Source organism: Pleurodeles waltl, chromosome 2_2 (genome assembly GCF_031143425.1).
Source record: "Pleurodeles waltl isolate 20211129_DDA chromosome 2_2, aPleWal1.hap1.20221129, whole genome shotgun sequence".
Taxonomy (NCBI): domain Eukaryota; kingdom Metazoa; phylum Chordata; class Amphibia; order Caudata; family Salamandridae; genus Pleurodeles; species Pleurodeles waltl.
The window spans coordinates 1,146,890,411-1,147,112,764 of record NC_090439.1 but is presented as its reverse complement, the minus strand read 5'-3'; the positions used below and the strand labels follow the sequence as shown (position 1 = coordinate 1,147,112,764).

Sequence of the window (222,354 nt, the reverse complement as noted above, 5' to 3'; positions counted from 1 at the left end):
CCATGATCGTTGTTGCAATTGACTCCAATGTTGTACATATAACTTTCATAATGCTAAGAATTGGTTGGTCTAATGAGAAATCATCTTTATTTCCCCAAACTTGTCCATTTTGCTCATTAATTGTTTGGCCTTCTAAGATCTTATCGTTCTTTCTCCTATGGCCTTGTATTAGACTGCCTTCCAGGAAATTTAAATCGTCCGATGTTATACTGTTTAATTGGGGCTCTATATTGCCAATTACGGAGTTGTCAAGCGAGGAAAGCTCCAGACTAAATGAGCTACTTTTGTGTCTACGCAGTATTGAATTAGTTTTCCCTGTTTGGCTTTCGCAATGAATCTGTGACACTGAAAGCTTACGGGTCTGCTTTATTGGTAATTGTTCTGTATCAGGCCCCTTTGTATTTTGGAATACTATACATTCTGCTTGGGCACATTGTAGGGGGGATTTTAGTGAGGAGCTCCCGGGATTTAATAGTCCCGTTTGGGCTTCGGGATAAATTAGCTCATGGCTTGTTCTTTGCTCCCCCCGAAGAATTGCCCCACTCTGGGAAGTTGTTTAACTACACTTCGCCATCCTTGAAGGAGTTATTCATTGGATGAGATGATCGAGCAGATCGCAGCTGGTATAGGGGAATATCCGGCTGCCCGATCTCTGAATGCTCCAGTTCGACCTCCCCCCACGTTGTTGCCCCCTTTTTCCCCCATTGGCAGTGCTGGGGAGTCGCTAGCTTTAGAGCTTTGCATCTGCAGCCGATCAGTGTTTAAATTCACATGGTTATAGTAGTTGGTAATGGTGATTGTTTTTGGTTTGGCTCTCCTTGCCCCACTAGTCCCACCTGGACCCAGGTGCGTCGGTGTGTACTGTTATCTCCTACTCAGAGGACTTGCAAGGCCCCCCGCAGTTTCTCCTACGTTCAGTATTACACACCCCATATCATCGGGGTCAGTACAGGCTAACAGCAGAGATCCTAAAGCCACTTCTGGTGTTCCACCCATCTCCTCTCCTGGTTCACTTTTGTCGCCAGAGCTCCCTGATTCGACACCCTCTACTGTGACCTCTCCTTGATTTACAGATTCCCTTTGAGATAACTGAGTGGTTCCGGGGTCCTGGTCCTGGTCTAACCCAGGATTTTGCGGACTGTTGGGTTCCTGCTTTGGTCTTTGGGATTTCGTTAGGTGGACTAGTGCCTTGTTGGCCTCCCTAGCCTCCCCGGCCCTCTTTGTTTTTCCTCTTGTTCCGACCATCTTGGAAGACTTCACCGTGTCTCCCCCTCAGTTCCTTACTGGGTCTTTGGAGGGTAACTTTTATTACTGTTGTTATTATCTTATTATATCCTTTTTTTTTTTTTTACTTGAACTCTTGCCGTGTAGGACAGTACCAGCAGTTTCAGCAGTTTTCAGTCTCAGTAGATTGTTTTTTTTGGGTTGTTTTTTTTCTCAGAGGTAGAATTGCTTTTGCAGAGGTACACAATACACGGCACACGGAACGCCATACGCGGATGGTGTCTATCCCTCCGGCACCATTAGCATCTGCTCTTCACTTATCTTCTCTTTATCAATCTCCTGTTTCCTTTCCTCCCCCCTCAGCTGCCGCTTGCTCCGCGTCTCAAATGTCTATAACTGTCTTTAACTGGCTTAGCAGGTTAATAGCAAGTTGGTAGAGTTGCTTACTTGCGTTGTTTTGTGCATCCACTCTGGCGTCACCATCCCTCCCTACTTCTTCACTCTTCACTTCTCTTGTCTCGTCGCCTCAGGATGTGCCTCACATAGCCTTGCACCTCCCAAAGCTCGAGGACCGCATGGACCGAGCAACAACCGGACCACTAGCAACAACCAGCAACAACCAAGACTAAAGCTGGAGCTGGGGGCTGGAGGCTGAGTGCTGGGGCATGGGCGAGGCAAGGGCGAAAAACACCAGTTGCTGAAGGCCAACCAGGACCGGAGCTGGAGCTAGAGCGGAGCAGGGAACAGGGAGCAGCCAAGTGCCTCAAAAGCAGCACAGCACAGTGCTACACAGCACGGCAGGATCCGGCGCAGGAACCGGGGACTGCTTCAGGGCACAGCAATGGCCGGCAGCGGGAGTGGCTCACTCCGGCCAGCAGGACTCCTCAGGACTCCTCAGAGCGCCGCAATCAGGAGCCGGGAACTGCCTCAGCCGGGAACAACAGAACCGGCAACAAGAGTAGCCCGACCTGACCAGCAAAACTCCCAAAAAAAGCCACAGCGGCACGCCTCCGTGGCACACCTCTGCACTTCGCGCCCCGGAACCAAGACGCAAGCCACCCGGCACCGGCGTCAGCGTCGGCAAAGCATCAATCAGGAATCCTGTGCTCGGAAGCCGGAACCGGCATTAACTTCCTCAATGGGAAGGGCAACAGGAGGTCTTTTAGTCCTTGTTTCCTCACAACTACCACTATTGGAGGTGTCTTTAATTTGGTCCTCACCTTATTTTATGATTGTTTTATTATCTATTAGGGGAAGTAAAGGTATTTTGATTTTACATTTTTATAATAATGTTCCGCGTGGAAACCTAGAGGATGTAGTAGATTTTATTGACTCATCTACCGAATTGAGGGATGAAGATTTTGTTGTTTTATGGGTTGGTGATTTTAATTCTCCCCTATGTTGTCAGGAACCCTCAGAATTGTGTGCCATCCCAACCGAGGGTAGAGAGTCGTTAACCCATTTTATTCATTAAACTGAAGGAGAAGCTCTGAATTTTTTCCTATGTAAGTTTGATTTGGTTCATGTAATGGAGAAAGCAGCATTAGATACCTTAAATACCCCTACTTTTACAGGGAATTCGAAGGAGAGCACTATTGATTCCATTCTTATTGGTTCCCCAGATTATCATTTAATTTGTGATTTTATGATTACTCCTCACTGTGCTAGTGACCACAATCCCTTATGTATTAAATTAGACTTAAATATTAATCAGGATAAGGGATCGAGAAGAAATACCACTTTCCATACAAATTCTGGCCTACGTCTGAAATGGGACAAAATAAATCCAATGACATTTAATCTGGAAATTATAAGATCTAGGTTAGATTCTATTAATATTTGTGTGTCCCAGCAGCTAGACCATGATCATATAGTCCAAGAATTTCTTGGTGGCGGATAGGCCTCCCCTGGGTTCAGTCGCCCACAGATGGTTTGATCCCCTGTGTTCAACTGCCCATAAAAAATTAAAAGAAGTCCTTAAAATAGTTCCTCCTTCTCGCTTTCTAATTAAATTAGCTAGGGCCGAGTATAAGGCCACTTTAGAAAAAAGGAAATTAGAAATAAGGACTAAGGCATGGGAAGAGCTATTGGCTGCCACTGATTTGAAGGACACTTCATCATTTTGGAAGGTGGTAAATCACTCATATTTCTCGGATAGTAAATGGTTTAATCATTTTAGAAAAGTATTTTACCCAGACAATGATATTTTGATTAAGGAGGATAATATTACTAAACAGATTAATATAGATTCTAATACAAATGCCGTAGATATTTCATTTGATCTCCATGAGGTCCTTGGAGCCATTAATCGATCAAGGCTTGGGAAGGCTCCTGGCCCTGATGGAATTCCTGTTGACATCTTTAAATCTATGCCTAATCTTTGGGGCCCAATAGTCACAAATTGCTAAAAAGCGTTGTTAAAACTAATATACCCTCCTCATGGAAATTGGCAACGATTACTCCTATATTCAAAAAGGGCAATAGACAAGATCCTTCTTTTTATAGACCAATATCTCTTATTGATTCTACGGCCAAGATTCTGGGCAGTGTGATTTTATTTCGCCTGGAGGACTGGGTGACAGAGGCACAGATTTTATCTCCAATTCAATTTGGTTTTAGACCTGGTTTAGGCACAGTTGAGCAAGTATTAAACTTGCATCTTATTCTTAGTAAATACGTAACTGCCAAAAAGGAGTCCATTCATATGGCAGTTATTGATTTAACTAGCACCTTCGATCTGGTAAATAGAGAGAAGTTATGGCAAATTATGGGAACCCTGGGGTGTGATGCGACCCTACCGGAGCTCATAAAGCGCCTACACACGGATTTAAAGGTGTCAGTTCAGTTTGGCCCATCTGGTCAGAGAACCTCCCCCATTCCCTCAACTAGGGGAGTAAGACAGGAATGTATTTTAGCCCCTTTTCTTTTTTTTTATATATATAAATGGGATTTACGATTTTTTGATAAAATACGGGAAGGATGTACCAAAGATGGACCAGAGATTGCTCCCAGTTTTATTATATGCAGACGATACCGTATTATTTGCTCGCACTGCAAATGGCTTACAAGGCCTGTTGGACCTTTTTTAAAATTTTATGCTGGATCTTGATCTGAAAGTTAACTATTCTAAGACATTTGTTATGACATGTGGCCCTCGAAATACTAAGTCTAAACAATGTACAAATGGGGGGCACTATTATTAATAAGGTGAAGAATCTTTGCTATTTAGGTATGCATGTGAGCTCTTCCATGTTATGGAATACTCACCTTAATTTTAAGACCCAGCAAATGGCAAGGAATATCAAAGCGATTTTCAGTTTTACCCGTAAACTGGGCCATAGACCTTCTTTTCAGATTGTAACTCTCTATAACTCCAAATGTGTGTTCAGCAGCCCTATGTGGGGCAGGTGTCTGGGGCTACATCAAAGTACCCACTCTCTAAAGTGTTGAGAATAAATGTATGAGTAGGTTATTGATGGTACCCTAGTGTATAGCAAACATCATTAGCCACGAGGAGGTGGGCCAATGCTTCTCTTAATTTGAATGATTTGAATTTGAAACTTTGCTAATCTGCCAATAAATCTTATGGTTTTCAAATCTACTACTATGGCATCCTTGTCGTACCGAATGTGCTTCACTGACATTGATATATTATTGATGCCAAAACTCAGCCAGGGACGAAAGGTCCATCTGCACAAGTGTAGCTTGCACTTGAGTTTGCACCAAGGATCTGCATGTTGCAAATCCCAGCCAGAAGCAACAAATGTGTGAAACAGCTCTACATTGAATAGCAGAGGGAGTTATTGTTTGAAAATCCATGTTTCTCCTTCTTACTGGAGTTGGAGCTCATGGTGTCACATTTCTCTTAATTCTGCTGCTCTTCTCCATACTAGTGAGAGCCACCTTAGGTTCTCTGATGCTTGTTGCTGCTTAGTAGCATGATACACTCATAAATCAATAATTCATTTTGTTTGCTTTCAGAGTGCAGCCACAATGTCAGGAGTTTGGGATGATGTTTTAGATGACCAGATGCTAGTTGAAGAAATCATTCAAGTTGCAGTTGATGCTGCTTTGCTTCAAGGATTTGTAAGAAGAACTGAAGAACAACCCAACACATCTGAGGTAACATCACTCTAAAGAACAGTAACGCAAGGGACATCTGCTCTTTTTCAACCAAGTTCAATGCAGAGTGCCAAGATCTCAGTTTCCTGAAGCCTCTCAATCTGTGGCCCGATTACTTATGATAGTCCTGGTCGGCTCTGCGGTGAACCTTTATTGGGTACCTCTGTCACTGAGATGAATTGTGTTCCTGATCCCAGAAAATGTAAATCCTAGTGCAGAACCAAGCTTGTGCTTGCACTGGAGGCAGCACATTTGTGGAAATTAGATAATGGGTTGAAACCACCTGTCTGTCTATCAATGCCAGAGGCAAACCAGTTCCAGTTTCAAGAGTGAGCAGGGATCCTCCGGCTGGTAGGTGCAAAGTGTGACTAGACAACCTGAGGGGTAGATGCCTGGAAAGAGAGCTGGGATCCTGACCTCCCCCCTCCAAAAGGGGTGCCGTTGAGGGCACAAAATATGTGCACTTCCTTTAGTTGTGCACAGTTGGTGCACCCTGAGAATGATTCTTTGCCCCTACACCTGCCTCTGTATACAGTGAGGGCACAGGGTGAATGCATTCTCTCATTACATAGGGTCACACCTCCATTCAAATGTGGCAACACCCCCTCAAGTTGAGATTATGCAAGAGAAATAGTGCACCTATGCAGTCAGTACTAACAAAGCACCAATGCCCCCTTGTGTAATACAGAAGTGCCAAAAGGGTCACAAACACTTGTTGCATCCTCAGGGCACTTCTCTAATACTGCGTCAAGTGTTCCAAGCCATGTGCAGTCTGTTAATACCTTTCCCTTGAAATTAACGTAGCAGAAAGTGGGACACTATTCACCTGGGAGTGCCTGTGGATTGCTCCGATCAGGGAAGGTGTTGTAGAGCTTGCAGATTAGAAGCCAGAATATTTTCTATTCACATGTCTCTGAATAACTTCCTCCTGCACTAGAGGAGGGGAGAGATTATGCAATCTCATGTCTTCAGCTGTCCATCTTGGTTCCTCTTTCATACACTGTCCTTCTTTCTCCTCTGCTCCTTCTTATCTTTCCATTGGCTGCTGAGAGGCATCCCATCCTCCTGCTGTATAGGGTGCTCCCAACTATATTATACCATGTCCCCTTTAGGCTCCATCCACTGTAAGAGTTGCTTGGTGCCTCCTATTTTCCCTGATTCACCTCTTCTGTGGTGCCCCTCTGCTCTCTCTTCTTCACTTGGTACCACAGACGTGCTATATTCCATTCCATTCACATCCTGAAAAGCCCTGGTCCTTTCCCTCCAAAACTGCTCACAGCACCAAGCTCAGGCAAAACGCAGGGAGACAATTTTGTCAAGAGCCTGAAGATTGAACTGTTTTGAAAACCTCTGCCAAATAATTTATAATACTTGAAGGAAGCTTACTCCTGTCTCCATTTAAAATTACTCCTTTTCTGACACCAGACGCCTGTAGGGCTTCAGTGGGTGATTGGAAATATGGTGGTATCATGATAATCACACATGAAGTCATGCAGCTACATTTTAAATAAATGTAAAGGCCTAATTGCAAGGCATTTCTATAACCTATGTTAGAAATTGTGGACACTTGGTTGACAGTTTTCCTACATCTGAGTGGGAACAAGCAAGATTTATGTTAAAGGTTTTCAGACAGAAAAAGTTGTTTAAAATGAATTCTCTTGCCCCAGGTTTGAGAGAGGGACAAGTAAAGCAAGGATTGAGGGCTGCAATATTAAAGGTGGGTATAGGGTGCAACCTGGCACTAGACCAGAGACTAGATGGGTCACAGATGCACAAACCTGCTTCGCTGGCACTACGTTTGAATATGTTGCTTCCTAGCCTGGTAGTAAAAGCCTTAAGACAGTTTTGGAAGTCTGTCTGGTTGACAATAGATTGCACATCTAGAATAATGAGAAGTTGGGTGTACCTGATGGAGGTCTAAAAGGAAAAGCTGAATCTATGAAGTGTGCCATTCACTAGAGTCACATAAATTCTGAACTGAGAGAAGAGCTTTGCAGGACCCCAAATGACAGTTTCTTGAAAGTAGAGCAGAAGGTAGGGATAGAAACTACTTGATCTTGGTCTATCAGAAAATATTCTAACCATTTTAAAACATTGCCTTTTACATTCAATGTTAAAAGACAGTCTAGAAGAAAAGGGTCAGGTACTGTGTTAAAGCCTTAAAAGCAGAAAAGAGTTCCAGAACTTTAAATGCTGCTCTGCCACCTTAATCCAAAAACACATAAAGGTCAAACACAGCTACCAACACACATTCAGGCCCTTATTACAACTTTGGTGGTCTTTTGGAAAGACCGCCGTTGTCGCGGGCGCCCAAAGACTGCTAATGTTGGTGGTCTGAAGACCGCCGTATTAGGACTCAACCAATGATTTCTGTCCATTTAATGGCAGAAATACGACACTATCAGCCTGACCGACAGCGGGTGAGAGGCCAGCACTGCCACGCCAAAAGGACTTCGCCTGCCCTATTACGAGACGTAATACGGCACAGCGGCTAATGCACAGTGTTGCGGTGCTGGCAGTGGAAATGCAGACACTCATCCCGTCCCGGACAACTACCTCACCCAGACAGGTAGGTGGACCGTCCCAAAGGGAGAGGGGATGTGTTGTGTCCATGGGTGTGGTGTATGTGTGTATGTGTAGCGGTATGGGTGTGCGTGAGTGCATGTATGTATGTATGTGTGCGTGGAGGGTGTGAATGTCTGAATGGAAGTGGAGGAGAGGGAGTTGGGTCAGGGTGCGAGTGAGTAGGTGTGTGTATTGGGAGGCATGCAAGTAGGGGTGTTTGTATGAGTGTGTGCGAGTGAGAAGGGGTGTTTGTTAGGGAGTGTGTTTATGAGTGGGTGTGCGCGTACCGGTGACAGGAATGGGGATTCCTCTCCCTGGGTACATTACTGCCAGGGTTTTCATGGCGGTCCGACCACCACAAAAAGCCTGGCAGTGTGCCTGCTTGTAATACGGCCGGCAGTCCTATGGCTGCCACCGGGCCGGAGGTGCTCACCTCTTGCCCGGCGGTCCAACCGCTGTGGCAGTATCAGCAGCGTTGTGGCAGTTTGGCTTAGGCCAAGCCAACTCAGTCATAATATGGCAGTCTTCACCGCCGGCCCGACAGCGTTAAGACACCACCGTGAGTGTGGCAGTCTTCAGACCGCCACACTCATAATGAAGGCTTCAGTCTTATACACCAGTGTGAATCCTTCTTAGGTAGATTTCAAGCACAACTACTAAGAGTTGTGATAGTTCACTATTGGCCACAGTTGCACCATCTATCTGAGTCATTTAGCCCTGTAGATCTTTAGTGTTCCCAAACAGCAACAACAGTATCCATGGTGGGGCCCCCATATCAAGCAGATGTTTTCTTCAAGATTAGAGGCATTTGTAGGAGCCACAAAGTCATCAGTGATCGTATTGCCTACAATTTGTCTCTGCTCTTGTCCATCTCCGAATCAAGTTTGGTCTCTCACAATCTCACTGTAAGAAACAGCGTTACTGGTTAAGGTGGGTGAAACCCATCTCAAGCAGAAACCACAATCCTTGTCAGGGTGAAAGTCATAAGCAAACCCGAAATTAACCTGTGCTCAACCCTCTGGTAGCTTGGCACAGAGCAGTCAGGCTTAACTCAGAGGGAATGTGCAATTTATTTGTGCAACACTTCAAACAGATATCAAATAAAAGCACACAAAAAAATGGATCCCTTATCACATTCGAATGATTGAGTAGATTTTAATAAAATAAAACCAAAATGGCAAAAATCAATTCAGTAGAACCGGAGATATGCAGGTCTAAAGATTTCAGTGAAAACAGCACCAAAAAGCACAAAGTGCCAACTCTGTATATCTGGTCGTGCCGCACCTGAACACAGTCACAAGTACAGGCCAACCATGATGATGTGCAGACTGGCTACAGGGACCCAGTTATGCCCTCTGAACAAGAGTACCTTAAATCCTAGTTGCGGAACATTGTGAGGTCCCGCCTCAAGAATGTGTTACGTAGCCAAGGCTATGTGTCGTTCCGAGAAGTTGTGATGCGAGGTCCTGCATTATCATAGAGGATCCCATCAACAAGGGTTTGTGATGCGAAGTCCAGCATTGATGATGTTTGCGCAGCCAAGGTGATGCATCGCTTTTGATGAGCTGTGAGGCTGTATTGTGAGAACCTGCATCATCGTTGAGGCTACCATCGAGGAGAGATTTGCAATTTGAGGCCTGCATCAGGGAGGTGTTCAAGCAGCAGTGGTTCTGATGAGGGCTGCAAAGTTGATGCAGAGTACTTGAGCTGGGAGAATCCTTGCCGCAGAGGCACTGTGTTGGGTCTGCTCTGGGTTGTGCAGTGGAGCAGAGGGGCTGCATTGGTTTTGCTAGATCCACAGGTGGGCTGGCAGAGCACCTTCAGGCCCATTTTCAAGGGACCAGGACTACGGTTGCACCTCTTGGCAGGGTAGTACTCACAGATGCTGGGGTCAAGGTTGTTGGAGCTTTATGTCCCTAAGGCTCTAGTCAGGAGGCCAACCAACTAGTCTTTAGAGTCACTATAGGGTCCAGGGTTCAAGAGATACAGGCCCAGTTGTCCTCACCCAGGAAAGAGGGCAGCAGGCAGCAGGTCAGTACAGCATAGCAGCAGTCATTCAAAGCAGCAGTCCTTTCAGCAGCACCGCAGTTCTTCCTGGCAGAGTCTACACAGGTCCAGAAGTGCACTCAAGTGGTGGTGTCTGAGGTCCAATATTTATACATGGGCCTTCTTTTGAAGTGGGAGAGGCTTCTATAGGTTTCCCTTTGAAGTGCAGAAATGGGCCGATCGCATCTGTTTCAAGCACTTAGCAAAACCCTTTTACAGGAGTAGGTATTCTAAACTTCATTTGACTGGCAAACAAGGACTTAATGAATGTAAGTGGCTAATCTCACTCCGAAAGAGTTTTCTCAAATGTGGTCATTCCTAGTAACTCCATGTCAGTGTTTATCAAATGAAGTGCTGTTACAAGTTCTAGCTTGGATCGAGCAAATACTATTTCGAAAATGAATTGAAATCCCAATTGGAGTGATAGGAAACACTGATAAGAAACACCAAGTCGTCTCTCATTTCCTAGATTGACTTTGAACTGGTTGTCACCTTCCCTGTAAAATTAACAATTCTCACAAGGTAACAAATAAAAGAGCAGAGCATGGAGTCAGGTTGTGGATGCTACCAACATGAGGCAAATTGGGGGGGGGAGGGCGTGTGCGCACGTGAGTGACCGGCAGACAGATGTGTGGGATTTAGGGTCGGCAAGGGGATGCACAGCACATGTGTGGGTAAAATAAATGCATAAGTAATAGATCATGTAATGCGGAACCGCCTTTTATTCTAGCACCAGGATTCAAATAATCAGTTCACCTCAATTATGTCTATTATGTCTTGCAAAGCCCATACTATATAACTACTAGTACTGGGCACCACGTGCTGCTCAGTGGATGCAGTTGCACAATAGTACAGTTGGTTAAGATGTTGCTGCTGAGCGAGCTGTGCACCATGAAGTTCACATGTTGGGATCCCAGCAACATTGATTCAACCTTTAATCCTTCTGCAGATTAAACCATATGCATCATTAAATGAGTTAATACCACACTTGTTCTTTACAGTGCTATGAAACGCCAGAAACTACAGTGTGAAATCTAATGTAAAAGAAGTGCATGTTATTGTTGACCCGAGTACAAGTCCTAAAAAACAGAAGGAGGTTACTAACAAAGCTGGGCAGTATGCATGTGACATCATGGTGTGAGACATCACTGCTCCTCACATTCCATCAGCAGAAGTAACATCAAAAGAAATGGCCTCATATCCCATTACCCCACAGAAAGTAACATCATAAGAAGCGACATCAGATCTTAAAACCTGCCAGGTGTTTCTAGCAGGTGTCCATAATGTTGTATCTCGGGTACGTAGCCCATGCTGCAGGGTGCATGAGATTGATACATTTAGGTATGATGTCTACTCTGTGCAAGACACAACAATGAATAAGCTTAAATCTGGCATTCCTCGAGATCCATGGGGTGCATTCCAATACGAAGATCACCTGTCTGACTTTTTATTGTGCGCAACTGAAAAATAAAGTTAAAATTGATCACATATAATTTGTAAGTTTGCAAAAAAAAACTCAACGGTCTGTTTTAGAAATGAACATGCCTGTCTTTATTTTTTAATTATTTTTATTAGGTTATCCAAGAGTTTATTAGTGCAATACATGAACAATGTACCACCAACTCACACCACATCCCATTCACATGACATCTCTTTTCGATTGCAGTAACTAACATTATGAATCACAATTTGTTTAAAGTTCACCCATCCCAGGTACCCATCAATGGCATGCTACCCATGTCTTCCCTGAAGCCTGCTGTTAATGCCCAGATCAGGGAATTCTGTTGTACTCTTTCCTCAGTCCCCAGATTTGGTTGCACTTTTGTAGGCAACTCCTGGACTGAAATACTGCTTCCTCAGCCATTAAGCAATAATCCATCCCATTTAACCACTTTGAAATTGGGGGGCCTCCTTAAGCCTGCTATGTCTCATGTAGCCAACATACAGCCAATCCCCACAAACAGCTTTTGTCCTCTGTTCCCTTCCCATCCAGAGAAAATTATCATGAGTGCCAGTTTAGGGCCACAGTCTATCAGGAAACCAATTACCCTCTCTAAGTTACAAAATAACGAGTTCAGTACCCCTGTATCATCCAGCACTCCAAGACCACATGCATGAAGGAACGTTTACCTGGATGACGTCTAGCTGGACCACAGCGAAGACACTAGGAGAAATTGCCCTGCCCCATCCTTTCTAGAGCTGTCATTTTGGTGTTGGGTGCTCTAGACTTTTTGCTAGGGATTCTTATTTGAACTGGCCAGTATCGCAGACATGTAGTGCTAAAGGCAAGCCCGTCTGTGCCCGCCCGTGACCAGCGCCAGCCATGCTGCTTATCTTTTATTTCTATGTCATCTGACTTTTTAAAAGCTTGTCTCAAATTGACCTTGTATTGTGACACCATCATCTTGTTATTTGACACTGAGGGCCCTGTCTCTTGTATTAAATGTAAAGACTGCTTTGGGGCACTAGACCCGCCACCACCAGCGGTGGTGCCGGTTCATAAAACAAGTATGATGCAGGCTGGTTCCATTAATTCCAGCTCTCTTAGCAAACATTCCTAGGAAGTGTATAACCTCATTTTAGATCTTCAGGTAGACTTTTGATTTATCACTGAATCCTGGCTAAAACATTGGCGCAATTATGATATTGCCCTTGCCCTTCCCACTTGGATATATCATCTCCAGGCAGGATAAGCCTGGTCTTCGGGGAGGTGGTCTCTCCATTATTTTTAGAGCCTTCCTTCAGTGTAAAACCTTCAACTTTAGCTCCTTAGAAGTGGCTGAAAGTTTAGAGTTCTGTTTTAGGCTTAGTTCCTCTCAGTCCTTTGCTTCTGGTTTAATTTACTGCCCACACCTTTCAGGATCTACTTTTCTGGCCTCTCTGAGTGAAGCCCTAGCTCCTCTGGTGCTTCAGTACACTAACTTCACCATCCTGGGATACTTTAATTTTCATTTATAATGCTCCAATGACCCTGAAATAATTAATTAGTCGGATGCTTTACGCACCTTAGGGTTGCACAAATTGGTTGCAGTACCTACAAATGAGGCAGGTCACACTCTTGATTGTATCTGTTCTGACAATCCTAATTTACTAGTGGATGCTCCTATCTGACAGAGCTGGTCAGACCATATGTTTAATCCCTTTCAAAGTCAATCTGAAGCAAGGATATGTTCCTCTCTCGGCTCCTACTTTGGGCCCCTCACCACTCACATGTGGGGTAAGCTGCTAATTGATCCCAGACTTTTGATAACTTTATCTAATTCTACCACCACTTTACAAAAATGAATTTGCTGATAATGTGGAATCCTTTAATAAGTGGATATCTCAAACAGCCACTGTATTATCAACAGTAATTCCCCAAAGAAAATGCCCAAATCTATACCCCCTGCCCCATGGTTCAATCAGGCCCTAGGAGATAAACATTTGCTTTGTAAGGAATTAGAAAGGAAATGGTGTAAGGTCTATAACCTGGCAGACTTGTTGCAATTTAAAATGCCACTAAATGCTTATCACAAGCAGATTAAAACTGTAAAAAAATGTTTATTTCTCTACTCAAATTGAGGAAGAGCAAATTGTTTAAACGCTCAGTTTCAAGTTTCTCCTCCTTCCTTAAACCTAGGGCATTAGAAAAAGAGATTCTGTGCTCCCAAGCATTATGCGACCAGATTTCTTCTTGTTTCAAGGAAAATGTACGACCTATTCAATGTGATTGTACACCACTGCATTTTCAATGACTGACGCTGCGATTGAGGAGCCCTTACAAGCAGGGACTGGAACTTTTTTAGCCTTCCAAACAATTTTGCTTGCCTAGTCACACCTGGCCAACTTGTCTTGTAAATCAGGATCACCAAATTATCCTTGCCTTTACCAGGTCCTTTATAACATTGTGGACGTAGTCAACCATGTGATTAACAATATTTTGAATAATGCTTTAGTCACAGTAGAAGTACGGGCAGATTGGAGGTTAACAGTGGTCAAACCTTTGAAGAAAAAGCCCCCTGGCAGATCCTACAACATAGCCCAATTTCATTGCTGCCTGCAATGAGTAAAATAATTGAAAAATTGGTTAATACCCAATTAATGGCTTTTTGGAAAACACCAATGTACTTCACCCATGGCAGTCAGGTTTTCGTCCTAAGCATTCCACCAGATCTGCTTTGTTGGAAGTTACGGACACTCTAAACTTGACGTTGGATGCAGAAAAGAATGAGGTGCTTCTCTTATTATACTCATCCGCAACATTCAACACCATTCCCATGATATCTTGCTCCATCACAGTAGAGAATATGGGATTGCCAGTCCAGCTCTCTCCTGGATAAAATCATGTCTTACCGATCACAGACAAATGGTTAGGTTGGACCCTTACTCTTCTGAAGAAACCACAGTTATGTCAGGTGTCCCGCAGGGCTCATCATTAAGCCCGGCTCTATTTAACATCTAATTGGCTCCTACCATTTCTTATGCAGTTGACACCCAGTTGATATTATCGCTGGATAAAGCATCACTCGGATCAGAGCTGAACTTTAAAAATGGTTTAACTGCAATTATTCTGTGGATACAAGAAACCATCTAAAATGTAATACTGAAAAAAACGAGATCATGTTGTTGGGCAAGTCTAACAATTTTACTCCCTCTGAATGGTTGCCCGATTTAGCCCCTCTTCCCCTAGCGACAGTGGAGGTCATCAGCAACCTTGGAGTAAAATTTGACTCCCTATTATTGTTTCGTCCTTAGGCTTTTCCTGTCACAGGGACATGTTTTAATCTAATAAAATCTTTGAGGAAATTTTTTGATTCTCTGTCCCTAACAGTTAGAAAAACGGCAGTGTGTGCGCTTATTAATTCTAGGCTGGACTACTGTAATAGTCTGTATGCCAGTTCTTCTAAACAGTGCAAAAACATCAGGTTGTCTAACATGCAGCTGCCAGAGCACTTCTTAAACTGTCAAGAAGATTCTCTGCTTAAGTAGCTTTGAAAGCTCTGCATTGGTTGCCAGACCACAAGAGGTTCCTTTTTAAAATTCTCCTAATGACCTTCAGAGTCTATAAAGCAGTCCGGCTGAAATTCCTTACATCAAGTTTCACTCATTATGTTATGAGTAAAACCTTGAGGTACTCACAAGCCAATATGCTCAACCCTGCCTCATTCAGATTGAGAACTAGAGGGGGCAAAAACTGTTTTAGGCACCAGGCCCCAAAACTCTCTCTCTAGCCACTTAGGATTTAAAGATTTGGATTCTGTTTTTAGAATGCAGCAAAAGTCTGTTAGACATTCCTACTCCCTCATTCTCTAAGGTATTAGTTCTTTTTTCTAGTCCAAATCTCTGGTATCAAGCAGATGGGTTTCACCTTGCCCCACAATAGCACCAGGATGCTCCCTTGGGAGTGACAATTGCACTTTACAAATGCCCAATTCAGTTCAATTCAATTCCATAACCTGACAGAGGTGTAATACATCCTGTGGAAGTATTTGAACTGAAATAATCGCAGGTGAGCTGGTATTACCAGGTCACGTGTCCAGGACATTGAAAACCAGTGTTTTATATGGACTGGATGTGCCCTTCCTTCCAAATGCAGACATTGCTTTTCAAACATTGATTAGGTACATGGGGCCAGATGTATCAAAGCTTTTTGCATTCGCAAACGGTGCGAATGCCCGTTTGTGAATGCAAAAAGCCCTTTCAGAATGCATCAAAGGCATTCTGAATGCAATTTTAAGGAATCGCTAAAATAGCGATTCCTTAAAATTGCGACCCTGTTTAGAGAGTCGCAAATTGCGACTTTCTAAATAAGAAATCGCAAATAAGGAATCCTTATTTGCGATTTCTAAAGCACATGTATGAAGCAATTCCTTAATGCGAATTGGGCATTAAGGAATCGCTATTACCACCAAGTTGAACTTGGTAGTAACCATGAGCAAATTTTAAAAATGAATTTAAAATGCCAGTGTGGGGTTGCAGGTTCCCTTTGTGAATGTTACAACCTTCAACTCGCCATCTTTTGTTGTCACTGTGCGTCTAGGATGTCAAAAACACCCAACTCTTTCATTCAAAACTCTAAACATCTGCAAGCAATATCTTAGGAGCAAAATGTTTTTGAGAAAGCATCCTTATTTAGAAAGCCATTTACGTACATATTTGAATCCTCCTTGTTGTCTTGTCTGCCCCATCATTTTCCCAGCAAGAGGCTAAAATGGACTATATGATCATTCCCAAGATGATGGGCCAAGTGAATTCCTATAACTGCTTCCCAATCCAAGATGGGTCCCTTACTTCCTTTGATATCATACCACTTCCTCTTTCTGCAGTATTAAAGGTATTAAATGTTGTTTAATGTCAGGAGAAGGTGTACGGCAAAGCAGTCAGTAGTGTTTTCACTGCCATCCCTGCCACTTGCTTTAGATTTTTGTCTCATTGTTTTTCCAGAGGATTTTCCTCAGACTTCAGCAAGTCTCTTGATTCCAGATCCTTCCACTCAATCTTGAGTAGGTAGTTCCTGGCATTCATCTTTGACCTTTTTCTTTATCTACGAATATATTTGCCCTGCGCGGGGTTTTCCTCCCATGAAACATTTCTTGAAGACACCTGCTTACTATGCATTGCTTGCTGTTTAGGTGGTACCGTGTCTACAAGTAGGAGTCTTGCTAACAATAGACAGCACCAGAGTCATATAAGAAGCCTAAATCTAGTCTGAAACCTAACAGTTGTGTTGCAACCTGTCTTTATTGTGTCTTGCTTGACAATATTTGGGTACAAGCTAGAAAGCAGCTAGCCTGGTTGTAACTAGCCTTTCTTCCTGCTACCAGCCACACGATCTTGGGTAGGACAGAAGAGCATGGAAAGTGTGTCTGTCAGACAAGTGTTTAGTCATTTGAATAGAGCTAAACTTTTGCTTAGCTCTGGCTTTCTCCCAATGGCTACTAATGTGGATAAATACTGGTTCCATGAAAGAGGAGTTTGTTTTTTCTGAATTTTGGAAAGAAGAGCCTGGCATCATCATCACAGAAAGAGAGGTGTTTTTCTAGTGTGGGTTCTGTTTGCTGCTGTCTCCCTCAACAACTGGAAAGAGGCCATCAATTCCAGAGTTGCTGTGCTTAGAGAGATGAAAAGAAAAACTGTTGATTGACAGGAGAGGATCATGTGCTGACCAAACAGCAAAGCCCATATGACTGATATTCTTCATGGAACACATTTTAAAGGAGTGAGGAGTTATGAGTACTGTGCAGGCTATGAAGCTAGAATGACCCGAGAATCTACACCATAGGCATTTTTACCATCCCTGTCCCCAAGGTTTCCGTTATGTACCCCTAGAGTACATGGATGTCTCCTCTGGCTTCATCCAGGTGTCCTGACTCTGGAATAATATGAATGCTTTGCTAGTCCTAACTTTACTGGCAATGTTATCCTTAAACCCTGAATATCAGTTTTCAGATCCTGCTTTTTAAGGCCCTGTTTTCAGTCAGTTTGATGGCCTTCCAAATATCATGACCATGATGGGTCGGTTCTAAGAGATGGACCTCTGAAATTTGGGACCCTATGGGGTCATAACTGAGAGTTCCTCTTGATCTATCAGTCTTATAGCCTTGAAGGGACCTAAAACCATTTGCAGAATTAACTGGGCTTTCTCCTCAGCGTTTTTTTCCCATGTACCAAATGTATCAGAACTCAGACTATTGCTCCATTAATAATCAGGTGAATATTATTCTGAGACTGTCAGAACTGGTGCTACTTGATGACATTACTTTTATTTCCAAGATTGATGCTGTCATCTACACCTTTCACCATTTGTTCTGAAATGTTCTCATCCTGCTTGTTTCTTTCTCATACAATTGCCTTAGTACTGGCAGGGTGACCTCATGGATGGTCTACTCCATACTGCGTGCAAGCTTGGCTCACATTCCTGACTTAGAAAAGCTTCAGAACTACCCTGCTCACTTATATTTTTTGGTGTCTGATGCTAAAATCAGATTTTGCTCACTCCCGGGATTCTGGCAATCTGTGATAGTTCACTGTTTCCATGGCTGCACCCCTGGCTACTCCATTAATAATCAGGTGAATATTATTCTGAGACTGTCAGAACTGGTGCTACTTGATGACATTACTTTTATTTCCAAGATTGATGCTGTCATCTACACCTTTCACCATTTGTTCTGAAATGTTCTCATCCTGCTTGTTTCTTTCTCATACAATTGCCTTAGTACTGGCAGGGTGACCTCATGGATGGTCTACTCCATACTCCATACTGCGTGCAAGCTGGGCTCACATTCCTGACTTAGAAAAGCTTCAGAACTACCCTGCTCACTTATATTTTTGGGTGTCTGATGCTAAAATCAGATTTTGCTCACTCCCGGGATTCTGGCAATCTGTGATAGTTCACTGTTTCCATGGCTGCACCCCTGGCTACTCAATAAATATATTCCACCCCGATCTGCCACCTAGGTATAGCAGATCTCCCAGCTCTCCCACGCCAAAGACATTTGGGTGCAGATTTCCCCACATACAGGGTTCTACTTATACAAAACCCAGATACCATGAGAGCAGGACACTCTTCAATACAAACTTGTACAACACACCACACACTTGATTAACTATCTGTCCATTTTGAAAAAATAAATAAAAACAGGATAACAATTGAAATAAGTCAATCTGTCTCCAAGGAGGATTCTTCTTGTGGCCCATGATTCTAACTGTAACCATAACAAACCTGATGCACAGCTTTCAGCGTCCTCTTTTAGGTCTGTGCAGCTCTTAGTAGAGAACTGAGAAACAATGCCATTTTGGCATCTCTAGCCCTCACAAGTCTCCATACCACATAGTGTTCCATTTTCCAACTTAAGGACCCTTGTCTTCAAGGACACAGACACTTGAAACTATGTGAAGATCCCCATTCATTGGTCATGGGTCCCTACTCTGGTGTGTTTCACCTTGACCACCATAAGAGGTTTTCCATACATTTTTATCAGCAAACATAGTGCTGAAAACTTTGATCCAGCCCTCAAATACAAACATCCCCTGCTGAGGGATACCTATCCAAGCAGCACAAGGCCATCAGCGACCAATATCATTGCCACATCTCTGACATTGCTTAAGAAGCAGTTGCTTCTGCATTTATTGCATGTAAACATGGCTTTGGTTTAAGAATGGTGCCATCATATGCAACTTAGCCCATCTGGTAGTGGGTATGATGCATTTCTATATATTTGCATTGGACCTAAAGAAGAAGGAGACAATAATTGGTTTGTCCATCTGATACCTCCTAACCCCTCTTTAGCAATAATCTCTGCAATATGTTTATGATGTATCGATTAGAGAAAATATTAATTATCATTTGATTATTGCAGTGATGTGTTCATTAATTCCTCAAGTATCTGCAAAGAAAACATGTATTTCTGCATTTCTCTCCCTAGGTGGTGACTTACTGTCCATTTGTGTTGCTTCCCTCTCCTGTGCCAAAAGATCTCTTCCATCAAGCCAGGGCTGTTCATCAAGATTTTAACTTGCTTGTGGATCTAGTTAGCCAGGATTATGGTTTTCTAGAAGATGCCCTGTCAAGGTAACAACATAAATACTTTTGTTTCTTGAAGTTATGAGCACTTCCAGTATCTGTGTTTATTTTTATTTAGCTATTTAGTTGCGGGTCTGTGTCTCCCCCCGCCCACCACCCGCCCCTTTGTGACGTCAGCGCACCACGAGGCGCGCTGACGTCACAGTGTTGTTTTCCCGATCAGAGCAGGAAGCGGCCATAGGACCGCTTCCTGCTCCGATGGAGAAAACGGCCCCAAACGGCCTTCTCCATGTTCGGGAAGGCCTCATATGAAAGGGGAGACTATCCCCTTTCATACGAGGCCTTCCTGAATGCGTTTCCTGGCCCCAGGAAACGCCACTAGACACCAGGGATTTCACTTGGGGGGGTCAGCCCACCTAGGAAAACGGGCCTGCCCCCCCCCACGGGACCATATTTTGAAAATACAATTTGGGGCTCCTTGGGGGGGCGCGATCGCGTGTGATCGCGCCACCCCAACGGGCAATTTTTTTTTTTTTAAAGGAAATTGACAGGGGGTCACCCGTAGGCAGGGCGACCCCCTGTGGGGCCATATTTTACTAGACACCAGGGATTTCACTTGGGGTGGTCGGCCCACCTAGGAAATGGGCCTCCCCTTCCCCCACGGGGCCATATTTTGAAAATACTATATTGGGATTCCTTGATCGCGCCACCCCCAGGGGCAATTTTTTTTATTTTAACATTTTAATGTTGGGGCCCCCTGGGGAGGTGCGATCGCGCAACCCCCAAGGGCTAATTTAAAACAACAACAAAAATAAAAAAATTGACAAGTAGTCGCCCATAGGCAGGATGACCCCCAAGTAAACCCTACAACTACCTAAGAACATATATATATATATATATATATATATAGAGAGAGAGAGAGAGAGAGAGAGAGACAGAGATGTATATACAGATATATCAATTCATGTAGATAGATTTATATATATATATATATATATATATATATATATATATATATATATATATCACTTTTGTCAGTGCATGTGTGGTTTCCCTGGGGGCTGCAATCGGACCCCAGGAAAACCAGACCCACATATAAAAGTGATCTATATATATATCATATATTTATATATATATCATATATTTATATATATATATATATATATATATTTAGCACCAGTTGTCTTGCAGTTGCAGCTTGCGTCTTCAAAGCAGTGCACATACTTCAACTGACGCATTTCAACTGTAGCTTTTAAGCAGTAATAAAGAAGTCAAGTAAGTCTTGTGATTATGTTTCTGCTACAAAAGGATCAGACTTTTGTCTAGTGGCAGTTTTAGTGCCATAAAGAAGTGCAAAAGGTTTATATGACTACTGCAAAGAGCAAATCTGTATTTTATGTAAATAGCTGAGTACATTAGTAAAGTCAGCCACTACCTGTGCTATAATACAAATGAAATGTATGTGCGGGGTGGGGGGGTGGCTACGGAGAGATGAAGAGAACGTTTGCTGGGTGGTAATGAGGGAATCCCAGGAGGAAGACGTGGGAGTGGGAGCACCAATAATGATTGTTGGACTGAGCGCAGGAGGGGCTAAAGACTTTGTCGAATGGTATGTGACAAGGTGTTTGAAGCACAGGTAAGGTGGCCTCTATGTATCACACACACACACACCAGCAATTTTGTGACTGTCTATGTTGGCTAGTGTTTTAGAGCAACAGTTTAGCCAATAGCAGAGATGGCATCTTGATGGATGACTTCTGCTGACATAGGATCAGAGACTGAGACAGCAGATACTGAGACAGCGTCTGAGGGATAGGACAATGGCGCAGACTCTGGGAGTGATTTTTCAGTTGGAGGAGTCCCATTATGAGGGAGGTGATGAGGGCAGTCCTGTTGTTGTCGCAAGCACAGTCTGTGCAACAGGGCAATAGTGGGTTAGCCCAACCCAGAGAGCAGGTGAATGCGGGGGCAAGCACAGAGAGGTTGCTCTCTTGGGAGCTCCCCAATTTAGTTCAGCCCCGAATTCCACTGCCCAAATTGTATTGTGGAGACATCAAAATTATCTATCACAAAACAAACTGGTTTTGTAAGGCAGGCACCTGTGTTTTTGGTCCTGGGTTCGGCGGCTATATAGGGAAACATACTAAACCCAAACATTTCTGGAAACTAGACATCCAGGGGAGTCCACAGAGGTGTGACTTGTGTGGATTTCCCAAAGTTTTCTTACCCAGAATACCCTGCAAATCTGAAATGTTGAATAAAAACTATATTTTTCTTGCATTTCTGTCACACAAACTACAGGAATATGCTGCGATCCACAAAATTCCTACCACCCAGTGATTCCTCACCTGTCCTGATAAAAACCCTACCCCACTTGAGTGCCTATACCTAGTGCCTGCGTAAGGAATGGATCACCCCAGGGTCAACAGTTGCCTCATGTAAGTACCAACATTGACCGTTATGTGATCTATTCCTGTCACAGGCACTAGGCCTACCCACACAAGTAAGGTACCATTTTTATCGGGAGACTTGGGGGAATGCTGGGTGGAAGGACATTTGTAGCTCCCCTCAGATTCCAGAACTTTCTATCACTGAAATATGAGGAAAAAGTGTTTTTTTTCTCCAAATAGTGAGGATATCAAAGGATTATGGACAACAGAACCTGATCAGAGCCCCACAAGTCACCGCATCTTGGATTCCCCTAGGTGTCTAGTTTTCAAAACTGTGCAGGTTTGCTAGGTTTCCCTAGGTGCCAGCTGAGCTGGAGGCCAAAATCCACAGCTAGGCACTTTGCAAAAAACAGCTATGTTTTCTTTGTGAAAATGTGATATGTCCACGTTGTGTTTTGGGGCATTTCCTGCCGCGGGCACTAGTCCTACCCCCACAAGTGAGGTATCATTTTTATCAGGAGACTTGGGGGAATGCTGGGTAGAAGGAAATTTGTGGCTCCACACGGAGTCCAGAACTTTCTGTCACCGAAATGTGAGGAAAAAGTGTTTATTTGGCCACATTTTGAGGTTTGCAAAGGATTCTGGTGATCAGAGCCCCACAAGTCAGGCCATCCTGGATTCCCCTAGGTGACTAGTTTTAAAAAATGTGCATGTTTGGCAGGTTTCCCTAGGTGCCAGCTGAGCTAGAGGCCAAAATCCACAGCTAGGCACTTTTAAAAAAACACATCAGATTTCAGTGTAAAAATGTGATGTGTCCATATTGCCTTTCCTGTCGCGAGCATTAGGCCTACCCACGCAAGTGAGGCACCATTTTTATCAGGAGACTTGGGGGAATACAGAATAGCACAACAAGTGTTATTGCCTCTTGTCTTTCTCAACATTTTTTCCTTCCAAATGTAAGACAGTGTGTAAAAAATACATCTATTTGAGAAATGGCCTGTAATGCTAGTATGGGCACCCCGGCATTTAGAGATGGACAAATAGCCACTGCTGCTCAATACCTTATCTTATGCCCATTTTGGAAATACAAAGTTTTTCTTGATATCTATTTTTCACTCTTTATATTTCAGCACATGAATTGCTGTATACCCGGTATAGAATGAAAACCCATTGCAAGTTGCAGCTCATTTATTGGCTCTGGGTACCTAGGGATCTTGATTAACCTACAAGCCCTATATATCCCTGCAACCAGAAGAGTCCAGCACATGTAACGGTATATTGCTTTAAAAAAATCTGACATTGCAGGAAAAAGTTACGGAGTAAAACGCTGAGAAAAATGGCTGTTTTTTTCAGCTCAATATCAATATTTGTTTTTTCAGCTGTTATTTTCTGTAGGAAAACCTTGTAGGATCTACACACCTTGCTGAATTCAGAATGTTGTCTACTTTTCAGAAACACTTAGGGCCATATTTATACTCCGTTTGCGCCGAAATTGCGTCGTTTTTTTTTACGCAATTTCGACGCAAAACTAACGCCAACTAACGCCATATTTATACTATGGCGTTAGAGGCGAATAGCGCCAAAGTTCCCGGAATGTGCGTCATTTTTTAGCGTGAACCCCTTCCTTGCGTTAATGGTATGCAAGGGAGGCGTTCCCGTCTAAAAAATGACTCCCAGGCCTTTACGTGGTATTTATACTCCCGGGCAAAAGAGACGCCCGGGAGTTGGCGTGGCTAAAAACGGCGCATTTGCGCCACTTTTTAACGCCTGCTCAGGGCAGGCGTTAAGGGGCCTGTGGGCTCAAAATGAGCCCACAGGTGCCCTCCCATGCCCCCAGGGACCCCCCCTGCCACCCTTGCCCACCCCAGGAGGACCCCCAAGGATGGAGGGACCCACCCCAGGGACATTCAGGTAAGTTCAGGTAAGTATAATTTTTTATTTTTTATATTTTTTTTTGGTGGCATAGGGGGGCCTTATTTGTGCCCCCCTACATGCCACTATGCCCAATGACCATGCCCAGGGGACAGAAGTCCCCTGGGCATGGCCATTGGGCAAGGGGGCATGACTCCTATCTTTACAATGATAGGAGTCATGTTGATGGGGGATGGGCGTCGTTAAAAAATGGCGCAAGTCGGGTTAAGACGATTTTTTCGACGTAACCTGACTTGCCCCATTTTAAGACGCCCATGCGCCATTTTCCCCCTACGCCGGCGCTGTCTGGTCTACGTGGTTTTTTCCCACGCAAACCAGGCAGCGCCGGTCTGATTGCGCCGTCTAACGCCATTCCATAAATACGGCGCCCGCATGGCGCTTCAGAATGGCGTTAGACGGCGCAAAACTTTTTGACGCTAAACTGCGTTAGCGCAGTTTAGCGTCAAAAAGTATAAATATGGGCCTTAGCTTTCCGGGACCCAGTGTTGGTTTCACACCCATTCCTGTCACTAACTGGAAGGAGGATGAAAGCACCAAAAATAGTAAAAATGAAGTATGTCCCAGTAAAATGCCAAAATTGTGGTTTTCTGATTCAACTCTGCCTGTTCCTGAAAGCTGGGAAGATGGTGATTTTAGCACTGCAAACCCTTTGTTGATGTCATTTTCAGGTAAAAACCACAAGCCTTCTTTGGCAGCCCTTTTTTTCCATTTTAAAAAAAGAAAAAAACTTTTAGGTGTATTTTGGCCTCCTCCTTTTGGTCTCCTCCTGGGGAACCCAGAAACTCTGGGTACCTTTAGAATCCCTAGGATGTTGGTAAAAAAGGATGCAAATTTGGCTTGGATAGCTTATGTGGACAAAAAGTTATGAAGGCCTAAGCGCAAACTACCCCAAATAGCCAAAAAAGGGCTCAGCACTGGTGGGGGAAAGGCTCAGCAGCTAAGAGGATAAATGCTCAAGCTTTTTCATCCCTTTTTTTTGCCCATTTGGGATACTTTGCGCTTAGGCCTCCATTACATTTTTTTTCCTCTTTTTTTCCCTTGAAGACATCCACACCAAATGTGTGTCCTTTTTTTCAAACATCATGGGGATTCTGATAGTAACCAGGGTTTGTGGATTCCCCTGGAGCCAAAATAAAACCAAAATTTGAGTTATTTGGAAAAAATAGGAAAAAAAGTGCTCAGTGAAAAAGAGACATCCGGGAGGGGATGGGTCCTGGCGGTCTTGCATCACCAGCACCACCACGCCAGCAGGACTCCGCCAAGCCGTATTACGCTTGTAATATGGCAGGCGGAGTCCTGCTGCTGTGGTGGTGCCCACATCTGCACCACCGACCGCCAGCACTCATGCTGGCGACTTTCCACCACAAATATGGCAGGTGCGTGCCAGCACTCATAGTATGGCTGTCTGCAGTCCGCCAGCACTGTCGGTCTAGTGGCGGGTTTGGCGGTCAGGGAAATTGACCGCCAAAACCATAATGAGGGCCATAGTGTTGGTAGGTTTTTCAAGGACCTGAAGTACCCACACCCAAAAACTGAGCTTCACCTTACAATGTTTTTTTATTGTGTACCAAGTATAGAGCAATTCAAATGGTATAAAGAATGAAAATGGGTATCAAAGAAATCCATGTCTTTCTGAAATGTACACTACATGCTGAGTTTAGGACCAGTGGATTTTTTCATACTAGCAGGTGAAGCAGAGGGATGTTTTCAAAAGGCCTTCTTTCTTATGGTATCTGGACAAAATATCAGATTTTAAATATCAAGCTACAGAAATAGTGAGTTTGTAATATCGTGACACATAACTATCGTCATTTACAAATATCCTTGACCAAAACATCAACTTTTTCTTTTTTTTGGTAAGTAATATCCCTTTCAAGATTATTGTTTTCAAAAATATAGTTGTAAAACATATTGTTTTTTAAATGTCTTTATGTTTTACTTGATATATTAATTGCATACCTTATATATTGTTTGTATAATTGTTGAGAATATTTTTTTAAATAGTTTGTAATTTGAAGTTATGTATTTTTTTATGCATTTGTTAATGGTAAATTATAGTGGTGTAGCGGGTTGTAAGGTGAGTAGGGGTAAAGGTGAGAAGTTAAGTATAACTAATAAACGATTCATTTTAATTTATTAATTATTTAGTTGTCAATTATGTAAATTGTGAAAATACATTTTTTAATTTATATTTTAGGTGTGGGTTGTTGGGTTTGTTCGGGTTTGAGGTGGGAGGTTAATTAAGTAATTGATTAATAATTATGAATTAAATATTGACAATTAATTATGTAAATTGTATAATTATATTTTTTTAATTATATTTTAGGTGCCGGCTGCTGGATTTGTAGGAGGGGTGGGAAGTTAATTTAGAAATAATTGATTATTATAAACCATTTAATTTATTATTAATCGTGTAAATTTTGTAATTATTATATTTTGTAAGTAATGTTTTATGTGTGGGTTATTGGGTTAGTAGGGGTATAGGGTGGGAAGTTTATTAAGTAATTGATTAATGATTAATTAATAATTTGTTTTTAATTATTTAATTTTCTGTTAAATAACTAAATTCTGTAATTATTATATTTTTTAGCATACATTTTAGGTGTGGGCTGTTGGGCTTCTAGGGGGATAGGGTGGGAAGTTAAAGTAATAATTAATTACCAATGAACTGTTAATATTTAATCAAATATTGAATTGATTTATAATTATATAAACTGTTTAATAGTTATAGTTCTATTTTTTCCATTGTATATTAGGTGTGGGCTGTTGTGTTAGTAGGAGAGGAGAGTAGGACACTATTTATGCAATAATTAATTAACAATTCATTATTCATGTATTAATATTAATTGTATTGATTACTTAACATGTTAATTGTGTTATGCTTTTTAAGTTTAATTATATTTTAAGTGTGGGCTGCTAAGTATGTGGCAGTGTAGTGTGGGACTTTAAATAAATAATACATTAATAACATGTTTCATTTAATATTAATATTTCTTAAAATAATTATGTAAATAGTTATGTTGTAATTGTTTTTCAAATGTATATGTATATTTTTTTATATTAGGGGTTTTAAATTTGTTGCCAGCTAATAGGGTTATTAAAATATATAGGGGGTCATTACAACATTGGCGGGCAGCAACCGCCGCCCGCCAAGTTGTAACCGCCGTGTGGCCGACAATGTGGCCGCACTCCCGCAGTGCCCATTATGACATCCCCACTGGGCCATCGGGGATGTGGGCCGCAACATGGGAGCCGGCTCCAAATGGAGCCGGCGGTGTTGCGGCATTGCGACGGATGCAGTTGCACCCGTCGCGCTTTTCACTGTCTGCAGAGCAGACAGTGAAAAGCCGCATGGGGCCCTCTCATGGGGCCCCTGCACTGCCCATGCCAGGGGCCCCGTGACTCCCCGTAACACCAGCCTTTTCCTGACGGTTCAAACCGCCAGGAAAAAGGCTGGCGGTAGGGGGACTCGTAATCCCCTGGGCTGGCGGATTACTACCACCGGGCCATTGTGGGGGGAAACCGCCGGCCCCGGTGGTGCGACTGCGGCGGCGTAATAACCAGGGAAGCACCGCCAGCCTGTTGGCGGTGCTTCCGTCATTTCAGCCCTGGCGGTCCTGTACTGCCAGGGTTGTAATGACCCCCATTATGTGCTTAAAGTGAAGAACTCTCTCTACTGCTGTACAGAGTGCAATGGTGATAGTAAACATTATTCCTCTGGAGACCAACACTTTCACTACTGATGCATAGACTGGAGTGGGAATAGTAAACTTAACTCTTCCAAAGTCCAACACTTTCCCTACTATTGCACAACCTGTAGTTGGAATAGTAAATATTACCTCTCCGAAGTCCAATGCTTTCCCTACTGTTGTACTCACTCGAGTGGGAATAATAAATGTAACCCCTCTGACATGCTGTGCTTTCTCTACTGTTGCACTGACTGGAGTTGGAATAGTACATTTTACCTCTCCGAAGTCCAATGCTTTCCCTACTGTAAAGTAGACTGGAGTAGGAATAGTAAATGTTATTCCTCCGAAGTCCAAAACTTTCTCTACTGTTGCACAGACTGGAATGAAAATGTCAGTGATGTAATTTAGGTTGTCATCAGTGATGTCATCAGTGATGTCCCTGACCATGTCATGAGTAATGTAATATGTGAGGCCACAGGCAGTGCATTGAGGGGGCGTAAGTTATAGGTAGGGCCAGTAACTACAACTGCTGAATTTCTATGGTTTTGTGTGAGTAAATTCAGTACCTAACTATAACGTTCCTGTAACCTTTGGGTTTTTCAGTGTATTTGTAAGGTATTTTTATTCTATTTCCAAACTACAACATCCCTGTAATCTTTAGTTTTTTAGTGAATTTCTAAGGTTGTTTCACTCTAATTTCTAACTACAATATCCCTGTAATCTTTGTTTTTGTTACTGAATTTGTAAGGTTATTATCTTTTTTAATTCCCTAACTATAATGCCCCGGTAACTTAGTTTTTTTCAGTACATTTATATGGTTTATTAAATGCACCAAGGGGGTTGACTGGAGGGACTGGACCTCTGCATGCATCTAACCCTTGTGCGTGCATCCAATCACATGCCAAGCACAGCCTTAGAGGGAAAAGCAAGGAGAAGGCATGCAAAAAATGGGGATTTTGTGCCTTCTTGGTGCTTCCCTTTCACTAGTCCTCACTGTGTTCTCCTTGCCCTCAGCCCTGTTCTGTTTTGTGAGTGCAAGCTGCTTGCCTGTCCCTTGTTCCAGCTGATTTTTCCTTGTTCTCAGCCCAGTTTTGTGTGTGCGTGCTGCTTGCTTTTCCCTCATTCTTACTGCTTTCTCCTTGCACTCAGCCCTGTTTTGTGCATGCCTGTTGCTTGCCTTTCGTTCCTTCTCACTTCTTTCTCCTTGCACTCAGCCCCGTTTTGTGCATGTCTGCTGCTTGACGTTCTCTCATTCTCACTGCTATCTGCTTGCCCCTCTCCACCCCTGGCTTTTGCGTACCTGCTACTTACCTTTCCCTCCTTCTCACTGCCTTCTCCCAGACCCATTTAGTATGTGCCTACTGCTTACCTTTTTCTCCTTCTCTCTTCTTTCTCCTTGCTCTCACATCTGTTTTGTGTGTGCCTGCTGCTTGCCTCTCCCTTCTTCTCAATGCTTTCTCTTTGCTCTCAGCACCCTTTTGTGCATGCCTGCTCCTTGCCTATTGCATCCTTCTCACTGCTCTCTCCTTGCTCTCAGCCCTGTTTTTTTACATGCCTTGCTGCTTGCCTTTTCCTCCTTCCCACTGCTTTCTCTTATTGTCAGCCCCGTTTTGAGCATGCCTGCTGCTTGCCTTTCTCTCCTTCCCACTGCTTTCTCTTATTGTCAGCCCCGTTTTGAGCGTGCCTGCTGCTTGCCTTTCCCTCATTTTCCCTGCTTTCTGCTTGTTCTCAGCTGTGTTTTGTGCATGCCTGCTTCTTGTCTGTTGCCTCCGTCTCACTGCTTTCTCCTTGCTCTCAGCCCTGTTTTTTACGTGCCTGCTGCTTGCCTTTTCCTTCTTTTCACTGCTTTCTCCTTGCTCCTAGCCCTGTTTTGTGCATGCCTGCTGCTTGCCTTTCTCCCTTCTCACAGCTTTCTTCCTGCTTTCAGCCCTGTTTTGTGTGTGCCTGGTGTTTCTGTTTACATCAGTCTCAATGCTTTCTCCTTTCTCTAAAGGCCCATTTTGTGCATGCCTGCTGAGTGCCTTTCTCTCCTTCTCACAGATTTCTCCTTGCTCTCTGCCCTGTTTTGTGCGTACGTGTTGCTTGCCCTTCCATCTCACTGCTTTATCCTTGATCACGGCCCAATTTTGTACGTGCCTGCTGCTTGCCTTTCCCTCCATTTCACTGCTTTCTCCTTGCTGTCAGCCCCGTTGTGTGCATGCCTGCTGCTTGCCTTTCCCACCTTCTCACTGCTTTCTTTTTGCTTTCAGCCCAGTTTTGTGTGTGCCTGGTGTTTCCGTTTACATCCTTCTCAATGCTTTCTCCTTTCTCTAAAGGCCTGTTTTGTGCATGCCTGCTGCTTGCCTTTTCCTTCAGCTCACTTCTTTACCCTTGATCTCAACCCAATTTTGTGTGCTTGCTTCTTGCCTTTCGTTCATTCTCACTGCTTTCTCCTGACTCTCAGCCCCATTTTATGCATGCCTACTCCTAGTCTTTCTCTGGTTCTGACTGTTTTGTCCTTGCTCTCAGCCCTGTTTTGTGCTGCTTCTCACTTGCCTTTCTCTCATTGAAACTGCTTTCTCCATGCTCGCCTCCCTGTTTTTTTGCATGCCTGCTGCTTGCCTTTCCGTCTTTCTCGTTGCTTTATCCTTGTTGTCAGCCCTGTTTTGTGCATGCCTGCTGCTTGCCTTTTCCTCCTTCTCACTGTTTTCTCCTTGTTGTCGGCCCCATTTTTTGCTGCCTGCTGCTTGATTTTCTCTTGTTCTCACTGTTTTCTCCTTGCTCTCAGGCCAGTTTTGTGCATCTGTGCTGCTTGCCTTTCCTTCCTTCTCACTGCTTTGTCCTTGCTCTCAGCCCCGTTTTCTGCGTACCTGCTCCTTGTCTGTTGCCTCCGTCTCACTGCTTTCTCCTTGCTCTCAGCCCTGTTTTGTGCATGCCTGCTGCTTGCCTTTCCCCCTTCTCACAGCTTTCCTCCTGCTTTCAGCCCTGTTTTGTGCGTGCCTGGTGTTTCTGTTTACATCATTCTCAATGCTTTCTCCTTTCTCTAAAGGCCCATTTTGTGCATGCCTGCTGCTTGTCTTTCTATCCTTGGCACTGATTTCTCCTTGCTCTTTGCCCTGTTTTGTGCGTACGTGTTGCTTGCCTTTCCATCTCACTGCTTTATCCTTGATCATTGCCCAATTTTGTACGTGCCTGCTGCTTGCCTTTCCCTCCATTTCACTGCTTTCTCCTTGCTGCCAGCCCCGTTTTGTGCATGCCTGCTGCTTGCCTTTCCCACCTACTCACTGCTTTCTTTTTGCTTTCAGCCCAGTTTTGTGTGTGCCTGGTGTTTCCGTTTACATCCTTCTCAATGCTTTCTCCTTTCTCTAAAGGCCCGTTTTGTGCATGTCTGCTGCTTGCCTTTCTCTCCTTCTCTCTGATTTCTCCTTGCTCTCAGCCCTGTTTTGTGCATATCTGTTGCTTGCCTTTTCCTTCAGCTCACTTCTTTACCGTTGATCTCAGCCCAATTTTGTGCATGCCTGCTGCTTGCCTTTCCCTCCTTCTCACTGCTTTCTCCTTACTGTCAGCCCCACTTTAAGCGTGCCTGCGGCTTGCCTTTCCCTTCTTTTCACTGACTTCTCCTTGCTCTCAGCCCTGTTTTGTACATGCCTGTTGCTTGCCTTTCAGTCCTTCTCACTGCTTTTTCCTTGCTCTCAGCCCCATTTTGTGCATGCCTACTGCTTGCCCTTCTCCTTCTCTCTGCTTTTTCCTTGCTCTTAGCCCAGTTTTGTGTGTGCTTGCTGCTTACCTTTCCCTTCTCCTCACTGCTTTCTCCTTGCTCTCAGCCCCGTTTTGTGCTGCTTCTTGCTTGCCTTTCTCTCATTGTCACTGCTTTCTACATGCTTGCCTCCCTGTTTATTTGCATGCCTGATGCTTGCCTTTCCCTCTTTCTCATTGCTTTCTCCTTGTCTCAGACCCATTTTGTGCATGCCTGTTGCTTGCCTTTTCCTCCTTCTCACTGTTTTCTCCTTGCCCTCAGCCCCATTTTCTGCTGCCTGCTGCTTGATTTTCTCTCATTCTTGCTGCTTTCTCCTAGATCCCCACACCTGTTTTTTTGTGCCTGCTCCTTTACATCCCCCTCCTTCACACTGCTTTCTCCTTGCTCTCTACCCCAATTTGTGGTTATCTGCTGCTTGAACTTTCCTCCTCTTCACTGCTTTCTCCTTGCTCTCAGTCTCAGTTTGTGCATGCCTGCTGCTTGACTTTCCCGCCTTCTCACTGCTTTCTCCTTGCTCTCAGTCCCATTTTCTGTGTGCTTGCTTCTTGCCTTTCGCTCCTTCTCATTGCTTTCTCCTTACTCTCAGCCCCATTTTGTGCGTGCCTGCTCATTGCCTTTACGTCCTTCTAATTGCTTTCTCCTTGTTCTCAGCCCAGTTTTGTGCATGTCTGCTCACTTGCCCTTTGCTCCTTCTCACTGCTTTCTTCTTACTCTCAGCCCCATTTTGTGTGTGGCTGCTGCTTGTCTTGTGCTTCTGCTCACTGCTTTCTCCTTGATCCCTGTCCCATTTTGTGCGTGCCTGCTGCTTGCCTTTCCTTCCTTCTCCGTGTTTTTTCCTTGCGCTCCGCCCTGTTTTGTGCATGGCTGCTGCTTGCCTTTCCCTTCTTTTACTGACTTCTCCTTGCTCTCAGTCCTGTTTTGTTCATGCCTGCTGCTTGCCTTTCCCGCCTTCTCACTGTTTTCTCCTTGTTCTTAACCCCCTTTGTGCGTGCCTGTGGCTTTCTTTTATGTCCTTCTCACTGCTTTCTCCTTGCTCTCAGCCCCGTTTTGTGCATGCCTGCTCCTTGCCTTTTCCTCCTTCTGACTGCTTTCTCCTTGCTCTCAGCCCTGTTTTGTGCTGCTTCTTTCTTGCCTTTCTCTCATTGTCACTGCTTTCTCCTTGCTCACCTCCCTGTTTTTATCTATGCCTGGTGCTTGCCTTTCCGTCTTTCTTGTTGCTTTCTTCTTGCTCTTAGCCCTGTTTTCTGTGCGCATGCTGTTTGCCTTTCCCTCCTTCCCCCTGCTTTCTCCTTGGTCTAAGCCCCATTTTCTGCATGCCTGCTGCTTGCCTTTCCCTTCTTCTCACTGCTTTCTCCTTGCTCTCAGTCTCATTTTGTGCATGCCTGCTCCTTGACTTTCCCTCCTTCTCACTGCTTTCCCCTTGCTCTCAGCCCCATTTTGTGCATGCCTGCTCCTTGACTTTCAAGCCTTCTCAATGCTGTCTCCAGGCTCTAAGCCCCATTTTGTGTGTGCCTGCTCCTTTCCTTTCCCTCCTTCTCACTGCTTTCTCCTTGCTCTCAGACCCGTTTTGTGCGTGCCAGCTGCTTGCCTTTTGCTCCTTCTCACTGCTTTCTCCTTGCCCTGAGCCCCGATTTTTGCATGACTTCTGCTTGTCTTTCCCTCCTTCTCCCTGCTTTCTCCTTGCGCCTAGTCCTGTTTTGTGTGTGCCTGCTTCTTGCCTTTCCCTTGTTCTCAGTGATTTCCTGTTGCTCCCAGCCTCATTATGTGTATGCCTGCTGCTTGCCTTTTCCCTCCTTCTCACTTCTTTTTCCTTGTTTTCAGCCTCATTTTGTGCATGCCTACTGCTTGCCTTTTTCCTCTCTGCTTTCTCTTTGCTTTCAGCCCAGTTTTGTGCATGTCTGCTGCTTACCTTTCCCTTCTCCTCACTGTTTTCTTCTTGCTCTCAACCCCGTTTTGTGCTTGTAGGAAAGTACCCTCTTTCTTAGCATGGTTAACCCCTTTTCTACCTGATGTCAGGGTGTTTGACTGTGTTCATTGGGATCCTGCAAACCAGGACCCCAGTGATTATGCTCTCTCTCCCAAAAACTCTGTATATCATCCCACAAATTGGCACATTGGTGCCCCATTATAAGTCCCTAGAATATGGTACCTAGGTACCCAGGGCATTGTGTTTCCAGGGGATTTCTATGGGCTGCAGCATATGTTTTACCACCCATAAGGAGCCCAAGCAAAGGGTTCTGCAGGACTGCCTTTGCAGCCAGCATGAAAAGGTGCAAGCACCCTTTCACTGCCATTTTTCACTGCACCAGGTCACTTATAAGTCACCCCTATGGCAGGCCTTCCAGTCCAGAGGACAGAGTGCAAAGTACCTGTATGTGAGGGTACCCTTGCACTAGCAGAGGTGCCCCCACGAACTCCAGGACCATTTTCCCAGACTTCGTCAGTGCGGGAACACCATTTTACCTGTGTATGGACATAGGTCAATACCTATGTCCAGCTACATAATGGTAACTCCGAACATAGGCATGTTTAGGGGGTGATTCTAACCCTGGCGGTCGGTGTTAAAGCGGCGGCCAACCCGCCAACAGGCTGGCGGTAAAAAATATGGGATTCTGACCCTGGCGGGAACCGCCAACACAGACAGCCACTTTAACACTCCGACCGCCACGGCGGTACAAACAAACAGCGCGGCGGTCACCGCCAACAGCCAGGCGGCAGCCAATGTACCGCCCACACTATTCCAACTCACCAATCCGCCACCTTTTCCGGGGCGGGAGCACCGCCGATAAAAACACGGCGGAAACAGACTACGGACGGGAAAACGCTCACCACTACGCACTCCAGGAGGAAGGAGGACAGCATGGAACCCGAATTAAACATCCTACCTGCTCTCGTCTACCTTCTCATCTACCACGAGTACGAAGTCCGGCGCAGACGACAACGGTGAGTACTGCACCTACGACACACGGGAGGGGGAGGACGAAAGGTTACGGGCACACACATATGTGCCCCCCCCCCAACTATGTACACACCAATGCAGAGCAACAAGTCACAGTGACACCACCCAAACACCCCTGAAAAATGCTAGGACATAATCAAATTTGGAATAAATATTTATGTACCAAAAAGCTCCAGAAAATTATCGTACAACCATGAAAGATATTCACAACAAAACTAATGACATACACATCAGTGTATAACTGAAGTACCAAGTCCTGCACATCCTACGAATTCATCATGTCCGTGGGCCAAAGTCTTGAGAAATAAGGGCAAAGCCCACACAGGAGACCTGAGTCCTTTGGAGAGAACACTGCAGGGGCATCAGATGTAAAAACTACAGGCACCTCAGGGGGAAGGGAAGGGGGGGGCACCACAGCCACATGAGTCCACGACGCCAGATCCACGAGGAGCCACCATGCCCACTGTACCATCCTGGGGAGTGCAAAGCCACAGTCTCTCAATGTCTCTACAGTGGGTGGGCTGCCCACTGTACCATCCTGGGGAGTGCAAAGCCACAGTCTCTCAATGTCTCTACAGTGGGTGGGCTGCCCACTGGACCATCCTGGGGAGTGCAAAGCCACAGTCCATCAGGTGGATGACAGTCTCCACTGGTCAAGGAGGAGGCATGGTGGGCACAGTGAACCATAAACAGTGATTGAGACAGCGGTGCCCAGCGGAGCGGTGCTTGAGAAGAAGGGCCCAGCGGAGCGGTGCTTGAGACGGCGGTGCCCAGCGGAGCGGTGCATGACAGGAAGGGCCCAGCGGAGCGGTGCTTGAGATGAAGGGCCCAGCGGAGCGGTGCTTGAGATGAAGGGCCCAGCGGAGCGGTGCTTGAGACGGCGGTGCCCAGCGGAGCGGTGCTTGAGAAGAAGGGCCCAGCGGAGCGGTGCTTGAGACGGCGGTGCCCAGCGGAGGGGTGCATGACAGGAAGGGCCCAGCGGAGCGGTGCTTGAGAAGAAGGGCCCAGCGGAGCGGTGCTTGAGAAGAAGGGCCCAGCGGAGCGGTGCTTGAGACGACGGTGCCCAGCGGAGCGGTGCATGACAGGAAGGGCCCAGCGGAGCGGTGCTTGAGACGGCGGTGCCCAGCGGAGCGGTGCTTGAGACGGCGGTGCCCAGCGGAGCGGTGCTTGAGATGAAGGGCCCAGCGGAGCAGTGCTTGAGAAGAAGGGCCCAGCGGAGCGGTGCTTGAGACGGCGGTGCCCAGCGGAGCGGTGCATGACAGGAAGGGCCCAGCGGAGCGGTGCTTGAGATGAAGGGCCCAGCGGAGCGGTGCTTGAGATGAAGGGCCCAGCGGAGCGGTGCTTGAGACGGCGGTGCCCAGCGGAGCGGTGCTTGAGAAGAAGGGCCCAGCGGAGAGGTGGAGAGACAGCGGTGCCCAGCGGAGCGGTGCTTGAGATGAAGGGCCCAGCGGAGCGGTGCTTGAGAATGGCGGGGCCCTGTTCAGCGGTGCTCTTCTGCCCCGCGGGCCCTGTTCAGCGGTGCTCTTCTGCCCCGCGGGCCCTGTTCAGCGGTGCTCTTCTGCACCGCGGGCCCTGTTCAGCGGTGCCTATCTCCACGGCGGGGCCCTGTTCAGCGGTGCCCTTCTGCACCGCGGGCCCTGTTCAGCGGTGCCTATCTCCACGGCGGGGCCCTGTTCAGCGGTGCTCTTCTGCCCCGCGGGCCCTGTTCAGCGGTGCTCTTCTGCACCGCGGGCCCTGTTCAGCGGTGCCTATCTCCACGGCGGGGCCCTGTTCAGCGGTGCTCTTCTGCCCCGCGGGCCCTGTTCAGCGGTGCTCTTCTGCACAGCGGGCCCTGTTCAGCGGTGCCTATCTCCACGGCGGGGCCCTGTTCAGCGGTGCTCTTCTGCACCGCGGGCCCTGTTCAGCGGTGCCTATCTCCACGGCGGGGCCCTGTTCAGCGGTGCTCTTCTGCACCACGGGCCCTGTTCAGCGGTGCCTATCTCCACGGCGGGGCCCTGTTCAGCGGTGCTCTTCAGCCCCGCGGGCCCTGTTCAGCGGTGCTCTTCTGCCCCGCGGGCCCGGTTCAGCGGTGCTCATCCAGCAGGTCAAGGGAGCCAGACCTGGCCTGGACTCCCGGCTCAGTCGCCCTCGGACCGTGACGTTTCTGGACCCTTCGGGGACGGACTCCTGGCCTCCTTAGTGTCCTCCTTCCCAGCTGGGATGTGGCATATGGGGTCCACCTTCTCCGCGCTCCTGCTGCCCTTCCGCTCCTTTGATGGGGCTCTCGGGCCCTTGCCTCCCCTAGATGGTGTGGGTGGTGAAGTGGCCGCACATTGCTCCTTGGGGGCAGCCCTGTCGGTCCTCGCACGGCGGCCCTTGTTTTTGCGGGCCCTCTTGCCGGGGGGGGGGGGGCTGGACGTGTCCTTGCTGCTGATGGATGTGTCACTGCTGGCAAAGGGTGGGCTCCAGAGCCCATGCACAACAGTGACACCCGAAGCTGGGCTGGTGGTGGCTGCGGTGCTCTTGGGACTCTTTGAAGATGGATGGGGGAGCTCATCGGGGGGAAAGAGGTCAAGGTTAGCCAGGAAAAGTTTTTTAGGGCCAAGGTAAAAGGTAGGAGAAGTGGAGATGGAAGTGGAGGTAGAGGAGGTGGTTGTAGGAGAGTCTGGGGTGCTGTCATTGGGTGAAGGGGCTGGTGCTGTAGGCTGTCGTGAGGTGGATGGCTGTTGGGTGGGTGGCTGCCTGCGTTTGTGTGTCTTGGAAGAGGGGGTGACAGACACAGTGGGAGAGGACACAGGGGACGTGTAAATGGCAGTGGGGGTGGTGACTGCACGAGTGTGGACTGTACTGGAGGGTGAGGTGGTGATGGAAGCACTGGCTGATGTTGGGGTGCATGCAGGTGTGAGTGTAGACGTCACAGGGAGGGAGGAGGGAGACGAGGAGGAGGGGGACACAGGGGTGGCAGTGACTGATGGCATGTCTGCATCTGGGTGTTGCTTGGGTGAGTGTTTGTGGGATCTGTGGTGCTTGTGTTTGGATGAGCTGCTCTTGGGTGTTGAGGTGTGTGCAGGCTGGTCTGATGGTGTGGATGGGATAGGCTGAGGGACAGGAGACAGAGAAAGGCTGGAGGCAGTAAGAAGAGGGAGGCTGGAAACAGGGACAATGGCTGCCGTCAGTGCTGAGGCCAGAGCAGTGAACGCTCGTTGATGGGCAGCCTGACCCGAATGAATGCCCTCCAGGTACGCATTGCTCTGTTGCACCTCCCTTTGCACACCCTGGATGGCATTCAAAAGGGTCGTCTGCCCAACAATGAGCGTCCTTACCAGGTCAATGAGCTCCGCACTGAGGGCAGCAGGGGCAACAGGGGCAGGGGCTGAGGTGCCTGGGGCGAAGGAGACGCGCGCCTTCCTGGGCGAACCGGCACGGAGCGAAGACTGAGGGGCTGCTGGGAGGGCGGGGCTGGTGCGCTGGGTGGCGGCTGTACCTGTAGAGGCGGGGGGCACGGATGTTGCCGCCACCGCTAGGGAGCTCCCGTCCGAGGACGTGTCGCTTTCGCTGCTCTCACCAGCGGTCCCCGTCGTGGTGCTCCCCTCGCCCTCCGGATCACTGGTGCCCTCGGTGTCTGTTCCTGGGCCCACCGGGGCCTTGTGTCCTGCAGCTCCCTCGTGCTCCGATGCCAAATCTCCTCCGCCTGATGATGCTAATGCACACATGCACAAGAAGATGAAGAGAAAGGGTGGGGGGAGAAAAAAGAAGACCAGGTTGAGTGCATGCAATGTCAACACCGTTGGCGGAGAGGACAGACACAGGAGCCTAATGCACTAAGCCGCGCATTCGGGGTACACTACTCAGTACTACTGACTAGGACAACAGGCCAAGAGACATCAAACGCGCACATGGGAGATGCTGGACCTTCAATGGCTGTACTTGTCACCCTACCGAGGTGGGGGCCGGGGGCACAGGGCCATGCCTAAGGGAGAGGACTACACTACAGAAAGCGCCCTGGCCTAATGTCACCCACAGCCCTCCTCCCCCACCCAGACGCCTCCACTGCGCAGAAAGATAGGAGAATGTGCTGATATTACACCCCCTTGTGTCTGCTGTGATGTCTTAAAGCGCCCATCCAATTCTGGGTAAGCCACCGCCAGGATCCGGGACATCAGGGGGGTCATGGTGCGACTGGCACCCCTCCTAGGTTGGGAGGCCATCCCAGCAGTGTTTCTGCGGTCTTCCTTGTTCCGCGGCGGATGTCCTCCCACCTCTTGCGGCAGTGGGTGCCCCGTCTGTTGTGGACCCCCAAGTTCCGGACTTCCTTGGCGATGGCACGCCAAATCTCGATCTTCTGATGGGCGCTGACCTATTTGACATGTACAGGGTGGAAAGGAGGAATTCATCAATGACCTGCATGTTAGATGTGATTGGCCCCCCCCACCAACTTTGCCATATGGCACATGCTCTCATCTGTCGGGCGTTGCACTCCTCATTCGCCCCCCACCCCACCAACTTACATCCACCCCAATCCACACAGGCATAGCCCATCCCATGTGCACCCGGTGTACTCACTTGTTGGTCTGGAGGACCGTAGAGTACCGCATACTGGGGGAGGACCCCATCCACGAGCTTCTCCAACTCTTCAGACGTGAAGGCAGGGGCCCTTTCCCCAGTCGCAGCAGCCATTGTATCTTCCAGACCGAGGTCACAGCAGCACTTGCAGTATAGGTCCTCTCCTGTGGATGATCAGGTCTCGAGTGATTAAGCAGATAGAAAATGGCGGTCACGCCCGCGGCGGTGCGTACCGCGACCGCCGGCGCACTTCGTCATTGGCTCCTGAAACCCATAGGCTTCAATGTTAACCAATGCGGCTTTGCGCCGCGGTCTTCGACCGCCCTCCGCCACGGTGTGCCCCGCCAGCGCATTGACATCACATCCCATTGTCCCACTTCACAGGTGAGGCAGCTGCCATTTCAAGGGCCTACATGGCTTAATTTTGAATGCGACACACAGGCCTAGGCCTTGCATTGCCACACATACACGCCTTTCAACCCATTGCCATTCTTTAACTGTGCAAGCTGTCTGTACGTACCTGTGGTTTGGCTGACTCTGTGCTCCATGTTGTCCTTCCTAGGCACCGTCCGCTGGGACTTGCGATGAGAAGGAGGAATCCTCGCGTGTACCGACCGCTGGTGGACCTGTCGACAATGGAAGAGCGCCACATCATACTACGATACCGACTTGACCGAGCCACTATCCATGAACTGTGTGCCCAGCTGGAGCCAGCCCTGATGTCCCCCATCCGCCAACCCACAGGGATTCCCCCTCTGGTGCAGGTTTTGTCAGTCCTCCATTTTTTGGCAAGTGGATCATTCCAGACCACAGTGGCCATGTCATCTGGAATGTCTCAGCCTATGTTTTCAGAGATTTTGAGTAGAGTGTTGTCTGCCCTGATGAAACTCATGCGGAGCTACATCATTTTCCCAGAGGAGGGTGACTTGCCTACAGTGAAGGGTGATTTCTATGCCCTTGGACATATCCCCAACATCATTGGTGCCATTGATGGGACCCATGTGGCTTTGGTACCCCCAAAAGACGATGAGCAGGTGTACCGAAACAGAAAAAGTTATCATTCGATGAATGTCCAGGTGGTCTGTTTGGCTGACCAGTACATCTCCCATGTAAATGCCAAGTTCCCAGGGTCAGTGCATGACGCGTATGTGATGCGAAATAGCAGCATCCCCTATGTGATGGAACAGCTACAGAGACAACGTGTGTGGCTAATAGGTGACTCTGGTTACCCCAACCTGCCTTGGCTACTGACCCCAGTAAGGAATCCCCGGACCAGGGCAGAGGAACGGTACAATGAGGCCCATGGGCGAACTAGGAGGATCATCGAAAGGACCTTTGGCCTCCTGAAGGCCAGGTTTAGGTGCCTGCATATGACCGGGGGATCCCTGATGTACTCACCAAAGAAGGTGTGCCACATCATCGTGGCCTGCTGTATGCTTCACAATCTGGCATTGCGACGTCAGGTCCCTTTCCTGCAGGAGGATGGTGCAGATGGTGGTGTTGAAGTAGCTGTGGAGCCTGCGGAGAGTGAAGAGGAGGAAGACTCAGAGGACGACACAGACAACAGGGACAGAGTAATAGCACAGTATTTCCAGTAGCACACAGGTAATGATCACCCATGCCATTTTACATTTCCTGAAAGCCTCCTGCATCTCAACTTTGTCGATTTCCCCCCAGACCTATGGACATGATGTTTGAATTTCCCTTCCCTTTTCTGTGCTGTATGAGCCACTGCGTGACCTCGGCTTGGTTGGCCCATGGACTAATGCTAAGTTACCTCGGTATGTGTAATTCACAATGTTCACAATACGTAATTGATATGTAATGTGTCATACATTTGTAAATAAGACAGCCAGAGTCCTGATTGATTTCAGTGCAATGTGTGATTTATTATTAGTGCATAGATATTGGTACATGATGGTGAAACAGTGATGGGTGGGGGTGGAGTAATGTCCATGGCGGAGTCCAGTTCTCAGTCTCACAGGTGCATTGTCCATACGCCTGTGGCAGGATGGAGCAGGGGCAGTTCAAGGTTTGACAGGGTGGTCATGTGGGACAGTGGGAGGACTTCAGGGGGTATGTGATGCTGGCGGGGGACTTGACATCCTACTCTGTCGTTTTTTTTTATCTCAGGCTCCTTTTGCGGGGCGGTTGTTGTTCAGCAGGAGGTGGGGTTCTGGGGGGCTGTCGTTGTGGTGGGGCCTCCTGTCCACTAGCGCCGGCGGAGGTGGTAGGCTGTTCCTGTTCCTGGATAGTGACAGGGGCCCGGTGTGATGCCACATGGTCCCGAAACGTGTCCTCTATGCGGTTCAGGGCCTGGACTATGCTCCCCATAGCGGTTGAGATGTTGGTTAGTTGGTCGCTGAACCCCATGTAGCGTTGCTCCTGCTGTGCCTGGATCTCCTGGAACCTGGCCAGTACTGTCGCCATCGTCTCTTGTGAGTGGTGGTAGGCAGCCATGATGGTGGTGAGGCCTCTTGGAGAGTGGGTTCCCTGGGCCTCTCCTCCCCCCCCTGTCGCACAGCAGCCCTCCGAGTTGCCCTGTTTCCCTGGGCCTCTGTCCCCTGGACGGTGTGCCCACTCCCACTGCCCCCAGGTCCCTGTTGTTGTTGGGTTGGTGGGTTACCCTGGGGGCCCTGTAGTGGTAGACACACCGCTGCTTGACCTGTCCTAGAGACAGAGGCATGGGCCCGCTGGGTGGGAGCTGTGCGGTTGTTCCCAGAGGGGGTTGGGTCTGCAGTGGCCTGTGTCTGGGTGAGGGGAACCGACTGCCCAGAGGTCCCCGATGGTCCGGGCTGGTCGTCAGGTTCCAGGTCAACAGAGCTGCTGTCATCACTAGTGGCCTGTTCCGGGGGTGGGATGGACATTTCTGGTCCCTCCTGACCGGTGTGTTGTCGTTCGGGTCCTGCATGGGGTAAGAGGGTATGGTTATTGTTTCTGTGTGTGCATTAGCTTGCGTTTTATAGGTGCCCTTGTCCCCCAGTGCTGGCATTCCCTTGGGGGAGGTGTTGTGAGGGTGTTTTGTGGGGGGGGGGTGATGGGTATGTGCAGTGGTCATGCTTAGGTGATGGGTGTCCATAGTTTGGGGGTGGCATGCAGGGGTTGGTGTTGGGTGGGTTGTGCTGGGGAGACATTCTCAGGGAGGATGTGTGCTGGGGGGTTGGGGGTGAGGGTGGGTGTTAGCATGCTGGGGGTGGGGTGAAGTGGTTGGCCTTGTACTTACCAGAGTCCATTCCTCCGTGTACTCCAGCGAGGCTATCAGGATGCAGGATGTTGAGTACCTCCTGCTCCCATGTTGTGAATTCGGGTGGAGTGGGTGGGGGTCCCCCGCCAGTCTTCTGCACTGCGATGTTGTGTCGCGAGACCATGGAGCGCACCTTCCCCCGTAGGTCGTTCCATCGTTTGCGGATGTCCTCTCTATTTCTGGGATGCTGTCCCACCGCGTTCACCCTGTCCACGATCCGCTGCCAGAGCTCCGCCTTCCTCGCTATGGCGGATTTTCGGAGGTTTTGCAGTTGTGGGTCAGAATGTCCGTGGCGGCTGACCGCGGCCGCGGCGGTATTGTGGCGGCCTTCTGACCCCCTTAGTATCAAACATGTTGGAATCATACCCCAATGCTTTTGCAAGCATTGGTTGTATGATTCCGTGCACTCTGGGGGCTCCTTAGAGGACTCCAATTAATGCCATTGCAGCCTTCTGAGGGTTTCCAGGCAGCCCAAGCTACTGCCACCTCCTAGGCAGGTTTTTGCCATCCTTTTGCTCGAGAAGCTGAAGCCCAGGAAGGCAGAACAGAGGATTTCCTGTAGGAGAGGGGTGTTACACCCTCTCCCTTTGGAAATAGGTATTACAGGCTTAGGAGGGGTAGCCTCCCTAAGCCACTGGCAATGCTTTGAAGGGCACTATTTGCATAAACCAGTCTACACCGGTTCAGGGCTATTTAGGGTCTCTCTCTTGGGTGGTTCCTCAGATTCGGATTGCAAGAATCCAGCAGGAATCCTCTGCACTCTCCACTTCAACTTCTGACCGAAGAAACTGCATCTGGACTCTCCAGGTCCCGACAAGCTGCAACAAAAAAGCAAGACGCCTTCTGCAACATTATATCCAGGGCTCCTTCCAGCAACTGCATACCTTTTCTACAACTTTCGTGTCCCCATCCTGTGGGTGCTACCTGGGCTTCTGTGGGCTCTCTGTGTTGCTGAGGGCCCCTTCTGACTCACCCTCCTGGCTAGAGTCCACCTGGTACTTCTTGGTCCCCAGCAGCTCCACTTTCCGCTAACCACAAGTTTTGCATATGCCAAGGCTTGTTGGCAGAATCGAAGATGCAAACCTGACTGCAATCCTCCCTCCAGTGAGGGATATCACCTGCATTCTCCAGGAACTCAACTTTATCTTCTTGTGTGCAGTGCTGACTCTCCTTCTTCACCGTCCACTCACCTCTTGCACCTTCAGTCTGGTGGGTAGGGGCTCCTACCCTTCCTGGACTCTGCTGTGCTTCTTGGACTTGGTCTTCTTCTTTCACAGGTCATCTGGTCCAGGAATCCACTGTTGGTGTCTTGCAGTCTCTTCTCGGTTTAGCATTATTCTTCATTTCTTCTAAGTGGGTGTTCTGGGGAATTTGCAGTGATTTACTCCTGCTTTCCTGGTCACTGGGGTGGGTTGTGGTACTTACCTTTGGGCTTTCTTAGTGCTCCCAGCTCCCCTCTACACACTCCACTTACCTAGGTGGGGGACGGACTTTTGCATTCCACTTTTTTAGTATGTGGTTTGTGCTCCCCCCGTGGCTATTTCTCTCTATTGTGATTTTCACTGATTGCACTGTTTTTATGTCTATTTCTGCATACTAGTGTATACAAACTGTCTATTACTTACCTCCTAAGGGAGTATAGCCTCTTTGGTATTTTTGGTATCTGTGACACCAAAATAAAGTACCTTTCTTTTTGTAACACTGAGTGTTTTCTTTCATGTGTGTAAGTACTATGTGACTACAGTGGTATTGCATGAGCTTTGCATGTCTCCTAGATAAGCCTTGGCTGCTCATCCACAGCTACCTCTAGAGAGCCTGGCTTCTAGACACTGACTACACTACATTAATAAGGGATGACTGGAACTGGTATAAGGTGTAAGTACCCTAGATTCCCACCACACACTGTAGGAGGCTGGCCTGGCTTATAGTGGGTACCATCCATTTAAAATAGGCATCTTATCCCTCAACATCAAATTTTCAACTATTTTAGACATATTTTATAGGAAATCAAAAATAATACGAAATCATAGTAATAATTATACATATATTAATACAATTAGGAATAACATCCTGTAGGAGGCTGGCCTGGTTTGTAGTGGGTACATTGGGTACTTACACCTTACACCAGGTCCAGTTATCCCTTATTAGTAGATTAGTAGTGTTCTAGCAGCTTAGGCTGAGAGAGGTAGCTACAGCAGGGCAGCTTAGGCTGAACTAGGGGACATGCAAAGCTCCTACTATACCACTTATATCACTTAGCACTATATCATAAGAAAACAAAATACTCAGAGTTACTAAAAACAAAGGTACTTTATTTTAGTGTCAATATGCCAAAAGTAACTCAGAGGATATACTCCCTTAGGAGGTATGTAAAATACACAAAATATATACACAGACCAAAATCAGGTAAGTAAAACACTTAGAAAAGTAGTGCAAACACTGTAGTACACAATAGAATGCAATAGGAGACAATAGGCTTAGGTGCAACACAAACCATATACTCCAAAAGTGGAATGCGAACGACGAATGATCCCCAGGTCTAGTGTAGTGTGTAGAGGGTCACTGGGAGTGTAAGAAAACACCAAGGGTGTCCAAGATACCCCACCCCAAGACCCTGAAAAGTAGGAGTAAAGTTACCCTACTACCCCAGAAAGACAGTAAAGTAAAGATTGGTGATTCTGCAAGGACTGCAAAGCACTGAAGACGGATTCCTGGACCTGAGGACCTGCAAAGGAAGGGGACCATGTCCAAGAGTCACGCAAGTGTCCGGGGGGGCAGGAGCCCACTAAACCCCGGATGAAAGTGCAAAAGGGCTGCCTCCGGTTGGAAGAAGCTGAAGATTCTGAAACAACGGAAGGTGCCAGGAACTTCTCCTTGGAAAGAAGATGTCCCACGGCGTGCTGGAGGATGCAGAGTTGTTTCCACGCAGAAAGACCGCAAACAAGCCTTGCTAGCAGTAAGGGTCGCGGATGAAGATAAAGGGTGCTGCCCAGGAAGGACTAGAAGGTCGCTCCTTGGACGAGGAGACAGAGGGGGCGCTCACCAACAGAGAGAGCCCACGCAAAAGCAGGCAGCACCCGCAGAAGTACCTGAACAGGCGCACAAGAAAGCTGAACACAACGGTCGTCTCAGCACAACAACAGAGGGTCCCGCGAAGCCGGTGGTCAACTCAGCGAGTTGAGCAATGCAGGACGGAGTGCTGGGGGACCTGGGCTGTGCTGTGCACAAAGGAATCCTTGCAAAAGTGCACAGAAGCCCTACCATCTGAAGTTCACATAGTGCACAGGATTACTGTCTGGTGTGGGGAGGCAAGGACTTACCTCCACCAACTTTGGGCAGAAGGACCACTGGACTGTGGGGGTCAAGTGGATCCAGCTCCTGTGTTCCAGGGACCACGCTCATCGAGATGAGAGGGGACCCAGAGGACCGGTGATGCAGAAGTTTAGTGGCTGCGTTAGCAGGGGGAAGATTCCGTCGACCCACGGGAGATTTCTTCTTGGCTTCCTGTGCAGGGTGAAGGCAGACAGCCCTCAGAGCATGCACCACCAGGAAAAAGTCGAGAAAGCCGGCAGGATTAGGTGCTACAATGTTGCTGGTAGTCTTCTTGCTACTTTGTTGCGGTTGTGCAGGTGTCCTGGAGCAGTCAGTGGTCGATCCTTGGCAGAAGGCACTGGAGGAGCTCTGGGCACCTCCCCTGGGGAGGTGCAGGTCATGGGAGTGGTCACTCCCCTTTCCTTTGTCCAGTTTCGCACCAGAGCAAGGCTGGGGGGATCCCTGAACCAGTGTAGACTAGCTTATGCAAGGAGGGCACCGTCTGTGCCCTTCAAAGCATTTCCAGAGGCTGGGGGAGGCTACACCTATTTCCAAAGTGAGAGGGTGTAACACCCTCTCCCAGAGGAAAATCTTTGTTCTACCTTCCTGGGACTGGGCTGCCCAGGCCCCAGGAGGGCAGAAACATGTCTGGGGGTTGGCAGCAGCGGTAGCTGCAGAGAAAACCCCGGAAAGTTAGTTTGGCAGTACCCGGGCTCTATGCTGGAGCCCCGGGGATGCATGGAATTGTCACCCCAATACCAGGATGGTATTGGGGTGACAATTCCATGATCCTAGACATGTTACATGGCCATGTTCTGAGTTACCATTGTGACACTACATATAGGTATTGACCTATATGTAGTTCACGCGTGTAATGGTGTCCCCGCACTCACAAAGTTCAGGGAAATTGCCCTGAACAATGTGGGGGCACCTTTGTTAGTCACAGGGTGCCCTCACACTTAGTAACTTTGCACCTTACTTTCACCAAGTGAGGGTTAGACATATAGGTTACTTATAAGTTACTTACGTGCAGTGAAGAAGGCTGTGAAATAACGTGGACATTATTTCACGTAGGCTGCAGTGGCAGTCCTGTGCAAGAATTGTCTGAGCTCCCTATGGGTGGCAAAATAAATGCTGCAGCCATTAGGGATCTCCTGGAACCCCAATACCCCGGGTACCTAGGTACCATATACTAGGGAATTATAAGGGTGTTCCAGTGTGGCAATCAGAATTTGTGAAAAATAGTCACTAGCCTGCCTTGACAATTTTAAAAGCAGAGAGAGCATAAACACTGAGGTTCTGGTTAGCAGAGCCTCAGTGACACAGTTAGGCACCACACAGGGAACACATACAGGGCACACTTTATGAGCACTGGGGTCCTGGCTAGCAGGATCTCAGTGACACAGGCAATAACAAACATACACACAAGTAAAAATGGGGGTAACATGCCAGGCAAGATGGTACCTCCCTACACACACCAGGCCAGCTTCCTACAGTGCTTGCCTCCTCCTTGCCTGTCCCTCCTTGTCACTGCTTTCTTATTTCTCCCAGGGTGTTGTGTGCATGCATGCCGCTTGCCTGTCCCTGCTTCTCAATGCTTTCCACTTGCTCTCCGCCCTGTTTTGTGTGTGCCTGCGGCTTGCCTTTTGCTCCTACTCACTGCTTTCTCCTTAATCTCAGTCCCATTTTGTGTGTGCCTGCTGCTTGCCTTTCCCTTCTCCTCACTGCTTTCTGCTTGCTCTCAGACTCATTTTGTGCATGACTGCTCCATGAATTTCCCTCCTCACTGCTTTCACCTTGTTCTCATCCCAGTTTTCTGTGTGCCTGCTAGTTGCCTGTCTCTCCTTCTCAATTCTTTATCCTTTCTCCCTGGCCATTTTGTATGTGACTGATAGTTGCATTTCCCTCCTTCTCAATGCTTTCTCCTTGCCCTGTTTTGTGTGTGGCTGCTACTTGCCTTTTGCTCCCTCTCACTGCATTCTCCATGATCTCTGCCCCGTTTTGTGCATGCCTGCTGCTGCTTGCCTTTCCCTCCTTCTCACTACTTTCTCATTGCTCTCAGCCCCGTTTTATGCATGCCTGCTGCTTGCTTTTCCCGCCTTCTCACTGCTTTCTCCTTGCTCTGAGCCCCTTTTGCGCCTGCCTACTTTTTTACCTTCTAATCTTTCTCACTGCTGCCTTCTTGCTCTCAGTCCCATTTCGTGCTGCCTGCCGTTTAAATTTCTCTCATTCTCACTGCTTTCTCTTTTTTCCATCCACATTTTTTAATGCATTTTGCTTGCTTTTCCCTCCTTTTCATTGCTTTCTCCTTGCTTTCAGCCCTGTTTTGTGCATGCCTGCTGCTTGCCTTTCTCCTTTTCACTGCTTTCTCCTTGCTTTCAGCCCTGTTTTGTGCATGTCTGCTGCTTGCCTTTCCCTCCTTCTCACTGCTCTCTCCTTGCTTTCAGTCCTGTTTTGTGCATGCCTGGTGCTTGCCTTTCCCTCCTTCTCACTGCTTTCTCCTTGCTCTCAACCCCGTTTTCTGCGTGCCTGCTCCTTGCCTGTCCCTCCTTTTCACTGCTTTCTCCTTTCTCTCAAGATGTTTGGTGCACACATGCCAGCCAAAAGCTACCTCTTTGCTGAATTTGGTTTAATTTCATCCAGTGATTTGAGCTGTAGTCATGTTCAAAATTCCTTTCGTAATTAAAATGCGAAAGAAGCTTTTTTTGACTTTCCCCTATTTCTCGGCCCCCACTTGACAGATCACCCCAAAACCTACCATATAAAACACTACACTTAGGCACACTTTTTTGGGAACATTTTGTTAAGATTCATCAAATGGCACCAAACTTATAGCCAAGTCATCAAACTCTTTTTTCAATGGAAACTAGGCCCTAACTATAACAACCTACTGGTGACTGCCAGTAGGTAATATATATATATATATATATATATATGTATAATAATTAATCCTCAACAGATGCAGAATGGAATTGGATGCCGTGGGTTTGCGATATATGGTGGTCTCTAATCGATCATCTTTCACTTCTAGTAAAACATCTAGAAATTCAATTGTCTCTCTACTGAAAGTGGTTTCCAAATGGATATTAAACTCATTATCATTCAGTATATTTATATACTCCAAAAGTGATTGATCAGAGCCATCCCAAATGATAAAAAGGTCATCAATATAACGCACCCACAGTACGACCTTATCCATGTATATATTGTTGCCCTCAGCCCAAGCCACCTCTTTCTCCCACCAACCCATATATAGATTGGCATACGTGGGAGCAAAAGAAGCACCCATAGCCGTCCCTTGTTTTTGCAAAAAACAATCATTATCAAATAGGAACAGGTTATGGATCAAACAGAATTGCAACATGGACAAGAGCATGTCTCTATGTTCAAAAAATGCAAAGGGCTGTGTGCTTAAAAAATATCTACATGCTTGTATCCCATATTGATGCTTGATGGAAGTGTAAAGAGAGGCCACATCCATGGTGACCATTAGATAATCTTTATGCCACGGAATACTGTCTATCTCGGCCAAACAATCGTTAGTGTCACATAAATAGGAGGGTAGTTCAGTGACAAAAGTGCACAGAAACAGGTCTAGATATTGTGAAGTGTTTTCCAACAGAGACTGATTCATACTAACTATTGGTTTACCTGGGGTATGTGATTTATTTTTATGGATTTTAGGCAAAAAATAAATACATGGAATTTTTGGATGTTCAATTTTTAAATATAAATATTCCTCATAGTCGATAAGATTTTTGATCTGCCATTCATTAAGCATTTCATGATAGGTCATTTGATATTGGATTATGGGATTGATCCATAACTTGTCATAATGATCTGTATTAGTCAATTGTCGATATGTTTCTTTTGTGTAGTCTTATATGTCCATAATGACAATATTACCGCCCTTATCTGAGGGCTTAATGATGATGGACGTATTGGATCTCAATGCATTCAGATCTTTCCAATCTTGTTGTGTAAAGTTCGATCTATTCATGGGTTTCAATGGGATTTTCATATGAAATTTATCAATATCTCCAATTACCAACTCATGAAAGATATCAATCAAATTTCCACTGGGTAATGGAGGATTAAGTTTGCTCGACAGTTTTAAATGACTGGTATTGTCAGTAGAAAAACCCATCTCATTCAGCATTCTGATGTTCATATTGGTGTCATCATTGGTCGAACATCTAGGTTCAATGCTCTCTTTGGCTAAATCATTAATAGCAACCAATTCTGTACTATCCGCAATAATGAATCCTGAAGAAGGAGCCCTACTGTTCCCATTTTGGGCAAAAGAGATTTTGTCCTTATTGGAAAAATTTGTAATCAGTCGTAATTTGCGAACAAATTTATAAAGTTCGATATGTGTACTAACATAATCCCATTGAACATGAGGACAGAAACTGAGTCCCAAATCAAGAATGCGTATTTGATTGTCTATTAAAGTGCTCTTAGAGACGTTAACAACAGTACTAGAGTGGTTCAAATTGTTAGGAGAATGAATACTCAATCTTATTCCTTGTGCTGGTGCCTCTTCCTCTTCCCCCGCCTTGTCTTCCGCCTCCTCGGCCACGTCTGCGATTTGGGCCAGAGGGTGGCGTAGCCATCTGCATGAGACGCATTTCCCCCTGAAAATCCAATTTATTACGTGGTGCCTCATCTGCAGAGGAGCCTATCTCTGAGGTATCATCTGCGGAGGTTTGATGTACAGCAACCTCTACTCCACTCTTTGGCACATCCTTTGTTCTTAAGCTATCGTACTTACGAGCAAACGTATATATTCTTCCATGTTCATAATCTAATTTGTCTCTATTGAATTTATGTGCCTTGCGTGATTTGATTTCTTCTTCCTTATTCTTAATTCGTTCTTCCATTTTGGCTAACTGATTAGAAACCTCTTGTTGGTTAACTGTTTTCTCTAGTTCTTTGGTCAATTGTTCAATTTTAATGATTTGTCCATCCATTCGACTTTTCGCTTGGGTAATTAAAGTTCCCATAAGTTTAGTTGAACAATCAGCTGTTTGTGTTCTCCATTCCTCCAGCAAATCCGGATCCATATCGCCTAAGGTGGGCAATATTAAAATGCGAAGGCCCCGTGGCACCCTGCCATTTTCAATATATTTAGTCAATGATGTCATTTCCCACCATTTTTTGAGTTCCGAAATACGTGCTTTTTCCAGCTGGTTAATAATGCTGGAAGTGGTGCGAACCTGAGCGCCCGGAGGTCCACTGCTGTCCCTGGTGTTATCGAATAGTTCAGCTGCTGCTTGTTCCCACAGCATTCTCCGCTCAGCCATGGCTGGAATAGGTACGAGAGCAACAAATATTTTATAATAAATACCGTATACCGTTGTATGTGTAGCTACAAAATAGTTGAAAAACGGGGAAGAGTCAAAAGTCTAATAAGCAGGACGCTGTGTATAATAACGACAATAATGGACTTGATGATATACATACATTGGAAAGGAAAAGAAAAGGCGAGAAAATATTAGGCTGTAATATTAGGAGGTAAAATGTTGAAATAATGGATGAGTAGGAAAAGGCCAGGTGATGGAAAATACACTGGGGTATGATTGTTGTTATGACATATTGGGGATGTGTGAGAAAGTAGCCTCCTTCTAGCATGGTTACCCCCACTCTTGGCCTGTTTGTGAGTGTGTGTCAGTGTGTTTTTACTGTGTCATCGGGATCCTGCTAGCCATGACCCCAGTGCTCATCGATAAAAACCTACATGTCACTGTGTTTTGCCTGTCTCACTGGGATCCTGCTAGCCAGGACCCCAGTGCTCATACTTTGTGGCCTAATGTGTATGCCTGTGTAGTGCTCAACTGTGTCATTGAGGCTCTGCTAATCAGAACCTCAGTGCTTATGCTCGCTCTGCTTTTAAATTTGTCACTGTAGGCCAGTGACTTCACTTACCAATTTCAATTGGCATACTGGACCCCCCCTTGTAAGTCCCTAGTATATGGTACCTAGGTACCCAGGGCACTGGGGTTCCAGGAGATCCATATGGGCTGCAGCATTTCTTTTGTCACCAATAGGGAGCTCAGACAAACCCTTACACAGGTCTGCCATTGTAGCCTGCGTGAAATAGTGCACACACTATTTCACAGCCATTTTTCACTGTACTTAAGTAACTTATAAGTCACATATATGTCTAATCCTCACTTGCATAACGTTAGGTGCAAAGTTACTAAGTGTGAGGGCACCCTTGCACTAGCAAAGGTGCCCCCACATAGTTCAGGGCCATTTCCCTGGATTTTGTGAGTGTGGGGACGCCATTACACGCGTGCACTACATATAGGTCAATACCTATATGTAGTTTCACAATGGGAACTCCGAATATGGCCATGTAACATGTCTAAGATCATGGAATTGTCCCTACATTCCAAATCTGGTATTGGGGAGCCAATTCCATGCATCCTGGGGGCTCCACCTTGGACCCCCAGTACTGCCAAACCAGCTCCCTGAGGTTTGCACTGCAGCTACAGCTGCGGCCACCGCACAGACAGAGTTCTGCCCTCCTGGGGTCTGAGCAGCCTAGTCCCAGGAAGGCAGAACAAAGCATTTCCTCTGAGAGCAGGGTGTAACACCCTCTCCCTTTGAAAATAGGTGTTACAGGCTGGGGAGGGGTAGCCTCCCCCAGCCTCTGGAAATGCTTTGAAGGGCACAGATGGTGCCCTCATTGCATAAACCAGTCTACACCGATTCAGAGACCCCTTCTCCTCTGCTGTGGCGGGATCCCAGTGCTCCTCCAGTGTGTCCCAGACTTCAGCCATCTTGCTTTGAAAGGTGTGGGGGCACTTTGGAGGCCTCTAAGTGGCCAGTGCCAGCAGGTGACGTCAGAGACCCCTCCGGATAGGTCCATACCTGATAAGGTAGCCAATCCCCCTCTCAAGGCTATTTAGGGTCTCTCCTGTGGGTTCTCTTCAGATTCTGCTTGCAAGTTTCCTTCAGGAATCCTCTGCAACAACTTCAGCATCCTCTGACCTTGGATCAACCGCAGCCTGTCCCAAGAAACACTGTAACTGCAACAAAGTGTCTACAAAATACACTTTTCTTCAGCAACCTCAGCTCCAAGTCAGCAACTGCAACAGTTTCCACAGTATGCATGCTCTGGGGACTCCCTGTCTTCATCCTGCACTAGAAGGACCAAAGAAATCTCCTGTGGAGTGACGGAGTCACTCCCCTGCTCCAAGCAGGCACCTTCCAAGGTGACGACCGGTACCCTGGGACACCTCTCACGGCGACAAGCATGCTCCCGAGGACACAGAGGGTGGACATCATCAACATAGACTATCCTGAGGTCCAGCGGACACATTTTGGTGGAGGTAAGACCTTGCCTTCCCTAAGAACGATGGTACCCCTGTATTTTGTGTCTTCTTCGCCTCCTGAGGCCTCTGTGCACTCTTTGCAAAAATTCCTTCGTGCACAGCCTGGCCCAGGTCCCCAGCACTCTACTCTGTGATGCTCAACTCGCTGAGTTGTTCTCCGGCGGCGTGGGACCTTCTTTAGTTGTGCTGCATCAATGCATTTTGCACCTCCTTCGAACCCGGATCCTGCAGCTTCTGGAGGTGCTGGCTGGCATCCTGAGGGCTCTCTAAAGTGCAGCGAGCACCCTCTTCCTCCTCACACAGAGTTGATGCCTCAGGTTCCTCCTGGGTCCATCCAGCACCATTTTGATGAAAAACGCACTTTTGCCGTAGCCAAGGCTTGTTGGCGCCTTCCAACACAAAATCTCATCTGCAACAATCTTCACACCTTGGGACATCTTTTGCATCATGCAGGAACCCGCTGGCATCTTCCTAGGGTGCATTTCTGCAGTCTTCAACAAACCGGGGACTCTTCTTTTGCACCCTCTTCTGGGTTGGCAGGGGCTCCTGTCCTTCCTGGAACTTCTTTTGACTTGTGTGATAATGTGATATTTATCTCAAGTATTAGTAGGTATGCTGGGCAGGAAACTTCCTGGTAACTGCAAGGCACTTTGTTAACATCGGGGCACGAACAGTGAATAACATCGTTAAATGTGGAAAGCCAGCCTTCATATTGAATCATATTGGAGGAAAAATGTGTACAGAAAACATCTTGAACAAGCGTGAATAATAAGAGAAGGAAACGGATATTTTTGGGCAAGCACGTACCTCCATTAGGACATAGAAACATTGTGAGGGGACAGCATAATTAATTACATTAACAGAGACATTCCTGGTAACTGAAAGGCAATTTGTTAACATCGGAGCGCAAATAATGAGCAACACCGTTATACATGATAAGCTATCCTTCATATCAAATTTAATGGGAGGGAATAATGTGTGCAGCAAACATTTTGGAAAAGCGTGAATAATGAGAGAAGGAAATGGACATTTTTGTGCAAACACGTACCTCCATTAGTATACAGAAACATCGTGAAGTAATAGCATTATTCATTATACTAACAGCGACATTTTTTCTTGTTTGAGGAAATATGATTGCTACAGTGTTCCCAGGTGTGTGACATACGTGGACTCAAAATCCCAGAATGCCCAGCACCAATTTAGCAGACGCAAACCACCTGGAAGAAGACTTGTTAGTCGAAACGCGTTGTGGTGTCTGTTTGGAAGCTTTCACATCGTGATTAAAAGAACAGATTTGAGTCTCCGGGAGTGCAGTGTCTTCTTTGATAAGTATTTCAAGGGTTTTTTGTCTGAATCCTAACACAGCACCGGCAGACAGGCACGTCGCTATAAAGAGACCAAGCTTTAGTGTATATATATATATATATATATATATATATATATATATTATGTGTGTGTGTATATATATAAAATTTGTTAATGGAGGTGGCAGGGAATAGTGGCACACTCACTTTTTGTAATGGCAATATTCCAAAGGTCTAAAGAGAATCCGGTGCTCAAGGAGATACGAAGAGCCACCTCGTCTCCCTTAAATAGGAAAGTTTCCACAATATTGTAGAATCTCCGAGCACTCAGAAGTAAGTCCATGCTTTATATTTGTATGTGCTTTATTCTCCTCCAATCACAACTCCATTGTCCATGCCAAAACATGGTTTGTCAATGCAGTATTACAGTTGACTTCTTCAGGGCAAATCCAGTCCGTAACAGATGCCTATTCCTCTTTACAAAAGAGTGACATGCATACCTGGGAGAGTGCTCATGATTTTCACTGCGTTTTGCCCAAACTAGCATGGTACCACAATCAGACAACGTGGACTTACCTTTGAACTCTTAGAAATTCTATCCCAAAAAAAAATAATATATATATATATATATATATATATATATATATATATATATATATATATATATATTTTTTTTTTTTTTCACTTAAAAAAACTAAAGTTACACGGATGTCATAGTTAGGGTCTGTAGTTAGGGTCTATAGTTAGTGGGAACATGAGTCTCTGAGTGCATCAGTGAGTGAGTGCATGAGTTTCTGAGTGAGCCTGAGTGGGTGTGTGAGTGGGGACATGAGAGTCTAAGTGGGCCTGTGAGTGGATGCGTGAGTAACTGAGTGGATCTTTGAGTGGAGGTGTGAGTCTCAGAGTGGCTCAGTGAGCAGGTGCATGACAGCCTCAGTTAGTGTCTGAGTGTGTCTGTGAGGGTGTGAGTGTCTGTGTGGGTGTGTCAGTAGCTGAGTGACTCAGCCACAAAGGAAACTCACCTGCCCTTTTATCCAACAAGAGTCTGCAGCTTTGCATGAAAATCTACCCAAGTGGAGTTCTTTCTGCCTCCTTGGGTAAATGTCCAGTACGTATTCTACACTACAGCTGTGTAATGGAGCACAAGAATGTTTTGGCAACATTACTGTTCCTGTTGCTTCTTTCTCTAAAATTCTGTGGTAACATGAATCATCCTATGGAGAGGCCGAGATTACAAAGATGAAAAGCTCCACCAAACCAGGATCCTTCCTCTTAGTTATTTGACAGAAGTGTGTCTTTGTTTTGTGGAGAAATACCATATTCCTCGGCCTCAATAATGCACCACCAAAATCAGCAGAATATGCACAGGGGGCCCTTTGGTAAGCTGTCCAATATCCTGGCAAAAGGACTGGAAGACATATGCATGCTAATAAGGTGGATAGTGCGGGCCAAGCGGTCACAGCTTCAGGGTGATTTGCACATTTGCATACTTTTAGCAATTTAAACGGAAAACCATTGACTCATGGGGAGGGGTGCTGAGCAACCCCTCTCACCAGTCCGATTTCTGTTCCAGGGACCCCATCTCCCAGGGCCTGGCCTTAATTTAATCGGGGGGAGATCATGACTCCCCTCCGGGTCGATTTTGGCCCTAGGAACACCATCCCCCGGGGCCCAGCCATGTCTCCGGGGTGCCCACCCAGTTTACAATGGGACTGTTGTGGGAGACTCAAGGTCCACGTGGTCCCGGCTGACTCCCTACCTCCTGTGGGAGCTGTCATTGCTCTCACACACAGTAAGCTGCTAATCACATGCAGCTCCCTTTGTGTGAGAGCAATAGTTTTATCTCTTTCCATGCCTGCATCTCTGTGGGCAGGGAAAGAGATGAAAACTCTTCTTCCAGTGAGGGAGAGTACTTTGACAGCTCTTGCCCGCAGGAACCAAACTGCTTGCTCTGAATTAGCAGGAGCTGTCAAAGCTCCTGCCAAGTCGGAGCAAACAGCTATGTCCCAGGGGTGGGCACCTCGGGACATAGCAAGAGCGAGCCCTAGGGGTTTGTGGTCCCCAGGGCCATTATTCCCTCCACAAAGGGGACTGCCTGGCCCCTTGTGACCCCTCAATGTCCTAAGACCAGATCTACCCGGAGACAAAATAAAAGAAAAGGGCCTTAAGTCTCAAAAACATCAGTGGATCCATCTGTGGATCTTTCTGAGATTAAAAAAAAAATGCTTTTTAGCCCTGGTGGGTTCCGTGGGGGTCCCCTAGATCATGGCTAGGTGCTCAAGGTCAACCTACCCTGGTCCCTTTTCTTTTTTTTTATCTTTTTTGTGGGACTCATCTGAAGGTGGGTCCCAAAATGCCAATCAGACATCAGCACAGGGACAGTTGGATCCGTGGAGGATTGGCATACCTAGGTATCTATATTTTTGAAACTCTAACATCTAACAAACTACTTAACAGATTTACACCAAATCACAAAAGCATGCTTTCAGGACCAAGAGTTAGCTTTCTGCCAAACTTGGTTTGATTCCGTTCAGCGGTTCAGGCCATAGTCATGTTCAAAATAACTATTTAAAAATGCATGGGAAAACTTGGTCCCGCTTGATGGATCACACCTAAACGTTCTATGAAAAAACTGAGGTGGATGAACTTTTTTTCAGAAAGTTCTGTGAAGATTTGTCATACTGTATCAACAGTGCTTAACTCATTTACAGACACTTTCTTGTCCCTCTAGCTCATTCCTGCATGTTCTTTATAATCTCTAATTCCTCCCTTGGTCCCTGTTTTTCCATTTTTCTATTTCTCCTTCTTACCCACTCTTGGGTCGTTCTCTTGTTTGTTCTGTGATGAGGACAAATAAGTGTTGGTGCCCATACATAAGTGCCATTGGGCCCCACCTGCATCCACCATCTCAAATTAAGCACTTGGCACCAAAGGTATTAGCAAAACTAAAAATGCTCTTCCAGTGGAAACTCTGCCCTACCTATAACTAGACTGGCAAAATATCACCAAGCCAACTTGGAATGAAAACAATCTTTGACTTGTGTTCCATCTTTGTGAGAGCTGTTCGGAGAGGTATAGCTTTGTCCAGAAACAAGAGAGCACCCAGTATAAGTCAATACGATATCCTGTCCGGCTATGCCAAGCTATAAAGTGACGAAGCCTCCGGCCATTTATATGACAAAGTCTTCAAGTGTAGGTTTAGCACAGTGTCATCCATGTTGAGCTAGTAAGTGACAACGTTTTTTGCCATTTTTACAGCAAAGTCTTTAAACAAAGAAGTAACTAGTGCCAGCCGACTGAGGTTAGCAGGCCCTCCTGGTATAAGAAAAACTGAGATGTAAATGTACCCTCCATTTCCTTACTATTTACTTACTAGAATGCTATTGTACTGCTACTCATCCTCAGATCATCAGGAATAATCCAATTTTGCATGAATTATTCAGTGTGATAGATAGGAAAATGTTTTCGTATGAGGAGAGGCCAAAGGTGCGAATAGCCGAACCCTAGAGAGAGTTCTGTAGGGGATGCCTAGATCATTAAAACAACATGGCAATACACAGGCAACATGTACAATCCAGAAAGTCATTTTAAAATCATCCTCAAGTACTAAGTAACAATCCCACCTTGTGAAGTAATTGGGAAGTCATTTTAAAGTCATCCTCAGATCATCAGGCCTCATTTCTTAAGTTTGCTGATTACTTCAAGAGGCTGATGACATCTGATGACATGAAAATTACTTGTGAGGTAGTTAAGTAGTCATTCAGTGACTGATAGCTTCTCAAGTAATGCTGTTTCAATCAATCAATCAATCAGATATTTGTAAATCACGCTACTCACCCGCTAGGGTCTCAAGGCGCTGAGGGGGGGAGGGAAGGACTGCTACTGCTCGAGTAACCAGGTCTTGAGGCATTTTCTGAAGGTCAGGAGGTCCTGGGTCTGTCGAAAGTGGGTGGGGAGGGTGTTCCAGGTTTTGGTTGCGAGGTGGGAGAAGGATCTGCCGCCGGCTGTAGTTCAATGGATGTGAGGCGACGAGGGCAAGGTTGGCAGAGCGGAGTTAGCGGGCGGGAGTGTGGAAGGTGAGTCGCTCGTTGAGGTAGGCCGGCCTGTGTTGTGAAGGGCTTTGTGACATGGATGAGGAGTTTGAAGGTGATCCTCTTGGTGATAGGGAGCCAGTGCAGGTCTCTGAGGTGGGCTGAGATGTGGTCTCGGCGAGGGATGTTGAGGATGAGGTGTGCAGAGGCGTTCTGTATCCGTTGTAGTTTCTTCCAGAGCTTGGCTGTGGTCCCTGCGTAGAGAGCGTTGCCGTAGTCCAGTCTGCTGCTGACGAGAGCATGGGTGACCATCCTTCTTTTTTTGGTGGGGACCCATCTGAAGATCTTTCTGAGCATGCAGAGGGTGTTAAAGCAGGAAGATGAGACGGCGTTGACTTGCTAGGTCATGGTGAGCAATGAGTCTAGGATGAAGCCTAGATTGCGTACGTGGGTTGTAGGTGTTGGTGCGGTTCCTAGGGTGGCTGGCCACCAGGAGTCATCCCATGCGGAGTGGCTGGAGCAGAGGATGAGGATCTCTGTCTTGTCTGAGTTAAGTTTGAGGCGGCTCTTCTCCATCCAGGCGGCGATGGCGTGCAGTCCCTCTTGGATGTTGGTTTTGGCGGTGGTGGGGTCCTTGGTGAGTGAGAGGATCAGCTGGGTATCGTCGGCGTAGGAGATTGTGGGATCGGACGACGTTGGCGAGCGGTGCCATGTAAATTTAAAAAAGAGTTGGGCTGAGAAAAGATCCTCGGGGAACGCCGCAGATGGTTTTGGTGGCCCCAACTGGAAAGGTGGAAGTCGGACTCTCTGCGTTTGGCTGGAGAGGAAGGACGTGATCCAGTCAAGAGCTTTGTGGCGGATCCCTGCGTCGTATAGGCAAGTGCAGAGGATGTGGTGGCAGATAGTGTCAAAAGCAGCCGAGAGGACCAAGAGGATGAGGGCCGTTGTTTCCCCCTTGTCGAGCTTGGTCCTGATGTCATTAGTTGCGGCAATGAGGGCGATCTCAGTGCTGTGGTGCCTACGGAATCCTGATTGGGAGATGTCCAGCGTGTTGTTGTCTTCCAGGAAGCGGGTCAGTTGGCCGTTGACGATCTTCTCGATGACCTTTGCTGGGAAGGGGAGGAGGGAGATGGGTCGGTAATTCTTGAGGTCTTTGGGGTCCGCTTTGGGTTTCTTCAGAAGGGCGTTGACTTTGGCATGCTTCCAGCTCTCTGGGAAGGTGGTGGTCTCGAAAGAGCTATTGATAATCATACGGAGTTGGGGGGCAATGATGGGGTTCGCTTTTTTGAAGACATGGTGGGGGCAGGGTTCAGAGGGAGAGCCGGAGTGGATGGAGATCATGGTTTTGATGGTGTCCTCTTCGTTGATGTGGGTCCAGGAAAGCAAGAGCTTGGTGTGGCTGGGAGCGGCAGGGTTGGTGGTGGCCGTGCTGGTGATGGGGGGTGAAGAGTTGAAGCGGTTGTGGATTTCTGTGATATTTCAATGGAAAAAGGTGGCAAGGGAGTCACAGAGGTCTTGCGAAGGAGGGGGGTTGATGGAGCATGACCTCGAGTTGGTGAGTTCTTTGACAATGCTGAAGAGCTCTTTGCTGTCGTGGGTGTTGTTGTTGATGCGGTACTTGTGGAAAGATCTTTTGGTGGTCCGGATGAGCTGGTGGTGTTTGCGGGTGGCTGTCTTGAGGACGGCGTGGTTGCTCCCTGTTGGTTCGTGGCGCCACTTCTCGATTTTCCGGCATTCTCGTTTGGAGGACTGAAGGTTGCCAGTGAACCATATGGCCTTGGCTTTGGTGCGGTTGTTTGGGGATTTTCTGATCGGTGCCAGGTTGTTGGCGCAGTCGTCTAGCCATTGTCTGAGGTTGAGGGAGGCTGTGTTGGAGTCAGTGGTGCTGGGTGTCGGGGCTCTGGCGAGGGTGGAGATCAGTTGGTCTTTTGAGATCTTGTTCCAGCTGCGGTGGGGGATCTGTTGTGGGCGGTGGTGAGCGGTGGGTTTCTGGAAGGTGGTTGGTCCAGTGAAGTTCGGTGGTATGGCTGAAGGAGACCTGGCTGCTTGGGCAGAAGATGGGGTATAGCGTGTGGCCAGCAGAGTGGGTGGGCGTCGTGACCAGTTGTTTGAGGCCGAGGTTGGCGATCAGGGCGGTGGAGTTGCTGTAGTTGGAGTTCTCAAGGTGAAAATTCAAGTCGCCGAGGAGAATGTAGTCTGTGGAGGTAAGGGCCTGGGTGCTGATCATGTCGGTGATGGAGCAACTGAACTGTGGGTGGGGGCTTGGGGCCCTGTAAACGAGGGTTCCTCTGAGGGTGGTGTTGGCGTTGATGTGAATCTGGAAATGTAGATGTTCAGCGGTGTCGAGAGTATCATTGGTGCTAGTTGAGATTCTGATGGTGTACTTGTGGACTATGGCGATCCCTCCTCCTGGTTTGTTGGTGTGGTCTCTGCGGGTGATCTTGTAATCTTCGGGGATGGCTATGGCAATGTCTGGGTCCGAGGAGGGGTTCTTCCAGGTTTCAGTGAGGAAGGCAATGTCCGGGGATGATGAGGTGAGAAGGTCCCAGAGTTCGACGGCGTGCTTGTGGATGGAGCGGGTGTTGAGAAGGATGCCGCTGAGGTGGCTGTGTGTGGTTCTGGCATGGTGTTTGGTGGCTTGGGGGCAAGCAAAGTTGCAGGACCGACAGGAGAAGGGTCCGTGGGTGTGCCTCGGGGTGGCTTGGACGCAGGCGATGCAGCGGCCTGGATTAAGAGCATGGAGTTCGTTGCCACTGTAGTGGCGACGGGTGGCGTGGGAAGAGCGCGGGCCAGGGGTCTTGCCCTGGGTGCAATCCAGGCTCAGACGGGCGCAGACGGGCTTGCCTTTGGCACGCCTTTGGCGCACCGGCAGCATGGCTGCGCAGCGGCCACCATTAAGAAGGGGAGGTGGGACGGAGGAGCAGCTGGGAGGGAGGAGCGAATGGGAGCATCTGGGGGGGTTTGAGGGGGGCAGGCCCGCAGGGACGCAGTGGTGGGAAGGAGCAGTTGAAAGTCGAAAACAGACAGGAAATGCTCGAGAAAGGTGCCGATAAAGGCACAACAGAGAAAAAAGGGCACAAAAGCATAGAAATGGCACAACCAGAGAACAAATGGCACAGATGGCACGCAGAAAAAAACAGAGACAGATACATTACCAAACACACAATACTCACAGAACCCACTGGAGGCCTCGAACTCGCGGCAGTAGTGAGGGCGGGGTGAGGAGCACAGGCACAGCTAGTTGGAGATGCGCAGTGTGTGGAGCGAGCTCCTGGCCTTAAAGCAGGTCAGGGGTCACTCCAGCAGGTCAGGGGTCAGAAATGGACAGGATTTGTTCTTCCCACCAGAACTCATGTCACCCCAGGTGCACGGCTGTAGTGTTGAAAATCTCTTACCCTCTCTGTAATATTATAAAACATGCAGGCTTGATATTCTATATTTTCATCCTATGGTGGTTGTTAGACTTTTCATCCTTGGCGTGGTCTCCCTTAACTTTTTGCCTCTGTTTCCCAGGTTGTTGATGTGTGCTGGACTGATTTTGCTGTTTTTGTTACTCTGGGCACTTTACCACTGCTAACCAATGTTAAAGTGCAAGTGCTCCTTTACAAAATGTGTATGTAATTGGCTTATCCATGATTGGCATATTTGATTTATTAGTAAGTCCCTAGTACAGTGGACTAGCGGTGCCCAGGGCCTGTAAATCAAATGCTACTAGTGGGCCGCCAGCACTGGTTGAGTCACCCACATAAGTAGCTCTGTAATCATGTCTCAGACCTGTCACTGCAATGTATGTGTGTGCAGTTTTAACTGTAAATTTGACTTGCCAAGTGTACCCACTTGCCAGGCCTAAACCTTCCCTTTTCTTACATATAAGACGCCCCTAAGGTAGGCCCAAGGTAGCCCCAAGGGCAGGGTGCAGTGTATGGTTAAGGTAGGACATATAGTAATGCGTTTTATATGTCCTAACAGTGCAATATTACTAAATTCGTTTTTCACTGTTGTAAGGCCTGTCCCTCTAATAGGTTAACATGGGGGCTACCTTTAAATATGATTAAAGTGTAGATACCCTTTGGGAGTGGATGGACATATGGAGTTTGGGGACTCTGAGCTCACAATTTACAAATGCATATTTTAGTAAAGTTTGTTTTGAGATTGTGTGTTTGAAAATGCCACTTTTAGAAAGTGAGCATTTTCTTCCTTATACCATTTCTGTGACTGCCTGTTTGTGGATTCCCTGTCTGGGTCAGTTTGACAGTTTGGCTGGTTGAATCTCATACTAGACACTGACACAAAGGGAGCTGGGGTGTAGTCTGCATTTCCTGATGAGCCGTCTGTGCTGGGAGGGAGGGGAGGAGTGGTCACTCACACCTGAAAGGGGTGTGCCTGCCCTCACACAATGCAGTCTCCAACCCCCTGGTGAGTGTCTGGGGCCTGGCCTGGGCAAGGCAGGATTTCACATTCAAGAGAGACTTTGCTTTGAAATAGGACTACTTCAAAGGAGAAATTGGGTTTAAGAAGGGCAACCAAAACCACAGACTTTAGAACACTTCTGGAAACCAAGAGGAACCTCTGCCTGGAGAAGAGCTGAAGAGCTGTGGAAGAAGAGCTGCCCTGCCTGTGACTGTGCTTTGTGGAGCTATCCTGCAGTTGCTGCTTCTGCCAGAGTAAGAGGGCAAAGACTGGACTTTGTGTGCCTTCCATCTTGAGAAGAACTCTCCAAGGGCTTGATTTAGAGCTTGCCTCCTGTTTGAAGTCTCAGGGATAGCAAAGACTTCTCTCTGCCAGCACCTGAAGTCTCTGGTGAGACTCATACTCTGCCAAGTGGTGCCATCCAGTTCCTGGGACCCTGAAAGGAGAAGCTGGCAGCCAAAGAGGAGGAATTCCATGCACAGAGCGCCGTGTGGGGAAAAGATCGACCGACTCCGATCTGCGGCTGAAGAAAAGACGTGCCACTGACTCTGCGGTGAAATTCGCCACTCGCTGGAAACGCGACTGAAGAATCTACGCACGGAGTGGAGAAACGACGCGCAGCATCGCTAACGGAGGGTGGGAGATCGCAACCCGCGCTGTGTGGTTTTCTGATCATCGTGCGGCTGGATTCCCGACGCAAACACGGCTGGGCATGTAAAAACAACGCAAGACCTGCCCGGACCTGAGAGTGCTGACTGGATCGACGCATCGCTCTCCTGCGGAGACAAGAAACGACGCGTCCAAACCCGACAAAAGGAGAAACGATGCAAGGTCTCACTCGTGAGTGAAATCGACGCATCGCAAAACCCATTTTGACGCACACTCGCCTGTGCGGGGTTATTTTTGACACACCCAAGGTACATTTTCATGCTAACAGTGTTAGTTTGTGTTTTAAACTACATAAAGACTATTTTTTTCTTCTTAATTGATAACTTGACTTGTGTATTGTTGATCTTTGTCATTTTGGTCTTGTTTTGTTTAGATAAATATTTCCTATTTTTCTAAACCTGTGTTGTCATTTTGTAGTCTTTTCATTAAGTTACTGTGTGTGTTGGTACAAATACTTTACAACTAGCATTCGGAAGTCAAGACCTACTGCTCGTGCCAAGCTACCAAGGGGGTAAGCAGGGGTTAGCTAAGGGTGATTCTCTTTTACCCTGACTAGAATGAGGGTCCTTGCTTGGACAGGGGGTAATCTGACTGCCATTCAAAGACCCCTATTCTAACAGTGGTGTATACTTTATTTTACTGACTGTGAAGCTACCCATTTCTTGCTTCATGCACATGTGATGCCACTTTTTCTCTTGGTACATATATTTGTGCACTGTTAGAACGACTTATTGTTAACCATTCTACTGTTTATAAAAGACAATTAAAAAAACTAGATATCTTTTAAAGAGGTACGATGCAAATATATAATAATATTAATGTGCTTTTTATCTTTCAGTGCCGTTAAAGTGAATGATTTCATTGCTCAGCTTTTTAAAATCTACAAGCAAGTGCTGAAAGAAGGAATAGTTCAGGTGAGATGGAACTAGAGAATAATAGCAAACCAGAGGTTCGCTGCTCGAGTTTACCAGACTATTTTGATGTTGTCACTGTTTATCTCCTTATTAACAGGTTAACTTCTTTATCTTCCAGGATCCATCTTTTTAGTATGATCAGCAGTGAGGTAGCTCAAAGCAGAGCTTTTATCCCCTTTTTTGCTTTTTGTAATACATTACTTTCATTTACAGATTGTAAGTGTTTATTTAAAGGGGTTATCCTGTGTGGGGAACCGTGGTTCTCTTTACTCAGCCCTGCATCTCTATCAATCACTAATAGGTCCTGTCCATTAACTGTATTTAAAAAAAGCACGTAGTTCAATGGCACAAGTGCCAATCTAAAAATAAACATTAGTTATCTGAAATTCCATTTTTTTGTACCACGTTTTCCAATTGAAGCAAACACTTTACAATATATTGCCATTTGTAGGACTATAAAATCCAATAAGTGCAAACACAGACTCCTATATTTTTCTTAAGTGAAACCCATTTGTGAGAGTGAAATTTGATTTGAAAAGGCTCATTTTTGAAGTTTTTTTAAGACTTGCTTGATGTCATCTGACTTCAGTGAAGGCTCTATAATTCAAACATGAAACATCTGATGCTGTTCTTTTTTCAGATTTGAAAATTCCCCAAGACTTGATCGATGATTTCTTAGGGACAATGCCTGAGGGAGAAATCCTCAGATCCTTAAAATATTTCTTGCTTGAAGGATGTTCTCATTGTGCCTTCTTTGAATTGCTAAAACATTCAAGCATTCATGCCCAAATTTGCAAGGCTGCATCCTTCAAGAGCCAATGCAAATACCCAACACATGCTCCCCACGCGTGGCCCTGGTTTAAACTGTGTCCTACTAAACCACAGTTGGGGCAGCTCTGAAAAGATGTAACAAAAGCTGGGATCAGACAACCACCATCACTGTTTCTATCTGACAGTGGTCTAGCCGACTCCATCCATTGTAACCAGAAAATCCTATTTGTTTCTGTCCACAAATTATAGACTTACCTCCCCTTCCTGGCATCTGAATTCAGCATCATAGTGTAACCAAGTAAAGCTACTAAAATTCACCCTCGCCTCTTTGCTAGCCCCCATCGGCCTGACCATTGGTATGCTTCTGTGTAGTGAGTTCTCACATTTGCATCTATTTTGAATACAGTGTCCCCATTTGTCAATGTTAACATCTTATGTAGCTCCAGGGGGTATGTTTGGGGAGTTCCACCCCCTAAAAAAATATTCTGTACTAAATAGTTGGGTAGGAGTGTTTTCAGTCGGGTAATGGAAAGTGTCAGTCGGAATTCACCTGTGAGTTTTTACATGCCCACACTAACAAACACACACACTCTCTCTCCGGTATGTTTAGGACAGCCTAAAAAATGTTGAATAGTTTGAAAAAGTATTGCGTTTTATATACTCCTAACATTCCACACTCCTCTCTTCATGTGCTGCTTCTCAAATAATGCATTTTAACAAGATGTTCCAGTGTGATTGTTGGGAAATCTGAAGCTCAACCCCTCCAATCATATTGACCAAGCCATTTCTAGTTTCCCTATTCATGCTCATATACGTCAGCAGAGATAATCTTACTCGTCATATCATCCTCAGCAAAGTGAAAGGTTGAGTGGAGCTACCAGTGCTCAAACCTGTCAATTTATGCTTAGACACAGATACTAACAATTTATGTGTTATTCCACAGGCTATCTTACATATATATATATATACATATATACATATGTGTGTGTGTGTGTGGGGGTTTGTGTATGTGTGCGTGTCTTTGATTAAAAAACATAACTGAAGCCCAAGCCTAGGAGTGGTTTACATTCTGTGACAACTGTGTGTTACACTGGAGATCTGCTATTCAAATGTGCATGTTTTTGCTTGTGGTGGCCCCATGATGGTGGTAATGATTTGTGTTTCTCTTCTTTCAGACTGTTTCTCTAGGGATCAATCGCTCTGACTACATGTTACAAAGTGAGGCGGATGGCACCATGGCACTGAATCAAATCGAAATCAATACTATTTGTGTAGGTTTTGGAGGCATGACGTCAAAGGCCACTGATGTGTACAAGTAAGGATTGATCTTTCACATATGGGGCCATATGTTCTAAAGCATTTTCCCATAGACACAGAATGGGTAAAACCCTTTCATACATCTGGCCCATGGTTCGAGCCACGGCAATCACATGTTTTTCTTTTATTACATACCCTGCTGTATGGTGACATTAAAGATGTGGAGTATCTTGCATTTGCAACCTCTGGCCTACCCATAGCTCTCAGTTTATTGACTTACCTGGGGATAACGTGAATTGGGCACATAAGAACCTGTCAGTGACTATCAGGTATTTTATTTACTGTTGTGTATTCTTGCAGCCATCACCAACAGTGCACACATAAACAAGGAATCCACATTGTTATGTTTAAAGGCTTTTTCCAGCCAATTGTAGTGCAGGATAACAAAAGAAGTACAGAAATAATATAATTGTGAGAGCGAAAGCACAGAATGTAAATATTATAAAACAGACAACATATCATAAAGTGCATTCTGACATTTCTAACCTTTGAGAATCAAGGTCTCAGCATTTAGATTGAGTCAACACAGTTGCCTGTCTGAACTTCATATATTCTTGGCGCCCATGGGCCTGACTACATGACATGGTCAATTTTTGTCTCTGCAGTAGAAATATCTAGAGATAAATGGTGCTCAGGAGTATTGGCAAGCTCTGCAAGGAGCAACTCTACTCGATGATGTCTTGGAATGTCTAAGAAGTCACTACCAGGCCACCAGGAAATACAATGAGCCAAAAGTGATGAAAAGTGGCCCTACTGGGCCATAGAAGCCTGCCTCAGAAAGCTGACTCCCATGCAGAAAAACAGACAAGTGAGCACATAGGTCTGGGCCCTATATCTTAAAACTCCCGGGCAGTTCCAAGCCTGCATGGGTCAGCAAAAATCATATATTGGCCTTGAATTGGGACTGGATGTGCACGAGCCCCCTCACCAGAGGCTTTTTGGGCCTCAGGGATGCCATCTCTTCAGGCCCCAATGCAGGTATGTCCGCCACTGGGATCCCATTCTCCCAAGCAGTCTGAGTGCCACTGCTCTCCTTATCCTACTTCAGGGGAGGCCAGAACCCTGGTAACAGCAACCTGCATCCACGCCGGTGTGGGAGAGAGGGAACAGTGTTGTCCCTGTATGGGATGGAGCATGAACAAGAAAAAGGCAGAAGCAACTACAGTGCTTGGTAGGGCAGGGGTAGGTTTGCCTTGCAGCCTTTAAAGAAATATATAAAAAGGCTGTGGGTGTCCCGGGTGGGACCTGTGCACCAAGAAATAAATAACAATGTGGTGCAAATCCACTAAAGTAAAAAACAAAGGAGGAAGAGTGACTTATTAAACATTCAAATCTCAGGGCAACTGAGCACCCCATAATCACATGCTACTCAGATTTGCACTTTTCTGATTGTGGCGGCCACATCATGGTGGTAACTATTTGAGGTTACATTAAAGAGAGGTGAGGTTGTTGCTCATTCTTCAGTCCTTGTGGCGGTTGTTCGAGTCCTGCCACTTTAATTGATCTGCCACCAAATCTGGACAGGAGTTATCGTGGAATTATCACTTTGCGGTCACTATTGGAGTACAGAATGCTGTTAGGTTGGTGGAGTCAGAAGAGGTGTGTTAAGTAGTTGGAAGTTTTGCATAGGTTTTTCAAATGAGGTGGAAGACTGAGTTGTCACTCACTTTCTTCCAATGTTACACTCCGTCAAAACTTGAATTCAGTTGAAGTGTTATTTACATACTCCCAAACACAAGCGCATCTATAGCAAAGACTGACTATGCAGATTCCCTGCTCAATGATTGCCTCATGAACACTGTAATCTTGCATCTCTTTACCTCAAACCTTCAAAATGTTACTTACCACTACTTCTTTCCCCAAACCGTCTGTGTTCCTGTAAAATGGTGAAATATCTCCAAACAAATCTTTGGACTCACCTTTCAAAATACAGTTTTTCTCCATGAGTTGTGACTTGCAAGCCGTCAAATGTATCTATGGTGCCTGTACATGCGACCAAATGTTTTATTCTGCAGTACCCATATGGTGAATAGGTAACATGGGGTTAGTGTAAGAAACTGGGCTACTGGCTGAGGGAGTGAAATCCTCATCAAACAGGAACTACAATCCTTGTCAGGGTGCAGGCACAAGCAAACCCCAAATTAACTTGTGCTCAACCATCTGGCACCTTGGCACAGAGCAGTCAGGCTTAACTTAAAGGCAAAGTGTAAGGTATTTATACAGCACTTTAAGCAGTTATAAAACGCAAAGACAACATGAGTAAATTCCACACCAATTTAGTAAAATAGAACACATATTAATAAATGAAAAAATACCAAAAACAGCAAAAAGCCAATCAGTAGAACAAAAGAAATGAAAGTTCAAAGATTTCAGTGAATATAGAGCCCAGAAGTAAAAAGCGTCAACTGTGACTACCTGGTCATGATGGGCTGGGAAAAAGTCACAAGTTCGGGTGGACCATGATCGAGACCCAGCTATCTTAAGTCCTGGCTTCGGAGCTTTGTGAAGTCCCACATTGAGGATGTGTGGTGCAGTCAAGGAGTTGCTTAGGTTACAAGGAGCTGTGGAGCTGTGATTCGAGGTTCTGCATCATCATTAAGGATTCAATTACTGAGGGCTTGCAATGTGAATTCCAGCATTTAGGATGACTATAGCAGTTGAGGTGATGCGTAGTTACGAAGAGCTGCATGGCTGAGGCTGTAGTCAACAAGAGATTTGCCAGGCAAGGGCTTCTGCTGGTGAACCTTCGCACAGTGCTGATTTCGATGTGGGATGCAAGGTCGATGTGGAGTTCTTGTGCTGAGAGAAATCTCTCAGCAGAGGCGATGCTTGCCACTCAGGTTTATGCCATGCAGCAGAGGAGATGCTTCTGCTCTGCTGGATCTATAGATGGGCTGGCAGAGCACCTCTAGCCCACTTCCAAGGGTCCAGGACCAGGGTGGCACCACGTGGCAGGGTAGGACTCCCAGATGGCAATGACCAGGTGCTGGGTTCAAGGATGTTGGAGCCTTCTGTTCCTAAGGCTTTAATCAGGAGGCCAGCCAACTAGCTCTTTGAGTCACTCTGGGGTCTTGGGTTCAACAGATGCAAGTCCAAGTCCTTCTCTCCCAGGCAAGAGGGCTGCAGGCAGCACAGTAGTGCAAGAGTCCTCCGGAGCAGTAGTCCAGTAGAATGGTCCTTTCAGCAGCACAGCAGTCCTGGACCTGTGGCTACTCTGCCAGGAGGAAGAAGTGTACTGAAGAGTTGGCGTCTGAAGTCTAATATTTATACCTGAGCCTTCTCTGAAGTGGGAGAAGTTTCTAGTGGTTTCCCTTTGAAGTTCATAGGAATCCTACTTTCCCTGTCCTGGCTCGGGACTTACTAAGGGGATATGCAGCCCTTTGTGTGCAGGATACAACTTGTTCAAGTGCAAGTGGGGCTGAGCCCATCTCTGCCCTCCCAACTGCCAGTGATGGCCCACCCAGGCACACCTAATCTCTCTATTGTGTGCGGTTGTAGAAGAGGAAATACCCAAAGCCCAAATGTCAGCTACACCCAGCCATGCGACCTAGAAACAGGCACAGGCTGCAGGCACTAATAGATTAAGGCAGGAAAAAGGCAACTGGACCTTGCCTGGCAATTCAGGCTGGACAGTTTCATGGCAATAGGGTCAAGACTGATTTGCATTTTGCAGGGTCTAAACTGGGGTGGCATGGTGAGCAAAAGAACAATGGATTTAACACAGATCTGTGACTGGGGGTGAGTGCTTTAAAAGTTTCAGCACTCCGCAGATCATCCTTTTGTGTTGCTAAAGTGGCCCTAAGTGGGAAGGGTATGCCAAGACGTGGATTCCTTGCTCAATGTGCTACTGGATTAAAGCTAGGCTGGCTGATAAAAGGTTGCTTGCTTCTGGTCCGGGGGGGACCTGGCTTGGCAGGTCAGGCTGGACTGTTTCCATGGGGAATAGGGTCAAGACTGATTTGCATATGGCTGGGTTAAAACTGGTGTGGCATGGTGAGCAAAAGAACAATGGATTAAACCAGGTTCTGTAACTGGGGACGAGTGCTTGAAAAGTTCCAGCACTCCGTCTATCATCATTTTGTGTTGCTAAAGTCATTGTAGGTGGGAAGGGTATGTCCAGATATGGGTCCTGTGCTCACTGTTGCTCTTGATTCAAGCTAATCTGGCTGATGAAGGGTGATGCCCTGAAACCAGTCCCATGATGCTTGTTTCCAGTCCAGAGAGGACCTGGCCTGGCAGTTTGGGCTGGACTGTTCCCATGGGGAATAGGGTTTCATTTGCATGTGACTGGGTCCAAACTGGGGTAGAATGGTGAGCAAAAGAACAATGGATTAAACCCAGATCTGCGACTGGGGGTGAGTGCTTGAAAAGTGGCATTGTTCACATTGTAATTTAAAACTCAACTTCACCATGAGAGATAATTTTTCATTACAATTCCAAAGACACCAAACATAAACTGATTTCCTGCTCACGTTTGGAAATTATCACTTATTAAATGTAATAGGATAACTCTGATGTTATCCTATGGGTCGCCTTACATTAGTGAAAAACAAATGTAATAGATGTTCACTACCTGGACATTTATAACTTTAAAGTACATCTCCACCTTTTTACATACACCGCACCCTGCCCTCTGGGCTGTTCACGGCATACCCAAGGGGTGACATATATGTATTAAAAAGGAAGGTTTGGGCATGGCAAGTGGTTTCATTTGCCAAGTCGAAATTACAGTTTAAAGCTGCACTCACAGGTGTCAATGGCAGGCCGGAGACATGTTTAAAGGGCTACTTAAGTGGATGGCATAGTCTGTGCTGCAGACATACTAGTAGCATTTATTTTACAGGCCCTAGGTATATACATAGAACCACTTTACTATGAACTTACAAGTAAATTAAATATGCCAATTTAATGTAAGAAAATTCAACCTTTTTTTAAAGCGAGAGCACAGCAGTTTAGAACTGGATAGCAGTGGTAAAATTCACAGTCTTGAAAACCAACAAAAATGATTCATAAAACAGGAGCAGAGAAGGCAAAAAGTTTGGGGACGGCCCTGCAGAAATGGCCAAGTCCAACAGTTAGTAATAGAAAAAGAGGAGGATGATAGCCAGAGGGGTGATAATGAACTGGCACCAGCGGAGTTCAGGTTGCAATTAAGCAATTATTAGATGTGGTCCTAGGTAAGGGAAGGTAGGTGGGGTGTTGTAGTTATGATCGGCAAAGGTCATGGTTAAGAAAGTAGACTGTACCTATAGCATTCATGTTGGTGATTTAAGAGTAGTAATTCAGTTAAGAGAGGGAACAGGCTGAAATAGGGATGCTGGAGCTGGGAATAAGCGGTGCTGGTGACTGGTAGTACGAGACATTCTAAGTCTGCCTGAGCTTCAGAGCACCACTCAGACTGTCTTCCATTGCCACTGTTTCTGATTTTGATACAACCTTCCCTGCAATGGGTAGAATTACACCAGGTTTCTCTAAAATAATATATCTTACTGAAATTTAATGACATTTTCTTACTTAGTGTAAAGTACTTGGAATCACTCACCTTTTGCAGTTCAGAAACCATCTTGGATGTGCTTGGTTTCTTATTTTATTGCTTTTCTATTTCTCCACACCATGTCTACTGCAAACTAAATGGTTTGAAGATCTATTTACTCTTGTCAAAACATACTGTTCACCACAAACTGTTGCCTTGAGGGACTGAGTAGATGTCATTTTATCCACATACTGTTTGTGTCAGTGTGGGACAGAACCACAACATTAGGTGTCCATTTATTTATGTCTGATTCTGGGAAATAAAATGACATTGTGCTTCAGCTTTAACTAGTGTGAAATATATGTACTATATGGTAGGATAGTGATTGCAACATATGGTGACCTACATCTGTTCTTGAATTTTAAAGTGAATGCTCGATCACTCTGTATCTTCCAGGTATGTGTTGACTGTACTGGGAAAATCTAAGGAGGCTTCAGAACTGCTGCCAGATGACCCCGCAAAGGGGATTGCTAATAGCATTGGAACAGCTTGGGAACTGTATGGCTCTGAAAAGTAAGGTATCTTCTTTGTGTTATTTATATAATCCAAGTTTTTCTCCTCTTTCATGTTGTACAGTTCATTTGGTTAGTTAGTCTATCACACCTGGTCAATGAACTGAATTCGGAACTGCTTGATACACCAGTACTCAGTGCATCCTATTGCATGGTAATGATTAGTTTCTTCTGGTTAGTATGAGTAAGCTGCTCAATTTAGGCTTCCAACCATGGTCGGTCTTGAGGTCCACCCCTAGAAAGCGGGACCCTGTTTTGTGTGGCCTGCACCTGATTTCAACAGAAGGGCATACCACAAGGACTTTTTAAGAAGCTACAAATTCCACTGTGATACATTTTGAGGCTGCCGGAGCATTTACAACACCTTTATTAGGTCTTTCCTACAGACAGCTTTAGCAATGTTGTAGCAGACATTTTGTGTTTGCAATACAATACATAGAGAGAGATATTGGTCAGCCTCATGCTCATGATGGGGTGACTTTCTTCTTTATCTTAATTCTCTGAGCATTGAGCTTTGAAACTTTTTTCTAACCATTTTTGTATTGGTGTACATGCAAATATTATTGGCATATCAATGTAACATAATCAAACAGCCATGTTACATAGTCCAGTTACAATTTTCCCTCTATCAAAGACCTATGAGGATGCAGTCTTGTGGCATTTACTTTTTACTTTTTAGCATGTAACACAAAGAAACCCCAACATTATCCTCTCCTCACCCCTTGGTGCTAGATATAGCAGTAATGAGATAGTATTCTCGACCACCACACCTCTAGAGAGAGATAGTGGAATTACCAAAGGCTTACTGGGCATCTATTTATTAGAGACTCCATCCACTGACTAATTTCTTATAATAAGGGCCTATGAGTGCAACCCAGCAATCATGTTTCAAAGAGATGGACAGCAAATTCTGTGCTCAATGGATGCACTCAAGGGTGTGTGGGTATCGTCTTTGGTGATGCTTTGTACTGCTTGAGAAGCATGTTCCATGCATGTGAAATACAATATTTCCATAGACCTGCCTGTTCTTCCCTTTGAAGAAATGTGTTCTCAGCCTGGCCCCAGGTGATCAGCGTATTAGCTTGAGTAGTTACTGCAGGTGAACTATTGTGTTCCCTCCATACAGTGATGGCACGTTTAGCTAATATTAGGGCTAAGACCATAAACTTATTCACCGGTCTCTTCAGGGCAGACAAGGAAAGAGGCCAAGAACCAGCCATGCTGGTGTGTTAGGTATGGAACAGTGGCGGCCGGCAGCTTTGGGGGGTAGGGGGGCGGGCGGGAAGCACACACACACACACACACACACATACTCATTCTTTCACACACAGACACACACACACGCACATCCATAAACACTCATAACATTCAAACATGCACGCAGGCACCAAACATTCATTTTAAAACATCACACACACACACACACACAATTACCTTCAGCCTTGAGGTCCCAGGAGGGCTGGGACTGCTGCCTTCCCTAGGGTCAGCCAACGAGGGAAGGCAGCAGTCCCAGCCTCGTCACAAAGTGCGATGGGGTCAATGAGACTGCTGACCCCACCCTCCTCTGTGACGAGGTGTCACTGATTGACACTCGCCCTAGGCGCTTCAGGGCTTAAACCTGAAGAGCCCAGGGCGAGTGTCAATGGGTGACGCTTTCTTCGTCACCCAGGGGAGGGCCTCGAGGCACCTTTTCTGAGCCGAGGAGGTCATGCCCATAGGAGCTGTGACTTCCTCAGCCCAGCAATATTCAGGTCAGGCAGCCAGGAGTCTGCGCAAATCGCCCATGTCTCACTCATGGTTGTCTGAGCTGAAAATGAAGAGTGTCTGTCAGGCTGACCTTTGTTCAGCCTGACAAACACTCTTCATGAGGGGCAAAAGGGGGGGCGTAGCCCCTCTGCCCTAAATGACGGGCCGCGCCTGGTATGGAGAGGCCCGTCGTACTCAACAGTATGTGCAAAAATCCTATATATTCTGGATGGCATAAAATAAGCTCTAATAAGGATGTTAAAGTACATATATTTGGCTCGAGCCCTGTGGGGCACCCAGTATCTTTCCCCAGTCAGAATGCTGCATAGAGTGAGCTGGGTCTCATTCCCAAGCCATGGCAATGAGTTACGAGATTAGTCCATCTGTTGTAAAAAGGTTGAGTCACATGACAATCTTGCCTCAAGTGCCTCCTACATGGAGTGTTTCATAGACTTTGTGTGTAGATGGTAATGTGTGCTGTATATGAAATAGTTCATAAAGAGAATGCTTAATGCATTCATACATTAGAAATTGCCCGGGCGGGAGATCATGCTCAGTCATTAAGGTGGGGAAATCCATGACCTTCCCATTGAGGAATGGATCTACCAGTATGGAGAGGCCAGACGCGTGCCAGGCACACAGATCTTGTAACTTTAAATGCCTCACTGCGGTCAGAAGACCCACCAGAGGAATAGCCATAGCAAAAAGAATCTGCTTTACCGTTATCCTCTACACTCGGAATAGACAAGATGCAGCTACGTGGAACACAAAAGGTAAACACATAGAGGGATATAGTGAGTAGTGTAACAGACCAGCATTACATTTGTTCTTAGGCTTGTTTATTGAAGGGAGCAGCTTGAAGGCCAGCAAACTACCCACTGTTACTGAGCTGCCAGGTAATAGCGTTCAAAATCCAGGGGAGTCAATCCTCCCGTTTCCACCAGAAGTTCCATTGTGGAAAGAGCTACCTGGTGGTGCCATAGCTCACTGGCACTTGCCGCTCCCTCGCCTCATCCGCATTCCAAGGCAGGCGGCTCGGTTGTAGCTCGAGTAGCAGCAGGCCCATGTGTGCACCATCCTCAGGCGGTGCTCGATCCCCAGGGTTGGCGGGCGGAGAAAAACCCCATGCTCCGACCCTCAGCTGCCACCCGAGTGTAACTAGGAGCTTCACCGGGTGCAGCCCTGTAGGCCGCTGCGGTGACGAGGAGGCTAGATTGACACAGTGCCCAGGGAGCTCCACTCTCACATTGTCGGCGGTCAGGCCATACACCCTTGTGAGCATCGCAGCTTTATTTAATGTCTGATTGTATGATTGTATTGTATATTTAATTGATTTATTCTTCTAACATTACATTTTCTGAGGGCCCTTGACCTCTCTCTTTTTTACTTTTTCATCTCCCCTCCCAAATGCTCACTTCACCCTGTTTTTTTAAATCTTTAAATTGTTTTTACTTTATTTGCTTATTTTATGAGTGCCCTTCAGCTTTAATGTGCTATCTGGTCACGTGCTTGTTTCTTTCACACTCCTGTGCACTTTATTTCTATTTTTTCATTTGCCATTCTAAAGTGTCTGTTTTCCAGGTCGACATGGGAAATTCTATAACACCTAACAGTGAGTCATGCATTTTTCAGAAGAAAAACCATTAAAATAAAACTGCCCTGCGTACACATGCAACGTGTTGCACTAGCTCACATTTTTTTATCAGAATTGAAAATTTAAAACTAAAACTAAGAGTGACTTCAGGGCTCCAATGTAAACAGGCAAAGGGAAGGCAAAAAGAGCATCACTCACCTTCTATTGACTCTACCATGCTCTGTAAAACAAGCATTTGCAAAGCAATGGGGTCTCGCGTTTGCTCGACTTAAAGCTATTTGCATTGTAAATTCCTAACTGGACTTTTCTTGCCACATAAATTGAAAATTAAAAGTAAAACAATTGACATAAGCAAGTCAATCAAAGCGCCACAGCCGCCATGAGCGTGAGCGCAAGAGTTATTGGCTCCCTGCGTGAATGTCTAGTACTCGATTACTGCCCAGCGAGATCACGCTGCATACGAAATAAAAAGAAAAAATTGTCCAGATATCATATGGAAAACATGGAGCCTTGTATGCTTTCAGTAGCGCTGAAGGAGGGCTATAGACCGGAAAAGGCATGACGTATGCATGCCTGTCACTAAGGAAACCAAGTCAATTTCAAAAGACAAGCCCACGAACCAACGAAAGTGATGGACGTGACATGACTGTGGTTAAAAGCCCACAGAACGATTACAACAGGGTCCAGAGCTCTTGCGCACTTGACCCTAATAAAGACAACTACCACATAACCGACTACAAGCTGAACACATGTTTCCCATTGATAAGTTCTGTGTAGCACAAATCGGGATCTTTGTGTTGGTGTCATTGTTTGCATGTACTGGTTCTCACTTCATCTACACTTATAAATGCCACTGTATGTACACTTCGAATTCCTTCATTTCAGACACTGGTTCCCATCAGCGGCAGTGTCCGAAGAAGTCCTTGTTAATTATAATGGTTTATAGGGTTAGAGCCCTGGTAAACGGTCCTTCCCTGTCTTCAGGATGATGCAACGGGGTACATGCTTCTTATATCTCTGTTCTTGTGGTTCGTTTTCGATACATGCACAGAAAGGAACCGTTTTTCTAGAAAATAAAATGTGTTTTATTGCGTGCATGTGTTTCTACACCAGGCTGCTACTTAATGCAGGAGGTAACGCTGTTCATCTTTTTCAGGGCTGTTGTGATGATCCTAGTGGGAAATGTCCAAATGTCACTTCTTGACCATCACTGCTTTGAACATGAACTGTGGAAGAGGTAGGCCATGCTCTGTAAACATAACCCTTTGTGAAGAACTTCTGCTGTGCTGGGTTTCTTTTCCCCCTAATACATAACCCAACACTGCAGTGCATGGGAAGTGTAAGAAATTTGGTTATTTGTTAAGAACCCCCCAAGAAACCCCCTTGGTGCGGCTCCTCCACTATGGTGGAGGGTCGTTGCCCCCCCCCCCCCCCACCAGCAGAAGGAGCTGCAAACCTTTAAAAAAAAAACGATAATAAAGCGCTTGTTATTGTTTTATTTTTAGAGGGCCAGGGCTATGGGGTGATGAGCAGTGAGGGGAGTGCACAGAACTCTCCCTTCAGTGCTCATGTATGTTTGGCCGGACGTCTGTGGCTCTCTCCAACCTGGCACTGTATTGCTGGGTTGGTGAGAGCAAGCCCAGGCTCCCAGTCTACATTGGAGCACCCAGCCAGGGCACTCCAGCCAATCATAACACTGCTTTGAATAGCATCATGATTGGTCGCAGGGCAGGTTGGGGGCCTGCAGTGCAACGGAGAGTGGCGGCGAGGTTCAGGTAAGTTTATTTTTATTTTATTTTTAATTTTTGTTTTATTTTCCCCCGCTCTGCCACTTTTCCCCGTTACCAGCCTGCTCAAATAATAAGTGCAGTCTCTGTCAGGGCAAACAACAAAAAATCATTAAAATAACCTATGCTTAACTCTCTGGTACCTTGGCACAAAAGTAGTCAGGCTTAACTTAGAGGCATGTAAAGTATTTATGCAGCACATTTTTAAAGTTTTTAGTGAACTTTAGCAACAAAAACATCAAAGCGCCAACCACAAGTATATGGTTGTGCGAGCAATAGCAAGAGCTGCAGCAAAGCTAATCCCACCAGCAGTGCACTTTTGTTGGATCGACTTGCAGATCCACCAGGTCTCCTGACAGTTCTCAGAGCAGGTATGCTGAAACCGTTTCTAATTCCGATGTTTTCGTTTTGGTAGGAGGATGCCACTTTAGTAACACACTAAGGATCCAGGGCCTGGGGGGACGGCACTGGGGGGCTGGGAATCACTCTAACAGGGAACAGCAGCAGCAGCCAGGTAAGTAGCAGCATCTCTGGAGCTTGTTGTGTCCCTGTAGCTCACAAAGGAGGCCAGGCAGCTAGCCCTTTGGCACCATGGCAGCAGGGAAAGTCCTTCCAGTACCAGGACAGCAGTGCAGTCCCTCGTTTGAGTCTTCCAATGGTCCAGATGTGTTTGAACAGTAGCTCTGAGGGTCCAATATTTATACGTGGTGCCAGCCTTTTTGTGTCATGGGATTCCCTATCTTACCTCCACGTCTGGTTCTGGAAATTTCTTCCCCTGTAAGGGCTCCCAACTGTCTGGGGTGACAAAAAGGCTGGAGTCAGGTTCCTTTCTGTGTGCAGGATGCAAAACACTTTGAAGTACATGTGGGTCAGGGCACAGCTCCAACCACAGTCATCCTGGCACAATGGCTCATCCAGGCCACACTAGTCTAATTTGTGTCACTGTCTTGGAGGATCACAAACAGAGCCACTCACAGTTATGTGATAGAATATGCTGGCAGAAGGCACAAATGGTGGGGCAAGAAAATGGCACCTTTTTAAAAGTAGCATTTTCAGTATTGTGATTGAAAATCTGACTTTACCATTAAAGAGGATTTTAAATTACAATCTGTAAGGAAATGCCTCCTTGGCATGGTTACCCCCTGACTTTTTGCCTTTGCTGATGCTATGTTTTGATTTGAAAGTGTGCTGAGGCCTGCTAACCAGGCCCCAGCACCAGTGTTCTTTCCCTAACCTGTACTTTTGTTTTCACAATTGGCACACCCTGGCATCCAGGTAAGTCCCTTGTAACTGGTATCCCTGGTACCAAGGGCGCTGATGCAAGGGAAGGTCTCTAAGGGCTGCAGCATATCTTATGCCACCCTGGGGACCCCTCACTCAGCACAGACACACTGCTTGGCCGCTTGTGTGTGCTGGTGAGGACAAAACGAGTAAGTCGACATGGCACTCCCCTCAGGGTGCCATGCCAACCTCACACTGCCTATGCAGTATAGATAAGTCACCCCTCTAGCAGGCCTTACAGCCCTAAGGCAGGGTGCACTATACCATAGATGAGGGCACCAGTGCATGAGCACTGTGCCCCTACAGTGTCTAAGCCAAACCTTAGACATTGTAAGTACAGGGTAGCCATAAGAGTATATGGTCTGGGAGTCTGTCAAACACGAACTCCCCAGCACCATAATGGCTACACTGAACACTGGGAAGTTTGGTATCAAACTTCTCAGCACAATAAATGCACACTGATGCCAGTGTACAGTTTATTGTAAAATACACCGCAGAGGGCACCTTAGAGATGCCCCCTGAAACCTTAACCAACTACCCGTGTAGGCTGACTGGTTCTAGCAGCCTGCCACACTCGAGACATGTTGCTGGCCACATGGGGAGAGTGCCTTTGTCACTCTGTGGCTAGTACAAAGCCTGCACTGGGTGGAGATGCTTATCACCTCCCCCTTGCAGGAGCTGTAACACCTGGCGGTGAGCCTCAAAGGCTCACCCCCTTTGTTACAGCACCACAGGGCATTCCAGCTAGTGGAGTTGCCCGCCCCCTCCGGCCACGGCCCCACTTTTGGCGGCAAGGCCGGAGGAGATAATGAGAAAAACAAGGAGGAGTCACTGGCCAGTCAGGACAGCATCTAAGGCAACCTGAGCTGAAGTGACTCTGACTTTTAGGAATCCTCCATCTTGCAGATGGAGGATCCCCCCAATAGGGATAGGAATGTGACCCCCTCCCCTTGGGAGGAGGCACAAAGAGGGTGTAGCCACCCTCAGGGCTAGTAGCCATTGGCTACTGCCCTCCCTGACCTAAACACACCCCTACATTCTGTATTTAGGGGCTCCCCTGAAACTAGGAACTCAGATTCCTGCAACCTAAGAAGAATAGGACTGCTAAGCTGAAAAACCCTGCAGAGAAGACGGAGACACCAACTGCTTTGGCCCCAGCTCTACCGGCCTGTCTCCCCACTTCTAAAGACACTGCTCCAGCGACGCTTTCCCCAGGACCAGCGACCTCTGAATCCTCAGAGGACTGCCCTGCTCTAGAAGGACCAAGAAACTCCCGAGGACAGCAGCTCTGTTCACCCAAGACTGCAACTTTGTTTCAAAGAAGCAACTTCAAAACAACTTGCGTTTCCCGCCGGAAGCGTGAGACTTGCTACTCTGCACCCGACGCCCCCGGCTCGACTTGTGGAGAAACAACACTTCAGGGAGGATTCCCCGGCGACTACGAGACCGTGAGTAGCCAGAGTTGCCCCCCCCTGAGCCCCCACAGCGACGCCTGCAGAGGGAATCCCGAGGCTCCCCCTGACCGCGACTGCCTGACTCCCAGATCCCGACGCCTGGAAAAGACTGCACCCGCAGCCCCCAGGACCTAAAAGATCGGAACTCCAGTGCAGGAGTGACCCCCAGGAGGCCCTCTCCCTTGCCCAGGTGGTGGCTACACCGAGGAGCCCCCCCCCCTGCCTGACTGCATCGCTGAAGAGACCCCTTGGTCTCCCATTGATTCCAATTGAAAACCCGACGTGTGTTTGCACACTGCAACCGGCCGCCCCCGTGCTGCTGAGGGTGTACTTTCTGTGCTAACTTGTGTCCCTCCCGGTGCCCTAAAAAAAAACCCTTGTCTGCCCTCCGAAGACGCGGGTACTTACCTGCTGGCAGACTGGAACCGGGGCACCCCCTTCTCCATTGAGCCTATGCGTTTTGGGCACCACTTTGAACTCTGCACCTGACCGGCCCTGAGCTGCTGGTGTGGTAACTTTGGGGTTGCTCTGAACCCCCAACGGTGGGCTACCTTGGACCCAAACGTGAACCCCGTAGGAGGTTTACTTACCTGCAAGAACTAACAATTACTTACCTCCCCTAGGAACTGTGAAAATTGCACTGTCTAGTTTTAAAATAGCTATATGTGTTTTATTTGAAAAGTATATATGCTATTGTGATTATTCAAAGTTCCTAAAGTACTTACCTGCAGTACCTTTCATGCAAAGTATTACATGTAGAATTTGAACCTGTGGTTCTTAAAATAAACTAAGAAAATATATTTTTCTATACAAAAACCTATTGGCCTGGAATTGTCTCCGAGTGTGTGTTCCTCATTTATTGCCTGTGTGTATGTACAACAAATGCTTAACACTACTCCTTTGATAAGCCTACTGCTCGACCACACTACCACAAAATAGAGCATTAGTATTATTTCTTTTTGCCACTATCTTACCTCTAATAGGAACCCTTGGACTCTGTGCATACTATTCCTTACTTTGAAATAGTGCATACAGAGCCAACTTCCTACACAATCTATTTGATAATAAACACCATTTCTCCTTCTACACCCAATCTAAAGGCAGCAGTTATTAAATGTAATAAGGTAACCCAGTGCTAGTTAATGGGAGAGGAAGGCCATACCACAATGAAAGATGACTTTGAGTGTTTCACTACCGTAATAAATCAAATGTAAGTACCCATGCCCTAATGTGTAAATACCATGTATCCTGTGCTAGGAGCAGTTAGGGCCTACCCTAGTGGTGTAAAAGGAAGGTTTAGGCCTGGCAAAAGGTTTATTTTACCAAGTCAAAACTGCAGTTTAAAATTGTATTGCACGCTGCAGAGGCAGGCTTGAGACATGTTTCAAAGTGCTACTCTAGTGGGTGGCATAATGCGTGCCTCAGGCCCACTAGTAGCATTTAATGTACAGGTCCTGGGTATATGTGGAACCATTTACTAGGGACTTACCAGTAAAGTGAAGGTGACAATTAGGTGCAGGTGAATTTTACAATGTTTTAAGAAGAGGGTACAAGCCTGTTAACATTTGTAAGCTGTGGTAAAGTGCACAGAGTTCTAAAGCCAACAAAAAAATAAAAACAAATTTAGCAAACTAGGATGGGTGAAAGCTAAAGGTTTAGGGACTACCACTCAAAAGTGTCAGGTCTAACAGGAAGTGAATTAGTGGTGCATCTCTTTGTTTAATTGAGCTTGCACTATGGAATTGGCTCAAAGCAGGGTTACTGGGAAACTTCTCAGTGGTTCCTTTGATATCTGTGTTGCAGCTACAACAGGTTAGAAACCAACTGGCCCCTGAGAATGCTTATTTTTCTCTGGCTGGGCCTCGTTGTGTCCTCTTTCCTGCCCCGTCTTTTGATTGCCATCTATTGGCAGTGGCCAATTTCCTGTTGCTTTGCTGCATTGCAGAACACTATCCCTATTCTCTGTGACCTCCTGTGGTATCTTGTAACATTAGAGAGAGTGCTCATTATCTCTGCTTTTCTCCCACTCTTCTTGTTGTACCTTAAGCCTATCCTCACCTTCCCAAGACTGGCTGCCCTTCTGGTCTTCCGCATCTTAATATGTAGGGCAGGGACTTTTTAGGGCCCATCACCTTTAGGTGATTTTGCATAGTCATGAATGTGGGAACCAACTGTAGACTGTTGCATTAATCTGTGGTGTCCTGTGACATAATAGAGAGGGCAGCCTGGTTCCTCCTCCCTGCCTGTTCTCCCTCCCCCAGCATGTCTATTCATTCTCTCTGCTTTTCTCCCATCCACCCTGTTCCCCAGTAAGTCCGCCCAATGTTTGCTTACTGAGCCTGTCTGCTTTTTTTGACATCCGTAGCTGCAGTAGAGTCTTTTTACTGTTTTTCAGTTGGTGCAGAGTTTGCAAGGCCACCCACCTTCAGATGATTGTGCAAAGTCATGCAGGCAGGGACTCACTGGAATGTTGTACTCTTTTACCACTGGAATGCCTCCTTGATAGTCCATGCTGAGTATGTGGTGTGTATGTCTATCAGCCTACCATCACCCTGCATGCTCTCAACCCATCCTTCCTACTCTTACCCAGTCTGTCTGCTCTCCCAGGCTGCCTGTTCCTTCTCTGGCTACTTATTCTCCCCACTGTCCTCTTAGCCTGCACGCTCTACCCTCTTCCTGCCATGCTATCCTTGAATCCAAAGGGATGGCTGATATGGTATGATGCATTTAGAAAGTGGTCACTTCTCTGTGATTCTAACTCTAGAGTTTTACAGCCTAACTCCAATTCGCATTTAGGACAGATTGACAGTTACACTTTGTGCATACTTTACAGTCAGCCACAACACAGGAAGGGCTGGGTGTGGCAGGAGAGGCACCTGCATCCATCTGCGCACTGATAGTCTTCCTGGGCTGGGAGAGGGAGAGATTGTTCATGCCTTACATTTCAATAGGTTGTGTCCTGACTTCACACAAAGACTGATTTAGCCCCTATTGGTGTTTGGTGACTGGTCTGGGTGTGAAGGAACAGTGTTACACTTGCAATAGTTTCTTTGAAGTCACCCCTTACACTAAAGACATTTTTGAGTCTAAGTACAGGGGCTCTCACCTCATGTTTTAGAGCACTTTTTTAACTGGGTCTGAACCGCTGTCATAAGGACTGCTACACTGCACAAAGGACTCATCTGACTGTTCTTTTGCTGTTGCCCTCCTGCCTGTTATTTTCTAGATCGCTCAAAGAATGACTGGATTGTTTTTATGAAAGTTGCCCTGCTGCCAGCTGCTCCCTGACTACGTTCTACCAAGGCAGATTGGTACTGCCAGGAGAGATCGCCATTAGACTGGTGGTTTTATTGTGCTTTTCTGCCTGCCCAATTCTGCCTGGATTCCCCCAAGTGCTTTTTCCAGGTGCCCAGCATGTGCTGAGCGCTGCTTGTGCTCCTGCCTTCTTTAACCAGTGCATGGAGAGCACTTCATTTATCAGTGCCTATCACCCTAACCCGTGGTGAGCGCTTCCTTCCTCTTAACGTGTGAGGAGCGCTTCCTTTATTTCTCCTAGGGAGTGAGGAGCACGCTATTGTCCTATGAAGCGTGGAGAGCACTTTGCCAACTCTATGATCCCATAGAGTGCATGGTGAACACCTTTCCCCTGCAGCTGGTCAGTGCCTCCTGGACCATGTGCAGCCAAAAGAGGAGAGCACTGCTGCACTGCCAGGAGACAGAGAGTGCTGCTCCAGAGTTTCGAGGAAGTAACTCTCCTCCCCACCACTTTTGGAGGCACGCACAGGATTAGTGCCCCAGCCCTATCACCAAGGGCAATTGGACCCAATGGGTGCAGCTGCATCCCTCTGGTGATGACGGGGGTGGGGATCATAGGCTTCCCCAGCTGGGAGATATGGCTGCCCTGTGCCCTCTTTCACGGGCGTCAACTTTTTGATGAAAGAGGCATTAATGTATTTTCCCAGCTGTGCCACATACATACAGGCAGCTGCCTTCATGTTCTCTGAGTATGCGGGACCCTCCTGTGTTGGCACATACCTTGGGGGGGGCATTGGTTCTGTGTTGGGGACATTACAGGAGGGGTCTTCAACTGAGGTCTCCCTCCATTTCAGGGCTTGCCACATAGAGAGAGCTGAGGAGTTATCGTAACCCACATAATAGACGTGCAGGCGTCCCTGCGGCCCATGTTTCATACCCAATGCATTCGCTCTACTCAGGCTTAGAAATCTGCAGTGTCCCTGTCAGCAGGAGTGCAGGGGTTACTGGGCCCATTTGGATTTCTTGCCTCTGAACAGTACTGGTGTTCATATAGTAATTCATGTGTTCCTCGTAAAGCTTCTGCATTCTATAACTAGGAAAGTATGTCTATGGGCCCATGTTCTTATGGTGACATCCAGTAGTCTACATGTTTTTCTGTTGCTTGATGCCCTGATGATTTGTTATATCTTGTTTGGGATACCTGCACTGTCAGGATAACAATAACTATATAATATGCAAATTACTTATGACTCATACATAAGTTGCCAGGTATTTATGACTTATGGCATGTTTAGTCTAAGCTGTATATTTACAATATAAGAAGCATATTTGATAGATAATCCTTTGTGGAGTTTCTTTTGTTGTGTGTTTTTTGTGTCACTGGTGCATGTGTTGTGAAAACGGTTTACACATTGCCTCTGGGAATAAGCCTGACTGCTCTGCACCAAGCTACCAGGAAGTGGGCACAAGTTATCTTTGGTGTGCAACTTACTTGCCCTGGCCAGAGTGGTGGGTTCTGCCTGGCTTAGGTGCATACCCTAGCCAACTAGAAACTCAATTTCTAACAGTTACCTCTATATACCAATACAGTGCCGCAAACCATGCTTCACATATGGGTGACCTCTCATTCTTTGCTGCCCCATTCAGTGAAAGCGGCTCCTGACCTCCCCACAGTCTGCCTGCTCTCCGTCAGCAAACTTACTCTCCCTCAGGCCTCCAAATCTCACCTGTCTACACTCCCTCCAGCCTGATGACTCGTCCTCGTGGTTACCACCTATTTACCTTTTCTAAAGTATGTATGCTCTCCCTAGAATCTACCTAATATGCTTGCTAGTGTGAGAGACTATCCACTCTCACCCAGCCTGCTCCTTTTCCATTGAATATCTGCTCTCCCCCCAACTTTCCCACTCCCAAGAAAGGAATCCTGTTAACTGCCAAAGACAAACAAAATAAAGTACAAACCTGACTCAATTACATAAACCTTGACGTTTTGAACCCCAACTTTCACAGACTGCAAAGCCACTTGGATTCACACTAGACGCTAACTTCACCATTAATAATCACATTGGCAAAAAAAATAAGGATGGCCTGTACCAGTTCTCTCTCTTGCTGCAGTCCATCAAGTCGACAGAGTTCTGACCACTGTACTTAGATGTATTGCAGCTGCGCCAGGCAACCCTACAGTATTTCACAATGATTGTGTTGTACTGTGCCACTCCCCACATTAAGACAAGGTCCTGAGAACACTGAAAGCTGCAATTGCAAGAAAAGTGGGGCGGTGAGCGGGTAAGCCAGACAACTGCCTGAACCTGCAATGCAGCCTAATCAAACATCTGAGGCAGTATTTATTTTGTAATAAAAATAAGTGCAGATCTGAAGGTTTTTCTTAGACTAATGCCCTTCGCGCTCCTAAAGGCCAGGGTTTGTAATACAGAGGTTGCCTGGTCTTGACTGTACTTCATGCCTCCTTCTTCTGCCACGCTACACTTCCTGCCTCTTTATCTCATGAGCTCAATGGCTGCCTAGTCCTGATTCTACCTGCACTTTGCACCTACATGATGTTACATGTCACATTTGGTTGCCTGTTGGGACACCTTGAGGTTGAGAATGCGACAAAAGATGCTGATGCTTGAATTGTGCTCAACAGAGGTCACATTAACAAATAAATAAGTGTGACTCTCTCTTCCTCCAAAGGAGCATCCGTGTGATACACAGGAAGTTTAAAGACGTGTCTGAAAGAGCATCATTGGACAAGGATAGGAGGCTATACATGTAAGTACACGTCACTGTCCACATTAAAGTGTATCTACAGTTTAAAATGTTCCACAAGGTTGAACCTTCCTTCTACATATTTAAAGCTAGAACACATTTTCAAAACTCTGTGGACCTGATGTAAAGCAATTTAGCAGTCACAAATCTGGTGGTTAACTAAATCACATGGTTTACTACCCTTAAATGGCTGTTTACTACTAATTTCATGAATTGGCGAATGGTTTCCAAATCGCAAAATGGATTTAGAAATGCGCAATTATTGAATGGGTTACATTGGGAATTTTGGTTGCAAGCCATGGAAAAGTTACTGAATTCTCAAATGGGGTGGTAAGCCATTCACGAAGGGGAAGGGGCCCCTTCCTCTTTGTGAAAGTATGAAAAATTGTTGAGAAGGAATTAGTGGTCTTGGTGACCACTGCTTAATCTCAAAAAGACTTTTTGGAAGAAAAAAAAATAACTTTTTAAAATGCATCCCGGTTTCCTTTAAGGAAAATAGGCTGTATTTAAATAAAGTGCCTTTTTATTTAAATGCCATCACATACATAAAAGTCTGCTGACTACAGTATCTCTCTGATGACAGCCAATCAGAGTAAGTTGCAATTTGTGACCCACCTCATTATTATTCATAAGGTAGGTCAGATCATGACTGACTAAGAATGGTAATTTTGCAATCACTCTGATAGTGTATAGGGCAGTTCTGCTCCTAACTTGGAAAAGATGGAAAAAAAACTATTCAAGTCCTAATTATTTGCCATAGATGGGGAAAAATTCATTGAGGGAAGGAACATATACAAGAGTTTGTATGAATTCCCGATAGGCCAAGGAGAGGGAGAGTCAAAAGATGTTTATGAAATGTAAGTGAAAATGTTAGAAATGCATTTTGACACCAAGGTGAATGTAGTGATGGAGAGCCACTTTAGACACCAAGGAAAGACTGAGGAAATATCCAACTATGTAGCTTATTTGTAAAAATTTCCGTGAAGTGGCAAATTTGGTGAACTCAGTGACTTACTAATCAGAGATCATCTGCTATATGGTACTAATAATACAAGAGTTTAGGGGAAACTTTTAGCTAAAAATCCCAACCTGAAAGAGGCCATTGCTATAGCTGAAAGTATTGAGCACACCTCTGGATGGATCAAGGAAATGAGAAGTGGCGAACAACCTACTGCTGAGATAGTGAGGATTAATGACAGATCTCAAGAGGGTACGATCAAGGAGAAGAAACAAGGTGGAGAAGAGCAGAAACATTTATTTGCAAAGTTTAATTGTTACTGAAGTGGTAATGCCAACCATTCTTCAAACAGTTCCAACTGATATACAAAATTCTCCACTTGTTGGAAGTGTGGGAAAACGGGGCACTATGCAAGAGTCTGTAAAGGTCAAGAAGAAAATGTGATCTCTAATACTGATCATATTCAACAAGTACATGAACTTCAAGAAGCACTAAATAGAGTTATCTTAATGTGGCACCTGTGTTCACTTTTGATTGCGACACAGGTGTAATAACAATGCCTGAGCGCAAAGTCATTTTTGGAGGAAAGGAAGTGGGGGTACTTCCTGACTCAGGTTGACCCTACACATTCACAAGATACAAGAATTGGGCACTGATTTTGGTGCAAAAAAATTTACTGTTAAAGCCTGACATCAACCCTTGGGTTATGGCTGAGTTGACGTTGACTTAACTCCATATGTTCCCATAACTATAAAGTTCAAAGGTAGAGAAACTGTAGGGAAATTCACGTGGCAAAGAGAGGAGATCATTTTCTGGAGTTGAGACACCAATGTGACCTGGGGATTACCTTTAACCCCAGTTCACCAGATCAGGTCATAATGATCACTTGAGTGAGTGATGACACTGTTATTGTCCATTGTTTTCCTGCAGTCTTTTCAGACAAATTAGTCCTACTGAATGGGTTTAAGTACTAGATTATACTCCAGAAGAGAGCCAGGACAGTTGTCCATAAAGTGAGGAAAGTCCTCAATTTAATGATGCAACCATTATAGGCTGAGTTACAAAGACTCTAGGGAGCGGGAGTGACAGAGGAAATCAAATCTTCTGAATGGTTAGTGCCCATAGTCTTGGCACCCAATGATGGTGAAAGAGTGTTGATCTTCAAGATCTAAACAGGAAACTCTGGGTGAACAGGCAACCATCATTCCACATTGCATAGGAACTATCACTGCTAGGGAAGGCTCAAGCATTTAGTGCCCTTGTTTTGTCTTCTGCCTACCATCAAGTTTTTTTGTTTTTTTTAAATTGAGATCCAGTACCAAAACACATTATTCATACTCTGTGGATAATAACAAACAAAATATATATATATATATATATATATTAATTTACATTGCACAGTAATTTCCACAAGGCAACCAGAACCTAACAAATTTCAAAGAATCATATTTCATTACATGATCCCACTGTATGGCAGCAACAACGTGGGAATTTTTGCAATCCTAACCATGATGACCGACCAACCCTAGCAACTTCTTTTATTATGCTATAGTACCTCCATAAACATCCCCCAAACTTTGAAGAATCGTTTAGTCCCTCCACATCTCAGTGCATACAGCCACTCTTGTTTCCTTATTTGTTGCAATTTGGTGCCCCATTCCTTTAAAGTAGGGATAATCGAAGTACGCCACTTCAGTAGTAAGAGAGATCTAGCCACTGCCATAGCAATATATAACAATTTAACAGATTTGGAATTCAAATTCCCCATAGGATTATAGCCCAACACTAACAACTGAACTTTGGAGCTATTTTAACCTGTAGGGCCATTTCTAGATAGCTAAATACTTTGTCCCAGAATCCTTGAATGAGGCCACATTGACCTATAAAATGTGTCCACTTTGTGACAACCGCTGCTTTACATTGAAAGCACTGTCCGGGACGGTTGGGTTTAACCTATGCTAAAAAGTGGGGGTACGATGGAGCAGCCATTTACTAAAATATAGCATTCTATGCCAATTGGCTCCTCTTAGCACTTAAAGTTCAATCAATGAATTTTCTCCCACATTTTTTCTGTTAATTCTAACCCTTTACACTTCTCCCATTTTCTGATTGCTTTTAAACAGGGATCCGAGTCCTTCATCTCCATGAGCAGCCGTTTTTATTCACCCGCCCGCTTATAGCCTGAGGGATCCACGAGCTCTTTAACTACATTTTGGCTATTCTGCAGCGGTCTACTGTTGAGGCCAATAAAGATATTAAGCATCATTCTATAGGACCCTAAAAGCAAGAAATCTCCCTGCACCACTGCCCCGATTTCTGACAAGCTTTTCCACTTACCACCAGAGTTAAAATCTGGATCGCTCCCATTGTCTAATTACATCCCGATCTAATTGAGTGCCAGATTCCGTTACCAATTCTGACAAGCAGGTAAAAGTTTTTGATATAAAGTATTGAATACCTACAATAAAGATCAGCCCTCTTCCTAAAGAACCACCTGAGTATCTTTTTAGCAAACTTTCTTTGGCTATTTTGTTAATTTTACAGCGTCCAGTACACCATGATCCTGACAGACCAATTCCAAAAAGACCTGCTGAAATAATCCCTATGTTGCGGCTATAGGTTAAATCTAGCCATATATTGTGCAAATTATGCAAAATAGTAGTCTTTGATATTAGGAAGTGCCAGCTCCCCTTCTCCAGTTCCACATATAAAGTACTCTGTGCAATATGGGCAGTTTTGTTTTGCCAAATAAATGATGTAAACAGGGACTTTTTAAAAAATTTGAGTAGTTAAGACACCTAGAATGGCTGAGAATAAAAAGTCGAATAATGGCAGTATCAACATCTTAACCAGAGCAACTCTCCCTAAAATAGTCAGAGGGAGCGATCCCCATCGTGATAGCATAGTCTGTACTTTGATGAGCAGAGAGGCAAAATTAAGATCATATAAATCTTCGATTTTTGAAGAGACTCTAACTCCCAGATATCTTTAGGGTTGGGTACTCACACAGGGGATCAGTTCAGGTAGTGGTATGTCCAACCAACATCCATATAAAATAATATCTGTTTTTTTCCCTATTGATCCTTTGCTCAAACTGTGAAAAGATCTCAAAAGTGTTTTCCTGTGAGCTCCTATTATTATCAAGAAATAAAATGATATCATTGGCATATAGTTTAATCTTGACCATCAGCTTGATAGGAGAACAGATCACAGCAGTCTATCTAATAGAAATAGCTAGAGGCTCAATACAAAAAGGCAAACAATATTGGCGAGAGAGGCCACCCCTGCCGGGTACCCCAGCAGACTTGTAATTTACCGGAATCGGTGGAATTTATTATTATATTGACTTCCGCACTCTGATACATCCTTTGCAACAATCACGTGATCTAGAAGGGACCCCCAAATGTCACTAGAATATCAACTAGCATTACCCAGACCACGAGGTTGAAGGCTTTTTTTGCATCCAATAAAAGGATGATAGCAGGGATACTATTGACAGAAATAGTCTAAGGCCTCGGCTATGAAATGTGTGTTTGCTGCTAATTGGCGACCAGCAACAAACCCATTTTGATCATGATGGATCAGTTTGGCGGCTATCAAAAGAAAGCAGTTAGCCACAAGCTTCATGAAGATCTTTTAGACAGAATTCAAAAGCGTGATTGGATAGTATGAATTTCGATCTTTGCTGTCTTTGTCTGTTTTGGAAAAGCTTACTATATTTCCTGCACAAAATGATATTGGTATGGTGTTCCCCTTCAACATTTTATTGGCAACCAGCAAAGGATAATCTGCTAAAACATCAATAAAGGTTTTGAAAAATTCTGCCTGAAGGCCATCTGGACCACATACTTTCCATTCGGAAAGTTTTTACCACCTCCACTGGTTCAACTTTGGCAAAAGGATGGGAAATACTTTCCCTATCTTTCTTAGAGATAGCGGGGATAGTGAGCCAAGTTGAGAATTTACCTAGTGCTTCACTATCAACCAATTAATTTTGACTATATATCCGTCTATAATGTTTTAACATAATTTCCTCCAACTTGCTATGTTCTGTATATCTTATCCCAGAAATTGGGCATTTCAATGCAGAGATCATATTACATTCAAAGAATCCGCGGCAATACTTGGAGTGGCTGTTCCATGATTCATACGGAGGAATTCTCTGATCTCCCCTTTGCAAATCTGAATCCAGCCTTCCTCTTGAAGATGCAGCTTATTAAAAAAAACACCTTCTTGGTTGAGGCCCCTCTTTCTCTAACGCAACTTTGAGAACAAGGATTGCATGATTTGAGAAACCATTATGAAGTTCCACTGACCCTTAAAAGCTAAGTTGTTTGTTAGCAGGAAGAAGTCAATCCGAGATGAACTACAAAATTGACTAGAGAAGCATATATATTCTACTTTAGTTGAAATAGCCACCCTCCAAGGGTCGCTAAGTGTCAATGTACTTAAATAAGTCTGAAAAACACTTGCCACGCTAATTTCCAATGTTTTGTTCCCCTTTTGCCGAGGAGTCTATACATGGGTTGTTGAAAAAAATAAAATCCTCACCAATAATATTTTCCCCTGGGACTTATATTAGAGATTGAAGGAGTTCCTATTTCCCACTGAGTCATAAAAGTTCACGAAGTGTTTTATGCACTGAGCAGTTCATCCTAAACCAGAGGTTTTTTCTGTTGCTAACAAAATCTAGCACATGTGCCCCTGGTTTTTTGGCCAAGAAGACTGCCGTGCCTCTGTGTACCACTTGAGCAGTTGAGAATCCTCCCTAATCTGCCCAGTTTTTAAGCACAGCAAATTCTGAGAGCTTCTATCCTGTAATATCAGTCTCTTGCAGCAAAACTACAGAAGGTTTCTCTGCTTTAACCCACGCTTCTATTGTCCCCCTCTTCTTCCTGTTGTTACGGCCATTGGCGTTCAGCGAGACAACCTTTACTATGCAGTTTAGTTCAGCCAATCAGCCATTCAAAGAAATAAACACTGTAGTGTCATTCTGACTTATTGGCTCTTGGTGTGCCCAGAACACGTCATTAGGTGAAGGAATCATAGTGCAAATATGACCACAGTGCAAGATGCACGTAAAGTGACTATGGTGCATGACTGCAAAAAAGTGCTGACCGTCTATATGCAACGGGGCACAACCCCTACTAGTTATTCTCCCAGGTGTTTGAATCAGCATGCAAATAAGCATGAAGCGCAGGATGCGCCTAAGGGGGCTGTGGTGCAAAATCACCATATGAGGCAATTGAACTATGTGCTTTCAGACACTTTCCCTACTGCTTATTCTCCCAACATGTAAACTTACAAAAGAGTGCCTAATGAACCTAAAATGTCCAGGACTATGCAGTGGGACCCTATGTTGCCTCTTTCAGTGGTAGTAGGCATAGAAATTTAGAATGCCACCTGCACTTTCCTCAGCCCGGGTCCTGCTTATCACTTTTAAAATGCATGCCGTGCAAATATACTGATCCAGTCTCAAGGCTACCCAGCAGTTCAAAAGCTCAACAAGTCTCCTGCCCACCCTCATCACCATCCTAAACCTACGGCCAATACTGTCCTTATCTCACCCTATGTGCTACACACACCTCTATGGGTCTACTGCCCTGCTTGGAAGAAAGATTCACGGAGAGGTAGACGCTCCCCAGGTTTTGCCACATACACCAACACGTCATTGAATAAATCAAGTTTAGGTTCTCAGATTTTTCTCCCCACATACTTTACCCCAGACCTATACCATGCCACCCCCCACTCTGTGCACCCACATCCCCAGTTCCCCCCCCAGAGCGACCTACACCTGAGCCCCCCCTGCCTAGGGGCTCTAAGATCACCCCCCTTGTCACAACCAACACCCCCCAGCTGCAACCCCCCAGCCCCACAACCCCAAAAAAGGTTCCTTGACATGGCACCCTTATCACCTAAGACTTCAGAGAGAATATCAAAATCATATAATCATGACGCTTATATAGTTGTATAGTTACAGACATAGACAACCCATCAACCTCCCTGCTCAGCCTAAGTTGCACATTCTACTGCTAAACGTTTTGGACATCAGGAATCAGTTCTTTGAATTCACATCACCTCCGTGGGACCTGTTAAGCCTTAGCCTTAATTGCCAGCGCAAGAATGCGTTCTTTGATTCGATAGTCCCCAGAGTTCAACAATATTGGCCGAGGATATCTTGCATTGGGGGGCTGAACTTCTGGAACTCAATGACCACGCGTTATGGTGAGATCCATGTTGCTATTTGCTGATTCTGGGAAGACATGCTGATTTATATGGTCTGAGATAAATTTAATACCAGTCTGCCCATTCCATCGGCCTTCTGGCACCCCAGTGAACCTTAATTTAGAGCGGTGTGATCACTTTTCAGCGTCATCTATCCATATCTATAGGCTGGCCAGTTCTGATTGACATTTAGGAAGTGAGGTTTCCAGATGGGTCCCCCCATCTTCCAAATCCGACACCCACTGTTCTAGCTCCTTAATACAGGTGTTCAACTGTTGCATATTGTTGCTTATAAGATTTAGTTGGGCTTCAGTCTTTCAGTTTTCCTCTTCTTGTGACAGTTTTATAGTTTTGAGCTCACCCAGAATTTGAAGGAGCAAGCTCTCTATTGACATTTCACATTTTCAATCCTTCTCGCCCCCCTTCTGGTTCTGGATAAGTCACTCAGGATGGCCTGGTCCTACACAAGCAGAGGTGTTCATACTTCAAGCCCCATTATCGATTACTGCCGCTCCATCCCAGACCCCATTGAGCCAGAGTGGAGCGCATTTGGTGTGTTGCCGGAAGAGCTGTCGGGGTCTGAGCAGTGCTGGAAATTAGGCAGAGAGCATTGTGCAATGGGTTCCAAATTCCATCTGGCCTATCTACCTCCTGATAAGTGATTGATTGATTGTGTTGGCTTGGGGGTTTCCTTGAGCTCCTTAGACCCGACTGTGGAAATAGCAGGTAATTCTGAGGATGATCACTCCTGTTCTGCTGAATATAAGCATAGCCAAGTTTTAACTATGGGCTATGCTCAAAGAGGAGTAGGCTCTGCGACAAGCTGGCATCTTCATCTAGGATCTGGAATTCAGGCCCCACCTGGCGACTCTTTGCCATCTTACTGCGCTCAGAGACCTGTTCAAAAACCAAGCCAGTTGCTTGAGAATTGCTTGAGAAGGCTAACAAAGAAAAGGGGGTAGGGAGTAAAGCCATCTGAGCAGCTGGCCCTGAACCGAGAGGTTTATCTAGTGCAGTTGAACGTTTGTCTATCAAATTGCATGCAGACTGGGTAGTTTTACTAGCAGAGCGTGTCTTGAACTGTGGTTCTTGTGCAATCTTTTTAATTGTAATAAAAAATAGTAAACACCCTACAACCCTCTCCGCTGTTCAGGTGCTGCTTGGAGGCCACAAACCGCACCTGTGCCTCAGCGGGCCACTTCTTTGGTGGTCCAGAGCATCCACTGACCCAGCAAGAGAGCCTAGTGCCACCCTCACAGGGTGGGAGGGTACACAGGTTAAAAGCTTGAGGTTGCAGGGTATAGTAAAAATCACAAAATAAAATGATGGACGGAGTGTTGAAACTTTTCAAACACTCACCCCCATTCACAGATCTGGGTTTAATCCATTGTTATTTTGCTTGCCACGTCACCCCAGTTCAGACCCAGCTATATGCAAATCAGTCTTGACCCTGCTCCAAATGGGAGCAGTCCAGCCCAAACTGCCAAGCCAAGTCCTCCCTGGACAGGATTCCAGCATCCTAGGACCGGTTTCAGGGTATCACCTTGGGACTTATCAAATACTATTCCAAGTTCATTAAGCATTTTGCCACACTATTTCATCCTATGAGACAACTCCTTAAGAAGGAGGAAGAGTTTGAGTAGAATAAAGAGTGTTTGATTCTTTTTGAATCCATTAAGAAACAATTGAGTAGTATGTCAATATTAGGACATTTTGACATTCAAAGGAGGACCATTTTCACCACCGATGCCAGCTTGACTAGACTGAGTTTCTGTTAGAAATGGGGTCTCTAGAGGTATACACCCTTGTCCAAGTAGCGACCACATTCCTCGTCAGTGTAAGTTACACACAATCCAGTTATCCTGTGCCCACCCTCTGGTAGCTTGTCACTGAGCAGTCAGGCTTAACTTAGAAGGCAATGTGTAAAGTATTTGTGAAATAAATCATACAGCAACACAGTGAAAACACCAGAAAAATACACCACACAGTTTTAGAAAAATATATGATAGTTATCTAGTTAAATTAAGGTCAAACCATAAAGATTCAATAAACACAAATCGAGATATTACTTTAGCAAAATTAGAAATCAACAGTTGTCTCTTGTTTGCACAAAGTACCTGGTTTGCATCAAAAACAACAAGCACGGAGACCGCAGAGGATGAAAGAAGTGGAAAAATAGGGTGTGCGTCAGATTTTCCAACAAGGCACAGAGATGCGTAATTTCTTTCCACGCTGCTAGGGGATTTGCATTGATTTCTGGTGCATAGTCTTGGCTCCTCACTGCGTTGAGGGATCTTTTTGACACCCAAAGACTATGCGGAGATAATCCTGGACGTGCAGGAAGAAGTCACAGACATTGCATGGATCCGGTAGGTGATGCTTCAACTTTTCTGTCGCACGGCAGGCCCTGCATTGATTCTTCACTCAGGAAATCATGCTGCATTATTCCCGTTCAGCTGTGCATCAATCCGGAAGGGCAGTGCTTTGAATTTCCGGCCACAGGGCAGGTGCTGCATCAATTCTTCACTCGGGAAGTCGGGCTGCATCATTCTGGGTCAGCTTTGTGCCGAATTCTCGGTTGCAAAATGGCTGTGCATCGTTTCCAGCAGGCTGTGCATTGATTTTCAGTGCACAAGGAGTTTCCTGAAGAGATGAAGTCATTTTGGACCTGTGACTTCAGAAAACAGGAGGCAAGCTCAACCCAAGAACTTGGAGAGCACTTCTCAGCAAAGTCAGAGGGTAGCAAGGCAGCAGGGCAACAGTTCTTCTCAGCAAAGCAGTCCAGATGAGTCCTTGGGGCAGCCAGGCAGGTCCTCTTGACAGGTTCAGGTCCCGAAGTGTCTTATTTGGTGGGGTCGGGGACCCAGTTTATATACCCAAAAATGCCTTTGAAGTGTGGGAGACTTCAAAGAGTGGTTTTGAAGTGCACAAGGTCCCCTTTAGGTACAGGTCTGTCTGCCAGGATCGTAGGAGGGGTTTTGGCAGTCCATTGTGTGAGGGCAGGCCACAAGCCTTTGAAATGTAGGCCCTCCACCCTTCCAGCCCAGGAAGACCCATTCAGTATGCAGATGAGTGCAGGTGTGACTGAGTATCCTGTGTTTGTGGTTGTCAGGGTGAAATGCACAAGGAAACTGTCAACCAGCCCAGCCAAGTCGTTGATTGGAGAGAGTCTGTGAGGAACAGATGGATTTTAAGTGCAGAGAAATGCTCACTTTCTAAAAGTGGCTTTTCTAAAATAGTAATATATAATCCAACCTCACCAATAAGCAGGATTTTCTATTACCATTCGGGCCATACTAAATATGACCTGGCTACCCCTTTCTGATCAGAATCTACACTCAAACAGTATATGAGGGTAGCCTTAATGCTATCCTATGAAAGGAGCAGACCTCACAGTAGTTGAAAACAAATTTAGGAGTTTTCCACTACCAGGACATATAAAACACATATGTACATGTCCTGCCTTTTACCTACATAGCGCCTTACCCTAGGGGGTACCTAGGGCCTACCTTAGGGGTGACTTATATGTAGAAAAGGGGGAGTTTAAGGCTTGGCAAGTACTTTTAAATGCCAAGTCGAAGTGGCAGTAAAACTGCACACACAGGCCTTTCAGTGGCAGGCCTGAGACATGGTTAAGGGGCTACTTATGTGGGTGGCAAACCAGTGCTGCAAGCCCACTAGTAGCATTCAATTTACAGGCCCTGGGCACATGTAGTGCACTTTACTGGGGACTTACAAGTAAATCAAATATGCCAATTGGGAATAAACTAATGTTACCATGGTTAAGGGAGAGAGCATATGCACTCTAGCACTGGTTAGCAGTCCTTTATTTTATTATACTGTACATTTAGTTATTGCTGTATTTTTATGTGTGAAGGGGGATGTGTTGTGGTTGATCCTCGAGACGGATAAGCTCAAGAGTAGAATGCAGAGCGCAGACGTGAGAGTGTGTGGATAGAGACTGCAGGCAGGGAGCAGACCGTTGGTGATGTTTTGAGATGTCTCAGTAAATACTGTAATTAACTTACCTGTGTTGTTTTCTACATTAAGATGTCCCTCTCTACTTGTGGGTGACCCCATAGGGATTATGGTGATAATGAAATGCTGAGGTGCTGATTGTAAAGTAATCGAAGAAAAGCTAGTCTGAGGCTGGTTAGTTTTGAGTGCCTGACTAACCAGGTTTGGGAGATGTCTTTCGCAGAACCTGAAGAAGTCTCCTTCAATTCGTAGAAGAGCAGGAAGTGCATTCTAGAAAGGTCAGTGCTGGGTGTGAAGAGGTATCCAACATATATTTACTATTTCCAATCAATCTATCAATCAGGATTTGTAGAGCACACTACTCATCTGTAATGGTCTTAAGGCACTGTGGGGCTTTGGTCCTCTGTGCTTCAGTCGAAGAGCCAGGTCTTAAAGTCCTTCCTGAATTGAAGAAAAAGTGGTGATTGCCTGAGGTGAAGAGACAGGGTGTTCCAGCTTTTTGCTGCGAGGTAGGCGAAGGATCTTCCTCCAGCCGAGGTCCTCCATATATGGAGTTTGGTGGCTAGTGCCTGTTGAGCGTGGTGGAGAATTCTGGCAGGGGAGTAGCAGGTGATGCGGTGGTTGAGGTAGGTGGGTCCTAGGTCTTAGAGAGCCTTGCATGTGTGGATAAAGAGTTTGAATTTTATCCTTTTCTCTTCAGGGAGCCAGTGGAGGTCTCTTAGGTGTCTGATGATGTGTTTGCAGCAAGGGACGTCCAGGATGAGTCTGGTGGAGATGTTTTGGATGTGCTGTTGTTTTTTCTGGTTCTTTGCGGTGGTACCAGTGTAGAGAACGTTGCCATAGTTGAGTCTGCTGCTGACCAGGGCGTGGGTTACGGTCTTGCGGCAGCCGTTTGGGATCCATTTGAAGGACAGATGGCAGCTAGAACTTGAATGGCTGACCCATAGGCACCTCCTTTCTTTGTTGCTCTTCCCTTCTCCTACAAGGTCTGCACTGTTGGCACGGTTGACTATGTAGACACTGAGTCAAAGAGAGCCCTCAATAGGCTTGCAACATTATCCCTTAATTAGATATGGCATCTGGGGCCAGATGCAGGAAACACTTTGTGACTCGCAAACGGCAAAATTTTCCGTTTGCGACTCGCAAATGCGTGTTTCCCATGCAGAAATGCATTTTGCGAGTCGGGACCGACTCGCAAAATGCATTTCCGAATCGCAAATAGGAAGGGGTGTTCCCTTCCTATTTGCGATTCGCAGTGGAATGCAATTCCATTTGCGACTGCATATGCGGTCGCAAATGGAGTCGCAGTTACCATCCACTTGAAGTAGATGGTAACCCACTCGCAAACGGGAAGGGGTCCCCATGGGACCCCTTCCCCTTTGTGAATGGACCCAAAACTATTTTTTCAGGGCAGGTAGTGGTCGAAGGGACCACTACCTGCCCTGAAAAAATACCGAAACTAAAGGTTTCGGTTTTTTTTAAGTGCAGCTCGTTTTCCTTTAAGGAAAACGGGTAAACTAAAAAAACAAAAACTGCTTTATTTAAAAGCAGTCACGAACATGGAGGTCTGCTGACTACAGCATGCCTCCATGTTTGTGAGTGCCTATAGTCACTATGGAGCCGCAATTTGCGACCCACCTCATTAATATTAATGAGGTCGGTCTTTGCGACCCCATAGCGACTCGCAGACGGTGTCTGAGACACCATTCTGCATTGCAAATTGCGACTTGCAATTTGCGAGTCGCTCCGACTCGCAAATTGCAAGTCGCAATTTGCAATAATGCTACATCTGGCCCCTGGTTATTTCAGGGAGAGGGTGTTCGCTAGTGGCAATGCCTTTATTCTGGGAAGAAAAGCTGAACAGAAAAAATCTACTATTACCACCGCCAGTGAGTGAGCTGTGACAAATATGAGAAAGTGCATATGTGATCAGTTATTATTTGTGATGCAATTCAGAGCTTTTATTGTAAATTTTTTATTTGGCTTTTGATTGAGCTTTTATTGTAAAAAGTAAAAAAATTGCTTAATAACATTTCTCTAGCATAAATCAAATGGAGAAACATATCTTTTATATTTGTTGTTGCAACCAAAAGTGTGTTAAGTGGGATAATCTGTTTAATTCTTATACCCTTTGCTTATCTTTATAAATCAGCTGTGAATCAGTAAGTGGGTACCAATTACTCATTCAAATAGTGTGGACTCAGGTGCCATCTTCATTGTAGCCACAACATTTAATACAAAGAGAAAATAACACTACTATTGCTGAAAGTCTGCTGAAATATTATGGCATAATGTATATAACACACATAACGTAAAGAGTCTGATTCACAAAGAGATTTGAAAATCTACACTTGTAGGTTTATACTGACGATTGGGTGAAGATTTTCAGCTTAATTAACTACATAATGGCTTTTGTGGTGTACTCACAAGCACAAGCAGACACATGTGTAATTGTTCATATTGTGTAACAATATATTTGAAAATTGCACATTTACACTTGCTAAACATTTTTTAGGGCATTCCATTCCCACTCCCACCCTGGAAAGTAATGCACTCTTTTAGCCTTTGCAGTAGTTGATCTTCAACATTTCCAAAGTATGAAAAAGGTTTGGTAATATACACAAACTTGTGAATATAGGAGTCTGTAAAATGTTCCTGAAAATCCACTCCCTTTCCTGGGGCCAGATTGACACTATGAGTGGGATGTTTGGGGCTTAAGGCATGTCTTGGAGATCAGTGTTGACTTTTGTCCCGCAATACAGTGCATCCATCTTCTGACGGTGGCAGCGCAGACCCACACACATCTGTATAAGACGCATGAGCTCTCCAACCTCCATTAATCAAAGCTGTGGCTCATGAGGGCAAGGATATCCCCAGAACTGAAGTAGGAATGAGACTATTTTTGTAAGAAAGGGCCATTTTTGGCCAGTCCATCTTTCTAAAGATGACATTGATGAAATTACTAAATTTTGCCCTGATAACATTTGATGTTGTACAGACATTGTTGTCTCTACTTACTGATGAGTGATTACGGACAATTTAAACTTTATAACATGTACTATGATTTTAGAAATCAAACACAGAAATGCTGATTTGGGCACTCGTTGTTCTTGGTAATACTTTTTGGGCAACATTCACCATTATCAAAAATGCATTCCCATTCATGAGAACCCTTGAATAAACTTTAGTTAATTATTGCATTTATAGAGATGGCCATGAAGTTGGCGTGGTATATTTCAGAACTGGCTACTTGCCTGAGGACTACAGCGAGCAGGTCTGTGAAGATCACACCTTCAGATTCAGGGGATTGATGGGTAACCTGTCTATCTGAGCTGGTCTAATTCTCTAGTTAATAAGACTCAGTTTCTCCCCTTTCCCTGCTGCCCTTCCATTCTGAACTACTGCATGCTATGGATCATGCAGCTGTCTTCTCCCCTTTTTTCCCCCAAATATATGTCTTCATCTCAGGCTCTTATGTTAGTAGTGAAAGGATTTGATCTGCTCATGAAACCCTTATTCTAGCTACTATGCAATATTATTATACTCGTCTATATTACAGAAATTGTTTCTTTACCTTTGCTTTACTCCTTTTCCATTCATTGGTTCCCTTGTACAATCTATCTTCATCAAGAACACTCCCCTGACAATTCCTTTTCTCTCTCCTAGATGTTTGTTCACTTATTTTCTAGAATTATTTTGAATTCTTCATTGCTTCCAGTGCTATTATGTATGTCCTAGTTCATGCAAACTTTACAATTGTTAATGTATTTCCTATTTTTTAAGGTCATCATCATAAAATGAATTCCTAACCAAGCAGAAGACAAATTTAATTTGTTAGACATGTCCTAAAAGAACCATGGCTTAGAGTAAGAATTTTCTTTGTAGCTCATGGTGTCAATAGACTTCTGTTTATCACAGAAGTTCCCATATGTGTTCTCTAAACTGTTCAATCCAATAATGCATTTTCTAAGGTCATTGGAATCCCCATTACACAGACACATAAACCTGGGTTCATTTGAAAGTCCATGTTCTTCCAAGAATTAAAGAGTTGCAAAGATTCAGGCAGGCACTTAATAAACCTGTCAAGATTCAATCTCCACAAACAGCTTACTGTCCATTTGTTTCCATTCTCCAAAATGACAGTATTTCCAAATATAACATTTACCTTCTGAGGACCTGAAAATGCTGGCATTCCTTTGCCCAACCATCCTTCCAATTTGACCTGCACCACATCACCCACACAAAGCTTACGTTCTTATACTTGAATCCTTTCATTGTGTCTTTGTCTGTATTCATCTTCTCTGTGCTTTACTCTCCGTATTCTACCACACCATCCCTTCCAATTCACGATAGACATGCCATGTTGGCAGGAACTCTTCCACGTAACAATAAAGAGGGGGACTTTTCTGTTACTAAATGTGGAGTTGACCTGTAATTCCATAACCTCCTTAGCTCCTCATTTCCCTTCAAGCCACCCTTCTCATTCAACAGTTCATTAAATATGACAAATGTCATCAACTAAAACACCAGAAGATTACAATCAATACACAATTAATGTTAACAACAGGTCCAAAAATAACTCCATCCAAAAATAACTCCATCCAAAATGGGAAAATGAAGGCAGTACATCAAAGTGCTCTAGTGCTGCATCGAAAATAAGAATATTGGAAAGTTGAAACAGGTGCCTCCAGAGAGCAACGGATTGCATATACTCTTGATGCTACTTCATTATGTAGTCATCAGTTTGTAAACTAAAAAAAAAATCCCCATTGAATCATGGACAATAAAAAGCAAAGTGCTGAAATGTTTTGGATTTGGCTAAAGGCATCCGCATTACACAACATTAAACAATTCCTTAAATTTCTTGGACAATAAATGGTAAGTGGTAAAGTGCTGAAGTGCTCTTGATATAGTTAAGAAAAGCAACATTAAACAATTCATTATTGAAATGCATAAGTGGAAGTATAAATTGTCAGTATAAATAAATTCAAGGCTGAATGTATACACATTGGGAATCAACATCATACAATCAATTTTGAATTAGTAATTCTAAACCAATAAAACCAATAGGGAAAATGCATTTATTTAAAGAATAGGAATGCCTAGGATGTCAGCGTCAGTATGCCAAAAGGTCAAATAAACCAAAGAATCAGATTTCCATTAAAAATGGTTAAAAAAAAGCCTAATCATGGGGAGGGCAGTTCTCCCACAGCTCAAAAGCTTTCTAAATAGCTAAAAACATTGAGAAGCTCCCGGTTCATCTTGCATACAGCTCCTCAAAGACTTTGGTCTTCCTCATTATCACATACCAAGATTCAAAATTTGGATTGTTGGCTGTTTTCCAATATTCAATATAAAGGAGCGGGATACTGCTAGAGCTATCAAAATAAAATATTGAGCAGCTTTATTAACCCTGCTAATAGTGTATGATGTACCAAATAGTACTAAAGTGACTTCTGGCATAATCGTACATTGAACACATTCATTTAGGACTTGGAATACCTTGTTCCAGAATTGGTAAAGCATAGAGCAAGTAAAAAAAATATGTTTACCAATCCCCCCAACCACTTGATTGGCACTAAAAGTATTGATTCAAAATAGACTGAAACATTGTATGCAACTTATGAGGGGTATAACATGCTAGCCTTCTAGATAGAAAATACATTCTTTTAAAATTAGCAGTGCTAAGGGATTTATGACCCATCTCACACATATATTGGCATTCCCAAGTTGTTTTCTTACAATTGGTCTTACTATGGAGGGTATCCAGAAGTTCGGAAATAAACACTTGGTTAGAATATTTATGGAGAGTCCGATACCAATTGCCCACTCCAGACAGTTTATTATCACCTAAAAGGTGAATCGGTAAGAGAGTTTCTTTGCTCATAGCCTGATAGTTTGCTTTTAAAAGGCCTGAAATCTGCATAACACTGAATAGTAATTTGCCGGTCTCTGTCCCATGTTGTAAGGTTATTCTATCTTGTGTTTTCTGATTTTGGCCTAAGAAGTCCTCACCATAGTAAACCCCTTTGCTTTCTAGGATTCCAAAGTTGGTTTAGACAAGAACAAACCAAAAAATTTTGAATCCTGCATTAAAGTAAACAAACGACAGACTGGACCCCACTTTGCATTGATGCGGATTTCCATGTAAATAGCACCTTGCACCTACTCTTTTTGGGGAATTTTGCAATTTAAAAAAAAACTAGTAGTACAATTCTGGAATCCTGTACCATTCGATTTAATAAAATGTTATCGAAGGCCGTTTTCTCCAAGGAGAGTCAAACTATATTACCTAAATGATAAGCATGGTGGTATGTCTGGAGATGGGGTAATGCCAGTCCACCCTGGCTTTGATTCAATTGAAGGACTGATATCTTTACCCTTGGATGCTTATTAGGTCAGAAAAAAGAAATAGATATAATGGCAACATGGTAATGTTAATTACAGCAGCCCTCCCGATCAATTATAAGGGAAGAAGGATCCATATATCGAGAAGGAGTGCTAATGCCTGGGACCCACTAAAAAGGTGCATTCTCCTTTCCCACTGCACTATACTGAAATGAGCTGAGAGTCTTGAAATTTGCTGGTTGAATTTCCATATCTTGGTGAGATATCTCATTCTAGTCTCATGACTGCTGCATGCCAGAAACTTTATTTTAACAATTGATATTGCTATCATGCAACAATATAATTTAAAAGCAGCAAGTGGAGCTAGTAGTAACACCTCTTTCACAGAAAACTAAAAAGCGTCCGTGGGATGTCTTGCAGCAGTGGCTTAAAAGGGCAGGTGCATCCCATTAAGATCAGATATACCCAGAGCATCATTGCCAAGCACTAATCTCACCTGTCCACAGCCAGAGGCTAGTACCTTTTGAGATTCTGAAATCAATCTGACACTTGAGCAGCCGGACCCACAAAGTGTGACACTAGGAATGATATCCCAGGAGCAGGGAAATATGAATCAGGCTGAGCTAAGATGACAATCTGGAGTCTCACCATACCCACAGCAGGTGGCTGAAGACCTGAACTTGGAGGCCATCATCGAAGCTACTCTGACAAATTTAACACTTGTGTCGGCACACAAGTCCACCCCTCCCGCTTCCTCTTCCAATCAAAAGTCTCCCCCACTCTCTGATTCCAACTTGTTGGTGGGAGTCCCGGAGGTTGAAGCTGGAAGCTTTTTTGGTACACTCCCAGATAGGGGTCAACAGGATATTCTTCAGTCAATGATGCCAGCCCAGAGCACTAGCAGCCTGCTGTCCTCTGGACAACCAAAATCACTTAAATTGCTATTGGAGACAATATTGATGGAAATTGCCAACATGAAACAGATACAGGCCCAAGAGACTGCAGTTCTCCAACAAAGATTAGTTAAAATCAAGTTTAATGTGCTGCGGATACCAGTTAGGTTACATGAAGCAGATAAAAGGATATCATTCCTTGAAGGCAAAACTTTTTAAATAAGGACATGCTAAGTGCACTTGAGAATTATTTTGAGAATAAGATTGAGGAGATGGAAAATCACGCAAGGAGGTCCAATCTTCGATTTGTAGGTATTCCAGAGGAAAGCAATATTAAAGGGACTTTTAAGAAAACACTTTAATTAATGAAATCATTGATTAACACCCACTTTTTGCCAGTTGCACCAGCAGACCTTTCAATCATGCAGGCTTATCAGGTCCCAGCGCAATCTCCAACTAACTCATTATTCTTGTTAATTTAGCAGACTTTCATAGTAAAGAACAGATTCTATCTATAGCTATCCAGAAGAAAACCTTCGAATTTTTAGAGAAAGTACATTTTCATGTCTTTTCTGATATGTCAGTCATAGTGGCAAGGAGGGACCCAGGCCTTTTTAGCTCAGCAGTCCAAATTGAAAGTCCTTTTAAAGGGGCAATTATATCTGCTTTCATCAGTAGAAGAGGCTCATGATTTGCTGCAAAGAATTCAAAATTTGATAGATATTAATAGGTTGATTAAAAGACTTTTAACAAGTCCCTAAGTTTTGAGTGAGTTGTGTTTGAGTAGAGGAAGATACTCCCATGATGGGAGCACAGGAGCAACACCAGGTGCAGTAACAGGGCACCAATCATACGGTTTGGGGCCTTTGGCTGAAAGGTGGACAATCCCCTTGTCCAAGGGAGATCTGTGGAATGGGGTCATGTGTGCTTTTGGGATTCAGGAGACTCTCCTAGTTGTAGATGGATGGGGTAGTCAGCATAGGAATGGGTTTGGGGGGAGCACGAGTGGGGAAAATGAGCAGCGTAGAAGAGAATGATAGCAAGTTTATCTAGCAAAGAGGCAGAAGCTAAATTAAGAAGTCAGTGAGTGGTCGGAGGTTTGCTTCCAGTTATATGCTTTTGTAGCTTTGTTCAGTGGTTTAAAATATCAACATAGTTACTTGCAACACTATTGGGCTGTTAAACAAATGTAAATATAGTGCCTTGAAGAAATGGTTGTCTTAATTTACCCTTGACATGGTTTTCTGTCAGTTCAGGAAAAGCATTTTAAGAACAATAATCCAAACTTATTATCCCCAGAAGATATTCGTATGTATATTTTGCATCAGCATGGCCCACTCAGTAATGGGAGTGGCATTCTATTTGGCAAACACCGTAAAATGGCAGGTGAGGGATGCAATGGGCATGGTTTTAAACCTGGTAAACTTTTATGGTGCGAAAATAGTATAGATCCAATTGTTGGAACAAATTAATTATCTTGCCATGGGCGCGCAAGGGATGTTGATCCTGAGCGGTGATTTAAATTTTATTCTAGATCTAAAAGTTGATACTTCAAACAGAGGTAAAAAGCAATTGAGACCTAAAGCTTTAAGGGTGCTGGCAACTATCAAGTAGGACTTTGCATTAGTGGATCTCTGGTGTGCACACCACCCAGAATTCTCCCAGTTTACCTGCTTTTGGCATCAATTTAGTTTGGACTTTTTTCATTAACGCACAATCGAATGGGGTTCAGTTGAGATTCGGGCAAACCCCTTCTCTGACCACTCAATAGTCTTGTTTCCACTACCCTTGATTAATCTCCCAAAAGAAAGATCTAGATGGCAGTTTGATAAGTCTTTTCTGTTGGAGCATAAAGATCTTATAGACTGTTGCCCAGGAAAGATCAACAGACTAATAGCCCAAGTTGGGAAGTAACAGAATTACTGGCCTACCAGAACACAAGGGAAGATTTTCCTTACGGAAGATGAATCCTCACACACATATTTGTGTCATGCTTCATCATCAGCAACCTCTGCCCACCCTGGTAGGACAGTGGCACCAGGTCGGACTGGACTTCCTGATGAGATCTTCAGCTTCCGGGTGACCCTGGCCCCCCAGCACTCTGAGGGCCTGAGGTCAGCTCCTGTACTGCGGTTCCTGCAATGTGGGACTTCTGTTTGTTGGGCTGGTGGGGCCTCAGTGTGACTCCCTGTGTCTGGCGCCTGTGAGTCACTCGTGGGGGCTCCATTGACTTCTGTTGGCATTCCTGTATGCTGGGGGCCGGCTCCGACTCCCCCTCCTGGGTGGAGTCTCCTCGACCTTGCTGGTCTCTCCAGCTTTGCAGACTTCTCTTCTGATTCCATTTGTACTTGCCAGTGCTTGTTGGTGAACTGGCTGGTCGCTGGCCCTCCTGCAGTCCGGCGACCGTCGAGGGACGGCTCGTGGGTGAGTTCTGGGATCTTCGACTCCTGGACCCCACAGCTGGACTTCCTCTTCCACCGACTTGCAGAAACTTCTTCAGGAGGGTGGGCATTGCCTCCTGCACTGCCTGGGCGCCTCCTTGGGCGCTGAACTCTGGTCTCTTCCTTTGCAGGTCCTCCACATCCAGAATCCGTCCCTGGGTTCTACCGGCCTGGTCCGCGGGTCATAGCAGCTGTACAGCCCGGGACATCCGCTGTCTTCTGGGAGAGTCCCTTCTCCCCTCTGCATCTGGGTCCCTGGTGTGGGTATTTCGGTCTTCTGGGTGTCCTGGGGTGGGGGCGGTCTCCATTCATCCACTTGCCTGCTGTTTTCCTCAGGGTCGGCTGGAGGGATCCTGGGTTTTGCTGGCTCCGGCCACTGCTTCCCGTGTTCGCCTGTGGGACAACTGGGTGGTTAGCTGACGAGCTCCTGGTTGCTGGGGTCACCTACTGTGCTTACCTCCGGTGTTTCTGGTTGGCCCCGACCCCTGTCTAACCACCACACTTGGTTGGAGTCCCACTTTCACATTCCACTTTTTTGGTGTATGAGTTGGCCCTCCCCTGGGGCCCTGTGTAGTTCTGTGCTATTTGGCCTGGTTATTTTGTGTGTATAATTGTATTTAGTATCTCTCAAGGGACGTACACCTATGGTGCTTGATAGAATTGCTGTAATAGAGTATCCTTTACTTTTGTGGCACTTGTGTGGTTCTTTCTTGTGAGAGAGATGCTGTTTGACTGTTGCGGTGTTGCAAATTCTTTACATTCCGCCTGGATAGGCTTTAGCTGCTTGCCTTAGCAGAAGCTCTTTAGGGGTAGCTGTCTGGACACCTATTCACTGTTACTGGGCGCTGCCTGGACTCTGTGCAGGCTGCGACACCATGGGTGTACACCGTGAACTGAGCCAGTCTCCTACACCTGGTGGCATGATCCACTCCCACCAGTATAAATCTGTCATCGCACCCCAATTCCAGAAGATCATCAACAGTTTTTTGAGACCGCCACCTTCCCAGAGAGCTGGGAACATGCCGAGATCAACACCCTCCTCAAGAAACGCAAGGCGGACCCAGAAGACCTCAAGAACTTCCACCCCATCTCCCTTCTCCCCTTCCCGGCAAACGTCATCGAGAAAATTGTCAACAAACAACTGATCCATTTCCTCAAGGAGAACACCACTCTGGACCCGTCCAAATCTGGATTCCGCAGCAACCACAGCACCGGATCCACCCTCATCGCTGCCACCGACGATATCATGATCATATTCGACAATGGCAAAACCACAGCCCTTATCCTCCTGGACCTCTCAGCCACATTCGATACCGTCTACCACCACACCCTACGCACATGCCTCAATGACACAGGGATCCGCGACAGAGGCCTGAACTGGATCACCTCCTTCCTCACCAGCAGAACTCAGAAAGTCTGCCTCCCCCCATTCCGCTCTGAAGCCACCAATATCATCTGCGTGTACCCCAGGGATCGTCGCTCAGACCAACCCTCTTTAACGTCTACATGGCGTCGCTTGCAAACATCACCCGATCTCACAACCTCAACATCGTCTCATACGCCGATGACACCCAGCTGATCCTCTCCCTCACCAAGGACCTTGCCACCGCCAAAACTAACCTCCTCAAAGGAATGAAGGCCATCGCCGAATGGATGAAGAACAGCTGCCTGAAACTGAATTCTGACAAAATGGAGGTCCTCATCCTCGCCTCCACCCCCCCTGCATGGGACGACTCCTGGTGGTCTGCCACACTGGGAACCCTACCAACACCCACCGACCACTCACGCAGCCTGGGATTCATCCTGGACTCATCGCTATCAGTGACCCAGCAAGTCAACGCCGTCTCTTCCTCCTCCTTCAACACTCTCTGCATGCTTCAGAAGCTCTACGAATGGATCCCCACTGAAACCAGAAGGACGGTCACCCAAGCACTCATAAGCAGCAAACTGGACTACGGCAACGCCCTCTATGCAGGAACCACGGCCAAGCTCCAGAAAAGACTGCAACGCATCCAGAAAGCCTCTGCACTCCTCATCCTGGACATCCACAGCCACATCACAGCCCACCTGAGAGACCTGCACTGCTCTCTGTCAACAAGAGATTCACGTTCAAACTCCTCACCCCTGCTCACAAGGCACTACACAACACCAGACCAGAATACCTCAACAGACATCGTGTCTAACCCGACAGCTTCGCTCCGCTGACCTTGCCCTCGCCACCGTCCCACGCATACACAGGACCTACTTACTTTCAGGAGACAGCTCAAGAGCAGGCTGTTCGATCAGTAGCAGTCCCACCCCCCCCATCAGCGCATTGAGACCCTCACTGGTGAGTAGTGCGCTTTACAAATCATTTGATTGATTGATTGATGGGTCTAGACCTGAGAGAGTTCTTAGATAAAACCTTCTGGACCGGAAAGGGATCCAGGGACATTAAAAATTCATTAAAGACTACCTCTGTATTTACCTTTATTATTGGTGACTAAAAACAGAGCCTGACGGTACTGCTGAGAATAATGGCTCAGATAGTCGACATGTTTCTGCCCTCACAAAGAGCCTATCCAGGTCTGGGGCATTCCTCAGGGCTAAGGATCCCTATCAGAAACAGCATGCTAACGCCAAAACCTAACTTATTGACTGTAGAAACACTCAAGTCCTACCTGAGTGATGGTGCAGGTACAATGACCTATTTAGAAATAAATAAAAATATGTAAAATTGTTGTTTAAACCAATTTATTACTTCCCATTTATTTAATGTGCTCCTATATTACACAAAAACGTGAACATGCAAGTGGGAAAATCACTGGAAACCAAGTGAGCAAGGTGTGTTTATGCTGGAGACATTGACTCCTGTCTACTCAGATTCATATTACTGCTGGTACCAAGCTATCCAGGTGCGGGTGTAATTTTTTAAAACCCCAGCCTTGCGGTCTACATCTCCGTTAAGTAAATTACACAGAAACCTAACTATCCCTTACCCTAGGTTGTAGGGGTTACTTGCTCCTGGTCTGGAAAGGGGACGATGTCCTTTGTAGTCACACACTAATTACAAAGAGATGTTCAAAAAAGATTGCAAGCCAGTTATACTACTTAAACTGAGTGGAATGAGTTCTTTAGTCAGTTAATCATGTACTCACATTGCTGCACAAAAGGGGGGAAACACGAGTGAGTATTTGCCCCATTAGTGGTAGACTACAGGAGGTAACATGAATAAAGCGCAGAGCTTATGTGAAGGAAGGAGCGCCCAATAAATAAACAAACACACCCTAATGTTGGTGGTGCAGTCACACCCCGGTGGCCAAACAGTAGGTGCCAAAGGAGCAAAGTAGAGGCTGAAGGCACAATCAAGTTGTACGATGAAGAACACCTCCACTGGCATCAAGTGTTAGAAGCGGGCATGAGAGGGTCGATTGCATATAGGAGAAATGTTCAGTTCAGCCAATCATGTACCCACGTCACCACTGTGCCCCCTGCTAAGCATCATGAGATGAGGTTATTTATTCTATAGGCGGCGCTCATCTCAGTAAGAAACGTGAGGTTTCAACTTCCATGACATATCAAGGTGCCACAGCCAGCATATCTGCACATACATACTAGTTTATTAAGATGTAGAAGGAAAAATGACTCAAAGTGGCATTTAAAAAGTAGCAGTAAATGTCAATGTCACTTCTCGCAGAATACCACCGGATATGGTACCCCTGCAAACCATGATAAAGTTGGTCCAATAACGGTTGCATGCTATAACCTCAAAATCGTGAATCCACACAGAGCACATACAGGGAAATGACCACATATTCGCGTCTAAAGGTAACCTTGTCGCACCATCCTCAAATGTCGCTGGATTAGTGGTGGTATATCACGTGGTAAGACCTGTTTATCATCAGCCATGTACCACATGGCGGTAATCACAGAACCACACCCACCCACTATTAACACAAACCCATCCACTCTGAGACCTAAACAAAGGTAGCTGAATCACACCACGTAAGGGGACTACTCTCGTCATCAAAAGGTCCACATTGCTACGGCCCCTAGAAAAGAACTGCTTCCAACCGCTAGTATGGCCCGTATGTGAAGGCTCCCGCGGTATCAAGGAACAAGTGCCACCAGAGTCCCATGATGGTGCCTTGTGCACCTCATTGTGCACCGACGTGCGAGGGAGTGCTGGGAATTGTAGTTCCCAGGTAAACATGTATATTAGGAATGGGAGCATAGATCACTACAATTTAGAGCTTGGTTTTGCACATATGTTTGGAACCGCAAAGGGTGGTTCCTAATGTTTCTAAAATAAAGGTTGTGATTACTGTGCTTTACAAGTTGGTGTTGCAATCACGTGTCGGGCAGCAAAGGGTGGTTCCTAGGGTTTTTTAAGTAAAGGTCCAGAGTCCCTATATTGCGGGGTAACACTACCCGCACTGGCATTTCGGCGCAGGGGTTCAGACCTCCTTAGTATGTGACCGATCCCCAAGTGGCCACAACAAACTGAACCCGTGGGAACACAAGAGACATCACACTGATATTTAGTGGAAGTAGCCAAACGGGAAACAGTTCAATGGCAACAGCAACGCAGGGCAAGTTCTAATAATTTCATTGTGATGAAATAATGGGGCACAAAGCCACAAATGTAGGGCAAAAACAAACCTTGGGTAAGGGAGCAGTAAACGCTATAAATCATCACTAATTATCGTGCCCCATAATAACCAAGAGAAGAAGGGAATCCCTGATGAACCTTATTAATACCCTCCAGTAATACGAGTGCCTGTTTCTAGCAGAAATCATTTTAATTGCCAAAATCTGTCTGCCCACATCGGATGTACTTTCATTCACGGTTTATCTCTGTCTTATTTTGCAGCATTTTTTAACAAATCAAGCAATAAAGGTTTCTATATTAGTATAACAGCAGAGTAGAGAAGACATCTTGTGTGAGTGCCTGAAAGTCAGCTATTAGAGACGCTACCTTTGGATGCAATATATGAAGATGTAGACGGTGGGCAGCCAATCTTGCAGCAATACTCTCAGAAATGAGTGGTTATTTCTACAGATTGGTGTTTCCCCTTAATGCCAGTTGCCTTTTTGTGACCTATTTTCAACTACGTTTCTTTTGCCAAAGTTGACACCCACCTCGTTTTGACTGCGGTATGTATTCAAGGTGCCTCTGTAAATGTGTTCCACTTAAACTTAGGAGAACATCATCCGCGTGTAGTGCTGCATTGATATATCCTTGTGATTCCCTTTACGTCAAGTGTCTCAAACCCAAGGATTGGCAGCTTACACTCAAACAGCAACTCTTTAGACATATGGAAGCCAGTCCAGCTGTGTACAGGACCAGCACTTGCAGAATGCTTTCTGTTCATGACTCTTACATAACCCTGTAATGCCCACCTAGCACCTTTAGTGCAAGGAAAAAAAGTAAAGAAATTCGAGGACGTTTTTTAGGACCATATTCAACCACCAGGACATAACTAGATGGATTTGTGGATTGCGACACAGTTAAAAACCATGTGTGATAGCAGGAACCTGAGGTTTTTCTTAGTTTAATGCGTGCAGACGTGGCATTACATTCTCATAAACTAAGTCCTTCTCCAGGATCAAAAGAAATGAATATAAAAATTTACTTCAGTCAATAGAGCCGAATTTAAGGAAGCTCACAAAGTAACATGTTAAGTCCACACACACACAGACACACACACCCAAGAGGCCATAGGTTTAAGTAAAGTGAATAGCAACTTATCCCAAGAGGAATCCAAACCCTGCTTCTGTTCGGAATCTCATGCGGCACAGTTCTCAGACAGCTCCCTTGTGGGGGTCACTAAACTGAATGTGACACCTTCATACATGTGAATACACGAGAAACAAAAAGAAAAACAAGGCATTTCAGACAACAACAAAAATACGCTAATGGGGGATGTTAGACCTGACAGCCTTAGGGTAGTCACCCCTGACTTTTTGCCTGCCTCCCTCCACTTTTTGGACACTGTTTTTGCTGGCTTTTAGACTCTGCGCACTTTACCACTGCTAACCAGTGCTAAAGTGCATATGCTCTCTCCCTTAAAACACGGTAACCTTGAATCATACCTGATTGGACTATTAATTTACTTATAAGTCCCTAGTAATGTGCACTCTATGTGCATAGGGCCGGTAGATTAAATGCTACTAGTGGGCCTGCAGCACTAGTTGTGCCACCCACTTAAGTAGCCCCTTTTTCCTTGTCTCAGGCCTGCCATTGCAAGGCCTGTGTGTGCAGTTTCACTGACACCTCGACTTGGCATTTAAAAGTACTTGCCAAGCCTAAAACTCCCCTTTCTCCACATATAAGTCACCTCTAATGTGTGCCCTAGGTAACCCCTAGAGCAGGGTGCTGTGTGGGTGAAAGGCAGGACATGTACCTGTGTAGTTTACATGTCCTGGTAGTGTAAAACTCCTAAATTCGTTTTTGCACTACTGAGAGGCCTGCTCCCTTCATAGGTTAACATTAGGGCTGCCCTCATACAGTATTGAAGTGGTAGCTGCTGATCTGAAAGGAGTAGGAAGGTCATATTTAGTTTGGCCAGAATGGTAATATAAAATCCTGCTGACTGGTGAAGTTGGATTTAATATTGCTATTCTAGAAATGCCACTTTTAGAAAGTGAGCATTTCTTTGCACTTAAATCTTTCTGTGCCTTACAATCCACATCTGGCTGGGCTTGGTTGACAGCTCCTTGTGCCTTCCCTCAGACACAACCCAAACACAGGGTACTCAGCCTCACTTGCATACATCTGCATTTTGAATGGGTCTTCCTGGGCTGGGAGGGTGGAGGGCCTGCTCTCACACAAAGGACTGCCACACCCCCTACTGGGACCCTGGCAGACAGGATTGAACTGAAAGGGGACCTGGTGCACTTCATAGCCACTCTTTGAAGTCTCCCCCACTTCAAAGGCACATTTGGGTATAAAACAGGGCCTCTGCCCTACCTCATGAGACACTTGCTGGAGAAGAAACCTGAACCAGAAACTACATCCTGCCAAGAAGAACTGCCTGGCTGCTCAAAGGACTCACCTGTCTGCTTTCTACAAAGGACTACTGCCTTGCTGTTGGCCTGCTGCCTTGCTGAACTCTTGTCTGGCTGTGAAAGTGCTCTCCAAGGGCTTGGATAGAGCTTGCCTCCTGTTCCCTGAAGTCTTAGGACCAAAAAGACTTCTCTTTTTCACTTGGACGCTCCGTGCGCCGAAAATTTCGACGCACAGCTTGTGCCGCGGCGAGAAAAATGCCGCACACCGACGCTGATCGACGCAACGCCTTTGGGACGACCGGAAATCCGACGCACGGCTTCGCAAGGACAACGCCGCCCGACCTCTAGAGGAGAAATCGACGCGACGCCTGCCGTGAGATCGTAATTTTGACGCGCAGCCCCGCAGAACGACGCGCAGCCGTAAAACAAGCAGGAAAATCCACGCACAGACCCGGGACATCTGGTAATCCCCGCGATCCACAGAAAGAGACTGTCCGCGCGCCGGAAAACACCGCACGACTTCCCCGCGTGGAAAATAACGACGCAAGTCCATGTGTGCTGGGGAGAAATTGACACACACACCCTTTTTCCACGCACCTCTTCTTTTGTGGCCCTCTGAGGAGATGTTTCCACTCCAAACCAGGTACTTGTGCTTGAAAGAGACTTTGTTTATATTTTAAAGACTTAAGACACTTTATATCACTTTTCAGTGATATCTCTACAATTTCACATTACAACTGTATTCTTTTTGACCTACAATTATCCTGATAAATATTATATATTTTTCTAAACACTGTGTGGTGTATTTTTGTGGTGTTATATGGTGGTATTGTATGATTTATTGCACAAATACTTTACACATTGCCTTCTAAGTTAAGCCTGACTGCTCGTGCCAAGCTACCATAGGGTGGGCACAGGATAATCTTGGATTGTGTGTGACTTACCCTGACTAGAGTGAGGGCTTTTGCTTGGACAGGGGGTAACCTGACTGCCAACCAAAAAACCCATTTCTAACAGGGGAGCAGTAGGCAACGGGAGGGAGGGAAGAAATAGCACCTCCATCACCTCGGAAGCAGCAGACAGGCACTAATTAAGTTAATATAATCAGTGCTTGGTCCCTGCTCCACGGGCAGGACCGGAAATGATGTCAGGCCTGAAGTGGGTGAATAAAGAGGCTGTAAAGAGGAGTGACACACACACCAACAAATGGAGAGCAGAGGCGGGCTCAAAGCCCTTTTCTAACTACAACAATGTCTTGCAAGCGATATGCATGCACTAAACATGCAAACGCAGGCCTGACCCGGAAAAGGAGCAGCTTGACAGGACAAAGCAAGATCTTACAGATGTTTTCATAGTTGAAGAGATTAGTATATCAACAGCAAATATACTAGAAAAGTCAACAAACAGGATAATATCTTGCTTGGTCAACCAGAATTAAGCACAGTATTAATAAGATTGAGCACTCACGTACTGATATGTTAACAGTTGAGAATGATGAGCTAGCAGATGTTTTTGTACAACACTTTAGGAACTTGTATGAGGGGGTAGATTCAGTTCCCATATCTAGAATTGAGCAATATTTTAGCACCCTCCATTCATCCCATGTGTCTAGTCTTCAAAAGATCTCCTCCTTGCTAAAATTGTGGTTTCCGCGGTGGCCAACCACTCAAGGAATTGGCAAAGCTTGTAGTGGTGATGTTGCTATATAAGATGTCTGCAAAGGACTTGCTGCCCTTTTAACTGATTTATTTAGGCAAATCAGAGGGTGAGCAGATATCCCCAAGCCTTTCAAAGAATATTTGGCAGTTTTCTCAAAAAGGATAAATCTCCATCCAATGTCAACTCCTATAGACCAATACGTCTTTCAGTTTTGGACAAAGAGCCTACAGATCCTTCTTTACGAACTATAGGGCATAACAATTTTAATACACACTGGTCAACCTTCTTTCAAAGACCATGCTTTTACTAAAATTAAAAGGAAGCATTTCTATTTGATTTTAATCTCCATTTGCAACATACCTGAAGAAAACCATTCCTTTAGTTCATGCTAAGAAAGAAGCAGCATGCACAGTATCCTTTTATGTAAAACGATGAGTTAAGACAGTTCAGCTGCCAGTTACTCATAGAAGGTTTCTCAAGCCAGAGTTTCATTTCAATGAATAAACATGAAGGGCCATATTTATACTCCGTTTGCGCCGAAATTGCGTCGTTTTTTTTGACGCAATTTCGACGCAAAACTAACGCCAACTAACGCCATATTTATACTATGGCGTTAGAGGCGAATAGCGCCAAAGTTCCCGGAATGTGCGTCATTTTTTAGCGTGAACCCCTTCCTTGCGTTAATGATATGCAAGGGAGGCGTTCCCGTCTAAAAAATGACTCCCAGGCCTTTACGTGGTATTTATACTCCCGGGCAAAAGAGACGCCCGGGAGTTGGCGTGGCTAAAAACGGCGCATTTGCGCCACTTTTTAACGCCTGCTCAGGGCAGGCGTTAAGGGGCCTGTGGGCTCAAAATGAGCCCACAGGTGCCCTCCCATGCCCCCAGGGACCCCCCCTGCCACCCTTGCCCACCCCAGGAGGACCCCCAAGGATGGAGGGACCCACCCCAGGGACATTCAGGTAAGTTCAGGTAAGTATAATTTTTTATTTTTTATATTTTTTTTTGGTGGCATAGGGGGGCCTGATTTGTGCCCCCCTACATGCCACTATGCCCAATGACCATGCCCAGGGGACAGAAGTCCCCTGGGCATGGCCATTGGGCAAGGGGGCATGACTCCTATCTTTACAATGATAGGAGTCATGTTGATGGGGGATGGGCGTCGTTAAAAAATGGCGCAAGTCGGGTTAAGACGAGTTTTTCGACGTAACCTGACTTGCCCCATTTTAAGACGCCCATGCGCCATTTTCCCCCTACGCCGGCGCTGTCTGGTCTACGTGGTTTTTTCCCACGCAAACCAGGCAGCGCCGGTCTGATTGCGCCGTCTAACGCCATTCCATAAATACGGCGCCCGCATGGCGCTTCAGAATGGCGTTAGACGGCGCAAAACTTTTTGACGCTAAACTGCGTTAGCGCAGTTTAGCGTCAAAAAGTATAAATATGGGCCGAAATGTACATGCTTCAACCTGAGACCTATGCCTCAGATCCTCTCCTCATCCTAACACGCATGACTAGGTGTAAAGTCATGTAATCAGGTAAATATGTTGAGAAGAAAGTAAATCCAATCCAATTATTTCAAGCCTCTGAATAATAAATATGGGGCACCTGGAGATATTGTCTCTCATTACTTTGGGAAACACATAGCCCAGTCAGTTGCTCTAATGGCAGCATCTTTGAAGGGCATGCCCACACAGCTCTACAACAATAACCTCTACTATTGTGGATTCCTTTCACCCAGACAGATGAATACAATCATAACAAGCTATTGGGTACACTTGTGACATTCATTGGTCCCTCACACCCCCTTGTTTCCAGACTATGCCCAGGAGTATAGCATATGTATTTCTTTTATGCAGTGTCAGACTGGGAACCCAAAGCAGCCCTTGAAAATTATGTTAGACCAGCCCCTATAGGGTGCATGGTGAGTGAGCTGGACCACCACAGTGGGGCTAGGGGAGTTCTCCATCCCAAAATAAATTGAAAAAAATGAAAAAAAATTCACTTTTTAAAACATATTTTTCATTATATGTTCAATTAGTTTGTAAAGCATAGTGAATGATGCCCTTATGAGGCACAATTATATGGCAATCTTTAGGATTTCCTCACCATGTTATGTTATGTTATGTTATGTTATGTTATTTGAATTTATATAGCGCACATCTTCCCAAAGGCCTCACAGCGCTCAAAATTGAAACAAAAGCATCCAGCGAATATAAATTGGAAGTTAAGCCCCAAATAGCCCCGTCTTCAGGGCGTTGTGGAAAGATAGTTCATGATTCATAGCTCGTATGCTAATCGGTAAGGAGTTCCATAGCTTCGCCCCCTTGTATGCCAGGGATCTTCCCCCCAATCTAGCTTTCTTCACTTTAGGGATCACTGCCAGATATGCTGAGGAAGATATAAGTGATCTATTGAGGGTATAAAAAAGACGTTATTTATGACCTCAGCATTTCCGGACCTCAATTATGCAGTGCCCTATGCACATGGCATAGTGTCTTAAATTGTATCCTCTTAGCCACTGGGAGCCAGTGCAACGATGAAATTCCTGCTTTTATAGATTCCTACTTATAAATATTCAATACCAGACGTGCAGAGGCGTTCTGGACTCTCTGCAATCTTTTTATCACAGCCAGATGAGCCCATGAACAGTGCATTTCCATAATCAATTTGAGAACTGATTAAAGCCTGTGCAATTATTCTTTTGGCAGTAAAGGGTAAGATGGTGAAAACCCTCCTCAACAGCCTAAGAAGGCCAAAGGAGGAGGCAGCTATTTTGTTAGCTTGATGGGCCATTGACAGCTGTGGATCGAGCCAAACCCCCAAACTTTTGATAAATTCTTTAGGTGGGGGTAGCAAACCCATTCCATCAGTCATTGAAGGATTCATGATGGGCTTTACTTGTTGCCCAAAAAACATCACTTCTGTTTTATTGTCATTAAGTTTAAGTTTGCTTCCGTTCATCCATGCTGCCACTGCTTGGAGACATGGACCAAATGCTAACTCTATGGAACGGGAATCCTGTGAAAGAGATATAGGTGGTCATTACAACCCTGGCAGACGGTAAAAAAATTGCAATTACGACCGTGGCGGAAACCGCCAACAAAGACAGCCACTTTAACACTCCGACCGCCACGGCGGTACAAACAAACACCCCAGCGGTCACCGCCAACAGACAGCCGGAGGACAAAGTACCACCCACAGTATCACAACCTACCAATCCGCCACCTTTTCCGGGGCGGATTCACCGCAGACAAAAACACGGCGGAAACAGGACTTCGAAGGGAAAACGCTCTCCTCTACACACCCCACGAGGAATCCGGACGCCATGGAACCAGAGCTGCAGATCCAGCCAGCCCTTATCTTCTTGCTCCTCTACCAGGAACACGAACGCTGGAGACGAAGACAACGGTGAGTACTGCATCTACGACACAGGGGAGGGGCGAGGGAAAAAACAGTGATACACACACGCAACACGCAACACCCCCACCCCCACCCTCACCCACGACAACACACACACACTAATACAGCATAATACATTATAGTTACACTCCCCAACCCCCCCAGAAGAATGCAAAGACAAAAGAAAATGAGTGTAACAATTGTAATGTATTAAAATCAAATACGCAAAAATATATATATATACACTATAAACAAAATATACACCAAGCTTAGTAGTCCAGGTAGTGCTCCAATGAAGTCCGTGGAACACTGGGCCCACACGGTATGGGCGAGGCCCACACAAGATCCCCGACCATGACGGAGAGAACACTGCAGGGGCATCATAGAGCAAGAAAACAGGCACCTCAGGGGGAGGGAAAGGGGGGGCACCTCAGCCGGTTGAGTGCACGACGCAAAATCCACGAGAGGGCCACATGCCCACTGTTCCATCCTGGGGAGTGCAAAGCCACAGTCTCACAAGTGGATGACAGTCTCCACTGGTTCTGGAGGGGGCATGGTGCCCAGAGTGCTTCATCCTGCTAAGGACTGAGGTAGTGGATGCATCTCTCCACTGGTTCTGGAGAGGGCATGGTGCCCAGAGAGCCTCATCCTGCTAAGGACTGAGATAGTGGATGTGAATCTCCACTGGGTCTGGAGGGGGCATGGTGCCCAGAGTGCTACATCCTGCTTGTGACAGACTCAGTAGCGTCAGTGCCCTTGGGGCTCATGGGCCAGCGGTGCTTGTGGCGGCGGTGCCCTGTTCAGCGGTGCTTGTGGTGGCAGTGCCCTGTTCAGTGGTGCTTGTGGCGGCGGTGCCCAGTTCAGCGGTGCTTGTGGTGGCGGTGCCCTGTTCAGCGGTGCTTGTGGCGGCTGTGCCCTGTTCAGTGGTGCTTGTGGCGGCGGCGTCCTTTAAGTGACTCAGTTGCTGGCGGTCCTTCATGGCCCAGCGGGGCTGGTGCTGGCGGTCCTCTCTGGCCCAGCGGGGCTGGTGCTGGCGGTTCTTCATGGCCCAGCGGGGCTGGTGCTGACGGTCCTGTCTGGCCCAGCGGGCTGGTGCTGGTGGTCCTGTCTGGCCCAGCGGGGCTGGTGCTGGCAGTCCTGTCTGGCCCAGCAGGACGGGTGCTGGCGGTCCTGTCTGGCCCAGAAGGGCGGGTGCTGGTGGTGGCCTCTTGAGCAGCAGGGCAGGTGCTGGTGTTGGCCTCTTGGGCAGCAGGGCAGGTGCTGGTGGTGGGCTCCTGGGCAGCGTGGATGATGACGGTGGGCTCCTGGGCAGCGGGATGATGGCGGTCTTCTCCGCCGTGCTGCTCTTCCCAGACCTGCTGACTTTCTTGTGGCCCTTCCCCACCTTGGAAGGTGTTGCAGCTGACTCCACACTCCCACCTGTACTCTAGGAGCGGCTTTGGTGGCTGGAGTCTTCCCCCTCTCCTGCCGGGCACTGGCTAGCTTTAGATGCTTCACAGGTGGGGGACTGTCCATGCTGTGGCTCCGTGCCACACTGGATGCCCTGGTGGCCAGTGCACTCCAGATTCAGGTGACTACAGGAACCACTGGTCCCGAAGATGTTGTGGCTGAGGTGCTAGTTTGGGACCTGGAGAGTCAGGCCCTAGGAGGCGGACGGGGTGGGGGAGGTGTGGGAAAGAGGTCAAGGTTGGACAGGAAAGGTTTTTTGGAAACACTGGGACGGGTAGCTGGAGGGGGTTTGGGAGTGGAGGAAGAGGTTGTGGTTGTAGGAGGTGTTGGTTTGGTGACTTTGGGTGACGGTGCATGCGCTGGAGGCTGTCGTGAGGTGGATGGCTGTTGGGTGGGTGTGTGCCTGCATTTGTGTATCTTGGGAGGTGGCGTCACAGACACACTGGGAAAGGACACAGGGGAAGTGTGAATGGCAGTGGGGGCGGTGACTGCACATGAGCTGGGTGTGGTGGTGTGTGTGCTGGTGAGGGCAGTAGTGGCTGTAGATGTAGTGCATGCAGGTGTGAGTGTAGCCGAGACTGGGAGGGAGGAGGGAGACGAGGAGCAGGGGGACACAGTGGAGGCAGTTGATTTAGGTGTGTCTGCATGTGTGTGATGTCCGCGTGAGTGCCTGTGGGATCTGTGGTGCTTATGTTTGCCTGAGCTTCCCTTGTGTGTTGACGTGTGTGAATGCTGGTCTGATTGTGTGCTTGGGATAGGCTGGGGTACAGGGGTTTGGGTCTGGGTGGAGGAAGTTGGAGGGGGGAGGCAATACACAGGTACAATGGCTGCCATCAGTGCTGAGGCCAGAGTCTGAAAAGCTAGCTGAAGGGCCGCCTGACCAGAATGAATGCCCTCCAGGAATGCATTTGTTTGTTGCAACTGCCTTTCTACACCCTGGATGACATTCAAAATGGTAGACTGCCCAACAGTGAGGGACCTGAGGAGGTCAATGGCCTCCTCACTGAGGGCAGCAGGGGTGACTGGGGCAGGGCCTGAGGTGCCTGGGGCGAAGGTGATGCCCACCCTCCTCGGTGGGCAGGCACGGGGCAAAGGCTGAGGGGCTGCTGGGAGGGCGGTGCTGGTAGGGGGGGGGGCACAGATGTTGCCGCCGCCACAAGGGAGCTCCCATCAGAGGATGAGTCCGTGTCACTGGTGTCAGCTCCTGTCCCCGCCGCGGAGCTCCCCTCGCCCTCCGTCCCACTGGTGTACTCCGACTCCGTTGTCTCACCCTCCAGGGCCATGTGGAATGCAGCTCCCTCTTGCTCCGTTGCCACTGGTCCTCCGCCTGATGATGCTAATGCACACAAGAACAGGGAGACCACAAAAAGGGAGGGGATGACAGAAAAAAGACATGTTGAGTGCATGCATTACCGCTACCGTTGGCGGACATGACAGACACAGAAGCTACTACGCCGCGCACTTGGCCTCCACTGTTCAATCCCTGGGACATGGCCTACAAGGCTATGGATGACATCTGCGCACATCGATTTCACAGGAGCCTGACTAGGTATACTTGGCACTGTACACAGGTGGGGTGCCACAAGCCCTGCCAGCACAAGGGGACCTTGCCTCCTAAACTCGCCCTGGCCTAGGGAAACCCACAGCCCACCTCCCCCACCCAGACACCTCCACTGCTCGCAAAATCAGCAGAATGAGAGTGTACTCACCCCCTTGTGGCTGCTGTGATGCCCCCAAGAGCCCATCCAACTCTGGGTACGCCACCGCCAGGATCCTGAACATCAGGGGGGTCATGGTGCGACGGGCACCCCTCCCACGTTGGGAGGCCATCCCCAGCTGGGCCTCCACCGTCTTCTTGCTCCATCTCCTAATGTCCTCCCATCTTTTACGGCAGTGGGTGCTCCATCTGTGGTAGACCCCCCGGGTCCAGATGTCCTTGGCGATGGCACTCCAAATATCTTTTTTCTGGTGGGCGCTGACCTACATGAATTGTACAGGGTGAAAAGAAAAGTTATTACCAAATGCACCGTCGCAGTCATTGGCCCCATCCCTACCCTTGCCACGATGCACACGCACTCACCGTCATTTCATGCACGCCTCAAACTCCCCCCCCATCTTTCATCCACCCACTCCACACAGGCATAGCCCATACAGCATGCTCCCAGTGTATTTACCTGTTTGTCTGGAGGACCATAGAGTAGCGTGTACTGGGGGAGGACCCCATCCACAAGTTTCTCCAACTCCTCCGATGTGAAGGCAGGGGCCCTTTCCCCAGTCGCACAAGCCATTGTCTCTTCCAGACCGAGGTCACAGCAGCACTTGCAGTGTAGGTCCTCTCCTGTTGAAGATCAGGTATCGAGTGATTGAACAGATAGAAAATGGCGGTCACGTCCGCAGCGGTGCGTACCGTCACCGCCGGCGTGCATCGTCATTGGCTCCTGGGACCCATAGGGTCCAATGTTAACCAATGCAGGTTTGCGCTGAGGGCTTCGACCGCCTACTGCGACGGTGTGCAACGCCAGCGCAGATACCTCACATCCCATTGTCTCACTTTACAGGTCAGGCAGCTGCCATTTCAGGGGCCCACATGGCTCAATTTTTAACTGCATCACACATACCTAGGCCGAGACTCAACACACATACAGGCCAATTTTCGGATTATGATTCGTGTTCGGTGTAAGCTGTGTTTACGTACCTCTGAGTTGTTTAACTCTGTGCTCGCTGTTGTCCTTCATAGGCACCGTCCGCTGGGACATGTGAGGAGATGGAGGGATCCTCGGGTGTACAGACTGCTGGTGTACCTGTCGACAATGGAGGAAAGACATGTGATCATCACCTACAGGCTTGACCGTGCCACAATCCAGGAACTGTGTGCCCAGTTGGAGCCAGACCTGATGTCAGCTATCCGCCATCCCACAGGAATCCCCCCTCAAGTGCAGGTGCTGTCAGTACCCCATTTCCTTGCAAGTGGGTCATTTCAAATAAACAGTGGCCATAGCATCAGGGATGTCCCAGCCTATGTTTTCCAACGTGTTGTCCAGAGTGTTGTCTGCCCTGCTGAAACACATGCAGAGCTACATCGTTTTCCCTCAGGTGGAGGATTTGCCTACTGTGAAAGGAGACTTCTATGCCCTGGGACATATCCCTAACATCATAGGTGCCATTGATGGGACACATGTGGCTTTGGTACCCCCCGCTGCAGTGAACAGGTGTACAGAAGCCGGAAGAGTTATCATTTGATGAATGTGCAGATGGTGTGTTTGGCAGACCAGTACATCTCCCATGTTAATGCCAGATTCCCTGGCTCAGTGCATGACGCTTACATCCTGCGGAATAGCAGCATCCCTTATGTGATGGGTCAAATCCAGAGGCACCGTGTGTGGCTATTAGGTGAGCACCTGGAAGCTAGTCAGTGGGAATGGTTGTCTGGGTCTGGGGATATCTCTACAGGTTAGTGTGTGTCTAACAGTTGTCCCTCGCCATTTGCAGGTGACTCTGGTTACCCCAACCTGTCATGGCTACTGACCCCAGTGAGGAATCCCAGGACAAGGGCAGAGGAACGCTACAATGAGGCCCATTGGCGAACTCTGCGGATAATAAAGCGGACCTTCGCCTCCTGAAGGCCAGGTTCAGGTGCCTACATATGACAGGTGGATCCCTATTCTACTCACCAAAGAAGGTGTGCCAGATCATCGTGGCCTGCTGTATGTTTCACAACTTAGCTTTGCGGCGACAGGAGGATGGTCCAGATGGCGGTGTTGTTGCAGCTGTGGAGCCTGTGGACAGTGAAGACGAGGAAGCAGAAGAAGAGGACATGGACAACAGGAATTCGGTGATCCAGCAATATTTCCAGTGAGACACAGTTAAGAACACAAACCTGCCTACTACATGTACTTTAACACTACCTTTCTACTGTCTGTTGTTTTCACCCAGTGTATGGTCACTGAGTTGTCACTTTCCCTTACGATTTCACAGATGTGGGTCCCACTGTGTGACATCTGCTTTGATTCCTCATGGACTACAGCTGTGTGACATAGGTATGTTGACATTACAATTGAAAGAGCATTTTGCCAGAGAAATTGCTAATACACTATTCCAAAATCACAGACTGACTCCAGATTGTTTTGTGCTTCAAGGGTGTTTATTTAAGTGCTCAATATTGGAGGGGGTTTCAAAATGGTGAGGGTTGATGGTGGAGGAATGTCCATGGCAGAGTCCAGTCTATTAGTCTCACAGGTGCATTGCCCAAATGGGCATAGGAAGTGGAGCTGGGGCAATTTAAGGATGGACATGGTGACAAAGTGAGACAGAAGGATGACATTCAGGGTGGTCTCATTTCTTGGGGGTCTTGGCATCATTCTCTGTCTTTGTCCTAGATCTCAGGGACTGTTTGCAGGGTGGTTCTACCTCTGCAGGGGGTGGGGTGCTGGTGTGGTGGTCCTGTAGTGGTGCCTCCTGTCCACTAGCGCCGGCGCAGGTGGTGGGCAGTTCATCCTCCATGCTAGTGTCAGGGGCCCCTTGTTGTGCCACAGTGTCCCTCCTGGTGTTGAGTACTTCCTTCAGCACCCCTACGATGGTGCCCAGGGTGGAATTGATGGTTCTGAGTTCCCCCCCGAAGCCCAAATACTGTTCGTCCTGCAGGCGCTGGGTCTCCTGAAACTTGTCCAGTACCTTTGCCATCGTCTCCTGGGAGTGGTGGTAGGCTCCCATGATGGAGGAGATACCCTTGTGGAGAGTGGGTTCCCTGGGCCTGTCCTCCCCCTGTCGCACAGCAGCCCTACCACTTCCCCTGTGTTCCTGGGCCTCCGTCCCCTGGACCGTGTGCCCACTACCACTGCCCCAAGGTCCCTGTTGTTGTTGGGGTGGTGGGTTAGCCTGGGTTCCCTGTAGTGGTGGACACACTGCTGATTGACGTTTCCTGGGGACAGAGGTATGGGCCCGCTGGGTGGGTGCTGTGCTGGTGTTTCCAGAGGGGGGAAGCTCTGTGGTGACCTGTGACTGTGTGAGGGGAACCGACTGTCCAGAGGGCCCCGATGGGCCGGGCTGGTCATCTAGATCCAGTTGGACAGAGCTGCTGTCCTCACTGTGGGCCTATTCTGTTGGTGGTGTGGACATGTGTGAACCCTCCTGTCCGGTGACGTTGGGTAGGGGTCCTGCAGGGGTATAAAAGGATGTTTATTACATCTGTGTGTGCCATGGTGTGCAATGGGTGCGTGTCCGTGTACCCCAGTGCTTGCATTCCTGTATAGGACCTTGTGTGATGATGGTTTAGGGGGGTGTGTGGGTATGTGGAGTGGCCATGCTTTGGTGATGGGTATCCATGCTTTGTTGTTGCATGCAGGGCTTGGTGTTGGGATGTGTGGGCTGTGATAGTGGAACATTTGTGAGGAGTAGGAGTGATGGGGGTGAGGGTGAGGGGGGTATGTGATGACATCCAGGAAGGGTGGGGGATGTAATAGTTAAGATTTGACTTACCAGAGTCCATTCCTCCATCTACTCCTTTGAGGCCCTCAGGATGCAGAATCGCCAAGACCTGCTCCTCCCATGTTTTTAGTGGTGGGGGAGGAGGTAGAGGTCCCCCGCCAGTCCGCTGAACCGCAAGGTGGTGTCTTGAGACCACGGAACGCACCTTCCCCTGTAGGTCATTCCACCTTTTCCTGATGTCATCCCGATTTCTTGGGTGCTGTCCCACTGCATTGACCCTGTCCACGATTCTTCGCTATAGCTCCACCTTCCTAGCAATGGAGGTGTGCTGCACCTATGATCCGAATAGCTGTGGCTCTGCCCGGACGATTTCCTCCACCATGACCCTGATCTCCTCCTCCGAGAACCTGGGGTGTCTTTGTCGTGCCATGGGGTGGTGTGGGTGATGTGTGGGGTGGTGTGTGTGGTGATAGATAAGGTGATATTTAATGGTGTGTTGTGTGAGGTGCATGGAAGCTCTGTGGGTGATGGTATTGTGTGCCTGTGGATGCTTGGTAGTTGTTTGTGGTGTCTCTCTCTGGCCTTCGTTCAGGATTTTTGGTCGTAGGGGTTTGTGGGTGATGTGGGTGTGTTTTATATTGTATTGAGTGTGTGGGAGTGGTGTGTGTATGTGTATCAGGTGTGTGTATTTGGAATTGTCCAATGTGGCTGTGTTTTTTATGTGTGTGTGTATTTTGAGCACAGCGGTGTGTACCGCCAATGGAATACCGCGGTTGAAAGACCACCTCGTGGATTCGTGTGTCGTGATAGTGTGGGCGTATTTCTGTTGGCGTGACGGTGGAGGTTTTGTTTTCGCCAGTTTATCACTGACCTTTGGTGCGGCGGACTTGTGTTGGTGTCTGAATTTTGGCGGATTCCGTGCTGTGGGTCATAATAGCTGTGGCGGAATTCCGCGCCCGCGGCGGTGTGTTGGCGGTCTTCTGCACGGCGGTAATCGGCTTTTACCGCCAATGTTGTAATGAGGGCCATAATTAGTTGAGTGTCATCTGCATAAGACACGAAAGTCAGCCCAAAGGGCTGGACTATTTCTGCCAGTGGTAGCATGTAGATATTAAATAAAGTGGGGCTAAGGGAAGACCCCTATGGTACTCCATATCTACTATTAATTCGATCTGAGAAATACGAAGCAAAAAAGTAGGATGCAGAACATAACATATTGGTTAAGGTTGACTTTGCTAATAGCAATTTGTACCTACCCAAACAAAATTAGGATAATCAAATACGGGGAAAAAAACATAACTTTCTAACCTGTACTATGCGGTTTGCATGTAGCTCTTTGATGGCAGATCATAGCTCACTAAATTATAATTGGAACTTTTGAACTGCAAAGTAACAAAAGGAGCTCTGCGCTAAAAGTAGTATCCCACTAAGCTATGCAAATAAAATATTTTTCTGTGATCTGCATGGTGCACGTTCTTTGTAGCAGGTATACTAACCGTCTGCTCTACCTTAGATAAGTCAAAACTACCTCTAGAAAAAACTCAGATCTCTCTCCAGCAGGTCCGTTAATCACCAGAGTTATTTTGGCACATTTATTGTTGCCTCAAAACTGTTGGGTAAACACATAATTCTGCATTGCTCTTGAAACTGCTGCTCTGCTACAAACCTAGACCACCGGTAAGAAAAGTAGCCCTCCGGTGGAAATGCCCAGTGCCCAATACCACCAATCCAGGCATGCCTTTATCTAGTGCTGCAGCTCACCAGCAACATTGCACTTTGCAAAATGCATCATATTGTTGGAAGGCCCAGAGTGATGACAAGGTACAAATGCCAGGTGCATAGATTTGACTTTTCCAGCTCTTTCAGCTGAAAATAACTAATATGAAGGTTGTTTGATTTCCAACCTTTAGAGAGCCCTGTTACTGTTATTCTGGCAGCTGAAGAGACAGGTGAGAAATTGACAAACCAACCTGTAGGACATTTCCAAAGTCAATACGAGATATGTTCATTGATAGGATGGCTTTGTACAGGTCCTTTAGGAAAGAAAAGCGGGTTTAGCTTTTTCACCAGGTGTAGATAGCAATTTTGTATTTTAGTGATTTGCATGTCTTTGGTGAGCTGTGAGTCTATGGTGAATCGCATGGAGTGGAGTTGTTATGAGATAGTTCAAATTTGGAAGCGTTTTTTGTGTAAAAAGTCAACAGTATACCACCATAATGAAAATGAATAATTAAGTAGTGCATTGACTTTCAGAGCTGTCTCTTTTCAGATAAGATTTGAAGGGGTAGATATCTGCCCTTAGTAGTAGAGATCAGGTAGGGTGGAGGGTCATCCACATACATTTCAAGAATCACTCAAGCCACCCAGCTTGGTTCAAAGCTGGATTAATCAACTGGTACAAATTCCTGTTGTCAAGAAAGAAGGCAAGAAAGAAGATGAAGTAGTCAAGTGCCCAACCCAGAAAGCCCATGCAGACCTCAACAATTCTAGTTTGTCTCCTCTCCTGTGATTGTATACAAATGTCAGAGAGATTGAGGAGGGTGACGGGGCAGAATCATATCTCTCATAAATGTAAGAGTGGTGATTTCTGTGCTGCATTATATGCAGAATACTCATTAGTTGGAGTCATTGATATGTTTGTCTTAATGTGGATGACGACAGTAGTAGTAATAGTTTATTGTATGTGATTTTAAAACATAAAACACATTTTTTTTAAAACAATCAATACAAACATAAATTATATTGGGACAAAATGTGATGTATCTCAATTTTACCGAAGCTACAGCAAGTGTAAATCACAACAACCCAGTCACGGAACCATATAACTAAATTATGCAAAATAATAATGAAATCAACTGAACACATTACTAACATTTTATGACACTACTAATAATTTGAGTTTATTTTTTTACCATGAAAATTCAGTTGAATGGCTGACCTAATGCTTCGACCTTCTCCTTCATTAAAAAGAAAATGTATGGATTGTTCCTCAATTTCACAACTGCTATACAAATAAAACTAAGGTTCCAATGTTTCAACAAAAAGACTACAAAATCAATATTGTTGCCAATTCCTTCCCTGGCACTGATAGGGGTCACCCCCACCCCCACCCCGAGTCCTTCCCCGACAGCCCCCACCCCCTGCCACCCCTCAAAGGTGGCAGGACCCCTCCCCACCCCCACCCCCAACATCACTTTACTGATTCACACCCGACACGCACGCTGGCACCACCAACATACATACCCGCACACACGCCAACAAACATGCCAACAGTCACACACACAGTCATACACACCCCCCAACATTCAGACATACACGCACACATCCATACAGACAGCCACGCACACACATTTCCAAACACACAACACCCCCACATGCATACACGCTCTCACACACCCCCTCTACATACTCACACGCACACCCACATGCACACACACAACACCCCCCACCCTCCTCCCTAACGGACGATCAACTTACCTGGTTCGTTGATCCTCCGGGAGGGGACGGGATCCATGGGGGCTGCTCCGCCACCAGCACCCCGTCAACAGAACACACCCACGCCGAATCACAGAACGTGATTCGTGGGCGGTGTTCTGTTGATGTGGCGGTGGAGGTAGAGCAACCTCCACTTCCCCGCCGACCGCCAGTATGGCTGCTGGCAGCTCTCTGTCTGGAAAAGGACAGAGGGCTGCCAGCAGCCATAATGCTCCGAGCGTAAAACCACCTGCACTGGCGGTCTTCAGCACGCCGGTCCCTCGGCGGTCTCGTAAAAAGACCGCCGAGGTTGTAATGATTCCCTATGTGTCCATTCCATTTGTGTTGTGGTTTGCAGTGTGGTTATTCAACTTTCGAGATAGTACAAATGGATGAAACAAAAGGGTCCATCATGTTTTGTGAAAAGTTGAAATAGACTAGTGCTTTTAGGTCTTCATTACAAGTTACACTAAACTATCAAGATTCAAACTCCACACCCATTATTACTGGTGCATGTGGCAACACTCCACCAGTACTATGGAATTACAGGTTAAAACCCATGCAATGGGGAACGACTGGGCAGATTGGGATTTACTGGGCATAAAACCATATGGAATTCACAACTGCATGGGTTTTAATGCTCCCAGTGGACACAAACAGCATGAGCTGCTGTTGTTGGCATATTGCGTGATTTTGTCCTATTTCTCAAAAACAGATGAATGTGGAGGGTTGATTTGTGTTCTCTGTGCTGATAATCCTATCTTCTCTTAAAGGGCTGGGAGGCTCGGCTGCTAATGGAAAGGTCCAAAGCTGTCAAGTGCCCAGATGTTGCCACTCAGCTGGCAGGTACCAAAAAGGTGCAGCAAGAATTGAGCAGACCAGGGACCTTGGAAAGACTTCTGCCTGGCAGGCCAGAGACTGTAGCCCGAATACGGGCCACTTATGCAGGACTTTATTCTCTGGATGAAGTAAGTACATTTATTTAGCACCTTGATGCCGACACCTGCCTGGAGTCGTCTTCTGAATTGGAGGACACATGCTATGACAGTTCCAGCAGGACTGTTCCTATTGAACAAGGACCAAGACTGATTTGCAGAAGGTGGGGCTCTGTCTAGATTTGGGAACTGAGAAACGAATGATAGACTGGAATGAGTAATTGCCTGTGAATTAGATTTATTCAAGCATTCCTTTCAAACCATCTCTAAAAATTGTTCAATTTATACTAAGGGCCATATTTATACTCCGTTTGCGCCGAAATTGCGTCGTTTTTTTTGACGCAATTTCGACGCAAAACTAACGCCAACTAACGCCATATTTATACTATGGCGTTAGAGGCGAATAGCGCCAAAGTTCCCGGAATGTGCGTCATTTTTTAGCGTGAACCCCTTCCTTGCGTTAATGATATGCAAGGGAGGCGTTCCCGTCTAAAAAATGACTCCCAGGCCTTTACGTGGTATTTATACTCCCGGGCAAAAGAGACGCCCGGGAGTTGGCGTGGCTAAAAACGGCGCATTTGCGCCACTTTTTAACGCCTGCTCAGGGCAGGCGTTAAGGGGCCTGTGGGCTCAAAATGAGCCCACAGGTGCCCTCCCATGCCCCCAGGGACCCCCCCTGCCACCCTTGCCCACCCCAGGAGGACCCCCAAGGATGGAGGGACCCACCCCAGGGACATTCAGGTAAGTTCAGGTAAGTATAATTTTTTATTTTTTATATTTTTTTTTGGTGGCATAGGGGGGCCTGATTTGTGCCCCCCTACATGCCACTATGCCCAATGACCATGCCCAGGGGACAGAAGTCCCCTGGGCATGGCCATTGGGCAAGGGGGCATGACTCCTATCTTTACAATGATAGGAGTCATGTTGATGGGGGATGGGCGTCGTTAAAAAATGGCGCAAGTCGGGTTAAGACGAGTTTTTCGACGTAACCTGACTTGCCCCATTTTAAGACGCCCATGCGCCATTTTCCCCCTACGCCGGCGCTGTCTGGTCTACGTGGTTTTTTCCCACGCAAACCAGGCAGCGCCGGTCTGATTGCGCCGTCTAACGCCATTCCATAAATACGGCGCCCGCATGGCGCTTCAGAATGGCGTTAGACGGCGCAAAACTTTTTGACGCTAAACTGCGTTAGCGCAGTTTAGCGTCAAAAAGTATAAATATGGGCCTAAGAACCTAATTACGAGTCTGGCAGTCCTGTGACCGCCACATTATGACGGTGGTGGTTTGGCCATGTCGGACTGTTAGCACCGCCACTTTTCAGCTGCCGGACGGCCTGACGGTTCTAGTGGTCCCTATCCACCAGGGCAGCCCTGCGTTGCCCTGGGGATTATGACCTCTCTCTCCTCCAGTGTTAACATGGCAGCTTCACTGCCATGTAAAGGCTGGCAGAGATAGGGGGCCGGGGCCCCCCCCCGGCCAGACACTTCATGCACCCAATGCACAACAGCATTGCTGCTGGCCGTATTACGAGCATTGTTGAGCGTTTCCTGCTCGGCCTGGGGGGGGGGGGAAACTGTGTGACAGTGCATGCGCTGGAGGCTGTCGTGAGGTGGATGGCTGTTGGGTGGGTGTGTGCCTGCATTTGTGTATCTTGGGAGGTGGCGTCACAGACACACTGGGAAAGGACACAGGGGAAGTGTGAATGGCAGTGGGGGTGGTGACTGCACGTGAGCTGGGTGTGGTGGTGTGTGTGCTGGTGAGGGCAGTAGTGGCTGTAGATGTAGTGCATGCAGGTGTGAGTGTAGCCGAGACTGGGAGGGAGGAGGGAGACGAGGAGCAGGCGGACACAGTGGAGGCAGTGGATTTAGGTGTGTCTGCATGTGTGTGATGTCCGCGTGAGTGCCTGTGGGATCTGTGGTGCTTATGTTTGCCTGAGCTTCCCTTGTGTGTTGACGTGTGTGAATGCTGGTCTGATTGTGTGCTTGGGATAGGCTGGGGTACAGGGGTTTGGGTCTGGGTGGAGGAAGTTGGAGGGGGGAGGCAATATACAGGTACAATGTCTGCCATCAGTGCTGAGGCCAGAGTCTGAAAAGCTAGCTGAAGGGCCGCCTGACCAGAATGAATGCCCTCCAGGAATGCATTTGTTTGTTGCAACTGCCTTTCTACACCCTGGATGGCATTCAAAATGGTAGACTGCCCAACAGTGAGGGACCTGAGGAGGTCAATGGCCTCCTCACTGAGGGCAGCAGGGGTGACTGGGGCAGGGCCTGAGGTGCCTGGGGCGAAGGTGATGCCCACCCTCCTCGGTGGGCAGGCACGGGGCAAAGGCTGAGGGGCTGCTGGGAGGGCGGTGCTGGTAGGGGGGGGCACAGATGTTGCCGCCGCCACAAGGGAGCTCCCATCAGAGGATGAGTCCGTGTCACTGGTGTCAGCTCCTGTCCCCGCCGGGGAGCTCCCCTCGCCCTCCGTCCCACTGGTGTACTCCGACTCCGTTGTCTCACCCTCCAGGGCCTTGTGGAATGCAGCTCCCTCTTGCTCCGTTGCCACTGGTCCTCCGCCTGATGATGCTAATGCACACAAGAACAGGGAGACCACAAAAAGGGAGGGGATGACAGAAAAAAGACATGTTGAGTGCATGCATTACCGCTACCGTTGGCGGACATGACAGACACAGAAGCTACTACGCCGCGCACTTGGCCTCCACTGTTCAATCCCTGGGACATGGCCTACAAGGCTATGGATGACATCTGCGCACATCGATTTCACAGGAGCCTGACTAGGTATACTTGGCACTGTACACAGGTGGGGTGCCACAAGCCCTGCCAGCACAAGGGGACCTTGCCTCCTAAACTCGCCCTGGCCTAGGGAAACCCACAGCCCACCTCCCCCACCCAGACACCTCCACTGCACGCAAAATCAGCAGAATGAGAGTGTACTCACCCCCTTGTGGCTGCTGTGATGCCCCCAAGAGCCCATCCAACTCTGGGTACGCCACCGCCAGGATCCTGAACATCAGGGGGGTCATGGTGCGACGGGCACCCCTCCCACGTTGGGAGGCCATCCCCAGATGGGCCTCCACCGTCTTCTTGCTCCATCTCCTAATGTCCTCCCATCTTTTACGGCAGTGGGTGCTCCATCTGTGGTAGACCCCCCGGGTCCAGATGTCCTTGGCGATGGCACTCCAAATATCTTTTTTCTGGTGGGCGCTGACCTACATGAATTGTACAGGGTGAAAAGAAAAGTTATTACCAAATGCACCGTCACAGTCATTGGCCCCATCCCTACCCTTGCCACGATGCACACGCACTCACCGTCATTTCATGCACGCCTCAAACTCCCCCCCCATCTTTCATCCACCCACTCCACACAGGCATAGCCCATACAGCATGCTCCCAGTGTATTTACCTGTTTGTCTGGAGGACCATAGAGTAGCGTGTACTGGGGGAGGACCCCATCCACAAGTTTCTCCAACTCCTCCGATGTGAAGGCAGGGGCCCTTTCCCCAGTCGCACAAGCCATTGTCTCTTCCAGACCGAGGTCACAGCAGCACTTGCAGTGTAGGTCCTCTCCTGTTGAAGATCAGGTATCGAGTGATTGAACAGATAGAAAATGGCGGTCACGTCCGCAGCGGTGCGTACCATCACCGCCGGCGTGCATCGTCATTGGCTCCTGGGACCCATAGGGTCCAATGTTAACCAATGCAGGTTTGCGCTGAGGGCTTCGACCGCCTACTGCGACGGTGTGCAACGCCAGCGCAGATACCTCACATCCCATTGTCTCACTTTACAGGTCAGGCAGCTGCCATTTCAGGGGCCCACATGGCTTAATTTTTAACTGCATCACACATACCTAGGCCGAGACTCAACACACATACAGGCCAATTTTCGGATTATGATTCGTGTTCGGTGTAAGCTGTGTTTACGTACCTCTGAGTTGTTTGACTCTGTGCTCGCTGTTGTCCTTCATAGGCACCGTCCGCTGGGACATGTGAGGAGATGGAGGGATCCTCGGGTGTACAGACTGCTGGTGTACCTGTCGACAATGGAGGAAAGACATGTGATCATCACCTACAGGCTTGACCGTGCCACAATCCAGGAACTGTGTGCCCAGTTGGAGCCAGACCTGATGTCAGCTATCCGCCATCCCACAGGAATCCCCCCTCAAGTGCAGGTGCTGTCAGTACCCCATTTCCTTGCAAGTGGGTCATTTCAAACAACAGTGGCCATAGCATCAGGGATGTCCCAGCCTATGTTTTGAACGTGTTGTCCAGAGTGTTGTCTGCCCTGCTGAAACACATGCAGAGCTACATCGTTTTCCCTCAGGTGGAGGATTTGCCTACAGTGAAAGGAGACTTCTATGCCCTGGGACATATCCCTAACATCATAGGTGCCATTGATGGGACACATGTGGCTTTGGTACCCCCCGCTGCAGTGAACAGGTGTACAGAAGCCGGAAGAGTTATCATTTGATGAATGTGCAGATGGTGTGTTTGGCAGACCAGTACATCTCCCATGTTAATGCCAGATTCCCTGGCTCAGTGCATGACGCTTACATCCTGCGGAATAGCAGCATCCCTTATGTGATGGGTCAAATCCAGAGGCACCGTGTGTGGCTATTAGGTGAGCACCTGGAAGCTAGTCAGTGGGAATGGTTGTCTGGGTCTGGGGATATCTCTACAGGTTAGTGTGTGTCTAACAGTTGTCCCTCGCCATTTGCAGGTGACTCTGGTTACCCCAACCTGTCATGGCTACTGACCCCAGTGAGGAATCCCAGGACAAGGGCAGAGGAACGCTACAATGAGGCCCATTGGCGAACTCAGCGGATAATAAAGCGGACCTTCGCCTCCTGAAGGCCAGGTTCAGGTGCCTACATATGACAGGTGGATCCCTATTCTACTCACCAAAGAAGGTGTGCCAGATCATCGTGGCCTGCTGTATGTTTCACAACTTAGCTTTGCGGCGACAGGAGGATGGTCCAGATGGCGGTGTTGTTGCAGCTGTGGAGCCTGTGGACAGTGAAGACGAGGAAGCAGAAGAAGAGGACATGGACAACAGGAATTCGGTGATCCAGCAATATTTCCAGTGAGACACAGTTAAGAATACAAACCTGCCTACTACATGTACTTTAACACTACTACCTTTCTACTGTCTGTTGTTTTCACCCAGTGTATGGTCACTGAGTTGTCACTTTCCCTTACGATTTCACAGATGTGGGTCCCACTGTGTGACATCTGCTTTGATTCCTCATGGACTACAGCTGTGTGACATAGGTATGTTGACATTACAATTGAAAGAGCATTTTGCCAGAGAAATTGCTAATACACTATTCCAAAATCACAGACTGACTCCAGATTGTTTTGTGCTTCAAGGGTGTTTATTTAAGTGCTCAATATTGGAGGGGGTTTCAAAATGGTGAGGGTTGATGGTGGAGGAATGTCCATGGCAGAGTCCAGTCTATTAGTCTCACAGGTGCATTGCCCAAATGGGCATAGGAAGTGGAGCTGGGGCAATTTAAGGATGGACAAGGTGACAAAGTGAGACAGAAGGATGACATTCAGGGTGGTCTCATTTCTTGGGGGTCTTGGCATCATTCTCTGTCTTTGTCCTAGATCTCAGGGACTGTTTGCAGGGTGGTTCTACCTCTGCAGGGGGTGGGGTGCTGGTGTGGTGGTCCTGTAGTGGTGCCTCCTGTCCACTAGCGCCGGCGCAGGTGGTGGGCAGTTCATCCTCCATGCTAGTGTCAGGGGCCCCTTGTTGTGCCACAGTGTCCCTCCTGGTGTTGAGTACTTCCTTCAGCACCCCTACGATGGTGCCCAGGGTGGAATTGATGGTTCTGAGTTCCCCCCCGAAGCCCAAATACTGTTCGTCCTGCAGGCGCTGGGTCTCCTGAAACTTGTCCAGTACCGTTGCCATCGTCTCCTGGGAGTGGTGGTAGGCTCCCATGATGGAGGAGATGCCCTCGTGGAGAGTGGGTTCCCTGGGCCTGTCCTCCCCCTGTCGCACAGCAGCCCTACCACTTCCCCTGTGTTCCTGGGCCTCCGTCCCCTGGACCGTGTGCCCACTACCACTGCCCCAAGGTCCCTGTTGTTGTTGGGGTGGTGGGTTAGCCTGGGTTCCCTGTAGTGGTGGACACACTGCTGATTGACGTGTCCTGGGGACAGAGGTATGGGCCCGCTGGGTGGGTGCTGTGCTGGAGTTTCCAGAGGGGGGAAGCTCTGTGGTGACCTGTGACTGTGTGAGGGGAACCGACTGTCCAGAGGGCCCCGATGGGCCGGGCTGGTCATCTACATCCAGTTGGACAGAGCTGCTGTCCTCACTGTGGGCCTATTCTGTTGGTGGTGTGGACATGTGTGAACCCTCCTGTCCGGTGACGTTGGGTAGGGGTCCTGCAGGGGTATAAAAGGATGTTTATTACATCTGTGTGTGCCATGGTGTGCAATGGGTGCGTGTCCGTGTACCCCAGTGCTTGCATTCCTGTATAGGACCTTGTGTGATGATGGTTTAGGGGGGTGTGTGGGTATGTGGAGTGGCCATGCTTTGGTGATGGGTATCCATGCTTTGTTGTTGCATGCAGGGCTTGGTGTTGGGATGTGTGGGCTGTGATAGTGGAACATTTGTGAGTAGTAGGAGTGATGGGGGTGAGGGTGAGGGGAGGTATGTGATGACATCCAGGAAGGGTGGGGGATGTAATAGTTAAGATTTGACTTACCAGAGTCCATTCCTCCATCTACTCCTTTGAGGCCCTCAGGATGCAGAATCGCCAAGACCTGCTCCTCCCATGTTTTTAGTGGTGGGGGAGGAGGTAGAGGTCCCCCGCCAGTCCGCTGAACCGCAAGGTGGTGTCTTGAGACCACGGAACGCACCTTCCCCTGTAGGTCATTCCACCTTTTCCTGATGTCATCCCGATTTCTTGGGTGCTGTCCCACTGCATTGACCCTGTCCACGATTCTTCGCCATAGCTCCACCTTCCTAGCAATGGAGGTGTGCTGCACCTATGATCCGAATAGCTGTGGCTCTGCCCGGACGATTTCCTCCACCATGACCCTGATCTCCTCCTCCGAGAACCTGGGGTGTCTTTGTCGTGCCATGGGGTGGTGTGGGTGATGTGTAGGGTGGTGTGTGTGGTGATAGATAAGGTGATATTTAATGGTGTGTTGTGTGAGGTGCATGGAAGCTCTGTGGGTGATGGTATTGTGTGCCTGTGGATGCTTGGTAGTTGTTTGTGGTGTCTCTCTCTGGCCTTCGTTCAGGATTTTTGGTCGTAGGGGTTTGTGGGTGATGTGGGTGTGTTTTATATTGTATTGAGTGTGTGGGAGTGGTGTGTGTATGTGTATCAGGTGTGTGTATTTGGAATTGTCCAATGTGGCTGTGTTTTTTATGTGTGTGTGTATTTTGAGCACAGTGGTGTGTACCGCCAATGGAATACCGCGGTTGAAAGACCACCTTGTGGATTCATGTGTCGTGATAGTGTGGGCGTATTTCTGTTGGCGTGACGGTGGAGGTTTTGTTTTCGCCAGTTTATCACTGACCTTTGGTGCGGCGGACTTGTGTTGGTGTCTGAATTTTGGCGGATTCCGTGCTGTGGGTCATAATAGCTGTGGCGGAATTCCGCGCCCGCGGTGGTGTGTTGGCGGTCTTCTGCACGGCGGTAATCGGCTTTTACCGCCAATGTTGTAATGAGGGCCATAATTAGTTGAGTGTCATCTGCATAAGACACGAAAGTCAGCCCAAAGGGCTGGACTATTTCTGCCAGTGGTAGCATGTAGATATTAAATAAAGTGGGGCTAAGGGAAGACCCCTATGGTACTCCATATCTACTATTAATTCGATCTGAGAAATACGAAGCAAAAAAGTAGGATGCAGAACATAACATATTGGTTAAGGTTGACTTTGCTAATAGCAATTTGTACCTACCCAAACAAAATTAGGATAATCAAATACGGGGAAAAAAACATAACTTTCTAACCTGTACTATGCGGTTTGCATGTAGCTCTTTGATGGCAGATCATAGCTCACTAAATTATAATTGGAACTTTTGAACTGCAAAGTAACAAAAGGAGCTCTGCGCTAAAAGTAGTATCCCACTAAGCTATGCAAATAAAATATTTTTCTGTGATCTGCATGGTGCACGTTCTTTGTAGCAGGTATACTAACCGTCTGCTCTACCTTAGATAAGTCAAAACTACCTCTAGAAAAAACTCAGATCTCTCTCCAGCAGGTCCGTTAATCACCAGAGTTATTTTGGCACATTTATTGTTGCCTCAAAACTGTTGGGTAAACACATAATTCTGCATTGCTCTTGAAACTGCTGCTCTGCTACAAACCTAGACCACCGGTAAGAAAAGTAGCCCTCCGGTGGAAATGCCCAGTGCCCAATACCACCAATCCAGGCATGCCTTTATCTAGTGCTGCAGCTCACCAGCAACATTGCACTTTGCAAAATGCATCATATTGTTGGAAGGCCCAGAGTGATGACAAGGTACAAATGCCAGGTGCATAGATTTGACTTTTCCAGCTCTTTCAGCTGAAAATAACTAATATGAAGGTTGTTTGATTTCCAACCTTTAGAGAGCCCTGTTACTGTTATTCTGGCAGCTGAAGAGACAGGTGAGAAATTGACAAACCAACCTGTAGGACATTTCCAAAGTCAATACGAGATATGTTCATTGATAGGATGGCTTTGTACAGGTCCTTTAGGAAAGAAAAGCGGGTTTAGCTTTTTCACCAGGTGTAGATAGCAATTTTGTATTTTAGTGATTTGCATGTCTTTGGTGAGCTGTGAGTCTATGGTGAATCGCATGGAGTGGAGTTGTTATGAGATAGTTCAAATTTGGAAGCGTTTTTTGTGTAAAAAGTCAACAGTATACCACCATAATGAAAATGAATAATTAAGTAGTGCATTGACTTTCAGAGCTGTCTCTTTTCAGATAAGATTTGAAGGGGTAGATATCTGCCCTTAGTAGTAGAGATCAGGTAGGGTGGAGGGTCATCCACATACATTTCAAGAATCACTCAAGCCACCCAGCTTGGTTCAAAGCTGGATTAATCAACTGGTACAAATTCCTGTTGTCAAGAAAGAAGGCAAGAAAGAAGATGAAGTAGTCAAGTGCCCAACCCAGAAAGCCCATGCAGACCTCAACAATTCTAGTTTGTCTCCTCTCCTGTGATTGTATACAAATGTCAGAGAGATTGAGGAGGGTGACGGGGCAGAATCATATCTCTCATAAATGTAAGAGTGGTGATTTCTGTGCTGCATTATATGCAGAATACTCATTAGTTGGAGTCATTGATATGTTTGTCTTAATGTGGATGACGACAGTAGTAGTAATAGTTTATTGTATGTGATTTTAAAACATAAAACACATTTTTTTTAAAACAATCAATACAAACATAAATTATATTGGGACAAAATGTGATGTATCTCAATTTTACCGAAGCTACAGCAAGTGTAAATCACAACAACCCAGTCACGGAACCATATAACTAAATTATGCAAAATAATAATGAAATCAACTGAACACATTACTAACATTTTATGACACTACTAATAATTTGAGTTTATTTTTTTACCATGAAAATTCAGTTGAATGGCTGACCTAATGCTTCGACCTTCTCCTTCATTAAAAAGAAAATGTATGGATTGTTCCTCAATTTCACAACTGCTATACAAATAAAACTAAGGTTCCAGTGTTTCAACAAAAAGACTACAAAATCAATATTGTTGACCCTCTTTTAGTATTTGAAGTCAGGATCCTTCAATTTCTAAAGTATGAATACGCAGCAAGTGGGGTTAAAGAGCAGTGGTTTACTACTGATTATACAGAGCCGACTAAAATGATCTCAGCCTGGTCCTTTTTCTCAGATTATGGCCCTCATTACGACCCTGGCGGTTGATGGAGAAGTGGCGGTTTTACCGGCAACAGGCTGGTGGTAAAAAATTAGGAATTATGACCATGGCGGTTACTGCCATGGTCATCCGCCACTTCTGAGATCAGACCGCCAGGGCGGAGACGACCGCTGGGCTGGAGACTTGGGTCTCTAGCCCGGCGGCCGTCACACTACCGCCGGCGGTATCATGACCCGGATTTCATGGGGTTGGGAACCGCCATGAAATCCATGGGGGTGAGCACTATCAGTGTCAGGGAATTCCTTCCCTGGCACTGATGGGGGTCTCCCCCACCCCCACCCCGAGTCCTTCCCCGACAGCCCCCACCCCCTGCCACCCCTCAAAGGTGGCAGGACCCCTCCCCACCCCCACCCCCAACATCACATTACTGATTCACACCCGACACGCACGCTGGCACCACCAACATACATACCCGCACACACGCCAACAAACATGCCAACAGTCACACACACAGTCATACACACCCCCCCACATTCAGACATACACGCACACATCCATACAGACAGCCACGCACACACATTTCCAAACACACAACACCCCCACATGCATACACGCTCTCACACACCCCCTCTACATACTCATACGCACACCCACATGCACACACACAACACCCCCCACCCTCCTCCCTAACGGACGATCAACTTACCTGGTTCGTTGATCCTCCAGGAGGGGACGGGATCCATGGGGGCTGCTCCGCCACCAGCACCCCGTCAACAGAACACACCCACGCCGAATCACAGAACGTGATTCGTGGGCGGTGTTCTGTTGATGTGGCGGTGGAGGTAGAGCAACCTCCACTTCCCCGCCTACCGCCAGTATGGCTGCTGGCAGCTCTCTGTCTGGAAAAGGACAGAGGGCTGCCAGCAGCCATAATGCTCCGAGCGTAAAACCACCTGCACTGGCGGTCTTCAGCACGCCGGTCCCTCGGCGGTTTCGTAAAAAGACCGCCGAGGTTGTAATGATTCCCTATGTGTCCATTCCATTTGTGTTGTGGTTTGCAGTGTGGTTATTCAACTTTCGAGATAGTACAAATGGATGAAACAAAAGGGTCCATCATGTTTTGTGAAAAGTTGAAATAGACTAGTGCTTTTAGGTCTTCATTACAAGTTACACTAAACTATCAAGATTCAAACTCCACACCCATTATTACTGGTGCATGTGGCAACACTCCACCAGTACTATGGAATTACAGGTTAAAACCCATGCAATGGGGAACGACTGGGCAGATTGGGATTTACTGGGCATAAAACCATATGGAATTCACAACTGCATGGGTTTTAATGCTCCCAGTGGTCACAAACAGCATGAGCTGCTGTTGTTGGCATATTGCGTGATTTTGTCCTATTTCTCAAAAACAGATGAATGTGGAGGGTTGATTTGTGTTCTCTGTGCTGATAATCCTATCTTCTCTTAAAGGGCTGGGAGGCTCGGCTGCTAATGGAAAGGTCCAAAGCTGTCAAGTGCCCAGATGTTGCCACTCAGCTGGCAGGTACCAAAAAGGTGCAGCAAGAATTGAGCAGACCAGGGACCTTGGAAAGACTTCTGCCTGGCAGGCCAGAGACTGTAGCCCGAATACGGGCCACTTATGCAGGACTTTATTCTCTGGATGAAGTAAGTACATTTATTTAGCACCTTGATGCCGACACCTGCCTGGAGTCGTCTTCTCAATTGGAGGACACATGCTATGACAGTTCCAGCAGGACTGTTCCTATTGAACAAGGACCAAGACTGATTTGCAGAAGGTGGGGCTCTGTCTAGATTTGGGAACTGAGAAACGAATGATAGACTGGAATGAGTAATTGCCTGTGAATTAGATTTATTCAAGCATTCCTTTCAAACCATCTCTAAAAATTGTTCAATTTATACTAAGAACCTAATTACGAGTCTGGCAGTCCTGTGACCGCCACATTATGACGGTGGTGGTTTGGCCATGTCGGACTGTTAGCACCGCCACTTTTCAGCTGCCGGACGGCCTGACGGTGCTAGTGGTCCCTATCCACCAGGGCAGCCCTGCGTTGCCCTGGGGATTATGACCTCTCTCTCCTCCAGTGTTTACATGGCAGCTTCACTGCCATGTAAAGGCTGGCAGAGATAGGGGGCCGGGGCCCCCCCCCGGCCAGACACTTCATGCACCCAATGCACAACAGCATTGCTGCTGGCCGTATTACGAGCTGGCGTCAATGTTGTTGAGCGTTTCCTGCTCGGCCCGGGGGGGGGGGGAAACTGTGTTTCCACCCGCTGAGCCAGCGGGATACTCATAATGGGGCTGGCAGGAGGGAGACTACACCAGCGGTTTCCTGAATGAGGAATTTGGCAGGCAGCCTTTTCTACCCGCTATACTCATAATGAGGCCCTAAGTGTTGTTGAAGATCATCATCAGTATATCTTTTATGGAACAGTGCAATATAAACACATGTAACTTTCAAATGACAGTACAAAGGGATTAAGAAGCAAGGCTTTTACATTACATTTCATAACTCTTAAGTTCTCCATCCTTGTTTATTTAATAATGTTTTTTAGCTAGTAACAGTAATTTAAAAAAATAGGAGTGACATCACATTGGCAAAGTAGTTGGTTCTAATTGCATTTTCTAAAAGTATTAATCCTTGCTTTGGCATAGGTATGTTATTTATTTCTTGTTACTTTGTTGTGTGTTAATTATAAAAATTGCATGTAGAATTACTACAATGTTTCTTTTGTGATTTATCTTCTTTGCAATATCAAATAGCATAGAGCGCAATATATTGCAATTAATTATATTTTTTAGATGCTGAATCTCTGTGCTTATTTTAGATACATAAACTTGAATTGGGTGATAATCAATTTAAAGTGCAAACTCTCAACAAGGCTGTGTAACTCGGGCTTCCATTGTATACCTTTGAAACAATACTTCTCAATGCATTATCGACACTGTAATCTTTTTTGAATTGTTACTACATAAGGGAGGCATACAGTAAATGGCTGTAATCTCACATAGCAATCTTTGAGGAATAGAAATCTGACAGAGGCATTGGTTATTTGTTGAGATTATTTTATGGTAACAAATTTAATTGAAATAAATTCCTCAATATTTTGTTTGGAGACGTACACAGTGGTGAAGCTTGGTCAGTCAGATTGAGGGCGTGTGATCTTCATATTTCCCAATAATCACACTGGTTACAATACATTATCTGAGAAGCAGAGCAGGAGGGTAACTTAAGGAACAGTAGGAAGGGAGAAGAGTGAGGACTGTGAGGGGTAATTACAACTCAATATTTGGACAATATTCATTTTTTTAGACCCTTAAAACAGACATGTGTATTTGTGTTGTTTTTGTCTGTACGCGTAAGTAAAAATGCCAAGTGAAATTGACCTCACTGTACCTGACTTGAAGCATTTGTACCCAGCTATTTACTACAGAATACATTTATTCTATTATGCCATTACCACCATGGTAATATTCCTCTGACAGCCTATCTAAATAACGGACGTTGGAGGCTGACCTGCATGTCCTTCCCCCTAATTTAGATTATCAGACATAGAGGTCAGTTTCACTGCCTGTTACCACCAAGATAATCCTGGTGCAAGGACAGTGAAAGTTGTCTAATGCCTACCTTGCCATGGGAGGTAAGGCCAGTTCGATATAGAGAGGATCCCAGGAGCTCAGGAGCAGCACTTGGGGGTCAGGGCTTATTCCAGCAGAGGCCACCAGCAGGGTCCACCTCAGGCCCAGTTGTTAATGGTCAACTGCACACTGTAGGGAGCCCCTGCAACTTATTCTGTCCCTGTAGCTTACTCAGGAGCTCAGCTAACTGACCCTTAAAGTCCACTTCGTTGTCCAAGGTACAAGTGGGAGCAGATCCAGATCTTCTTAGAAGTCTCAAACAGCAGGTGCAGTCCTTCTTCTGTTCTTCCACATGACCAGAGTGTTCTAAAGAAGGTATCTTGGGATGTCACATTTATGCCTGTGGTTAGCTTAAGGGAGGGTGTGATTGCTGTCCCCTCCTTATCCAATTGGCTAAAAGTTCCCAGGTGTGGGGTTGGCCAGTTTTGCAGCTGTTCCTGTGTGTTTTCTACTGCAAACAAACTCACAGTGTCCCTCACTCACTAAATCTAAGATATTGAAACCCATCCAGCCTTGATCTAGAGGTTGTGTGACTACCCAGAGGTATTATGCAGCCTCTTCTCTGGGCCTCTACAAACCAGTTCTGGGGCAGCTTTTCCCTTACTGGGCTTGGTGCCTGTCTGTCTGGGAAGACAAAGGAAGGGACATGCTCAGTTGTCATCTAACATCTGCTTTTTTATATTTGTTAAGCTAATCTTAAGGTCATACTGTAACTGCAGAAAATTTACATTTGTGTGTGATCAGTGAAGTAAAGGCATGTGCAAGGATATATTGCAAATGCTAATAATAAATGCTTTGTACACCTCAATTATATTCCATTCAATGCCCATGCTTTGTGGACAAACCCCTTGTAAGTGGTGAGTCTTGTTCAGTACATGTAGATAGGGTTGCATGCTGGGCTGTACATGTGGGTGTCGCTGCTTGCCATGACTACAATTTGTGATTAGCAGTAAAATAATTGAACAAACACCTCAACTGTGAGGATGGAAGGCAGGTTAATAAGTATAGGTGTATAGATTATCTGCAGGGGACAAAGACACAGCTTGGAAGAGTATTAGACAACGTGAAGGTATCTCAGCCTTGGACAGATATAAGCAACATGGGTGACATATGTGTTTCAGACAGAAGAATTAGCCAGGATAGGGAACATTAGCAGGATCATAAATGAGGCTTTGGGGAGGTTCATGTGCCAAGTTATAGTGGAAGGCAGGAAAATCCTATCACAACTGGCTGCAGAGGAGAGGTGACACTGATGTCATCTGATATTTGCTTGTGGCAGGGGAGAAAGCTTTGAAGTACATTAAGTTTCTGGGCACAGCTCAACTGGTCTTCTTGCCAAGGCTCCCCTCATCCAGGCCTTCACCTCTGCTCTGAGAGCAGTTTTCACACCTCATTAGATCTATTCACCACTTGGGTGACAGTTGGAGAGCCTACACAAATTCCTGACCAGGACCTTCAGACAGGGAGTTGGTAATTGTTAGACATGGGGCCTCTAGTTGGCAGAGGTATACACCCTTGTCCAAGTATGGACCACAATCCTAGTCAGGGTGAGTCACACACAATCCAAATGATCCTGTGCCCACCCTCTGGTAGCTTGGCGCTGAGCAGTAAGGCTTAACTTAGAAGGCAATGTGTAAATTATTTGTGCAATAAATCATGCAATAACACAGTCAAAATGCCAAGAAAATACACCACACAGGTTTAGAAAAATATAAGATTTTTATCTGAGTAAATTAAGATCAAAACAATCAAGATTTGATAAGCACACGTTGAAATATCACTTTTGCAATGATAAGCTGAGTCTTAAGTCTTTAGAAATCAACAAATGTCTCTTGTGTGCACAAAGTACCTGATATGTGTCAAAATTACATGCACGAAGACCGAAGAGAGGAGATGCATGGAAAAAGGAAGGTGTGTGTCGGATGTCCGGATGCACACAGCCCGTGCATCAATTCTACCCATGCTGCAAGAGGTTTGCGTCGACTTCCGGGGGGCAGTCTTGGATCCTCAATGCAATGCGGGGTCTTTTTATGCCCAGTGACGATGCATGGAGATCATGGGTGTGCAGCATCAATCCGGTGTGGCGATGTATTGGAGTTTCTGTCGCATGGTAGGTGATGCATTGATTCCTCACACAGGAAGTCAGGCTGCGTTGTTCTGACTAATCTGTGCATCGAAGTTCCGGTCACAACGCAGTCGCTGCGTTTATCTCCACTTGGGGAGCCGTGCTGAGTTGTTCCGGTTCAGCAGTGCGGTGATTCTTTTTCCACTGGGCAGGCTGTGCATCGATTCCAGCAGGCTGTGCATCAATTATCACTGCACAAGGAGTTTTCTTGAAGAGCCAGAGGCCAGCAAGGCAGTAGGGCAACAGTAAGGCAGCAGTCCTTAACAGCAAAGCAGTCCAGGTGAGTCCTTTGGGCAGCCGGGCAGCTCCTCTTGGCAGTTTGCAGGATCTGGTTCAGAGTTGTCTGTCTCAGGAAGTGCCTGAGTTGGTGGGGTCGGGGACCCCAGTTTATTTACCCAAAAGTGCCTTTGAAGTGGGTGAGACTTCAAAGAGTAGTTTTGAAGTGCACAAGGTCCCCTTTCAGTACATGTCCGTCTGCCAGGGTCCCAGTAGGGGTTTGGCAGTCCATTGTGTGAGGGCAGGCCACTAGCCTTTTAAATGTAAGTGTCAGGCCCCTCCTCCCTTCCAGCCCAGGAAGACCCATTCAGTATGCAGATGAGTACAGGTGTGACAGAGCATCCTGTGTTTGTGGTTGTCTGGGTGAAACGTACAAGAGAGCTGTCAACCAGCCCAGCCCAGATGTTGATTGGAGACAGGCTGTAAGGCACAGATGGATTTTAAGTGCAGAGAAATGCTCAACTTCTAAAAGTGCCATTTCTAAAATAGTAATATAAAATCCAACTTTACCAATAAGCATGATTTTGTATTACCGTTCTGGCCATACTAAACATTACCTATTTACCACTTTCTGATCTTTCTGATCAGAATCTACCACTCAAACAGTATAGAAGAGTAGCCCTAATGTTAGCTTATGAAAGGTGCAGGCCTCACAGCCGTGGAGAAAGAATTTAGGAGTTTTCCACTACCAGGACATATAAAACACACAGGCATATGTCCTGCCTTTTACCTGCACAGCACTCTGCCCTATGAGTTACCTAGGGCCTACCTTAGGAATGACTTGTAGAAAAAGAGGAGTTTAAGGCTTGACAATTACTTTTAAATGCCAAGTCGAAGTGGCAGTGAAATGTCACACACAGGCCTTGCAATGGTAGGCCTAAGACATTGTTAAGGGGCTATTTATGTGTGTGGCACAATCAGTGCTGCAAGCCCACTAGTAGCATTTAATTTACAGGCCCTTATCACATGTAGTACATCTTACTAGGGACTTACAAGTAAATTAAATTTGCTAATTGGGTATGAACCAATGTTACCATGTTTTAAGGGTGAGAGCATATACACTTTAGCCCTGGTTAGCAGTGGTAAAGTGCTCAGAGTCCTAAAACCAGCAAAAACAGTGTTAGAAAAGTGGAGGGAGGGAAGGAGGCAAAAAGTTGGGGGATGACCACCCTAAGGCTGTCAAGTCTAACATGTGTCCCACCCAGCTGAACGTGGGGAGAGCTACCAATCCCCTTGGGAGCTCTCATCGCTAAGGGGGAGTATCTGGAGAGACCAGTAGCATTGGTGTTGTCAGTGTCCGGTCAATGCTCCACCGTAAAGTCCAGCCCCCGTAGGGAAATGGACCACCTCAAGAGTTTAGTATTTTCACCCCTCATTTGCATGAGCCATCTGAGGGGCCTGTGGTCTGTCTGAATCCGGAAGTGAGTCCCAAACAGGTATGGTCTCAGCTTCTTCAGTGCCCAGACCACAGCAAACTCTATGTTGATGGAAATAGTATACATTCTGAAAACTGTGTGGCTCACAGTAAAGAAACATAAGTGCCAAATAGGAATGGCTTCTATAAGTTACATAGTACATACCCAGTCTAAGGATGGGGTGAGACCAAAACTGTATCTAGTTGAAGGTGTCAAGAAAGAGCAACAACAATCTTTCTTTGGTTTATCTGAGTAAGCTTCCAAATTGTTTGGTATTTTTCCATTGTGCTAGAACCATTGATGGTCGACAAGAAGTGTTTGAATAGGTGAAACAGGAGATTTGCAAGCTTTGGTTATTTTCTATACTGAAATGTACCGTTCTCATTGTTGATACAAGAATGAAAGATCGATGGGTCCCCTTATTGCAAGTGGTGCATGGGAAATGATTAATTTCAGTATGTGAATTCTGATGAAGACCGATAACTGCACTGTTGTGAGGCTCCAGCATGTTTATGGGCATACTTCATTTAAAATGTTGGCTTTGGGCAATTCCATTTACGGTGAGCAGTGACCACAAAACAATAATGTTCATATCCACAAAGGGGGTAGACTGTACCACTCAAAGATTTGCAGGATGGTTATTTGAGCTAGTTAGTTATGTTTCTGCATAGAATATTGTCCACTCAAAGATTTGCAGGATGGTTATTTGAGTAGTTAGGTTTCTGCATAGAATATTTTCCAGGTGCATAGAACCTAAATGATGACAGCCTCTCGTGCTTGCCAACTACCGCCTTTCAAGTATCAGAATTCAGAGAAGAAACTATTCTGCCATTATACCTGGGACTTACTAGTTAAGAGTGGTTGCAAAGTGAATCAGTATTGCTCTAATCCTTACAATGTTGACACCATCTTTCAATGGCAATTCAGTAATAGAAAGTGACCTCTGGTTTGAATGGAATGACTATGGTGGTGCAGTTATTATAAAAACAGATTTAATTTTCTTTCTACTTATGTTTGGCGCTTTATCATAACACGCATGAAGATGTTCTAGGGTACCACCTTGAGCTCCTACAATGATATTCTCTATATACAATTACATCACTAGAATACATATATGATGTTTAGTTTCTGTTAGGATTTAAATAAAAAGGAAAAAAAGTGAATAATAACTAGCCTTCTCTTGCTTCCTATTCTGTTTTCCAAAAGGGTGAAGAAGGAGATCAGAATGCTGCAATGGCCATCAGGAACCCTGAAAGATTTGTGCTGAAAACTCAGAGGGAAGGTGGCGGTACGTCAACTCCTTCCCTTGTCTTATGCTTTCATCTCAATGTCATGTAGTCTGTGCCCAAAGTCACTAAAAGGCATATTCTAGAAGTAATCCGCTAGTCTCCTGCAGATATGAAATGAAACAGATTGTCACAGGCAGTAGGACCCTGGAGGACATCCAACACACAATACGGATACTCACTGTGGTGGTCATTATGAGCTTGGTGGACAGAAAAGGCCGCCACCAAGCTCCCACAGTCAGGTTACCGCCAGTGCGGTCCCCTTCCTGTGGGCCCTATTAAGAGCTTTTCACTCAGTCAGCGGGCAGAAACAGAGTTTCCGCCAGCAAGACCAGCGGGAAATGGCCTACAACATTGACACAGGCTCATAATTGAGCCGGCAGCAATGCTGTAGTGCCTAAGGTGCACCAGCACAAGTTGTGGGGTTTGGCAGACGCCAAACCTCCATAATGTTACCTGGCTCTTCGGTGCAGTTGCACCGCAATGGCCAGCAGTGAACACCTCCAATCTGGTGGCTGGCCTCAGCCTGCTGGCCGAATTTCAAGACTGCAGACCCCTAGGCTTTCCGTGGCGATCACCTCGCCACGAAAACTCTGTCGGAAACTAACCCAGCGACAGGAATCCTCATTCCTGTTTCCGGCTCACGTCCACAGATGTGCAGACACCTCTCCACCCGTCCACACACTTAGAAACACCCCCCACCCCGTCACTCATGCATCCGTTCTCATACACACCCCTCGGCATATGCAACATTCATACAGACACCGCCACTCACTCGCATACATGCATACACACACCCCTACTCACTCGCATACATTCACATAGACACCCCCACTAACTTGCATACATTCACACAGACACCCCCACTCACTCACATACATGCAGACACCCCCCCATTCATGCACACATACACGTATAAACACATTCACATTCAATCACAAACACGCACTTATACACCCCCATTCGCACACATACACGCACACACCACACACATGCACCCAACACTCCCCAACCCCCCTTGAACGAGGCGGTCGTCTGGGAGGGGATGGGTCCTGGTGGTCTTGCATCGCCAGAACCACCACGCCAGCAAGTCTCGGCCAAGCTGTATTACAATTCGTAATACGGCGGGTGAAGTCTTTCTGATGTGGCGGTGCTGGTGATGCAACTACCTCTTCGGAGTCAGACTTCTGCCCATAAATGGGCAGAAGTCCTCCAATGGCTCCTAATATGGTGGTCAGCAGACCGTTAGCACTGGTGGTCTGTTGGCTGCAGCGGCTTCGATGGGCTTTCAAAAAGACCACCAAAGTCAACATGAGGGTCTATATGTGATGTTGAATATGTACATAGTATATGTGCTGAGTTTACATTCGGTGAACCCCATCTGCTAATACATTTTGTTCTACTATATGACTATGTGCACATGTTGCATAGGTGTGCACATAGTCATATTACATCTGTCTGTCATAAATCAGGATGTCACAATCTAATCTGAGTGATTCAAATATGCACCGGAATGGCCTGTGTTTGCTATGGGCACCACCACCCTGTTTATTAGGTGCCTGTGCAGTGTAACATATGCAGGCATTTTCAAAGTGGGGGACACTCACCTGTCACTGTGGCTTCAGAAGCAAAGGTTCAGTGTTGCTGACTGATGCAATTGCATCAGGTTAGAATGTGATCTCAATGAGCATTTCTGTGGAGGTGAGGGGCTGATTTGTGCTTGATGTGCCACCTATTCCTGAAGTTTCCCATCTCATACCTACTAAGGGGCATACATAGTGCAAGAGTGACATAACTCTTAAGTTAGATTTATAAAGTCAGGCAAGGCCACCATGCTTGGCCTTGCTTAGCTTACTAATTCTAGAGTAACGCATGCAACATTGTGTTACTCTACCCTGGGAAGGCATTCTATGGGTGGTGGTGGTCTCACATATCCACCCATGGATGTTGGTTAGTTCCCAGATGTACCATTACTGGTAGACCTGGGAATGTGTCACAAAACCTTGCCTTTCTAGGTGAGGTGTAAGAAGGAGAAATATCTTAATTTTTCCTTATTACCTCCTGATTCTATAAGTGCTCCATTCTGCAGCACACTTAGAAAGAGGAAAATGCCTTTGAGGATTGTTTTTGTGCAGAAAGGTGTCCCTCCCTGCACATAAACAATCCTGCTTACAACTCAGGCACCCTTGCACCATACCCAATATCTGGGACCGGGATGCAGGATCGCTGGAAGGTGTGGTGGGAGGTACCATAGAATTGAAACCAGGGCTGGCTTTCCTGGGTGTATGGCACCCTCAGATATCACCAAAAATCTGAAAATACTGGTAAAACTGGGCTTCCTAGTGGCTAAAATAGATATTGCCCAGAAGTGTGGAAGTGAGTTGACCCCATCTTTCCGGCAGTGGGAGGGAAGGATGAATCGATGCACAATAATGGAACATGAGGTCTAACAGGCAGGGGCTGCAAAAATAAAATTTGCAAAGATTTGGGGCATGTGGGACTTGTGGGCATAGATCTGGTCACTTAGGGATTGTAGCATGAATGGGTGGGTGAAGTGAGGTTGGAAGAGGTGGTTAATGTCGGAATTGACGTACAACGTACAAGGGACGTCCTGTGATTGCATCAGTGCAACATTTACTTCCTGTTACTCCTTATGATAAATGCAAATAAAAATATATCTAAAAAAGAGTGATGTCAAGAAACAAGCAAAGCACACCTAGGCATATCTGGCATATCTGGATTAAGAAAGTCTTGGCGTTCCTTAGCGTGGGAGTCTGGCTCCTTAGAAACATTTTGGGCTCCTGAACCATATATATTTTATGTGACTGACGAAGGTCAAAAACCTAATGAAAGGTTTGTGAGTACAAGCAGCTGTAAAGTTACCACAACATAAATTCAACCAACAGTATAGATAGGAAATATAGGAAGTGCCAAAACAAATCATTTCAACTCTAGGTAACGAAATATATAAAACAATTGACTGGGAAATGAACATTGATGTGTGACCTAATGCCACCAGATAGGTAAGAGCCACTGCCAGTGAATTTATTTTATTATTTTTCACATTTTTAAGAAATTGTTAGTGTTTTCCATGGAGTTTTAGCTGTCTGTGTCAGACAGAGCTTATGTGAGGAGAAAACGTTAATTCTAGCTCTAGCACTAAATTTAATGTTGTGTGCAAATGCTATTTACACACAATTTTGGATTCTATATTGTGTGAAATGTACACTCAATCCCTGGTCCATACAACTTCTGCTTAGTGTTACCTGAAACAAATTGCACCAGAAACACAGGCCACATAGGAATAAAAGTACAGTTTCAATATGGAAAATGCTCTGGTTAAAATCACAGCAGAGTAGTTCTGGTATTTCTGGTGGGCTATTTTTCTGTACGCCACAATTTTGGGAAAATCTTCTGAGTGGACAATGACAACTTTTTCCAATCCTGATTACGTACAGGCTCACCCATGAGATTCAGGTGAGTGTGCAGTGATGTAAGGATTGAATTTTGCAGGTCAAACCTCTCGTGCAAATTAGGATGTGTATTCCAATATGGGAAGGCGTTAAAGCTTGCATGCATGGGAATGCTAATAATTGTAATAATATGGAAATGTGTTCTGAACTTTGTAAGTGTTAGAAATGGGGTCTTTGGTTGACAGTCAGGTTACCCCCTGTTCAAGCAAGGACACTCACTCTAGTCAGGATAAAAGAGAATCACCCTCAGCTAACCCCTGCTTACCCCCTTGGTAGCTTGGCAGAGCAGTAGGCTTAACTTCAGAGCGCTAGGTGTAAAGTATTTGTACCACCACACACAGTAACTTAATGAAAACACTACAAAATGACACAACACTGGTTTAGAAAAATAGGAAATATTTATCTAAACAAAACAAGACCAAAACGACAAAACTCCGACATACACAAGTCAAGTTATTAATTTTTTAAGATTAAACTCAAAAATAGCGCTTAGAAACAAAAATGCTTCGATGAGGTGTTAACACAGCGTCGTGACGGAGTCATTCCCAACAAGCCAACACCAGCGGCGCCGGACACGGAGTCGTGTAGACCCCCAAGTACAGTACCTTTGGTGAAGAGTGAAAACAAGCCGATGCGCGAAGTCGGGGATCGCGGCGTCTGTGCGAAACGTTGAATCCGTGCACTTTGAGCGGCGTCGGTCACGACGTGGTGCGGTGACTTCCACGGAGTCGCGGACTTCAGCGGAGCTTCTGCAGCGTCGGGCCTACGAAGAGCGTCGCGTTACAGCGAAGGTCACGGCGTCAGGTGCAGGCGGCGTTACCGGATTCAGCAGCGGCGTCGGTCCAAAGTCGTCCGAAGTCGATTTCCTTGGATTCCACCAGCTTTACTTTCAAGGGCCCAGGGACTGGATAGGGCACCACTTGTCGGGGCAGGAGTCTCTCCGGAGACTCCAGGTGATGGCAGAGAGAAGTCTTTGCTGTCCCTGAGACTTCAAACAACAGGAGGCAAGCTCTAACTCAAGCCCTTGGAGATTTCTTCACAAGATGGAAGGCACACAAAGTCCAGTCTTTGAACTCTTACTCTGGCAGAAGCAGCACTGCAGGAAAGCTCCACAAAGCACAGTCACAGGCAGGGCAGCACTTCTTCCTCAGCTATCAGCTCTTCTCCAGGCAGAGGTTCCTCTTGGTTCCAGAAGTGTTTCTAAAGTCTGTAGATTTGGGTGCCCTTCTTATACCCATTTTAGTCTTTGAAGTCACCTTTCTTCAAAGGGGACTCACACCTACTTGTGAAATCCTGCCTTGCCCAGGCAAGGCATCAGACACACAGCAGGGGGTTGGAGCCGGCATTGTCAGAGGCAGGCACAGTCCTTTCAGGTGAGAGTGACCACTCCACCCCTCCCTCCTAGCAGAGATGGCTAATCAGGAAATGCAGGTTACACCCCAGCCCCCTTTGTGTCACTGTCTAGTGCGAGGTGAAAAACAACCCAACTGTCAAACTGACCCAGACAGGGAATCCACAAACAAGGCAGAGTCACAGAATGGTTTAAGCAAGAAAATGCTCACTTTCTAAAAGTGGCATTTTCAAACGCACAATCTTAAAATCAACTTTACTAAAAGATGTATTTTTAAATTGTGAGTTCAGGGACCCCAAACTCCACATGTCCATCTACTATCTAGGGAAATCTACACTTTAATCATAATTAAAGGTAGCCCCCATGTTATCCTATGAGAGAGACAGGCCTTGCAACAGTGAAAAACGAAGTTGGCAGTATTTCACTGTCAGGACATATAAATCACATTACTATATGTCCTACCTTATCCATACACTGCACGCTGTCCTTGGGGCTACCTAGGGCCTACCTTAGGGGTGCCTTACATGTAAGAAAAGGGAAGGTTTAGGCCTGGCAAGTGGGTACACTTGCCAAGTCGAATTTATAGTGTAAAAATACACACACAGACACTGCAGTGGCAGGTCTGAGACATGATTACAGAGCTACGTATGTGGGTGGCACAACCAGTGCTGCAGGCCCACTAGTAGCATTTGATTTACAGGCCCTGGCACCTCTAGTGCACCTTACTAGGGACTTACTAGTAAATCAAATAGGCCAATCATAGATAAACCAATTACATACAATTTATACAGAGAGCATATGCACTTTAGCACTGGTTAGCAGTGGGAAAGTGCTCAGAGTTCAAAAGCCAACAGCGACAGGTCAGAAAAAAATAGGAGGCAGGAGGCAAAAAGATTCAGGATGACCCTGCATAAGCAAAAGTCCAACACGACCCCTACCAGCCTAAAGCCAGGGGAGAACAATCAATACCTTGATGTACTTCCCTGATTGGGGCGATAGAACAAGGACCCAGGCCCACAACAGCAGGGGCATGTTCCAGTTCTACGCCTTCCTGACTCCCGTTGGATCCCTCTGTCCATACTCTCAGGGCCCACTAAGCTAACCCATGGGGAACCCTTCTCCATATCTGCAGACACCATCTGTGCAGCGCCTAACTTTACTTTGCTCACAGATGTATTGCAATGAGCAGATAGTACCACCAGGGCCAACACAGTGGTGTTGCCCACTCCACCACTGGCGTGTGAATCTCGTCCCCCCCCCCCCCCCCAGGGGCAGCTCTGTCCACCAGGACAGCAAGCCACAGTGACCCCTGACAACTGTCAGGGATGAGAGCCTGACCTCAGGCCTCTCCAACCACTGTGACTGTGGAGAGTGAGGGGCGGTAGTCCCAGGTGCCTGACACCCTTTGACCACTCTCCCTTCCACCAGGTCAGAGAAGATAACCTGCCCCTGGTCCTCCCCTCTGGGGCTCTGTACCCTCCCTCCAGGAGCGGCACCCCCAGAGTAAAAAATTGTCAGGGTGCTTGTAGAAGCAGTCCTGCACAATTCTTCCACCAGTGCAGGGATGTTAACCTGCAACTGATCCTCCAACCTGGGGTCTGTACCTTCAGGTTGGACCAGGGCCAGGGGTGAGGCTTCCCTCCCCCTGCCCTCTCTTCTGGGGTCCTGAACCACCCAACTAGGAGTGGCCCCCCCAGAAGACAACATGGTAGGGGCACTGTTAGCAGTAGCCCCTTCCTCCAGGTCAGGGGGGACACCCTGAACCTGGCCTTCCAATCCAGGGTCTGTACCATAAGATTGCTCTAGGGTGAGTCTTTCTCTCCCCTTCCCCTACTCTCAGGGTTCTGCACCTACCCCTCAGGGAGAGTACCCCTTGAAATCACACCAGGGGGGTGATTGGGCAAACCGCCCACCCCTTCAGGTCAGGGTTTACCCCCTGCACCTGATCCTCCAGTCCAGGGTCTGTACCCACAGACTGGACCACTGCCTGGCAACCCAGGACTTCCTGGGGGGCATACCTACCCCCCACCAGGTTTAAGTTTACCCTCTGAACCTGGTCATCCAACCCAGAGTCACCACCCTGCGGTTGAACCACTGCCTCGCGCACCTGGACTTCCTTGGGAGCACACTTACCCCCATCAGGTCAGAGTTTACCCCCTGAACCTGATCATTCAACCCGGAGTCACCACCCTGCGGTTGAACCATTGCCTGGCACACCAGGACTTCCAGGGGGGCACACTTACCCCCCTCAAGGGACACACTGTCCCGAAGGGCCACATAAGAGTCTGGCTGGCGCAGGTCTCCTGACCTCTGCCCATCTGACAGAGTCTGGATTCCCCCCAACCCAGAAATGGTCTCACCAAGGTCATTCATGGGGGGCTCTGCTCTCAGAGCTGACCCCTGACCGTCCAGGTTCTCCACTGGGGTCTGCAACCCCCTCTCAACCCTCTGTCTGGACTTCTGCACACCCTCACTAGGAGTGGTACTGCCAGACACCTGAACTGGTGGGACGCTGGCTACAGCCGCCCCCCCAAGTTTTCTTGACACTGTGGGGTCTCCCTCAACAGATGGCTCTATGGTACAGGCTAGGCTCACCTCCTGGTGTTCCCTCATGGAACCCTCAAGGACCTGGGACCGGATCTTGGGCACCTCGGGTCTCAACCCATTCCCATTCCCTCTCCTCTGAGACTGGACATGGGGTCCCTCACCCATCCCACTACACTGGGAACTACCTGGAACACTACAATCCTTCCCTACCTCACCTGGTTGGGAACTACCTAGACCACTCCTCTCAGGAGCACCCCCAAATGCCTCTTCAGACTCTCTGGTACTCACCCAGAAGTCTGCCTCCATTGTAAGCTCCCTGGGGTCAGAGAACTCACATTCCACCTGGTGTTGGCATAGCTCTGGAAAATAAGGAGTAGATATATGCTCTCCAGCAATTACATCACTCAGCCCCTTACATGAATTAACCAAAGTACCCTTCACCCAACCATCCATTGACTCTGCTTTGAAAAAGCACCCCACATCACCCTCCTGAGACTGGTGAGACAGTACCTGACTGTCCCTGACACTCAACCCACACTCTTCTGGGATGTCTTCACACTCCATAACCAGGACTTCTACTTGGGGGGAACCCCTATCCCTGTCACTCTCACCTAGAGTCAGTAGAGTGTCCCTCCCACCAGTAGGAATATGACTCCCCATGCCAGTTTCCCAATCCACCTCAGGGATCCTGTGCATCACTGGAGCTACCTCATACCCCTGAACCTCCTGGTGTGTGTTAACTCCCTCCTTCAAGTAGGCCACCACATCTCTGGGCATGTGCACTTCTTCAGCAGCACTGGATATAAAATTGTTGCTGCCACCATTCCAGCTGGATTCAGCCCTCATGACTTCCAGCTCCTTCATTTTGAGCTCATAAGCCCAAATCCTCTTTTTGATCTCTAAGTCCCTCCTCCTTTCTTCCAACTCCTTCTCCCTTTGCATCCACAACTCCTTGAACCGGCGAGCCCTCTCTGCCTGTCTGTCCTGTAACTCTTCAGGAGTCAGACCCTTGGATGACACCCTGCTACCCCTCCTGGGGACCCTCCCCCCAGGCGTAACAGGTACCTCCACTACACCACTGTGTATCCTCTGCACTTCCCCACCCACATTCTCCTCCTCTGTGTGCCCTCCAGCGTTCTTGATTATCACCCAGGCCCTCTGTGCCTTTTGCAGCTCCCCCTCCCTGGTGGAGCTCTCAGTGGGACAGTCAAGATCTTTAAGGAACTGTTTCAATTGAGCAACTGAGTACTCCTTCAGTTTCTATATTTCAAACACAGCTCTAGCTGTTGCATCTCCAGATTGAGACATGGTGGTCACAAGTGCAAAGTTCCAAAGGCAGAAAATAAGTTCCCAATGAAGTAAAAAGAATCCGTCAAGGGATCAGCAAAATCATGGAAGTAGAACAAAAAGGAGTCCTTAAGAGAAAAAGCAACAGATCACCAAACAAGTAGTATGTGGTCACGTAGTGGTCTGAACTCAAACAGTAGTGTACACTTAATCACTGTATGTCAAGTACAAATACAAGTCCAAATCCCAAGCGCTGATCACCAATGTTAGAAATGGGGTCTTTGGATGACAGTCAGGTTACCCCCTGTTCAAGCAAGGACCCTCACTCTAGTCAGGGTAAAAGAGATTCACCCTCAGCTAACCCCTGCTTACCCCCTTGGTAGCTGGCAGAGCAGTAGGCTTAACTTCAGAGCGCTATGTGTAAAGTATTTGTACCACCACACACAGTAACTTAATGAAAACACTACAAAATGACACAACACCGGTTTAGAACAATAGGAAATATTTATCTAAACAAAACAAGACCAAAACGACAAAACTCCGACATACACAAGTCAAGTTATGAATTTTTTAAGATGAAACTCAAAAATAGCGCTTAGAAACAAAAATGCTTCGATGAGGTGTTAACACAGCGTCGTGACGGAGTCGTTCCCAACAAGCCAACACCAGCGGCGCCGGACACGGAGTCGTGTAGACCCCCAAGTACAGTACCTTTGGTGAAGAGTGAAAACAAGCCGATGCACGAAGTCGGGGATCGCGGCGTCTGTGCGAAACGTTGAATCCGTGCACTTCGAGTGGCGTCGGTCACGACGTGGTGCGGCGACTTACACGGAGTCGCGAACTTCAGCGGAGCTTCTGCGATGTCGGGCCTGCGAAGAGCGTCGCGTTACAGCGAAGGTCACGGCGTCGGGTGCAGGCGGCGTTACCGGATTCAGCAGCGGCGTCGGTCCGAAGTCGTCCGAAGTCGATTTCCTTGGATTCCACCAGCTTTACTTTCAAGGGCCCAGGGACTGGATAGGGTATCACTTGTCGGGGCAGGAGTCTCTCCAGAGACTCCAGGTGCTGGCAGAGAGAAGTCTTTGCTGTCCCTGAGACTTCAAACAACAGGAGGCAAGCTCTAACTCAAGCCCTTGGAGATTTCTTCACAAGATGGAAGGCACAAAAAGTCCAGTCTTTGCACTCTTACTCTGACAGAAGCAGCACTGCAGGAAAGCGCCACAAAGCACAGTCACAGTCATAATTGAGCCGGCAGCAATGCTGTAGTGCCTAAGGTGCACCAGCACAAGTTGTGGGGTTTGGCAGACGCCAAACCTCCATAATGTTACCTGGCTCTTCGGTGCAGTTGCACCGCAATGGCCAGCAGTGAGCACCTCCAATCTGGTGGCTGGCCTCAGCCTGCTGGCCGAATTTCAAGACTGCAGACCCCTAGGCTTTCCGTGGCGATCACCTCGCCACGAAAACTCTGTCAGAAACTAACCCAGCGACATGAATCCTCATTCCTGTTGCCGGCTCACGTCCACACATGTGCAGACACCTCTCCACCCGTCCACACACTTAGAAACACCCCCCACCCCGTCACTCCTGCATCCGTTCTCATACACACCCCTCGGCATATGCAACATTCATACAGACTCCGCCACTCACTCGCATACATGCAGACACACACCCCTACTCACTCGCATACATTCACATAGACACCCCCACTAACTTGCATACATTCACACAGACACCCCCACTCACTCACATACATGCAGACACCCCCCCATTCATGCACACATACACGTATACACACATTCACATTCAATCACAAACACGCACTTATACACCCCCATTCGCACACATACACGCACACACCACACACATGCACCCAACACTCCCCAACCCCCCTTGAACGAGGCAGTCATCTGGGAGGGGATGGGTCCTGGTGGTCTTGCATCGCCAGAACCACCACACCAGCAAGTCTCGGCCAAGCTGTATTACAATTCGTAATATGGCTGGCGAAGTCTTTCTGACGTGGCGGTGCTGGTGATGCAACTACCTCTTCGGAGTCAGACTTCTGCCCATAAATGGGCAGAAGTCCTCCAATGACTCCTAATATGGTGGTCAGCAGACCGTTAGCACTGGTGGTCTGTTGGCTGCAGCGGCTTCGATGGGCTTTCAAAAAGACCACCAAAGTCAACATGAGGGTCTATATGTGATGTTGAATATGTACATAGTATATGTGCTGAGTTTACATTCGGTGAACCCCATCTGCTAATACATTTTGTTCTACTATATGACTATGTGCACATGTTGCATAGGTGTGCACATAGACATATCACATCTGTCTGTCATAAATCAGGATGTCACAATCTATTCTGAGTGATTCAAATATGCACCGGAATGGCCTGTGTTTGCTATGGGCACCACCACCCTGTTTATTAGGTGCCTGTGCAGTGTAACATATGCAGGCATTTTCAAAGTGGGGGACACTCACCTGTCACTGTGGCTTCAGAAGCAAAGGTTCAGTGTTGCTGATTGATGCAACTGCATCAGGTTAGAATGTGATCTCAATGAGCATTTCTGTGGAGGTGAGGGGCTGATTTGTGCTTGATGTGCCACCTATTCCTGAAGTTTCCCATCTCATACCTACTAAGGGGCATACATAGTGCAAGAGTGACATAACTCTTAAGTTAGATTTATAAAGTCAGGCAAGGCCACCATGCTTGGCCTTGCTTGGCTTACTAATTCTAGAGTAACGCATGCAACATTGTGTTACTCTACCCTGGGAAGGCATTCTATGGGTGGTGGTGGTCTCACATATCCACCCATGGATGTTGGTTAGTTCCCAGATGTACCATTACTGGTAGACCTGGGAATGTGTCACAAAACCTTGCCTTTCTAGGTGAGGGGTAACAAGGAGAAATATCTTAATTTTTCCTTATTACCTCCTGATTCTATAAGTGCTCCATTCTGCAGCACACTTAGAAAGAGGAAAATGCCTTTGAGGATTGTTTTTGTGCAGAAAGGTGTCCCTCCCTGCACATAAACAATCCTGCTTACAACTCAGGCACCCTTGCACCATACCCAATATCTGGGAACGGGATGCAGGATCGCTGGCAGGTGTGGTGGGAGGTACCATAGAATTGAAACCAGGGCTGGCTTTCCTGGGTGTATGGCACCCTCAGATATCACCAAAAATCTGAAAATACTGGTAAAACTGGGCTTCCTAGTGGCTAAAATAGATATTGCCCAGAAGTGTGGAAGTGAGTTGACCCCATCTTTCCGGCAGTGGGAGGGAAGGATGAATCGATGCACAATAATGGAACATGAGGTCTAACAGGCAGGGGCTGCAAAAATAAAATTTGCAAAGATTTGGGGCATGTGGGACTTGTGGGCATAGATCTGGTCATTTAGGGATTGTAGCATGAATGGGTGGGTGAAGTGAGGTTGGAAGATGTGGTTAATGTCGGAATTGACGTACAACGTACAAGGGACGTCCTGTGATTGCATCAGTGCAACATTTACTTCCTGTTACTCCTTATAATAAATGCAAATAAAAATATATCTAAAAAAGAGTGATGTCAAGAAACAAGCAAAGCAAACCTAGGCATATCTGGCATATCTGGATTAAGAAAGTCTTGGCGTTCCTTAGTGTGGGAGGCTGGCTCCTTAGAAACATTTTGGGCTCCTGAACTATATATATTTTATGTGACTGACGAAGGTCAAAAACCTAATGAAAGGTTTGTGAGTACAAGCAGCTGTAAAGTTACCACAACATAAATTCAACCAACAGTATAGATAGGAAATATAGGAAGTGCCAAAACAAATCATTTCAACTCTAGGTAACGAAATATATAAAACAATTGACTGGGAAATGAACATTGATGTGTGACCTAATGCCACCAGATAGGTAAGAGCCACTGCCAGTGAATTTATTTTATTATTTTTCACATTTTTAAGAAATTGTTAGTGTTTTCCATGGAGTTTTAGCTGTCTGTGTCAGACAGAGCTTATGTGAGGAGAAAACGTTAATTCTAGCTCTAGCACTAAATTTAATGTTGTGTGCAAATGCTATTTACACACAATTTTGGATTCTATATTGTGTGAAATGTACACTCAATCCCTGGTCCATACAACTTCTGCTTAGTGTTACCTGAAACAAATTGCACCAGAAACACAGGCCACATAGGAATAAAAGTACAGTTTCAATATGGAAAATGCTCTGGTTAAAATCACAGCAGAGTAGTTCTGGTATTTCTGGTGGGCTATTTTTCTGTACGCCACAATTTTGGGAAAATCTTCTGAGTGGACAATGACAACTTTTTCCAATCCTGATTACGTACAGGCTCACCCATGAGATTCAGGTGAGTGTGCAGTGATGTAAGGATTGAATTTTGCAGGTCAAACCTCTCGTGCAAATTAGGATGTGTATTCCAATATGGGAAGGCGTTAAAGCTTGCATGCATGGGAATGCTAATAATTGTAATAATATGGAAATGTGTTCTGAACTTTGTAAGTGTTAGAAATGGGGTCTTTGGTTGACAGTCAGGTTACCCCCTGTTCAAGCAAGGACACTCACTCTAGTCAGGATAAAAGAGAATCACCCTCAGCTAACCCCTGCTTACCCCCTTGGTAGCTTGGCAGAGCAGTAGGCTTAACTTCAGAGCGCTAGGTGTAAAGTATTTGTACCACCACACACAGTAACTTAATGAAAACACTACAAAATGACACAACACTGGTTTAGAAAAATAGGAAATATTTATCTAAACAAAACAAGACCAAAACGACAAAACTCCGACATACACAAGTCAAGTTATTATTTTTTTAAGATTAAACTCAAAAATAGCGCTTAGAAACAAAAATGCTTCGATGAGGTGTTAACACAGCGTCGTGACGGAGTCGTTCCCAACAAGCCAACACCAGCGGCGCCGGACACGGAGTCGTGTAGACCCCCAAGAACAGTACCTTTGGTGAAGAGTGAAAACAAGCCGATGCGCGAAGTCGGGGATCGCGGCATCTGTGCGAAACGTTGAATCCGTGCACTTCGAGCGGCGTCGGTCACGACGTGGTGCGGCGACTTCCACGGAGTCGCGGACTTCAGCGGAGCTTCTGCAGCGTCGGGCCTGCGAAGAGCGTCGCGTTACAGCGAAGGTCACGGCATCAGGTGCAGGCGGCGTTACCGGATTCAGCAGCGGCGTCGGTCCGAAGTCGTCCGAAGTCGATTTCCTTGCATTCCACCAGCTTTACTTTCAAGGGCCCAGGGACTGGATAGGGCACCACTTGTCGGGGCAGGAGTCTCTCCGGAGACTCCAGGTGATGGCAGAGAGAAGTCTTTGCTGTCCCTGAGACTTCAAACAACAGGAGGCAAGCTCTAACTCAAGCCCTTGGAGATTTCTTCACAAGATGGAAGGCACACAAAGTCCAGTCTTTGAACTCTTACTCTGGCAGAAGCAGCACTGCAGGAAAGCTCCACAAAGCACAGTCACAGGCAGGGCAGCACTTCTTCCTCAGCTATCAGCTCTTCTCCAGGCAGAGGTTCCTCTTGGTTCCAGAAGTGTTTCTAAAGTCTGTAGATTTGGGTGCCCTTCTTATACCCATTTTAGTCTTTGAAGTCACCTTTCTTCAAAGGGAACTCACACCTACTTGTGAAATCCTGCCTTGCCCAGGCAAGGCATCAGACACACAGCAGGGGGTTGGAGCCGGCATTGTCAGAGGCAGGCACAGTCCTTTCAGGTGAGAGTGACCACTCCACCCCTCCCTCCAAGCAGAGATGGCTAATCAGGAAATGCAGGTTACACCCCAGCCCCCTTTGTGTCACTGTCTAGTGCGAGGTGAAAAACAACCCAACTGTCAAACTGACCCAGACAGGGAATCCACAAACAAGGCAGTCACAGAATGGTTTAAGCAAGAAAATGCTCACTTTCTAAAAGTGGCATTTTCAAACGCACAATCTTAAAATCAACTTTACTAAAATATGTATTTTTAAATTGTGAGTTCAGGGACCCCAAACTCCACATGTCCATCTACTATCTAGGGAAATCTACACTTTAATCATAATTAAAGGTAGCCCCCATGTTATCCTATGAGAGAGACAGGCCTTGCAACAGTGAAAAACGAAGTTGGCAGTATTTCACTGTCAGGACATATAAATCACATTACTATATGTCCTACCTTATCCATACACTGCACGCTGTCCTTGGGGCTACCTAGGGCCTACCTTAGGGGTGCCTTACATGTAAGAAAAGGGAAGGTTTAGGCCTGGCAAGTGGGTACACTTGCCAAGTCGAATTTATAGTGTAAAAATACACACACAGACACTGCAGTGGCAGGTCTGAGACATGATTACAGAGCTACGTATGTGGGTGGCACAACCAGTGCTGCAGGCCCACTAGTAGCATTTGATTTACAGGCCCTGGCACCTCTAGTGCACCTTACTAGGGACTTACTAGTAAATCAAATAGGCCAATCATAGATAAACCAATTACATACAATTTATACAGAGAGCATATGCACTTTAGCACTGGTTAGCAGTGGGAAAGTGCTCAGAGTTCAAAAGCCAACAGCGACAGGTCAGAAAAAAATAGGAGGCAGGAGGCAAAAAGATTCAGGATGACCCTGCATAAGCAAAAGTCCAACACGACCCCTACCAGCCTAAAGCCAGGGGAGAACAATCAATACCTTGATGTACTTCCCTGATTGGGGCGATAGAACAAGGACCCAGGCCCACAACAGCAGGGGCATGTTCCAGTTCTACGCCTTCCTGACTCCCGTTGGATCCCTCTGTCCATACTCTCAGGGCCCACTAAGCTAACCCATGGGGAACCCTTCTCCACATCTGCAGACACCATCTGTGCAGCGCCTAACTTTACTTTGCTCACAGATGTATTGCAATGAGCAGATAGTACCACCAGGGCCAACACAGTGGTGTTGCCCACTCCACCACTGGCGTGTGAATCTCGTCCTCCCCCCCCCCCCCCCCAGGGGCAGCTCTGTCCACCAGGACAGCAAGCCACAGTGACCCCTGACAACTGTCAGGGATGAGAGCCTGACCTCAGGCCTCTCCAACCACTGTGACTGTGGAGAGTGAGGGGCGGTAGTCCCAGGTGCCTGACACCCTTTGACCACTCTACCTTCCACCAGGTCAGAGAAGATAACCTGACCCTGGTCCTCCCCTCTGGGGCTCTGTACCCTTCCTCCAGGAGCGGCACCCCCAGAGTAAAAAATTGTCAGGGTGCTTGTAGAAGCAGTCCTGCACAATTCTTCCACCAGTGCAGGGATGTTAACCTGCAACTGATCCTCCAACCTGGGGTCTGTACCTTCAGGTTGGACCAGGGCCAGGGGTGAGGCTTCCCTCCCCCTGCCCTCTCTTCCGGGGTCCTGAACCACCCAACTAGGAGTGGCCCCCCCAGAAGACAACATGGTAGGGGCACTGTTAGCAGTAGCCCCTTCCTCCAGGTCAGGGGGGACACCCTGAACCTGGCCTTCCAATCCAGGGTCTGTACCCTTAGATTGCTCTAGGGTGAGTCTTTCTCTCCCCTTCCCCTACTCTCAGGGTTCTGCACCCACCCCTCAGGGAGAGTACCCCTTGAAATCACACCAGGGGGGTGATTGGGCAAACCGCCCACCCCTTCAGGTCAGGGTTTACCCCCTGCACCTGATCCTCCAGTCCAGGGTCTGTACCCACAGACTGGACCACTGCCTGGCAACCCAGGACTTCCTGGGGGGCATACCTACCCCCCACCAGGTTTAAGTTTACCCTCTGAACCTGGTCACCCAACCCAGAGTCACCACCCTGCGGTTGAACCACTGCCTGGCGCACCTGGACTTCCTTGGGAGCACACTTACCCCCATCAGGTCAGAGTTTACCCCCTGAACCTGATCATTCAACCCGGAGTCACCACCCTGCGGTTGAACCATTGCCTGGCACACCAGGACTTCCAGGGGGGCACACTTACCTCCCTCAAGGGACACACTGTCCCGAAGGGCCACACAAGAGTCTGGCTGGCGCAGGTCTCCTGACCTCTGCCCATCTGACAGAGTCTGGATTCCCCCCAACCCAGAAATGGTCTCACCAAGGTCATTCATGGGGGGCTCTGCTCTCAGAGCTGACCCCTGACCGTCCAGGTTCTCCACTGGGGTCCGCAACCCCCTCTCAACCCTCTGCCTGGACTTCTGCACCCCCTCACTAGGAGTGGTACTGCCAGACATCTGAACTGGTGGGACGCTGGCTACAGCCGCCCCCCCAAGTTTTCTTGACACTGTGGGGTCTCCCTCAACAGATGGCCCTATGGTACAGGCTAGGCTCACCTCCTGGTGTTCCCTCATGGAACCCTCAAGGACCTGGGACTGGTTCTTGGGCTCCTCGGGTCTCAACCCATTCCCATTCCCTCTCCTCTGAGACTGGACATGGGGTCCCTCACCCATCCCACTACACTGGGAACTACCTGGAACACTACAATCCTTCCCTAACTCACCTGGTTGGGAACTACCTAGACCACTCCTCTCAGGAGCACCCCCAAATGCCTCTTCAGACTCTGGTACTCACCCAGAAGTCTGCCTCCATTGTAAGCTCCCTGGGGTCAGAGAACTCACATTCCACCTGGTGTTGGCATAGCTCTGGAAAATAAGGAGTAGATATATGCTCTCCAGCAATTACATCACTCAGCCCCTTACATGAATTAACCAAAGTACCCTTCACCCAACCATCCATTGACTCTGCTTTGAAAAAGCACCCCACATCACCCTCCTGAGACTGGTGAGACAGTACCTGACTGTCCCTGACACTCAACCCACACTCTTCTGGGATGTCTTCACACTCCATAACCAGGACTTCTACTTGGGGGGAACCCCTATCCCTGTCACTCTCACCTAGAGTCAGTAGAGTGTCCCTCCCACCAGTAGGAATATGACTCCCCATGCCAGTTTCCCAATCCACCTCAGGGATCCTGTGCATCACTGGAGCTACCTCATACCCCTGAACCTCCTGGTGTGTGTTAACTCCCTCCTTCAAGTAGGCCACCACATCTCTGGGCATGTGCACTTCTTCAGCAGCACTGGATATAAAATTGTTGCTGCCACCATTCCAGCTGGATTCAGCCCTCATGACTTCCAGCTCCTTCATTTTGAGCTCATAAGCCCAAATCCTCTTTTTGATCTCTAAGTCCCTCCTCCTTTCTTCCAACTCCTTCTCCCTTTGCATCCACAACTCCTTGAACCGGCGAGCCCTCTCTGCCTGTCTGTCCTGTAACTCTTCAGGAGTCAGACCCTTGGATGACACCCTGCTACCCCTCCTGGGGACCCTCCCCCCAGGCGTAACAGGTACCTCCACTACACCACTGTGTATCCTCTGCACTTCCCCACCCACATTCTCCTCCTCTGTGTGCCCTCCAGCGTTCTTGATTATCACCCAGGCCCTCTGTGCCTTTTGCAGCTCCCCCTCCCTGGTGGAGCTCTCAGTGGGACAGTCAAGATCTTTAAGGAACTGTTTCAATTGAGCAACTGAGTACTCCTTCAGTTTCTATATTTCAAACACAGCTCTAGCTGTTGCATCTCCCGATTGAGACATGGTGGTCACAAGTGCAAAGTTCCAAAGGCAGAAAATAAGTTCCCAATGAAGTAAAAAGAATCCGTCAAGGGATCAGCAAAATCATGGAAGTAGAACAAAAAGGAGTCCTTAAGAGAAAAAGCAACAGATCACCAAACAAGTAGTATGTGGTCACGTAGTGGTCTGAACTCAAACAGTAGTGTACACTTAATCACTGTATGTCAAGTACAAATACAAGTCCAAATCCCAAGCGCTGATCACCAATGTTAGAAATGGGGTCTTTGGATGACAGTCAGGTTACCCCCTGTTCAAGCAAGGACCCTCACTCTAGTCAGGGTAAAAGAGATTCACCCTCAGCTAACCCCTGCTTACCCCCTTGGTAGCTTGGCAGAGCAGTAGGCTTAACTTCAGAGCGCTATGTGTAAAGTATTTGTACCACCACACACAGTAACTTAATGAAAACACTACAAAATGACACAACACCGGTTTAGAACAATAGGAAATATTTATCTAAACAAAACAAGACCAAAACGACAAAACTCCGACATACACAAGTCAAGTTATGAATTTTTTAAGATTAAACTCAAAAATAGCGCTTAGAAACAAAAATGCTTCGATGAGGTGTTAACACAGCGTCGTGACGGAGTCGTTCCCAACAAGCCAACACCAGCGGCGCCGGACACGGAGTCGTGTAGACCCCCAAGTACAGTACCTTTGGTGAAGAGTGAAAACAAGCCGATGCACGAAGTCGGGGATCGCGGCGTCTGTGCGAAACGTTGAATCCGTGCACTTCGAGTGGCGTCGGTCACGACGTGGTGCGGCGACTTACACGGAGTCGCGAACTTCAGCAGAGCTTCTGCGATGTCGGGCCTGCGAAGAGCGTCGCGTTACAGCGAAGGTCACGGCGTCGGGTGCAGGCGGCGTTACCGGATTCAGCAGCGGCGTCGGTCCGAAGTCGTCCGAAGTCGATTTCCTTGGATTCCACCAGCTTTACTTTCAAGGGCCCAGGGACTGGATAGGGTATCACTTGTCGGGGCAGGAGTCTCTCCAGAGACTCCAGGTGCTGGCAGAGAGAAGTCTTTGCTGTCCCTGAGACTTCAAACAACAGGAGGCAAGCTCTAACTCAAGCCCTTGGAGATATCTTCACAAGATGGAAGGCACAAAAAGTCCAGTCTTTGCACTCTTACTCTGACAGAAGCAGCACTGCAGGAAAGCGCCACAAAGCACAGTCACAGTCATAATTGAGCCGGCAGCAATGCTGTAGTGCCTAAGGTGCACCAGCACAAGTTGTGGGGTTTGGCAGACGCCAAACCTCCATAATGTTACCTGGCTCTTCGGTGCAGTTGCACCGCAATGGCCAGCAGTGAGCACCTCCAATCTGGTGGCTGGCCTCAGCCTGCTGGCCGAATTTCAAGACTGCAGACCCCTAGGCTTTCCGTGGCGATCACCTCGCCACGAAAACTCTGTCAGAAACGAACCCAGCGACATGAATCCTCATTCCTGTTGCCGGCTCACGTCCACACATGTGCAGACACCTCTCCACCCGTCCACACACTTAGAAACACCCCCACCCCGTCACTCCTGCATCCGTTCTCATACACACCCCTCGGCATATGCAACATTCATACAGACTCCGCCACTCACTCGCATACATGCAGACACACACCCCTACTCACTCGCATACATTCACATAGACACCCCCACTAACTTGCATACATTTACACAGACACCCCCACTCACTCACATACATGCAGACACCCCCCCATTCATGCACACATACACGTATACACCCATTCACATTCAATCACAAACACGCACTTATACACCCCCATTCGCACACATACACGCACACACCACACACATGCACCCAACACTCCCCAACCCCCCTTGAACGAGGCAGTCATCTGGGAGGGGATGGGTCCTGGTGGTCTTGCATCGCCAGAACCACCACACCAGCAAGTCTCGGCCAAGCTGTATTACAATTCGTAATACGGCTGGCGAAGTCTTTCTGACGTGGCGGTGCTGGTGATGCAACTACCTCTTCGGCAGAAGTCCTCCAATGACTCCTAATATGGTGGTCAGCAGACCGTTAGCACTGGTGGTCTGTTGGCTGCAGCGGCTTCGATGGGCTTTTAAAAAGACCACCAAAGTCAACATGAGGGTCTATATGTGATGTTGAATATGTACATAGTATATGTGCTGAGTTTACATTCGGTGAACCCCATCTGCTAATACATTTTGTTCTACTATATGACTATGTGCACATGTTGCATAGGTGTGCACATAGACATATCACATCTGTCTGTCATAAATCAGGATGTCACAATCTATTCTGAGTGATTCAAATATGCACCGGAATGGCCTGTGTTTGCTATGGGCACCACCACCCTGTTTATTAGGTGCCTGTGCAGTGTAACATATGCAGGCATTTTCAAAGTGGGGGACACTCACCTGTCACTGTGGCTTCAGAAGCAAAGGTTCAGTGTTGCTGACTGATGCAACTGCATCAGGTTAGAATGTGATCTCAATGAGCATTTCTGTGGAGGTGAGGGGCTGATTTGTGCTTGATGTGCCACCTATTCCTGAAGTTTCCCATCTCATACCTACTAAGGGGCATACATAGTGCAAGAGTGACATAACTCTTAAGTTAGATTTATAAAGTCAGGCAAGGCCACCATGCTTGGCCTTGCTTGGCTTACTAATTCTAGAGTAACGCATGCAACATTGTGTTACTCTACCCTGGGAAGGCATTCTCTGGGTGGTGGTGGTCTCACATATCCACCCATGGATGTTGGTTAGTTCCCAGATGTACCATTGGCCAAGCTCTAACTCAAGCCCTTGGAGATTTCTTCACAAGATGGAAGGCACACAAAGTCCAGTCTTTGCACTTTTACTCTGGCAGAAGCAGCACTGCAGGAAAGCTCCACAAAGCACAGTCACAGGCAGGGCAGCACTTCTTCCTCAGATATCAGCTCTTCTCCAGGCAGAGGTTCCTCTTGGTTCCAGAAGTGTTTCTAAAGTCTGTAGATTTGGGTGCCCTTCTTATACCCATTTTAGTCTTTGACGTCACCTTTCTTCAAAAGGGACTCACACCTACTTGTGAAATCCTGCCTTGCCCAGACAAGGCATCAGACACAAAGCAGGGTGTTGGAGCCGGCATTGTCAGAGGCAGGCGCAGTCCTTTCAGGCGAGAGTGACCACTCCACCCCTCCCTCCTAGCAGAGATGGCTAATCAGGAAATGCAGGTTACACCACAGCCCCCTTTGTGTCACTGTCTAGTGCGAGGTGAAAAACAACCCAACTGTCAAACTGACCCAGACAGGGAATCCACAAACAAGGCAGAGTCACAGAATGGTTTAAGCAAGAAAATGTTCACTTTCTAAAAGTGGCATTTTCAAACGCACAATCTTAAAATCAACTTTACTAAAAGATGTATTTTTAAATTGTGAGTTCAGGGACCCCAAACTCCACATGTCCATCTAATATCTAGGGGAATCTACACTTTAATCATAATTAAAGGTAGCCCCCATGTTATCCTATGAGAGAGACAGACCTTGCAACAGTGAAAAACGAAGTTGGCAGTATTTCACTGTCAGGACATATAAACCACATTACTATATGTCCTACCTTATCCATACACTGCACCCTGCCCTTGGGGCTACCTAGGGCCTACCTTAGGGGTGCCTTACATGTAAGAAAAGGGAAGGTTTAGGCCTGGCAAGTCGGTACACTTGCCAAGTCGAATTTACAGTGTAAAAATACACACACAGACACTGCAGTGGCAGGTCTGAGACATGATTACAGAGCTACTTATGTGGGTGGCACAACCAGTGCTGCAGGCCCACTAGTAGCATTTGATTTACAGGCCCTGGCACCTCTAGTGCACCTTACTAGGGACTTACTAGTAAATCAAATAGGCCAATCATGGATAAACCAATTACATACAATTTACACAGAGAGCATATGCAGTTTAGCACTGGTTAGCAGTGGGAAAGTGCACAGAGTTCAAAAGCCAACAGCAACAGGTCAGAAAAGAAAGGAGGCAGGAGGAAAAATAATGGGGGATGACCCTGCATAAGCAAAAGCACAACAGTAAGCAATTCAGCAACATCCTATTTCCTGTTTGGAACTGGTAAGGCTGCTTGAACATGAGACAGGATGATCTTTTTGACATTCTGGAGTGGCTGGAAAATTTAATTTCTTTCCCCAGGCTTCTGCCTTGCTTCCTCTTCAACAGCTTGTGCTTGATTCAACTAGCATACTAGTTCAGAGCATTTTGTCTGCATCCTACACCTCTCTTGTATAAACCCAAAGCCTCACCTACCTTAAAGTTACCGCTACAATACAGTGTGAACTTGATTCAGAAAAAACACAACAAAATGAGTATTACCCTGAGTGTGGTCATTAGTCACAAGCAGCTACCTATTCATGTTGTCCCCTTACCTCATTTAGGAGGACATGGGGGAACCTTGAAAAGAAAGTCTCAAAAATGGTGAATTTTACAGCACAGTTTAAATATGAATTTGGAAACAAACAACAGTCATGAAATGGAAAATTAGACCCAGGTCCCAGTGTACTTTGACATCCTTTCAGGTTCAAGCAAGACAGTGGCTTCTCCCGGGTGTAAGAGAGTCACAGTTCATGATAAAATACACCAGTATTAAACCGGGAGTTCTAATTTAAGAAAGTTGACTTTTAACATTTTAGTGTAATAAATATTAGTTAATTGTTTTTGCTTTGATCAAGGAAACAATATATATGGGGATAAAATCAAGCAAGTTTTGGAAAACATTAAGGAACCTGTTGAGTGGAGGTCCTACACATTAATGGACAAACTTACACCATATCCCACAAGGAACTACCTGCTGAAGGCTGGAGGTGACTTAAAGATAAGGGAGTGCATCACTGAGCTGGGAATTTATGGAGTCTATGTCAGGTGAGAAGCATGTTGTTGCCTGTATTGTTTCTAGCCTTGCAATGAAATCCACAATCTGCATCCATTTAGAAAAATCGAATGGACCATTGAGCTATCGTGTATCCTTTTTTTGAACTGACCTAGACACCTTTTTAGTTACCACCCGGCATCATATAATTAGACAAATGCTTAAATAAAAATACATATCTAAAAAGAGAGTGGTTTACGGTCAGCCCTCTTTATCAATTGGTCTGTTCATTTGTCATTCACACTTTGCTTTTGCCTACCAAAGCAATCATCAAGGGTTAGTGGCTAACTCACTTCATTGATTGGTGAGTGACACCATTTAATATGAACATATGTGCAAATCTGCCTAAAAAGAAGTGCAATTCAATACTATAGCTTGTGGACAAAACTTCACTATGTTAATGTATTTTTCTTTACATTCTTTTTCCTTTTTATTTTTTCTTATCTGTGTGTGTTTAAACTACATCTTTAGTAGTAAAATGTCAATAGTGCCTTTTCTTTGGGACACTCAGAATCACATTTTCATGTGATGTGAACTAAATCTAAAAATGAGATCTACACTGATTCTAAGCACATCTGCCTGCTGTGAAACACCTGAACATTTCTATTTAAGCTACATGTGATGATTTCTTTTTCTAAATCAGAATTTGTATTGCAAACATTTAGCTAGCATGTTTAGATGGTGTCATGCTTTGATTTTTGTTTACTTCTTTTTAAGTCAAGTCTAAAGATAGCTTCAGCTGTCTTCTCAGCCTCATTTTTTCAAAAAAATCATTCTACGAGTACATTCATGTAGAGGGGCTTTTAGTAAACCCTCTTTGTACACTGTGCAGCTCAGATGGTACTCCTTTCATTCACCACAGGACACAGTGCAGGCCAATAGGCCAGCACACTTCAGCTATTGAATGCTTTTACAGTGAGTAGTTGCTTATGCAAATGCATACAGTCACTTAAAAATTGTCTCCGAAGCTTAGAAATGTGAAGGCACTTGTATTTATCATTAATTGATAGTACTTACAGTATACTACTGTATTTCACTTACTTCTATAACAATCAAGAAAGCTATTGAAAGTGGCAATATTGACTCATTATGAAAAACTAGCTTTGTAATAATTATTTATCATATAGGAAACAAATACAAATAATTAAAATGTAAAACATTTTGCCTCTACCTCAAGAGAGACACGTTGTAACCACTTGAAGTACTGCAACTTTGTGAAAGAGTTTAGGTGTGGAGGTGCAAAATCCAGTCGTAAGCTGGCTTAATATAAGCAAATGCAATTTACTGGCGCAGGTTTTCAGTGGCAGGTAAAAAAACGTTTTTCTAAGAATACCGCCAAGGCGCTTGAATCAACAAGTACATATATATATATATATATATATGTATATATATATATATATATCAGCTCCAACAGATCCAAAGAGACGCGCTCTTCTCATGTCGGTGCCCGCATGGGAAGGACCTATTCCCATCAATAATCTTCACACCAGTTTGACAATTAAGTAAAAAATGCGGCACTCACAGGATTAGAGCAGATTGCTTTTATTCCATAACAGGACCCCAAACAAACTAACACCAACACGTTTCTACCTTCCCGGTCTTGGTCATATATATGTATACACACACACACACACACACACACGCACACAAGTGGGTCATCACAAGCAATCCATAGTAATCAAGACCGTTATTGAAAATTGCAATATTGACTCCATATAATGAACCGTCATTGGCATATGTATTTAATCCATAGAAGAGAGGCAAAAATCATACAAGCAAAAATGGCCGTGCAATTAGTATATTGAAACAACACCCCCTCAGAAGATTTGTGAATCACATTTAAAGCAGTTGCATCTTAATCAAGAGGAACGTCTAATGATGCTTGAAGTACTGCATCTTTGAGAACACTTCAAGTAGTTGAATCTCACTCAAAAGTGAAACCTAGTAACCACTTAAAATATAGCAGCTTTGTGAAGGAATTCTCAGGCTTTTGCATCTGACTGAAGAGGAAAATCTAGTCACAACCTGGCATAATCTAGCCATTGGAATGCCAGACCTATGGAAATTGTCAATGCTTGTAATATTTGTGGCAAAAGGCTGCCAACGCCAAGCATACTGGCTTTGCCAATGCTAGTTTTAGTTTATTTTTGTCTGTTGTAGGAAGCATGTTTCACCTTTATCCTTGCATGATACTGCAATTTGGGTACTTTTCATCTGTTGTAAATAGATCTAAGTGTTTAATTGTTAAAGGATGAAAAAGGCCCCACAGTCTCTCATAGAACTCACAGTAAGTCAAAGCCAGGACAAGTTAACTAGAACTTCAACCTGGACATTTCTTTTCATTCAAGGAATCATGTGCAGGTTACTAATGTTCATGAAGCTTTCATTAACATAACATAACAACCATGAATGCAAGTTATTTCCTAGAACTATTGCAAGGGTAAAGCCAACTTATCTATAATATCAAGAGTAATTTTAAAAAACCCACACCAAAAGCACATGATATATTAATCATCATAATATGAAGTGCCCGATTTTACTTATTCAAAAAGGGATGTGATTTTGTACGCTGACTGGTTGGCAAACGGGAATGCAAGTTGGGACGCAACCTCTCATTGTAAACTGTCCAGACAGGAGGTTGTAAAATTAATTGATCGGTGAATGGTAATTGATAAAGTCATAATTTGTGACCCTTATGATTGCCTGTAAATGCAGGGATGGAGGCCTGTTAGGGACACTTGATCTCCATTCCTGAATTCACAAATGTGAGACATTATTTTAAAAGCAGCTTAGGTCTAGTAAAGCAGAAGGTGTTGCTGTCAGTTAATGTTTGTTGTTTAGGAAAATATCTTGGATGAGGCTGTGGTTTTCAGAGCCACCACCTGCTTATTCCCATCCCCACCGCACTCACAACACCTCCGTCCCCTGAGGAAACAGACATTGGGATAGATTCTTCTTTATGTATTAGTTATCACTCCGATTGAGTATTTGGTAACCTTTCATACTCCCCTTTCCACATCACAAATATGAGGTAGATATGCAGTTTGGAAAAGGTGGTAAAGTCCCTATTACAAGTCAGAAAGATTTTATTCCAGAGGACATGATTCAGTAAACTACATAGTTGAATTGAGAGAACCACTTACTTGCCGACTTAATGCACTAGCGAAAAGACACACATCAGATAATTAAATTAAATTCAGTGTGATTCCAAAAAAGTGCATCTAATGCTATGCAAATGTGAAGCTCACCCAGATGTAGACTAGTGGCAATTCAAAATGCATTTCAGAAGAGATAATTCTGTGAAGAGCAATGCATGCTTTTTTCATCAAGAAGGTGTGTTGTGTGTTAGGTAAGCAATGCAATTGAATTGAAAAGGCTGGCCAGATAGAACATGATTGAACTGTAGTAAGACAACTCTCAGATAAGCAAGCACATAACCACTGATGCACTTTTTCAAATGTAAATAACTGCAGTATCAACATACAGACGTTAAGACATAAGGCAGTTAAATGCACATATTGGCAAAAACATCTATTAATTGGATTAAAATATTGAAGGAAAGAAGGAACTGAAGGAGCTGAGTCCCTCCTTTTTAAACAATGCCACATCCATGTGTAACTCTGCAGTTTGGAGACCTAATTTGGTAATCCCCCTTGTCCTGCTGTTTAACTCACTTTCATCTTTTTCCACTTGTAGGAGGCTGGCCTAGCTTATAGTGGGTACCTGATGGTACTTACACCTTGTGCCAGGTCCAGTTATCCCGTATTAGTAGATTAGTAGTGTTCTAGCAGCTTAGGCTGATTGAGGTAGCTATAGCAGAGCAGCCAAGGCTGAACTAGGAGACATGCAAAGCTCCTACCATACCACTTATATCATATAGGAACTGTATCCTAAGAAAGACAATTCTCAGAGTTACTAATAATAAAGGTACTTTATTTAGTGACAATGTGCCAAAAATATCTCAGAGGATATACTCCCTTAGGAGGCAAGTAAAATACACAAAATAAACACACAAACCAAAATTAGGTCAGAAAGTAGTGCAAACACTGTAGAATACAATACGATGCAATAGACCTAGGGGCAACACAAATCATATACTGAGAAAGTGGAATGTGAACCACAAATGGACCCTTAGGCTAGTGTAGTGTGTAGAGGGTCGCTGGGAGTGTAAGAAAACACTAAGGGTGTCCACGATACCCCACCCCAAGACCCTGGAAAGTAGGAGTAAAGTACTACTATTTTCCCAGAAACACACTAAAGTCGTGATAGAGGATTTTGCAAAGACCACAAGAGACTGCAAAGCACTGAACATGGATTTCTGGACCTGAGGACCTGCAAAGGAAGGGGACCAAGTCCAAGAGTCCCGAAAGTGTCCAGGGGGGGCAGGAGCCCACTAAACCCTGGATGAAGGTGCAAAATGGCCGCCTCCGGGTAGAAGAAGGTGAAGATTCTACAACAACGAAAGATGCTAGGAACTTCTCCTTACTGCAAAAGATGTCACACGGAGTGCTGGAGGATGCAGAGTTGTTTCGTTGGCAAAAGACCACAAGCAAGCCTTGCTAGCTGCAAGAGTTGCCGTTGAAGAAAAAGGGTGCTGCCCAGGCCCAGGAAGGACCAGGATGTTGCCACTTGGGTGAGGAGACAGGGGGGGCCTTCAGCAATGTGGAGAGCCCACACACAAGAATGTAGCACTCACAGAAGTCCTTGAACAACGGTTCAACACATCTCAACACAGCAGTCGTCTCAACACTGCAAAAGAGGGTCCCACGAAGCCGGAGATCAACTCAGGGAGCTGAGCATCGCAGGACAGAGTGCTGGGGACTAGGCTTGGCTGTGCATGAAGGATTTTGTGGAAATGTGCACAGAAGCCCTAGAAGCTGCAGTTCACCCGGTGCACAGGATTACTGTCTGTAGAGGGGAGGCAAGGAATTACCTCCTCCAAATTTGGACAGTTGGACCACTGGACAGTCTGGGTCACTTGGGTCCACCATCTGTGTTCCATGGGCCACGCTCATCAGGATGAGAGGGGGCCCAGAGTACCGGTGATGCTGACGTTTGGTGCCTGCTGAAGCAGCGGGAAGATTCCGTCTACCCACTGGAGATTTCTTTGTGGCTTCCAGTGTAGGATGAAGGCAGACCGCCCCCAAAGCATGCACCACCAAGAAACAGTCGAGAAAGCCGGCAGGATCGGGTGCTACAATGTCGCTGGTAGTCTTCTTGCTACTTTGTTGCAGTTTTGCAGGCGTCCTGGAGCAGTCAGCGGTCGATCCTTGGCAGAAGTCAAAGAAAGTGGTGCAGAGGAACTCTGGTGAATTCTTGCAAGTCGTTATCTGAGGAAAAGCCCACTGGAGAGACCATAGGGTAGCCCTAAGAGGAGGATTGGCCACCTAGTCAGGTAAGCACCTATCAGGAGGGGTCTCTGACATCACCTGCTGGCACTAGCCACTCAGAGGCCTCCAGAGTGCCCTCAAACCTCTGGATCCAAGATAGCAGAGGTCTGGGACACACTGGAGTAGCTGTGGGCACCACCCCTGGGGTGGTGATGGACAGGGGAGTGGCCACTCCCCTTTCCTTTGTCCAGTTTCGCACCAGAGCAGGGACTGGGGGTTCCCTAAACTGGTGTAGACTGGCTTATGAAAGGAGGGCACCATCTGTGCCCTTCAAAACATTTCCAGAGGCTGGGAGAGGCTACCCCTCCCCAGCCTTTAACACCTACTTCCAAAGGAAATTCTTTGTTCTGCCTTCCTGGGACTGGGCTGCCCAGACCTCTGGAGGGCGGAACCCTGTCTCTGGTGTGGTAGCAGCAGTAGCTGCAGAGAAACCCCAGAGAGCTGGTTTGGCAGTATCCGGGTCCATAGTGGAGCCCCGGGGATGCATGGAATTGGCACCCCAATACCAGATTTGGCATGGGGGGACAATTCCATGATCTTAGACATGTTACATGGCCATATTCGGAGTTACCATTATGAAGGTACATATAGGTACTGACCTATATGTAATGCACACGTGTAATTGTGTCCCCGCACTCACAAAGTCCGGGGAAATGGTCCTGAATTATGTGGGGGCGCCTTTGCTAGTGCAAGGGGGCCCTCACACTTAGTAATGTTGCACCTAGCCTTCAGCAAGTGAATGTTAGACATATAGGTGACTTATAAGTTACTTAAGTGCAGAGAAAATGGCTGTGAAATAACATGTGCGTTATTTCACTCAGGCTGCAGTGGCAGTCCTGTGTAAAGGTTTGTCTGAGCTCCCTATTGGTGGCAAAAGAAATGCTGCAGCCCATAGGGATCTCCTGGAACCCCAATACCCTGGGTACCTAGGTACCATATTCTAGGGAATGTATATAAGGGTGTTCCTTTGTGCCAATTAAAATTGGTAAAAGTAGTCACTAGCCTATAGTGACAAATTTAAAGGCAGAGAGAGCATAAGCACTGAGGTTCTGGTTAGCAGAGCCTCAGTGACACAGTTATTCACTACACAGGTATAGACATTCAGGCCACAAACTATGAACACTGGGGTCCTGGCTAGCAGGATCCCAGTGAGACAGGCATAAACAAACTTACATACATGTAAAAATGGGAGTAACATGCCAGGCAAGATGGTACTTTCCAACACCACTATATACATTTTAGTATGTGGTTCACCTTAACACAGCTTGAGCGCACCTGCTGTCTGACCAAATTAAATTCAAAGCCGTATAATTTAACAATAAACAATTCAGTTTAGGATAATCAAAGATGGTTGTCCTCTGGAATATAGAGTATATGAATATCATGACACACTAATATCATTGAAAGGTTATCAAAGGACAAAATATTAAAAGGTAACTGCACAGAGGGAAGCATAGATTTACTATTCTTAACTTCCAAGCTATGTACCTTAAAGATATTCATTTATCAAGGTACATAGATGTTGAGTTAGGTCCTTTGATATTTTGTCCTTGATATTAGATTCTCATGAAACCCTGACTTGATATTCAGGAGCCACCCCATCAAAGATATATGATGATGATTAGTAAACCTTTGCAAGGTCTGCAAAGATGCAACAAAAGTGCAGTTGTTTTAAGACACAGATTAGGCAGATAGGCACAGACCAAACAATTCAGGTGAGAGATCCACTCAAATTGTACATGAGCACAACAGTGGTAAGACACATTTAAAATATAAGTTAACGAAACCCAATTAACAATAGGATAGGCAAATAGGGAGGATTCAAGAAAATAATAAGATTTATATTTTAGGTCTTCCTCGATTTAACATGACAACAGGAGCAATCGGGCACGCACAATTTGGTTAATAATTCCGGCAACAGCAATTTAGTGAACTCTCAATTCAAGGAGGTGATCTGGTGGTATTAGTTAAATTAGCCTGATCAAGATACGGGTTCTTTTAGTAAGACATGCTTGCGAAATTTGCATCTAATAGTGTAATTCAGAACAGAGACCAATTTAGTGTAAAATTATTGATTTAGAATCCTTTAGTCATGTGATTTAATTCAGGTAGAGTCATTCACAGAGCTCCAACCCGGCATTCCCGCTCCACCGACCTCGCCCTCGCAACTGTCCCACGCGTCCGCACAACTACAACCAATGGTACATCATTCTCACACCTTGCCACCAAAACGTGGAACACTCTTCCCACCCACCTGCGCCAAACCAAAGACCTCCTTACATTCAGGAAACTTCTCAAGACCTGGCTGTTTGAGCATTAGCAACACCCCCCCTCCATCTCCCCCCTCTCAGAGCCTTGAGACCCTCACTGGTGAGTAGTGCGCTTTACAAATTCCTGATTGATTGATTGATGTGTTGTACTCACAGGTACTAAATGTAAGAAGTTCACTACTCAGGGCGATAAAAGTGGAGTCCACCAACATGGCTATGGTTGTGGATATTCAAGATGCTTAGATCAAGATCAGCTAATGAGAAATATTGTACACTTCTAACAGTGCTGTGTTCAATCCTATGCTAAAGTGTTGTACGTCCCTCTTGATTAAGTACATTTTTATCAATGGTCAAAATGTAACAGCAAGGTTCTTATTTATTTTATTGTGAACATTATGAGCAAGGCAAGTTTCCCCATTGTAGGCTCTCTAGCCATTAATTGGACCAACAGAGTTGCATTGAAAGTTGTCCACAAATATCTGCCCTATACATGTTCGGGTGGACAGCCTAGTGAAGTGGGTTAAGTAGCAGGAAGAGGGCTGCTGTACCATCTAAACATGATCTACCTCAAAGGGAAACCAGAGCCTCCAAGACCAAGTGCTATAGTGATATTCACTTGTCGTAGCCATCTCAAAGACCTAGAACATCTATGCACCAGCTACACAGACAGATCAGTCACCCAATGTAACTGTCCGTCACTAATCCAGCACTACTGTGCAGATAACCAGGGAAGGGTTAATAAGATGCCTAGAAGTATGATTAATTTTGTAAGGCACTTTGTAGTTTCTGAGGGAACATTGAGCAGTAAACAGATGGAGATAATTACAAGGGAAAACAATGAGGAGAACGCTTTCTATAGGTCTGCAGCCCCCTTACTGACCTGAAGACAATGTAAAAATTAAATGCCCCACTCAGCTGAGTCCCTCAGCTCTACCCATGTGATTGCGACCCTGGCAGTAGAGATCTTCAGTAGACAGCATCAGACAGAAACCAAAGTCTTACATATCGCCCTTTGATAGTGTTGTGCCGAGCTCACAAACATCTCAGAATAAAAAGTGACACCCCTGCCACAAGTTGATATAGCTACATTTGGGATCAAGAAGACAATAAGGTCAAGATTGTGCTCAGCAGCCTGGGTTTGGCAGTTTACCAATTGTACGTTTCTGAGGATATCAATGTCACCAACCACTACTTGTGCATTAGTGATGGAGGCATCATCTGCCCAGATCTTAAAGTCACTCAGGTTGAGGCATTGTTTTTTTAGGTTTGAGCAAAATGTAAATTAGACTTGCCTTATTTCTGGAATGTCACATTATGCTAAATTCCTGTAATTACTCCATAATGCCACTTTAGTCAATTATGTGCCATTTGCAATAAAAATGTACTATGAATAAACTAGAACAACAGAACATGAGTGTCATTTGACCTGGGTTGGCAGCCTGGCTTGTACCTAAAGAAGTACTAGAGCCCCCGACAAGACATGTCACAATACTATGGCCCCCACTCTGCCCACGGTCATTACAAAGAATGCCCAGTGACCCTATGTGAAATGTGAGTGGGTGCCTGGGCCTGGTAGCCATCCCTAGTCCTACTTAGTGGACCTACACTCTAAAGGCATAGAGACCAGGAGCATAGTGCATCACATCCTGGCTCATGGATTGGGATCTTCCCACTGCAAATGCCTAGAAGCCCTGCACTAAAGGAACACCGAGGTATGCCAGTGCACACTGCATCTTAAGACAACAGCCTACGGGGTACCCAGTGGTCTCCCAGGTGCAGGTGTGCCTGGCTGTATTGGGTGGTTGGACGTCCTACCCTGTGCTGCACCATGACATGACAGAATTTGTCATCAGGTGGCCTTGCTACAAGGGCCGTGGAGGCATAATCCCCCCAAAGACATCTAGGGCTCTGCCCCAGAAAACAATCATGGTCATGCTACCAGCCACCCTATCCCAGGGGGATCCGGTCTGCTGACTGAAAGCATAATGTGAGCAAACAGGAATGTTTGATAAAATCCTGAAAGCTATAAATGACTGCAAAACTGCCATGGAAGCTCAACTGGGGATGATACAAGTTGAAACTGGACTGCTGTGGGTGGATCTCTCAGAGCATGTAGATGAACTAGCATTCTCCCTAACCTTGATGAAGCCTTTCCTGGTGACCATGCGGGGTCAACTGAAAGCTTTACACAAGGAGATGTAGGTGCTCAAATTGAGAGCTGAGGATGCAGAAGGATGCTCCTGAGACAACAATATATCCACTTCTTGGGCTTCCCTGAGGGTTCCAAGGGCCCGAACGCCAAACTTTTTCTGGCGGTCCCCGACACCGAGAGCTTTGCCACGTCTGATCATCGTGCGCTTACTCAACTTCAGGGATAGACACTTGCTACTGCAGATGCTCAGAGCTAAGCGCCCCTGGATCTTCAATGGGAACAATATAACGGTGTACCCGGACTACACAGTGGAGGTCCAGAGCAAGCACACCACACTTGGAGCTGTAAAAGCACAACTCCACACCTTGGATTTATCCTACACACTGCTGTTTCCAGCCCACCTGTGGGTGGTGGATGCAATGCAACTCTCTTCTTTACTCTCCTGAGTAAGCCAGGGTGTGACTCCGCTCCAAGCGGGTACATGAGCCACCGGAGGCACATAGGTATAAACTACTAGGTTGGTCTAATGGGAGGCTTAAGTGCTGCTCACACAAATCAAGATCCCACCCTACTGAGGAACAAGCAATGAGCACGGGTGGTGGTTAAGCTCTCCACTCCAGTGCTAACAGATTCCAGGTTTTGGTCACAGACACTGATTTAGATTCGGAACTGGAGGCCCCTGTGTTGGATGCTTCTGAAAGGGGCTCACTGGTCATGCGGATGGGATCGCCCTATAGTGAGATGCCAGGCCTATGAAGTATTCCAGGGGGTGCGTACTTAAAGACACTCATGTGAGTGTTGGGTCTACTATGGGACAGCTATGAAGGACTAGGCGATGTCACTTCCAATGATGAGGAACTAGATGGTGACATGCACACAGGCTGTGGGGAGGGGATTTCAACTGCATACATAACACATAACTTGATTGATCCTTACTTCCACACCAGGTCCACAGGGTATGCAGGTGACTTAACATTTCCAACAATGGACTAGGATGTCAAACCTACACAATGTCTGACACTTGGGGCACCCCGGGGACACAGAGCACTGAATACCTGGGTAGGTCCATACCTGACCACATCTCACCAACAAGGAGACTTGGGACGGATCCATTGCAGGACGTGGCATACACACCTCTATCAATATTTTGTAGAGAACAAGGGGACAGTGGGATCTTGAGAATAGGAATGGGATGCCATGAAATTGGTCATGAGGGGACACTGCATAAGCAGGTCCTGGGGGGGTGAAATCCTCTCTGATCCATACAATAACAGATTTGGAGTCGTGCCTGAAGAGAGCGGAGATTGAAGCCATGACAGTGCTCGCCGTTCAACCGCATCTGACAGACCTCTGTTGTCAGTATTGCGAGGAGGTGAAAAGGCGAAGCAACCTAGACTACAAAGCCTTGTCTGGCCTGCCAGCATGTGGAAGGTGACAATCCAGGGCGAACACTGGCATGGTTGCTATGATCGGAAATTCCGAGAACCTTGATAGGCACAATACAAGATGGCACGGTTCACACAGCCAATGCCCAAACGGACATTACCAAAGTGTTCACCCAGCACTATGATCAGTTGTACTCTCCCTCATCAGAGCCCTCCCCAGTGCAACTGGGAGACTACCTGCGCGTAATGGCTTTTCCTGGTCTGATCGCAGTGCAGCTGTTACAGTTAGAGCATACCCTACAGCTAGTAGAGAGCCATATGGCGATTCATTAGATGGCACATGGCAAGGCCCCTGGCACAGAATATTACCTGATGTTTAGGGCTACCCTTGCCACTACACCGCTGGAAGCTGTGAGGCACACTCACGGAGTCCCTCCGGAAGGCCCTCATAGTAGTATTACCAAAGCCTGGCAGAGTGCCACTTGAGGAGAGCTTCAACCACCCACTATCAATGTTAAGCATTGATTAAAAGATACTAAGCAAGGTACTTGCCAATAGGCTGCTTCTGATGCTTGGCTCATTAGTCTACCCTAATCAGTGCAGGATTATTCCCCAGCAAGCAACCCACTATAACATGCGTCAGTTATGTCACATCATGGGCATGGTGGAAGGGACGGCCGACCTCCTGGTGGCAGTCTCAGACTTCGACAAAGCATTCCATAAACTGGGTTGGTTGAATCTGCTCCGAGTGTTGGAGGCCATGGAGTTGGGCCCTGAGTTCCTCAGTTGTGTCAAGTTGTTATATATGGTACTGTGTGTGAGGGAACACACTGGATATCAAATATCACATCTATTTGCCACAGGCAGGGGGACCCATCAAGGTTGCTCTCTTCCAACTATGATTTTTGCTCTGGCCATGAAGACTATAGCCACTATGCTGCGCAGTAGGGGCCCTGCTTGGGGCATCTGGGTGGGTGCGGACTGGCACACTGTCTCACTATACTTGGATGATGTACTGGTCTATTTGAGGGATCACACGCCTCTAAGATTTACTAGCTCTTTTTGGTGATAAAACAGGCCGTAGGGTGAGCTGGGGCAAATCCTGTATTTTCCCATTACACTGGGTGGAACACAAGCATTAGGAAACGCTGGGACCAGGGCAACTCCATTCGACTTTCAAAACCTTCCGCTATCTATGAGTAAACATTTATCATAACGATAGAGATCTCCTAGATGGGACTCATGGTCGGGACCTGATCTCGATTTGGCCATCCATGCATTTTTGGATGCGGCTAACCCTATCACACATTGGCCACGCCTCAATTGCAAAGATGCTTGTCCTCTTGTGACTTGTATTTTTTTTGCATGACTCAGGTAACCCCAGCCAGATCTTTTTTTAAGACTCTGACAGGCCTAGAATCAAATCTAATAATCTAATATGGAAATCTGCCCAGAAATTAGTCTTCATTCCCATGCTGCAGCATCCAGTGGTGGAGGGTGGGCACGAGTTATGTTTTGCAGTGGCAAAACTATAATGGCCTATGCGATGGATAGCTGGGTCCCTTATGTGTCACAGCTTACCCTTTGGGGGGGGTGGCTATGAGAGCCTTGCTCGAAGTACGATTCAGCACCATGACAAGAGGTGGGCATACCACATGTGGGTGACGTATGTAGTGATGGTACCTTAGATTAATTCCAGGCTTCGGTGGGCTCAGAACTAGCCTCTTTCTCGTACACAAGGCAGTTCTGTTAGTGCTAAGAAACACATGGTTGGCGGAACAAGATGAACCAATGCTGCACCTGGGGCTACAGTGCTTCCTCATGCATGGGATGGGCCGCAGGGCATATTGGTACTGTATGCTGCGTTACAGGCAGGAAGCACAAATCACACCTTTTGCAGTTTGGACGACTGACTAGGTGCATTACTGACCACCAAGCAGTGGGCAATGACATCTGAGCACTTAAAGCGTGTATCATGAAGTGCATGCCTGGAATTCATGCAGTTTAATTATTTTTATCAAACATATCTCATGCCGCATTGCCTGCAGATGAAGTTTCCAAGAATGTCGCTGACCTGCCCAAGATGCAGTTATCTTAATGCCTGTGAGAAATTCACTTTTGGTTGACTGGGGTGTGAACCCTGGTCAAGCAACAACCACAATCCCTTGCAGGGTAAACCTCAAAAAGTCACTAAATTAACTTGTGCTTAACCCTGGGTAGCTAGGCACAAAAAGCAGTCAGGCCAAACGTTGAGGCAATGTGTTAAGTATTTATGCAGTACGCAAACAGCAACACAGTGAAAAAAATAACACAATTAAAATCCCATACCAATTTAGGAAAATAGGGAAAAGTTTATTAAATTATTTGACACATAAACCATGAAAATCCATTTAGTAGAACCAGAGTTCTGAATTTTTAAAGTTTAAGGCATAAAATAGCCTCAGTTTTAGGAAATTGTTACCTGGGTACCTTTAGCATCACACCCAAAGGTCCAGGAGTGGAGGGCGACCTCTTGAGGGTGCAAGACTCACTCAGGCTAGGATCAGGTGCAAGTTTAAGATAGTGGGAGCCTGTTATGTCTCTGTGGCTCAGAACAGGAGACTGGCTGAACTAGCCCTCAAAGTCACTTCTGGAGTCCTGGGTGTAGTGGTGATGCAGACTCTGCAGCAGGGCTGGTATCTGAAGGTCCCAAGCAGGCTCCAGGCAGTAAAGCAGTTCTTCTAGGTACAGCAGCAGTCTGGCAGAATGCACAGCAGGTTACAACTGCAAGGAGTCCTTCCACAGGTTCAGTAGTAAACTGAGGAGCATTTCTGAGAGCGTTCTTTTTATACCCTGGTGCCCTAGAAGTTGAGAGAAGTTTCCAGATGGGTTCTCTGAAGTTCCAAAAATGTCCTGCCTCTCCTGGCTCCTAGCTGGCTGCACTGACAATTCAGGGTAATTAAGCCTATTGTATGGTGGCAGAGCCCAGCCTATTCAGTTGCAAGTGGGGCTGTGCTTAGCTCCACCCCCATCAAGTCAGTTAATGACCCATTCAGACACCGCTAATCCCCCATTATATGACTGTCAATTACACCAAGTCATGTGACCTAAGGCAGGTTACAGGCATGGAGGGCTAAGGAGAGGAAAATGTGGCATTTTCAAACTTGTGATGATTAACCTGACTTTATCATTAAAGAGCATTTATCATTACAAATCCATAGGTACCAAACATAACCTATCTACCACCTCTGGTTTAGGAATTACAACTTATTATTTTAATAGGGAATCCCCAGTGTTACCCTATGGGAGGGATAGGCCTCTTAGTAGTGAGAAAACACATTTGGGCGTTTTCACTACTAGGAGATGTAAAACTAAAAAGTACATGTCCTACCTTTTAATTGCACAGCACCCCGCCCTATGGGCTACTTAGAGGCTACCTTAGGGGTGACCTATATGTAATAAGAGGTGAGGAGTTTAAGGCTTGGCAAGGGGTTTTAAATGCCAGGTCGACATGGCAATGGGACACTGCCTTCAGGCTGCAATGGCAGGCCTGGGACATGGTTTAAGGCGCCACTTCAGTGCGTGGCATAATGAGTGCTGCAGGCCCACTCGTAGCATTTCATTTACAGACCCTGGATATATGGTATACCACTGTTCAAGGGACTTAGATATACATTAAATATGTCAATCAGGAATATGTCCATCAGGAATATGCCAATCAAACCTTGTTTAGGGGAGTGAGCACATGCACTTTAGCACTGGTTACCAGTGGTAAAAAGGACAGAGTCCGAAGTCCAACAGAGCTAAAATCCAGACAAAATAGAGGTAAGCAGGCAAAAAGTTTGGGAGTGGGAGACCACCCTAAGGCTGACAGGTCCAACAATGCCACTTTTATACACATGGTTTGGAAGTGCCTCCTGCTTACGCATGTTTGGTTGCAGGTAATGGAACACATATCCCAGTAGTAGGCTCACAGTTACCTGCTGACCGACTCTTGTGCCTGCTAGGGATCACAAAGCCCACTAAATGCACTAGATATTACCCAAAACTAGTAGACCTTGCTTTGGTTTTATTCAAGCGCTTGATTGCCATGGCCTGACAAGCACTGAAGTCACCTACGGTTAACTTCTAGCTTCAGGTATCCCATAAGTGGTCATTGGCTGGGGCTGACACCATGGCGTACGACCAGCAGATGTGAGGAGGCAAAGGAGAAGTCACAGTCCACACACGTCTGTGCAGAGTTACTAGTGGCCCACTGCTCTCTGGGACAGCCTCTGAGCTGCCTCCCCTCTTCCCCTGCGCATTCCTTTGCTCACTTTACACAATTACATGAGGAATATGTCACACACTACATCACCCCAACCTATACCTCGCAATAGCGGTTCCAGCTAGAGGTACAAAAAGGTTCATTATTAATTTCAGTTGTTCTTTAAAGTTGGCTACTCTTTTGAAGGGCTGGGAGCAAAAGCTAGACTAGCATTGTTAAAGTTGTTTATTAATGTACCATGCTGCCCTATGATGTACTTTTCTTTTTGTTGCCAATGATGTTGCTAATATTGGGTTATTGCATCACTGTGATTTTATGACATAGGGAGGAAGTTATCACTACCCACTGTACATTAAGCAGAGGTTTAATTGAATGCTAATTAAGAAATATAAACAAAAAAAGGCAAGGCAGAGGTTGCGAGACATTGCCGGTTGATGGGGACACATTTATAGAGAGGGAGATGAAGAGAACTCGCAGCTATGTAGCAGCGAGTGGAGAGCGGCTAGATCAGTGGTGAGCCAGCAGAAAGCCCATCATTTTCGGGCGGGGCCTCCTCCACTGCTTTGAGGTGTTGCTTGAAGAAGAAGGTTTTTGAGTCCTTTCATGAACAGAAAAAAGACTTCAGAACTAATGTTCATGTATTTTTAAAACATTTTGTTTGCATTTTGGTTTGCTCTTCTTTCTATTTTCAGAGTAATCAAGGATTTTCCACCTCAGCCGCCCCTTTGGCTTTACTTTCTTAGTAATTCTTGAAATTGTATATATAAGTTTCATTTATCACATTTATTTCTTACCTGTTGTATTTCATTGTTGTAGCAATCTTCTGTATCATTAGTCATTTCTTGCTGTTTTTAAGCCACTGTCATGGTGTGCTGCTGCCTTAAGAATTGGCCCTAATTTTGAGTGATTGGCTTTCCACAACCTGGAGAAATGGGCAGTATATCTAAAGGACTATTAGAAACCAATATCGTTCAGCTAAGTGAACCCCCAACTCTGAGTTGGCACTCATATGGGGTTGTACAGTGTGTGACCACTAGCTCACAAGTATGCTTTGGAGTACAAAGCAGTCCTGGCTGATGTAGGGGAAAAGTGGCAGGGCAGGTAAGGAGGGGCACAAAACAGAAACAAGAACAAAAAAAACCACATACCTGCCTATCGCCGCATCGCTGAATCACTGCATCGCTGCTCGTCAGGCACAGGCTCCCAGCCGGCCTTGCGGCCAATCCTAACGCTGCTCTCATCCTGCTGGCAGCATGAGAGCAGTATCAGGATTGGGCTGAGTGCCCTTGATTTGGCTCCCATGCAACACAGCTCAGGTTGGAGAGAGCTCAGTACGTATGTGGGTTTGGCTGTCCTGACACGGCCTTCGAAACCCATATGCTCACTGAAGGGAGTGCACACCACTCCCTCTCCTTGCCTGTCATGACCCGCATCTGTGGAAGGTATAGAACATGTTGGCTGTTGAAACAGAGTGATGATTGACGTTCTTGTGCTTTTAATTTTGTGTCTGGAGGGGAGGCAATAGATTTAATCTTAATCTACACTGTGACAAGTTTAGTAGCAGTATACTGAATACAGGAAGGACTGTGGATCCAATGGAAATGGGTAGCATTAGAATTACACATGGCAATTCCAGTGCTTGAATACTAAGAATAATGGTTTACTGAGTAGTCAACTCACATACATGGCTTCACACTATTGTAACAGTGGTCCAACATCTTAGAGGTAAACCCTGTGATGATGCACACCACTCATTGTGGGTGAGGATTGTTTGTTTAAATTTGCTGCCACTCAAAACACCAGAGAGACCTCCCATGGCCCATGAGCATCTAGGGAAGCTGAGAACTCTCCATTTACTATCTTTTAGCACAGACACTTGCATGCTGCAAACAGCTGCATCAATTAACTACATGGCACTAAAATATTAACTTGAGCACTGCCGGTGGCATCATTGGCCCGCAACTCTATAAAGATTGTTCGAACAATTCAGCACTGCATATTTTCATGCATGAAGACTGAACAATTCAGCCTAGAAGTTTTTCTGATCATAATATGGCTGGAGTAAAGTAGTAGAGTCTATCCTTTTGTCCTTTCACATCCAATCTACTAATGAAAGATTATTACTTTTGAAACAGACTTCCTAAAAATGCCAGCGTAAAAGTGACACAATGCTTGAAAACATCTTTCTAGTGTAAACAAGGTTCTTCTTGGGTTGCATGATTTGTAAAGAATTTTGGAGAGCTCTTCTATGCTGATGGGAAATTCTCAATGATACCTTGTGAAGTGAGGTTGAACTACAGAATAAGAACATATGAAAGGACTTCTAATGCAGATGTATGTGGTTTTCTTCTTTTCTAGGCAAGGTACAGACATGATTCTGAATGAGCAGGTTGGACATATTCTGCGTACGAAGACGACGGAGCAGGCAGTCGGTGGAGTAGAGGAGTTCAAGGGAATACCTTATTTGGTGAACAGCTACAAAGGATAATGTGGCAGTAGTGTTGTACTGGGATTGTCAGGAGCAACAAGATTGTGTGTTGAAAAATGTTATAGTTGTAATAAAGTATAATACATTGTAGTAGAATATCTACAAATAATGTATTTCATTGAGCATGTGTGGATGACAATTAAATCTTGGATTTTGCAAAAATAATCGCCCGGATATTAGTGTCTTTACATTGTAATACAATGAACCTAAATCATACCTTTTTGTTGTTGGCACACTTTTTTCTTACTTTCAACAGGGTCCATTTCTAGTGAGTATCCTTAGCTGACTTAAATATGTAGGCCATCATATTAAAGTATGAAAAACCGATGGGTGGAATGCTTAAATTAATCTTAGCCACTGGTAATTACTCTGGCCACATCCCAGTCAATTGACATTTTGCACACTAAGCCACCTCAGATTAGACACAGCTATATGCAAGTCAATCTTGACCCTGTTCCAATGGAAACAGTAGAGCCCAAAACTGCTAGACCAGGCCCTCTCTGAACCGGAACATAAGCAACCCAGTACTGGTGTTGCCCTAGTTAGGGTTCATCAGTCAGGTATAGCTTGATTCCAGTGACACAGTGTGCACAGGACCCACATCTGGACATACTCATCACACTTAGGGTGACATATTACAGTATACAAAAGTAGTGGATGAATGATTGAATCAAACGCTGCCTCTAATGTGAAACCAGTCCTGAATTAGGATTGGGATGTTGCCCGAGTAATTGCCATACCCTGAGATTAATTCATGCATTCCATCCATCACTTTTGGTATACTTTAAAAATAAAGGTGGACTTGAAGAAAACATTGTTGAATGAAAAGTAATAAAAGCTCCTTGAAATACCAAAATAGGAGAAATGCCTGAAAAAAACGGGGGGTGCAAGGGATAAACCCTAAATAGTAATACATTCTCATAAAACCTGAACCTGAATGGGTTGGAACAGCTGTTGTATTGTTATATTATGTATATTTGTTTTGTGTACAACATACCTGGGAGGGTATCCAGGTACTGAAGCAATAGCTGTATGAGCAGAGAAAAAAGTCGGTGAACAACCAAGTTTTCACTTTCTTGCAGAATGCAAGAACTGGGCAGGACATTCCAGGCTTTAGGAGTGAGGTAGAAGTAATGGCTGTCGGATCTGTTCCTACATATGTGGGAGGTGGGGGTACAAGCAGGAGTCTGTTCGAAGCTAGAACTATATATTGTCAATAGAATCTAGTGGCTTAAAATAGTTTTTGCAAGATTACAACTAGAGTGCCAGTCTGTATTCTGCATAAGGCATCACAGTAGCTTGTTGCAATAACAATGATATATTTTCCAACTTGTCAAGATTCAGGTACAGAAACTAAGGAATTAATTGAAGATCCACTAACCAATTAAGTTTAGTTTTTAGTATTTCTTTATTCAGTTTCTATGCATATAAAACTATATGACAGCAACCATCATACAAATACATTGCTTAAAACCACTATAAAAAGACATTTAGAACAAACAATAACAACCTCATGGGTTAGAAGTTTCTTTTCACTCATGGCATGGGCAATAAACATCAAAACTGAGTTACTCACTAAAACATCATTTAGTTTAGGTAAGTACATAAAACATCCTGATAAATATTAAAGTTCAAATTTTCAAATCAGTTTTAAAATATGTTACCTTTCTAAGGTACATAATTTACAAACAAGCGCCATATGCACTATGGAGTGAGTTGATTTCCCATTGCATGGACATAGCAACATATCTGTGTCCCAGTACCCTATTACCTGAAAAGCATCAAAATGATGGGCATTTCCTAAACGAGAGTGAGTCAAAATGTATCTATGGTATGTGTTAGTGACCAGGGACAAATATAATTAGGTTCCCTCTTGCTTTTACATCAACATACAGCTCTTGATCATAAATTCACTTGGGTCTTTTAAAGCTCTCCTATTGTCTCTGATACCACTGAACAAGTCCTTTAATAATTTTTTTGAAAATAATGCAATATCTCCATGCTACTCTAAATAGTCACGGTCAGTATCACTGATCTGTTTTAAAACATCTCTGATGTATGAGAGTCAAGAAATTTTAAAGGCCTAATCCAAAGCAAGGCAATGTTTAAGGATGGCCTTGGTGAAAACAGTCTCAGTTTTAGTGCAAATCGAATACCATAAAATCAGATTATGTGCAAAGAATCCTTGATATGGGGCTGCCCTGTCTCTTCATAAATAATAGACCCTGAATTGGATAATGGAACTGCAAGTAAATGGCTCAAAAATATATTTTTGTGTCTTGGATTAAAATATTGCTGCCGGAGCCCCACACACTGCACCATACAGTGCCACTGAGGGGCATTTGGTACTATATTAGATCAACATTTCTTTAATAGGCTTAGTGTCCAATTTCCATATAGTCCTCCTCGTCCCAGTCATATCATCATGAGTAAATCGCAAGTTGCAGACAAAAGTAGAATTTCACTGACACGTCTTTATTCATTAGAGAAAAACGCATGACTGCAGAGCAGTGGTCGAAACGCCATGACCAAAATTGCTAGGCAGATAATCGTCAACATCCAACCGATAATGCTTTACAAAGGTATCTGCACTACAAACTTGTTCGATTGAAAAATCACCTGCTTCTTATCTAGTGGGGCTGCCCTGCACTGAAGAAGGGGGGGCCAAATCCAGAGAAAAGTATGCCTGACAGATAGCCTGTCACTCCCATCGGCTCAAGGTGGATGTGGTAACCTCATTTCCTTTACAAGTCCCTCCAAGGGAGACAAACAAAGACTGGGATAGCCACAAATCTTCTGTATGCCATAAGTAATACAACAAACATCACAGAACATCAAGGGAAGAAGGGACCCCACCAGAACCCCCTCCTCAAAAACAGGCAAAATCAGCTCTTGCTGCAAATGAAACCTGGATCTGACCTTTGGAAGAAAACCCCAGATCAGGGGGGAACCACCCTATCAGGAACAATTTCAAGGTAAGGGTGACCAAAGGAAACAATTGATTGAAGTCACCAGAAGGACCCCAAAAAGCTCTAATAGCTGACCAATGAGCAGCCAACGTAGAAAGAGACAAATTCTTAAAGAACTCATCCCAAAGAAAATCAAGAATATGAAAAGGGTCACCAGACACCTGGTCATAATCATGAACAGAAGCACATTTCCAGAAGGAACCCCAGTTCTTATGATACGCGGCCTCCTAGAGGACTGAGTGTCCACTTCAACCCCACTAGAACAACCCAGCCTCTCTAAGGATTGCCGTTCAAGTACCAAGTCATCAACTGCAGAGCTGACAAAGAGACAGGTGGGAAGACTGTAACGGTGATGGGATCAAAGGGAACCTGAAAAACTGGCCCCTGAGCAACTCCTGTGTCAAGGGAAGCAGGGCGATGTGACCAATACATTCTCTTCCTGAATTCAGCTTGAGTCTGGCCTAAGTAATAGCATAACTGCAATATGCATCCTGTGCTGTTGGAGATTGCATCTCCTTATAATAGAGCTGTGGAAACCACACAGAACGCAGGGTGTTGAAGACCTCCTCAAATCTGTCTTCAGGTGTAGCAAAAGTGAAATACACATCCTGCACTGCAACATACAGTGTCTCCTTAAATAGTGCAGATGAGACTACGCTGCACGCTGGGCATTGAAGTCCTCCTCAAATCTAGCCTCAAGTGTGATGAAAGTGCAAAAGTGCAGTAAACGTCCTGCAAGAGAGTGCATCTCCTTAAATAGTGCCTCTAAGACACTGCATCAGGCTGGGCCTCTAGTATGGCCTCTGGAGTGGCAAACATGCAAAATGTGTACAAAATGAAGTTCTCTGATTTGTCTGGCCCAGATCTGGGTTTTCCATAATAGAGCGAAATTCCTGCTGGTGGTGCTCTTCTGTCAATTCCTTGAAGGTTTGAAATGTTAGTTGGATTTCTTTATGTTTGGATCTCTAACAGTTTGTCTCAGCCATCAAGTCTTTGAGTTTTGTATTTGAGTAATAATAACCTTCTTGGGACAAGGTTTTGCTTCAGTTCATCTTGCACCAGGTCAAGAATTTCACCTCCAGCATCACAATTCAATGCTACTGGCCATCTCTTTAGTCAAAGTCCCAGTTCAGAAAATCAACAAAATCTAACCTGCTTCCTGATCCATTACCAGCTTAAATATTCAGACTACTGGTCTACAATCTAATTTATTTCTAAAGGAATATTTTGCAGGACCTCATTCAAGGGGACACCCATAGGGAGGAGATTGTGCAGGCAATAGTTTTCCGTGCACCGTACGAACTACTATATGCCAAGATCTAACTACAAGCTTTTTAACTGGAGCAGCATACCTCCCCAGATAAGGACTGGGTGATGTAGAAGTCAGTTGAATTCCTTGAGTGTGGTAGGCTTCTATTGGAAAGCAGATTATTTGTAAGGGCAGGCAAGTACCTACACTTAGCAATAGGCCACTATCCCCCACTAGGTTCAGTTAGGTCTCAATAAATTGACCCAAGCTCAAACACTGGTAGCTTGGCAACAGGCAGCAAGGTTTAACCTAGGAGACATAGGGGTATATTTAAGAGCCCCCAGAGTCACTGGAGTATCACTTTTCGTGACGCTCTGCTGGTGCTAAGCACTGTTTCATATTTACAAGGAGATGTAAAACCAATTTTTGTGGTGTTATGCCTCCTTGTAAATAAGGGCCCCTCCAATGCAGTTTTCTGCATCCGAGGGGTGTGCAATAGATGTTGCTATGGGCGTTCCACTGCAACACCAATTGCTTTTGACGCTGCCTCAGATTTACGAGTTGTCGTAAATCTGAGGCAACGCCAAAAGGTAACGCCACCCCAGGGATTGTGTTATCATGGCAAAACGAGGAGGACACCTCCCTGCACATAAACAATCTATCCCCTCAACACAGACACCCTTGCCCTATTGAAAAAGGATGCCTGTGTTGGCGCTAGGCAGCTTAATTCAGCGCCAGCACAGGGGGAAACGCAGGGGTACGCTGTGCTCCTCTAAATACGGAGCATCCCTGCATTTCAAAATTGGCACAGTGCAGCACTGATATTTTTGGCACAGCACTGCGCTGGGCCACTTTAGCATAAATCTGGGCTAAAGTGTGTAAAGCATTCAAGTACCACAAAACAGCAATAAAATAAAATACAGAAAACTGTTTAAAAATCTAAAACCAATTTATAAAAATAGGACATATTGTTTTCTTTAATTTGACACCAAAACAAATACAATTGGATAAGGGGAACCAGAGATATTAATTTTTTGCACTTAGAAACTAAAAGTGCCTCTCGGGATATCTGATCGCACCTCGACCAGGGCCAAGTCATAGTTTAACGCCGACTGCGCTGGAGCTCTGCTCAGTGACTGCAAGCGGGAGGCATCAGTCAAAAGTTTACCTTTGGATTTAGGTCCTGATTTATGAAACGTTATGGCTGCCTTTGTGTAATTTTTTGACACAATTATATATTTGGCTTGATCTTCGGCCCCCCACACTCCCTCAGCTGGCGGCCATCTTGTCCACCGACGAGTCTTCTTGGCGAGGCCCCGGGATAGGGTCCGGAGCCCCATTCTGCCCTTGTTGCAGGGAGCCTGATGGCGCTTCCCACCTTCCTTCGCTGTGGGGCCCCAGGATGGGGTCGTGCGCCCCTGCTCCACTTTCACGGGGGCATGACTGCACTCCCTGGCTTGATCTTTGTTTTGAGTACAGCCCCGGGTCCTGGCCCACCCCAGGCGCATCAACCGGAGCAGTAGCAGAGCCCTTGCTTGGGCATAGGTCAAAGGTCACAGACCTTCTCTTTGGGATATATTGGGCCCGAGGGCCAATTTGGATGATTCTCATGTTGTTTCTCTCCTGATGATGAGCCCTTGCCACCAAGAGCACTCTCCTTAGGCCTCCTGGCCTAGAAAGTTAGGGAGCCAGTCCCACTGCCTCCCTGCACCAGCCTTCCTTCTGGGGGTCCTCCTTTTCTTCTGTGCACTGTGCTCCCCTTGCAATAGCTCAGCCTTTCCCTAGTCCTCAGGGGGAGTAAAGGGGCCAGCTTACTTGGTATTGGCCTGAAAACTCGCGAGGCCTGAAGTCCTTCAGGGGAAGTCAAGGGTTCCTCTTTCCAGTTGTCTATGACGCCCGTCTGCAATCTCAGTGTCCTGCAGTGAAGCACAGCCAAAAGAGAGAGCTCTCTGGTATGCAGGACTTTTTAAGTTGGGGCGGAAGTGTCCAGCAGACCTGCAGTTTTGGCCAATCCAGACCTGCCACATCACTCCTTGCTTCTGTCCCCTCCTTCCTGCACAGTCTTCTGGGATAGCTCAAAATGGCGTTGCCAAGGAGCTTGGGCCACATGTGCTCTGAAACTCAGCCCCTCCGCCCTGACATTCCTTTCAGGGCTTTGCTGCCCATTTCATGGCTGATTGATGCCAGGCCCTGCTCGGGCAGCTGGGTAGAGAAGTAATTGACCCTAATCCTGAGCTGATTACATTCCTGGATGACTCATAGGTTGTACAACTATGCTTTTGTAACCTACTGCATCATTCTTTTCATACAGGTTACAGTGTACATTGGTGTGACTCTGGTTTCTGTGGGCCCTAGGACACCTGAGTTATGCCCTAGGCCACGTTTTCCCATTGATATTGAATGCAGTGTCCCTACAGTGAAAAGACAGTACGCACAATAATGTTGACATGTACTGGTGTGTCCCTACAGTAAAAATGCAGTAAGCACACTGACTATCCCTCCTCTGTGTACACCCATTTCATGGGGCCTACTCCAGGTCACCACCCAGTCTGCATAGTTCCTTTGCACCAGGCTCCCTAAGCAAAGTTATTGGGCTGCGCACGCTAGGAACCCTCCCTGCGCAGCCCGTACATGGGTGCCCACACGTGAGCACACATGATCATGTGTAACCAGCCCGGGCCTCCTACTCTGGCTGCACCACAGAAGCCTTTCCTTAGCAAGGTGGCACCGGTGGTCACAAGCGCAGTCCATTTTACCATGAGTTTACTGTGGGGGAGTCCCTGACTGGGAGGATCCCTCACAATGAAAGGTCAAAAACCAAAAGGTCATAAAGCGAAAAATCAGGGCAGACCAGATGGTCAGACCCATCCTCTCACAGGTTGATACTACCAATTGTAAGTAGCCTAATTTGCATATCAATTTTACATAGAGCTCTGTCCCTGGACATGGTAAACAGTACCCAGGGCACAGCCAAGAGTCAGTAACCACCAGTATCTGTCCAAAAGTTTTGGGGGGGACCAGGTTAGAAAGGACAACTTTCCTACCGCTCCTTTTTCAAAACTGAACCCCAATTTGCGTTACTCATAATCACCATGGTAGGCATGGAAAGTACAAATATTTATAAGGCTGACAACTAAATGTGTCATCAAAGTCACATAGAATCACCAAGGAAACTGGGTAATTCCAGACTTGTCTGGGTGCGATAAATTAATATCACAGGAAATCACCGCTCCTTAGCCTGTATTAGTTCTAGACTTACCATAGTTATCAAAGTAAAAGATGGAGTGGTTCAAGTGAACCTAAAACTGATTTCATGGGTCAATTGCACATGCTTTTACTTACACTTGCATGGCTTGACCTGTGATACCAGCATATGTTACCAGCAGGATTAGTCAGTTAGCTACAACTACTATAGGGATAATGGGGTAGTCACAAGTCCATCCTGGACAGTCTTCATACCATGTGTCTGAATGTCCTACTTTATTGGTTTGGGGGACAGGACAATTACATGGGCACCATCAGGCCTGCCTGCTCTGCAAAGTGGGAAGGGGGAGGTAGGCCAAGGTGACAAATAGGAGAGACATAATAGCTCTTGTCACCTCACCACACACATTCTAGGAAGGTTCCGAGTTGCTGTGGAAATGTGCTGTTTGAAGAAGGGTAACAGCATGGCATATAAGGAACAAATGCTATGTAGCAACTGGGACTAGCACCACCTAACCTGATTCACTCATTTTGGATGACTGGGGGAGGGGTTTCTAGGCAGGTTGTAATTCACTGTGCTGGTGGGGGAAGAGAGGCATCCTCAGGTGTAAGAGTCTTAGGGGGTTTGGAGAAACAGCAGCCAAGACTGGCCAGTAGTGAATCCCTAAAGGTACCAAATAAGCACAACCAAGCAGAGTCCACATTTGGGTAGACAATCCCCAAGCAGGCAACCCTACCTATGATATCTTCTTCATGTCCTCATTTTCTCTCTGGAAGGTTAGGCTCATGAACAAGCCACTGATCAGCAGTCCATGGACATGGCTGGAAGCTGTTTTAAGACCTGGGACCCTGAGAGTATTCCCACTGCAGAGGGGGTGTTGGCTAGACCCAAGTAGATGTAAATAGGTCTCAAACAACCTATCCACACTAATCTGGGGAAGATGACTAGACTGAATTGTAACCTGTGTTCACAGGGGCATGTGTGCACAAATGTATTTGTCCTGGACCTCTGACTGGAAGAAAAGGTCAACTGAGGTCTCATAGGGCCTTCCTGATGAGCCTGGGCATCTTGTCATAGTATAGATTTGACCAGATGACTGACCGACCCACCTGTCAGGTCAGACCAACATGTGCTGACTGACCTGAGAGACTGGATGCCATGGACTCAGTACTGCAAGAGTGAATTTGTCAAGGTCAAATCCTCCATCTCCCCCTAGAGCTCGACTCATCAAGGATGGTAATGAAGACCCAGACTAAGAGGAGAAGGAGTACGGATTTTTGTCCACTTGTGCCTAACCGTGTCTTGTGACCTGACACTGGACATCTGGTCTTCCCATGCATTCCTTTAGGAGTGTGTCAAGAGCTGAGCCTTGTCCTAGCTGGGCACAGGGGACAGCTGGAGCATCAACTGGTGCTGATTCAGAGCTTGTTGTTCCTGGCCTTTCTGGGAGTCCCATTAACATTCTTTAAAGCTGCAGTGTGTTAAGAGGAAGTGGCTTCTAGAGCTCTGCTTGTGGGCTGATAAGAGCGCTCACCGTACAAGAGCAGGACTTCCATTGTCCATTCCACTAGCAGAATTTTGACCTCGGCACTACTTTCTTTAAAACAAAATGTTTTTCATTTTTTCTGCATCAGAACTCAAAAACGTATTGCGAGGCCTGCGGAAGTATGTGCTGGGTACTTTGGGACACCATTGGTCCATGCCAAGAGTGCCCTAGGACCTCCTAGAGAAATAACTGGTATTAGGTTTTATGCTTTTCATACTACAGGATTTAGGTTACCCTTGCTTTGCCTGGAGTAATGTGTGTAAGGTACATTTGGCTTCCAAAGGTTGATTCCTGGCGCCCGGGCTTAAGCTCACACCTCAATGAGCTCTGACCGGCAGGTTTTCAACTCTGTAAAAGAAGGGTCTGAGGAAATATCCTGGATACTTTGGAGCACCAAAGTTGATGCCTGGAGCACTTTTCACCCTGAAGGAGTTGGGAAAATATATCCAGGTACTTGGAATTGTGTCTTGGGTATTTGGGACACAAAAGGTCAGTGTCTGGAGCATAGGCCTCGGTCCAGGATTCCTGGAGTGCTCAATGGGTCTGCTGAAGTGTGACCTGGGTACAGCAACTGTGGATGCATCTATGGCGATCAATGTGCCCATGACAGGCCCTCCTGGAGTCTGTCTGGTACTTGGTCAGAGTTTTTCATTCTGCAGGAGTTTGGGAGTCTTGCTGGACCTACTGAAGTCTACCTCTATTACTTTAGGACACAAATAATGTGTTCCTGAAGCTGGGTGCCTGGAATCTGTTTACAACTTTTCACCTTGCATGCGAGTTCTCGCTGGAGTCACAGAACAATTTCAGGAGTACAGAGGAATGACTTAGACTGGTAGGCAACAGTGCTTTTTACCTGAAGGAGACCAGAAGGCCTTGCATAACTAATGCATCTCAGAGTCAGACTTGTCAAGCACTTCTGACTGGGAGAAGGGTCCATAGCATAACACACAATATACATGATATAACATAACACACATGACATAACATAACATACAGATACACATAACAAACAAATACACATAACATAACATACAAATACACATAACATAAAAATTAACATAATATAACATAATATATCATAATGCAACTTAAAATAACATACAACATACATAACACACAATTTCAATTCAATTTATTTTATTTATGATTTGGAACTCGACTGAGGTCCACATAAAAGAAGAAAGCAGAAAAATCACATTTACCATTTACATCTAGCTGAGAACCACATAAAATGTACAATATTGTTGAGCAGAAGATCGGATCTGCAATTTACACTTTACAACCAATCGAGTACCAAAAGGTAAGATAAATGAAAAGTATAGTGAAATATTGCATCAAAATCCTATGCCACCTGACTTGCCTTACGACGAAAGTTTCTTAAAATAAGCTTAAAAAACAATAAAAAAAATTAAATATTTTAAAACAAAAACTTTCGTTAGGAGGATCATACAGGGCTTGGAGAAACTCGGGCACTGACAATAGAGAAAACTGAAGACAGATTGGATCTAGCCATTTACGCCGAGATGAGGCGAGAGAAGGGCAAACAAATAAAAGATGGTGTAAATCTTGAGAATCCGCCAGACAGAAGTTACACTCTTTTGCAGTACTGTACCATTTTCCCAATAGTGTATTCAAAGGGAGCAATTCCTGTCGGAGCAACGTCCAAAAGCGCCTAACACTATGAGGGATGTTCCAAGTGAAGTACGGTTGTGTTTTTTTTATTACTAGGATGTTAACTATATTTGCAGAGAAACTTCTTTTTTTACAGCACTCCAAGTCTTGGCGGAAGCTCAAGGCCCACGTTGCACTCTTCAAAGTCACCCTCAAGAGCAATGTGGAGAGTTCTAGAACTTGGCTGCGATCCAGCTCCAGCATCTCCAGGGCAGTAGAAAAATTCTTACAAAAGGCAAATTTGGGCTTGCTATTATCTAAGAGAAGCTCTTTCTTCAGAAATGATCTTAAAGTGTTTTCCTCACTCTTTAAAATTTAAAATTGAGGTAGCCAATCGTATAACCCCCGCTAATCCTTGAGCATATGCGATTCGAAGCCCCATTTCCAGCCTCAGAGCCGCCACTGAGGCTGCCGTATTAACAGCTAGTAATTTTCAGATAATTTTACCTTCTGCCTGATTTAAGAACCCCCATTTGGAGGTGTCAATGAGTTCCACCCCATATAGCAGGGATGCAGGAATTTTAACTCGATAAGCAGATAGAAGGTAGGAGAAATGCCTTCTCCCTGTAGCTGTATAAAGGGCCCCCAGACCTCTTGCCTGACATTCAGCCTTTGCTTTATTAGAGGCGATGTGGGCAACATCGCTAAGGTTCCCGCTCACTATTTTCCCTAAAAAGGGATAAGATTTGACGATTTCAAGGATTTGGTTGCCCAATGTCCACTGATAATTGGGGAAGGTCATCTTTTTTTTCCCCAAGAAACAAAGGACCTTACTTTTGAATACGTTAACCTTCAAATAATGAAAGTCAGAATATTTTGATAAGCGCTGCAAGCGGTTCTGTAGGCCTTTGGGGGTTAAATCAAGGATTAAGATGTCGTCCCCATACAACAGGCAACAAATTGGACGCCCACCCACCAGTGGGGGGAAAACCCTTGCCCTTGTACAAAAAGGAGGGGAGATCTGAAATATAGAGGGAAAAGAGCAGGGGATCCAATAGGCATCCCTGTTTTAACCCATTAGATATAAAAATCTTATGGGATAAACCTCTATCACCCCCCAAGAGGATTCTACACCAGGTATTGGAGTGGAAGGCAAATATTAACTCCAAGAGTGGTAAAGGTATCCCCAGGCTGCATAGCTTAGTCCATAAAAAATCTCTGTCTACTTTATCAAAAGCCGTGGAGAAGTCTATGAAAGCGGCATAAACAACCCCACCTCTCAGTTTTACATATTTTTCAGTAATGGTTTGCAGCACCATGATGTTATCTAGAGTTCTATGTTTGCGCCTGAATCTGGATTGTTCCAAAGGGATGATGTTATTCTCCTCCGCCCAAGACATTAGTCTAGAGAGTAGACATTTGGTAAAAACTTTTCCCACCGCATCAAGGAGGGCAATCTGACGATAATTACCAGGACAAGATCGATCACCCTTTTTAAATAAGGGTACAATTATACTGCAGACCCACAAGGGAAGAATACATCTGGAATAGAAACATCTACTAAAGACCACATGTAAAATCTTAGTCCAAGAGCTCCTATCCTGTTTTATAACTGATAAAGGCATTTCGTCTGGCCCCATTGCAGTGGAGGGGTGCATTTCACCGATAGCACAGTCAATTTCTTTTATTGACGGGGAGGGAAAGTGAGAATACCTGGAGACTCTGGAAACCGGAAAGGTACGACCCCATTTGAAGCATACAGGGAGGAGATGAAATCTGATCATTGGGCTTCGGAGATTGGAGCGGGGGGGGGACAAATTCTAGACCCACAACCTTGACCCACTGATGCCCAGAAACGCCTAGCCTGGCCCTTTGTAGCGGCTTCCCAGAGCTTAATCCAGAGCCTGTCCCACGCTTCTTTTACAAGGCGGATATTCAACCGCTTCTTTCTCCTTTTTAATAGAGCAACCCTGATTTTCCTTTCCTCAGAGAAAACTAAAAACTGGGCCCTAACCATGTTATTTATTTCTCGGTTTAGATCAAGCAATGCACGGGGAATAGCTTTCCGGGCTACTTTATGCCCACCAGACAAGTTGTTAGACACCAATTGCATCAGGAGATCAGAGAAGTATTGCAACTCCATTCCCTCCTAACTAGTCAAGTTAGCAACTACAGGTGCTAAAATCGCAGTGACACCAGCTATCCTTTTAAAATTCCATTGGGTCCTCCCAGTTTTATTAGAAAAACTCTGGGTAAACCCACCAGATTTCCATGAGTCTAGTGACAATATGGAGGTTTTTAGAGTGATAGAAAGCAGGTTATGATCGCTATAGGGGGAACATAATATCTTAAGATCTTCCAATAGACAATAAGAGGAATAACCAAGTACTAAGTAATCCAGAATGGACCTTCCCCGTGAAGAAATATGTGTGAAGGAGGCAGGGGAGTCCGAAGTGGACCTACCATTAGCGATAATACAGTCTTTTTTTTTTTAGAAGACTGAGGAGAAGTTTACCTCTTTTGTTTGTTTTAATTAAAGGGGGGAAAACACAATCTGGAATATGCAGCGCTGTTTCTCTCTCTACATCGCGCACTTGACATAAGGGGTGAAATTGGAGACTTTGCAATTTAAATCTCCCATTAGTGCTATCAGTGGTGGGAACTCAGTATCTAAGGAGTCCTCAATAAAGGCAAAGACCCTTTCTAACAGAGAATCATATACAGCCTCTGGGGGCACATAAGCATTAATTAGAAGCAGTGAAGTAGGACCTAGCGTAGTATTATGCAGATGAATCGTAAGTGCCATAAAGAGGTTGCCGGGATCTTTACAGCAGGAATAGTCCCAATTGATAGAGTTGGACAGTAGACAAGCTACCCCCCCCCTTAGCATGACCTCTTCGAGACGAAGAGGCCTTACAATCGGCTACAGAATAGTTGTCCCACAATAGATCTGTGTCTGCCCAAGTCTCCTGGAGACGAATTAAATCTGGCTTAAGTGTACTGAGGTAAGATAGTTTTTCCCTGCTAAATGTTACCCCAGCAGCATTCCAAGAAATTATTTTTAAACCTTTATTAGGAAGAAGGTTGGAGTAAGTCCCTGGACCCTCGTTCTTGAACAAGGGCTCCCGAGAGCCAACCCCAATCATCCAGGGCATAGGTGGCTTGAAGATTCGGAGCGTGTTGTGTATACCGCAATAGCACCTGTCTATCCTTCCCTATTAAGGATACTCTGAGGGCCTGTAGATCTAATCTAGATCTACATAAGGAAAAATCAGTGCCTTTAAAGTGGACCAGGGATTGAGGTCTCACAGGGCTCTTAGTCACAAACTTTTCCCCTCCGAAAGCGAGGCAGGGTAAGAGTGGAATTTCATCAATCCCCCTACACTGCAAAAAGTCAGCGTGAGAGAGGGCCAGGTTTGCCACATGCAAGGAGCGAAAGGCGACCCTCGCCCTGAGACCTCCACTAACCATCCTTAGGGAAACAAGGTCAATATCATAGCTGGTGACGTGTTTCAGAAAGGTAGATTCAGAAAAGCATCTTAACAAGGTGGACCTATTTAGAATTAAATCGGCATAAAAAATGGGAAAAAAGTCAACAATCTGAGAGTTCGTGTTATAGCTTGCAGTGGGAGCTCCTTCCCTAGGCAGCGAAATAGAGGGTTCAATAGGGATGGTCTCCCGTCTGAAGGGCAAAAATGGGGAAACAGTTGGATTCAAGGCTGGAATGGAAGAAAGGTCAGTTGAATGCATACTTACATAACACACAATACACATTACATACAAATTCACATACCATAACATACACACCTATAATATACAAATACACATGCAATAACATAAAATAACTTATGAATACATATATAGCAACATGTACTTACAGCATAACACAATATACAATAACATACAGATACCCACAACATAGCATCAAATTGGAATACACATAAACAGCATACAAATGCACATAACACACAAACACATCACATAACATAACATTACATACCAATGCATATAAAATACAAGTAAAATACACAAGAAATAACACACATTCAAATACCCATAAAACAGCACCATATAAATATATATGTATGTATACACATATATATATATATATATATATATATATATATACACATAACATAGAAATATACTGAACAGAACATACAAATACACATAACACATAACATACAAATACACATAACATTCAAATACACATAACACAAGATACACATAAGATGCGAATACACATCACATAACAAAAATATACCCATAACATACAAATACACATCACCTAACTTACAATAATACATTACCCATAGCATACAATTACACATACAGTAACATAAGGATATACATATACCAACATAACTTAATATAAAAATGCACATAACATACAAATACACAGAACAAAACATAACATACAAATACACACAAAATAACATCACATTTCAATACACATAACACATGTATATATATATATATATATATATATATATATATACAGGGAGTGCAGAATTATTAGGCAAGTTGTATTTTTGAGGATTAATTTTATTATTGAACAACAACCATGTTCTCAATGAACCCAAAAAACTCATTAATATCAAAGCTGAATATTTTTGGAAGTAGTTTTTAGTTTGTTTTTAGTTTTAGCTATGTTAGGGGGATATCTGTGTGTGCAGGTGACTATTACTGTGCATAATTATTAGGCAACTTAACAAAAAAAAATATATACCCATTTCAATTATTTATTATTACCAGTGAAACCAATATAACATCTCAACATTCACAAATATACATTTCTGACATTCAAAAACAAAACAAAAACAAATCAGTGACCAATATAGCCACCTTTCTTTGCAAGGACACTCAAAAGCCTGCCATCCATGGATTCTGTCAGTGTTTTGATCTGTTCACCATCAACATTGCGTGCAGCAGCAACCACAGCCTCCCAGACACTGTTCAGAGAGGTGTACTGTTTTCCCTCCTTGTAAATCTCACATTTGATGATGGACCACAGGTTCTCAATGGGGTTCAGATCAGGTGAACAAGGAGGCCATGTCATTAGATTTCCTTCTTTTATACCCTTTCTTGCCAGCCACGCTGTGGAGTACTTGGACGCGTGTGATGGAGCATTGTCCTGCATGAAAATCATGTTTTTCTTGAAGGATGCAGACTTCTTCCTGTACCACTGCTTGAAGAAGGTGTCTTCCAGGAACTGGCAGTAGGACTGGGAGTTGAGCTTGACTCCATCCTCAACCCGAAAAGGCCCCACAAGCTCATCTTTGATGATACCAGCCCAAACCAGTACTCCACCTCCACCTTGCTGGCGTCTGAGTCGGACTGGAGCTCTCTGCCCTTTACCAATCCAGCCACGGGCCCATCCATCTGGCCCATCAAGACTCACTCTCATTTCATCAGTCCATAAAACCTTAGGAAAATCAGTCTTGAGATATTTCTTGGCCCAGTCTTGACGTTTCAGCTTGTGTGTCTTGTTCAGTGGTGGTCGTCTTTCAGCCTTTCTTACCTTGGCCATGTCTCTGAGTATTGCACACCTTGTGCTTTTGGGCACTCCAGTGATGTTGCAGCTCTGAAATATTGCCAAACTGGTGGCAAGTGCATCGTGGCAGCTGCACGCTTGACTTTTCTCAGTTCATGGGCAGTTATTTTGTGCCTTGGTTTTTCCACACGCTTCTTGCGACCCTGTTGACTATTTTGAATGAAAAGCTTGATTGTTCGATGATCACGCTTCAGAAGCTTTGCAATTTTAAGAGTGCTGCATCCCTCTGCAAGATATCTCACTATTTTGGACTTTTCTGAGCCTGTCAAGTCCTTCTTTTGACCCATTTTGCCAAAGGAAAGGAAGTTGCCTAATAATTATGCACACCTGATATAGGGTGTTGATGTCATTAGACCACACCCCTTCTCATTACAGAGATGCACATCACCTAATATGCTTAATTGGTAATAGGCTTTCGAGCCTATACAGCTTGGAGTAAGACAACATGCATAAAGAGGATGATGTGGTCAAAATACTAATTTGCCTAATATTTCTGCACTCCCTGTATATACATCATTAAAAATATCAATGAAACATTAGTAGTCAAACTATTGAAGAGAAACCTTGGTGGGCCGAGTCCCGGGGTTTAAAAAAAACAACAGGGGAGGTCCCTGGCCCCCTCCCAATGCCCTGAGGACCGCCACTTCTCTGGTGCTTATTTTGTTGTATGCGGGGGGGGTCCTGCAGCCCCCCGTTGCCCTGGGGACTGCCACCTCTCCAGGGCTGCTGTACTATGTGGGAGGGGGCCTTCTGTGCATGGGTGAAGGACTATACGTTATAAAAACATAGAAATTCACTGAAAAAAACAAAGGTTGCAGGGAGGGTATAGTTAGGCTCACATTGTAAATGTACAAAACCATAGAAGTTCACCAGTTATGGTTAGAGTTACCTCAAGTAACTTTAACTTGTGGCCTAAGGTAACTATAACTCGTGCCCTAGCCATGCACTGCTAATTAACACAGAAATTACAGCACTCATGACATCTTTGATAACATTATCGATAATATCAATGTAATATTTGCAGTAAAAATGTTGATGAAAAAAACTGTGCATGGCAGGGCCGCGAGTTATAGTTACTTTAGGCCACGAGTTATAGTTACTTGAGGAAGAGAGAACTCTAGGCTCCCAAGTTTAGGTGGAGAGCAACTCCAGTTAGGAGCACCCTGCAACACCAGCAACACTCTAGATATGTTCACCTCAAACGTCTGTTTTTCTAGCAAAGTTTCAAAGTATTTAAGCATAGGATTGCCATCCATGCCAAGCTAGAAAAAGACGTCTCAAAGTTAACATATATATATATATATATATATTTATATATATATATATATATATATATATTACTAACTGGCAGTCGCCAGTAGGTTGTTATAGTTAGGGCCATATTTCCATAGGAAGAGCGTTTTTTTACTTTCCTATATCTTTGACACCGTTTGACGAATCTTCCCAAAATGTTCCAACAATAGTGATGCAGTGATTTCTGTTGCACATGGAAGGTTTCGGGTGATCCATCAAGCGGGGGCTGAGAAAAAGGGGGGTCACAAAAGGTTTTGTTTCCCATGTTTATTTCCATAGGATTCTTTAGACAAACTACATTCCGAACCACTGGACGGAATTAAACCAAATTTGGCAGAAAGATAGCAGTCGATATGGAGAACACTTTTGCTTATTTGGAGTTAATCTGTTCAATAGCTTTTGAGAAATGTAGGGAAATTCAGATTTGTGTATCTGTGGCACCAAGCAAATATGAGCTTGTGTAGGGAAATGCACAGCTCTGATTGGGTGCCAACAATTCAAACTAGGAAGTGTTGGCAGCCATCTTGGGACTCTGCTTGAGCCGAGTCCTAGAAAAAAAGTAAAAATAAAATAAAAGGGGCCAGAGTAGGGACACCCAGATCCCTTAGTACTGGTGGGGGAGGGGTGGGTCCCATTTTTAAAATTATTTTTTGCTGCGAGTTTGTGAGATTCATGACACAAAAATGATTTTTAAAAAGCGCGTTCTTTTTACCTACACCTCCCAGGGCTTCTTATTAAATACATGAGGGGGGCCCTCAGCCCCCTGCACCTGGGGACCTCCACCCCCTGTGGCAAAGTGTAAAAAACAGGAAAGGGGTCCGTTTAAGACCCCCATGTCCTGGAGACCAACACCCCCGCGACTATTCTCTTTGGAGGGGTGCCATGCAGCCCGCCTCGTGGAGCCACAGATGGTCGTGAGGACCGCCACCCTCCACGGCGGGCTCCTGCTTTGTCCCGAGGTGCCCACCCCTGGTACATAGCTGTTTGCTATGGCCTGGCTGCAGCACTGCAGCCAAACCACAGCAAACACTCTGCTGTTTGACAGCAGTACCTTTAAAGAAGGTCCCACTGTCAAACAGCAGAGCTTTCATCTCTGTCACCTGCACGCATGCAGACGACAGAGCTGAAATGCTTCAGCAAGCACAGAGCTGCTGTCAAAGCAGCTCCATGCTTGCTGAAGCAGTGGCACTGCAAGAGAATCCTTAGGGCTTCCCTTGTAGTGTCAGGTAGCCCGTAAAGGGTATTTAAAAAATGTTTTTGTTTGAAACATTTTTTTATTAAAAATAGATGTAGGGATTGAGGGGGAGCCCTTAAGGCTTCCCCCGTGGTGCCAGATAGCCCTTAAAGGGCTTTTGATTTTTTTTTTTTTAATAAATAAATGATTTGAAAGCCTATAAAGGGTTAGAATAAAGAAATAAAAAAAAAACCCCATAGCTCAGTGTAAAGGTCATAGACCTTCACACTGAGCTATGGGGATTCGAGTACAGCTGGACTCATTTCCATTTTTTGATTTGATAGAAAATATTATTATATTTATTTAAAAAACAAATACATTTTTTATTGTCAATTCGAGAGAAATAACTCATTCTAAATATATCAGACATCAAAGCCTTAAAAACTCTGTCTCTCTCCCTCTCAGTTTTTCTCTCTCTCTATCATTTTCAATCAATTCTCCCACTCACACACCCACTCAGGCACTTATGCACCAACTCACTCACCCACTCACAAACCCACTAAGGCACTCACATAGCCACTCACAGACCTGTTCAGACCCTCATGCACTCACTCAAACCCCAGTCAGACCCTCATGCACCCACTCAGACCCATTCAGACAGTTACACACTCACTTACACACCCACTCAGACTGTCACACACCCACTCACACCCCCATTGACACCCTGATGCACCCACTCACAGACCTACACACATACTGATGCACCCACTAAAACACTGATGTACGCACTCTCACGCCCAGACAGACACTCTGACAGCCACTCTTACCTACAGATACAGCCTCTCACACCTATTTTCACACTGACAGAGGTTGGGTGCTTATAGTGGGTTAGCTTCTGTGCTGGGCTGCAGGCAGTTGCATTTACGTGTAGCAATTACAATTATTACATAGAAATTCACTGAAAAAAACAAAGGTTACAGGGACATTAAATTTAGGTTCTGAATTTACTTATACAAAACCATAGAAATTCATTAGTTCTATTTAGAGTTCTTTCAAGTAATTAAAACTTGCGTCCCAAGGTAAATATATCTCGCTCCCTCACTATGCACTGCTAATTACTCCTCATATTATATCATTGATTACATATTCTATGCCACTTTTCATACTCTCAATACAACATTTGCAATAAGCTTATTGATGAGACAACTGTGCATGGCGAGGGCACAAGTTATATATATACATATATATATAATACAAATATACATAACATAATAAAACATACAGATGCACAAAATATAACATGGCGTATAAACATACATAACACACAAATACATATGATATAAAATAACAAATACAAATAACATAAAATACACATAATATAAAAAAAATGAACATGACATAACATACAAATACACATAAAATAACATTCAAATACACATAAGCTACAAAGTGACATAATATAGCATACAAATACACATACCATAACATTGATATACCCATAACATACAAATACACATCACATAACATTCAATAACTCAGAAAATTATATGCCAATGCACAAAACATAAACATGCATGTAATATAACAAAACATATCACAATACAACATACATATACCAGTGACATAACCAACACATAACATAACATACAAATACACACAACATAACAACATAGAAGTACACATGCCGTAACATACAAATACTCATAATATACAAATGAACATACAATAATATAATACACATACAGATATGACAACATAACATACAAATTCATGTAACATAATATACAAATTCATACAACATAGCATAACGCCACATTCAAATACACATATTATAACATGCATATCACAACACACAAATGCCCATAACATACAAATACACATACACTTGCATACAAATACATCTATAACAACATAACACAATATACAAATACACATAACATGACATAACACAACATAGCATAACATAATATACAATAGCATGGGAATACACACACAGTAACATCACACATCATATTTGAATGCACAAAACATAACATAAACATAATATAAAACACACAAATACACAGAACATAACATGACATAATATAACATACAAATATACATAAAAATATCACACAACATAACATGCAAATACACGCAACATACCAATACAATTGAATACATATATCATAACATAATGTTACCTAATACAATTATACATAACATAACACAGCATACAAATACACATAACGTAACATCACCTACAAATACACATAAGATACCATACAAATACTTTTATTTGAGAAGTTTTATAAAGCGAAAACTAGATCCATCAGGGTATCAGGGGGCTGTACAGAGAGTTGATACGCAAATAAGTATAGATGCAAATAGTGAATACTGTACATATAATGACAGGTTAAGCATACAAAATGAGTAAAAGAAAAACAAGAAGCACAGTAGATAGCAAGTAACAAAAATTGCATAGTAAAGTGGAGCCCATGGCTGTATCCACAAAATAATACTCAGTTTTGAGAGGCTTCATGTCTATAGTTGTAGGTTTTTATTCAGGCGCAACTATTTTACTTCTTTTTTTAATGAAGAAGTTGAAAGGTCAGATCTGGTTTCAGGAGGAACAGTGTTCATGGTAAGACCGGAAAAGGAGCAGTTATAAATTCTTATCTTTATGAATTTCTATGTTTCAGCTGTAGAGTGTTAGAACTTCTTATGGACCGATTCATACTAGATAGTTCTATTTTTTTTGCGAGGAGCACAAGAGTGTTATAATGAAAAGCTTTTTGTGTCAATCAGGCTATCGTGAACTGAATCCTTGCTTTGAGAAAGAGCCATTTGAGTTGTATTAGATCTGATGTGATGTGATCACATTTTCTTGGTGTTGTGATGATTCTAGCAGCTGAGTTAACTGCAGCCCTTAAAGGGGCTAGCCTAGCTTTGGGTAACCCTGCCAGGGTCGTACTCCCATAATCTAAATGGGAGATTACTGTAGATTGGACTGCTAACTGTAAGTCATTTGGAGTCAGAAATGGTTTGATTTTCCTTATTGTGTTGAGTTGGTGGGTAGCTCCTCTGGTGGTACCCCTGATGTTGCATATTGAGGTACTTTCCCAGTGTAATAATCTAGTGGAGTCAACAACATGTGAGGTACAGTTGAGTGCCTTTAGTTGTTTGAGTCCAATCTTGTGTGGGGGCAGAGTGGTTGCGGGGCAATCAGGTGAAACTCCGTCTTCAGTGTGTTTAGCATAAGATGTTTACTTGATAACCATTGTTGAGTTTTCAGTAGGGCACAGTTTATAGATTTGAGATCATTGGCTGAGAAAACTTTCATGTACAATTCAGTATCACTGGCATATATGTGATAATGTATGTTAAAGTGATTCAGGATTTCAGTGAGAGGTTCCATGAATAAGTTGAAAAGTGTGGGAGAAAGTGCAGATCCTTAAGGCACTCCAATGGAAACTGACATATTGTTAGAAAGGGATTGGTTGACTTTAATTCTTTGCATTCGGTTATGAAGGAACGAGGCGAACTAGTTCAAAACTGGACCAGAAAACCCCATCATTTTGTCATGTTTGACCGTATCAAATGCCAAGGAGGGATCAAGAAGTATAAGCATGCAAGGCTTGTTCTGGTCAAGTAGTCACAATGTGTGTTAGAGCCGTTTCAGTGCTGTGACCAGATCTGAAGCCCTATTGGTAGTGGTCAAACCGCTGAAATTGCTTGATTTGGTTCCAGAGTTGTATGTGTATTCATTTCAAATACACATAGTATAACATACCACACAAATAACATAACATACACATACCATGCAAATACACATAACATGCAAACATATCATATAAATGCACATAACATAAGTTAGCATAGCGTGCAAATACACATAACATAGCACATAAATATAACATTACATAATATTACATAACATACAAATGCACTTAATATAACATACATATACACAGCACCACATAACATACAAATACACAGAAGATATTATATAAATTCACATACCATCCCATCACATTCACAAACATACACATATACAAAACATACAAATATACAAAATATAAAATACAAAGACACATAATATAACATGCAAGTACACATCACATACAAATATACAGAACATGAGATAACATAAAATGCAAATACACATAACATAACAAATAAATACACATAACATACCCAAACATAATATACACAATACTTAACATGCACATACATCAAATATATAAATACATACAACAGAACATAAGATAATATACAAATACACATAGCATAACATACAAATATACATAACATAGCATACAAGCATATATACCATAACATAAAATGACATAACATACACATAGCAGAACATGACATGCAAATACACATAACAGAACATAACATACAAATACACATAATATAACATACAAATACACCTCACAGCATATACACAAGATAGCATAACATACAAAGATACATAACATTACGTAACATGCAAAGACACATAACATAAAAATGGACACAACATACTAATACACATAACACAGCATGCACATACACATAAGAAAATAAAACAAATACACATAACATACATATGCACATGGCACAACATACAAATACCCATAATATACAACACATACACATACCATACAAATACAGATAACATACATACCATACAAATACACATAACTTAACATGAAAATACACATAACATGACATGCAAATACACATAACATATCAATACAAATAGCATAACAAGTACACATAACATTGCATACAAACCCACATGACATAATGCAGCATACAAATGTGCATTCTATGATGTAATATGCAAATATACACAACATAACATTAAGCTACAGACATGACACAATGTAAAAACATACAAATACACTTCACATAACATATAAATACACATACCAAAACATACAAATGCACATAATGTACAACTACATATTACCTAATATAAAACAACATAATATATAAAGACACATAACATGTGAATGTACATAATGTAGCATACAACTACACATAATGTACAAATGCACAAAGTATACAAATACACATAACAGGACATTACAAGCCACTACAAATACCAATGCATACAAATACACATAACAAAACATACAAATAGGGATAACATACAAATGTACAACCAAGCATACATAAACTTTTCATTACATACAGATACACATAACAACATACAAATAAACATAGCATGCAAATACACAGAACATAACTTACAAATACAAATAACATAACATTCAACTACATAACATAACATACAAATGTACATAATATAACATACAAATACACAAAACATACAAATTTACATAGCATACATAAATATATAACATCACATTAGGCATTGAAGTATAAATTGTTATGGCTCTAAATTAAAGCCTGCAGATAGGTATTTTGTTACATCTTGCTTTGTTAAAAGGAGTTGTATATTGTTTTGGCAAATGTAAATTAGAACTTATTTGTGAATTGATGAATGCATGCCTGATGGTTGTCAGCTTATGAGCACTTCAGGAGGCCTGTGTTATATATAGTGTTGAACCACTGGTAAAGGCTAGAGATCATATTAGTGTACTGGTGAACGTTATGTCAGATTCCTTAGGTGTGACTTGTTTATAATGATAGGTTATGACAAACAATAGGTCTTACTGAATTATTATGAAGAGTATGTGTTAAAGCCAATAGGCTTTTAAGGGTGAATTACTATACCAAGCCCATGCTAAAGCCTATAGGCAGAGATTTCGATAACATGGAATATCGCAGATTACCGTAGTAGGTAAGAGTTTTGGTGTTGGTGACCCACCCGAACAAACCATGAAGCCAAAGTATTTGCACTATGTTAATCCATATTATGTTCTATTAGTAGGGATTTTATATGTTCTTAAAATTGTATTTTGTATATACTTATAGTTTTTTTATGGTATACCTGATAGATACCTGATGGGAAGGCTTATGGCCAAAACAGTAGGTCTCACTTTGTTATGGTGACAGGGCATTGATAAAATATATCATTACAGGTCAATGATAAAGGTTACATGCCTTATTGTTTATAATGAAAATTTACTATAAAGGCAGTAGGCCTCAAGTAATCATTGTGAATAGCATATGTTAAAGTCAATAGGCATTTGAGGGTAGATTGTTATCACTCTGTACTTAAGCCTGCAGATATGTTTTTTCTAAAAGCCAAGCCATGAAATGTTGCAAATTACTTTTGAGGGAAAGGAGTTTGGAGTTGTTTGTGCTTCAGTTAGGATTCCAACAGTCGATTCCCACAGATATAACAATTATGTCTGATTGGTTGACACAGCCCTAAATGCAATGCTGCCCTTAAGAGGTAAGAGAAATAGGTCACTTTCCCCATGATTCACCCCACCCTAAAGGAGGCTATGGCCCTCATTATGAGTGTGGCGGTTTTAAGACCGCCAAACTCGCGGTGGCGGTCTTACTGCCGCGGACCCAGCAGTAAAGACCGCAACATTACGAGTCCGGCAGTTTGTCCGAAGCCATACTGCCACACTGCAGCCAGTCCCGCCGGTCTGGTCAGACCGCTGTGGCTGGCGGTGAGCTCCTGCGGGGCAGCAGCCGACCTAAGACCGCTGGCCATATTCGGAGGTAGAAAACTGCCAGGCTTTTCGAAAACCCTGGTGGTAAAGCACCCAGCGACAGGAATCCCCATTCCTATCACTGGCATACACACGCCCACCCGCTCACACACTTGCAAACACCCTCCACCTGTCTACACACTTGCAAACACCCCCAACCGGCCACACACTTGCAAACACCCCACCCACCAGTCCACACACTTTCAAACACCCCCATCTATCCGCACACTAGCAAGCACCCCCACCTGAACCCCCACTCATCTGCACACCTTTATACACGCTAACCCACTCATCCGCACACCTTCATACATGCACCCCCAGTCATCAACACACTCCCTGATATACACCCCAAATCGCTCTCACACCGACATACAAACACCCCACCTGACCCCACGCATACGTACACTCACCCCCAGTCATCTGCACACCTTCATAGATGCACCCCACACACTCCCTGACATATACCCCCGCTCGCTTACACGCACCTATACAAACACCACTACTCGCACGCATCCCAATATACACACCTACTCACTCATATCCCGACAAACCCCTCTCCCCTCTGCTTCCATTCAGACACACACATACTCCACGCACACATACATACACACACGCACTCACACACACCCATACTGCTACACATACACACACACCACACACGTGCACACACCACACCCTCCCACAACACACCCAATGCAATACTGCCCTTAAGAGCTAAGAGAAATAGGCCATTTGCCCTATGATTCACCCCTGCCCTAAAGGAGGCTAAGGCCCTCTTTATGAGCCCACGCTCGCGGTGGTGGTCTCCCCCCCCCCCTTTGGGAAGGTGCACCTACCTGTCTGGGTGAGGTGGTCGTCTGGGAGGGGATTGCTGTCCGTGCCGTATTATGTCTCGTAATACGGTGGGTGGAGTACTTTTGGGGTGCTGGTGGTGGAAACACCTCTCACCTGCCCTCAGCATGCCTGGCGGTGTCAGGTTTGTGGCTGTAATCTGGTGGCCTTCGGTCTCTGACACGTAATATGGCAATCATGAGACCGCCGACACTGCCAGTCTTTTGACAACCGCCAGCACAGCGGTCTTACAAAAAGACTGCCAATGTCATAATGGTTGCAAGAGACTTGAATCTACCTGGCATAATGACTATCTTTCAGAGGGCAGAAATTAAATTTTTCATTGGCTTAAATCATTGGAAATGCATTGTAGTCACAATGAAAGAGAATACTATATGATTAATATCTTGGCAGCTGAAAATCCTCAAAGGACATTCTCACAATAGCACATTCCTTATTTACACCGAAGTGTGCATTAGTAGCGATTGAACACTCAGAGACATTAGCATACACAGCTCGGGTGGTTAGATGAGGTTGTTCCATTTAATTTCCACTCACAGTCATACATCGTGTCTTCTTTGGTGGTCAAGGCAATATTGATGATTTATAATGTCTCCCCAGATGGTTGGAAGCAGGGAGAGATGTAGTTAAAGCTTCCTGCCTTGATCACTTTTTCTCATTTCATTTGGAACACTGAATTCATTACTGAGTCAATTGCTTCTGAATCTGTTTCATATCGGAATACACCAAGTGAGTGGGAAGTTGCAAAGAATGAACTTGGATGCCCTTTGTGAAAGGTTTGTAACCACTCTGTAAAGAATGCTTCAATTCCACTAGATTGGAAAAAGGCACTAATTGTACACTTATAAAGAATCCAGTTCTGACTTAACCCCTTATCTCATTTCAGGCCAATTTTGCAGCTTTCCTTTGCAAATAAAACCTTGGAAAAACATGTACCCAAGCTAATCTCTGGCCAGCTAGGAGCAAGCCAGGTTCTGGAGCCTGTACATTCTGGTTTCAGGTCAGGGCACAGCACAGAAGCAGCTCTGCAGTCAGACATGGCAAAGCCAGTATCCCTGGTGCTGTTGGATTTGTCTACCGCATTTGACAGAGTATCACATTTTGTAATTCTGTCCTGAATGTTAAAGGCTGACATCAGTGGTCTGGCTCAACTGAGGTGTAAATGCTACCTAAAGGATAAGTGTCAAGCCATGTACTTCCACTTTAAATGCCAGAACATAAACCATTAACGGAAAGAGTGACTCAGGGGTCGGCACTGAGTCCCACGTTTAAAATCTACATTCGCCCCTCTGACAATATTAATAGTCTTTTGGACTCAACTGTGTGAATTATGCAGATGGTGCTCAATTAATCATCTTTATGGGCCAATTGGGTCCTGCATCTTCCGACCCTTTCCACAACTGCATGTCGGTTGGGCTCAATGCCCTAAAGTTTAACTGCTCTCAATTTGCCACAGCTCTCCTCTCCTAACTTTTCCATCTTCTTTCTGACCTCCGTCTTTGCCTGTGTCATCTGACCTAGTGAAATTCATGAAAAACTTGTTTTTTTCTGGCCTATGACCTCTCTTTGGCAAGGCATGCTAAGCTTCTGTTGTGTTAACTGCTGCTTGCTGTTGTGGGTACTGTAGTGTTGGGGGCCCTAGGCCCTCATGCTACTGAAATAATGTGAAACAGACACAGTGGCATGGTGCTAGTAACTGCCCTTGGGCACGTGCGTCCGCCCCTTTTTATTGGCAGGGTCACCTGTCTGATGACACCTGTGTTGGGTAGCCAGCCCTCAGCCGAGTGGCTGGCAAAACACTAGAACGTGTCCAGCAGGACACTAACTTCCTCCAAAACTTTATTGAGGAACAAAACAAAGTCACAAAAACACCACCATCAGTCTCTCGGCCTCGAGAAGGCAGGCCGCAGTATTGCAGGGGACAGGTGCAGCTGGGAGCACAAGGACACTTCCGCACGAGTCCATGATTTAACCAGGTACAGCCGGGCACAAACACTGTGTGGAAGAAGTCCGGACTCTGACATTCAGATGGTTGGTTAAGTGTCCACTGATGCACTGTGGTTCAGTCCTGTGGGCACTCATGGCGAGGCTGGTGGTGTTTACAGTTCAATTTGTTCGAATTGGGTGCGTCATTCGAATTGGGTGCATCAAGAGCGGTGATGGAGTCTGCTGTGAATATGCTTGTTGAAACATCCTGGCTTCATGAATTCCAATCCCTCAAAAACTGATGACATCTGTGATGGTGTGAAGTCCTCCTCTGAAGCCTTTGTACATCCTGACATTTTGTTGGCAGAGCTGCTTCCAGACCACCTCTCGTTTGTGGATTCTTCATTCTGAAACTTCCGTGAGGCCTTTTCAATGGGTTTTCTACGGGATTGGCGTGGACTGTGCTGGGCTGCATGTACGCCATCTGCGGGCCGTTGCAGGCTCTCTGACAGGAGCCACGATCAAGTAATTCTTGCAACCGCAAGGGTGGATGTTTCGTTGCAGGGCGCTTGCCAACCTGGACCAGGTGTAGGTGGGCTCTCAGATGGTCTTTGGGAAATTGTCTCTCATGTTGCCAGGAGGGTGTCTTGTTGGTGTTGTGTTAATTCACTGAAGACAGTCTTGGTGTGCTGTGACCTGTTGGAGTCTCCATTGCACAGCCTTGCTGTCTCCTTGACTTCATCGGAGGGGCAATGTCAAGTCCTCTCTCACGCTTGGGAGGCCCCTTGTCTAGGTTGCCATGGGACTGCTTGTGGTCTGCGCTGGGGCTGCTCGTGTGCCACTCAGGGCAGCTGCAAGACCTCCTATGAGCCACTGCCTAGTCGCTCATGCAATCAACGGGGGTAGATGGGTCTAGGTCACAACTTGCTCTTGCCACCGAGAGCAGGATACAGTCAGGGTGAGCAGGTGGTCATTGGTTGACTGGTTCTTCAGAGCATTAAAGCAGCGGTGTGGGACTCCAGTCTGGTTATTTAACTGCTCCTTTGATGGATGCTGTAATGCACCTGGCAATGATGGTGCTTGACATTCACCTGGATGACGAGTGATGTTACTGGAGTGAGGGTGACTGGAGGGACTTCGCCATAGCTAGTGCAGTCTTTCTTTTCCTCATGTGCAGATGCTAGCAGTGATGCCATCTGCTTTAACTGTGAAGCGTGGGGCAAGTATGTGGTTCGCGCATGGTGTCTTACATTTGGTACTCCTGCTGAGCTGTCTCCAATGATGTCACCGCATGCTGGTGGCTGTCTTGTCTGTGGGTGCACTCTTCCTTTGTGGCAGGAGTCCTCCATCTCTCCACCCTGTTGATCTTCCACTCTTGTTCTTCTGTGGTCGTCAGGTGTTGCAGTGTGACAGGTGATGTCACACAATCTCCTTTCTTCCTTCTTCACAGCGTGGTGTTGTGCCACGCTTTCTTCTCCTTTGTTGTGGCGTCTGGCCACTTGTCTTTCTTTTGTGTCAAGTCCTATCCAAGGACTAGGGTCTCTTCCCTGTGTTGCAGTAGTGGCGTCGTGCCACTCAGGTTGTGCGACTCTCCTTTTGCCTGTTGTGAGTTGCTGCTGACTCCGTCTTGAGGCAGTGTGGGGGAGGACACTCCTTGGTTAGTCTCTGGCCTGTTGCAGGGCAGTGATGGCGGGCCACTTCCTTTCCCGCCTCCTCTTCACTTGAGGGCGCAGTGCTTGCACGTCAAGGCAGTGGCTTCTCAGCAGTGGGTCCTGCTTGAACCTGGGCGTGCTTTGCAGGGTTGGTCACTTCTGATGACCTGCTGTGTGATGGGCCAACGGTGGCCATCTTGTTTTGCAGTAAGGCCGGCTGGCACGGCCTCTTGTCCTGTGCGTTATGCCACGCTCTCGGGTGCTCTCTCTATCTTTGCAGGTTTTACCCGCGTCGTCACGTTCTCTGGCGCAGCTCTGTGCTCATGTGACATAGGCCCTCATTCTGACCCTGGCGGTCTTTGACCGCCAGGGCGGAGGACCGCGGGAGCACCGCCGACAAGCCGGCGGTGCTTCAATGGGGATTCCGACCGCGGCGGTAAAGCCGCGGTCGGACCGGCACCACTGGCGGGGTCCCGCCAGTGTACCGCGGCCCCATTGAATCCTCCGCGGCGGCGCAGCTTGCTGCACCGCCGCGGGGATTCTGACCCCCCCTACCGCCATCCAGATCCCGGCGGTCGGACCGCCGAGATCCGGATGGCGGTAGGGGGGGGTCGCGGGGCCCCTGGGGGCCCCTGCAGTGCCCATGCCACTGGCATGGGCATTGCAGGGGCCCCCGTAAGAGGGCCCCTACATGTATTTCACTGTCTGCTGCGCAGACAGTGAAATACGCGACGGGTGCAACTGCACCCGTCGCACAGCTTCCACTCCGCCGGCTCGATTCCGAGCCGGCTTCATCGTGGAAGCGTCTTTCCCGCTGGGCTGGCTGGCGGTCTGAACGAGACCGCCCGCCAGCCCAGCGGGAAAGTCAGAATTACCGCCGCGGTCTTTCGACCGCGGAACGGTAACCTGACGGCGGGACTTTGGCGGGCGGCCTCCGCCGCCCGCCAAGGTCAGAATGAGGGCCATAGTCTCTTTTTTTTTGTTTCATCTCTGGGTGTCCTTTGTTAACACCTGTCATGTCCCTTTCTTGTCCTGCTGTGATGTCCATCACTTACTGGGGCATGTGGCCTTGTTTCAGCGGTGGACAGCCGCCACAGGCTGCACAGGTCATCCACGCTCTTTTTGTGCCTCACGTGGCACTTGCGTCCATTCCTCACCGTTGCAGCTTGGCTGGGACAGCTGCAGTCTTCTCCTTCCCTGTGCAGCGTAGTTTCCATCTTATGCGCCGTTTCCGTCTTCTGAGCCGTTTCCATCCGCGGGCGTGCTGTTGGTCTGGTACAGTCACTCTCTAGGGTGTTACTGTAAACCTTTCTTTAACAGAACTTGTTTCCCTGTTAAAGTAGAAACAAGTGTGCAGTACCAACTTTGGCCACTGGATGCCACTAGTACATTTCTTTTCAAGTTGAAGACAGTCTTTCTCCCCAGCGGGCCTCGTTTGTTTGAAGCAGACACCGGTGAGGAGGGCATGCTGCCGGAGGAGTTGTCAGGCTGGTGGGGGCTGCAGATAAGTGTCATTTTTCTTCTTTTTTTACACTTTTCTTTCCTCTTTTCTTCATTTTTTCCTTCCCGTCCTCCTTTTTTTTCTGTTTCCAGCCAAGCAGCAAAACCTCGTGGAAAAAGGCAGATATTGGTATTATGGAAACCTCTGGACAGATCACACATTATTTTTTTGATGTTCGCTGTGTGAAGGGAGCAAAACTGTGGTGGGGGTCAGCATTATTGGTGCAGGCTGTCGCAGGCCTGTGCTGCGAGCACCCCCTCAGCATTTTAGAACTTTGGTGCGTGTTTGCACCATCCTGTTTAGTTTGTTTCGGTGCGTGTCTGCACCATTGCACCTTCTGCTTCGTTTTGGCCACAGCAGCCTTCCGTGTTGGCGGCATTTTTGAGGTGAGGGCAGCCCTGGGCATTTCTTCTTCGGTGCGCAACAGCACCATTATTTCAAAAGAACAGGGGAAAACGGACCTGGGCATTTTCATTATTTTTGGTGCATGATCACACTATTTCCTTAAAGCGTGGCCGCAGCAGCATGGCACACGGTGCGGACCGCATTCTTTTCTTGGGGACAGAGGCGACTGGCCTCGGCATTGTTTGGTGCCCCTCAGTTCTTCACGGTGCTTGACAGCACTGTATGCGCATATTATTTGCGGCCCCAGCAACCTTCCCACACCCTGCGGGCTGTGCTTTTTGCCATGAGCATTTTCAAAGGGGGGGCAGCCTTGGTCATTACCGCATTCGTTTTTTCTGTGGCGCGTGGCAGCACCATTTTCTCCTTCCAGCGTCGCAGCCGCCTTCCCTAGCACTGTGGGCTGTGTTTCTCGATGTGGAGGGTACCCCCAGGCTCACCTCATTCTTGTTGGAGTGCCGAACGGCACTCCCGTTTCCCTCATCTTTTCAGGGCTCAGGGCGGGCACCTGTCTCTCCACCGGGTCACTGTCTTGTTCCCTCCACGACCAACACCGAAGCAGTTGTCTGCGGACACGTGGGGTTGTTGTACCCACTCGTCGCCAATGTAGTGTTGGGGTCCCTAGGCCCTCATGCTACTGAAATAACGTGACGCAGACACAGTGGCATGGTGCTAGTAACTGGCCTTGGGCACGTGCGCCCTGCCCTTTTTATTGGCAGGGTCACCTGACCGATGATGTCTGTGTTGGGTGAGTGTGGGGTGTAGATGGAAGGCCAGCCCTCAGCCGAGTGATTGGCAAAACACTAGAACGTGTCCAGCAGGACACTACAGGTACTGAGAAAAAATGTTGCCACTTTTCCCAGTAGCCTCACACGTATTCTGATTCGTTTGGACTACTGCAACTCTCTTTTTTTGAGGGTGTTCCCAGGCCTGTTGAAGAAACTTCAGTTCATTCAAAATGCATCAACCAAACTTGCTGCTCATTGGCATGCTTCATCTGCAGCTTTAGACTTATTGCATTGG

General features: G+C 46.0%; 1 protein-coding gene across 1 annotated transcript; it reads left to right on the top strand.

Moving 5' to 3' along the window:
- Positions 1-5,217: 5,217 nt before the first annotated feature.
- On the top strand, positions 5,218-189,795 carry LOC138278806 (glutathione synthetase-like). Its single transcript, XM_069219322.1, has 12 exons — positions 5,218-5,346; positions 19,362-19,507; positions 63,859-63,934; positions 65,881-66,020; positions 71,952-72,068; positions 76,564-76,644; positions 85,879-85,956; positions 100,322-100,388; positions 129,964-130,158; positions 148,658-148,739; positions 171,668-171,857; positions 189,666-189,795. Exons 1-12 carry the CDS (start codon positions 5,218-5,220, stop codon positions 189,793-189,795), a joined length of 1,431 nt encoding a protein of 476 aa, XP_069075423.1.
- The last annotated feature ends 32,559 nt before the right edge of the window (positions 189,796-222,354 follow it).

What these genes read in the sequence shown, in the direction of transcription:
- LOC138278806 (XM_069219322.1), top strand. Translation starts at nt 5,218, where the DNA reads ATGTCAGGAGTTTGGGATGATGTTTTAGATGACCAGATGCTAGTTGAA. An exon ending in CTAGAAGATGCCCTGTCAAG is followed by an intron (nt 19,508 to 63,858) that starts GTAACAACATAA and finishes TTTATCTTTCAG; the next exon opens with TGCCGTTAAAGTGAATGATT. An exon ending in CTGAGGACTACAGCGAGCAG is followed by an intron (nt 100,389 to 129,963) that starts GTCTGTGAAGAT and finishes CTTCTCTTAAAG; the next exon opens with GGCTGGGAGGCTCGGCTGCT.